The sequence below is a fragment of the Trachypithecus francoisi genome, unplaced genomic scaffold, assembly GCF_009764315.1.
Source record: "Trachypithecus francoisi isolate TF-2019V2 unplaced genomic scaffold, Tfra_2.0 Lachesis_group3, whole genome shotgun sequence".
Taxonomy (NCBI): Eukaryota; Metazoa; Chordata; class Mammalia; order Primates; family Cercopithecidae; genus Trachypithecus; species Trachypithecus francoisi.
The window spans coordinates 18998279-19286636 of record NW_022681468.1 but is presented as its reverse complement, the minus strand read 5'-3'; the positions used below and the strand labels follow the sequence as shown (position 1 = coordinate 19286636).

At 39.8% G+C, this 288358-nt stretch overlaps 2 protein-coding genes and 1 long non-coding RNA gene across 4 annotated transcripts; 1 reads left to right on the top strand and 2 right to left on the bottom strand.

The window, feature by feature from the left end:
• Nucleotides 1–161249: 161249 nt before the first annotated feature.
• Nucleotides 161250–203150, bottom strand: LOC117071577. 2 transcript variants are annotated; one of them, XR_004432362.1, is made up of 3 exons: nucleotides 202571–203150; nucleotides 162298–162347; nucleotides 161250–162185 (listed from the first exon to the last, which is right to left on the bottom strand). It is a non-coding gene; the product is annotated as an uncharacterized LOC117071577 (long non-coding RNA). The 2 variants fall into 2 exon arrangements; XR_004432361.1 differs by lacking the exon at nucleotides 202571–203150 and having other exon boundaries at nucleotides 162112–162185; nucleotides 162298–163135.
• A 5244-nt stretch (nucleotides 203151–208394) lies between these two features.
• Nucleotides 208395–267251, bottom strand: GALC (galactosylceramidase). The gene is made up of 17 exons (XM_033191689.1): nucleotides 266161–267251; nucleotides 261345–261413; nucleotides 261035–261098; nucleotides 259360–259473; nucleotides 255833–255972; nucleotides 253609–253647; nucleotides 247725–247855; nucleotides 240028–240183; nucleotides 237155–237279; nucleotides 235120–235247; nucleotides 225587–225676; nucleotides 224773–224859; nucleotides 222648–222798; nucleotides 220150–220330; nucleotides 216017–216180; nucleotides 214220–214296; nucleotides 208395–209158 (listed from the first exon to the last, which is right to left on the bottom strand). Exons 1-17 carry the CDS (start codon nucleotides 266353–266355, stop codon nucleotides 209012–209014), a joined length of 2058 nt encoding a protein of 685 aa, XP_033047580.1. The 5' UTR covers nucleotides 266356–267251; the 3' UTR covers nucleotides 208395–209011.
• An 11119-nt stretch (nucleotides 267252–278370) lies between these two features.
• Nucleotides 278371–286646, top strand: GPR65 (G protein-coupled receptor 65). The gene is made up of 2 exons (XM_033191688.1): nucleotides 278371–278479; nucleotides 284965–286646. Exon 2 carries the CDS (start codon nucleotides 285419–285421, stop codon nucleotides 286430–286432), a length of 1014 nt encoding a protein of 337 aa, XP_033047579.1. The 5' UTR covers nucleotides 278371–278479; nucleotides 284965–285418; the 3' UTR covers nucleotides 286433–286646.
• The last annotated feature ends 1712 nt before the right edge of the window (nucleotides 286647–288358 follow it).

Sequence of the window (288358 nt, the reverse complement as noted above, 5' to 3'; positions counted from 1 at the left end):
ATCCTCAAGCCTGAGAGTGAAAATATGAGTGAAAACATAGAAAAGGCATGTTGAAGAAATATAATGAGATAATGCTTTCCCTGAAAACAAGATGTTGAGTGGGGATGAAAAAGTTTGCATGCTGCTTGCTCACATCAAAGGATAAAAGCTAGAGGTCCCAGAACAACATTGCCTTCCTGATGTCTCTATGCAGACAAGAGCACTGGTGGTATTACCACACAGAAACGTCTGTGAAAAGATAACAAATGAACAGATGTAGAGGTCCCTCCACAATGCAGTGGAACTACCTAAGATCTCCAGAACTTTCGCATGAATCAGAAAGAGAAACAGAGCAAAATGTCTGATATTAAGTATCTCCTCCCAGCCCACTGAGATGGAAGCTTCATCTCAAAGTTGAGTAGTAGTAGAAAGTAAAGTCATCTCCATTTACCAGGCATCCATGTTTATGGACGATGGTTCAGCCCACTGTACTAGATTCCAAAATCATATTTTCTCATGTGACCTTGGGTATCTCCCAGGACCTCCTAATGCATCTGTTTCCTCACTGCTAAAAATAAGTCAGCAAAACCTTTTCTGCCTTTTCTACCACTCTGTCCCCAGTGCTTATCACACAGGTTGATATATAGTATGCATGCATGTGTGTTCTGGCCAATTTTATGCTGTTATGAAAAAGAAATGAATTATTTCACGTAAAATCATTTTGCACACTCTAAAGCCCTTTGCAAACGTAAGGAAGCAGCATTATCATTCCCTTCTTGATTTCTACCCTCCACTGTTGGTAGTGAAAATTGATTACCTATTAAGTGCTGAGTGAGAAGGTTAGCCTTAATAATTTCATTTGGCTTGCATACAGAAGCTCAGACCCTGCCATACCTTGAATAATCATAGGCAGACATTTCAGATGCCAGCTCCCTTCTTCTGCCTATTCTAGTTGAGGGTGCCAAACCCTTCCTAAAATATGTTGGATCTGAGATTCTGCAATGTCAGATCTGATCAAAAAAAATGTCAAATTGAAGGAAAGGAAGATGACTGTATCTTTCTCCACAGCTCCTGAAGATTATTATGGTGTCCTGTATTAGCAAATATTTATTCTGAAATATAGGTACATCAGCTGATTATAGCATCATGTTTTGTGGGTCTTTTTAGTGATTTTTCTGATAGCAGTAATTTATTTCTAAATACAAAAGGCATATATGGGGTATAAAGGGGTGGCAAAAGATATGAGGTGTGTGCCATTTGCCTTGATCATTGTGCTTATGTTCTTTTGCCATATACAACTTGTACTATAATTGGATGGTGCTTGGCATGGGGATGTGAAACGAAGAATTAAATTTAAATAGAGTATTCTCAGTTTGATATAGGATAATTTCTAGAAACAGAATAAAAGAGTTGGAAAAGACTCCTATGCATAGTTGATCTAGTCTTTCTTTCCTATCAGGTAAGCATGATCTAGTGTAGACAGTTTTATCTGAAGATACGCTAGAGTTAAAATGTTAATTCCTCACCTACCAGTTCACCCTGAAGTTTAAAGTCAATCAAAAATCACTTTAGCATGTATTTTGTATAAGAAAATCATTGGGTTTTTGATGAATCATTGTAAGGGCAATACTGAAATAAATAAAATAGGATTTCCAAAGTCTGATTGAGAAGAGAAGGCACGTAAGCACAAACACACTGACACAGACACAGATGCACAGTCCACAACAGGGAAATATACCCCGTGGTGCATATAATGGTCTTAAGGTTATGAATCACATAAGGGCTATGGAATGACAGGAAGGAAAATTTTACTGAGGGCTGAAAGTGGGGTAAAATGAAGGCAAGTCTCAGGCAATAAAAATGGAGTGCCCACATTTCACTGAGAAGATCAAACAAGCTAATATTTATTGAGCATAAATTGGATACAGAGCCTGTGATGGGAGATATATATGTTATGTCAAGACCTACAAGTATCAACAAGGTAGATAGTAAGTAAGGTAACTAAGGCTCAGAGAAGTTACTTGATTTACTCAAGATGACTCAACTGAGTGGCAGAGCCCAAACTGAAACCATAGGTGTCTGACCCTGAAGATCAAGTTCGTAAGTCTGATACAGCACCCTGATGAGCTTGGTATTAAAAATGGCCAAATTCTTGTACTAGACAAAATTTTAAAAATCGAAGGAAGAATGTTAATGTATGTGACTGTGTGTATGTGCGTGTGAAGAAAATCAACTGAAAAAAACTTGATTGTAACAATTCTGGATGGTCAGAATTTGGAAGAAATGAACAATTTTTAAATGTGCTGTCAATTTTTCACTTAGGCTTATTTCTTACTCCAGTTCTACTGGGATGTTCACCTTCTTACGGCATGATTTCAACACGCTGGAAGGTACCATCTAAGGATAAGCAATGGAAGCACATATTTCGCTGATATCTTTGCATGAGGGCTTTCATTCAGGCCCATGCAAATCCACACCTGACAGTTGGGGTCATTAAAGTCTCAGTGTGTTCAACCTTGATTCTGTGAAGCTTAGCCCAACATTCAATAACTCAGAGAACTCAATTCTAATTATTCTATGGTAACCTCAGGTTGGAAAGAGTCTAACCTCGGTGGAAGAAGGGCCAAGGGAGAGAAAGGGCATCTCAGGTAAATTAATGCAGGAAAGAAACAGAGCAAGAACAGGTTGGGCCATACCATACTCTGCCTCACATAGGAAGAGCAGTGCCACGAAATGTCTAGACCGGTATGTAGCCCTGAAACATGAGGCCTTTGGCATAAGACAGTCTGCAGCATGGATTGTCTTGGTGAAGTCACCAAGGATGATGGCATGTGAGGAAATACATAAGGAAATATGGTTGATATCACTTTGGAAAGTAATTTCCAACACAGAAAACTATGTCAATTACTTTCCAAAAAGTTGGCTCATTCCTTTATACATTCAAATAAACATTTATGGAGCATCTATTTTGTGCCAGGAGCTATATGGAACTTTAAGAGTATGAAAATAAGCAAAAGAAAATCTTTGTCCTTAAAAAACTTAGAATGTTGGAGTGGTGACTAACAATTTTGTTGATGATGGTTTTGAGCTGTTCAAGACAGGAAGCAGAGAACTGATTAGGATATGATGATAGAGTAAACCAACAGAGTACAGATAGATAAAGAGGGAGGGAGATATTGTAAGATATATACTTAGGAGATGCTAACCATCAATACTTGGTAATACATTGGATATGGAAGATGATGTTATAAAAAGAGTAAAATGTGTCTTTCATAAATTTCTAGCTTGAAGAAAACAACAAGCGATAATATAAATCTCAGGAGGCCGGGCGCGGTGGCTCAAGCCTGTAATCCCAGCACTTTGGGAGGCCGAGACGGGTGGATCACGAGGTCAAGAGATCGAGACCATCCTGGCTAACATGGTGAAACCCTGTCTCTACTAAAAAATACGAAAAAAAACTAGCTGGACGAGGTGGTGGGCGCCTGTAGTCCCAGCTACTCGGGAGGCTGAGGCAGGAGAATGGCGTAAACCCGGGAGGTGGAGCTTGCAGTGAGCTGAGATCCGGCCACTGCACTCCAGCCTGGGCAACGGAGCGAGACTCTGTCTCAAAAAAATAAATAAATAAATAAAAATAAATCTCAGGAATCCATCCACTTGACAAATATTTATTAGGCACTTCTTAAATGTCTTCTTAAAAGATGATTTTAGCATATTTTGTCTAATTGAATCTACATAATTGAAGTGAACATTTTTCAGAGATTTAGACATTGAAAAGGAACATAAAAAATGTAATCCAACCGTTCCAAATAAATTATGAAAAAGTAGGCTCAAATAATTATAACATTGAACAACTACCATGTGCCAAGCACTATGTGCTTTATAACTAATCCTCAGGACCGTGACTTTCAGCATCCCCCACAAATGAAGAAACTGGAGCTGAGAGGGATTAAATGTCTTATCCATAGACTCATGCTATTAAGTGACAGAGGTCAGATTCAAACCCAGACCTGCCTGACCCCAAATACGATGCGCTTCTCACAAAGTTCTCGCAAAGTCTTACTGCCTCCAAAGACAATAAGTTGGCACCTCAAGGTTGTATAATAAGTAACAGTGTTTGAACCAGAACTTCATTTCAACTCCCTTTTTTAGCTGGCCCTCAATATAACATCAAATGTAACCTGTGTTACATTTTAGTTTAGTTCTATTAATTTTAAAGGCATGTGATCCATTGAAAATATTTCCCTCTCCAAAATTTTGTTGTATAACCAGTGCTGCACACCTAGTACTTGCTCACAGAGCCAACTGAGTACACTTCATTCCCAGCTCTGCATTCAGGGCTAGCAAGCTGGTAGCTTGAAATCAGCCATGGTGTGAATATCTGCACCACAGAAATTTAGATAAGCTATAAATTAGGACTTCTATGAGTTTGTCTTGGAAAAGCGGGTTGTTAAATATTTACCAGAATACCAGTGATGTTTACATATTTTTAGACATGCATTTGTTACATAAAAGTCACGTGACGACTTCAAAATCACTTTCTTAATGTGAGTGAATTGAGGTTTGGCGTAATATAAAATATTTTTATCACCTTTGATGTAACCTGTTGGGTGAATAGAAAACAGTATTGTCATCATCAGATGCTTTACACACAATAAAATTAAACCCACTTACATTCAATTTTAAAATCTATTGACTTATCCCAGAATTATTTTTAGTCCATATTTCTCTATACAATCACTTTTGTAAATTTCAAGTTTCTAAATCATAGCATGTTTGGGGGCTACTTTTCTTTCAGTAGATTTACGAAGTTGGGGGAGAGGAGTCTGCAGTTACTTTTTCACAGTGAGAGTCCAAGATCTCCCCTTAACATTGACTAAGCATCAGCTCATAGAAGTATATATATAATTGCCATTATATATTACTATTACATGTGATCATGTCGTAGGTATGATTTCTCAACTACTGCCAAGATGGGATGATTAAATGGCTTTTTGAGCAAAACTATTAAAATAAAGCAAAGATGCTTTACCTGGTATCACACAGTTCATTGCTGGTGACTGCATCGTCACAGAGAAATTCTCTTTCAAATCAATGAATGCTACAGTCAAAAGAGACTTTCCATACTTAAAGATGGAGACGTGAACAATAATTCTTCTTCATTGGAAAAAATCTGCATTTTGATAAACTATGTAGGCACACATTAGCTCAGAATGGTGGATTCAAGGAAAGCATGAGTATTAATTTGTAATATTTTGAAAAGGACATGTTTATGGCAATGGGATGATTACTTACTGGTAATTGTGTCATGATAATGTTAGTACTTTATGTACAATCTCAGAAACAAATAACCCGTGGAGCTTAGCACCACAGTATCATCAGCAGCCCGTCGAAAGCAAATCTTTCTTTGAAGACAAATACCTTAAAGAAAATTAAATGAGAATTTGCAGAGTCCTGAATCCCACGGGTACTGGCTCTCTCTAGATAAGCAGGCATCCAAAGAAGGCTGGTTCTTGCTGGAATTGCCATAAACAAGCATAATTTGAACTAAAATCCCAGCCAAACTCTGGCTGCTGAAAACTGCTATTGGTTTCTCAATCCTTCCAGGAAAAAAAAGAGAAAATTAGAATAATAGAAAAATCCTGTGGTTTGAGGGCAATTTTGTAAAACCTACAGGACTTTTTTAATTGGGAATTTCAAACCTACAGTTTCCAATCTCTGCAAGTCATTCATGGATGCAGGTACTATTATTATTATTATTCAGGAAAGTAGAAGTACAGCTGTTAAAACAATAAATATTCTCTTTCAGAAAATACCACAGTGGCTGCATTATAAGTGCCCTGGAAAAGAGCCCACAGCCTGCCACCTTGCATTTGAAAGGACAGCGGTCTTGAATCACAGACACAGGACACATGAACATGATAAAAAAAGAACTGGATTTTCATCAGATGTTGCCAATTTCCCAAACCATACTTTAGAGAAGATATATGTGACAACTTGGGAGTGACAGCTTGCAGATTACCTTCTCAGCCTTTCTATCTCACTTGTATGTAGATCCCACAAATATGCATTTATGATGCATTAGCCCAACACCCTTCCTATTGACTCGAGCTACTAGCATGTGGTTCTCCTTGATCATTGAATTCCAGTGCTGTTTTCCAGGTTCACCCTTTTCTTTTAAGCACATGCTGGACACTCAAATTCACTGCCTCTCTGTCTTAGCTCAGACTGCCATAACAAAGTACCACAGACTGGGTGGTTTAAACAACAAAAAATGATTTTCTCACAGTTCTGGAGGCTGGAAGTCCAAAATCAAGGTACTTGCAGAATTTGTTTCTCCTGGGGCTTCTTTCTTTGTCTAGAAGATGGCAGCCTCTTCCTTGTGTTCTCACATGACCTTCCCCTGTGCAAGCACCTTCCTGGTATATCTCCCTCTTCTTATAAGGACACCAGCCCTATTGGATTGGGACCCCAACTTATGACCTCATTTAACCTTAATCACCTCCTTAAAGGCCCTGTCTCCACGTACAATCACATTGAGGGTTAATGCTTCAACATATGAATTTGGCAGCAATACAATTCTGTCCCTCATACTCCTTTCTTTCACTACAGAGGCAGTGGAAAAAATAAGGAAATATATCAGTATTATATACATATATAGGTTATATATGTATATAATACAGTGGAAAAAATACTGATATATAGATCAGTATTATATACTTATATGTATATAAGATATACACATACAAGATATAGGTATGTAAGATATACACACACAACATATATGTATATGAGATACACACACAACATATATGTATATAAGATATACACATACAAGATGTATGTATATAAGATATATACATATAAGATGTATATATGTAACATATATACATACAAGATATATACATAGTATACACACACACACATATCTCACAGTGATAAATGGCATTAAATCCTGTGAAAAGACCAGAATTTAAACAGAGGAGCCTTCGGATTTACCCCTCACTTGCCCGGCCATGCCGTAATTCCTTATAATGCCTAGTGATGTCCAGTGATGCTCAGCAGTACAGGTTGCATTAGTTCACTGGGATCCAGTTTTCTCACTTATAAAAAGGGAATAAATTAAGTCATTTATTCAATACATCTTTATTGAGCACCTGCTATTTAGCAGGCACTATCCCAGGTGCTGGGGATATAGCAGTGAACAAAACACACAGAAATTCTTCCCTTTCTATACTCCCTTTCCACGCCACAGCACCTCCTTGAGCTTTTGTCCCAGCTGGGGAGACAGAAATAAACAGACAAAGTATGTTGGATGGTGCTAAATGCTATGTAGAGAAGTGAACTAAAGCAGTTGAAGAACAGGAAGGGGTAAATTTTATATAAGGTGGTCAAAGGGAGTCTCACTGGGAAGGAGGCATTAGATCAAAGGCTTCTTAGAGATGAGATAGTATCACATGGTAAGTCATGGAGGCAAGGGGACATTTGGAACTGAGTCTTTGGTGTATTTCAGGAGGAGCTAGAAGGCAGTGCAGTGGCTGGAGAAGAGTGGGCCAGACAGAATGACAGGACATGACATCAGAGAGGCAAATCACAGGTATGTTTTATGAAGTGGGGAGCATATGTACAGGACTCTTAGCTCATGATAAGAACTATGCATTTAACTCTGAAATGGGATGGAAGGGTTTTAACTGACTTTACTTTATTGAGAATAAACTCAAGAGAGGGTTTGACAAGGTAGAAGTGGGGAGAACAGTCAGGAAGTCATTCTAACAGTCTAGGACTAGAGAGTGGAGGTGGAGGTGATTGGTTTTGGATGTATTTTGAAGGTAAAGTCAACAAGATTTTGCTGATTGATTGGGTGTGAGAGTATGAGAGACAAAGACCAAATAGAACACAAGAAGAAAAGTGAAATAAAAAATGGGGGGAAATGGAGTCATCATTTTTTCTGAGATAGGGAAGAATAGAGAGAGGATAAGGGGTTAGGTAATCTGAGGTGCCCCACTAGACATCCCAGTGGAGAAGTGGAAGAGACACAACATCCCCTTTGTGTAGTTGTTATAAGAATTAATTAAGTCAGGCTGGATGTGGTGGTTCACACCTGTAATGCCAGTACTTTGGGAAGCTGAGGTGGGCAGATCACCTGGGGTCAGGAGTTCAAGACCAGCCTGGCTAACATAGTGAAACCCCATCTCTACTAAAAAATACAAAAACTAGCCGGGCATGGTGGCAGGTACCTGTAAGTCCCAGCTACTCAGGAGGTTGAGGCAGGGAGAATTGCTTGAACTCGGGAGGTGGAGATTGCAGTGAGCCAAGATCACGCTGCTGTACTCCACCCTGGGTGACAGAGCAAGACTCCATCTCAAAAAAAATAAAATAAAAAAGGAATTAATTTAATCAAGAGACACTCACATTAACTAACACTTATTGACTGTTAGCTGTATCAAGTACTGCTCTAAGTACTTTATACGTGCCATCTCATTCACTCCTCACAACAATCCAGTGAGAAATATTTTTGACCTAATCTTATTGATATGAAAACTGAAGTTAACTATTTGCCCAAAGCCATCAGGAAGCTGACAAGGCCCACGGCCTTCACACTAGACTCTCCTGTTTTTCCTGGATAACATGAAATATGCCAAGGTCATTGTGGTAAAATGTCAAAACAGAAAACCCGTGCTGTCTGCAGGTTAATTCTCTACTCAGGTCCTTTTGACTGATGGTTCATACTGTCCTTTGTGGCATCTGTATTTTCATGGAACAGGGACCCCAGTATGGTTTCCAACCATCTGCAGAGACAAAGCTGGAGCTAATGTGCTATCTTAGTCCATTTTGTGTTGCTACAATAGAATACCTGAGACTGGGTCATTTATAAAGAACTGAGACTTATTTCTTACAGTTCTTTATACAAAGAAATCCAAGGTAGAGGGGTCCATATCTGTTGGGGACCTTCTTGTACATCATTCCATGGTGGAAGGTGGAAGGGCAAGACAGTGTGCAAGAGAGCGAAAGAGGGCCAGGCTTGCTTTTATAACAAGCCCACTCTCAAGATTAACGAACACACTTCCGCAATAACGATATTTATCCATCCATGAAGGCAGAGGTCTCATAACCCAATCAATCACCTCTCAATAGGCCCCAACACTGTTATACTGGGGGTTAAGTTTCCAATGCATGAACTTTACGGGACACATCAAACCACAGCATCCAGCTTCTGCTGGTTCATTTTTATAGCAAAACATACATATTAAAGAAGTAGAAAAGCAAGAAAAAACAAAGAGTGTAAGAACATGAAAGTGGGAGAGTATAGGCCACCACCATGACGGCACAAATCTGCTGGGTCCTGGAAAACCACCCAGGTGTCTCCTGTGAGAGCATGTCTTTAAGCTCTTGGATGCAAATTAGCAAAGAGCCAGGACTCCTGAGGGAGAACACCGTGCTCTCCTTCCCATGCTTCTAAACAACAGGAGAGAGACCAAGAGGATGTGAGGGGTGACAGAGGCCATTCATCCTTGCCAGCATGAGACTTCCCTCCCATCCTTCCTTCTTTCACAGTAAGACTCACTCACACTTAGACGTTCTCAAGAGTCAGGGTAGAAGGAGCAGGTGAGGCATCTGGATTTAGAATCCTCAAACAGCAAAGCATTTCTGATTCTTTCTCAAAACCCACCACGCCCTCACACTCCCACCTCATGAGGCAATAGCTACATTTGTGTGTGTTTCAGCCATTACGATGCAGCAAGCATTTTTAGGTCCAGTTCATTTTCAGCCAGAAAGAACCCTTTGGGCACAAAGATTCTAATATTTGAAGATAAAGGCAAAGAGAGAAAAGAGGACTCTTCCCCAGGTGTAGCCACAAGGTTAGGAAGCTTCTGAGTAACGTTAGCCAGCTCCTGGGTCATGTAAGCCTAGCCAGCTCCTGGCAGGATATCATCTAAGGAACCCCTCCAGACCCCACCCCCCAGTTCCACATTAAATGCTGTCTTTCCCAACAAAAACTCTCCATTGAGTGAGGCTCTCTGGAGAAACGTGCCTCTAATAATCACATAAGAAGCTTGGCAGACAAATGCATGGCCACTGAATCCACTAGTAAAGGAGAATATCCAATAACTGAAAGGAGAGTTTAAAAATTCACAGGAGCCTTTAGCTGCTTCCTCGCAGCTGGTACTCAGGTAGCCAGGAGCTTTCTCAAGTCACCTGGGCAGCGACCTGTGGGAACTCAGGTGCTTTCCCCTGCCCACTCTCCCCTGAGTCAACAATCCCTGAGGAAGTGTCCTTTGTTAGCCTGTCCCATGGCTTAATCTTTGCACCAAATACCAGCCTCTAGCATTTGCAGAATGCAGCATGCAAGAGAAATTGAATCTGGCATAAGACCTGGACCCACTGGATAACCTTGGGGCTGAGTCTTTTGTTCCCCTAGTCCTTCGGCTCAAAGAGGGGCTGCAATGAGAATCAGAAATGACATTTGAGCTTAAGCCTTTCCCAGGGAAATAAATCACTATGAAAAGATAAACTTGGAAACCTGATTTGGCCTTTTTCTTTTTTACTTGAATATCCCTTCAGAGGTGTAGAAGAAAGTTCACATCACAAAAGCCGCATTTAGAAAGCATTAACTTGGAGGCCAGATTCAAAGAGAAGAAAAAGTTTACAGTTAAGGATTAAGCCACAAAGAGCTGGAATAAGAACCTGGCTTTGGGTAGGATCTTCTCTGCAAAGGTCCAGGTTAGTTCTTAATACAATAGCATGTGATACCACTCAAGGTGGGACTCCTAGCAGACGGCTCAGTGTCTTCCAGGGTGGCCCATGGACCTACTATGGTATTAATGTTTACAAATGAAAAATGCCCCTGCTTTGGTTTCTAGTATAAATCACCGAGGACACTTCTTTAAATTATTTTCTTTTTGGATATGACAGCTTTTTGTTTCAGGAAAAAAAAAAAAAAAAAAGAACATTTGCATGAAGCAGAAGCCAAGAGAGTGGAATGAACTGTATTTGTTATCACTGTTATTTGTTTGCTGGTGATGGGGAGGGCATTTTAAAGTGCGGATAGTAGGGGTTTGGTTTTGGTACCCCAGAAAAAGATTCTATAACAAGGATGGGAATGGAAATATAGTTGACTTTTGAATGATGCTTGTGGAGGCACCAACCATCCATGCACAGTTAAATCTGCAAATAACTTCTGACTCTCTAAAAACTTAACTACTGATAGCTTACTATTGACCAGAAGCCTTACTGATAATCTAAACAATTGATTAATACATACTTGGTATGTTATATGTATTATATACTGTATTCTTATAGTAAAGTAAGCTAGAAAAAAGGTTATCAGAAAATCATAAGGAAGAGAAAATAGGCTTACTATTCATGAAGTGGAAGTGGATCCTCATACAGATCTTTATCCTCATGGTCCTTATGTTGAGTAGACTGAGGAAGAAGAGGAAGAGGAGGGGTTGGTCTTGCTGTCTAAGAGTGGCAGAGGCAGAATAGGTGAAGGAGGTAGAAGGAGAGGCAGGAGAGACAGGCACATTCAATTTAACTCTTATTGAAAAATATCTGCATATAAAAAAGTGAACCCATGCAGTTCAAATCTGTGTTGAGCAAAGGTTAACTGTAGTTTATTTGAAAGGTGATCCCAGGATACTGTTAAGGGAAGGGGTAAGGAAGTGAGACAGGGAAGGGAAGGGAATCAATGAAGTGGATGTCATTGAGCAAGTTACCACTATAAGCAGCTGAAGCTCATCCTACCAGAAACCCCTGGGGGCTGGCAGACATCGTGCACTTCAGAATTTTTGCAGTTGAAGAGCTAAGGTATGAATAATTCCTGCCCATCTTTGCTCAAGAACTGCCTCTAGAGCATCAACATACCACTCTCAGCTTCCTCTGCCTGCTGGCTGGGCTTACCCCAGTGCCCAGATGAAAGCCCACAGCTGAAGGTTGGCAGGTGCTGGTAGCCAGCAAGCTTCAGCACATGGCCATGAGTGCTAAGGAATAAGAGGGGCACAAACACTACCACTAAAAGTGGACAGGTCACCCATGGAGATTTTTGGCACATATAGATATTTTTGCCCCAGGGTGACCTTATTTATTTGACATTATAAAATTCTACCAGACAACTATGGAAGCACATGTAATACACATTATACACATGCACACACACATACATACACACTATGGCAGATGGTCATGATGATGAAATGTGTATTACTCAGTAGCCCATACACCAAATTAAAAAAGATCAAGATGTCTGAAATAATAATAGACTAATAAAATGAGCAAATTGTCAACTATAAGGCAGCAGGTGGGAGTCAAGAAGACTGTAGTACTATTTTTGCATTTGTGTATTATTCTTTAGGAAAGCAAAAGGAATAATTTTTCATACACTTACATCATCTATATTCTAGCAACATCCCAATTTTACTTGAAAACAAGTATATTGCCACCAAGTAACCATGAGAATGCTACCTGGAGCTAGTGAATTTAAACTAATATTATTAAGTGTAGACAAAGATGCATGCATTGAAATAGTTATTTTATAAATAGAAATAAATGTAATAAGAAAAGAAAGAATTTAAGAAGGGAAAAATGGCACATATATGATTTGGGCACTCACTTTCTTAATAGGAACAAATATGATTTGCCAGAAATTTAAGCACTGAGTATATCACTTACCATATACCTCTGTAAAATGGGAAGATACCACTAATTATAATACAACAGTCCCAATAATGCAGAGGGTTCACTCAGGATTGGTAAGTAGAAAGAGATCTGAGAAATATTTGGAAATATATTGTGTTGAAATCACTCATTATGAATGTGAAATTAGTAATGGGACCTAGTCAGACTCATTAAAAAGATGCACAATGAGGCCGGGCATGGTGACTCACACCTGTAACCCCAGCACTTTGGGAAGCTAAGGTGGGCAGATCACTTGATGTCAGGAGTTCGAGACCAGACAGGCCAACACGGTGAAACCCCATCTCTAATAAAAACACAAAATTAGCCAGGCTTGGTTGTGGACGCCTGTAATCCCAGTTACTCGGGAGGCTGAGGCAGGAGAAATGCTTGAACTCGGGAGGTGGAGGTTGCAGTGAGCCAAGATCACACAGCTGCACTCCAGCCTGGGAGACAGAGCAAGACACCATCTCCAAAGAAAAACAAACAAAAAAAAAAGATGCTCAATGAAAAATGTATTTCCCTCCTATCCAGGGTTCACAATTACCTTCCTCAAAGATAACTGCCGCAAATGGTATTTAGGCCCTTGTTGTGAGCCAAATTGAGTTCCCCCCAAAATTTATATGCTAATACCCTAGCCTCCAGTTCCTCAGAATATGACTGTATTTGAAGACAGGGCCTTTAAAGGGATGATTAGGTGAAAATGGAGACATTGGAATGAGCCCTAATCTAATATGAATGGTGTCCTTATAAAAGAGAGGATTAAGACATATAAAGAGACATCTGATGCATGCTGCCACAGGAAAAACCACGTGGGGATGCAGAGAGAAAGTAGCCACATCGGCAAGCCACAGAGAGGGGCCTCAGAATGAAATCAACCTGGCTAATGTATTGACCTTGGACTTCCAGCCTCTAGAACTGTAAGAAATTTCTGTTTTCTAAACTACCCAGTCAGTGGCATTTTGTTAATGGCACCCCTAGCAAATTAATACAGCTTTCCTTCAAGAACTCTTCTACGCGTATTCAATATACAGAGATGATGGACAGATGGAGAGAGAAAGAGGTAGAGAAAGAGATTTATGTTTACTTTTTTCTAACACAAAAAGTTAACCAACAGTATACAGTGTTCTACAGTTTGCTATTTTTGCTTTACAGTATATCTTGAAAATTGTTTCAAATCAGCATATGTAGACGTATGTCATTCTGTTTGACCACTGTACAGTTTTCTTTTTCTTTTTCTTTTTTTTTTTTTTTTTTTTTTGGACAGAAGCTTGCTGTGTTGCCCAGGCTGGAGTACAGTAGCATCATCTCGGCTCACTGCAACTTCTGCCCTCTGGGTTCAAGCAATTCTGCGTCAGGCTCCCAAGTACCTGGGATTACATATGTGCACCACCATGCCTGTCTAATTTTTGTATTTTGTTTTAGTAGAGATGGGGTTTCACCATGTTGGCCAGGTTGGTCTCGAACTCCTAACCTCAAGTGATCCACCTGCCTTGGCATCACTAAGTGCTGGAATTACAGGCATGAGCCACCATGTCTGGCCCCATTGTACAGTTTTATACTGTCTGAATAAACCATAATTTATTTAGCCAGTTACGTCTTGTTGGTCATTTAGTTTCTTCTCAGTCTTTGGGACAAGCAATATTATACCTCAGTCTTTACCCATATGTTCAAGTAAACTTGGAGAATAAACTAGGTGAACAGCTACATTCTATAAAGACGTCCCCCAAGCAGGCAGGCGTGGGTCTATTTCCCTCACCTTCACTGTCCCTTTGTACTGTCAGTCTTTGGGTTTGTACCTTCCTTTCATTTGACCTTCCTAGCAAGCCAGTTTAGGATGTAGGACAGTATACATTAACCCAGATAGGCAGGTATGATTCTGAGCCAAGTTCCAACAAGATTAAAGAAAGGAGGCCGGGCACGGTGGCTCATGCCTGTAATCCCAGCACTTTGGGAGTCCGAGGTGGGTGGATCACTTGAGGTCAGGAGTTTAAGACCAGCCTGGCCAACATGGTGGAACCGCATCTCTACTAAAAATACAAAAATTAGCCAGATATGGTAGTTCATGCCTGTAATCCCAGCTACTCCAGAGGCTGAGGCATGATAGTTGCTTGAATCTGGCAGGTGGAGGTTGCAGTGAGCCAAGATGACGTCACTATACTCCAGCCTGGGTGACAATGCAAGACTCTGTCTCAAAAAAAAAAAAAGAAAGAAAGAAAGATTGTAAAAAGAATCTGTGCGGCTGGGTGTGGTGGCTCAAGTCTGTGATCCCAGCACTTTGAGAGACCAAGGCAGGTGGATCACCTGAGGTCGCAAGTTTGAGACCAGTCTGATCAACATGGAGAAACACCGTCTCTACTAAAAATACAAAATTACCCAGGCATGGTGGCACATGCCTGTAATTCCAGCTACTCGGGAGGCTGAGGCAGGAGAATCACTTGAACCTGGGAGGTAGAGGTTGCAGTGAGCCGAGATTGCACCATTGCACTCCAGCCTGGGCAACCAGAGTGAAACTCTCACAAAAAAAAAAGAAGAAGAGGAAGAGGAAGAGGAAGAGGAAGAGGAAGAAGAAGAAGAAGAAGAAGAAGAAGAAGAAGAAGAAGAGAAGAAGAAGAAGAAGAAGAAGAGGAAGAAGAATAATTTGTGAAGGAAGATCAAGAAGGAAAGAAGAAACACACACACATACACACACACGCACAAAACATTCATGGACTTTACATTAGGTAGTTACATGACTACCAGCTTTCTCTCGCATATTTTAGAAGCTATGAAATTAATTGATCTTGGCATTGTGAGTTGCAAATACCATTATCTGTTTTCATCCCTTGGGTACTAGCTACAAGCAGCCTAATACAAAAAGCCTCCCTAGCAATGGCCTGTTAGCAAATCGTGTTGATTCTCCAGAACAAATGCCTTCTTACACTCTTTAATTGAACATTCTCTTTCCTGGATGGTTTGTCTATTATAAACCCACAGAAAATTATGTAATTTAAAAAAAAATCAAAGAACTTTTCTATCTTATAGCACAGGTAGACTATCTAACCCATTTCACCATGACTTTTTAGAAATAAATGCCAGCTGTAATTTTGAATGTACTAAGAACAGGTGTAGTAGTGTGTCTACTGGTCATCTGTCCTGCTCGAGCCTGGCTGACAAGGATGAACTTTCTATTCTTATGAATCACCTTGATGCACTCCTGCAGGAGATTTGCAGCAGTGTTAGTACATTTGTAAGGCCATGGTGCTGCAAAACTTGCATCCCAGCTTTGAAATATTGATCATTACTCTTCCTTCCTGTTTGCTCTGAAAACATTCCCTGGCAAACCTGGGGAAAAAGATGAGTTCAGTGTCCTTCTCTCTCCTCAATTTCAGAAACCTCTGCCCCTGCGCTGCAGATAACACCAACAGATAGGTGACAATATGAAGAAACATGTTCCTTCTTTGCAGCTGCTGCAGAGTTCCTTACAGAAGGAATAGGTCTATGTGTGAAAAGAGATTGCACTTGGAAGACCTCACAGATCAGGGATCTGGATAGAACTTGTCCACTGAGACAAGGGGTGGGAGTGGGGGTGGGGTTAGTTGTGTTTCTGGAGGGTGGAGCATGTGAAGATGTGATCAGAGACATGGGAAAAATCTGGGACCCTCATCCATGCCTACTCCCCAAACCCTTCATTAGAAGTCAAAAATTACAATGAATTTGTTGTATTCATGTGACAAAGATCAGTTGAGTGTCTACTGTGTGTTTCAGGCACTGACATAATGGTTGGATTCAGGAGTCCAGGTCATGCTAATTAACTTCTTGAGGATTGGGATGACACAGAGTTCAGTTGTTGAAGGATTATCTGTGATTGTGTAGGTTGTGCACCTGACACTTAGTCAGCCTAAGTCCTCTCTACCCCTCGTCTCATGAGCGGAGAAGAGGAGCTGTTAGAAAGTTCTGATAAGGTTAACACAGGCTGCAGTCAGATTACCAGGGAACATTATCAAGAATGGATCAGCCACAAATACATCACATCAAGCATAGAATAGTTTCATCTTGGGCTTAGAGAAAGACGTAAAAATGGCCTTTGTATTAATAAGTAAAACACAGAGGTAGACAAACCTGCAGTCAAATATCGTCTCCAGTGTTGTGTGTCTTTGGGCAGTTACTTAACTTCCCTGAGCCTCAGTATCATCAGGTCCTCACCTATAAAATGGAAATAATTATAGTACCCATTGCACAGGTTCATGCTGAAGATAGAATTAAATGAGAAATCTCATACACACACACACACACACACACACACATCCCACTACCTGTCACACAATAAGAACTCCATAAATATTAGTTATCATTATTATCAAGTCATATAGAAGGGCCCTTCTTCCCAGCTTTTATGCATTTTTTACAGAATACCCACTTCCTTCTTTCAGGCACCCATAAATTGCATGGGGAGGCATATCCTGACTATCACATCAAATACCATCTTCAGCAAAAAAATCCTGACACTTCTGCAGTTAGGACACCCCACTTGTCTAAGGACATCAGACTCAAATGGGAGGATTCTCTGTTAGGATAGTCACACATTTGACTCGGGGAAATATAATTAATGCACACACAGAGGTGCAGATACTTTTGCTTTCCTTAATGGGAAGCTGAGTACAAAGGAAGCAGCATTGGGCTTAGCCAGAAGAGGTGGAGTTCTGATTCTGGTGCTGGCCAACTCTATACCTTGACCATCACAGTTTTTTTCTGAATGACTTTTCTTACTGACCACTGTGGTAAGGTCTGTAAGATGAAGAGGTTTGTATGGAACTCAGTACAAATGAAATTTAGGGTGGCATTATTGTTTGGATGACATAGAAAGACAGTGGTATTGAAATCAGACAGACTCAGGTTTGCTTTCCTGCTCTGCCACTCACTGGCTGTGTTGCTTTGGGTGAGTCACATAACTTCTCTGGTGAATCTCTTTCTTCGTACCTCTAAAATGCAGACAATAATAGCTGCTCTGCTGAGGTTACAGGGCTGCTAAGTCTCAAACCTGAAAAAAAAAATGAATAACGGCTGGGCGCGGTGGCTCACGCCTGTAATCCCAACACTTTGGGAGGCTGAGGCGGGCGGATCACGAGGTCAGGAGATGGAGACCATCCTGGCTGACACAGTAAAACCCCATCTCTACTAAAAATACAAAAAAATTAGCTGGGCATGATGACTCATGCCTGTAATCCCAGCTACTCAGGAGGCTGAGCCAGAAGAATTGCTTGAACCTGAGAGGCGGAGGTTGCAGCAGTGAGCCGAGATCATGCCACTGAGCTCCAGTCTGGGCTACAGAGTGAGACTCCATCTCAAAAAAAAAAAAAAAAAGGCCGGGCGCGGTGGCTCAAGCCCGTAATCCCAGCACTTTGGGAGGCCGAGACGGGTGGATCACGAGGTCAGGAGATCGAGACCATCCTGGTCTACACGGTGAAACCCCGTCTCTACTAAAAAATACAAAAAACTAGTCGGGCGAGATGGCGGGCGCCTGGAGTCCCAGCTACTCGGGAGGCTGAGGCAGGAGAATGGCGTAAACCCGGGAGGCGGAGCTTGCAGTGAGCCGAGATCGCACCACTGCACTCCAGCCTGGGCGACAGAGCGAGACTCCGTCTCAAAAAAAAAAAAAGAATACCAAAGAGCTTTGAACTTTAAAACAAAAGCTGTGGTGGTTATTTGAGGCTGTGATTCATCACAATTAGAGCATTTCTTTGGGTAGCTGTGTAGCCCATAACCCAACGAGGTAGAACAGAAAAGTGAGGCCAATGAAGCCAGAAAAAGCAGGGGAAATGCCAAGACAGCAGAAGTCATTTTTCAACCCAAGGTCTGATGGGAACCCAGGACCTAGAGAATTTGGAAGAGGAGAGGTGGCTAGAGAGTCTACCTGTTTGTGATGGGAACCCAGGACCTACAGAATTTGGAAGAGGAGAGGTGGCTAGAGAGTCTACCTGTTTGTGATGGGAACCCAGGACCTACAGAATTTGGAAGAGGAGAGGCGGTTAGAGAGTCTACCTGTTTGTGATGGGAAGCTCACTCCTAACCTGAGGCTGCTGCCAGGAATTACAACACAGTACAGATCCCAAGTGCTTCCCCTGACCCAGCAACCCTGTTTTCTCAAGCTCCACAGGTGAGTTCTCTGTGGCCTCCTTCAAATGCCCAAATGTCAGCGCCCAGCCTGCTTGGCAAGGAGGGGACCCTGCGGCCAGAGGCACAGTTGGAGAGTGTTGATCTGCACTGGCTCCCAAATAAACATCCATGGCTATTTCATTAGCCTCACACACCTTTCCATTCTTGGTTGATTCATTCTACTTCTTGAATAATGCTGTCTTTAACGTTCTGCTCCAAATGCCAGGTCTAGCTAGTGCACAAACAATAATTACACTGTATTCTCCAGTGTTTCTGTAAAGATGATCAGTGGCGTCCCTTCTGAGAATGACAGAGGAGTAAACAAGACAGAAAATCTCTGAAATCATCTGACTCCCCAAGGTTTTGCTCCCAAATAAACATTTAATTCATATTCATTGTTGTGCTTTCCTCATGCTTCTGACAGTAAAAAGTTTTTAGTATGATTCCACTGAAAAGAAATGTGGGGCAAAATAAAGAAATGCCAGAAAGGAAAGTGGTTGTCTCTTCAAGTGCTTCTCATCCTTTTTCTTTCTTCATGTTTTTAATGCTTACAAAACAAGGTGATGGTCAGGCTAAAGGTCCATCTCACCAGGCAGACTGCCCCACTATTTGTAGCTGCAGGATGCTCGAAAACATCTGACAAGTCCAACAGAAAGGACTATTTTCAGTGCCAAGGAGAAAGCAAAGGGTCTGAAGGCCAAATCTTGCTATCTCAAAATGATGGTTATTATTTGCCTGTGTTAGCTACAGCTGATATTTTTTTATCCCAAGAAAACCCTGTCATTGTGGTATTTATTGTCTTCCCATTGTGGTACTGCTTCCTAATGTCTGTTGCCCTACCAGCTGGAGGACGGACATCTGCCCCTTCCCTGAGTGTCACTAGAAGTCTGTTAAAGGAAGAAATAAAGCATTACCTCACCTGCAATCCCCAAATCCCAAAGGTGTTGCAGCTTCAGTGCACACCCAGCAAAGTGAGTGCCCCGGCACGAGGCCTTGACTCCTGCGCAATCTCCATTTACACTTATCCAGGTTCCTTTAGGACTTCACACAGACACACACACACACACACACACAGGTCCAGCCTTGCTGTTCCAGTCACCCTTTGGGGCAGGCAGTAAACCCTTCATCAAAACAAAGCTAGTCACACAGGCTCTACCCTGATGCAGAATTTTCATTGCAGATTGTCAGGAAAAGGAGTTTATCTGTAAGCTTCAAAGAGCTCTTGTTAGATGATGAAACCCTTTCAAATCTAATTCTCATTTTTATTTTAATTTTTATTTTAAGTTCTGGGGTACATGTGCAGGATGTGCAGGTTTGTTACACAGGTAAATGTGTGCCATGGTGGTTTCCTGCACCTATCAACCCATCACCTAGAATTTAAGCCCAGCATGCATTAGCTATTTTTCCAATGCTCTCCCTCCCCCCACCCCCCCGACAGGCCCCCCCATGTGTGTTTTTCCCCTCCCTGTGTCCATGTGTTCTCATTCTTCAGTTCCCACTTATAAGTGAGAACATGTGGTATTTGGTTTTCTGTTCGTATGTTAGTTTGCTGAGGATAATGGCTTCTAGCTCCATCCATGTTCCTACAAAAGACATAATTTCATTCCTTTTTATGGCTGCATAGTATTCCATGGTTTCATTCACATTTTCTCAATTGCAAGGCACCCAGGGCATCTAGACTAGGGGGAGTGTTTTTATTTTAGTGGACCCGGTCCTGACATGAGGCCTGCAGCCTCCACCTCTGCTTCTGAGCCACCAGGTTTGTGGGAGATGGAACAGCTTCTCTGACCAGATCTCCTCGAGATTGCTGGGGAAGGGGGAGGTGGCAATCAGTCTTCACAGTGCTGAGCCTTTTTTCTAAAAGAAAAAGAGAACTTGCAATTGAGAAAATGTGAATGAAGTCAGCCTTTCTCCCCAGATTCCATCATTCTGAACACCTGGAAAGATGTCTAAATAAGAGGAAAGATTTTCCCTGCTATCCAGACACAATATCTGATAATGAGCCACTGAAAACACATTTGTACTGCTTTGATTAGACCCTGAAACAGCAGCTAACAACTGTTGCTCCTTCCAAAAGAACCAAAATAATGTTTGTCATATGCATACCTGAGCCTTTAAACAGAAAGTCAGTGGCAGTTTACAACTTTTAATTAAATTGCACTTCTTTTCAACATTGAAACATCTTTTTTAAATTTCTAATTACAAAAAAAGACATATGCTTATAAAAAATTTAATCAGTACAGCTATGAATAAAGTAGAAAGATATTCTCCAAACTCTCCCACCTCTGAAGATAACCACTGTAAATATTTAGGTGTAAATCCCTTGAGAATGTTTTTATGCATATATATTGGTTTTAAGTAAAATAGCAAGAATGTGTTTGACACATTTATTTATTTTAATGAAAACGTTGAAAGCACTTCAATGTCCATCAGTAAGAAAATAGTAAATTAAATTCTAGGACATCCATACAGTGGAATACCTTGCAGCTACTAAAAGAAAGCAAGAGATCTACATGCACTGACAATGAAAGATGTGCACAGTATATTTTTAAATGAGAAAAGCAAGTTGTAGAACAATAAACTGCATTCCAAATCTTAAGCGTTTGCCTGTACCTTCAGCCCACTGCACATTCTTCTTATCTCATTAATCATGATGCCTCATTTTTCATTATTTATTTTGGGTGAATGCAACAGTTATCAACATATTATCTTTTAGCTACCAATCCAGCTGTCTTTACCCTGCTTTGTGATACTGGCACTGGACCCTGTAAACATTTCTCCTATGTCTGCTGCCTGGCCATCACAAGGGAAGGAGCTTCTATTTCCAATTCTCTTGTGATTTTGTTTCTAGCTTCCAGAGGACCAGTACATCAGAGGCCAAAAGTGCTTACTCTCTGAGAAGTTTTTCTGCCACTTCATAGGCTGCTTCATGGAAACCAGCTCTGACCCACTGGCACTCTACTGTGAAGTTCTTGCCTACCATTAGACTGGCCCTGTAGACCAGCTCCAGACAACCCCACCCTTTAGTGAGCTATTCCTAAAAACTAGCCCTAGCCTGAGCCCACTGGAAGATTTCTTCATTGCCACCAGGTTGCATGGTCCTGTGGTAACAAATACCTCTTCATCAAGTTCTGAAGCTTAACTTCATATATATATGTGGGGGTGGAGATTGGATCTCCTAAGTTTTTGTGTATGTGTTCTCTCCCTCAACTCCAGAGATAATAACTCCTTTTGCTGAATTTGGTATTCCTAATTCCACAGTGCCTTCTTTTACCTCTTGTATGAGATAACCAAGTCTTAGTAGTTAATAATTTTTACATGAGCTTTTCCCTGTTCAAATTACTGGTGTAGTTTCTGCCTTCTCACTGTACCCTGACGGATATGCTAAATATAAGTAAACAGAAGAAGAAATTCCAAAACACGAAGCATTCACTTCATGTAGTACGAAGATGAGTCTTTGGGAAAATAATGACTAGAAAATTGTTTGGCAGTTTGGAGACAAGAGTTAAAAGGCAAGTCTTGGTCTTTACAACTCAAGCATCCATTAAACTGCCCCTCACCTTCTGTTTAAATCAATGGGCCACAGGTAAAATGGATCCCTCTCAGACTTACGAATAGAGAGAGTGTGATTTTAGGTGTCAACTTGACTGGATTAAGCAAAACCTAGAGAGCTGGCCAAGCATTATTTCTGAGTGTGCCTGTGAGGATGTTTCTAGAGGAGATTGGCGTGTGAGCTGGTAGACTGAGTGGGGAAGATCTGCCCTCAGTGTGGACAGGCATCCAATCATCTGGGGCCCAGTTCGAACAAACAGGCAGAGGAATGGTGAGTTCCTTCTTTCTCTCTCCTGGAGCTGGAAAATCCTTCTTCTCTTGCCCTTGGACATCAAAACTCCAGGTTCTCTGGCCTTTTGCCTCTAGAACTTGCACCAAGGGCCTCCCCATGTTCTCAGGCCTTCAGCCTCAGACTAAGGGTTACATCATCAGCTTCCCTGGTTCTGAGGCTTTCAGACTTAGACTGAGCCACGCTGCAGGCATTCCAGACTCTCCAGCTTGCAGATGGCTATCATAGCTGATATGATTTGGCTGTGTCTCCACCCAAATCTCATCTTGAATTGTAACTCCCACAATTCTCACCTGTCATGGGAAGGACCTGGTGGGAAGTGATTGAATTACGGGGGTGGATCATTCCTGAGCTGTTCTCCTGATAGTGAATGAGTCTCACGAGATCTGATGATTTTAAAAACAGAAGTTTCTCTGCACAAGCTCTCTCTTTGCCTGCTGCCATACACGTAAGATGGGACTTGCCCCTCCTAGACTTCCACCATGATTGTGAGGCCTTTCCAGCCACATGGAACTCAGAGTCCAGTTAAGCCTCTTTCTTTTGTAAATTGCCAAGTCTTGGGTATGTCTTTATCAGCAGCGTAAAAACGGATGAATACAGTAGGGCTTCTCAGCCTCCATAATTGCATGAGCTGATTCCCCTAATAAGTCTCTTCTCTATTATCTATCTCTCTATCTATCTATCTCTCTATCTATCTATCTATCTGTCTGTCTATCTATCTATCTATCTATCTATCTATCTCTCTATCTATCTATCTATCTATATCTATCCATATCCCATTGGCTCTGTCCCTCTGGAGAGCCCTGACAAATAGAGATAGTGAAAATAGGAAAGGCTTGGTGGACGGCCAGCCCCATGAGAAATCAGAAAGGAGCTCGAGTTGATTCAGATAAGCTCATGGGCATGATGGACATTTTCTTTCCCACAACCTCCTGAAAATATGGAGAGTCCTACCCTAGTTTTGGAGAATGACTTTGTGAGGAAAAACAGCAAAAGGGGCTGGGAGAGCCACACAGAATAGTCAGATTTACTGGTTATGGCTCATGAGTGAATGCTGATGACAAGATGAGGAGGTAGACTAGAAGATCAACTGAAGCAGTTCTCAACTTGGTGGGGCGAGACATGAAATACAGTGAAAACCAGGTGACTTTTCTCCCCTTGGTTCCCCAGCACTAGAAACAGGCTGGGAAGGGAGACTAGGGGGTTCCTGGCCAGGGGCTTTACTCCTGTCCACACAGTCCCTCCACATGGGGTTCAGGAGCCACCAGCCCCGCATCTTTATCACATTCTCTGTATCATCTCTTTACCCTTCTCCCTCTCCAAGCCCAGAACTTTAACCCAGGGGATGAGAACCAATCACTCTTCATGATGTACCTTTCCACCTCAATTTGAAAAGCTAAAAAGGTGACCCTTTTGTTCTGTGGGTTCACTGTAACCGTCCCCTCACCCCCCGCAACCCAGGTGATGGGCCTCTGTCATCAGACAGCCTGTTGGAGACTCATGGGACAACAAGAGACAATAGATAGAAATTATCCAACAGTTTGGGTAAATAAGTGTGCTTCATAATTAAGCAGCAAATCAATATACTGAGATGTGAATATAAGATAAATAGGAAAAACTAACAAAATATGGATGTAGGCCAGGAATGATGGCTCCCACCCACTGTAATCCCAGCACTTTGGGAGGCCAAGGTGGGCGGATCACGAAGTCAGGAGATTGAGACCATCCTGATCAATATGGTGAAACCCTGTCTTTACTGAAAAAAAAAAACAAAAACAAAGCCGGGTATGAGGGCACACGCCTGTAGTCCCAGCTGCTTGGGAGGCTGAGGCAGAGGAAACACTTGAACCCGGGAGGCAGAGGTTGCAGTGAGTCGAGATCGCGCCACTGCACTCCAGGCTGGTGACACAGCAAGACTCCATCTCAAAAAAAAAAAAAAAGTAAAAGAGATTGGCAAGCTTTTTCATAAATTACCTGATAACAAATAGTTTGGGCTCTTCAGGTAATGAAGCAAAATCCAAAATACATACATACATAACAAGAGAGAATACTATTTCATTAGATTTTTATTAACAAAAGTCAAAGTATGATAACAATTGATAAGTATAAATTTTTGTAATACAGGCCTACTGATGAGAAAAATGGGATTCTTTGTTTTGGGGATAACCTTTCACTTAACTTGGGACTCAAAGTTTGTGTTCCTTATGATCAGATCAATTGCAAATGTTCATCAATAAAGACTTTTTATCTTATTTGCTGTGCAAAACAAGCAGCAGGCCAGAGTTGGCCCACGGGTCGATAGGTTGTAGTTTACCAATCCCTGATTTAAAAGGATAGTGGTATAGAAAAAAATGTGTTTCAATGGAAAATCATTTATTGTCTAGATAACCCAAGCAGTTATCTGATTCTCGATTTTCATTATCTTTGAGATATTTGATAACTCTGTAACTTGCAGGTAAGAGATAGACATGCAAATTCTGTCCAGTCTGGTAGAGGTTTGACTTCTCTCACTCTCTCTGTGAAAAAAAAAAAAAAACAGTTTTGTTTGAACATTCTTACTCCATGTAAATTTGTGCTGCTTGGCCTTCTTTATTTGAACCAGTAATTATCTCTGCCTGACTCTTCATGAATAAAATCTCTAGCATGTGTTCATTTCTACGTCTGTATGACAGTCAAGATTATTTTTCCAAAAGTATCTTTTAGCATTGGTAAGAAGGTAGAACCAGTTATTCAAAGATAGAACCATTTAAGCCAAGTGTGTTAGTGTCCTATGCAGCCATAACAAATCATCACAAACTTAGTGACTTAACACAGCAGAAGACCAACATGAGTCTCATGGGGCTGGAATCAAGGTGTCTGCACAACTGAGGGCTTCTGGAAGCCCCAGGAGAGCCCCATTCCTTGGCTTGGGGCCTCATCACTCCAGTCTCTGCTTTCATCATCATGGTGTTTTCACTTCTCTGACTCCTCCTGCCTGCCTTTTACAATGACTGCTGTGATTACGTAGAGTTCACCCAAATCACCTAGGATAATCTTCCCATTTCAAGAATCTCAACTAAATCACATCTACAAAGTACCTTCTGCCATATAAGGTAACATTCACAGGTTCTAGGGACATGGACATAATTGGGAGCCCATTTTTTAGGCTAGCATATCAAGGAAAAGTAGGAAAAGCAGGAGCTAGAAAATTAAAAGGCTGAGAAAACACAAAAATTTTTTGTAGGGCTCTTCATCTAAGGCTTTTTTTAAAATTGCAAATAAAGGAATTATCAAATAAAGTATAATACATCTATAACTGAAATATTAAGAGCAGTTATAACAAATGATTTGTGTTGTTGTATATTGACAATATATTTCATGGCAGAGAAAAATTTTTAAGATACTGTAAATGACAGAAGCAATATGAACAGTGTTACTACATTTGTGTACATTGAAAAAAGAATATTATACATTGTGACTAAATGGATTCACGGTGTACCACAAACTGCTATGATGTGTGCTTATCTCTGGAGGGGAAGGTGGGATCAAGTAGGGGCATGAAGGGGAACTTCCACTTTGTATTTACGTACTTGGGAATTATTTGAATATTTATAATATTGTATTTTACATTGCATATAATAGTTTTTTAATCACGGTAATGAAAATGTTAAGAACAAATCAGAAGGGACAAAAATCCCTTCCCTTCCTCTTATAACAGTCCTTTTCTGGTCCCTCTAAGAAGCTAAGTGCATTAGTGAACAAAGAAATGATCCTATCATGCTGGGACAAGACGGAAGAGGAAGGACAGGCACAGGTGAGTGGTCTCTTGCCAGAGATAAGCACATGTTTGCTCAGCTCTTGGGCTATAAAAAAAAAAAACTGCTGTAATCCACAGGTAGGAGGCCCCTTGTTAAGTCCCATTCCTCTGAATTTTTTTCTTCTGCAGGCAAACTCTGAACTGAGCAGGCACCCTGGATGCTGTCAGAACATTCTACGGTGTCCATGTGGATCATTTCTTTCTTTGATATCCTGCCACTGTAAGCTGGGTCCTAATTAGCAGCCAGGATGTAACATAACACAAGTTCTAGAAATATGCAGTTTCTGCAAGCAGCCAGCTTCTCTCTTATTATGTTAATAATGAAGATATTCCCTGTGGTACCTTGGGACGGTGTATCTGATAAAAACCAGCAGAACAACTGCATGTTCCAGACATTCATGCTGAATAAACAGAACAAGCAGAGATGGTAACAGCTCTGACACAACCCTCACAGGAATACAAATTTGTAAAACTGCCATTTAAAATCCACTTGTGTTCATTCCATTAACTGAGCATACTTTGTTCCACCAAACATCCAAGACTAAACAGTACCTAAGTCGGGCACAGATTAGATTATCCCTCAGCACCTGAGGCTAGCAGAAGCCCAGGTAGCTTGCTTCTACATTGCCTGACCTAGTTCGAGGATCATAGTACTGTTTAGTAAGGGCAGAATCGCTGGTCCCACTAAAATCTGGAAACAAGGCCCTGGTCTCAATTGGCTTGTGCATTTATTGAGCCCTGTGGGGTCTGTGCCAGGTGCTAATGGAATCATGGCTCTTGTGCCCCATGATGGTGTTCCAAGCTCCTTTTTTAAGTTTGAAGACCCACTTATACATGAAAATATTATGGATCCCTGTGGGGTTAAAAAAAGACCTATTTTTAGCATTTATTGATTTAATAAATAGACATTGAAATAATCAATCATAAGTTTAACAACACTTTAAATTTGCATCTTATAATCCAAACAACATTTACATATATTTGAAAATATATATATGCCTTAATAAAATTATTTATCTATTCCACGGACTACAGATCCAGGGTTCTTTTGCAATATTTCCTTAGCCATTGCTCCAGGAGTCCTCAGTCTGTAATTTAGGAATCACTACTATAGAGTATACAAAAGGGAATATTCCCTTTTATTTTGGTTTGTGCCTTCATGATCTTATTTCTAAAATGACTGCAGTCAGGGAAGACTAAAGAGAGAGACCTGATGGAAGACTAGTGGAAGCCATGGCAGAGGGGATGGAGAGAAAGCCAACAGAATGGGAGAGATGATGAGGAAGAACGATTGTAGGAGTTGGTGACTGCCCCAGCTGTGGGTGTGAGGTAGAGTGAGGGCCTCAATGAGATGTCCCAGGCTGTATTGTTATCTAAATCGTGCGGTCCTTCACCAAAACAAGGCCACAGGCAGAGTCGATCTATGTGACTCCCTGGACATTTCTCTTTCTGAGCTCTCCAGAACGAGCCCTGCTCACAAGTGGGGATGATACCTTAAGTGTATTTGTGGCCACAATGAAGGTCTCATTTCGCTATTACCGAGAAATGAGTCAATTTCAACTCTATTAATATCCAGGGAATTTCAGCATATCACAGGATCTTGAGAGGAAATATCTTCATCTGAAACCTCTTGTCAAGGATAATTTGGTGTTTACATTGAATACATGGGCAGTCCAGTTCTCTGCTTTCTAGCAACACCAATGTCTTATTTGTAGGTGAAGGATGATAAAGGCAATTTCTCTGAGCACTTTGCTTTACTGTTTGCTCCATTGGATGGAGGCCACAGAAAAGTGGCCAGGGGGGTAATTATGATCACCTTCAGGTTGTGAACTCTACTGACTGTAGAAGAAATGATGCTTATCTTTATAATTCTAAGTATAACTGGATTACTGGATCTCTTTCAACTACCAGGTACTGCACTATACAATTTATATTTTTTAGCTCAAGTATCACCTCCTTCGAGAATCCTTCCATATCATTCCCTCTCTCCACTTCCTCCACAATTATTCTCTATATATCCATGAGTTTCATTTCTACATAGCACTTCTTACACTCTTATGATTATCTTATTGTCTGATTCCTTCATATGTCATCTCCATCCAACTCTAGTTAGTCATCTCCATAATTGGTGGCAGAACTTGTTCATCAACCTCTCTGTTCCCAGTGCCTAGAGCTTGGCATCCAATCAGCAACTTTATTTTTTTCATTTAATCGATAAATAATTGAATTTAAACTTTTCACGAGTTATGAGTTAGGTACTAGTCCTAACTCAACATCATCTCAGTCAAAAACCATCAGTGTGTTAGAGTTCATTTCCCTTAACAGTGAATGGAAGGTGCAGGTGAGATGAGATTGAAGAATAAGAAAGCATATGCATTTATATGTTGATTTGTGTGTGTCAGTGTGTGCATACATGTGTTTATATATTTTTTGGATAGTGGCTTTGTTGAAGTTGATACAGGTACATAAACTGAGTTTGAGAATGAATCACATCTGAATTGCTCACTCATTTACTTCATTTTGCTTTGAGATTGCTACCTTGGACATAGGATGAGAACAGGAAATAAGATTCCCATTTGTAAAAGAAAAATGAGCATTTGTCCTTTAATGCCAATGAACGAATAGCTTGTACATGATTCTCTTTATGTTATCTGTTTAGTAAGAGCAGAACAGCATCTTAACAAAGCAAGGCTTTCCTTGTTCTGCTATACCTATCCCACTCCCAAAAAAGTGGGGAGGGGGAAGAAAAAAGCCTTTCCAATCAGACTTGCCACCAGATTGCTTAACTTTGAAGATGACAGCCAATAAACCTGGCCACAAGTGCCCTGCTCCCTCCATCCAGCAGATGGAGCTCTGATTGCTCAACCCCAACTCCTAATTTCTCATCTAATTGTGTCTGCCTCATAACGTAGTTATTAAGTACTAGTATCAATGCATATGACTAGGTAGCTTTGAAAGAGATAAGAACAGGAATATCTACACAGCCTCTGAACGTTTCTAGCCCAGAGTTAAACTAACGATGATTCCCTCTCTGTCTTCAGAAGTTTGTATATTGCATAATTAAACACCCCTCTTTTAATTTAAAAAAAAAAAAAGAAGAAGAAGAAAGAAAGAAAAAGGCAAATCCAATCAAATGAGAATTGGGTCAGAAGCCTCAACTTTTTAACCTGCAAGCATGTGCTTACAAATGTAAAGAGAAGGAGGAGGATGACAAAATCCAAATTAAAAGGCACTGAGTAAGTGATAATGATAGCTTTGGTTGGGCAGTCAGATGGATTAATCAGGGGAATTTGAGTAAATTCAGCTGGATGATTTGCCATTACTCTGCTGAAAGCTTTGATATTTACCAACTGAATGTAGTCAGAACTGGATTCTTGGAGTAAATAGACAGGTTTTAAATGTGTGTTAATGAACCGCGCTTTGGCTATAAAAGTCTTGGCCTGCGTCAGGTCTTACGACAAGAGTGGGACTGTCCCAGAAGTGTTCTGCTATCCTCTTCACCCTGCCACTAGCATGGCTTTCCTGCCTTGGTGAAAACTGAAGAGCTCTTTTCCTGCAGCTTCACTTTATGTATCAGACAGAAAGACTGTAGGTGGGGCAAACAATAGGCAGTTAATCAATCAAATGACCATTAAAACCCGGATCTCAAAACTTAACACCCAACCTAAAAGATGCTGCAATGCAAGGAACCTAGAGAGCTATGTGTCCTGTTCTCCAGCTGGGCTGGCAACTTTTACAATGCACGGGGGTCAACATGGAATGTAATGAATGGAAGATTACAGAAGTTTCAGAAGGCAGTGAGCTGAAGTTGAGTTTCCTGATCTATGAGGAAGTTGCTGGCCATCATGAAGCTAAGTCAGGTGTCTGGAAACTTAAATAAGTGTTCATGAAAAGCAGGAAAAGGGCTAGGGATCTGGAGAAGTAATGACTGTTTGCACCTTGCAGGAACTCAGGCAGCTAACCACGCAGACTTCACTTTAAATTGGGAAGGCAGGTTCATTCCCTCAAATTAAATTGAATGTGATATTAGGAAGGCCTGCTCCTTTCCAAAGCCTGGTTTTCCCTGCAAAGCACCAAGTGTCATTAAGGAGAGGGAAGCGCTCTTTAGTCCTCTGTGATCTGGTGTCCAATGGGCCACCAGCCTTCCAGAACTTGGAAGTGTGCATAATAGTAATAGAGGAGAAGAGAATATGGGTTTTTTAGTCTGATTCTGAAATGCCATATGGTAGTTAAGAAAAATGCCTATTTAGTAGACTGTGAAATTCCTGAAGATTATTATCAGCTATATTTGTAAGAATAGCTAAAAAGCTATTAAGACAATAATCATATTTACCTATGATGCCTTTAAAAGGGAAGACTTTAAATGCCATGGTGAATATTTTCATGTATAAGGTTTCTGAGTGTCAAGGTTTTTGCATTGTGTGATTTATTAGTTTTTAAATACACACATAAGAATACAAACCTAATATTCAAGTGTATATTGTTTATATATTGTTATAGCAGCTTAAAAATAAGAATAAAAACCTCTTCTCTCACACAGTTTCTAAGGGTCAGAAATTCAGGAGCAGCTTACCTGGCTTGGGTCTCCCATGAGGTTATAGACAAGCTTCGAGACAGGGTTTCAGTCACCAAAGCCATGACTGAGATGATAGACTTTACTGTTAGTAAGGCATTGCATTTCCTCACCATGCAGACGTCGTTCAGGGCTACTTGAATGTCCTTAGAATACGATGACCAGCTTCCCCCAGATGCCAGTAATAACACATGACTATAATTGCTTAAATAAATTAGTAGCTTCACTAACTCATCAGGCACTCAGATTTCTTCTGTAATTCTGTTCTACTACCCTTATTAAAATATCTAAAGGTTGCCTCCTTATTCAACATGGCTACCAGAGACCCAGCCATCTGTCCACAATCCGGCAGAAAGTAGAAGTGAGAAGGGAAAGGCAAATATGGCCCTCACCAATGATCTGCCTCACAGTTCTGTTTTCCAGAGGATCTACCAGTAATTTCTATTTCCACCTGTCAGGCTCTAACTGAGGTCTGAGGGAAGTTGGTGGGCGAGTGTCAAGTGGTTGGAAAAACACTCGAGGAATCGTTGATGGTTTCAGCATGCTTTTCTCTCTCTCTCTCTCTCTCTCTCTCTCTCTCTCTCTCTCTCTCTCGGCATGAGGAAGCTGTATGTACAGGGTTAGCAGAGTAATTCTACCTTTTACAGACAATAGTGGCTCTGAGCCAAGCACAAGCTCATGTGGGTAATCACCTACTGCACCTCACACAGCATGGTGAAATAATGTGTGGGGTTGTGTGCCTGCCCTCCAAACCCATTGAATCATGCTGTGCCAGAAGGCCAGTCTGGCCTACTCCTGACTAAAGCACAGCCATTTCCCTTACACCATCTCCTTAGCCAGAATGGCCAAATCTAGTTGTAATGGAGTCTGGGGAAATACATATCTCAGGCAAGCATATTGCTACTCCGAGTAAAATCAACTTTTGTAACTAAGGAAGAAGAAAAATAAAATTAACATTGGATCAGCAACCAATAGTCTCTTTCATATCTGTGTTATAGAGTTCTCCAGAAAGTGTATGTCTAAACCTCCACATTGTATTTTCAAACACTGACTATACTTTTTAAAATTGATGATCAAAGGTCAGAGTAGAGAAGAAAGGAGAAAACAGGTGGGTGGGAAGTAGCAATGGAAGAAGATGCCTAGTGTTTGATGAAAGCATACATTATCCTGGGAATTATCCCATTGCAAGGATCAGAAGATTGCCAGGTTCCTCCAAAGAGTTTCAGTGGTTCCAAGAAATGAGCTAGAAAGAACAGCTGCATTGTAGCACTATCCCACCATAACTGGATTATCTCTTTCCAGTGTGACTGGGGACCCATTTGAACATTAGGCTGAAATTCAAAGCTCTTTTTCCATTCTTTCTCCCTGACATTTACAGTAAAAGGTTGAATTCTCTGCCTAGTAAACTGTGAGGCACTGTCAATAGTGGGTGTTAGAAAATGATGCAGAAACAAACAGAATATTATTTATGCCAATGGAAACAGTAAATCACCCTTCTTTGGCACCCAAATGACACAACAAGTGCAAATCAAAAGTTCTCACACCTCAGAAGGAAAATATTCCACAGATCTCTTAGGGGAAGGAATTACATACCTGCCTATACAGTGCAATAAATGTCCTTTTTAAAATGAAATAATTTCTCAGCTCCTCAGCACAAGACTTATGGTGCAAAAGACAGCACCAATATTAAAATTTTATATACCCAATATTGTCATGTAACAATAAATCAGCCAGTAAAAAGCAGCAGCGTTTTTTTCCCCCTACTCCTAAAAAGAGTTACAATGCTTTAATTTGAATGGATGTTAGGTTACGATTATGGGTTAGAATGGCAAAAAAGTATGAATTTGTGTCTCTATAGCAAGCAGATGGGGTTGCACGGAGCAGTTTATATAATATGCAGTGTACCGCTCTGTCAGTGTCAGCGAGTATTCACTTCTTTTATTAATTCAATAGACTATAAAGACGACAAGTTTAGAAGCTGAAATAATGACAAAGTGAAAGCTTTGAATAGTTCAATCTTTTCAGCTTCATGGGACTTTGCCAAAGCTTGTCTAATTTTACTCTTAGATTTAGGTGTGTGGAGATTGGTTTGACTCTTTGTTAATAAGCGAAGAAAACTTGAAGGCTCAGAGGAGAAACTTGTCTGGTAGGTGAACTTCTTATCCAATCACCTACATGCAAGGTTGACCCTGTTCAGACCATTTCTATCTGTAACTAAAGTGTAGAGTCAGACAAACCTGATTTAAATCCCAGCTCTACCACTTAGCAACACTGTAAAACCTTGGACATGCTACTAAATCTTCTTGAGATTCCATTTTTACCTGTGAACATTTAGATAAGAGGTGCCCTAAGTTGCAAGGTTGGTGGGCAGAATATCTTCTAGAAAAAATGCTGAATCTTGTGTATGTACTAGATAAATGCTGGTCCCTGCCCTTTCTGAATTTTAAAATCAGAATTCTGTTTCTACAGTCTCATACTTTCCCACCAAATGGGTCTTTGACCTATTTCCTTCCCTCTTAATTCCTAGAAGGTTAAATACATCAGTATGTAAAGTGATTAATGGTGCAGGGCACCTGTAAGGTTTCATAACTGTTAGGGCTCATCACCATCATCATTATTATGAGAGGTTGCTGGTTCTATCTGTGATGCTACCAGAGATCATACGAATGACCCTGATCCCACAGATTCGTTATTATGGCATGAATGGTGGGGAGGAAGGAGGAAGTCCATAACAAAGTGTCACTATTTTAACCACCAAAAATATGTTCAAAGATCCCTTTCAAGCCTTTTATTATTATAATTAGTCATAGTAAGGCCAAACTGAGACCCCAGGAAGCCCTCCCTTCCTGACCTATGTGCTGCGCTAGGTTCTGATTTATGAGAGTTCAAGGAGGCAGAGGAACCAGACATTAAAGCACAAATCCACTCTGGCCCTAATACTAGGGGAAAGGAAAATGCTGCCACCTCCCCTGGAGAAGAAAGCGGTAGTGGGGCAGCTGCAACCTCTTCCACAGAGCACAGCTTTGTGGAAACAGAAGTCTCCTGAAGCTGTGCCCAAGCAGCGCTCAGTCTGCATCATCTCCCCGTGTTGATTTACAGAGGAGCCACACCTCGGATCAAAGGCAGAGTAGGACAGCAGCAGCGCTGCCATCCAAGCTGATTTGTTAGCCGAAGATCAATCATCATGGCAGACAGAAATACCGTGGAGATTATAACACACATGGTAAACTCGAGCACCTTCCCAGTGAGGGAGATGCAAGAAGGGGTGAAGAGAGAAGTGATGGATAGGTCTACACAGATAAAGTTTCTTTTCTGGTGATGTTACATCATCCTTAAATAGAAAATGAGATTTATTTTCCCCAAGACTGAGGACAGGCAACGTAATGCTTTGGAGACCCAATTTGCTGCTAAGATTGAATTTGGTGAAAAAGTTTTTCAAGATCTTGGGGAGTGGGAAGAAAAGCAACCAGTGACCAGCAGAGAAGCTACTGCTTATTGAATACAGAACTTTGAGTTAGATGCCTGGATTCCCACAATTCCTAACAACGATGTTGGAAGTTAGTAATATCATCTCGATGTTATAACTGTAAATAAATTGAGCGCCAGGAAGTCAGGAAGTTTATAGATGTTTACTGAGCATCTATTATGGACCAGGCATGGTTCTATATGCCAAGTAAACAGTGGTGAATATGAATGACATAGTCCATCACCACAAGGAATTGACATTCTAGTAGGAGAAATCAAAAATAAGCATTTAAACAAATAAAGAAGGTGATTTTAAGTATTGATAAGCACTATGAAGGAGATGAAGTAGTGTGATTTATTACTGCTTCAGCCAGGATGCTGTGGGACACAGGTGGTAACATTTAAGCAGAGTGCTCAATAATGAGAGACCAGCCATGAAAGGAAGGTGAAGAAGGGCTTTTCATGTGGAAGGAAGAGAAAGTGCAAAGGGCCTGAGATGAAAGCAGAAGAAGATGCAGAAAGAAAGCCAGCGCGCTTAGGAGGCAGTGGGAAGCGGGAAGGTGAGGTTACACAATTCATTCCAAGTAATGCAGTTAGAAAGTGGCAAAGACAGATGTGTCACCCAAAACTGTCACAGAAGCTCCTGGGTGGTCCATCCTTGCACAAAACACAAAACAACATCCCCAGAGGTCCAGTCCATGGGTTTGGAGTCAACCTGCCTGGGTTTAAATCCTAATCTTACTGGGTGCTAACTCTAGGACCTAGTTTGGGGAAGTTACATAACTTCCCTATGGCCTCAGTTTCCTCATCTGAAAAAGAAAATGGTTGCAACATTAATCCCTTCCCCAGAGCTGCTGTGAGAACTAAAGACAAACTGTGTGAGTATCTGGGTAAGCATTGAACAAGTAGGATTATTTTTCCTACTCTCATGGATTTTTCTAAGCAGAGTGAAAGAAATCATTTTCCCTTCTTGGCCTAAGTGTCTTGCTTCTTGAAAACCAGGCTCTTTCTAGAAAAAGGCAATTGCTCTTCTGATTTGAGACAAAAAGCAAACCAAGCAACAAGCAAACAAACAAATTTGTTTTCCATTTTCTTGGAAACAATACCAATAAGCCTTTGTTCTTCAAGGTCTGGTCTCACAGAGGGTCATATAAAAGAGATTCATTCTAAAGAATTGGCTCACATGGTTATGAAGACTGAGAAGTCCCAAGACCTGCAATCAGTAGGCTAGACAACCAGGAGAACCAATGGTGCCTAATGTATTTCCAGCTGGAGTCTGACAGCCTGAGAACAGGGAGAGCTGATGGTGTAGTTCTATTGATAATCTTCATAAGCCTTTATACTGGACACTGTCTTCTCAGGCTGTCTGGAGCCAGGCAGACTGTGACTTCCAGGTTTCTTCCTCATTTTGTGGGACTGTCCAAAATCAAGTCCGTATCCTGGGCTACCTTCTCTGAGCCTTCCTTATGTCTCAAGTTTTCAGGTAAACCCATTGAGTGTCACTTTCTCCTTCACGTGGAGAAGAGTATAGGAAAGTCCAAAGAAGAGGGGAAAGAAAGGATGAATATGGGTGTCTGTGTATAGACATTTCCATTAGAGTCTTTCTTTTATACATCTCTATGTTAAGTTTTTTTTTTTTTTTTTTTTTTTTTGGTATAGGCATCATAGTCACATGGAAATTATCCCAATAATGCAAGATGATTATACAGTGAAACGTGGTCTGCTTCCCATCTATACAGTTTCCCAATTTATTTCCCTGGCAACAACTACCATTTGTTACCAATGCCTCAGGTGTTCTTCCAGACACATTCTGTCTGCATAAACATAAACCAATTATGAGAGTCTTTCTATACATCAATCCATAATGCATGACACACATTGATGTTTAAGAAAACTTGAGGCCAGGCGTGGTGGCTCATGCCTGTAATCCTAGCACTTTGGGAGGCTGAGGCAGGTGGATCACCTGAGGTCAGGAGTTCATGACCAGCCTGGCCAACATGGCGAAACCCTGTCACTACTAAAAAATACAAAAAAATTAGCTGGGCGTGGTGGTAGGCGCCTGTAATCCCAGCAACTTGGGAGGCTGAGGCAGGAGAATCACTTGAACCTGGGAGGTGGAGGTGCCAGTGAGTTGAGATAGTGCCACTGCACTCCAGCCTTGGGAAACAGAGTGAGAGAAGAAGAAGGAGAAGGAAAAGGAGGAGCAGGAGGAGGAGGAGGAAGAGGAGGAGGGGGAGGGGGAGGGAAGGGGGATGGGGAGGGGAAGAAGAAGAGGAGGAAGAGGAGGAAGAGGAAAAAGAGAAGAGGGAAGAAGGAAGAAGAAGGAGGAGGAGGAGACTTGAGATATCAAGGAAGCTAGACTAACTTGCCACATTCAAATGATGATTCTACTGACAATATTTGCCAAAAGAACTTCCCCCACACACATCACAATGAACACACAAGGGATTCTACTCCAGACAAGGAGGAATGGATGCAACTGTTTGTTCGCTGTTTATTAAACACCTATTATGTACCAGTCATCAGCTGGGCAATTCCCAGTTCACGTCTAGAAAGAAGAGTCTCTTTGAGCCAACTTCTGGACACAGCACCATAGGAGAGTGGCCTCTGTTAACATATTAGACAAATAGTGAAAACAACAACAATCTGTCCACACCAAACAGGGAATTGTTTTGAACAAAATGACTTCTTCTCCTCCTAAATGAGATACATCATCTTACTGCAATCCAGCTTTTTCTCTTATTCAAATACATCATCAAGAGGAGCCCTGAGGGGAAAAGCAGCCCCCAAAGGCAGATAGGGTCTCTGGGTAGCAGGTGCAGTCTGGGCAGGGAGAAGAGAAGGCAGAGAGCCCTGTGGTTAACCTGCTGGTACCATCTTGTATTTTCCCCGGGTCTTTTTCAATGTGTCAGCTCTCCACAGGTAACCAGATTTTATTGTTATTAATTATAAGAGGAATGCTTTGGAATGGATGTGCCACATTTACTAAAAGAAGAAAGAGCCCTTGATCAACACGTTGACAAATGCACAATCAGATGTGTACTTAGGAGGGGGCAAAAAAATCTTTCCAAAGAAGAGCCGATCAGAAGGAGGCATCATTAGGTAAAAGATGAAGATTTTACAACAGCAGCCTCAGATCCAAGTCAGCACAATCACATTCCCGCTGGCTTTCAAAAGGATTGATTCTCCCAGGCATCACCCCAAACCCCACTAAAAAAAAAAAAAAAAAAATCACACAGGCTGGATAGGAGACAACTACTCTCTAAGTTCTTTATTTAAAATTTTCCAATCTGTTAAGTTGCCTTTACTTATAGACTATATGCCAAAGTAATTTTTCAAGAGAAATCAGCTTTAGGCAGTAAATAAAGGATTATTGAGTGAACATGTTATAAATCTTTGAAGAAAACACTTCCCTGGTATTTTTTTTCTTCATTTCTAATCAAAACCCATCCCCTTGTTCTCCTTTCATCCCCACCAGCATCATCTCCTCTCTCACTCAGACGCAACTGCTGTTCCAATCCTGGGCTGAGTCAGAAGCAGGGAAAATAATCAACCCCACTTAAACCCTCAACTCCCCAGTAAAAAGAGAGAACCAAAGCCACTGAGCAATCCTGAAACTATAAACCTGACAGTGAAGCATAGCATCTCCTCCTCTTTACCCAAGGGTCCTGAAGGCAGCTGTATTATCCTGGCTGGTTTTGGAGAGACAGAGAAAGAGCCTGTTTACTTGACCTTTTTACTTCAATCCAATGCAGTGCAGAGGATGGATTTGAAGTTACTCTCCTCCCCACAGTCCATCCACACAGCAGCCATCCCGTAAACAATGATTTCTCACTCTGCACCAGGCACATACACAGTGAAAAAGGGTAAAAGGTGACCAAGACAAAGTCCCAGCCCTAAAAGAGTTCTGGGTCCAGTGGCAAAACAAGCTTAGAAATAGGCATGCTGTCATATACTGAGCCCAAAACAACTACTGGGTAGGGAGAAAATTCTGGAGGAGTTACAGAGGAGATATCTGTGCACATGAGTAGGCTTTGGGAACCTAAAGGGGTCTAAAACAGAGTCCCCATTCATGGAGGGTCACAGTAGTTTGTACTCACCAAATATGGGTAATTGGTCAACTTTTTATACACAGGTTTAATTCTATGTTCTCCTTTCACCAACGCATGTATGTCTCTTCTTCCAAACTCTCTTCTACTTGTCAAATTTTGCTCTACCTGTATTGCGTTTACAAACATTCTATACATGTATCAGAAAATCACATGTACCCCCCAAATATGTACAACTACGATATAGCAATTTTTAAAATACAGAAAAAAAAAGCTGAGTCATATCAAAATGACCGTTGATTGAGTAAGCATCAGGGGAGATGATGTGAGAATAAAGAACCCACCCATTGTAGAAAGAAATTCAAGTCAAAAGGTCAGGAGGCCCGGGTTTTAGAATCCCACAGTTTTGAAGTTGAGCCTGAGGGGCCTCCTGGGGATGTGGATCCAGAGGAGACCCCATGGACCCTGTGGAAAAGACATGAAGACCCCTCGCTGTCCTGGAGGGGATTCCAGCACTGATAAAGACACAAAGCAAACTGGCACTGTGTAATACGAAACAGCTACAGGTCGCACCCCAGGCTGAGAGGGCTTGAGGTCATCATCACATAAGACATGTTTTATGACTTTCTGTGGGTCTCTCCTTCTTACCAGACAGTGGCCTCCTCAAGGGCAGAGACCACATCTTTTTTAATCTCTGACTTTTCTGGACCTAGACTCTGTAGATTCGTGGTAATATTAAACACTAAATATATGAATAAGTCACTTTGTAGTTTTCATAAGGTTTTCATGTCTATGAGTACATTTAATCCACCCATATAAAACCCATAAGTTAGGTTTTAGAAATTCCACTTTAGAAATGGAGAACTGAAAGTTTGGAGAAATTAAATGGCTTTTCTAAGATTACACAATTAAGAAATAACAAGGCCCCTTGTGACCTGTCTTCTTCTGTAACCTCACTGTTCACCTTCTGCCACCGCCACCACATCCACCCTGTAGAATTCCAACCACGAACTATGATGTGCTCTCAGTGCTCTCCTTTCTGTCATGCCTCCTTGTCTCTGCATGACAGTGTGTGGTTTCTGGGTGCCAGAGACTGTGCTCAAGTCTGGCATGCCATGATGAATCAAAGGCCTCTGTTGTATGGAGCTTACACTCTAGGAAAGGGACAGGAAATAAACAAGAAAGGAAATTCATGAACAAAACAACTCAGAGTCATGAGAGGATGAGATGGAGAAGAGCAGTGGTACTGAGTATGGTGATCTAGAAAAGGTTCTCTGAGGACAGACACCTGAGCTGAGACCTAGTAACAGAAGGAACTGCCCTGCAAAAAACTGAGCAGAGGGATCTAGGCAGAAGGGACACCATGTGCAAAGCCTCTCAAATGGCAATGGACTGAACACACGGGAGATAAAGGAAAAGGGCCGATATGGACAGGCATGAGCTAGTAGATGAGGAGGAAAAGGAGCAGAGTTCAGATCGCAAAGAGTCTTGCATGGAGTGTGGATTTGAGTCTAAGTCATGGGAACTGTTAGAGAGTTTTGAGCAAGGGAGTAAAATGTCTTGACCGACATTTTCAAAATATGATACTGGTTACTGTCTGGAGAATAGAGGGTAGCAGCATGAATCAGTAAGACTGGAACCACACTGTGTACCTCAAGCAGAAATGGAAGTGAAGTGAGAAATGAAAGGACTCTTAGAAGGTCTAGGGGTTTGAGGTCAGAGAAGCTTCATCAGTTTTCAGGAAACCAGTAAGTGCAGGAAACCCTGAAGACCATCCCCGGGGTCCCAGTGGCCTGGGATGCCACCTAGAAGTTTGATTCACAGCAGGACAATGGGCAGTCCCTGGTAGAACCTCCCTGATGCCAACTGTGAGGGGCACAGGAGCAGGTTCGACACCATCTCCCTGCAGCCTCCCACAAAGCCAGCCAGAGCCCCCCAGCAGGAATTCTGAACAATCAGGTTCCCACACTCTCAGCCCCTTGGGGAAGCAGTCCTGTGTTGCCACTAGACTCTCCAGCACAGGGGACAGGAATGGAAATAGCTAGGAGGCTACCACAGTGGTCAAGATGAGAAACGGTGGCTTGGAAGAGGACAGTGGCAGTGGAAATGGAGAGGGTTAGATAGAGGTGAGATGAATTTTGGTTTTGTTTGTTTCTTTGTTTAGAGACAGGGCATCGCTCTGCCGCCCAAGCTGGGGTGCAATGGTGCAATCATAGTTCACTGGAGCCTTGAACTCATGAGCTCAAACCATCTTCCTGCCTCAGCCTCCCCAGTAAGTAGGACCATGGACACAAGCCACCACACTTGGCCCCAAGATGCATTTTGGAAATAAAGCCAAGAGGACTTGCTGATGGGGTAAATTCACTGATTATTGTCACTTCCAGTAATGTCCTCTCTCCTACTCATTCTAAGGGGTAATTTTTTTTTTTTTTTAAAAATGCATTGAGATTTATTTCACAGACTGTGCAATTCACCCAGTTAGCTATATAATTCAAGAGCTTTTAGTATATTCAGAGTTGTGCATCCATCAGCGCAATCCATTTTAGAACACAATCTAAAAAAGAAGCCCTGCATACTTAGCTGCATTTCCTCAATCCTCCCATTTCCTCAGCACGAGGCAAACAATAATTTACTTTCTGTCTTTATAGATTTGCCTATTCTGGACATTTTATAATAATGGAATCATATAGTAGGTGACCTATTGTGTCTGGCTTCTCTCAGCATAATGTTTTCAAAATTCATCCACCTTGTAGCATGGATCAGTACTGCATTTCTTTTTAGGTTCAAATAATATTTCATTATATGGATACCACATTTTATTTATTCATACATCACTTGGTGGACATTGGGGTTGTTTCTACCTTGGGGCAACTATGAATCATGTTTTTATAAACATTTGTGTACAAGTTTTTGTGTGGACCTATGTTTTCATGTCTCTCGGATACCAAGGAGTAGAATTGCTGGGTCATATGGTAACTCTATGTTTAATCATTTAGGGAATTAACAGAGTATTTTCCAAAGTGGCTGCATCATTTTGTTCCAACCAGAGGCATAGAAGGGTGCTCGGGTGTCACCTTTGAAGCTTTTTTTTTTTTTTTTTTTTTTTTTTGAGGCAGAGTTTCACTCTGTCACCCAGGCTAGAATGCAGTGGCACAATCTCGGCTAACTGCAACCTCCACCTCCCAGGTTGAAGAGATTCTTGTGCCTCAGCCTCCAAAGTAGCTGGGATTACAGGTGCCTGCCACCACTCCCAGCTGATTTTTATATTTTTAGTAGAGACAGGGTTTTGCCATGTTGGCCAGGCTGGTCTCAAACTCCTGACCTCAAGTGATCCGCCCGCCTTGGCCTCCCAAAGTGCTGTGATTACAGGCATGAGCCACTGGGCCCAGCCTAAAGCATTTCTTGACCTCTCCTTCCTTACATATTACCCAAGCTGAGTTCGATACTTCCTCCATTCTCACCAACACCCTTTGCATAGCCTTAGTTCTTATATTGCCGTATTGTCTTCACTGATGTTCCTAACTCTCTATAGGCACCCTTGTCAAGGATTATCTATTTCGCTTCTCCATTTCCAAAGCCTAGCACAATTCTTGGCACACAGTTGGTTTCCAATGTCTCCCATAATTGGATCAAACAGGCAGTCTGGATTAATTGCAACAGAGTCCCAGATACTTTCAAGCCAGTCAATAAAATGTCTTAGGTCTTCAAGGGTGCTCAGAAAAATCAAAACAAAATCTAAAAGCTAGCTGCTACAGAGCTGAGGCAAAAGGGAAAAAAATTATCTGCTTCTGTAGCTGCCACTGACAGATGTTATAAATGGGTAATTTACAAGTGTGTAATTTACAGGATATCTACGGCAGTGCCCAGAATGCTGATTCAGAGAAAACATGGGTAAGTAATGAGATTTTTATGGAACAGTTTTGTTCAGGATTTGTAGTATTGGTTTCTGAGTAATCACTAACGGCTTCCCTGGTCACTCCTCACCCCTCAGGCTGCAAAACAGGGATTCAGACAGGGTCTCAATAATACACATTTAAATAATTATTTCATATCTGACCAGGTCTGCTCTTTGGACATGATCACATGATCTGTTTTTCCCTGGCAATCCTAATAAACACAGATGGGCAAACAATCCCTTAAGCTGTTGGAGTTTAGGAAAATCTATTCTTCGTCCACATCTTGGCACTTTATCCATTTTCACCCCTCATTCATTTTTGCATTCTTAATTTCACTGGCATGAAAACATGATCCTCCTGTTATCCAAAAGGCACTCTTAGGCTTCAGGTTTCCTAAGAGATTTTAATTATGGAGAAAATCTTGGAAATGCAGAGAAGGTCGAATGAGGATTATAGCTCTTCAGATACAAGTAAATAGGCTCAAGCTCCGGGGCCAGCTCCATCACCAACTCATTGAGGAGCTCATATTTGTAAATAACAAAGGATTGAACAAAAGTTGCTGTTTCCAGCATAAGAATTCTAGAATGGTAGAACTCCTCAAAATATTCTTTTGGTTTTTAAAACTATAGAAACACAAAGTTTGCCTGCAAAAGCTACCTAAATACCTAAACCATAACATTTTCAATCGACATAAACTATTCTAAGCATATTTGAAGTAAAATTCCTAATTTCCCCCCCAAATCTACTTTATCCTGATCCACCCACCTTTATTCAATGGAATGATCGATCACTCAAGTAGTTGTTCAAGCCAAAAATTTAGCACACATCTTGGGTTTCCGTCTGACCCTTTTACTTCACTTCCAATCCATCAGGAAGTCCTGTTGGCTTTACTTCCAAATATATCCCAGATTCAACTATTTTTCTCCATTCCCATTGTTTCTAACCCCACCTAAACCACTATGCTCTCTCACATGGCCTAATTCATTAACCTCCACACAGTCTCCCTATTTCCACAGCAATGGTTTAACCCATGGCAATCCATCCTCCATACTCCTCAACCTGTGACTCCATTCCCTCAAACCTGCAATAGTTTCCTTTCCCCTTAGCATAAAGTCTTGTTTTCTAAAATCTTGTTTACTGCCCACAATTCTGTCCCAACTGCACCTCCTTCCGTTTCCTTATGTATTACTCATTCTCTAACTGCTATAAAGAAATACCTGAGACTGGATAATTTATAAAGAAAAGCAGTTTAATTGGATCACAGTGCTGCAGGCTGTACAAGAAGCATGATGCTGGCATCTACTCAACTTCTGTGGAGGCCTCAAGAAGCTTACAATCGTGGCTAGTGCAGGAGCAAGAAAGAGGAGAGAGGTGCCACATGCTTTTAAATGACCAGATCTCATGAGAGCTCACTCACTATCATGAGAACAGTCCCAAGGGAGATGGTGCTAGACCATTTGTGAGAAATCTGCCCCCATGATTTAATCACCTCCCACCAGGTCCCACCTCCAACATTGGGAATTACATTCCAATATGAGATTTGAACGAGACACACATCCAAACTACATCATTCTAACCTTGATGCCTCCCAAATCTCTTGTTCCTCTCACACTTCAAAATATAACCATGTCTTCCCAATAATCCCCCAAATTCTTAACTCATTCCAACATTAACTCAAAAACCTAAAGTCCAAAGTCTCATTTGAGACAAGGCAAATCCCTTCACCTATGAGCCTGTAAAATCCTAAACAAGTTAGTTACTTCCAAGTTACAATGGAGATACAAGCATTTAGTAAATATTCTCATTCCAAAAGACAGAAAAATGACAAATGAAAGGGGCTATGGGCCCAATGCAAGTCTAAAACCCAGCAGGGCCATTACTAAGTCTTAAAACTCCAATATAATCTCCTTTTACTCCATACCCCACATCCAGACCACACTGGTGCAAAGAGTAAGTTACCAAAGCCTTAGGCAGCTCCACCCCTATGGCTTTGCAGGATGCAGTCCTTGTGCAGACTTGGGACTTGGTGCCCTGCATCCCAGACACTCTAGGTCCAACCATAGCTAAAAGAGGTCAAAGTATAGCTTGGGCCATTACTTCAAAGGGTGCAAGCCACAAGCCTTGGTTACTTCCATGTGGTGTTGGGCCTGTGGGTGCACAGAAGTCAAAAAATGAAGTTTGAGAACTTTCATCTAGATTTCAGAGGATGTTTGTTAATGCCTAGATGTCTAGGCAGAAGTCTGCTGCAAAGTGAGCCCTCATAGAGAACGTGTGCTAGGGCAATGCAGAAGGGAAATGTGAAGTTGGAGTCCCCAGAGTCCCCACTGGGGCACTCTCTAGTGGACCTGTGAAAAGAGGGCCACTGTCCTCTAGATCCCAGAATGGCAGATCAACCAACAGCTTGCATCATGCACCTGGAAAAGTCACAGGCACTCAATAACAGTTCATGAAGAAGCTGTCCAAGACCATCAGAGCCCACCCCTTGCATCAGCATGCCCCAGATGTGAGACATGGAGCCAAAGGAGATAATTTCCAAGCTTTAAGATTTAATTAGTGCTCCACTGGGTTGCAGACTTTCACAGGTCCTGTAACTCATTTGCTTCAGCCAATTTCTCCCATTTGGAGTGGAAACATTTACCCATGCCTATGCCTCCATTGTGTCTAGGAAGTAACTAACTTGCTTTTGATTTTACAGGCTCATAAGCAGAAGGGACTTGCCTTGTCTCAGATAAGACATTGGACTGTGGACTTTTGAGTCAATACTGAAATGAGTTAAGGTTTTCAGGGACTGCTGGGAAGGCATGGTTTTGAAAAGTAAAATTTTATCAGTTTTGAATTGTGAAGAGATTTGAGAAAAGAGAGATTTGGGAGAAGCCAGGGGTAGAGTAATATGGTTTGGCTCTGTGTCCCCACCCAACTCTCATTTCGAATTGTAATCCTCATGTGTCCAGTGTCAAGGGAAGGACCTGTAATCCTCATGTGTCAAGGGAGGGAAGTGACTGGATCATGGGGGCAGTTTCCCCCATGCTGTCCTTGTGGTAGTGAGTGAGTTCTCACAAGATCTGATGGTTTTATAAGCATTTGACAGTTCCTCCTTCACACTCACACACTCTTTCTCTCTCTTGCCTGCTGCCATGTAAGACATTTCTCCTTTAGCTTCTGGCATTGTAGGTTTCCTGAGGCCTCCCCAGCCATGTGGAACTGTAAGTCAATTAAATTACCTTTTCTTTATAAATTACCCGGTTTTGGGCAGTTCTTTAGAGCAGTGTGAGCATGGATTAATAAACCCACAAAACCATTCTTCTCAGCTAGACCTCCAACCTGTGATGGGAAGGGCTGCTGCAAAGGTCTCTGAAATGCCTTCAAGGCTTTCTTCCCATTGTCTTGGCTATCAGCAGTTGGCTTCTTTTTAGTTATGCAAATCTTCCTAGTAAGTAGTTGTTATGCAGCCTCCTGCTTAGATTCCTCTCCCAAAAAAGCTTTTTCTTTCTCTGTCACATGGCCAGACAGCAAATTTTCCAAACTCTTTGCTCTGCTTCTCTTTTAAATATAAGTTCCAACTTTAAGTCATTCTTTCATTCTCACATCTGAACATGGGCTGTTAGAAGCAGCTAGGCCACACCTTGAACACTTTGCTGCTTAGAAATTTCTTCCACCAGATACCCTAGGCCATCATTTTCAAGTTCAAACTTTCACAGACCCCTAGCTAATGGATGTAATGCAGCCATGTGTTTTGCTAAGGTGTAACAAAAGTTATCTTTACTCCAGTTCCTAATAAGTTCATCATTTCCATCTGAGACCTTGGCATCCTGGACTTCATTGTCCATATCACTATCAGTATTTTGGTCACAACCATTTAACCAGTCTCTAAAACATTCCAAATGTTCCTTCATCTTCCTGCTTCTGAGCCACCCACACTCTTCTGCCCTTTGCCATTACCCAATTCCAAAGTTGTTTCCACATTTTCAGGTATCTTTATACCAATACCCCACTCCTCAGTACCAATTTTCTGTACTAGGCCATTCTTGCACTGTTATTAAAAAAATCTGAGACTGGATAATTTGAAAAGAAATTTAATTGGCTCACAGTTCTGCAGCCTGCACAGGAAGCATAATACTGGCATCTGCTTGGTTTCTGTGGAGGCCTCAGGAAGCCTACAATCATGCCAGAAGTTGAAGGAGGAGCAAGCAAATCACATGACCAGAGCAGAAGCAAGAGGTGGGGCAGCTGCCACACTCTTTTAAACAACCAGATCCCATGAGAACTCACTATCACAAGAAGAACACCAAGGGGATGGTGCTAAACCATTCATGAGAAAACCACCCACATGATCCAATCACATTTTACCAGGCCCCACCTTCAACAGTGGGGATTGCAATTCAACCTGAGATTTGGGTGGGGACACATATCCACTATATATCACCTTCCAACTCAATTATAGTTTTCCATTCTCACTGTCCTTCTTTCTAGTCCAAGAAAAATGTCAAGCTCCTTCTCTCCTGTCTTACTCCATTTTGTGTTGCTGTAACACAATACCACAGACTGGGTAATTTATAAACAATAGCAGTTTAATGACCTCATGATTCTGGAGTCTGAGAAGTCCAAGAACAGGAGGTCACATCTTGTGAGGACCTTCTTGCTGTGTCATAACATAACAGAAAGCATCACATGGTGAAAAAAGCCTGACAGAGAGAGAAAGAGATGGAAGAAGGGAACCAAACTAATCCTTGTATCAGGAACCCACTCCCAAGATAACTAATTCATCCCTTAATATCAGCATTCATTCATAAGGGCACGAATCATCTTACCTCTCAGCACTGTGGCATTGGGGATTAGGTTTCTAACACATGATCTTTGGGCGAAACATTTAAACCATAGCACCTCCTCTAGGCTGTACTTACAGGAATCCTTCATCCAGATATTTAATGGCTGACTCTTTACCATTTGGGTTTCAGCCCAGAAGTCACTTTCTTTAAAAGTATTTCACTCTCACCTATCTGATACAGCTCTATCTAAACTGATAGAGGGACTCTATTAATTAACATTGACCACCATAGTCTTTATCTCACAATTATTATCCTCTTTTCATTTATTACTATTCAAAATTAAATTTTAAAGTTTAGGCCAGGCACGGTGGCTCAAGCCTGTAATCCCAGCACTTTGGGAGGCCGAGACGGGTGGATCACAAGGTCAGGAGATCGAGACCATCCTGGCTAACCTGGTGAAACCCCGTCTCTACTAAAAAATATAAAAAACTAGCCGGGTGAGGTGGCGGACGCTTGTAGTCCCAGCTGCTCAGGAGGCTGAGGCAGGAGAATGGCGTAAACCTGGGAGGCGGAGCTTGCAGTGAGCTGAGATCCGCCCACTGCACTCCAGCCTGGGCGACAGAGCGAGACTCTGTCTCAAAAATAAAATAAAATAAAATAAAATAAAATATAAAGTTTAATTAGATTATTTTCATTTTACTGTTTTGTTTACTTTTAATTCATACTAGAACAATGACTGGCATATAGTGGTACTCAATACAAAGTTGTAGGATTTTATTGTTTTTGGTCAGAGGTGTTTTCAACTCAGTTACTAACACTGATTCTCTTGGACTGATCTAAACTCTGATGACAGTAACATGTTTATGATGTTTAAAAAGGAGAAAAAATGGTTGATAATGATAAATATTATGAAGACAGCTAAAATTTTTTGAGCCCTTACCAAGTGCCAGCCATTGTGATAAGTATTTTATGAGCATATCTCATTTAATCCTCACAACAACCCTATTACATAAGTACTTGCATTATTCTCACTTTATAGATGAAACAACTTGAACACAAAGAGACCTGTGGCTTCTGTGGAGTCCTCAGGAAGCTTACAATCATTGCAGAAGGTGAAAGTGAAGGGGAAAGCACATCACATGGCCAAAGCAGGAGCAAGAGGAAGGGAAGGTACCTCTGGGCATTATGAGGAAAGGTGAGAGAACCAGGGCTTCAGTCCATGTTGTCTAAACACAAAGTTTAAGCTCTTAATTATTATACTGTTCTTCTCCTAATAGTTCTAGTTTAATCAACTTTTTCCGCTAAAATTAAGTTTCTAGGCAATAAAAGTAATGAACATATGTCATAATCTGAAAAAGTTTCAGAAATGTGTAAGGATTATGTAAAAGTGTCATAAGAGTCCAACTGGTCCCTATGGGGGTTCCTTAATCTAACAAGGCAGACAACTGGATTGTCAGCACCTCCAGTTTCAGATAGCAATCAATCAAGTTCACAGATACCACTTTGCTAATTTGTTTACTTCCCGTAATTAAATAGCCACCAAGCCGATATGATAGGGATGTTTGAGAATCAAGCCACTCTCTGTAGGCAAATCCACACAGTAAACAAGGTTATGAGCAGACATTTGCTTGGTAAGGATGGAATAAAAGCACAAGGTGAGTGCAAAGATGCTAAAGATTGATGCTCGTAGCCCCATTTTTGTGGGGAGAGGGACAGAGGGAGGACTTCACAGGTGGAAGTCCCTCCCCACAAAATAAAGGAACCTAGCCAGGCATTACATCCCTTCAGCTTCTTTCTGGTAAGTATTTTATTTATTTGCCTGTTTCAAAACCTACAGTCAATTCATCTTTGTGTCTTAGACTAGAAAACATTTTATTTCTAAGGTGACTTTGTACTTTTTCACACTGATCTAAGTCAGTGTTATAGCTTCACTCTCAGAGAACAATCTTACCTATTTCAAATTCTTGTGGGGCATTTTTTGGTCCCTCCATTCTGTCTGCAAAAGAGGATTTGTTGGTCTAGACTGGGAGGGGCAGCAGTAGAAAGCACTCAGCTGGTGATCCAGGTCCATTCCAACGCTCAACTCCACAACTTAACTAAGCAAGGGAAAAATAATGTTTCCCCAAACCCTTTTTCTCTTCAGAGGTTTAAATCTGACACCAGCAACAAGGCACCTTCTGCTTATCAATCTGTCTTAATTCATCACTTAAAACACTTGATCTTACAACCTTCCCTGCTTGTATCATAATGAAGAGAAAAATTGATGGGCAGTTAGGGCAAAGGCTTCGCCAACTGCTGTTGCTTTTACATCAGGCTTGCCTGTGAGCATGTTTCTTCCTTTCACATCTCTCCCTAACTCATCACATGAATTAAAAGCCATAGGGAGCCTGGCTAAAACATCTCAAGCAAGGTTCTGCATTTCAGGAGATCTCAGAGCCACGTCTTTGGGATAGCCTTGGGCTAAGCATTCTCTGTCACTTTTTTTTTTTAATCAGAGAGCATGTTCTTGGTATTGGCAATATATGGAGAGACAAAAATCCTGGAAAAGAGGTTACCCTCTGAGAATTAAACTAGTAAAATATACAGTATGATTGTGATTAGCCATCTGTGAGCATAAAGCAAAAGACAGCCTGTAAATGTGTCACTGAAGAATTTGCAGACACCCAAACCTCCAATAAAGATGATGGGAATAATCTCAGGGAGATGAGTCTGGAACTTGACAGCAATTTAGGAAGTGGGAAACCAATCAATTGCATTGTACTCTGCCTAAGGAAAGTATAGGGAGGGGGTGAGACGGCCACTCCAGGGAGCATTCAACACGGGATCTCCAGGGCTATTACCATCCTGAGCTGAGGAGAAGAGAGAGCCCCGGGAAAAATACCCCACATCTTTCTTGATTTTACCTGAAGGTCTTGGGGAAATTAAAATAAACGTGAATATATTATAGAGCAGATAACTAGAGAAAAATTCTGTGAACCTTTTGGTTTATAATTGACAAGAAAAAGAATTTTTTTTCACTGCTGTCACAATTTCCTTCTACAGAAAAGAAACTCTTGCTTAAAAATGTTAGTTTGATTACTTAGGGCTGTCATTAATTTGTTCATTCTCTCTCTCTCTCTCTCTCTCTTTCTTTCTCTTCCTCTTTCTCTTTCTCTTTCTCTCTCCCTCTCTCCCTCTCTCCCTCTCTCTCTCTCCCTCTTCCTCTCTCCCTCATAATTGCTGGCCACAATTGTCAGATCCAGATCCTTTCCAATGGCCCAAGGCATCCAAGCCAAGCCCTTGCCTAGAATGTCAATATGATGTATCATTTATCCGTGAGAGTCCAATCAGGAGACAGAAATCACACTGGTAATTTAGACAGGGAAAACTGAATATAAAGAATTATTAACTAGCAACAGGAATTGCCAAGTAAGAGGTAAAGAGCAGGTTAAAGCAGGGGTCAGCGTGCAGGCCAAATCTGGCCTTGCCCATTCGTTTGTCTGTTGCCCATGGCTGCTTTTACACTGCAGTATGCAGTTGAATGATTGTGACAGAGGCAGAATGACCTGCAAAGTCTAAAATAGCTACTCTGTGACACTTTATAGAAAATTTTGCTGACTCTTGCTCTAAAGAATACAGGAATAGCAGATAGGAATAATAGCAATAATAGCAAATAGGAAACAATGACTTCCTCTAGGGCAGAGACAGAGCACCCAAAGGAGAGCAACCTAAGGAACAACCCTCCCCATCCACCTACCTACATGTGCATGCACACACACACACACACACACACACACAAGACCCAGTGATGTATTCTCAGAAGAAGTCATATGAAGAAAGCTCAAGACATTTATCAACAGAGAGGTCAGAAGCTGAAAACAGGAGTTTATGTGGTATTTCTATCTCTAGAAATAGCCCTTCCAGCCAGGAGATTAGATAAGTCCTCTTTTGAGAAACCTAAGAGGCCCAAATTAAAGGCCTCCAGACACTGATATTAGGCATGGAGATAGCTGTGAATCCCAGTAGCTTGAATATTATCTATTATTGTGTTCCATCCACACCTTCAGTGCTTCTCATCAGCTGTTACCCGTTAATGGATAGCCAGATATGAGAAATGGGGCTTCCCATTGAGTCTCATCACACTCCACCATGAGAAGAACCCAAAACAGAGCAAAAGCTCTCAACATTTCGGAAAACCCCACAATAAAGCAACTGAAAAAAATAAAAAGAAAAAAAGAAATCTATAAGCTTTCGTGAATAAGAGAGAATAATAAAACTGGAGAGATTTTAAAAAATCATTGTGGATATATGTTTTTAAAAGACAAGATGCTTCATAGTTAAGATTGGAGAATAAACAATTAGAAGAAAACTGGAATATTATTAGTAAAAATTTATTTATTTATTTTTATTTATTTATTCTTGAAACAGAGTCTTGCTCCGTTGCCCAGGCTGGAGTGCAGTGGCATGATCTCGGCTCACTGCAACCTCCGTCTCCCATGTTCAAGCAATTATCCTACCTCAGCCTCCTGAGTAGCTGGGATTACAGGTGCCTGCCACCACACCCAGCTAATTTTTATATTTTTAGTAGAGACAGGGTTTCACCACGTTGGGGAGGCTAGTCTCAAACTCCTGACCTCATGTGATCTGCCCGCCTCAGCATTCCAAAGTGCTGAGATTATAGGCATGAGCCACGGTGCATGACCCATTAGTCAAAAATTTAAAATGTAAAACAGGTCCGATGACAAAAATGAAAAAGACATCTCAGAAAGTAGAAGAAATAAAGCAAAAAGATAAAATTTCGAGGAAAAAAGATGTTAAAATCTTAGGGTGTTGAACTAGAAAACCTCAAAATAGATTAATGGAATAGAAAAAAATAGAAAAGAAGTAATTTTAAAATTTATAATGGAATATTTCTACAAACCAAAAGGATATTAGAATCCTCAAAGTAAAAGAATGGCTCACTGTGTCCAGCACAGAGAATGATAAAAGGCAAACTTAAGGGATCTTCTTTTTAAAACTTCGGAGCAGTAGGAAGTAATTTAAAAATCCTCTCATTTTCTTAGGGGTGGGAGGAAACACCCCTCACAAAGGATATGAAATGAAATAAAATCAGACTTCTCAACAACAACCCTGAATGTTAGAAAGCAATGGAAAAATAACTTCAATATTTAGAGGCAAAGTGATTTGCAGCCCAGCATTATAGACTGAGCTATATTATCCAACAAGTATAAAGACAGATTAAAGCCACTTTCCAAAAAGTAAGATTTCAAACAAACAATTATCACCATGAGCAACTTTTTAGGATTTAGAACATTTGCTCCAGCAAAGTAAGGGACTAAAGAAAGAATTTCACAGGCATATTATTCCATTCTCCCACTACTATGAAGAAATACCCAATACTGGGTAATTTATATAGAAGATAGTTTCAACTGTCCCACAGTTCAGCATGCTGGGAAGGCCTCAGGAAACTTACAATCATGGTAGAAGGCACCTCTTCACAAGGCGGCAGGAGAGAGAAAGAGTACCCAGGGAAGAGGAAAACTGCTTATAAAACCATCAGATTTTGTGAGACTCCACTCATGATCACAAGTACAGCATAGGGGAATCAGACCCTATGATCCAATTACTTCCACTTAGTCCTGCCCTTTATACGTGGGGATTATTACAATGCAAAGTAAGATTTGGGTGAGGACACAGAGCCAAACCACATCACCAGGTTTCCAGTGGGTCCAACACAAGAACATAAAAAGAAAATTTACAGATAAGAGGACAGATGAGAGCAACTGTGCACAAGGAAGCATAAGAAGCTAGAGAAGAATTCATGAAAAAATAATCAATGTATAGATTATTTATTTGATCATTTGGAAAATAGTATTGATGAATTTAGCACAGAAAAAAACATGTATAAGCACATAAGAAAAGTAAGCAAATGAAAAAAATGAGGAAAATATTAACTCTAGAAAGGAAAGCAAAATGATATACAAGAGACAAAACAATAATTATATAGTTCTTGGCTAGGAATTCTACTTCATAGCCCTAGTAATGTCAATCCTAACTATTGATTGAACCAACATTTTTTATGTAATTTTAACAAGAGTTTAGAAAGAGAAGGTAAGTGGGATGAAGGTGGAAGAAGAATGAAAGAGCTAAATTCTCATCTACCATAACAGAATGTCAATACATAATGTCTAAAGTTGATGCACTAACAAATAGCAATGTGGCCATTTATTTAGAAATATAGAGGAAGGTACAAGAAAGCAAGGGCTAAAAGAGCTGAAAGTCATTGCCTATGGGGAGTTGTACTGTAGAGTAGGGGATGCTTAGTGGACATTTGTTTTTAATTATAAGTCATTTAATATTTGAGTTTTAAACTAGAGCATACATTACTTCATTAAAAATTAAATTTAAGAAGCATAGAATTGGGCTAGAAGGAGATTGAAGTGAGAGGTGACAGGCAGCTACCTGGGAATCAAAGCACCTTTGGAATCTTATAAATATTAGAGCAAGTAGTGAACTTCCTGAAGATCTGTGGAAATGGAGCTCATGTTATTTAACTGTAAATTACAGGGAGAAAAATGAGGAGAGGAGACTGAAAGCTCAAGAATATTGAGGTGGAAGCCTAAGCCAAAAGTCATGAACTTTAATATATCCCAGAGTCTTTTATGGCTTAATCTTCGCAGACTAATAATCAGTAGTAATTCAAAAATAACTCCATTTAAAAAGCATGAAAGGAAACTCAGTTCATAAACCATCACAACCATTTTTCAAACCCTTCCTCTTGTCTTCACTTCTCTTGCTTCTCATAATGGATCTCAAAAGTCAAACCCTCCACTCTCTGCACCACCCACCTGACTCTCATTCTCCAGTGCCCTCCCTTTTTTCACTTCTGTAGCCTGTCCCTCTCCATATATTCCTTCAATCTTATATTCACTAAGTGTTGCAGTTATATTCACTAAGTTAGCAGAATTAAGGAAGAGCAGAAACCATAACAAGATCCTAAGTCCTGTCTGTATTCCAATGCATGAGATTTTTGAGCTTAAAATCTGGGTCAAATCACCATGTTGCTCTTTCTTTATGTTATTCCTCCAAGAATTACAGTAGTATGCGTTCACTTGTTGGGTAACTTTCGAGAGCTCTGAGCAGAGAAAATGGAAAGCCAAACATTGGCTGTACCCAGGGGTGAAAGACACAACCTCTGGGCTCAAAAAGTTAATGGAGTATAAGCTTCTTGAGGGCTGGGATTTTTGTCTGCTTTGCTCACTGCTGTGTCCCCATTGCCTAGAACAGGTCCTGCCCTGAAGTAGGTGCTCAATAAATTGTCGAAAACTTGAACTTCTGGCTGCTAGCCTCCTAGTGAGTGTCAGACATCAGCCAAGCAAGCAATGAGCTACTCTACAACCCAAGTTTCTTTTTGCCCCACAGCCCCCACTTTCTTTTCCAAGGATAGAGTGTAGTGGCACGATCATAGCTTATTGCAGCCTCGAACTCCTGGGCTCAAGTAATCATCCCATCTCAGACTCCTTGCAGCTAGGACCACAGGCATGTGGCACCATGCCTGGCTAATATTTTACTTTTTTGTAGAAACAGTGGTCTCACTTTATTGCCCAGACCAATCTTGAACTCCTGGCCTCAAGTGATCCTCCCACCTCGGCCACCCAAGGTGCTGGTATTACAGACATGAACCACCGCACCCGATCATCCTAAGTGTTTTGAGGGTGGTGTTTCTCTTGTGAATTAAAAAAAAGTCAGACCAATAGAGTCTGCCTCAGGCTCACGAGCTGGTTGACATTGACATTGACTACTGCGTACTCAGCATGCTAACAGAATCTGGTTTTTGAGCCTACACTGCTGTGGATGTCTGACCTCAAACCAGGGTGAATTCATCGAGGAAACGTCATTCCAGAGGCCCCTTGCAGCCTGCCAGCCTCCTCTGGTGATACCCCCAGCTTAATACGCCCTTCATGAAGGCCTCAATCATAACACAGTAGCCCCCTTTATCTGCAGTTTCAGTTACCTATGATCAACTGCAGTCCTAGAATATTAGATGGAAATTTCTAGAAACAAACAATTTATCAGTTTTGAATTGCATACTTTCTGAGTAGCATGATGAAACCTGGCACTGTCCTGTCCAGGATGCGATTCCTTCCTTTGTTCAGTGTGTCCATGCTGTCTGTGCTTCCTGCCCCTTAGTCACTCAGTAGCCATCTCTGTTATAAGATTAATTATTGAGGTATAGCAGTGCTGGTGTTCAAGTCACCCTTATTTTACTTTATAATGGCCCCAAAACACAAAAGTAGTGATATTGGCCATTCGAATACACCAAAGACAGACCATGAAGTGCTTCCTTTAAGTAAAAAGTGAACGTTGAGAACGTAAGGCAGGAAAAAAATAAAGAAAGTAAGGAAAGAAAGGAAAGAAAAAAAATCAGGGTTGAGGTTGCTAAGATCTACAGAAAGAATGAATCTTCTATTGGTGAAATTGTAAACAAGGAAAAAGAAATCTGTACTAGTTTTGCAGTTTCACCTCAAACTGCAAAAGTTACAGCCACAGTGCACAATAAGTGCTTAGCTCAGATGGAAAAGGCACGAAGTATGTCGGGGCAAGACATGAACAGAAACGTGTTCCTATTGATGGCAATTGGGTTTGGTACTATCCAAGGTTTCAGGCATCCACTGGGGTTTGAAACATATGCCTTGAGGATGAGGGATGACTATATGACCTAGTGTGTGTAGAACTAGAGCCCTGGGATAGGAACCGCAAGACCCAGAACTGAAAAACAACTCAGAGTGTGGGATTTAATAGGCAGGACCTGGTGGAGTTGGAGAGGATTTACTAGAAGAACACACACAGCCCAAGAGCAGAATCACAGTCCTGCTGGGCAGTGGGCACGCAGGAGGAGCCAGGGCTCCTGTGTCATTGGGAAGAAGATCCTAGTAGGGGTGAGAGGGGTGGGGGTGACAACTCCCCTGTTTCCTCTCCCCGGGTAAGATTCAATGAGATACGATCTTTAAGGACACATCAAAATGACAGAGGGATTTTAAAATGCATCTCTGTCAGGGGTGCAGATGGCCTACAGACGTATTTTGAAACAAGCTATTTGATGTGAGCTCCCTGGATCCTAACCTGGGATGACTCTGCTTTGTTTCCCAAGAGTAAGTGAGCAAACTATCTCTCCTTGGGAAGAAAAATAAAGGGGGAGAAATGTCCCATTATAACCTGGCCTTCTTTGTTATTTTAGTGCCTACTATCATCCAAGTCATTTCAAAAATCTGAAAAGAAGTCTTATTTTTAAATTCATAATGTTGACCAAAGAGACTTGCTTTTATTATGCTCATAAATCATTCATACCTCCTTCATAATAAAGAATTATTTTTTAATTTTTATAATGCTTTTTTTCCTGCTTTCTTCCCAACATAAGAGGAAATGAGAATAATATTTTATGTTAATAGGAACAAAATGTTTAAAAGTATGCACTGTATAGAAACCTTATAAAATGTTTCAGTGGAAACTTTTTTTAACCAACAAAGGAAATGAAACACAAAAAGCCACATTAAAAGAATGCTGATGATTTTTACTTTAACGAGGAACCTGAGAGGAGTGAATTATGAATGGGTGGAGGGGAGTCCCTGAGAGAAAACTATATTCCATGGGACTCCTGTGGTGAGGGGCTGTCTGAAGGCTGCACACACCTCCCCACTTTCTCTCCCTCTGGCCCAGATCCCAATAGCAAGCCCAGCCCCGGATCTCAGGTGCACTCTCTGCTAGCCAGAGACTTAGAGAGGTCAGGAAAGTCTCAGAGGGCTGGAAATCTCTGACCTCAGCCTCCAGACATGAAGGCAGGTGCTGTACTAGAAGAAAGCTTCTCCTTCTGCTAGAGAAACATAATGACTCCTTGGTTCAGGCAATTGCTCCAAAGAATCCCTGGGACTTTGCTTTTATCCACTGAAGGCTTAACAGGCAATGGAAGGGAGCCTGGAGGCCCATCAGAACCTACAGCATCAGGGGTAGTACTGGTGGGAAACAAGAACATTTGAAAGGGAGAGAGTCATGTCTTTGGCACTGACAGAGTGGCATGAGGCTGCTGCAAACACACTGGTGAGGGCAAAGGCTTGTACTTTGCAACGGGACCATTTGCATTCCAGTGGGACAGCAGTTTGGGGCACCCAGACTTCCCAGCTTCCAGAGAGATTTATGCACTGTGTTTGCTGATCTCAGTACCTTCCTGTGGGAACAGCCACACTAAGTCCTACTGCAAAGTGAATGGAGCCCCTGAGCAGTGCAGGAAGGACCTTACCCCTAAAGCAAAGCGATCAAAATTGGCAACTGCCCCTTGGCATGAACTCTAAGAAATGGAGAAGGGCCTTTTCCTACCTACTGTTGAATACAATTTATAGACGGCCAATGCTTTGGAATGGGCTCCTGCACTGGGCCCAACAGGCCAAACCAATATAGAGCTTACTCACAGTAGCGGAGATTTAGTGGATTTCAGGAGGCTCTGTAACCAATGAACCAATTAAGCTATAACTAAGTTGTCTCTATACCTCACTTTGGTTTTCTGTAAATGTTGTCAGATCGTGGTATTAGCTGGAGTTCTAAAAACCTGTTTTGGTTCTGACAGCTACCTGATTCATGAATTGTTTTTGTTTTATTTTTGCTTTGATTTGCTTTGCTTTGTTTTGTTTTTAATTGCTCAGATAAGCTCCACTGAGCATAAACGGGTGAAAGGTTTTTAAACCACCCACCACCAAAACACCATTCACTGAGTTACTGACATCTAAAATATCCAAAAGGCTTTGAAAGAGTCTTATCTCTTGCTAAAATGCTGTTTTAGGTATTTATAGCTAATGCAATAAAGGAATCACAACTTTTGGAGAGCAGATTTTGATAAATGAGGAAGGGGAAAGAGGTGAGAAAGGGGAAGAAACATATTCTGAGGACCCATTATAAGCCAATTACTTTGCCTAAGTTCTTTTTACATTTATCTCATTTAATTCTCACAATAGCCCTTATAAATGGATATTAGCTCCTGAACTGGTTGTTCTTCATTTCCCAGCTTCTGTTATTCTAAGCATTCATTTGCTGCCCTGTGGAATCCAAAGGCCCCTGTTTCTGGTAGGGATCAGCCAACGGGAGGCAATGGTATAAGATCACAAGGTAAGCGAAGAGAGAGATTGGGATTTCTTCCCTAGTCCCTCCATGTTTTCAAGCTGCATTTGTGCAAGCAGCTGCTTTTCATTACAAGCCCTTTAATATTCGACTCTTAAACTGTTGTATTACTTTGATAAAAATTAAATTTTAGAAATTAATGAGCTACGGGGAGGAGATTAGAGAAGGAGGCGACAGGTAGCTGGCTACCTGGGAACTGAAATGTTCCCCTTGGGATCTTGAAACTGCTGGAGTCTAATTAGGCTTGTGAGGACCAACACTGCATCACACATTACACACAAGCCCATCAGCCCAGAAACACAGGTGGCCCAGGTTGGTGGCCCATGTCGTCCAGCTCTTCCCTAATCCAGATGGGTCCTTTGTCTTCTTGCTTGTGGTAGTTTTTACCTCTTGTCTTCATTTGAAATTGATAAACCTGATGAAGCCCACAGCCCCAAAAGCCCCCTCCCCCGTTTGCTTGAGAAGTAGATAGTTCTTTGATAAATAGGTAGTTTCTGTCCAGCTCTGATATCTAGCTCTGTTCAGATTCATTCTCCATCGTAACTCTTGCTGGACACAGCCTAATGATATGCAAATGATGACCAGTGTCTGTCTCTTCGTTACCGCAATGGAAAAAAAAAAAAAATCATAGCTTGGTTCACTAACAAAATTAAATAAATAAAACTTATAAGAATACTAAACATTGGATTTTTACTGCTCATGTAAAAATGGCACAAAATAAACATACCACATCAATAACAAGAACATCACCTGTTTTCATATTCCTGGGGTTTTATAACCTAAAGTGCATTATAGTGAAACTGGATAGTTAATTTAAAATATAATTTTTCTTTTGTTATTATTTTGAATTTGAGAGGCCTGTTTGAGACATGCTTTTTTTTTTTTTTTTTTTTTTTTTGAGATGGAGTCTCATTCTGTCACCCAGGCTGGAGTGCAATGGCATGATCTTGGCTCACTGTAACCTCTGCCTTCCAGGTTCAAGCGATTCTCCTGCCTCAGCCTCCTGAATAGCTGGGACTACAGGTGTGTGGCACCACGCCCAGCTAATTTTTGTATTTTTAGTAGAGATGGGGTTTCACCATATTGGCCAGGCTGGTCTCAAACTCCTGACATCGTGATCTGCCCACCTCATCCTCCCAAAGTGCTGGGATTACAGGCATGAGCCACCACGCCCAGCCAAGACATGCTTTTTGACGTCTATAAATGAAGACCTTTTTAAAACTACACAGGTCTTCTGACATTAACAGAGTAGCTGTTAATCTGAAAAAAAGTGGCCCTTTTGAGGAAGTCATCAGAATTTTACTGTGCAAAAATCAATATCTGTGAACGGGAGTTCTAGCATGCAGTAAACAAGTGAGGGAACGTTTCACGACAGTAATAACCCATTACCAGCTGGGACTGCCTGATGCTCCAACCTTTTAGTAGACGAGACAGACCTGGTTGGAAAGTGGTCATTGTTTTCAGAGAAGTATGCATTATTTGCATCCCAATCCTATCAAGGAGAAAATAAACAGCTATAAATTCGCAACTTTGTGTAGAGAGTGGGACTTAAATCAGGAAGGACTGTATATCTCATCACCGTCTGCAGGAAGCTTAAGAATAAAGCCTACATACGTGCTTTGTAAATAAAAGAAATGTGTTATCTTTTTTTCCTAAAGACCAGCTTTATTAAAGATGCAGAGTAAAATGCTGTCAAATGAGCAAGGATATGCACAATTCTGTTGAGCCAGAAATGCCTAAGAAAGCTCTTACATAAAGCTCAGAGATAATGTGCCTGATGATGACCAAGAGACACCTCATAATCCCCAGGAGGTTTCTGGCTTAACTAAGGCCATGTTGTTTCCCATAGAATTTTATTGCTAAGTCTGGGTTATGACATCCCAGTTCTGGATGGAGTCATAATTTTCATACAGTATGCATATTACTACTTCCATAGCAAACAGACTATTTTAATAATCTGTGCAATTAATGCTTGAGCTAGGTCTAAGAAACTATATTTTCAAAAAATTTTAAATGAAGTTATGGATTAACATAGCCAATTCAAATCACTTTCTATGGGCGTCAATTACACTTCCTTTGTGGCAAATATAGTATCATCATCATCTTCGTTACCGATATAAGTAATATGAATAATAAAAAATAATACCAGCTAAGAGCTCCCAAATACTTATTCTGTGCCAGCCGCTTTCATGTCAAGCTTACGAGTCTGATGCTCAGTTAAGCCTTAGAGACTCCTTTGAAGGATACAGGGACTAGTATCAACTCCACTTTTCAAATTCAACATTCAGTGTATGTGTATTGAGTTCTTAATGTGTTCCAGATGCGGATCTGAGTTTACAGCTGTAAACAAGTCTGCTATAAAGCCCGTTTTGTCATGTGAAATACACAGTAAATAAGTAAACCAATAGGTAAACAAGATCATTTCAGGTGGTGAAAAATTCCGTAAAGAAAATACAATGAGGTAATGTGAATGAGAGTGACTCTTCTCTTTCACATTACCTCACTGGGGGTGGAGGCAGGGAAAAGAGAAGAGTTCTTTGAGAAACAGCAGGAGCAGGAGCTGGTATTTGAGCAGTTACTCATGTGTAGGTTGTGGGAAGATGGTTGATCAGCCTGGCTGGGCCTCACGACTGTTTTCATTGGATATATAAAATCTCCCACACTGACCAAAGCTTTGGTGCTCCGTCACAAACCACACCCCCTGCGTTGTTTGTCTCTATACCCCAAAGGGCTATGTTGCTCTGAGATTTTTGTCCAATTAACAGTATTGACATAGAGCACTCTCATGCCCCTCCTCTGCAGTGATACATGAACAACCACTCTTTAATCTCCCAGTACTGTTTTTATAATAAGCACATTTTCTTTCCAGTATCCAGCATTTTAGTTTTAAATCATGCAGGTTATAGCTACTGTGTGTTATCAGAACCAGCTGTTTGGCTGTTTGTGACTGTTCTGAACACACTGAATAGGAATAGAAGCATAGAGGTATTTCTGATGAACACAGAACACACACACACAAACACACACACAATCAGAGGTAGCATTAAAACTAAACAAATCTGGCACTGCATTCATCAGCTTCATAAATACCAAAATACCCACATGCGTTTTGTTCAGCATGATATATGTTTTCAGGAGAGATGCTTTAAATTTTTCATTTTATGCCAAGGTAAGTTTTATGCCTCTGTAATGTACAACATATGGATCTTATGACATTATGCATTATTTGCATCCCAATAAAACAGCTCATTAATCAAATAGCCTATTGTAACCTCCAGCTGCAGAAACCACAAAACACACCCAAGAAGGAGAGTCATTTTTAACTCAAAACGTGTCCTTTTAAAATAATATTTGTCTGATCATGTTAAACGGTGGCCAAATGTATGAGAAATGTTAGGGCAGTGGAAAAGAGATGATGGCAAGGACCCAGCCAGCTCCAAAACCTACACGCTGATTTTTCTTCCTGACTTTAGGCCACATGTTCTGCTTTCCTCTGGTTGATTTTGAATGTTGTTTTCATATGGGGTCAAAACAAGGTCTTTTCGTAACAACCAACATTTAGTTATAATCATGTACAGCTAAATGGAGCAGGTCCGTTGTTGAAGAGATCATTAGAGAAGTAAATTGGAAATTTACGCCCACATCAACTATTGCAAACTCATCAAACCTAATGAAATATGCAAACAAGACTATGCGCCCCATTCTACTGGTTCTTTCGCATCAGCTCTTGACACACGTGTCAGCCAGGGTCCTAATGGCAAGCAATAAAATTCAACTCCAACTGATTTAATTGAAGGATGATTTCTTTGGAAAAATGTTGGAAGGAAGATGCTGCTGTTAACCATCAGGGAGAAGGTGAAGAATCAGGCTTGGGAGTGAGTAGGGAACCAGGGAGCTACAAAGGGACCTAAGGCTAGCAGCACAAAACACAGCAACAGCTCTCAGTGGTAGAATAAAAATATATACTTGGTCTTGATCTCAGGTTCCTGGCACAGAGTTCCTAAAACCCTTGGGATTTCCTGAGTAACAGGAGTGTCTTTGTTGTCCGTAATGAACCCCTTTGGAACACACCTGAGTCTATGCTAATGCTGATGATGTGACTCCTGGTGGGGCTCCTAGACAGCTTCAGAATTGGGACTGGTCCTTGGAAAGACCAAACAAAAGATTAGAGGGAGGCACTCTCAGTCCCACCCCGCCCCCTAGCCCTAGGGAAGGGAGGAGTGCTGGAGGTTGGATTATAAAAACTCTTGAATGGGAGGCTTGGAGGGCTTTCAAGTTGGTGAACACATAAACATGCCAGAAGGGTGGCGCACCCCGACTCCAAGGGAAAGAGGCTCCTGGGCTTAGGACCCTTTCAGACCCCACCCCGTGTACCTCTTCATCTGGCCATCCACTTGTATCCTTTCTAATAAACTGTAATAGTGCTAAAAAGGAAACTTGACACAAATTAAATTTCACAGAGTTTCACTGAACAAAGAACGATTCACGCAGAATTGAGCAGCCTTGAACTAGAAAAGGTTCAGAGAGACTTCAGCACTACTGTGTGGTCAAAGAAGATTTATGGACAGAAAAAGGAAAGTGATGTACAGAAAATGAAAGTGAGGTATAGAAACAGCCAGATTGGTTACAGTTCGGTGTTTAATTTGAACACTGAACAGTTGGCCATTCTTGACTAGCCGAAACTAGGTGCTTGGCACAAGAGTATGTTACAGTCTGTTTACACATCCAGTTAGGTTACAGGTCACTATGTATGGAGAAACCTTTAGGCCAAATTTAAAATATATAAGGGAGCAGCTTTAGGCTAAACCTAACAACAGTAAAGTATAGCATTTTTCCTGAGTTCTGTGAGTCATTCTAGCAAATACACAAACACATACACACACACATGCATATTTGATATACATATATATATAACATATGAGATATCCATAGTGTGTTTATATATAAGAGGATATTTTTCATTCTGGCCAACATCTACAATTAGTTGACTCTAAATAAATGACATTATCCTTAATAACCTGGGTGGGTGTAGCCAATTGGGTGAAAGGCCTTAAGAACAAAAGAATATTTAAGAACAAAATTTAAGAACAAAACAGAGTTTTCCCTGAGGAAGAAGAAGAAACTCCACCTCCATATAGAAACATGGGGTTCTGGTCGGGCGCGGTGGCTCAAGCCTGTAATCCCAGCACTTTGGGAGGCCGAGACGGGCGGATCATGAGGTCAGGAGATCGAGACAATCCTGGCTAACACTGTGAAACCCCGTCTCTACTAACAAAATACAAAAAAAACTAGCCGGGCGAGGTGGCGGGCGCCTGTAGTCCCAGCTACTCGGGAGGCTGAGGCAGGAGAATGGCGTAAACCCGGGAGGCGGAGCTTGCAGTGAGCTGAGATCTGGCCACTGCACTCCAGCCTGGGCGACAGAGCGAGACTCTGTCTCAAAAAAAAAAAAAGAAAGAAACATGGGGTTCTATTTGAGAGTTTGCAGCCTGCTAGCCTGTACAAAGAGTTTCAGACTTGCTACCCCACGATTATGTAAGCCAAATCCTTGAAAAAATATATATATACACACACACACACTATATATTTATAATATATATTATATATACTATATATATGAGATATCCATAGTAGATATATATATTATATATATACACACATATATATGATATCCATAGTATATATATATTTATGAGATATATGATATATCCATAGCATGTGTGTGTATATATTATATATACATATGTGATATATCTATTTCAAGGATTTGGCTTACCTAATTGGGGACTAGCAAGTCTGAAACTCCTAGCACAGGCCAGCAGGATAGAAACTCTTAGAACCTGATATTTCCATCCAGAGGTGGAATTTCTTTTTCTTCCTCAGGGAAAACTCCATTTTGTTCTTAAGTTTTTTTCTTAAATGTTGTTCTTTTGTTCTTAAGGCCTTTCAACTGATTGGCTAAGCCCATCCATATTGTTAAGGACAGTCTCGTTTATTTAGAATCAATTGACTGTAGACGTTAACCACAATGAAAAATACCCTAACGACAACATCTAAATGCATGTTTGAGTGAATAACTGGGTACCATAGCCCAGGCAAGTTGACACATAACATTATCCATCACAGTCCACCCTAGGCCAACTTGGAACTTCTACACATCTCCTTAAACTATACTTAATCTCCAAATAAAGTAATACTTCCACACCACAGAATACAACTATCCCATGTACCAACAAGAATGTGTTAACTCTTTCAGTGGAAATGTAAAGTCCTTGGGTAGTATTCACACTCCTTCTAATATCTCATAACATAAATACTGTGATATCAACTTAACTATTATTAATATATCTGATGTTAGATGATAGCAAATAAGAAAGGGAAGAAAACAAAAATACTTTATATATACACACAAACATAATCATACACAAATTTATAAAAAATTAGGAAAAAATACTAACAACAATTACAGCTGTTATTTCTGTAACTGCTCAAGTGGTCATAGCGAATATTTATAACTACTTTCTTCCACTACCCATTCCATATTTTCTTTGCCCTCAGAAATCACTTCATTTAGTCATGTCTTTTTTGTTTTGCCTGGTGGAGTAACCCAAACATTCATTCCTTAAGGGTCTAGGCCATTACTAGTCCTGCCTGAATTAGCTCATAGTAGTTCTTCTTGACTTTAACCACAGGTCATGGCAGTACTAAGAGATGCTATGAGGGAATCTCATATATTTCAGAAATATTCTTCCTTACCTCCATTGTGTAGCAGCAGCCCAAAATTTCCTTGGTAATCATGATCATCCATCCCAGCTAGCACAGTAACTCTCTTCTTTGCCTATTGATTTAGAGGCATGAAGAGCCCAAAGTAAATACTACATGGCAGCATTTACTTCCAGTTTACTGGAATCATTGCTGTGTCTACTAGTGGTAGCATTTCTCCCTTTGGAACTAAGACTTCCAGAACAACAGAGAATAAGGACTGGGGACAGCAAGTAAACATTTTTGCTAATGAATCATTAGGAGTAATAGTTAAAAGTACCATGTCCATTCCCACTCCTTGTTTGCTGGGCTTATGAATCCTGGCTATGGAAGAAACAGAACCATATATTAAATGCTTATTTAAAGCATATAAAGTCTGCTAAATGACTTCACTCCAGCACTACAAGTTATTACTCCCTGGCTGGCATTGTAAGTGAGTCTTCAAAAGGCTATTGCATGTTTCATCAAGCCAGCTGCTTCAGGATGATGGGGAACATAGTAAGGCTTATGAATTCCATGAGCATGGGCCCATTGCCACGTTTATCTATTATGAAGTGAGCCCCTTGATCAGAAGCAATGCTATGTGGAATATTTTTATGGGAGATAGGCATCCTGTAAGTCCACAGATGATAGTTTTGGCAGAAACATTGCATGCAGGGAAGGAAAATTCATAACTGGAATAAATGTCTATTCCACTAAGAACAAAGCACCGCCCCTTCCATGGTGAAAGTGGTCCAGCGTAATCGATCTGCCACTGAGTAGTTGGCTTATCAACTTGGAATAGTGCTGCATCAGAATTTAGTGTTAGCTCTTAGCATGTTGGGTACTCAGCAGTAGCCATAGCCAAGTTAGCCTTGGTGAGTAAAAGTTGATGTGGCTGAGCCCATGCATAACCTCCATCCCTGCCATTATGGCCACTATGTTAATGAGCCCACTGGGTAATGACAGGGGTGCCTGGGGAAAGAAATGTACTGGTATCCACAGAACAGACCTGTTCACTTAATTATTAATATCCCTCTCTGCTGTGATTACTCTTAGTGACCACTCCCATAGGACACAAATACCTTCATGATTTTGCCCATTTTACTTCTCTAATGATCTCTTCAACAATGGACCTGCTCCATTATAGCTAAATGTTGGTTGTTACAAAAAGACCTTGTTTTGACCCCATATGAAACAACATTCAAAATCAACCAGAGGAAAGCAGAACATGTGGCCTAAAGTCAGGAAGAAAAATCAGCGTGTAGGTTTTGGAGCTGGCTGGGTCCTTGCCATCATCCACATACCTCTTCTCCAGACTTCCTTGTTACCAATTTTCCAATGATGTTCTTTCCAAGCCTCTCATCATGCAGTCAAGCCATTGGCCACAGCCCATGAATCAGTATAGACTCACACCTCTGGCAATTCCTCTCTCCAAGCAAAAGGAGCAATCATTGAGAGGATTTTCCTTTACCACTGTCCTTTGGGGTGTCCCAGAAAATGACTGTAGCACTGCTGCTGTCCACTTTAGCATGTAGAGCCATCTATAAACCAATACTGAGTTTTTTCTTCTTTAGCCCAACTGGTCATAGGAAACTCCCCCATGAAGCCAGAGGTATAGGTTTGGAGAGAGAAAATAATATGGCAAGAGAAGGGACCATGTGTATTTTGGTCACTTTCTCAAGTAACTTATTGTATGTGCAGGGCCTGTTCAAATTCAATATTACATATACCACTTCCATTTCATAATGGAATGACAGTGTACACATCCAACTTGGCTAGGTGAGTCAGTCAACAGCAAGTTCATGATGCATAGCTCAGGTCACATGGAAATTGGTGGCCTTTGGTTCAGGTTTCTCTACTAAGGCCCAGTAGCAAGCCAAAAAAGCTGTTTATCAAAAGGAGAGTGGTTATTTACAGAGGATGACAGCATTTTGCTTCAAAGTCCTAGGGATTTGTACTGTCTAATCAGCATAATATTATCAATGTAATGAACTAATGTGATGTCTTATGGAAGCGAAAGACAATCAAGGTCTCCGTGGACTAAATTATGACTTAGGGATAAGATTTGATATACTTTTGAGAGTGAAAGTGTATTGCTGACCCTACCAGCTGAAATCAAAAGTCTTCTGAGAGTCTTTACTAACAAGGACTTTTTAAAACTATTCACCAGTTCAATAGATGCATAACAGGTTCCAGGAGATTTGTTGATTTACTCAAGCAATGAAAGCACATCTGGAACAGCAGCTGTAATTGGAGTCACCGTATGGTTAAGTTTGCAACAGTCCACTGTCATTCTCCAAGATTTATCTGTCTTTTGCATGGCCAAATAAGAGAGGTAAATGGGGATATGAAGGGAATCACCACCCCTGCCTCTTTTGAGTCCTGGAGGGTGGCACTAATCTCTGAAATCCCTCTAAGAATGCATTGTTGTTTGGGGTTCACTATTTTCCTAGGTAGAGGGAGTTCTAGCAGTTCCTACTTAAATTTTCATACCATAATACCCTCACTCCACAGGTCAAGGAACCAATGTATGGATTCTACCATTTACTGAGTTTGCCTATTCTACCAGAACTGAGGAAATAACTAAAGGATGGGTTCAGTTGGATTAATGGTGATATGAATCTGAGCTCAAACTCCATTGATCACCTGACCTCCATAACACCCTGCTCTGACTTGTAGACCACAGTGATGTTTTGGGTCTTCTAGAATTAGTGGAAGGCAAAACCAGTGTACAGTAATCTTCAAAAAGTTACTTCCTGTTCCTCAGTGCACAGACTCCCTGGTAAAAGGCCATAGGTCCCTTTGAGGAAGGCTGGAATCAAGATTAATAATATAAATCTTTGGCAGTAAAGCAAGATCCTTTTTCAAGGGCACCTGCCCACCCGCCTTCATTCTAGGGGTTCCGGGCTTGTAAACTTGTTTAAGTCTGGGAATTAATTGAGGACCCATGACTCTATCTTAGTTCACTAGAGCTGCCATAACAAAATACCACAGACTGATCACTTAAGCAACAGAAATTTATTTTCTCACAGTTCTGAAGGCTGGAAGTTCAAGATCAAAGTGTTGGGACATCTGGTTTCTCCTGAGGCCTCTTTCCATGGTTTGTAGAGGGCCATTTCCCTGTGTCTCCACACAGCCTTTTTTGTGTGCTCACCCATCCCTGGTGTTTCTTCCTCTTCTTATAAGGACACCAGACATATTGGATTAGGCCTCAATGTGTAAGAGCTTGTTTAACTTAATTACCTCGTTAAGGAGCCCATCTCCAAATACAGTCACGTGGATGGTGGGGCGGCTAGGGCTTCTTATTAATCATTTTCATACTACTACAAAGATACTACCCAAGACTGGGAAGTTTGTTTAAAAAGGAGATTTAATTGACTCACAGTTTCACATGGCTGTGAGAGGTCCCAGGAAACTTACAATCACGGTGAGAGGGGAAGCAGGCACCTTCTTCACAGGTGGCAGGAGAGAGACAAAGTAAGAGAGGAACTACTAAACACTTATAAACCATCATATCACCTTAGAACTCACTATCACGAGAACAGCATGGGGGGATCTTACCCCAGGATCCAGTCACCTCCCACCATGTCTCTCCCTGAACACCTGGGGATTACAATTTAAGATGAGATTTGGGTGGGGACACAAAGCCTAATCATATCAGGCTTCAACATATAAATTTTGGGGGGGACACAATTTACTCCATAAGACTCTATTTTGGTAATTCAAGGTAGACTTCAGTTCCCTTGACCTAGAGCTCCTCCACTTTTACAGATCAAGTAAGAATTTGATAGAAAGTCCTTCTATTTCTTTTCTACAGACACCATGATCAATTAGCCAACACTAGAGATCACTACAAATCAGAGTATTCTGATCATTGCTTTGGTAGCTGCAGTTCCCACTGTAATTGCTGGCCTCCAAAGGAGTCAGTACACCACAGAGCTCTTCAAGGGCATGGGACTGTCCTCACAAATGTATTTTTCATCGTTGTGGTAGAAGGTGGAAGGAGAGTCCTCTAAACTCTCCTGGGGAGGATGGGCAGATCTTACATGATAAGTCTACACTAACATTCCAATCTCCCTAAGCTTTGAGATACCTTCCTCTGCAGTACACCCAGTAGTTCTGACATGTTGACTGCATTTAATTTAGGCAACTTTTCAGTCCACGTTTCAGCTAACAACATACTGTAAGAGCCCTTTCTAAATTCTCAAGCTGAGAAATTGAATCTAGAATCTCTGCTTAGTGGGCCCATGTCAATAAATATTAACCCACACTTCTGATATCCATTCCCTCACAGATTATTGTCTGTATAAATTTTTAAATTATGTAGTTGTTTGGTGTGTAGTGCCCTTCCTTCTGGGTCACACCTTGTACTTTACCCTTTGAGACTTGTGTCTAGTTATACTTTTAAAAGCAAAGTGGGTGGAGGGTGTGTTCTAAGAAGAATCAGTGGTGTCTTGCCAGGCAACTACACCAGGAGAGGTCTTTACAGATTCTTCAGACAAAGCAGAGTTAACTTCCTTCGACAGGGATGGAAGGGCTGCTTCCATTCACCAGGACTTTCTTATTGGCAAAGAAGTCCTGGTGATATAAGGGTTCGGCATTCTCAGGTTTATTGGGATCTTTCTATACATCTCCATTATAGCTTTCTGAATCCCATTTCTCCCCAGTCAATGCTCTCACTTTAACATAAGAAACTTTGTGAGGTTGATAATACAATTGTTCCTGTATTAAAGCCATTCCCAGGATATGATTCAGGGTTTGGCTTTCCAAAATTTCAGCCCTGGGACTGTAGGAGGTAAGAGTTTCTGCTATAGATGAATGTTTATGTAACCCCCCAAAAGGCATATGTTTAAATGCTAACCCTCAAGGTGATGGTATTAGGTATTAGGAAGTAGGCTCTTTGGAAGGTGACAGGTCATGGTCAGAGCCCTCCTGAATGAGATTAGTGCTCTTATAAAAGAAGCCCCAGAGACCATTCTCACGTTTTCCGCCATGTGAGGATACAGGAGAAGATGGCCATCTATGAATCAGGAAGTGAGCCCTCCCTGGACACTAAATATGCTATTGCCTTGATCTTGGCTTCTCAGCCTCCATAACTGTGAGAAATAAATTCCTATTGCTTATAAAATACCAGTTTATGGTATTTTGTAATAGCAGCCTCTATGAATTAAGACAGTTTCTTTTAGGGAAGACATAAACATATTTAGATCATTTATTTCAAGCTTGAACTAGGAATTTCAAGCTCCTAGTTCATCCTTCTTTTTCCTCTTTCCCCAGCAGTTAGCAGCAAACCAGTCAATCTCATTACACTCCTTATGTTGACTAAAACATTCTAAGATATCAAATATGTGATCAACCAGGATTTTGCCTTTTATCTGCATTTGATCAGGAGTATCTGAGGACAGTATTATACGTATTTCTATTGTTACACCATGCCATGGACTACCAGTGTCTACTTTTTCACTGGAAATAGAGTCATTAGTGCCTTTATATCTAATCAGATTGGAGAACCAATTTATACCCTTCAGTGTCTCTAGAACCACTCTTGGTGTAAATTCACTCAGAATTCTACTACAGAAGCAAAACCAGTTATATGATTGTTGTTGTAGGGGCTGGCAAGTCTGAAATCCATAGAGCAGGCCCTCAGGCTAGAAATTATCAGCCAGGAGCTGACGCTTCTCTCCAAAGGCATAATTTCTTCTTTTTTTTTTGGTTCGGAGAAAACCATTTTGCTCTTAAATCCTTCTAACTGATTGGATAAAGCCCACTCAGATTATTAAGGATATTATCTGTTATTGAATGTCACCTGATTGTAGGTGTTAATCACATTTGCAAAATATATTCACAGCAACACTTATATGAGTGTTTAATTGAATAAGTGAGTACTAGAACCTAACCAAGTTGACCCATACAATTAAATATCATGCTATTGTCTGCTCAGAAAAATTGGAACATTAGAACCTGTGACTTTTCAAGAAAATGAAGTCCATATGATAGTCCACCATTCCAAGTACTGCTCTGCCATTGAACTCAGTCCAGGTAATTCTGGAAGTAAATCAAAATGCAATAACTGAGATGAAGTCAGTGTTGATCTGTCAAAGGCAACACTAGAGCAATGCGACCAGCATCTTAAGACAATTAAGCCTTTGGGTATGGGTGTTGGTCCCTCACTGGGTAGGAATAAAGGGACCCTCCTACCCTGAAGTAGTTTCATTGCCTTAAGGCACGCTGTTTTCACATTTCAAAATGATTTCTGAGACTGTTCATATTATTAGCAAGAATTATATTAAATAGCCAACAAGACTTTTTTCAAGTATCCAAGGAAATGAAACACAGAGGTGTGTTTTTTTCATCAAAACAGAAAGGGGAGAGAGGGGCTCCTGGTTGAAAATTTATTGAAGTTTAAGAATCAGTAAGTCATTTACATTAATTCATCTTATCCTCAAAACAATCCCAAGAGCCACTACTATTATCCCCATTTTAAATACAGAAATTGAGGTTAATAATTGGTACCACTGAAAGTTTCTTTATTAGTCTGACTCCCAATACCCTTTCCACTACATCTAGTTCCTGCCCAAACAGAATATATCTCCAAGAAATACAGACAGCCCACATCCTTAGAGAAAGAGAAATGAACTGGACTCTGTTTTACTTCTGCCCACATGGACTACTTTATTCTGTCCTTCTCAGAGAACAGGTAAGTCATCTTTGGTGACATCCAACATCTCAAAACTAACAGTAGACCAAATTCTCTCTACAAGCCTCATACATCCCCCCCCACCGCCAAACTGCAGCCAGTCCCTGTCAGTCTTAGATCTAATATTCACAGGGCCTGTGGCATGAATACAAATGAAGATCCATATACTGATGTTATCAACTGAGCTAGCAAATTCTGTATAAAACATGTTGTATCTTTCTACCTTGACAAGTATGCCTTCATACTAACCTGTGAGGCCAGTTCAAATTTACCAGTCTCAGACTCTTCGGCATTTCATGCAGAAATAAGGTGGCAGTGTGGAGAAAGTGGGCTGGGTCCTCAGCCTAGAGCCCACCCCACTTCTGTTTCTATCCCCAGGTCCCTGTTGCACCATAAGGAGGCTCACATGTGCCCACTCCATCCAGCATCTAAGCTTTGTCCACACCTCTACTAACAGCCTTCCCTTGGCTGCCTCAGGGGCCTGAGGATTCCCACCTGCAGAGTAACTTCCCCTCAGAAGAATGGACTCCAACAAGAGACCCTGGAAGTGGAGTCAGGCTAGTTTTGCAAGGAAGTCTGGTTACCAGGTTGCTAGAGGATGTCCTATAAAAAAAATGGGAATGGACTGTGCCTGAACACCTCCCACTGCCCTTTGGGCTCTGACACAGCTGGAAAAGTTGCAGAAAAGGACCCTGTGAAGCATAGAGACCCAGGACAGGGATGCCTTCGGCTCAGGCAAAGAACAGTGTGAAGACTCAAGATGGCCTCCTGACAAATTGGCTGCAGCTCTTAGTCCCTCAATGACTGCTGTGCCTGGCCCCCTCACTTAGCCTGCTTCTCTCACTTACTGCCAATTCCAGACCCGTTAAGTCAATGGATTATCACAATGTTCATTTTACAGTAACATACACAAGGCATGAATTCACAGTAACCAAGCCTCAGTACACTCTCAAACAGCTATCACTAGGGGAAATGGTCTGGCAGGATTTTGCACTGTAATATTTATCATAGCAATATCATAGTCTCCTCACCAACACACACACACACACACACACACACACACACACACACACACAAGTTGTATCAGCTTGTTCCAGAATCCAATGAAAGGAAGAAACAAATAGAATACGTTTGGCTAAAGTCACTAAATACAGGCTTTTCCTTCAAAACAACAGATAAAGGAAAATGAATAAAACAGCCTGCTTTGATTAGGCTTTAATTTCTCTGAATCACAGGCATTTTTTTAACAGGCTCTTGGAAGGTTCGGAAAACAGTTGTATGTTTCCCAACTTTCTCTGGGCTCTTAAAATCTCGGGGGTTTATTCATGGTCCCTACATTCTAAGTAGGCATTGTAACCCTGAATACTATAATAATGAAAGTTTTATTTGGAGGAATGACTTCTGTGGAAGGATCATGGAAACCTGTTGTCCCTACTCATGCATGTGGGTTCTGGGGTTGCCCACCCCTGTGTTATTTCGTATACCTATCAGTCCCACCGCACATTTTCAGCACTTTCAATCCTTTCTCATCACATTGTCTGAATTCTCTTTCACTTTTATCTATGACTTTTTTTTTTACTCACGTGGTGCAGTCCCTTTTTTTTCTTAAGATGTTAAAACAATGTTCCTGTTGTAAAGTCACTCTCACCCTCTATGTAGGCACATGATCAACTCATATATGACATTTTCAAGTCATGGGCATTCAGCTATGTCTTGGACACAGGAGATCACTCCATGCCTCCCTCACACGATAAAAACCACTTTTTTTATTTTAAGTAAACCCAATGAGGATGAGAAGTATGACAACTCATTCATCTATGTGAATTAAAACATGCTTAGAAACACAACGGGAAGGATGAATCAGTAGTTAGATGCACACTGGTCATGAGTGTTTTTCCTTGCTAGTGCTCCAGGAATTAAAAACTATTTAATGCATAAAATAATTTTTTGTACATGAATTTTTATTTCGTTGGGAAGTCATGGGAAGAAATACACCAGTTAAAATATCAAGTTCACACTCAACTTTCTCTATGACAGTGGGAAAAAAAATTAATCTGCCCAGAGAGCCTACTCTCATAGTAAAGAGAAATAATGCCTAATTTACAATGCTGTTTCTGGGGGAAAAAAAATTAGGTTCTGATACTAAGGAGAAATTCAATAAATGTTAGTGTCTTTCTTCCCACTTGGATACAATTAGCTAAATGTACAGTAGAAGGTATGGCATGAGGACTCTTGAAATCAGAAAGACCAAGGTTTAAATTCTGCTACTTGCTTTGCCCCTCTTGGACAAGTTACTCACTGTCTCTGAGCTTCAGTTTCTCCATTTGCAAAACAGTTACCTACTCAAAGTGTTGTGATGAGGACTAAATGTGGGATGCCTTGGAATAGGGCCTGACACACAGTAAGAAATCAATAAATTTTAAAATAGCTGAGTACATGGAGCAAAGTAGTTCACGTTTCATATCCTGACTCTGTCACTTCCTAGCTATGTTAACTTGGGCAAAGGAACCTCTCCAAGAATCATTTTTTTGTATTCTTAAATCAGTAATTTCTACTTTATCATTTTTTCATGAAGTTTATATAGAGCAAGGTAGGGAAAGTGCCACATTTAGAGTCTGGCACACATTAAGTGTTAATAAACAATAATAATTATTAATACCTTGAAAGAAGAAATTGAAAGCTGCCAGGGGAAGTACATTATTAAATCTTCTATTACAGATGTATATGGCTAAATTGGAGAGAAATAGGTGACGCTCAGAATCCAAAAATAATAATATGAAAGTAAACTGGAGAGCTGTTTCAGAAAACTGATGGATTCTCCTCTCTCCCTCTTTCTCCCTCCCCTTCCTTTCCCCCGACCCCAACAAACAGCAATATACATAAAACACACACACACACATATATGTATATACACACACACACACACACACATTAAGACAATATAAGCACCAGGTTCGGTGGCTCATGCCTGCAATCCCAGTACTTTCGGAGGCCAAGGCAAGTGGATAGCTTCAGTCCTGCATTTCGAGACCAGCCTGGGCAACATGGCGAGACCCCATCTCTACAAAAAATACAGAAAATTAGCCAAGCATGGTGGTGCATGCCTGTAGTCCCAGCTACTCAGGTGGTTGAGGTGGGAGGATCAATTGAGCCCAGGAGTTTGAGACTGCAATGAGCTATAATTGCACCAGGGCACTCCAGAGTCTCACAGAATGAGGCTCTGTCACCAAAAAAAAAAAAAAAAAAAAAAAAAAAAAAAAACTGAAGAAGAAGACAAGACATAGTGTCCTAGAATAATTGTTGAATTTGCTAAAATAAAAACTTCAGCTGAATTAAATTTAAAGGAACTTAACTGAGCAATGAATGATTTGCAAATAGAACAGTCAGAATCACAACAGAGTCAGAGAGGTTCTAGGGGTGCCTCGTAGTCAGAACAAATTTATGGACAAAAAAAGTAAAGTGATGTACAGAAATCAGAAGTGAGACCCAGGAATGGATGGATTGGTTACAGGTTGTCATTTGCCTTACTGGAACACTGCTTGAACACTCGGCAATGTATGAGTGGTTGAAGTACAGCTTCTGAAATTGGCCAAGACTCAGCTACTGTTACAGGTGCATACTCGTAAGTTAGGTTTTCAATCTTGTCTATCTATTAAGTTAGGTTGCAGTTTGTCCACAAGGACTCAAATATAGAAGTACAGAGTCCTTCCCAGACCATATTTCGTTTGCTTTAACAAACTGAATTAGGTGAACCTTATCAATTCTTCTAGTAAAGCACCTATCACCTTGAATGAAAAAGTGAGAGGTTCTCAAGTCCAGAAAATATAGGCTTTCTCTTTGCATACTTATCACAGAGCCTGGCACACAGTAACTACTCGGTAATTTTTAATCCATTTTTAATTAAATTGTTCTGGCCCTATTGGCCTATATTCCCATCAGAACATGAGCACCTAGCATGCATGGATAGTTGGGTTCATTTCCGTATCCCTTGCATCTGATCCAGAATCCAGCACATCGTGAGTCCTCCACAAGTCTCAAACAATGAATTAATTAATTTAATTGATATCAGTTAATTTAACTGAATCTGTGACACTGACAGCATAGCATTTTTTGTTACTGGACTCCTCGGAAGCATGAGAATCCAGCCGCGGTGTTTTCTTGTTTACGTACCTATCAGTCAAATGCTAAGCTGCTCAGCTGTACATGTTATTGCTCTCCTCCCACTGTTATAACAAGCATCTCCTAATAGACCGTACCTTTCAGCAAGCTGCCGCATGCTGTGATCACACCAGATAAACGAGAGCGATAACAATAAGGCTAATCTTGCAGAGATTAAGTCATAGTAGCTCACAAAAGGAGGATGCTGTGGATGTCAGAGGCAGCCACCTACTACTGAAGCACTCAGAGGAGAAGTGGGAGGAAAGGAGGATGCTGGATGCAGATCCAGGCTCTAGGAGAACCTGTCTGTTTCCCTGGGCCAGAAGTCAGAGGAAGGCTCATGGGAGTAAGACCTGTGGTGAAGAAAGTCCTGCAATAGCAAGAGGACAAGGCTTCTCTATTTGGAATTTTATGTTTGCAAAAAACGAAAATAAAGTAACTTTCAAAAAAAATCATCTTGGCTGGGCTCAGTGGCTCACCCCTATAATCCCAACACTTTGGGAGAACAAGGCAGGCAGGTAACTTGAGGTCAAGAGTTCGAGAACAGCCTGGCCAACATGGCGAAAGCCCATCTCTACTAAAAATACAAAAGCGTGGTGGCATGCACCTGTAGCCCCAGCTACTTGGGAAGCTGAGGCAGAAGAATCGCTTGAACCTAGGAGGCAGAGGCTGCAGTGAACCAAGATCGCAGAACTGCACTACTCCAACCTGGGCAACAGAGCAAGACTCCTCTTTGGGTCCTGCTCTCTCTCATTTTCCCTGCCTTCCTCTCCAGTAGTGGGACATCTCACTGCTCTCACATCATGCTGGGGGCGGGGGAAATGATGAGGCTAGGACCCACTGTCTCTGACACCCAGTGTCTGGAATAAAAGGATGACTCTACTGGTGCTGAGCCCTGCAAGGGCTTGGTAGGCGGGGTGAGTGAGGCTGTCTCAGGACCACTTACTGGACATTGGTGAGAACATCTCTGTTACAGGGGTCTAAAATCTCCCAAGTCTCTACCTAAGATTGAAGCATTAGACTACAGGCTTTTTCTCCATTTTCAGATCCTCCAAACCTAATTGGGGTTTATGTAAAGCTCCCCGCCTACCCCCCACTGCAAGGCTCAGGGCCCAGTGTGAATCTTTTCCTTCTCTTCCATTTTTCTCCTCGGCCCAGCACTCTGGTACCATGAAGCTGGTAATCTCTGTTTTACTCGTGAGTTCCCTCAGGCCCAAAGTCTTTGAGACTCAGATGCCAAAAATTTGACTGCTTCATTATGTCTTCTATCATGTCACTCTCTTCAGAGCCTGAGTGATGCTTTGCAGGGGAGCGGCCTGCACCTGCAAGAGTACGAGAAAATGCAGGGCAAGTCTGCACGGAGATCCGCGGAGAAACTCTCCCCAGCAGCTCCAACCAGTCCTGGTGAGGGCACAAGTCAGCCCCAAACAACCTCCCATTGAGTCTCCTCTGGCTTAGGCCTCATTTTGTTTTCCCCACAAGATGGGGAATTCAGAAATTGTGCCGCTAAAAAATGACTGGAAAGCTGGAGGTTAATATAGGATGGGGACTAATCAGGAATTCTGACAGTAAGTCTGAAACCAGACTGGAAGCTACAGATAAGGCTATGCTTCCCACGCTGCAGGCTGGGGGCAGCCTCCAGATCCCACGCTAAGTTGGGGGCAGGGGGATGGGGAAGGTGGTGAGACAGAGGCAGACTCTAATAGCGCAGACCCTTGGGCCAGCATGTAAGCCAGAAAAATGGGAACAAGATATGGAGTTCTGAGCCTGAGGCTGGAAAGATGACCTTCAGATTCACACGTGGCTGCTGACCCTGAATGAGCTCTTTCTTTGTACCGCCCTAGCTTGACCCAGCCTTCCTCGTGTGGACAGAAGGAGCTGCCCTTCTGTCAGAGGTTAGAGCTGCCCTTCCGAGGTCAGACAACTATGGGTTAAATCTCAGGTCTGCTCTTGACCTTAACAAATTACTTAATCTCTTGCTGTGCATCTGTTTTCTTATTTCTCAAATGTGGTAAACTTTCTCCCAACTCCAAGTTTTTAAAGTTGTCACACACCTCCACTCGCACACACACACACACAATACACATGAAAGCCCTGTGCAACCAGGGCTTTCTCTTCAGCGACTCAGGAGCTCCACAAATGCTGGGTAAAATTAAAACAACTTCCTCTAGCCTCCCTCAATGAGACAGGTTTGTCTCCCAAGCTGAAAGTGGTTCCTTTGACTCCTCCTTCTTTCCAATATCAAGTCATCCCCTTAAAGAAGAATAAACTCTTTTTACTCCTGGACAGTCACAAGCCCACCTAGAAATCAAGTACTAAAGCTATAGTTTTTATTTACTGAGCTTTCCTAATTATCTGGGTGGTTGCAAACTCCACCTGTGCCATGATCAGTCCTGGGCCTGCATTAGCATCATAAAACCTAACAGTCTGTATTCTAAATGCACAGCAAATGCCCAGCAAAGGTCCCTGGGGAAAATGGCATGAGATCATTAACTCATCTCAGAAATTCAGGATATTCTTCATTTCCTTTCTCTGTCTCTTCCTCTTTCTTTTCGCAATGAGCAGCAGAGTGTCACGTTGGGAAATGAAGAAGCAGAAGAAGAGAATGGTACCATCTTGGCACTCACACTCTCCATTTGTAAATGTATAGATTGTGGTGAGTATTGGTTTCAACTCTGGCTAACCATCAGAATCACTTATAGAATAACAACAAAGTTTCCTGGGCCATCTATATCCACCTCAGGCCTATTGAATCAGAATTTCCAGGGCTGGGGCCCAGGAATCTGTTTTTTCAAAGCTTTCCAGGAGATTCTTAAGATCAGTCAGGTCTGAGAACCACTGGACTCTATAGATAAAACCCAGGCCACCTTAGCTTCAATAATCACCTTCCATTAAATTTACCTTCTAGTTACTTCCATCATTAAGGATCTTGTTACACACTTGTATTTACAGCAGCTAACACATTTCGGAAGGATCCAAATGGTCTATCTTATAGGAAACAATACGTCACATGGGAGGTGGATGAGGTGCCTCTCAGAAACTTAAGGATTTATTTGGAGCTAAAACGTTTATCAGGAGGGATTCTACTGGCATTTCCAGCTGGCCAGCTTCACCTTTTAGGAAACGACCTCATGCATTGCAGGGCATAGAGCATCCCTGGCCTCTATTTGCTAAATATCTGTAATATCCCCAGATTCACTGTGGCTATCAGACAGACTTCTCATATGAGGAAATTAATGCCCAGCTCACTCTGAGGGAATGGATAAAAATAAATAATTCCTACTTACAGGGTTTAAGTAGGATATCATTTATTAAAAATAAAATAAACAATTATTACTTATAATTTATAATAATTAGTTATAATTAATTTATAATATTCTATAATTATTTTAATTAACTTGTTATTATAAGTCAATGTTAATTAAAATTATTATTCATAATTATTATAATGTAATTATTATTTATTGTGAGAATTAAATGAACAAATGCATGTAAGGCACTTATTACCACAATGCACTAAGAAATATTCAATAAGTGTTAACTATTATTACTATTGTTGTTATTAATCCAGAAACACAATCAATTTTCAAAGAGGTAAAAATTCTAAAATCATGTGTGTATGCGTGTGTGTGTGTGTGTTGCAAAGAGACCTGCTAGAGTCAGTCCATTGAGAAGAATAAAACCCATTTTCTCCCTTTTAAGATGTTTTTTGTCCAACACATATTACCACTTCATATTGTTCATATTACCTAGAAAGTTATTTAGCTTTTGCTTTCCTCTTAGTTTTCCTTAATTTAGGGCCTCCAGACAAGTCTACATGCTCAGTCTGAACGGCCACCCATTCTATTCACCTGTGTCTAGGCAGGAAGGGGTATCTTAGAATCAAGATACTCTCAATATAACCTACTCATCTCTAGAAATACTGACACCCATAACCAACCATCCCAAACAAACAGCCAAACCCCTCTCAAATTATTCTTAGGGTGGGAGTCAAACAACTTACATTTTTGCCTCCCCCGGAACAAGTGATTTAGCCATTATCTTCGTCGCCCTGAATCTAAAGATACAAAAATAGGAGGCTCAGAGAGGTTTTCTGATTTGACTTCACTCACAAAGGGCAATGAGCGTAGAAGATCCCCCAAAGCAGTGGGCAGGAGTAGGAAGGAGACTATGTATGAATAAGAACCAGCACTGAATTACTGAAGACCACACACATAGATTACAACTGTGACAAGCCATTCAGTATTTTGAGCTTCAGTTCTCACCTCTGTAACAAGGTGATAAGACAACCAGCTTCTTAACATTCTTGTAAAGTGAAGAAGAATGTAGCCAGAGCGTTCTCATTGTCTGGCTCATAGGAAGGAATCCACTTATCATCTCATTTTTTTTGCATCTTTTTATTTTATTCATTTTTTTTCTTGCTTTGCCTCCCCTAGCCCCCCATCCCGCAACAGTCATCTGTGTGTGATGTTCCCTTCCCTGTGTCCATGTGTTCTCATTATTCAACTCCCACTTATGAGTGAGAACATGTAGTATTTGGTTTTCTATTCCTGTGTAACCATCTCATCTTTTAAAACTATAATCAGTTAATAATGTAGTTTTATTACTCATTTTAAAAATAAGAAAATTGAGATTCAAATTGGGTAAATACTTTGCTCAGGCAGCTGCCTTAGGGATAATGGGTAGAAATTGAATTTTTAGTAAGGTACCTTGGTATGTATTAATACCATATTTAAAATTTTCCTTACTACAATTTAACCCCTATTTTATTTCTGTCACTTCCTTTATAATGAGAATAATTGCCTTTTACCTTGTCCACTACATCCACACACGTATTTATAGAGTTATTTATCCCCTAAGTCCTATTAACCCAAGACTGAACATGTTAAATTCACTTCCCTCTTCCTCAAGGGTCTTGTTTTTGAAATATTTCATCATTTTGTCGCTTTCCACTGTGCTTCCCTGGGTATCTTACCATGGGGGAATATATTTCAAATTGCATCACTCACAGAAGACAATTCTAGGGAAAAATATGTCAGATCAACACTGAAGACTCACTTGATCCTTCACATCTTCAAGTGGCCTTGCTCTTATTAATGGATTGCCATGAATGATCTTTTACAATTTTGCCCCAAAGGTCAAGAAGAGAAAATTCAATAAGTAGTAAAACACTATAAGTGGAAATCACTACATATGTTTGCATTAAGCCAGATGTTTAATAGATAAATGTCAGATGAAGAAAAACTCAAGAATACTATAGGTGGATTCCAGTGTAATCTTTTTACCACATTTGCACCAAGATTGGTTCTCAACTATAAAATCAAAATGAAAAACAGCAAACATCACTTGCTCAGAGCAAAAGACACATTTAATAACATCAAGGAGGTTTCACAATAAAGTCAATGGCAATATCTCAGGACTGAGGGAAAAAAGACTATGATACTGTGTTCAATATCCTAGAATGGCTTTGTATTCGCTACGTGGCCTTAGGCAAACTACTTAACCTTTCTGAATGTCAGTTACTTCATCTGTAAAATAAAAGGCAATCGGATTAGCCTATTATTTTAAGGATTGACTGACACGTGGACATAACACTACATCTGGGACACCGGGGGTACTCAATCAGTGGTTATGCCATTATCGTTACCATAAGTCTTTTCTAACATGTGAGAAAGTGCATAGTACAGTATGAGATATATAGACAGTGCCTATGTATGTTCCTAAACTATGAAATCTTTGCTGTTTGCCTTCACACGCTTCATTCATCCTTTTAACGTACAGGTGAAAAAGCTAATGAGTAATGAAGTGAATTTAAAAAACAAGGTGTTTGAGAGGACACAGCCAGGATGCCCCCTTTATTGTCATCTCCAAGTTTAAAAACTTCGTGTTAGGAAAATGCATTTGACATTGGAATCAGGACATCCCTTGCTTCAAGTAGAATTCTGTGACTGTTGGGCCTTTATAGAGCTCTTGAGGATCTTATTATAAGATGACATCATCTTTATCTTGCTTCCACAGACAACTCCTACAATGCTGTTTTCTGAGGCTCCAGAGTATAATCTATGCATTTTCTGCCTGCCAAGAAATTCAGCTCTTTCCTCCTTCATGTTGCTCAATAACCAAATTGATGATTCTACTAATTTGGGCACCACCCCATGTCTTTATTAAGACCTGCTCTCGATCACATGTCTTAAAAGTATTGAAAAAGTCATAAGACGTTGACATTGGAAACCACACTGTCTTTTTCCATACTAATCTAAACATTTGCTGTCAAGGCTAAAGAGAAAGTAATGCAAAATCTAAAATTCAGGGAAAAATGCTTTCAAAAAACCTGAATCATGAAGATACTCTGTTTAAAGTCCCATCTTTTGTTTGTAATAAAAATTAGACCTTTTTTGGTCGTGTTACAGAAACAATACATGTTCACTCTAGAAAACTAAATGCAGATAAGGCAAATGAAGGAAAAAACACCAACAATTTTACACACAAGTTGGGAATCCATAGGAATCCGTGATTAACCTTAGGGGTGAAATATGTATAAAATACATGTTTAAATTTATGGCCACTCTGCTTTGGGGTAAGTTGCTCCACAGCAATAGATAGCTGGAACAAGTAGTAAGCAAGTTTCTATTATGTTGGTGTTTTAGTCAAGAATCTACTGAGGAACTGAACCAATAGGATACACACACATACACATGCACATGCACACATACACACACACACATAGTTATAGCAGGGGGGGTTATTTAAAGAACTGGCTCATAGGATTGTGAAGACTGAGAAGTCCCACAATCTGCCCTCTCCAAGCTGGAGACCTAGGAAAGTTGGTGGTATAATTCATCTGTGCCCAAACACCTGAGAACCAGGGAGCCAGTGGTGCAAATCCAAGTCTAAGAGCAGGAGATGACATGAGATGTACCAGCTCAAGAAGTGAGGCAGCAGTCGTGTGTGTGTGTGTGTGTGTTTAGGAGTACCGTATATAGATACCAGATACAAGATAAAGGGGGCATTAACGGGTACTATCCAAGTGTGGCCATTTTCCCATTAGGGGAAAAGGTCAAGAAAGAGATGAACAAGTACCTTTCCCTAGGTTGGATGGATGCAGAGGACTTGAGCTATTAGGGTCTGCTTTTTCAAATTTCCTTTCTGCACTGCAGTCTCTCTGTGACAACTCACAATGGTTACAGTCTCTTGTATATAACAGCCTTGCAGTAAGTGGTGCCGTGGAGGAATGAGGGGAGCCATGAAAGGAGAAAAGCTTTGGTTCACCAATTCTCCTCCAAGGAACAATGGTAGTAACAGTAGCACAACTAGAAAAGGTGTTTTTCCCAGAGCTCCAAAAGCTGACCAGCAAAGAGACCCATGGCAGAGCAGAAAGCAGCCATCAGTGGCCAGGAAAGAGCAGAGGCGCTGTGTGCAGCATGTTGGATGAAGGGAAAGATGTGATAAAGCATCCCCTCTTTTGAAAAGAAAAACACAGAAGGAAAGTCATATTGTGAAGATGTAAAGAGAAGCTAAATCCTTTTATCGTCTGAATAAAATCTAGCCACAGACTATGGCCTAACTAGGCGGTCAGTACCAGCGTTTCACATACATTTTTAACTTAGAATTCAACTGCTTTCTGAAAATATAAGTAACTGTTCTACAGTACTGTGGTACATTGTTTACAAAGACGGTCAACATCAATCCTTTCCCTCCCTGTAAGCTCATGCTGCGCCATGGATCAGAAAGCAGTCTTTTTTCTCGCCCCTTAAACCTGAGTGGCTTTGTGACTTGCCTTGACCAATAGAATGCAGTGGAAGCCACATTGTGGCAATTTGGGTGCCTACTACCCCCAGACAAAGACTACCAGGAGCAAACCTGTAGTCAGACAACATTGGGTTGTTGACTAGCTGTAGTGAGGGGGAATGCACACCAGGAGGTGCTGTGCAGTGTCTCGGTGAGAGGGTGTTAGACTTGCAGAGCTTGGGCTTGTGGTAGGTGATTTGGAGAGTTCAAGGAGTGTCTCTTTTTTTCTGGAATGGATGCTGTCAGGATATTCTGACATTGGATATCTTAATTTTTATCTAGAAGGCAGAAAAAATGGAATGAGACATTATAATTGGTAAAGAGGCAGTAGTCATTCATATTAGTCATAATGTTCTCATTTTTATCTGTATTTGGACATGATTATGGAGTGATCTTTGTTCCATCCTGGTCACAGAATAACTTTTTCTGATGTCATTCTTCAGTAGAAATGTTTATGTTTACTAGAAAAAAAAAATGGTCTAGTAGTGAATACAAGGACAGCTCCAAGTAACACCACCGTTTAGCTGATACTGCCCAGCCAGCATTCCATGTCAAGATTGTTTCTCTTTCGTAAGAGCATAAATTTTAAGAGGCCTGACAACTTCCAATTTCACTTGGGATAAGCCAGCCACAGTGTAAAAAGTCCAACTATTTTGAGACCACCATGCTAGGAAGAAGCTCATACTAGCTATATGGATAAATCATGCCAAAGAAAACCATGAATCCCACCTGAAAACAAAAACAAAGTTGCCAATCAAATGGCTGTAGTCAAGCCATCCCAGCATCCCCCTTTTGAGCTATCTCAGCTGAGAATTTAGATATCACGGAGCAGAGAGAAACAAGCTCTCCTTGCTATGGCTTAATAAAATTCCTGGTCCACAGAATCCTGAGAAATAAAATGGCTGTTGTTTATGGCCACTATTCTTTGGGGGTAAATTATTCTACAGCAATAGATAGCTGAAACAAGTAGCAAGTAATTTTATATCATTGTATTAGCCTGTTTTTACAGTGCTATAAAGAATACCTGAGACTGGGTAATTTATGAATGAAAGAGGTTTAATTGACTCACAGTTCCAGATGGCTGGGGAGGCCTCAGGAAACTTACAATCATGGCAGAAGGTGATGGGTAAGCAAGACATGTCTCCCCACAGTGGCAAGAGAGATCGTGAAGGAGGAACTGCCAAACACTTATAAAACTATTAGATCTCATGAGAACTCACTCACTATCATGAGAACAGCATGGGGGAAACAGCCCCCATGATCCAATCACCTCCCACCAGGTCCCTCCCTTGGCACCTGGGGATTATAATTCGAGATGAGATTTGGGTGGGGACATAGAGCCAAATTATTTCCATCATGCTGGTGTATTACTCAATAATCTTCAGAGAAACAAAACCAATAGGATACACACAAACACACACACAAACATATAGTGAAAGGATTTATTGTAAAGAATTGGCTCACTGGCTATGAAGGCTCAGAAGTCCCACAATCTGCCCTCTCTAAGCTGAAGACTTAGGAAAGTTGGTGCAATTCATCTGTGCCCACAGGCCTGAGAACCAGGGAGCCAATTGTATAAACCCAAGTCTAAGGGCAGGATATACAATGAGATGCAGCAGCTCAAGAAGTTAAACAGGAAGAAAAAGGAGGGAGGCAGATCCTTCCTTCCTCTGCCTTTTGTTCTATTCAGGGCCTCAACAGATTGGATGACATCAGTGCTGGACACTGCAATCATCATTTAAAATTATGAAAAGATTCATCATGGGTTAATGCAAATAATCGTCCCCTCATCTTTATACCATAAGAGCAAATATCAGTATATTATATGTCTCAGGAAGAGTATATCCTTATGTTAACAACCTAACTTTATACCTCTGAAGATGTATAAGTACATCACTGTGATAAAGCCAAGCCAAAAATGCTCCTAGCAAGCTGTCTGAAATCACCCACACACATTCCAAACTATCGAGCCTAGGTTATCACCAGGGTTGCTGTGAGGTTCTCTGATTCCATCCAGATCAACGCTAGGAGGAAGTTCCGAAGACTTCTAGAGAACATGCAAGAAACTGGAGCCAATATTTAGACTCATTCCAAGCAGGTCTGTTAGGACTGGGCCTTCCCCAGAGCTGAGCCTGACCTCCAGCTCTGACCTGGATGTGTCAGTGTCCAGTGGGCTTGATTCAGGTCAGAGCATACCAATCACATCAGAACAGCCACCCCATCCTACTTGAGAAACTCTTCCTAGGGCCTCAGAAGAGACTGCGTTCTCAATAGTCTTTAATTTCAGCACCAGCCCACCATAGCAGCCAACAGAGAGCCATGGAGTCTCTAGTAAACCATCAGCTGGAGCACTGGTTAAATTCTGGGGATAGCTGAGTTCTGTTGCAGCAGAAATAATGGAAAAAGAAACACAAGTATATTTCTCAATCGTACATTTTATTTACAACAAGAGCTTTTGCCCTTTGGACAAACTAAGTTATACAATAGCAGAAATATGAAATAGGACACATTTCTAACACTTTTATTTGCCATCTCTTTGTTTCCCTTCATCCTTTCTGGGCTATACCACCAACTCCTTCATAGCATTAGTTCTACAAAGGCTTGCTCCCATGGTGGCGAGAGAGAGAGAGCAAAGGCTTTGCCTACATGCTCTAGTTTAGCCTAGTCCAGTAGAAAAATAATGCATATAAGCAGAATATGGAATTTTAGATCTTCTAGTAGCCAAATTAAACTAAAAACGGCAGACATAATTCATTTGAACATTGATATGGTTTGGCTCTGTGTCCCCACCCAAATCTCATCTTGTAGCTCCCATAATTCCCACATGTTGTGGGAGGGACCTGATGGGAGATGATTGAATCAGGGGGCAGATCTTTCCCATGCTGTTCTCATGAAAGTGAATGGATTTCATGAGGTCTGATGGTTTTAAAAATGAGAGTTTCCCTGCACAAGCCCTCTTCTCTTGTCTGACACCATGTGAGACATGCTTTTCACCTTCCACCATGATTATGAGGCCTCCCCAGCCATGTGGAACTGTAAGTCCATTAAACCTCTTTCTTTTGTAATTTGCCCAGTCTAGGGTATGTCTTTATCAGCAGTGTGGAAACAGACTTATGCAAATACCGTTTATATAACTATGTCCAAAATTTTATCACTTCAACATCTAATCAATATAAAAACATTTAATAAAATATGTCACATATTTTGGGTTGTTATAGAATCCAATGTGTGTTTTACACCCACATACAGCACATCTCAATTCAAACTAGGACAAATGCCAAGTCTTCAGTTGCCATATGTAACCATGACTACCATTTTGGACAGCACCTCTCTACTTAATTGTAACTTCTCTATCTAGTCTTCCATTTCTTGAATGACTAGCTAGTTACTCTGTCCAATGAATTAATCCAACAATGAAATAGATTCACCTTCAATGCAATATACTGGCATTAACAGAGATATAGAATGCCTTGATAAGACTTTCCAGAATTATGGCAATCCATCAAATGCCTCTAGCATTGTTCGAATCACACAGACGGCCTCCTATGCCTTCAGATGATATCATTGTGAAGGTAAAAATAAAAAACCTGAGAAAAAAAAAGGAAACTACAGAGTAGAGAACTGATCCTAATTTGGCTTAAAGTAATTTCCATTTCTAGGAGACTTTTTAGAGCAATAGGTAAATACATCCCTGAGAAAAAAGGAGGACAACCTTTACGGGTCATCATGATGATGTACATTCTCACTTTTCTGAAAACTTAGCAGGAAAAAAATCCTTAGGAAATTCTCCAGAGCAAAATGGTAATCAGCTGTTAAAAGTATAAATTAAAGAAGTCAAACTGAAAAGTATGGAAGGTGTCATATGGTTGTGAAAAGAGTACAGATTCCAGAATCAGACAGACCTGAATTCACAGTGTGAGCCATACGAAGATATCATATGGTTGTGAAAAGAGCACAGATTCTGGAATCAGACGGGCTTGGATTTATGCTGTGAACTTGAGCAGATGCCTCCTTGGTACCAGATTCCAAGGGGAATTAGGAGGAATTGTGGGGAATGACATTTCCCTTGAAACATTACGGGGATTTAAATATGCCTGATACTATATGGGACCCTGAGTAAACAATATGTATTTACCTCCATATTGTTTTAGAGTGAACATCAGTAATCTTTCTGATATAAATAGCTGTTGAATTGGTCTGTGAAAACCTCAAGAATGAGACAAGTACGCCATAGTGCATTGTCTGCCCATTAAAGCCAAAACGCTGTCCTCCAGGTACCTGCCCAGCCAGTTGCTGTACATTGCAGGCACACATCTTCCTGCAAGCCATCCTGGGAAAGTCAGCTTCAGAAAGGTCAGCTCACTCGGGAGCAAACAAGCTCTCACGAACTATGGGTATCTTCTCAGTCATAAACCCAGTTCTAGGAAACGGTATTTACCGGTTACAATATCGCTGGAGTGCTTAGGTGGGTCTCCAGATGCCAGTGAGACCCCAGTCCAGCCAGTGTTACAGGTTCTTGATATCATCACAAGAAAGAACTCAGAGATGAGTCAGAATAAAGTGAAAGGCAAGAAGCTTTTATTGCAAAGTGAAAGTACCCACTCGAGTAGGAGTGTGAGTGAACTTGGGAGAGTGACTTGTACACAGTGGAGTTTGGGTTTCTAATTTAATGAGCTCTTCTAATTAAAAGATGGAACCATGAGGGCTTCTAGGAAAAAGGTGGAAATCTCTTAGAATTTGAGTGCCACCAATTTTTCTAATAAATATGGGCATGATCGGATCTGTCATGGCACTGGTGGGTGAGTGATTTAGGAGAATAATGAGTGTATAATTAGGTCTGGGGTAGGACATGGGTCAAATCCAATGTCAGACTTAGCTGATTTCAATCATCTTAGCCCCCATCCTGTTAGCTAGGGTCTTATCAGCCTAGGCTCATCTTTGTCCTTGTAGCTAATTTTAACACCTCCTTTCTTGCTGTTGGTGATATTGTTGCTTGATATTTTCCTGCTTCTTCTGTAATGACCCAGCATTCCCATTTTATGGGCGTTTTCTTAAATTAGGGGGTGAAATAATCATTAGATATCCTGGAAAAGAAGAGCATTTCAGAGACCCCTGGTTACTAACCCAAACTTTCTCTCTTATTTATTTCTCTCTTGTCTCTCTTATTATTTGGCTTTGCCTAGAACAGTCATGGACATGTCACTCTGACCGGGGTTTCGGCCATTTTTCTCTCTTATTTTGAGTTTTCTGTTATCCTGTAGTTTATTTGCCTAGTTCTTATTTTAACTGTTGTTCAGATTTTTCCATGCTTCTGTCACCTCCCAGGGCTGTGCTCCTATCAGCAGAACACAGCCAACAAATCATTAGTTTGCTAATGACACAAGTTATAGCAATGTAGTCCACGGATTGACTACTTCTTAGTCAAGTGTCCACCCCTCATCCAATCAGCTGTGGCCTTAGTCAGGTGTCCACCCCTCATCCAATCAGCTGTGGCCTTGCTGAAGGTGGCATTCGGAAGTCAGGTATCTACTCAGCAGCATGTGTGGGCAAGAAATTCATCCTGAAAGTGATGTGGACAGACGGCCCTCTGAACTATGGTTAGTACAGTTATGTGTCATTTAATGACAGCAATACATGCTATGCAATGTGTCATTAGGTGATTTTGTCATCTTTCAAACATCATGGAGTATTCTTACACAAGCCTAGATGGCATCACCTTCAACACACCTAGGCTATATGTTACAGCCTATTGCTCCTGGGCTACAAAACTGTATGGCATGTTACTGTAGTGAATACTGTAGGCAATTGTAACACAGTGGTATTTTTGTGCAAATAAATATATTGAAACAGAAAAGGTACAGTAACAGTATAAAAAATTTAAAAAGGGTACACCTGTATAAGGCAGTTACCATGAATAGAGCTTGCAGGACTGGAAGTTGCACTGGGTGAGTCGGTGAGTGACTAGCAGTGACTGAATGTGAAGACTTCGAACACTGCTGTATACTACTGTAGACGAAACATTATGCAGTTAGGCTACACTCAAATTTTTTAAACATTTTTCTTCAATAATAAATTAATCTTAGCTTACAGTAACTTTTTTACTTTGTAAACTTTTAAATGTTTTACAACTTTTCAACTCTTATCACAGTACAACTTAAAACACAAACACAGCTGGGCGTGGTGGTGCACTCCTGAAATCCCAGCACTTTGGGAGGCCAAAGTGGGCGGATCACCCGAGGTCAAGAGTTCGAGACCAGCCTGGTCAACATGGCGAAACCCCATCTCTACTAAAAATACAAAATTAGCCGGGTTTGGTGGCACATGCCTATAATCCCACCTACTGGGGAGGCTGAGGCAGGAGCATCACTTGAACGTGGGAGGCAGAGGTTGCAGTGAGCCGAGATTGCACCACTGCACTCCAGCCTGGGCGTCAAGAGCAAAACTCCGTCTCAAAAAAAAAAAAATACATTGCGGAGCTGTACAAAAATATTTTCTTACTTTATATCCCTATTAAGGTTTTCTCTTTTTAAGAAGTTTTGTTTGTTTTGCTTTGTTTTTTACTTTTTGAAATTTTTGTGAAAACCTAAGACACAAACACACACATTAGCCTAGGCCAACAAGGGCTCAGGATCAGTATCACTGTCTTCCGTCACCACATGTTACCACTGGAAGGTCTTCAGGAAAAGTAACACACATGGAGATGTCATCTATGATAACAATGCCGTCCTCTGAATACCTCCTAAAGGACCTGCCTGAGGCTGTTTTACAGTTAATATTTTAATAAATGGAAGGCATATACTCTAAAATAACTATTAAAAATTGAGTAAATACATAAACCAGTAACACAGTTTATTATTATTATCAAGTATTATGAACTGTACATAATTGTACGTGCTATGCTTTCACACAACTGGCAGTATAGTAGGTTTATTTACACCAGCATCACTACAAACACTTTGGCTGCATCACTAGAAGATGGGAATGTTTCAGCTCCGCTATGATCTCATGGGACCACTCTCACATATGCGGCCCGTCACTGACAGAAACGTCATGTTGCATTTCACAGATAAGGAAACTGAGGCTCAGAGAGGATAAGCAACTTGCCCAGCTCACTCCCCAAGTTCAGGGACTGTGTCTGGTTGCTGTTACCTAGTCGTAGTACTCACAGCACTGCCTGGATTATTGAAGAGTGCTATATTGAAGAGTGTTATTTGTTGAATAATTACAGGGACAAAGGACTCCAAAACTGTGGTCTCTATACCTGTTGTTCTCAACCTTGGCTGTGCATTAACATCACCTGGGAGGGCTTTTAAACTCCCAGTCTTCAGGCGACACCCCCAGGCCAAATAAATTAACGTCTCTGCTCCTCACATGATTCTGATATGTGCCAAAATTGGAGAACTCTGGTCTAAAGAAGCACTTTTCAGCTTTCAGTTTGAACTAAAACAGCTGGAGAACTTGTTAACCTGCAGTTTCTGACTCAATGAGTCTTGAATGGGCCCAAGATTCTGCACTTCTAAAAACTTTCTGGTTGCCTCTGAACTGCCTTTGCAATACTGCAATTGTTATTTTCAGGAGGGCTCTTTCCCCCACAGCTGTGATGAAGATGCATTTCATAATGTGTTCACAGGAGAGGTGGTAGTGCTTAGTAATTAGGAGCATAGAGACTAGGTGAGCTATTCTGGCTTGGAAACCTGCTACTGCCACATAATAGCTATTAATATAAAGTCTGAACAATTTTCTAAACTGCCCTGTGCCTCAGTTTTCTTATATGTAAATCAGATATAAAAGAGTACCTATAAATAAGTACTTATAGATATTAAATGTGTAGACACATGCAAAAGACAGAACAGTGCCAGACATGTTGTAAGTGCTCAGTAAGAGTGAGTTCATTGTTGTTATTCACTGAGTATTTCTGATCTTTCTTAAGCTAGAAAGGTCAAGCGCTCTGCAGCTTGACAATCTGGGTTCAAATGCCACCTTCACTCACGTTAACAGTGTGGTTTGGGCAACCGACTTTATCTCTCTGCACCTGTTTCTTCAATGTGTCAATGGAAATAAGAAGATCACCTGCCTCTTAGGGTGTTCTAAGGATAAATTATATGCAATGCACTTAGAATACGGCCAGACTAAAAGGTAAATGTGCAACAAATGTTTATGATTGTTGTCATTATCGTTATTATTACCACGTGCCAGGCACTGGGGGATGCAGAGGTAAATCAGAAGCTTCAAGCGTAGCCCTTGTTGGAACTGAAAAGAAATCGCAGATGTAAAACCTTTGATTTAATGAGGTTTTACAGTGTCCAGTCATCCTTGAAGAGCAAGCAGAAAAAAGGAAATTCTGTCAGTTAATATCTCCTGTATCTAGAGTCATTCTCTTGGTTTACAGCAGTTATTTTTACTCTTTGCTTTAGGCCTCTCATTTGCTTAAAACGGATGGCTTGAAAAGGGAAATTCATCTGGCTTCCCTCACAAAGCTGACAGTCCACTGCCACTGTTATTACAATGATTTATCACTACTCTTTCCATGCGGATGGTGACAGGCAAAGGAAGTGGTTTGCCATCTTACATCCCGACTTCGATAGACACATTCCCCAGAAAAAGCAGCTTGTATCTTCCAATCTCACATCATAAGAGCTATAATCCCTGGTCCAGCTAAACCAAAACCTCCCCAAGACGCATCAGATAATGATTAAACTACTGTTAATATAAGTAATTGCCAGGTACGCTACATGAAAATAATTAAATTTATCAGCCACCAAATAGTAATTATTAATATGGATTAGTGTGTTTCCTGAATAGCAGCATATTTATTGTAGAGATTCAGCAAACGTAACACCCAGTTTCTGGGAATGTCTGCTTTCTACTCAGCATGCTGTGATGTCTCTCCCTCAGATTCAGGAATGCTGAGAAAATAAATCTGTGAGTAGAGATTGATGCAAATGAAAATTATGAAGTATATATTGTTATTCTTTGTATGAGTTAATACACACACACATTCACTCTGTAAGCTGGCAAAAATAATGATCAAAAAAGGGAGTCGAAAATATTATGTGTAAGTTGGAGTTTCAGACCCTGATTCGGACAGGAGAGGGAAATACTGGGTAGAAGAGGGCAGTTCCCTAGCAATGGCCCCACACTCAAGCCTGGAGATCCGTGGGCCTAAGTGGGAACAGGCATTTCTGTTTTCGCACCCAAGAAGTTGCCTTTTGGCCCACCATGCCCCCGTATCCTGTCCCCATATAAACTCCAAACCCCAGGCTCCAGAAGCAGACAGGCAGGTGAGAAGACGAGGAGAAAAACAAACGAACAGAAGAACGCGGCAGAGAAAGAGAGAGGAGGAGGAACATCCGAACACCAAGAGGAGTTTGGCTGGGGGCAGCTGGAGAGGGGTTCAGCCACTGGACGGCCAGGCTCCAGGGGAAGATCATCTTCCCACTTTATCCTTCCTTCCGGCTTTTCATCCATCCCACTGAGAGTCACCTCCACCACTCAATAGAAACCTCCACATTCATCCTTCAAGTCCCTGTGTGAACTGAGTCTTCCAGGATGCTAGGAAAGAGCTCAGGTTACAGAAAGCTGTTACACTGACCCGCTGCCCTTGCAAAAAGGAAGAGGGGGCCGGGCGCGGTGGCTCAAGCCTGTAATCCCAGCACTTTGGGAGGCCGAGACGGGCGGATCACAAGGTCAGGAGATCGAGACCATCCTGGCTAACACCGTGAAACCCCGTCTCTACTAAAAGATACAAAAAACTAGCCGGGCGAAGTGGCAGGCGCCTGTAGTCCCAGCTACTCCGGAGGCTGAGGCAGGAGAATGGCGTAAACCCGGGAGGCGGAGCTTGCAGTGAGCTGAGATCCGGCCACTGCACTCCAGCCTGGGAGACAGAGCCAGACTCCGTCTCAAAAAAAAAGGAAGAGGGTCCACTGAGCAATCTGCAGATGGCAAAGCTAAAAGAGCATTATAACACTGGAGCAGCAGACATCCATCCTTAGACACTACTGTGAGGCTGGAGCCCAAAGCCCTCACCCCAGCTCCTGCACCGTCCCATCTTTGCGCTCTCCCTCTTCTGAGAGGTTTGAGCAGCAGCAGCAACCAACCAGGTGAGCTACACCCCTGTCTCACCTCCTGCGAGGGGGATCAGGGAACTCTCCGATTTCAATACTTTCTGTATTTATTTCTTAGGGTTACCATAACAAATTACCACAATTTGGTAGCTTATAACAACAGAAATTGATTTTCTTGCAAATCTGGAGGTGAGGTATTCAAAATCAAAGTGTGGCAGGGCCAAGCTCCTTCTGAAAGCCCTAGCGGGGAATCTGGACCCTGCCTCTTCCGCTTCCCATGGGTCCAGGCATTCCTTGGCTCCTGGTTGCATCATTCCAATCTCTGCCTCAGTCTTCTCATCTTCTTTCTGTGTCTCTCTTTTGTGTGCCTCTCATAAAAACACCTGTATTCAACAAATTTTATGGGAGACCATTAGTTTGGATTAACCACCTGCTTGAGGCTCCCGCATCAGACCCAAGGAGAATGGAGTCACTTGTGCTAAGTGCCACATAATTAAACTGAACTTTGAAATGGGTCAGCTTTCCAAAAAAAAAAAAAAACCCAGGAGATCCCAGTCAACCTGAGTCAGTTTAATTTAGAAGTCCTCTGTTTTCACCTGAAAAGGAAAGTAACTTTGAAATAACCGATCTGCATTTTGTCCCCTGATTCTGCTTTCTCCAGACCTTTTCTGGCTCTAAAGCCAAACCCTCTTTTCTCAGCAGCTGAACCCAGCCCAACTCAGCCAAGAGTTACTTTTGCAAAAATGGTTTATTTCTGTGCAGAAGCATATGCGTCATAAAGCTAATGAGCTTAAGCGTCAGGGCCCTGAATAGCAGGGACTCTCTCAAGGGGGCTACAGGCATTTCATATCCATAATCTGTTATTATTTTTCTTAAAGAGGCTCCCAAAATTCTAGATGTTTCAGGCCTGAAAATTTTGGATCCACCCCATCTTTCGTAGTATATCCAACGGCAGTAATAATTTACAGGGTACCTAATAGGGGCTCAATATATATTAGTCAAACTAATATAACAGCTATCATGCACCAACACTAGACACAGGCACAATCTTTGCCTTCAAGAAGTCCAAAGTATAGTGGAGAACAGAAATATTAATAAAATAATCACTAAATGTGATGTCATGACTCATTTAATGCTATGAAGCTATGTAATTTTGAGATGGGATAGGTGGGAGATCTGAGGTAGGCAGAGAGGTTTCTGAGAAAGCAATAGCGGAGTCGTGATCTAAAGGGAATGAGAATTAATTAGAGAGGAGAGAAGTAAGAAGAGAATGTTCCAGGTTGAGAGGATAGAATTGCTATAGAGAGAAAGAACATCATATGTCCAAGGAACCGAGAAAAGGTAAATTAGCTGCTGCATAGACAGTGAGGAGGATCTTGGTATAAAATGAGCCTGGGAAGGCAAACCAACCATTCAGGACCCCTTGAGCCCTATGAAGATGGTCAGCCTTTATTATAAGAACAATAGCAAGTTGGTCTGAGTGTTGGGCAGGGTGGGGAGCACAGATAAGAGTAATGACATGACCAGATGTCTATTTACAAAATGCTCTGGCTGCACTATGGAAATCAGCAGGGGCAAGGCAGGGGTGTGTAAGAAGATGGAAGTAGCAGACTCTTGGGGAAGACCAGGAAAGAGGTGACTGTGGTGTGGTGGTTGGTGGGAGCAGTGGGAAATAAATGAAAAGAATTGCAGAGATGGAGAGACATCAAGAGTAAAATCCTCTAGCTGGGTAAAGAAGGATCTAACTACAAAGGAGGGACAGAAGGAGCAGCAGCGAGAGGACAACCATGAGAATGTGGGGTCAGAACAGTCCAAAGAAGTGTGTTGACAGGAAGCATGTGGTGAGTGAACGGAGCTGAGAAGTCAAGGAAGTTGGGGTCTGGACATCATCAGGTTTAGTGGCCTGAAGGTGCTGTGGCTGAGCTCCTCAGGGCAAGTGGTTAATGAGGGCAGGAGCAAAATTGGAGTGGGCTCCATGGGGAGGGAAGATAGACTGTAGTGCTGCAAGGATGTGGGGTTGAGGAGAGATTGTTGAGTGTGTTTGTTTCTGATTATGTTGTTGCTTTGGCTTGTTTTTTATTTCTAATGCCAAAAAAATGAACAAACAAACAAACGAAACAGTTGTTTTCATAAGCCAGTGGGAGAATGTATTTGCAGGAGCAGTTTGATTAGATGAGAGGGAAGGGGATCATCATTGGCATCAGGTCTGAGAGAAGGGAGGAGGGGATGGAATTCAGTTTGCAGGTGGTGGGATTGGCCCAAGGCAAGAGGAGAGACATTCCTCTGTTGTATCAGGAACAGAGGTGAGAGAGGTGGAGGCAGTGGGTTGCACGGGAAGAAGGTGTCTTTTGATGGCTTTGTTTCCTGCTGAGAGTGAGGGGGCAGCAAGAAGAAGAGGCAGCAGTTTGTAGAGAGTGAAAGAAGGGATATTTCAGCAAGAAGTTAGTTCTGCAGACACCAGGTGATAGATATGGTTTGGCTGTGTCCCCACTCAAATCTCTTCTTGAATTGTGGCTCCCATAATTCCCATGCATTGTGGGAGGGACCTGGTGGAAGACAATTGAATCACAGGAGTGGTTTCCCCCATACTGTTCTCGTAGCAGTGAAGAAGTTTCAAGAGATCTGATGGTTTTATAAGGGGTTTTCTGCTTTCACTTGGCTCTCATTCTCTCTTGTCTGCCGCCATGTAAGGACGTGCCTTTTGCCTTTTGCCTTCTGCCATGATTATGAGGCTTCCCCAACCATGTGAAACTGTAAGTCTATTAGACCTCTTTTTCTTTATAAATTACCCAGTCTTGGCACAGATCTTGGGCCTCATCCCTTCCCAAGGTGCTCTTGGCTTGTATGAAAGGATTTGTACCAGCATCACAGGAGGTCCTTGATGTGAACAGAGGTCCAGGCAAGAGGACTTCATTTCCCGTCTCCAGGCAATTGTCTGCCTTAGTAGATTTGGAGATTTGACTACCTCTTTGAGGCAAACCATTTCTCTCTTCCAAGAAAACCATGAGGTTTTTTTTTTTTTTTTTTGAGGAAAATTGTAAAGTCATTGTAGAGGGAGAAATGGGGACTTGTTGGTCAAAGGAGACATAATTACAGTTAGATAGGAGGAATATATTTCAAGGGATTTATTGTGCAGCAAGGTGACTGTAGTTAATACACATATATTTTATTCTTGAAAAATGTAAAGAGAGAGGATGTTACGTGCTCTTGCCACAAAATAACTATGTGAGGTAATGCCTTTGCTAATCAGCTATATGTAACTATTCCACAATGTGTATATATCAGTGTGCATATATACTGTGTATATATGTACTATATATTCTCCAAGATGTGTGTGCCTGTATATATATATGTGTATATATATACACACGCACACACATACTGCATCATATTATATACATGATAAATCATACAATGTTATCTGTAAATTTAAATAATAAAAATACTAAAATAAAATGAAGCCACACAAATAGGAACAGACATTTTAGAGGCCTTGCTAAGTGTTCTGCCTGGTGATGTAAACTGTTATATGCATTTGAGCCAGAACAGTGCCTCACTGGGTCTGTGGCATCGGTTTGGTCTGTTTGGATTCAGATGTCATGGGGTCTGAGCTGTCACTTGTTCTTCAGGAGATGTCTGTACAATGGTCCCCCTTACCCATAGCAGATACATTCCAAGACCCCCAGTGGATGCTGGAAACCCTAGATACTACCGAACCCTATATATACTATGCATGAATTTCTATTTTCTTCTTCAAAATTTCACAGATAGAAGATTTGTTCTTAGCATAGATCTTAGCAACTTCAGCATATGACATTTTTTATTTCCTTAAGTCGAGAACTTTCACCTCTTCACTTAAAGGAAGCACTTGTTGGCATATTCAAGCTGGCACCATTCCTACTCTTGCACTTTGGAGCCATTATTAAGTAAAACAAGGGTGATTTGAACACAAACACTGCTATACTGCAGCAGTCGATCTGCTCACCGAGATGGCTAAGTGTCTAACAGGCAAGGAGTGTAAACAGCACTGGACAAAGGAAGGATTCACTTCCCCGTGGGAAGGCTTGATATCTCATCAGCTTACTCAGAATGATGTGCCATTTTAAACTCCGCAATTGTTTATTTCTGGAATTTTCCATTCAATATTTTCAGACTGCAGTTGATGGCAGGTAACTAAAACCACAGAAAATGAAACCCTGGCTAAGGGGGGACTACTGTATTCTTACTTAAATTTGATTCTAAGTCAGGAGGCCGACTAAACCGCATAAAGCAATTAGCAAACTGCCCGTGACAAGTAGAGACAGAAGTTCAGAAGAGAAAATGCAGCAGTGGTCAGAGTCATCAGGGAAGTTTCTAAAAAGGATGTACTTGGAGGAGGCCTTGAAAGACAGAGAGGATTGGGGAAGTGAGGGGGAAGAACAAGCATTTCCCACCCACGAGGGGAGCAGCTTTTATGTGATTTCTCTGCACGCTGGTCTGGCTTCATCACTTACTGACTGCGTGGCCTTTGGCAAATTACTTAACCTCTCTACACCTTCTTTTTCCTAACTGCAGCAAGATCATATTGGTACCTGTCTGTAAGGCTGTACTGACGTAATTCTTATGATGTTCTTACCACAGTGCTTGGGTCATATAAAAGCATCCTGTAAGGATGACCAATATATTTTTTGTTTTGCTATTATTGTGTGCTAGAATATTAAAAGAACAACTATTTCCACATTCCAAAGTGAACGTGGAGGCCACCAAGAAGGACTGGCCAAGAAGATGTAAATGGACACTTTGCAACTCCTGGCCCTCACTCATCCCGAGGGAAGAAAAGGATCATAAGTACACCCTTCCTGGGGGAAAAAGGTTTGTTTTAAGAGGCTGTGGGTGTGCTTTTGGTCTACCCTCCCAAGGGTAAGGGTGCCCCTCACCTCAAGCTGGGGAACAGGGCTTCATAAGGACTGCTTGGATGGGCCTGGTGTCTGACTCAGACCCGAGAAATACTAAAAACACAGACTCTTCCCCTCTGCTAGTGGAGAGGGGATGCAGCACCTCATTGACCTGGGTCCCAAGGGTTTACTGGGTCCCAAGGGTTTATTGGCATTTAAAAAAAAGGCCTGAGTGTTTCCTGTTGGCCACATCTAGGCCAAATGCAAGAAGGAGCCAGCAAGAGGACCCATGAATGTCACTGTCAACAAAGACCTCAGGAAAATAAGTTGGAAATGCCTAAGGGCTGAGGAAGGAGCTCTAAGTGGCCAGTTAGAACCAAGACGCATTCACGCACATCAAGGGAGAATCAGGTAGGGAATGACTAATCAAGGTATATGCTGATGTCACACTGACACATGGAAGGTCTTGGAAGGTCTTTTCATGATCACAAAAGACATGAGTTTTTTTCCCTGGATTTCATTCAAGATTTGTTTCCTAGATTCATCTAGCCCTACACGGTAGGTATAAATGGGTGTTGGAGGGAAGGAAGAGAGTTGTTTTCTGATTATATCCCGCCGTGTAAGTTCAATGTGCTGATTATAGTTGTTATTATTATTCTATTCTAATTACCTTCTTCATTAGACTTTGAACAACAGGAGGGCAGAAATCCCATCTTGTTCATCTCTATATCCATAGCACCAGCACAATACCTGAAATACCATGAAGATTTAATACATTAATGTTCAATGAATGCACGTGACAACATCCCACAGGAACTGGGGGCCGAGTATGATTCCAGATGGAAGTAGTCTTTATTCAGAATGGACAAGCAGATCTGCTGTCTCCCAGTCAGGGGAAAGTTTTGCCAAACACAGGCCATCTCTAATTCCCTTTTAAATTGTAGTCAGTGTTTTCACCCTGAACTCCAGACTTGTATAATTATACCTTATAACATATGGCACACAAAGCTCCATGAGAAGGAAGACCCATCAAAATTTATAAGGCAGAGTTTGCATCTGATTTTAAATGGGCTTAACCTCTCAGATTAGAGTAGGTTTTCTATTCCTGGGAGAGAGACGAGCGTTCAGGAATTCCAAGAACAATCAGGGCAGCAGTGCCCTCCAGCCACCGTCATATTCAATCTCGGCTCAGCTGGAACCAAAGATGGGGCCCAAGTGTCTGTGGGTTTCTGAAAGAAGAAAGCGAACATGTTGGCTGATCACAGCAGACTCTTGATTTTTTATAGGAAAAGGAGAAGAGGGCAACATAAAAGATTGAGAGTCAAATATAGAGACACAAAAAGGTCCCTGTTTAACACAGAGATGAAGCCACCTTCTCAGAGGGGACTGGGTGAAGTCAGCACAGGATGGATAGCAGCAGCCCCACCCAAGCCTAGGATCCAGCTGCAGGGGCTCTGGAAACACTCAAAAGTAATCAGAGAAACAGGGAGGTTCCTCAGGCCTCAGATGCACCTAAGGAAAGCTGAAATCTAGGCAACTGCCGAAAACAGGATGACACTAAAGTAGACAGGCTCTGTGCATCTAGAAGGAGAGTCCAAGCTGATAAATTGTGATGGTTTAGCCAGGACTGGCCAGGGCAGAGAGACGGTGCCTAGCAGATGAGAGAGGTGTATGCTCTCCTGGTCCAGGGAGATTCACGTAACTTCCAATGACCTTCTAATGCTTTATCAAAAGCATCCATTCTATACTCACCAAATAGTCTTCTGATTACCAATTTAGCTTCATGGATTTGGAGAAGAGTTTTAAATAATCCAGAAATTGGTAGATATAATATTCTCTGCAAGTGAATAAACTTGAATTTTGGCTTATACATCTGATGTTAGAACAGTCTTTCTCTAAGAATAACTGTAGGCTTTTGCAAATCCACCAAACTGTGGTGACGCATTGAGGGCCATCCTCAGTGGATGGGCAGCCAGTAACAAGTCTCTCTGAATTTATCTTGATTGGTTTCTTGTTTATAAATCATTTAGAAATACTAATATATGGCATTAACCACACACACACACACACATACACACACACAACCACTTACAGAGAACTTCTACTCATACTTCAAGGCCCAACTTAAATGCTACACCTCTGAGAACTTTTTCTGCTTAGCCAGTACCTTGCAGGATGGCAGGGTGAATAAAGGAGACCACAGAATAATTAATAGAATCTTAAAGAACAACTTCTTACAAACTATTTTTAGCTAAAAAACTCATTCAACCAAAAGTTGATAAGGAAGCCAGTTGGTAAAACATACAAAGTGAAACTTCTCTGACTGAAGAAGGAATAGGAAGCCAAGAACCTGCTCCCTGGGCTTCCCCAATCCCTCTCATGACACTGAAGCCCCTCATACCACACTTTGAAAACCCCTTATCTAGTCTAACTCTCATCTTACAAATGAGAAACTGATCTGGGATCTAATGTGAGAAAACAGTTTATGCAATCATGTCATGTGGTTCTCGCAAAGCATAGATGATAAATAACATGACATTTATGCTATCCATTCCCAGCCTTGGTAGGCATAAGTAATTAATCCCAGATGTGGCCTCAGAATCCTTCTCAACACACTGTTCCAGTAAGCTGCTAACACTTGATTGAAGTTGACATGTAAAACAAACTTATTTACCATTCCTATTTGAAAATTAATGTTTTCCTGTCCTAAATGTTAACATATTTTGTATTTATCATATCAACCCAAGCAATTAATATTTCAAAGTATACAAAAGGCTTTAATATTATACACAACCCAATAGAAATATTTTTTTCATCACCTCTCCATTTAGGTAATGGTCTTGAATTATGCATTTTGGGAGTTGACCTTCCAAATCTACTGGTGTTAAGTAAATAACCACTATCTAATTATATTTCCTTTACTAGATTAAAATATAAAAATAAACATCTAGATCTCTTCCTTGGTGGTGGTGTCAAAGCCGCCTCAAAAATAAAAAGGTTGGGGGAGTATCTTCTTTTTAACTGACTCAAGTTTGATTGATTCAAGCCTAAGATTTTAAAAAATGGCATATTCCAATTCTAGCTGAGCTATTCTCATTTTTTAAAAAATATGCAGCTCTTCTTTATTAAGATTTTTTTTCTGGGGAAAGAAATGAATGTTTTCAGCCAATTAATTTAGCTGATTTATATACAGTGATTATGGACAATGGCCCAGGTGAGCTTTAAGACACAGCATACAGAGAGAGAACCAATCTCTTTCCCTAGATTCCTGCCTAGGCTTTTAAAACAGGAATGTCTTTCCTCTTGAAAGAACTTGAGAGAAAGTGATTGTCCTTTTTACTATCATTTTATTCAGCCTGCCCCATAGAGGAGTCACTTACCTGCTTGAGCAGGTTAGGACCAATCACTTACGCCCACTTGGTAGAGTCTTCACCATCTCTCTCATTCCCTGGGGCCTGCTGCAACGTTGACTGTATATAGATTCTCCCCTTCATGTAATGATGTTTATGCAATACCTTAGCCTTCTAAAGCTGACCACACTAGAAAAGACAGGCCTTTCCTTTCTCTGGAATTAGGAATGAGCCCTGCCAGAGATCTTCCTATTACCTGTCTCCATTTTTAGCAGCAAATTCATTTTGATTTTTTGGCTTTAAAATATGAATCTTCAGAGGATTGATTTATTTGGAGGTCTACATGAATATCTGATTAGCTTCTCCATATATTGATGTATTGCATGGTGAAGAAGGGAAGAATTTTCAAATCCTCAGGTTAACTCTGAAGTCAGAATATCCATTCTACTGCCGTTGTTTGAGGGCTAAAATAACTATGAACTTATGATAAACTTTCTTCCAAAAATCTACCTGTCGAATACTTTGACTTTCGGCCCTTATACATAAATTTTTTTCAAGATCTTGGAAATCTTTATGGAAATGTTTTTGCTTCTATTTTAATAACAATAATTATAAGTGTATAAAAGAAATTATTCATATAGTAGCACAAATTCAAGTAGTACTAAATGGCCCAAAATGAAAAATAAGTCTTCTTTCCCTCTCTGCAACCAAGAGTCCCACTACTCAGAAGTAACCACACATAAATGCTTCTTTAGTGTAGCTCTTACTGACTTACTCCTTAATATTAAAATGTATGCATACCTTATTCTTCTAATTTGATAACTTGAAGCATTAGGTACTAACTGCATACTTTGAAAAATGAGGAATTAATTCATTTATACCGCCTCTCATACTCTTTTATGTTTCTGCCAGCCACTTTATAAAATTCTGTGAGTTACATTCACATGTCTAAATTATGAATTTTTAGTCCTGAAACCATTGACTTTACACAAGGTCTTGACCCCTTAACTTTAGACAATATGTTAGGAAAAGGAAATTAGTTCCCCTACATTTGACTTAATATCTCCTCATAGTCTTCTAACTCCTGCCTCCCATCTGCCCCTCATTCCAACATGTCATTAACTTTATATGGTCAATGTCAAGGTTTATAACATTTATATTAATGTTAAAAGCATAGTAAGGCTGCATGCTTTGCTTATAAGTTGATTCCAAACTGAAAGCCAATAGCTAGCTTTAACAACACATGATTATGTATATACTATTCACTGCAAGCCATGAAGTATGTAATTGGACCAGCAGAGAAAACACTAATACTAAATCACTAAACATGTTCTTCTCAAAGGAGAAAGTAATTATCAAAACCTCAGAGGAGTAGAAATAGAGCAGCATATTTGAAATATATATACATAATAATTAAACCATATACTTTCACTGTATTACTAAGATCACTCAGTGTCTTCCACCCTCTGTTGGTTGAAGGATATCATTTTTTTCTTGGACATATTTTCCAGGGATCTTTCTACTCCATGTTTTAGTGTAGCCTAGCTTATTTCCATACCTGCTGCATTTTTTTCATCCTGATATTTCTTTTTATCATATTCCTGGGTTGTGTCCACTTTTTCTTATATCCATGTCTGCAATTTTCTTGGATTTTTTTAATTGAATGTTTGGTTTTAAGATAATTATAGATGTATATGCAGTTATAAGAAATAATACAGAGAGATTCCCAGGTACCTTTTACCAAGTTTAACCCAATGGTAATATGTTACAAAACTAGAATGCAGTATCAAAACCAGCATATTGACATTAACACAGTTAAGATTCACAACATTTCCCATCATCACAAAGATCCTTCAGGTCGCCCTTTTATGGTCACACTCTTCTCTCCCACCTTAACCTGTGGCAACCAGTAATCTGTTCTCCATTTCTATAATGTTGTCATTTTAAGCATGTTATACACATGGAGTTATACAGTATGTAACCTTGCGAATTTTATTTTTTTACAGTCAGCATACTTCTCTAAGATTTACCCAATTAATTGTATATATCCACAGTTTCATCATTTTTGTTGGTGAACAGTGTTTTATGGTATCTATGTACCAGTCTTGTGTCATTATTCATTATCTATAACATTAGCTGTAGGTTCTGTGTAGATGCTCCTTATCCGGTTAAGTTCCCTTCTATCCATATTTTCTGAGAGGTTATTTTTGTTGTTGTTGTTTTGTTTTTTCTTGTTTTGTTTTTTTTTTTTTTTTTTAGAGGGAGTCTAGCTCTGCCGCCAGGCTGGAGTGCAGTGGCACTATCTCAGCTCACTGCAACTTCCGACTCCCGGGTTCAAGTGATTGTCCTGCTTCAGCCTCCTGAGTAGCTGGGAGTACAGGCGCACACCACCATGCCCAGTTAATTTTTGTATTTTTAGTAGAGATGGGGTTTCACCAACCTGGTCAGGATGGTCTCAATCTGCTGACCTTGTGATCCACCCGCCTCAGCCTCCCAAAGTGCTGGGATTACAGGCATGAGCCACCGCACCCAGCCTTTTCTGAAAGTTTTATCATGAAGACGTGTTGAATTTTATCAAGCACTTTTTCTGTATCAATTGATATGACTGTAATTTTTTTTCTTCATTAGCTTGATAATAATGATGGATGATACTGATTGACTTTTAAATATTGAATCATCCTTGCATCCCTGGAATTTAGCCTATGTGGTCATTTTTATATGTATTGCTGAATATTGCTAATTATTTGTTAAGAATTTCTGCATAAATATTTGTTACAAATATTGGTCTTTAATTTTCTTTTTTTGTATTGTCTTTGTCTGATTATAGTATCATTGAAAAATAGCTTCATAAAACGAATTGAGAAGTGTGAACTCTTCTTGTATTTCCTGGAAGAGATTGTGTATTAGTGATGTTAATTCTTCTTTATGTGGATTTCATTATGTTTATTCTATTTGAGTTTGCTTAGCTATTTGAAGCTGTAGATTTATGTCTTCTGCCAAATTTGGAAAAATTTCAACCATTATTTCTTCGAATACTTTTTCAGCCCTGCCCTGCTCTTTTTTTCTCTTTTTAGATAGCCAGTGACACAAAAATTAGATCTTTTGTTGGAGTCTCACAGGTCCCTAAAGTTTTATTCATTTTTATTTTTAGTCTGTTTTCTCTGTTTCTCAGACAAGGTCACTTCTATTTTTTTTTTTTTTTTTTTTTTTTTTTTTTTTTTTTTGAGACAGACTCTCACTCTGTCTCCAGGCTGGAGTGTAGTGGTGTGATCTCGGCTTACTGCAACCTCCGACTCCCAGGTTCAGGTGATTCTCCTGCCTCACCCTCCCGAATAGCTGGGATTACAGGCGCACACCACCATGCCCAGCTAGTTCTTGTATTTTTAGTAGAGATGGGGTTTCCCCATGTTAGCCAGGATGGTCTCAATCTTCTGGCCTTGTGATGCACCTGCCTTGGCCTCCCAACGTGCTGGGATTACAGGTGTGAGCCACCGCGCCCAGCCTATCATCCTATCTTAACAATAGAAATTACCCACTTTATAGAGGAGATAGAAATATTTTCATTCATTTTTCCCTGTTCCTTCTATTCTGCCACTGAGTCTGCCAACTGAGCTTTTTATCTTGATTATTATATATTTTACTTGTAAAGTATCCATTTGGCTTCTTTACATGTTCTATTTCTTTGCTGAGACTTTTTATCTTTTCATTTGCTTTAAGCATGTTTGTTAATGCTCACTGAAGTACTTTTATAGTGGCCCCTTTCAAATTTAGGTAAGTCTGATACTGACACGTGACAATGTGCTAGCAGCCCTCACTCTCAGTGCCTCCTCGGCCTCAGCGTCCACTCTGGCGGCGCTTGAGGAGCTCCTCTCTGGGCTGGCTGAGGCCGAAGCTGCCTCCCTCTGCTTGTGGGGAGGTGTAGAGGGAGAGGCACGCGTGGGAACCCAGGCTGCGCAGGGCGCTCGCGGACCAGTGCGAGTTCCGGCGGGTGCCGGCGCAGGCTCGGCGGGCCCCGCACATGGAGCAGCCGGCTGGCGCCGCCGGCCCAGGGCAGTGAGGGGCTTAGCACCTGGGCCAGCAGCTGCAGGGTTGCGCAGGGTCCCCCAGCAGTGTCGGCCCGCTGGCGCTGGGCTCAAATTCTCACTGGGCCTTAGCTGCCTCCCATTGGGGCAGGGCTGGGGACCTGCAGCCCGCCATGTCTGAGCTCCTCCCCCTGCAGTGGGCTCCCGCCCGGCCTGAACCTCCCCAACTGGCACTGCCCCCTGCTCCGTGGCACCACTCCCAAGGGCTGAGGAGTGCAGGCACAGCTTGGGACTGGCGGGCAGCTACACCTGCAGCCTGCAGCCCCGGTGCAGGATCCACTGGGTGAAGCCAGCTGGGCTGCTGAACTAGACAGGGACTTGGAGAACTTTTATATCTAGCTGGAGGATCGTATGTGCACCAATCAGCACTCTGTGTCTAGCTCAGGGCTTGTAAATACACCAGTCAGCACTCTGTGTCTCACTCAGGGTTTGTGAATAAACCATTGGTACTCTGTGTCTAGCTAACTCTGTATCTAGCTAACTAGCACTCTGTGTGTCTACCTCAAGGATTGTAAATGCACCAATCAGCACTCTGTCAAAATGGACCAATCAGCTCTCTGTAAAATGGACCAGTCAGCAGGATGTGGGTGGGGCCAGATAAAAGAATAAAAGCAGGCTGCAGGAGCCTGCCAGCAGCAACTGGCTCCGGTCCCTTTCTACGGTGTGAAGGGTTTGTTCTTTAGTTCTTTGCAATAAATCTTGCTGCCATCACTCTTTGGGTCCATACTGCCTCTGTGAGCTATAACACTCACCACGAAGGTCTGCAGTTTCACTCCTGACAGCAAGACCATGAACCCACCAGAAGGAAGAAGCTCTAGACACATCTGAACCTCTGAAGGAACAAACTCCGGACACACTATCTTTAAGAACTGTAACACTCACCGGAAGGTCTGCAGCTTCACTCCTGAAGCCAGCGAGACCATGCACCCACTGGGAAGAAGGAACAACTCCAGACGCGCTTCCTGTAAGAGCTGTAACACTCACCACGAAGGTCTGCAGCTTCACTCACAGCGAGACCACGAACCCACCAGAAGGAAGACGCTCCAGACATATCTGAATGTCTGAAGGAACAAACTCCGGACACATCATCTTTAAGAACTGTAACACTCACCGCGAGGGTCCACGGCTTCATTCTTGAAGTCAGTGAGATCAAGAACCCACCAATTCCAGACACATTTTTCCGGACACAGTATCTGTGTCATTTTGTTGGTATCTATTGGTAGTCTTTTTTCATTCAGTTTGAAAATGTCTTGGCTCTTGGTATAGATGATTTTCACTTAAAATTTGGATATTTTGGTTATAATATTATAAGACTCTGGTTCTTATTTAAACATTCCATTTTAGTTGGCTTCTTCCAACATCACTCTGGCATGGGATGAGGGAGCACCGAATGTTATTACTGCCCAGTGGGGATAAAGTCCAAATTTCCCATGTGGCTTCCAGTGACACCCAAGAAAGGGCATTCCTCATTATTGCTGAGCTGAGTGGGACCTGCATCTCCCTGCTAGGTTTCCATGGATATTGTCCTGTCCAGGAAGAATAGGAGTGCCTTATTGCTGTTCACCACATGGCTTCCTTAACACATGGGTAGGGTGCAGGGAACAAAGGTAGTCTCATTACCATAGAATGGTGGTGAAAGTCCTGCTCTCTACTTACCCTTCTTTGACACCATCCTGGTAGAGTATTGGGTTACCTCATTATAGCGCAACAAAGGTGAAAATCTGGGCTCCCCATGATGCTCTTTGCTAGCATGGGCGGAGGTGGGGCCTCAGGTTTTTTTCCTGTGGTGTTTGGCTTAGGCAGAGCAGTTACTGTCTAAAAGTTTCCTCTCTCACTTGGCTGAGTTTCCAGTCCTTTGGCTAGACAGAGCAGGCTTGGTCAGGGCCTTTTTCGTCTGTTCTATTTATGTTACTGGGTTGCCAGCTTCTTCAATTCCAAGACTGAGATATATGAGACAAAAAAATTCTTGAGGTCCTTAGCTGGTCTACCTTCTTTTCTCCAGCTTCCAGAGTCGTCTTATGTTTGTTTGATATATAATGTCCAACGTTTTTTGTTGTACTTAGTGGAGGAAATAGGAAAAAGTATGCCGCTCCATCTTCTGAGAAATGAAGTCTGATATTATTTTTAATTTTTCTGGAGTACATATATATTATTTTCAGATGGTAGCTCTTAGAGGTAAAATATCTGAATCCTTGCATGTCCAAAAAAGGTCTCTACTTTGCCCTCACTAGATACATATTTTGTCGTGAGAATAAAAAGACTTTGAGGTGGAATCACCTTTAGTTTCAGCTTTAATGTGTAAAGAACTTGGAAATTATCACTCCCATCTTTACAATAAGAAAAGACTGAAAAAAACTGAAATTAGTGACTTGTCTTGGACCCACCAGAGAACTGAGATCTCAGGGCAGATTATCACCTTGAAATCTGGAGAGGTGAATAAATCCAAGTCCCGACAGATATCTGTTTGCTTGCAAGACAAGTCACTGGAGTCATAAACAGGTAGGAACACTTAAATGATAATTTTGGCAAATCGTTCAGTGCTGAATATACTAGCAGGAGAATGAGAGCCTCCTAAGGGCCACATTCCTAAGTTTTACTTCCTGGAATTCGACCAGGTTTTCATGATGAAAAGCCAAGAAAAATCCTCTAGTTATTCTGGCAAGGACAAGGTAAAAGGAACCATTGTCAGCATTCTTCATAACAAAGGCCAGAGGATTTTACCAGAGTGTTATTCCACTTGGGGCAAGGGCATTTTTTCCCACTCCAGTCCCCTCTAGCTATCCTATCTCACCTCAGTCAGAGAGGTTAGGAAAACTAAGAAACACCTGTGAAGGTCACAGCGCTGAGACACAGTTCTATTAAAAGAAAGAGATTTAATCGTAAGATTAGAGAATGCTTCCCCTCCCCCACATTTTGCCAACAGAACAAAAGGACTCCTGTACAAAGAATGGATTACATCTGAAAGAGCAGCAAAGTGTAGACTCTTCCTGAGGAGAAGTACTTAGGTAAGCCCAAACCAACAGAGGAGACAAAACAAGGTCGCTAAAGGAATTCAAAGCCTGGCACCTGCAGCTAGAGTAAACATTAAGCACAATCCAACTCCTTGCCAAATTAGCATAAAATTTCCCATGAAAGGCCTATTTACCTCATTTCCTTTATCCAACATGTGGAGTTTTCAACAAAAAATTACAAGTCCAAAAGGCAAGAAGAAACACAGTTTGAAGAGACAAAGCAAACATCAGAACCAGACTCATATATGACATGGGCGTTGGAATTATCAAACACATATTTTTTTAAATCATTGCAATTAATATATTAAGAGCTCTAATGGAAAAAAATAGACAACTCGCAAGAAGAAATGAGTAATGCAAGCAAAGAGATGGAAATGCTAAGAAATAATTTTTTAAATACTAGAAATCAAAATCATTGTGTACTTATTTTCTAGGGCTACCATAATAAATTATCAAAAATTTTGTGGAATTAACAGAAATTTATTCTCTCTCAATCCGGAGGCCAGAAGTCTGGCATCAAGGTCTTTTCAGGTTTGTGTTTTTCTGGAGGTTCTGAGAATCTCTTTCTTACCTACCTCCTTCTGGTAGTTGCCAATAATCCTTGTCTTTAGATGTGTCTCTCCAGTTTTTGCCTCCATCTTCATATGGTGTTCTCCTCTGTGTCTCTTTGTATTTTCTCTTCCTCTAAAACTACAAGTCACTGCATTTATCTTAAGATTTAATTACATCCGCAAAGACATCTGCCACAGGTGTTCCTGGTTATCCATGGAGAATTGGTTCCAGGACTCCCATAGATACTAAAATTCATAGATGCTCAAGTCTCTTCTCTAAAATGTCATAATATTTGCATATAACCTGTGCACATCCTCCAGTACAATTTAAATTATCTCTGGATTACTTATGATACCTAATACAATGCCTATACATCACTTCATTCATGTGGATTCAATGGAGTACTCAGTGTGCAGTAAATTCAAGTTTTGCTTTCAAGAGCTTTGTGAAATTGTTTTTTTCCAAATAGTTTTGATCCACAGTTGGTTGATTCCACCAGTGCAGAAACCATAATGTGGAGGGCCAACTGTATTTCCAAATAGGTACTGGTGGTTAAAACTTGGACACATTTTGTGGGAGGAACACTGTTTATCTCACTACACATTGTAAAATAAGTGGATAATATCCTTTGTGTACTTAACAGTAGATGTACGCAGTCAAGAAAAGAACCAGTAAGCTTAATGAAAGGTCAATAGAAAGTTCCCAAATTAAAATGCAGAGAGAAAAAAAGAATAAAAAAGAACAGAACATCCAAGAACTGTAGGAAAATTCCAAAAAGTATAATATACATGTAACTTGAATAGCAGAAGAAGAGAAAAAAAGAGCAGAAGATATATTTGAAGAAATAATAACTGGTCACTTTCTAAAATTAATAACAGATATCAAACCACATTTCTGGGAAGCTCAGAAGACATAAATCAAGATAAAAAACCCCCAAATCTACAGATAGACGTATCGTATTCGAACTGCAGAAAACCAAAGACAAAGGGAAAATCTTGAAAGAAACCAGATTAAAAAAACATGTTGACTATAGACAAACAAGGACAAAAATTAATAGCAGGCTTCTCATAAGAAACCATGCAAGCAAGAAGAGAATGGGATGAGGAGTTTGGTGTTGTAACAATTCTAGATTCAAAATAATTTTCCCATTGAATTTTAAAAGTGGTGTTCCATTTTATTCTAGCCACAAATGGTGCAGGTGGATAGTCTTACATCAATCAAAATTGTGTTCTTTTGTAGGTAATGTGTTAAGTCTTTATGGATGATTTCATATTTTTCTCATTCTTGAAGCTTTAAAATTTTAATAGTATGTATGTATTAGTGAACATTTGTTCATGCACCCTGTTCAGTGCTGAGAACATGCAATCTGAAAACATGCATTCTTCTTTAGTTCAGGAAAATATTGATTAATTATTATTGTACTACTGCAATTACTATTACTACTACTGCTGCTGCCACTATTACTAATATCATCTTCTGCTATTACTACTACTATTACTACTGCTACTATTTTTAACATGATTTTCATCATCATTGTCATCATAATCATCATCATCATCGCTTCCTCTTCATTTTCTCCATTTGCTCCTTCTATAAGTCCTTTCTATTCACTGAGTGTTGGAATTCCAGACTGATCTTCTATATTTTGCACTCACAATTTTAATTTTCAACAAATCCTTTTATTTTCTGATTGTTCCTCTTTTAGACAGCTTGTTCATGTTTTATGGATTCAACATCTTAGAACATTTTTAAAGCTGGTTTCTGTTTCCTAAATTACTTTGTTTCTTCTGAGTCAGCTATTTTGTTTGTTCATTTCTGTCTTCTTTTTGGGGGATCTTTCTTTTTCTTAAATCTTAGGTTGTCCTTATTTATCAACCTTTACATTGATAAATGAAAAAGTAGGTTATTGAAATAGGTGGCTCACAAAATGTTCCTCTGCCTTATGCAAATCTATTTGTGTAAACAGTCTTTTAACTTTCATCATTGCTTCCTGGTGTCAACTTTTTGTTGGGAAATAACAAGGTAATTCCCATACTTTGGTCCAGGTCAAGCAGGAGAGTGTGGTGTTTCTTACATTGTCCCTTTCTCCAAGACCAGTGTGGTTGTAGAGACATAGATGGTCTTAGAGTCCTGGGAAGTGAGTGGCAGCAGAATGAGCAGAATAAAAGTCCAAGCAAAATGAGCCAGTTGAGAATTAGGAGGAGCAGAGGAACAAGCCATGCGGTGGACCTGTAAGAGGTCAATATACAGCAACTCTCTTTTTGCCAACTAGATTACCAAGGAAGTCTTTGGAAGAAAAGCGGGACTAGAACCTTCTGATACATGAGTAAACACTGTACAGGAGTAGCTACTCACTTCCCTCCTATGTTGTTGTTCTTGAACTTCAACTTGCTTTGTTGTATCTTTTAGTGTAAGAGACCTAAATCATTGGTAACAGGAGACAGCATAGAAGGTGAAATTTCAAACTTTATATAATAAAAAAATGATTATCTATAAGTAGTAACTTTTTACTCAGGAAAATATAAAGTAGAAGTCATGGAACAATAGAGCACAATGAGTGAGGCATGTAGATCAGCCTAATGGCCTCAATTTCCAATGTAACTTAATTTCTTAGATGCTAAGGAAAATAGGAGACCAAACTAGTTACATAATTCTGTAGACCAGTTCTAAGTGGGGGACAACGCATTTTGTAAACTGAGTTTTAAAAGTAATTTCTGATGTAGTGGCTCACACCTGTAATCCCAGCACTTTGGAAGGTCGAAGCAGGTGGATCACTTTAGGTCAGGAGGCTAGGAGGCCTGGCCAACATTGTGAAATCCCATCTCTACTAAAATATATAGAAATTAGCCAGGCACGGTGGCAGGTACTTGGGAGGCTGTAATCCCAGTTAGTTGGGAGTCTGAGGCAGGAGAAATGCTTGAACCCAGAAGGTGGAGGTTGCAGTGAGCCTGGATGACAAAGTGAGACCCTGTCTCAAAAATTAAAATTAAAAAAAAAATAAAAGCAATTTATCATGTCAGACTTAAGGTGAATGGAAATAAGCAACAGGAAAGATAATAATAGCAACAATAGTAGTGATGATTACCATTTTTTGAGCACTTGGTATGTGCTAGGCATCATGCCATACATGGATAAAAATCACATATCTCCATTGTGTAACTGAGGAAAGAGACAGCCAGAAACTCTTAATTTGCCAAGACCGCAGGTCTAGTATATTGCTAAAGTAATATTTGAAACTGCATCTGTCAATCTTCAAAGACTGTGCTGTCAGTTCCTAGACCCAGCTGCCTCTTCAAAAGGCATGGGGCTATGACACTGACATACCTCAGCAATGGGGCTTCTGTGAGTGACTGATGTCATATAATGCAGACACAGGGGTTTCATAGGACACACCAACCCTTTATACACTGTTTCCCACTTAATTTGAACAGGTAGCACTTTTCTATAAACTATATCTCCCACTTATGTCAGCAATAGTTTACAAAACAATGGTTCACAAAGTGAGCACCAAGAAAATAACCACATGATTCTAGACACTTAGACACAGCAGAAAGTAGAGAACTCCTTAGTCTTTTTCAGTTTTGCCTTTTATATGATGTAAGGTGCAACTCCTCACCCTCCATCAATATGTGTTCCCATCAATGCTGGGTACCAGGTGGTGGAGTTAGATGGCCATGACACCTTTACACACAGCCAACACTATCCCCAGCTCCCTCCCCATTAAGGCCATTGACTTTCGGCCCTATCGTGTCCCCTTAATTTTTCTACCAAGCCTAGACTTGACATTTTTAAAGGGAGCATGATTCCACAAGTCCATCATTATTTCTTTATGGCTTATACAATGTTATTTCAATATTGTTTAAGGTATTTTGAAGTGTTAATGAGTAGAGAATGTTTAGATGGTAGAATCCAATCTAGATAATTAGTATTAATTCTTATGAAAATACTTTTTCTTTCAACTTTTTACATTAACAAAAATGCACCCCCGCCATGTACACATACTTGCTTCTGTGATATGACAAGCAACGGTAAAATGTCCTGTGATTCTGCAGATGAGACTGGTGTGTTTTCTCCAAGTCATGCCGGGCCTCCTAGTTGCCTTGGATGTTCAAACTGTGGTCTTCATACTGGGGTAACCCCAAAAGTCCTATTGCAGAATCGTTCCTCACTAAAAGCTGAATGAAATGGGACGGTTTGGGCAAAAAGTTTCTCTTGGCCGTGTGAATATCTTAAAATGCAGTGTGACTATACACGGTCGACTGATCTCCATAAATAGTTAATACCATCGTCTTTCACTTCCAAACCTATCCTGGATGGGGTAGTAAAACATATGGTCACGCTATTGCTATGTCACCCTAACAGACATCAGATGTTTATTTCTGAAAGCATTTAATGCAGTTTTATACTTGTGATTCTGGACACATAGAGAAGAAAGTAGAAAACCCTTCAGTCTTTTTTACTAAAAGGACCTTTGCTGTCTATATGGTGTGAAGGGAACTCATTCTCCATCTGCATTTGTCCATCTCAATGCCGAGTACTAGGTGATAAAGTTACATGCCCATGATAACTCTACTGCAGCTGATTTGTGCTTATTTTCTTTTTTTAAAATGTGGAACTTTCCAGGTGTCTTGATTACCCATCAAAACTATCCCAGAACATTCCCTAATTTATGGAAATCAAATTGTTTGTTGTTTGAACTCTTTATCTAAAAGTCTATCAGCCCCAAATGAAGCTAATTATGTAATCTAGTCATATCTCTAGCCATAGATAATTTAGTCATTTTTCTAAAATATATAGAAACTACTAACATAAGGTTTAGAGGATACCAATAGGCTTGTCTACCTCTTCCCTCTTTTATAACAGTCTCCTCCCCCTGACTCCTACTGTGAAAGCAGCCATTTTGTTAAATGAAGGCCTGTCCAATGGCTGCAACTGATTGGTCTAGAGGCAGATGCTTGACACAGCCTGGGCCAAGCAGAGCAAACTAAAGTCCTGCCCAAAAATTTACTGATTGAGTCTCAAAGAGAGTCCTTGATTCTCTGGGTAACTGAAAGCTCTAAGGTATAAAGCTTTGGAATTGGTGGTGATTGTGTTCTGACCTAATGGAGAAAGACAGAGAAGGGAAGGAGAGAAAAGGAGAGGGCAACAGTAAAGAATGAAGCCAAAGGCAGCAAGAAGCAAAGACTGGAGATGAAGAGAAAGCCCTGGTGACCTTGGAGTTCCTGCTGCTTGTCATTTCTGAGCCTAGCTGCCTCCCTGTGTTTCCTGTCACTTGACCATTCATGTCTGCCACAAAACACCCAGATTCCTGCCTATAAGTTTCCCCTTTGTCCTTAAGTAGAAAGATTTTGCTTTCTGTCACCTTTGATCAAGGAGTCCTATTACAAGAGGTTAATGTATGTGTCCCATTTAAGAAGAATCTTATGACAGAAAGTTCACAGAAAAACTACATAGTTAAAAGCCTGTACTTTACAGTTGAGATGCCCTTGAGCAATCTGCTGCCATTTCCCTCTTACAATTTAAGAATCTAAAGGCAATCTTTTTATAGCCCCTTCTCACATTCTATGTATCCCTAGAGCCATTCAACCACCCTCATCCTTTTAACTGTTTCCATCAGGGGAAATAGCAGATACTTTTAAAGAGGTATAATTAAGTTAAAATGAGGTCACTGGGGCGGGCCCTAATCCAGTATGACTGGTATCCTTATAAGAAGAGAAAATTAGGACATAGACATGTACAGAAGTGAATACGATTTGGGGATGCGGGGAGAAAGTGGTCATCTGTAAGCGAAGGAGAGAAGCCTGGAAGAACCAGTCCTACCAACATCTTGATCTTGAACTTCTAGCCACCAGAATTGTGAAAAAAATAAGTTCCTGTCATTTAAGCTTTTTTCTGGCAGCCCTAGCAAACTAATACCATCTGTGTTAATCAGGGTTCTCCAGAAAAACTGAAATAATAAGATGAGCTGTAGTCAACACGTTTAAGACCCAGAGGAAGAGTCGATGATTCACTTAGAGTTCAAAGGCAGAGACAAACCCCGTGTCCCAGCTGAAAGACAGGCAAGAGGGGCTTCCTCTTATGCTTTGGGTTCTGTGCAGGCCTTCATCTGATTGAGTGAGGCCCACCCACATTAGGGAGGGTAATCTGCTTTACCATGTATTCAAATGTTATCTCATCCAGATGGACCTTCACAGACACACTGGAATAATGTTTGACCAAATGTCTGGACACCCTGTGGCTCAGTCAAGTTGATGCCTAAAATTGACCATCTTACCATCTTACAAAATGCGAGCTATTAACCAACTAATAGCCCAAATTATCGAAACCAAGTTCCATCCAGGCTCTCTACATGCATAAATGCGGCATAGGAAATAGAGTCACCCCGATCCTGGAAAGATCCATAGATTATGCTACCAAATTACACAAAGTTCCAAGTGCAACCAAACTGCCTGCCAGTAACTGTAAATTTCTGATTCTGACCCCATCAGGATGCATCAAAGATACCCAACCTGCAGAGCAAGCTCTCATGCAAGGGCAGTGCTTGGAGGCACTTCACTTTTTAAGGTCCTGCTTCACTCTCTTTCCTCTAATATAGTGCAATTTATGAGGAATGAAAGGAGATTCTACATTAAAGTCATCATTCAGCAACTGGAAGTATGCCTCACTGCAGAAGAGGGCAATCCACAAAGCTGTTATCCATTCCACATGTCCCTGTGGTTGGTCAGCACGCTGTCAGCTCTGCTTATTCCACGTATTTTTGGCAGTCAGCTCCCTTCAGGGTTGGCATGTGTTATGGTAATGGCTATACCAACTGCAGTCCATGAAACATGGCTGAGTGTAATATAAGGGACTGCATAAAGGAAGCTTTGGGTGGGAACTTTGTGAATTATCAGAAAGTAATTATACCCATGCTTTACAAGTTGAAAGTGTCTGAGACTTTTGACAAAATGGGAAAAGAGAAAACCAATATCCTTTCCTGTGCTCATTACCTTCTTCCCGTTAACTATTCTAGATGTATGTTTTCCATCCCCACACATTGAACTACTTTATTCATCCTCCAAGTACTTATGTTTTGAAACTTCTTTATGAAATAGAAAAATAATCAGTTGTTAGAGATGCCCATTTTGTTTTCAGATTCAACACAAGTATATTCAACACTGAGATACCTGGGTAAATGCAAGATTTTTAAAAATAATTGTCAGGCAAATATAGGCAGGGATCAAGGTATAAAAAAGAGAAAGGATGGTTGAATAGGCCATTAGCTCATCCAAAAGATCCTGAAAGAAATGAGGTGGTTTGGGCAAAACTTTCCTTGGCCCTATGAAGGTCTTGATATGTAGATGGCATCTGCATACTGGGTTGTCTGGACAGCCCTGGTTTACTCGTGTGCTCCCTTTGTAATTCTTAATAGAGCTGCATTTTACTTTCAAGGTTTCCTGATTTGGATGAAATAGAGTTGCATTTCACTCTCAAGGTGTCCTGCTTTGTATAAAATATATGGTGGCCCTATGATTTGTCACCCTCTAATGGAACCCTTGTGGAAATTAGGCTCTGAAGCAAAACAATGACCATCCTGATGGGAACTGGGGACTCACTTCAGACAAGACCCCCTGATGGCTATACTTTCCACCTATTCATGGGCCAGATTTAACCAAACAGTCTCAGTAAGGCAGCGTCAAGAAATGTGTGGTGATCCTGTTAGGTTTCTGAAATGGAGAGAGCTATAGAGCCATGAAACAAACTATTTCATGAAGTTCCACTTCCTCTGTCTTCCCAGTGTGAGGGTCCCTCAGTGGGTACTGCCTTGACTTTTGCTCTCCTCTCTCTCTTTCTGAGAGCACTCCCTATTTATACAACCAGAGCCATTACTTCTGCACATCTCTCTGTATCACTGCCTCTTAGCCACATTTCCAGTCTCCCTCCCCAGTTACAGCCCCGCAGCCAAATGTCCACAGGACTTTCCTACTTGAATGTCCCAACAGCACCTTAATTTTCATGTTGCCTACAACTGAACTCGCTCTCTCCCACAATACACTCTCCTCTCTTTTTAATGTGTTTCCATTTACCCTCTTTAAGGTTATCTATGATTTTTCCTCCTCTTTTTTCTATGGTCCCTAGCTAACCCCTTATGACTTTTCTTTAGTGAGGTTTCCCACACAGGTATCCTTCCTTTCTCTCTCTTCAAGGCTAGCACACTGGCTGTATTAGTCCGTTTCACATTACTATAAAAGAATAGCTGCAGCTGGGTCATTCATAAAGAAAAGAGGTTTATTTGGCTTACAGTTCTACAGGATGTACAAGAAGCATGGCATCAGCATCTACTCATGGCAGAAGGCAAAATGGGAGCAGGAATGTCTCATGGTGTCAGAGGGAGCAAGAGAGAGAAGAGGAGGTGCCAAGCTGTTTGTAACAATCAGACCTCACAGTAACTAATAGAGTGAGAACTCACTCATTAGTGTGGGGATGGCACCAAGTCATTCCTGAGTGATCCATCCCCATTACCCAAATACCTCCCACCAGATGCCACCTCCAACATGGGATTGCATTTTTACATGAGATTTGGAGGCGAAAAATACCGAAACTATATCACTGGCCTAGAGCTCCCCTTCCTCCACTGCCTCTGCCCTCTTCCCATTCCCAAGCAAACTTGTACTGAAGCATTTCTTGACCATGACATCCACCTGCTCAAAAAACCCAACCACAAATTCCATCGTCCATGAAACAAAGTTCAGGGTTCTTACTCAGGGAGCTGAGAGCTATAACAATCTGGCCCAGCTCCTCTCTGGAATTCCTAAACTCCTGTCTTGAATACAGGAGTGCTATGACTTGGGTTAAGCGAGGGGCAGCCTGCAAATCACTCTCACAGCCATGACCTCATTCACTCAAATAACAGCTCTAAGAGAATAAGGAATTCAAGCAGGGCCTCAAACCCAGGCCTTACAAAGTCTCTTGTTCTTCTCAGCATAGCCCCATCAACAATGTGGGGGGAATAATAAACTTTTCTTTTACAAGTTACTTAGCTTTAACTATATATGATACTCTTTATTTACAAAGCATGACCTAAAAATAATTACTATTGCTTCCATGCCATGTTTTTCTCTTGCTGCTTCACCTTCAAAGTAGAATTCAGAAAAACTCACAATGGACTACAGAAAGTTTATATGCAAATAATTCATATTTTTAGAACAATTTTAGATTTACAGAAAAATTATGAAAATGATATGGAGTTTCCATATACTTCACACCCAGTTTCCTTGAAAACTAACATCTTATATGGTGCATTTGTTAAAATTAGGGGACAATATTGGTAAACTATGACTAACTAAGACCCATACTTCATTCAGATTCCCTTAGTTCTTTATCTACTGTGCTTTTTCTGTTTTGGGATCCTATCTGGGACACCACCCTGCTCCATGTCTCCTTAGGTTCCTCTTGGCCATGATAAATTTTCAGACTCCCCTTGTTTTGTATGACCTTAATGATTCCGTGGAGTCCCGGCCAGGTATTTTGTAGAATGTCACTCAACTGGAATTTGTTCGATGTTTGGCTGATGGTTAGACTGGTGTTACAAGTTTTTGAAGGAAGACCACAAAAGTCAAGGGCCATTTATCTCACATCATTGCTGTTAGCATGACTTATCACTGTTGATGTTGGCCTTGATCACCTGGCTGGAGTAATGTTTGTCAAGTTTCTCCACTGTAAAATCTCCTCTTTTGCCCTGTTTCCATACTGTTCTCTTTGGAAGGAAGTCACCATGCATGGCCCACACTTAGGGAATGAGAAGCTATATATTCCATCTACCTCCTTCAGGACAGAGAATCTATATAAATTATTTTGAATTCTTCTCTGTGGACAATTTGTCTCTTCTTACCCATTTATTTAATTATTCCATCATTTACTTATATCAGTATGGGCCCATAAATATTTATTTTAAGCTTTGCATTATGATCCAATAGTACTTTAGTTATTTTTGTTCACATTGTTCCAGCTTTGGCCATTGGGAGTTCTTGCAGTTGGCTGTATCCCTTTGACACATTCTCATCATAATGGTGTGGGTTTTTTCTTTTACTTTGTTTTCTAATCACTTCTTTGCTTTCTAGTGCTACAAGGTGATCCATGCTCATTCTCTGTATCTCTAGCCCTAGAATAAGCCATTTATCCAAAGAGCTCTGGTTCCTTTTATTGGAGAATAGTGCTAGAAACGAAGATTTAGGCAGTAGGTATGCTCCAAATAAATTCCAATTTATCCAAATCCAACCAAATTTTTAAGGAGTGTTTGAATATACCCTTATTTCTTACACATAAGTGGTGATAAATAGGGCAACTAATTTCCCATCTTATTTACAGACATGCATCATTTGGGGTCTTTTTATAAGAATGCTTTAATCCTAGCTTCTACTGATGGAATAACCTTCGTGAGGTAAGTAGAATTAAAATGGTCATAATAATGATAATGGTTATAGCTATGAGAAAGACATTAAGTACTATATACACATTATCTTGTTGTATCCTAATAGCATCTCAGAGACAGAGACATTATTATTATCCCATTTTGTAGATGATGAAAGCGGTATCTGCCTTGATTGTCATACTGAGAACTAAATGAGAAAATACTTGTAAAGCCCCTAGCACAGAGCATGGAGAGGGAGCTCAATAAATCATTATTTTCTCACTGCCTTGCCTCTAGAAAAAAATAAAATAGGCAACCTTCAGCAACATATTAGCAGCAAAAATTCAGCGCATGGTCTATGAGATGAAAAATATAGGGGTTATATTAGCTCATTTGTTTTCTTTGTTGCTATATAAGTGTGATCTGATTTACAAGAGCCAAAAATCAACCTGCTTCATGAAAGATCTCAAACAAAATGAAGAGGTATTCATCTTGAGAGTCAAGTCTGTTTACTGAGTTGAGTTGTCCTTTACATCACTCACATTCTCAGACTTCAACAAAACTCAAATGACCCTTTAAATGTCTTTTTGAAAATCTTCTTAACTTTTATTTTAGGTTCAGGGGAATATGTGAAAGTTTGTTTCATAGGTAAATTGCATTTCATAAGGTTTTGGTGTAAGATTATTTTGCCACCCAGGTAATAAGCATAGTATCTGATGGGTAGTTTTCCTGTCCTCACCTTCCTCCCTCCTTCTCCCCTCAAGTAGGCCCCAGTGTCTATTTTTCCCTTCTTAGTGTCTATATGTATTTTTTGGAGCTATCTGAATAATCTAAAGCACTTTCCCAAAACTTTAATGTTTGGATTAAGATGGAAAAAACATTAAATAAATCCACAACACCTTCTAAGTTTTTAAAGCTAATGAAATGACACAAAGTTACCAAAATACCTATATAATATGCAGAAAAATTATGGAAGCTTTGCTTCTCCAAGGGAGTAGTTCCACTATTCTTATAAATCTTGGGCAAAGAGGTTGAACCATATGCAGATGTGCAAGCTTTCTTGCACAGATTTAGACAGACTGTTATGAAAAATAAAAGGTTTGTTTTTCATTCTCCATCGTTTCTTCCAAACATTCCTTCCTCCTCTTAGTATTTTGGGAAGATGAAAATTGAGAGTTGAAGGAAAAACCAAGGTCATGAGTCTCATAAGCAGCAAAGACAGAATTTAAATCTACTCTGAGAACACTTTCTAGCCTCTCTACTGCCTTCACTCTAGCGAGAAGCTTTAGTTGCTGCTTACCAAATTCCAAACCTTTGCTAGTGAGATTCTTCCACTTGAAGAGCCTTTGACTTCCTTTCTGCCACTCCGGATCACAGATTACAACTGGATGTAATCCCCATGTCCCCTAAAAGTCACCCCCATGTGCAATCTACTCTTGTGTTCAGAACTCCCCAGATTTTACACTTTGAACCAGTCTGCAGTACCGCCCATTACAACACAGGTGTGCCCAGTCTCCCCAGCTGAATAATAAGCTTTCTCAGACCTGTTGCTTTCATTCTCTCACCTGCTAAGCCTAGCCTAGATAGTCTTAATAAATATTTCTGAGTTCTTTTCATTGATTGATTATGTCTAGGGGCAGCTACAGCCTTAGTCTTTGGAGAAAAATATCAGAACAAGTCTGCTTCCCGCCCTAACCCTGGGCTGGCAAGGGGTTCAGAAGGCACCTGTCCTCAGCAAAGGTATTCTCCAGGCCAGCATTTTGGGAGCTCCAGAGCTCTGAGATTATTCCTTTGATCAGATTCCTTTGCAAGGGGATAATGGAGCTTAAAATATTTTTTTAACATAAGAGCATAAAAAGTGCATTTAAAAGCAAATGGGCCAAGGTTTTTCCCTAGGAAGTCTTTTAATTTCACACATAGCAAATTCCTATGGTATAGACCTATTAGAAATGCTTTTTTAGCCCCTTTATGCATATTTATTATGTTCCTCTATGACTCTGGTATCGCTTAATTTGACACCAAGCCTCTAAAGCCACATCTTCTTTCTTCCCAAACTATAAAAAGGGGCAAAATATTTTAATCATGAAGTTCTATATAATTTAAAGATTATCTTCTGTCTGCATGAGTTACAGCAATAATCAAAGGGAGGCTGGGGATTTGTAAAACTAAGACCCTAATTTTTTGACAGATGTTCTGCTTGGCACGGAATTAACCTCTTTTTACATCGTATATATACATAAGAGCAAATCATTAAATATATCCTTGGTACACACAGACAACAAAGAGGCAGAATTCGCTAGGTAAGAACTACCCTGCCTCAGCCTTAAGCTCCATCATTCATTAATAACAGAAAAATAAATGATGGGAGTATTCTGTTAGCTGCACAGTCTGAATCTGATTGATCCATCCACCTGGTAGTCCTGGAGGCACCAGGAGTCTTGATCCAACTATTAGTTACATTCTCCATTGCAGCCAAATGAGAGATTGGGAATGGCTACCAGGCCCTATATTACCTTCCAATGCCCAGCCATTTAGGTCAGTGCAGTGATTAAACGCAGGGCAACTGGAGTCAGACAGAACTTGGTTTAAAGACAGAACTTGAGCAACTACCTGCTAGCTATATGTCTTCCAGAAAGCTATTTAAACTCTCAAAGTTTCAGTCTCCTCAAAGTCTGTTTATATCACAGAGACATTAATTACATCTACCTCTAGGGTATTGTAAATGAAGTAACGCATGGACATAATACCTGAAAAATAGCAATTGCTCAACTAAAGACATTTCTTCTCTGGGAACCTGATTGGTATCTTGTTATCCATTCATTTGTTTTTATGCTCATATAACAAATATTTTTGAGTCACATACAAGTACCATGTGAAGAGCATGTAGCAGTAAATAAAACAAGCCTTGTCGCTATCTTCATGGAACTCACAATCACCAAGGTATACATGCAGAAAACAAGTAAATAAATAAAGTTTACAATTATATAACTCTAAGTGCATGAAGAAAAAAATAAGGGTCAGTGAAGGAGAGTAATGGAGAGACATATTTAGATAGGGTCGTGTGTTAATTAGGACCCTGCAGGAAGAGATGGCAAACTTAAACGCTGTAACTTAGAGAAAGACTATTCAGTGAAAACGTGTGTAGAGGATTGAGGGAGACCAGGAAGAAATAGCGAGGGTCCCTGGAGGGGAGCAAAAGAAAAGCTAGCAATTGCTAAGAGTCTTTTCCAACCTCAAAGGATGAGAGGAGGAAGCTGGGGTGGCAGAGAGCATCCTCTTGACAGAAGCTTTCAGTAGAGGTACAGAGGCTACCAACATGACTCTTCAGAGAGGGAGCCCAGGGGATAAACACCCTGACTTCTCTCCAGACTCTGACCTTCTGCCGCTAAGAAGGAGCTGGAGTCATAAAGAACTGTCAATGCCTCTCTGAACACAGTACAGGGTGAAAAGTGGATTTCAAGTGCATTTAGAAAATATCCAACACAGGCAGTCAAGAAAGGTTCTTCTGGGAAGCAGACCTGTAAGTGAAGGACAAACACTGGGGAAGGAGTCAACCGAGAGAAGGCAGGGAAGAGCATTTGAGACAGTGGTGACTGCACGTGCAAAGGTGTGGAGGAAAGAAAGAGTTCGGTGTAGCAAGAGACAGAAAGGAGGTCAGCAGGGCAGGAGCACAGTGGTGAGGCTGTGGAAGAGCAAACTGAGTTTGGAGATGTTCTCAGGGACCATCGATCTACCCAGGTCCTCAATCAAACAGGGACATTTTTCTTCCCACCAACTGAGTGCTGGCCCTTGTTTTTTGACTCCTTGTCTCGACCGGTGTAGGCTAAACAGATGTATTTAATGTCAGTTAAAACCTAAGAAACCTCCTGAAACTTCTGTGTGTTTCCATATACCGTTCTATTTGTCTGAGATACTGATTCTTCTGCAGCCTATGCCCAGTGCTAATGTCAAGATAAAGCTTGACTATCATGGTTCCTTGAAATCACTATATGGGAGAGAAGGAGGGTTATCTTAAGCATTGCCAGGTGTCTTAAACATTGCCAGGCATTGCCATATTGGAGAGAAGGAGGAGTATTTTAAGCACTGCCATGCTTGAAAATCAAGATGAAGCTTGAAAATCACCTTTCCTTGAAGTCACCATATTGGAGAGAACAAGGGGTATCTTAAGTATTGCCATTTACATTATCTCCCAAGAAATATAATGTAGGCTGACTATACCTTCCTGCCACTTTGTTGTTGAGCTTGGCCATGTGATTTGCTTTGGCCAGTGGACTATTAGCAGATGTGATACAAGCAGAGGCTTTAAATGGGTTTGTGTGATTTGGCTTGATGGCCTACGGTCCTATGATCTCCCATGAGGACAGCATGTCCCAAGGATCCATGAGTCAACCTGAACCCAACCGGAGTCCAGCTTGGCCCTGCCATATTCAGCCTAGACCAGCCAAACTGCAGCTGACCTGCTGGCCCATGTTTGTCACACAGCATCAGCTGAGATGTTTGTTTCTCAGCAAAAACTGACTAAGTTTCTGGCAAATGTGTGGGAGACAGAGCCTGGAGCTAGTGAACAAATATAGGCAGGCTGGGGTGATTTCCAGCATATCAGACAACACATACCATTGTGTCAGAAAATGACTGGCTGTAAGCTTCCTGGTGCTTCATCGCTTTGTTTTCAGCAAGTTTGTGCATGTGAGAGAGCTGCACTTCGCTGAAAATGACTATTCCAGAGCCAAGGAGATTTCACTGGCATCAGAAGTATTGGATTCATATTTTTCTTTTTATTTGTTGTTCAAATTGTTAATCCCAAGTGTTATAAAGTGCCAAGATCCTGCTTCCTCCTCAGCGTCCCCATGTGTTAGATAACTGCAGGTATTTGTATACATGCCTTTACACCCTCAGTGCTTCTCTTTATAAATCAGACTGGCTGGCCCTTTGAGCATTCTTCACATCACTTTTGCCTGCCCCCTCTGTAGCTCCCAACCCATCTGGCTACAGCTGGCTCACACTTCACCATACTGCTTCAGACATGAGTTCACCAGAGTTCAAGAGAGATACCAGAAACCCTCCACTGAATGTTTGAAACAATACATAACTCAGATGAAATGCCGCATGCTTTCCCTCGGAAACACCTGTAAAAGAAACTGAAAATATATGTAAATTATCTATCTTCTCCATGTTTCCACTGAGCCCAAAATCCATACAGCAAAAGAAATTGCTCTAATAGCTTCAGAAAAAAAAATCCCATGCTAATGTAGTACCCACTGGCTCCCTGAAAACCCTACTATGCATCAGACACTGTGCCTGGCACTAGGAGGAATATTTTTTAAAATCACCAAATTCTCTGCCCTTGAAGAATTAATGGATTAAAAAAAAAAATGTCTTAAGCAAAGGCTACTACTGAGAGCAATGACTGGCAGTGAAAACTGGCTCATCAACTGGCCAAGCTTTTTACAGTATGTCATTGAATCCCTGAAACAGTACCCATATTATAGTCAGAACAAATGAGGCTTGGCAGGATGTAAAAACTCACCTAAGGTCATGCAGCCTGTAAGTGGATGTGAGACTTATCCTGGCTCCTGACTCTGTTTGACCCTGAAGACCATGTACATAGCCACTGCCCTTACTTCCTCTCCAGGGTCATAACGCAATTAAAGAGTCCCAATAAAAGCATTTACCAAGCAAGATAGCTTTACAGTAGAGAAAGTGGCTTTCCAGGGGAGGAGAGAACCATATAACAAGGAAGATGAACAATGTGCGGGATATTCGAGAATGCACTAGGTTTTACATGTGGAAATAAAAGGAAGAGGAACAGTATTTGCAGAAGCATAGAGTTGAGAAAGGGCATGGACCAGTAAAGGAGGTTACAGAAAAGGATGTGAGGTGGATGGCAACAAAGAGGAAAGGATGATGGAAAAAAAGAGGTATAGAGCTACATTGGTACCAACTAAAAAGTACCCTGGAGCATCTTACAAATTAAGTGAGTTGTTAGTGCCCTTATAGGAATCACTTTTTTCTTTTATTTTGTTGCCTGATCTCTCCTAGTTTGCATTTTTTGAAAATGAATCTCATTTTGCTGTTTATTACCCATATATTGAGCCTGTCTATATCTCTTGGAATAAATTCTATCCATCATTCTTATTGGATTTATTCCAGCACCACCCCAGTTTGTATAATTTGCAAATTTCATTAACATTCTCTTTGCTTTCTCCTGGAAACCATTAATAGCATTGTTGCATATGATCAGGCTTAACACCAATCTCTTTGGCACCCCTACTAATCAACTACCCCTTGCAGGATGTCACAGGCATGTCACCATGCCTTGTTTACAGACCCCCTGAAAATTATCAATCCCTATGACAGTGTTCACATCCAAGCCAGTGTCAATTAATTTCATAAGTAAAATTTTGTGACGTGGTATCAAATGCATTACCAAAATCAAGATGTATTGCAGGGACTTTCTTCCCCTTCACTATGAATTTTAAATAGCTTTCAGGTTGCTCCTGGATGATTTATTTGTGGCAACACCAAGCGGCTTATTCACTCATGATTCCATTACTTCTCAGATGTTCCAGGCGATTTTCCTCCATACACTTAAACCTACTAGAGGCAATCCCAGGGATCATTCCTCTTTTGAAAAAATAGGTGAATGCATTTGTTGTTAGCATGGACTTCTGTTGTCCCTACAAATATATGAAGTAATTTTAAAAAGCAATTCCTTTTCTCCTTGACTGGCAGCATTTATGAGATAGGTAGGTGCCTCCACCAACCTTGCTGCTTATGGATAAAACGTCATGTTTTAGGGTGCTCCTTCTGGCCCATCTACACCCTCTATCTTGGAATTTCCTCATTAATTCATCCCTGGGTGCAGATAGTGTACACTGTGGAATACCTCAGCCAATGCACCTCACTGCCAGCTTGTGACTCTAAATGCTGCTTTAGGGACATAAATGAATCCAAATGCAGGTGATTAGGTCTAGAAATCTGCTGTTTAAAAATCATAATGTATCCAGAACCTGAGCCCATATAGCATCATGGTTTTTGTTGTTGTTGTTGTTGTTGTCGTTTTTTGTTTTGAGACAGAGTCTCACACTGGTGCCTGGGCTGCAGTGCAATGGTGCAATCTCAGCTCACTGCAACATCCACCTCCTAGGTTCAAGCGATTCTCCTGCCACAGCCTCCCGGGTAGCTGGGATTACAGGTGCCCGCCACCATGCCTGGCTAATTTTTTGTATTTTTAGTAGAGACGGGGTTTCACCATGTTGGCCAGGCTTGAACTTCTGACCTTGTGGTCTTGAACTTCTGACCTCATGATCCACCTGCCTCAGCCTCCCAAAGTGCTGGGATTACAGGCATGAGCCACCACGCCTGGCTAGCATGATGTTTTTTGCATTTCTTCCTCATTTGTCCCTGCCTGTGACTCCTTACCTTCACTGCCATTGACAGGGCATTTGACAGAGAATAAGATCTAAGTACGAACATCAACAATTTCTATCCAAATGTCCCTTTTGACATGTATCGAAACAAAAAAGGAGAAAATAAGAGTGGGTAAAGCAAATGAAGAGAGAGAACAGGAAGCAGCTATTGGTTGGACACTCTTGTGAGAAGGAACAGCTTTTCGTGAATTACACCAAAACTCAGTTTGTTTTGGTAGGGCTTCAGTGATTTCCAAAAAAACACTCTGAAACGATCCAAGTTACATCTCCCAGGTACTTTTCACAAGCATTTGGCTGCCTGGTGGACACAGATACAGGTTTTCCCATACACACCTGCAGAGATCAAACTGCAGCAGGCATTTGTTAAGAGCTGCCCTAAATGCTTTTTTGAGTAAACTTGGTATATTATTCAGGGTTCCAATATCCTTCATATGGTTTGGCTGTGTCCCCACCAAAATCTCACCTTGAATTGTAATAATCCCCAAGTGTCAAGGGTGGGGCCAGGTGGAGATAACTGAATAATGGGGTGGTTTCCCCATATTGTTCTCATGGTAGTGAGTAAGTCTCATGGGATCTGCTGGTTTTATACATGGGAGTTCCCCTGCAAACACTCTCTTGCCCACCACCATGTAAGACATGCCTTTGCTTCTCCTTTGCCTTCCACCATGATTGTGAGGCATTCCCAGCCACATGGAACTGTGAGTCCATTAATCTGTTTTCCTTTATAAATTACCCATCTCTGCTATGTCTTTATTAGCACCATGAGAACAAACTGATATAATCCAATTGGCTCTATTTCTCTGGTTCTCTCTCTCTCTCTCTCTCTCTCTGATTTTGCTCTCTGATTTGTTATGAGAAAATGAAACATATAATTACGGAGGCTGAGAAGTCTGACAATCTGCCATCTGGTAGCTGGAGGTCCAGGAGAGTCAATGGTATAGTTTCAGTTGAGTCTGAAGGCCTGAGAACCAGAGAAGCTGATAGTGGAAGTCCCAGTCCCAGAGCAGGAGAACACCATTGTCTCAGCTCAACAAGTAAGGTAGGAAGGGGACAAATCCTTCCTCCCTCTGCTTTTTGTTCCATTCAGGCCCTTAGTGGATTAGATGATGCCCACCCACACTGGGGAGAGCCATGTACTTTACGGAATCTACTGATTCAAATGCTGATCTCATCTGGAAACGCCTTCACAGGCACACCTGGAAATAATGTTTAATCTGCGTACCCCATGACCCAGTCAAATTGACACATAAAATGAACTCTCACGTTGGCTTTCCTCTACTCCATGACGAAGAGCTGTGGGGCCTCAACCTATCCTTGGGAGACTCTGAGATGAGTCAAATATGTTTTTTAAAAATTATGGATACATCTTTATGCATGTGTGTGAGTGTGTTAATGTATTCTTGACCTCTAGCTACCTACAATGCACTCTCACTGTGTTCATGGTGACTGAACTTTTGCCAGAGCTGAACCACAGAAAATCTCACATGAGCCTCTCTCATTCTGGTACATGAAGTATATGGTTTTCACTTGAAATCAAATCTTCAAGCCTAATTCTTGCCAGGGCACAAGCCCCTGACCTCACTGTGGTTGTCCCCATGGTGATGTCTGTGGTCTGGGGCCACTTCTTGAGCTGCTGGACTCTCTAGGGCCACCTTGGCACACTCCACACATGCTTTGATCCCAGATCCTATAATGTGATCAAAGCACTTCAGCTTCACATTTGCCCATTCATTTATTTTTCAGCTGTGTATCAAACATCAACATGCAAGTCATGGTACTAGACACTTTGGTGCTCCCAAAGATGAACATGTTTTTGTGTCTGCCCTCCAGGAGTGAGAGTGAAGGTGGGAAACCTCATACGACACAAATACACATAAAACATGCACACACACACACACTGCCAAATATGATGCAATGGGTATTGCAGACATGAGATTGTGAGAATTGAGAGGATGAAGAGATCACAACTGGTTTTGGAAAATCCTTCTAGGCTTCATGAGGGAGGTAGATTTTAAAGGAACAATGTGGAAGTTGAGATGGGGAGGAAAGTTTTGCAGCTAGAGGGGTGTTGGTCCATGTCGACTCTGGATCCACTCAGAGAACAGTGAGCAGGCGATGAAGTGGCCTGAACTTGAATGAGTGCCATTACAGGGAATGAGTGGGGCTGGGATCTGAAAGGCCTCAAAGGTCAGGCTAAGCTTGAGTTTCATTCAAGAGGCATAAATGGCTTAGAGGAGGTGTGTAGTTTAGTCTGTCTTTAGAATTGACCTATTGAACAATGTTTCCAAATCCTGTGTAAAATTTTGCTCTTTATGCACTTTATGAATTCATTCATGAATGCATAATTTTATAGCACTTTACTAAGTGAAAGGTGGCGTGAAGGAGCCTATACAAAGACAAATCATATACATTCTGCCTCAACCTTACTCAGGGTCAGCCAATGAGGGCTAGGATCAGCACATGTAGAATTTAACCCAGTTGAACCTGTTTCACTTACTGATAATCCCCTCTCCCTAGCAGGACACTCTCTCTGGACCCTCCTCTGGCTCTCCTCTGGTGTCCTTGAATACCTTTCTCTGTCTCCTTCCTCCTTTTTTGTCCCTCTGCCTGCCTTTATACCTTAGTCCACTCCAGAACTTGCCCCTTGCCCCTTCTCCTTTTACACTTCATGGTCCCTTTGAAGAAGCTCTTCTATTTCCACAGCTTCAACCACCACTTACATGACAATAACTACTGTCTGGCATCAACCTCTCCTCTGACCTCCGACTGACATTTTCCAATGACTCCTAACTACATGCACCAATACACACTTCAAAAGCAATATGTTCAAAGCCAAGGTCATTTTCATCCCCTTCCAAAATCTACCCCTGCCTGACCCTGTTCTCTGCATGATTCCCTATCTTAATTAACAATATCACTGCATACTACAGTGTTCACACTAAAGATATGGAAAATTTTCTGAATCCTACTTCTCCCTTTACCCCGTATACTACTGATACTACTATTCAAACATCTGTGGAGTCCATACTCTCTCTCCATCCCAATCTGAGTGTGTCAACATCAGTTTTCTAGAGAGTCAACTGAAGATTTCCAAGAGGGATAACATCCAATCTGCACTATAAAGAATGTGTAGCCACCTGGTAGAGAAGGAAGAGGGAAAATGGCATTCCAGACATTGGGAGCAGTATAAGTTGGCCCAGTGGTGTGATGAAGCAATGTCCTTGAAATTTGATGTGGAAGTAGAGAAGGGCTTGGGCGTAGGAGAAACAAAGGCTGGGACTACAGAGGGGACAGGAGCCAGGTGAGGAAGTGTCTTGTTCACTAGGCTAAGTAGTTAGGATTGCTGCCTCCTTGTTACTGCCACACTAGTTCTGGGTGGGGGATAATGTCTTCTATAAGAAAAATCATACCATCCAGCTTGTACTGTGACAAGTGGGAAATCCAAATTCACTTTACGTACATGGTTCAGAAATATCAAACTGAGAAATTAACATCAAACTTTTCATGGAACAGTGAAACTTCTGGGTCCTCTAGGAAAAAATGGAGGTGATCGTCACAATAAAATACATAGGACTTCCACAGAAAAACAACTGCCACTAGAAATAAGTTCATAATCAAAACTTTAAAATCCCAAGACATATACCATCCTAAGCAGAATCAGCAGTTGCAATAAACAGTAGAACTGGCACTCCAAGAACTGTAAGTGCCTACAATACCTAAATAACTATAATTTGGTATGCTTAAAATCATTAAGGAGAACAAAAGGAAAAATAAATCACAAACTTTAGAATAGAACATTAGGTTTTTAAAAAAAATGGATTTCTAATAGAATCTAATAAGACTGCAAAAATGCAAAACACAGGCAATGAAATGAAAGATGCAAAGGGCAAATTAAACAACAAATTAATTAACTAGAAGGCATTGCTAAGTAACCATGCAGGATGTGCACAGGCATATAAAGAGATGGACAATATAAACAAGAGGGTCAAAAATGTAGTGAATTGAATGAAGCCATCTAATTTATATCTAGTAACTCTAATTTACAGCAGAACATAAACACAGGGGAAAGGCAACAAAGAATTTCCTAGGATTGAAGAATTTTTAATTTCCCAGATTGAAAAATTAAAGTGACTTCGAATCTTTTATCAATAAAACAATTACAGGAAATTATCCTTTTCAAGCATACATTGACCTAATTTTAAAAATTGTCCTGTGCAAGTTCACAAAATGGGATCTCAGCAAATTCCATAGACTCAGACCAAGTTCTTTGCATTTTTTTGACAATTATATTTAACAAGACAGCAATAAAAAAGAGAGGCTGGGCATGGTGGCTCATGCCTGTAATCCCAGCACTCTGGGAGGCCGAGGTGGGCGGATCACTTGAGGTCAGGAGTTCAAGACCAACCTGGCCAACATAGTGAAAACCCATCTCTACTAAAATACAAAAATTAGCCAAGCATGGTGGTGGGCAACTGTAATCCCAGCTACTCAGGAGGCTGAGGCAGGAGAATCTCTTGAACCTGGGTGGCAGAGGTTGCAGTGAGCCGAGATCACACCACTGCACTCCAGCCTGGGTGACAGAGCAAGACTCTGTCTCAAAAAAAAAAAAAAAAAAACAGAGAGAGAGAGAGTGAAAGGAATTTGGACTTATATCAAAAGTGTCTTCTTTGGGCGTGGGGAACCTTAGAAGTTTGGAGCAGGAGAGTGTCCACATTTCATGTTTTCAGAAGTTCTCGCTAGATATAGGTGGAGGATGGCTCTGCAACTAGAGACCTCATTGGAAGTAGGGAGGAATCGAGGTGAGAATAAATAATCAGGACTAAGACAAGCACAGGAGGAATGGGGAAAGGGGGTGTGTATTTGAAACGTTGTAAGGAGCCAGAAAGTGGTGACTTATTAACTGGATATGGGGTAAGTGAGGGAAAGGGATTAGAACTTAGGATTCTGATTTGGGTAAATGGATTTGTGGGTCTTTCATAAAGGTGGCAACCATGGGAACCATTGGGAATCCTGTCTCACCACAGCTCAGATTCTACATGGTACTACTTCTGCAGCATGTAAGCGAAAGCCCTGAGCACGAATGAGATCACCAAGGAAAGCATATGGGTGAGAGGGGCAGAGGATACTGGAATACCTTGGGAAACATCAACATTTAAGGTCCCAAAATTTAATGTTTCTTTCTTCTTGAAAGAAATTATGAAGAAATAACCAGATTAATGAGTAAGACCAAAGCCATAATAGGTGGGGAGAACAAGTGTAAGCAAGGGGGAAGGGGAACACAAGGCCTATTGTCAAGAGAAGTCACACAAATCAAGAAGAGAGTGTGTCCATTGGATTTTCAACTATGAGAGTCTGGCCAAACTTGGCAGGAAGACTTTCAGCAAAATATCCTAAGTGGATATGGGGGTTGTTTGGATTGAAGGATAAGTGTGAGGTGAGGAAATATAAATGGAAATTGAGGCTATTCTTTTATGAGACATGGCTATGCAGGAAGGAGAGAGACAAGATGGTAGCCTGAGGGTTACGTAGCTCTAAAGAACAAGGAGTCTTTTACATAGGTAGAACTGAATATAGTAATTTGTTGAAAGGAAAGGAGTGAGGGAAGGAGAGAGGAAAAAGAAAGAAAGAAAAAGAAAGAAAGAAAGAAGGAAGGAAAGAAAGAGAAGGAAGGAAGGAAGAGAGAGGGAAGGAAGGAAGAGAGAGGGAAGGAAGGAAGGAAGGAAAAAGAAAGGAAGGAAGGAGAAAGAGAGAAAGAAAAAGAAAGAAAAAAGAAAAGAAAGAAAAGAAAAGGAAGGGAAGGAAGAAGAAAGAAAGAAAGGAAAGAAAGAAAGAGAAAGAAAGAAGGAAAGAAAGAAAGAAAGAGAAAGAAAGGAGAAAGAAAAAGAAAAGAAGAAGGGAAGGAGGGAAGGAAGGAAGGAAGGAAGGAAGGAAGGAAGGAAATAAGTGATTATCATTTCATTGAGATTTAACTCCTGGTAGACTTATGTCTCTGCAGACAAATTTGTATCTTTTAAGACAATAGAAAAATTATGTAACTCATCTCTAATCTTAGTCTTACCTTGCTTTAAAAAATACATGAAAGTTGGCCAGATGCAGTGGCTCACATCTGTAATCCCAGCACTTTGGGAGGCCAAGGCAAGTGGATCACAAGGTCAGGAGATTGAGACCATCCTGGCTAACATGGTGAAACCCTGTCTCTACTAAAAAAAATACAAAAATTTAGCCAGGCGTGGTGGTGGGAGCCTGTAATCTCAGCTACTGAGGAGACTGAGGCAGGAGAATGGTGTGAACCTGGGAGGTGGAGCTTGCAGTGAGCCGAGATTGCACCACTGCACTCCAGCATGGGAAACAGAGCTAGATTCTGTCTCAAAAAAAAAAAAAAGAAAGAAAGAAAGTCATCCTATTCCAAGGTTGTCAAATATTGCCACTTGGGTGGCTGAAAACCTCGCTACTTAGTTTCCTTCCAATCTTCTAACTCTTGTTTTATTCTTCATTGTGTTTCCAACAAGCATCTTTAGAGCTCTTATTAAGCAGACAGCAGAGTTCAAGCCAGGGAAAGGATAGCACTCCAACCAAAAAACAACATCTCAGCAAATTAACAAAAGAATTTATCCAACATCCACCCCTCCTAGAGAAAACTGTGTTGAAGGGATTCAAATATAAAGTGGCCTGCCTGACACTGTCAGTTACAGATTCTTTTGATGGGTAAATGTACAGGGCTTGATTCTTTGCCTAAAGCTTTCTATCAAGTATGATTAGCTAAATTCAAAAGACGGTCATTCATTAAAGTTCAGGGAATTGTCTTCATTTTGGTTTTGCTTGTTCGTTTGTGTGTTATAAGGACAGAAGCAGAACAAAGAGTTCACCCCATTTGATAGTGACTGACTGATATTTATTCATGAATATAATAGGGGCTCGGGGAAGAGATTTTAATGGGAGAAGCAGAAAAATACAGTATTAAAAACCCCATTTAGAGGCATGATTTATTTCCCTGATTAGGATTTTCTGCCCTTTCCTGGAGAAAAAAAAAAATTATAAATATAGTTGAAAGCGTTTATCACCTGAGATGTACCATTTGGAAAAGAAAACAGGAGAAAGTATTTTTAAACCATAAATTTCCACCATGTTCACCCCTTGCATAAATAACCAGCCCTAGACTTTGCAAGAAATATTAAAGTTCATTTAAATTGCAAATCTGACCTTATTAAAATGGCTTTCTCAAAGAGCCGTAAACAAATAGAGTGCGTTGGCAATACTGCCAAACAAAAGAATACATTCTCAACCAGTTCTGTAATTAAAGTGGTAAAACAGAATTTTCACAGTTCTGAATGACTCAGAGAGATGGACGAAGAAAACATGTTATGACAATAACTTAAGGTGGGGAGAATGTATCCATCTGGATGGTCCCTTCAATAAATGTCTTAGTATAATTACTCTTTGAAAGTCAGTAAAAATTCTTATGAACAGCTTGGAAATGTTATTATATTGTTGCTAATTTAATGTGTTTTGAATACTTTTCCTTCAGCTACCACCTTCCCTCTTATTGTTGGAAGCACAGCCATTAAGATTTACTATGTTTGGGGTGAGCATAAAAATGAAACAATTAAGAATAAGCTTATATCTGCGAATGGCTCGAAAGAGCTAATAAATTTCAAAATTAAAAGCCAAACAAATAGGCTGGGCTGGTTACTGAGTTTATGGGAAATCCATACCTGAAGGTATATTTAAATCAGTGGATTGTCACCAAGCCAATGGTTTCCTTTTACTTAGAAAAATAATCCAAAGTGCAGAAGGCCACACAAATCAGATGGGGTTTACATGGATCTTAACTTGGATTTAGCTGAGTTTAGCAACTGTGGATTTATGGCTAAATAAGTGCTTCCACAAAGATCCAGGGAAGAGTGATGAGTTTCAAAAAAAGACAAAGTGAAGAGGGAGATGGACCACAAACACTTCAAGCTCTCCACTGACTTGATAAGAGGTCACCAAAAACACAATGACTGCTTTACACTTCATTATGTTCTATTTAGATGTGATTTTTGGTTTATTCATGGATTTATTCAACAAATGTTTATAGAACACGTACTGTGTAATATACACAGAGCTAGGTACTGAGGATGTAATAGGAATAAAACAGACACTATTCCTGCCCTCACAAAATTGAAAACTAGTTTAATACATTCTGTTTCAGAAAGCAGGATAAGTTCCAACTCATTTTTGAAACATTGCTATTACTATTCAACATAGTATTGGAAGTTCTGGCCAGGACAATCAGGCAAGAGAAAGAAATAAAGGGTATTCAATTAGGAAAACAGGTTTTCTTCTAGGGTTTTTATGGTTTTAGGTCATACATTTAAGTCTTTAATCCATCTTGAGTTAAATTGTTTATAGATGACATGAGTGTATATTTATAAAACCCCATCGTCTCAGCCCAAGATCTCCTTAAGCTGATAAGCAACTTCAGCAAAGTCTCAGGATACAAAATCAATATGCAAAAATCACAAGCATTCCTATACATCAATAACAGACAAACAGAGAGCCAAATCATGAGTGAACTCCCATTCGCAATTGCTGCAAAGAGAATAAAATACCTAGGAATCCAACTTACAAGGGATGTGAAGGACCTCTTCAAGAAGAACTACAAACCACTGCTCAATGAAATAAAAGAGGACACAAACAAATGGAAGAACATTCCATGCTCATGGATAGGAACAACCAATATCATGAAAGTGGCCATATTGCCCAAAGTAATTTATAGATTCAGTGCTATCCCCATCAAGCTGCCACTGACTTTCTTCACAGAATTAGAAAAAACTACTTTAAATTTCATATGGAACCAAAAAAGAACCTGCATTGCCAAGGCAATCCTAAGCAAAAAGAACAAAGCTGGAGGCATCATGCTACCTGACTTCAAACTATACTACAAGGCTACAGTAACCAAAACAGCATGGTACTGGTACAAAAACAGATATATAGACTAATAGAACAGAACAGAGGCCTCAGAAATAATACCACACATCTACAACCATCTGATCTTTGACAAACCTGACAAAAACAAGCAATGGGGAAAAAAAATTCCCTATTTAATAAATGGTGCTGGGAAAACTGGCTAGCAATATTGCAGAAAGCTGAAACTGGATCCCTTCCTTACACTTTATACAAAATTTAACTCAAGGTGGATTAAAGACTTAAATGTTAGACCTAAAACCATAAAAACCCTAGAAGAAAACCTAGGCAATACCATTCAGGACATAGGCACAGGCAAGGACTTCATTACTAAAACACCACAAGCAATGACAACAAAAGCCAAAATTGACAAATGGGATCTAATTAAACTAAAGAGCTTCTGCACAGCAAAAGAAACTATCAGCAGAGTGAACAAGCAACCTATAGAATGGGAGAAAAATTTTGCAATCTATCCACCTGACAAAGGGCTAATATCCAGAATCTACAAAGAACTTAAATTTAAAAGAAAAAAACAACCCCATCAACAAGTAGGTGAAGGATATGCACAGACACTTCTCAAAAGAAGACATTTATGCAGCCAACAAACATATTTTAAAAAGCTCATCATCACTGGTCATTAAAGTAATGCAAATCAAAACCACAATGAGATACGCCAGTTAGAATGGAGATCATTAAAAAGTCAGGAAACAATATATGCTGGAGAGGATGTGGAGAAATAACACTTTTACACTGTTGGTGGAAGTGTAAATCAGTTCAACCATTGTGGGAGACAGTGTGGCAACTCCTCAAGGATCTGGAACTAGAAATACAATTTGACCCAGAAACCCCATTACTGTGTATATGCCCAAATGATTATAAATCATTCTACTATAAAGACACATGGACAAGTATGTTTATTGCAGCACTGTTTACAATAGCAAAGTCTTAGAACCAACCCAAATGCCCATCAATGTTAGACTGGATAAAGAAAATGTGGCACATATACACCTTAGAATACTATGCAGCCATAAAAAAGGATGAGTTTATGTCCTTTGCAGGGACATGGATGAAACTGGAAACCTTCATTCTCAGCAAAGTAACACAAGAAGAGAAAACCAAACACCACACATTCTCACTCATAAGTGGGAGTTGAACAATGAGAACAACACATGGACACAGGGACAGGAACTTCACACACTGGGGCGTATCAGCAGGTCAGGGGCTGGGGGAAGGATAGCATTAAGATAAATACCTAATGTAAATGACGAGTTGACAGGTGCAGCAAACCCAACATGGCACATGTATACCTATGTAACAAACCTGCATGTCGTGCACATGTACCCCAGAACTTAAAGTATAATTTTAAAATGTTTAAAATAAGCTTTGATGCTTAAATAAGTTTGTTGTGCCTTTAAAAGTTGATGAGGTAGGTCTGTTTGTGTGTGTGCACGTGCATATGCATCTATATCTTGAAGGCATTTTATTTTTCATATGTATTCTCTGACATATGAATGATTCCAAGTCCCTTTTGCAGGGAGCAGTTTGTACCTCAGACAAGCTGTAATTCAACCCACAGACATACATCTCTTGAAAAACCACTGCATTTGCCCACCAGCTCTTGGTAAATAGACCTGCTCCCTGAAGGATGCCATTTGCCAACTTCCTATGTTGTCCCAGAATAAAGAGTATATGAGGCCTGTGTTAGTCCATTTTGAATTGCTATAAAGGAGTACCCGAGACTGGCTAATTTATAAAGAAAAGAGGCTTATTTGGCTCACAGTTTTGCAGGCTATATGAGCATAACACCAGCATCTGCCTGGCTTCTGGTGAGGTCTCAGAAAGCTTTTACTCATGTTGGAAGGCTAAGGGGGAGCAGGCATGTCACATGGCTGACAAAAGAGGGAGCAAGAGAAATGCCAGGTTCTTTTAAACACCCAGCTCTCATGTGAACTAATAGAGCAAGAGCTTCCTCATTACTGTGGGGGTGGCACCAAGCCCTTCATGAGGGATCTACCCTTAGGACCCAACCACGTCCCACTAGGCCCCACCTCCAACACTGAGGATCACATTTCAACATGAAATTTGGAGGAGACAATCATCCGAACCATAGCAAGGCCAAAATTCCAACATCAAGTTCAAACTTTACAATATACTGTCCTAAGTAGACTTAGATATGTTCCCTAACCTCTCTGTGTCTCAAGTGCCTTATCTGAAGTGAGAAAAATAACTCCTACCCCCTGTGGTTTTTAGAAGACTAAATGAGATAATGTAGGGCAAAGCTTGTATAAACGGCAATCTGTAGATGCTGTTGCTGCACCTACCACTTTCACAAACTATCACAGTTACCATGACTACTACCACTACCTCCAATACTAGAACTGTCATAACAGAATCCGTAAGTAACCTTATGAAATGTTCAACCAAATTAGCCCTGAGAACTTTAAGCTTGAGTTCATTTGCAGGAGCAGCCAACTCTCTGACAGTCAGTGCCACCGGAAATTATACAGGTCAACTGGAAATTCATGAGAGATCTGTAATCCAATGTACCCTATCAGAGCAGGAGGACAATGACTCTTCAAATCACCCAGCTGTAGGTACATGGCTTCTGAGAGTAGCCTCAGATTAGGCCACGGTTGCAACCAGGTCACATAGCAGAATGAACCTTAAGTGTATCTGTCTTACGCCAGCATATCTAAAGATAAATCGATGCTTTGAAATTCCTCAGTTTTGGGAATATCTGCCTCCATTCATGTGGAGTTGAGCTTTTATTGCCTTATCCCATTCAGTTCAATAATCAAACATTAATTGAGCACCTTCTTTAAACCATGATAGGGAATTAAGTTTTATTATAGGTGCCACAGGGACCCACTGGAGAGTAACGTGTTCACATATGTAGCCAGCACATCATCCACTCAATTATCCTTAGTTCCCACAAAATTAAAGATTTGAATACAACAAGGCTACTAAAATAGAAATAGAAAATAGAAAAGGAAGCAAACCCTAAGGCCGATAAAGTTACTGAATTTGAGCATTTCATTTTGTTCCATATACAAGCAATTCAGAGCAAGGAATGCATTGTAGTTCTTGTCATTTTTTCTCTCTGTAACACCAGGAGAAAAAGAAAGTTTCACATGACTAATGACTAAAATGCCCCCAGATTCCTCATTCAGAAAGGACCATTTTCTATGTTTGAAATGTAATGAAAAAAATATCCATCAATGCTAAGCGCTTGAGTGTGGCTGTTTCCAACTAATAAATCACAAACCTTAATCAATCAGTTGATCCCAAGGCCTGACCTGGGAGATAGCTGCACTCCTCCCTTTTTCTAGTCTCTCCCCCGACTTCTGCACAATCCTAGGCCTCTCAGACAATTGTCACCGTAGAGAAGTATGGGTGGGGATGAGCTCCCACTTCAATATCCTCATCTATTTCTATATCCACACACATCTATGGCCCACAGTATTATTACTACATCAAATTACTATCAAATTGTAGCCACCACCCCACCTTAACAATGCCTTTTAATGTCACCCACAACTCTCTCCTCTTAACCCAACCAAATAATGTCAAGACTCAAGGAAACTGAAAGGAATGCAGCATTACAGAAGGTTAAGGAAACTATTTGAACATAATTCCAAGCAACCTGGGGATTAGCATTCAAGTTAGTGGAAACTGTCTCTGCTGTAGCTTGCCCAAGAGCTGTGGGAAGAATAAGTTGATGGGAGGAGGTGTCTGAAAAGAAGTCAAGCCCTCCTTGGGCATCAGTTACCCTGGTGAACAGTCTATCCTATTGTCTTCACTCAGTTTATGCATGCTCCTTTCCACTTTCTAATTCCAACTCAGGAAATAAAATCAAGAGACTGGAACTAAGCAAAAACAAGAAGCAAACTTGATATAAGCTTTGATTTTCCATGTAACACAGCTTGAAAATAGCAAGCTATATGACTCCTTGAGGGGATAATAAACAATGCAATGCATTTCTCTGAAGGCTTCGAAAAAGGCTTCCTGAGCACAACACTTGGCTCTATGTTCTAAAAATTGTGAAGGAAACACCCTTCCCATCCAAGCCATTTTACTCTAACTTACGTAACTTCCTGGAAATGCCCACTAAGCAATACCTAAAGGAAAAGGCTATGGTCTAGTCTGAAAGTTAGTCGGGTAAGCAAGTGTCACCGGCAGTATGCATTGTCAGGTGCCAGGCAAGGTTGAATTTACAGAAGAACCTGAAACATTTTTCTTCCTAAAGAAGTTAGGTAAGGGTGGAGAAGCAGCATCTACACACATAAATACAGAGATTGAAAGAGATGGGCAAACAATCCAATGCTGGAACATCACACAAGGCCTATGTGCCATAAAAACAAAGATGGTCAGGAAAGAAGGAGGGGAACAGGGAAAGCATCATGCATGGGCCAGGTAAAGTCTGGGCAGGCTCAGAAGAATGGGTAGTGTTCTGCTGGTGGGATTCCAGGCACTATTTGAGGGCTCCTGAGCACTGTGCTGTAGATTCGTGATCTATCTATCTACTGTCACACAGGGTTAGTCTTAGATTTCCGGATCCGAGACACCTGCTATTTGTCTGCCCAAGAACCTGTCCAGATTTTTCTCTGGACCACAAAATTCCTACCGATTCAGAAATCTCAGGGTGAGTAGAAATGGGCACAGTCCAGCAAATAGGGAATGTGTAAACTGGGAAAAATTACAGGAGGCAGTGAGGGCAGGAGAGTTGGTCATTGGGCAGGATGTTTCTAAAAAGCCTCAAAAATGTGTCTTTTTCAACTTCATATGCTACTCGGAAGAATTTATGTTGAGGAAAATGCAAGGCTGTGCATGATGTTATAGCTTTATTTTTGAATATAAAATTAAAAGTTGGAAGCGACCAAAACACCCAAGAACTGGAAACCAGTTAAAGAAAATTCTGCCACATTGATATAATAAGGTACTATTTAGCTATTAAAACTGAAACAGGCAAATGTTCATTGGCATGAAAAGATGTTCATGAGAGCCAGGCGCAGTGGCTCACGCCTATAATCGCGGCAATTTGGGAGGCCAAGGCAGGCAGATCACCTGAGGTCAGGAGTTCGAGACCAGCCTGGCCAACATGGTGAAACCCCCGTCTCTAAAAAAATACAAAAATTAGCCGGGTGTGGTGACTCATGCTTGTAATCCCAGCTACTCGGGAGACTGAGGCAGGAGAATCACTTGAATCTGGGAGGCGGAGGTTGCAGTGAGCTGAGATCATTCCATTGAGCTCCAGGCTGGGCAACTGAGCGAGACTCTGTCTCAAAAAAAAAAAAAACGAAAAGAAAAGATGTTCGTGACATATTAAGCATATTACAAAATTTCATGTATGATGTGATTTTAATTTTGTAATAAAAAAGTGTTGAAAACACAAACACACACCCCTCACACACCTCACTATTATATGTCCTTGTGTGTCTATCTCTAATTGTAGACATAATCACCAGAGTAGTTATGTCTGGATGGTGGGATTAGGGGTGCATTTTATTTTCTAATTTTCTGCATTTTTAAATTTGCATATGACTCACATATATTGCTTTGGATATTTAAAAAATGTCGGCCGGGCGCGGTGGCTCAAGCCTGTAATCCCAGCACTTTGGGAGGCCGAGACGGGTGGATCACAAGGTCAGGACATCGAGACCATCCTGGCGAACACGGTGAAACCCCGTCTCTACTAAAAAAATACAAAAAACTAGCCGGGCGAGGTGGCGGGCGCCTGTAGTCCCGGCTACTCGGGAGGCTGAGGCAGGAGAATGGCGTAAACCCGGGAGGCGGAGCTTGCAGTGAGCTGAGATCCGGCCACTGCACTCCAGCCTGGGCGACAGAGCTAGACTCCGTCTCAAAAAAAAAAAAAAATGTCAAAAAATCAAACTCTACAGGGAAAATAGTAGATGAAACAACTGTAAGAGCCACAGCAATGGACTCACCATATGATCCCGGGGGGCCACAGGTTGATGTATGACTGTCATTCAAGCACAACCCCAAGCAAAAAGTGCAGCAGAAAAAAAAATACGTTTTGATTATTATACAGTTGGCTTGGCCATTTTATCCAAGGCTTACTGAAGATGGCCTGGAAAATAAAGTTTGCAGCCATGTGAGCTCAGCAGTCTTGACTGTCCTCAAGTTATTGCTAATGAATCATCAGACAGAGATGAGAAGAGGAGACACACAGCAGATCCAGTCATGCATGAAGGCAGCAAGGGGAGGCTTCTATTTGTCTGACTTTAAGAGAGCTTGAATTCCTCCACTTATTCTGTGTGAACAACTAGGGCCTGAGCAGATAATGGCAAGGCCCTTTGCAACCTGGTTGGAGCCTTCTCAGCGGGATGAAGAAGCACCCTCAGAAAAGTGGCACTGTTAGTACACAACTTAATAACAGCTTTCAGGTGGATGACAGGAAGCACTTTGAAATCACATTACCGGCTGCATAGGGAAAGAAAAAAACAGTTTATTAACTGGTGGAGAAAATGATTATAGGGTAAATAAAAACGACTCAGGGAAGTGGAGATGAGGATGTATTAAGGAAGAAAGAAAGATGTTTCAACCCAAGAGAGTACACAGAAGGAGGTGGAGAAAGGGCAGGCAGCTGACAAGGAAGGAGAACGGGATACGCTGGCTCTAAATACAATGTGAAAACTCACTAGTGGTTTTCTTAATACAATGGCAGGCATGGCAGGAAATAAAATAGAGCCCACTCATGCACACATTGTCAGGAAATGCAGAAATTAAGAGTCCTGGCATGGCCCAGCACAGGAATAGATGAATGCCTTTACAAGAAAGAATCTACGGAGGGTTAGAAAAAACATATGAGGCTGCCCACCTTGAGAAGCTAAAAGGCTATTTGTCTGCTATGGAACTGGGAAAGGTAACCCACAACCAGGTGGAGAAATAGCCCCCCTGGAGCCCAGGTACCTGTCAATGGCTTGGAGCACTGAGGGCTTGCTTTTCTTTTGCATGTGCATCCATGTATTTCTACTAATCTGGAAGAAATTCTCTAGAGATAAACCATGTCCCTGAAAGTCACCTCAAAGACATTGCTTCCCCTCTGCCAAGGGCTCATTATTGCTTTGGGCAGATGGGTGTACAAACTCCTACTCTATGTGACATATCCCCAAGCTAAGCACTACCTAAGTCTTTGTTGGTAAACATGATACTCATGCCCAAGCTACATTCCCTCCAGTGTTTCTCTCCTTCGTTTGGGGGACACCTTGCTTTCTGTACCTTTCTTTACTTTCGTACTTTTGCCAAAGCCTAACTTGTAATTCCCTGATCTCCTCAACACTCTTCTGCAACCACCAACCTTTGATAGGGAATTAGCCTGTGAATTAGTGAGAAGACAGGTAGTTTAAACAGGGAGTATCATCCCTATTTAAACCTGTCTTCTCACTAATTCACAGAATACATCCAAGTGGCATTTCCTCTCAGGACACTTCTGTGCCAGCCCCTCCCTGACTCTGGGGAGGGTTCACAAGTGACCTTCATAAGCTCTTTGCATTACCAGTCTGGCAGCTCCTTGAAGTCATGGATTGGGGCTTTGTCCACTTTCACATCTGTCCACCAAGCCTAGAGGCTTGTGCTTAGATGATGCTCAATAAGTGTTTGCCAAACGAATGAGTAATTGAGCATCGACATGGTTTCCTCTCAGGCCACGTTTTCCCTCTCAGGGAGAGGGAGAATGGCTGAGCTATCTTTTTGCACTGGTAGCCTCTAACTCTTCCAGAGTCACTAGGTAGATTTCATCTCCACCTCCTTGCTATTAATTATCTGCTTCAGTTGGACTGAGAACTTACAAGAGGCAAGGCCTGGCCTTGGCATAGTGGGTCTGAAATGCCCTGCACTTTAGAAGTTTATAATATAATCCTAAATGGATGACTCACAGTACTCCTGCAGAGCTTAAACATTAGCTCTTACTAGTTTTTACTTTTTTATTTTTTTAGTAGAAGCTAATATTTAGCAACTGTTACTGACACTCTGTGTGTCAAGCTTGACTCCCCATTGGGCCTTGCCAGCCATCATGATCATTGTGGTCTCCTGGTTTCAAATGGTTAAGTCCTGCTCCTAAGCTCTAACACTTCAGTGTTCCTTCATAAATGGAGTGTGTACAAAAATTATTTTCCCCAAATGTGCAACGTTATCATTCCCTTTTCCAGATGAGAAAGCTAAGACCTGTAGACATGATAGAACTCACAAGAAGGTACATGGTTAGTCAATACTGAACAAGTATCAGAACCTGTGTCTTTTCAAAATAACAGAATGCTGCTCTAAATAAAGTCCTCTTCCAGTTCTTTCCTTGTGAATCTTTTAAACACTGAAAAGAAAACCTCCAAAAACCAGTGCAATAGCTGCCACAAGACAGAGTAGTTGGTGATAAGAGCCAAGCTAGAGGCCCAAGTAATAACAGCTCTGTATTCTGACAGTGGAGAAATAATTTGGGGTAAGGGATGCAACTGGTCTCTTTATAAACTAGTTTATGAACTCCACACTTGGTGTTACATTGTCAGGAGGAGAGAGAAGGACTTCAAACTGCTTCAGAAGGAAACAGATCAATGCTGAGTCCCTGGGAATGGTATTTGATTTGCTGCATCTTCACAAAAAGAAATGCCCGCGTGAAGAGTTGTTATCCCTGGGTATTGAAAGGCCTTCTTAGGCAGAACTCACACACACAACTGACGAGCAAGCTTGAATGCTTGAGCAAACTGCCATCAAGCAACTATTTGAGAAGATATAAAGCAAATGTGGCATTTTATCACCTCCTGGCATGACCACAACCCTCTGAGCCAATGAACACATTTCACTCTGCTGCTTTATATTAATAGAAGGAACAAATGATTTGATCTATTGCTATTAAAGCAAGACTCCAACGAAACAGCATGTTCAGTCATGGGCATAAACAAGGCTCTGCATATACCTCCTGTTGTGTTAGTTTGGGCTCTTCAAGAAGTAGATGCCAAAATGGGACTGGACATGGAAGAGATTTATTGGAAAAAATGTCCATGAGAGAAAATGGAAAGGAAGCAGGTGAAGGCTGAGAAAACTGTCATAACACAATGCAGGTCTGACACATCTGAAGGAAGAAAATTTAGGTGAAATGTCCTCAACTGCCATGCAGTCTACGGAAGTTTCCATCAGGCTGTTAGGAAATCCTTGAGCCAAAGTTGCCCACCAGAAGAGTTCTACATCTTGCAGAAATAGGACTGTATCTGTGTCCCCGCTGTGCTTGACTATTGGCTGAGAACAACCCAGAGAAAGCATGGAGAAATGACAACTAAGGCAGTCTATGGTGCCTATGGGCCACAGTGAGCCAGAGTTTATCTAGGACATGATTTATTAACTGGCTCCCTTAGGCCCTCTCCCTAACAAGGGGCCAGGGTCTCTGGGTAGCATTGTCAACTCAGATCATATGTCTAACTTTCCTCACAATGTCTAGATCTACCACTTTCCCCACTCTACAATCATTCACGCAAATGGCCCCAGAATCCTTTCAGAAAGATCAAGATAAATCATCATGGTGAATATTTACCATGGTCAAATGGTTGTAGATCTGAAAATTGACTCAGATCTGGAAACTTCGAAAAAGACTGGGACTTTTTCTCAGGTGAACACATTTAGCCTCCTTCTTCTGCATTTCTGCCATGTTGTTCTTGTTTACGGTGATGGTCTTAGGTATAGCATCCTTGCTGGTTGCTCATGTATTTTGCCCTAGAAATGCCAAGTTATTTACCAGCTCCCCCTGTGGCTGCCCCTCAGACCTTGCCATGGTCACTGTGGCTTGCTGGCTTCCAGGGATTAAGCACTGTACACTGAACTTCAGGGTTCCATCAAGACCATGGAGATTAGTAAGCCCATCTCTGTGGCCATCTCTCTTGCCATCATTCTCAGCCTGCATAGGAACCACTACCCAACTTCTTAGTGATGTTGGCCTCATCTTGCCAGCATTTTGTTGATGACTTTGGTGAAAGGTGTGACCTTTTTATCCTCCCAAGGAACAAGTCATTTGGTATGTTGTCTGCCCTTACATAACTTAGACCTATACACATTCCAGCAAACCCACCTCCTTCAGCCTCTTTATTCCTTCCCCAACCTACTACCAGGACAGCTCAGACATTTGACTTTGCTCAACACTGATAATTATTTTCTGTAGGATTCTATGAGCTATACTAGCTATAATAGCCATGAATTTGTTCCTGCGGTTCTAACCAGTCTTGCCTGTGTCCCAAGAAAGTCAATGAATTTCTACTCAGCTAGTCTTAATATTCTGACCCCTTGATTAAATATCTTCAAAGCTCAACCCCAGGAATATTTCTCTGGCTGCTGATAGTAACTTCTAGCTAATTCTTGCCACTTTTTTGGGATATAATGTTTTTGCTCTCTCATTAGGCTCAGTATGTCCCAAGCCAGATTATGATTAGACTTAGCCTTAGTTATCAGTCTGACAGTCAAAGTGTGGAGGCAGCTTTTGGGAGGGGGAGGCTGGTTGCCTTGTGAAGGAAGGACCTCAGCAGGCACGGTCAGCACAGAGAATGGATCACCTCTGCAAGTTCTGAGAGTTCAGGAGGGGTATCTGCAGAGCCAACATTCTCAAGAGCACCCATTGAGATGGTCTCATCCCACATTTCAGGGCTCAGGTTTTCTCATCAAGGATCTGATCTTAGCAAGAAAAGACCTACCTTGATTGAGCATTCAAACACCTCTGGAGCACTGCATGTCTGAGTCTTTCAGAGCTTCAGTCTGATGCTCAGCTGTGTCCACTCCTCCCACACAGGAGATAAAGAACTCTTTTGTAAAGTATCAAGGAAGCATTCTAGCACTCACACTTAATGTTTAACTCCCTGTTAATGGCCTTCAATTTCTCATCCCCTTGCAGGGCAACAATGCAACTCAGCAGCTAACACTTCTGTCTTTGTAGGCATTATCCCCTAGGTCTTTCAACTACCTGAGCCATCACACATACAAGGGAATTCCTCTCCCACAGGTGGTCTTCTCAGATCACTTTAGTGAAACTTTTAGCAACTGGGCCACCTTCTTGTGCCAGGAACTAGCCATGCCCTACAATCCACTCAGAATGACATCCCATTTGCTCGTCAGGCAGGGAGACAGTCCCAGAACCCCATCTTACTGCCTGTTTCTTGAGATCACTCCTGGTGCCACTTGTGTCAGTTCAGATTTGCCAACAAGCAGATATCAAGACAGGATTAAATGTCCAAGAGATTTATTGGGAAAAATGACTATGAGGAAAATAGGGGTGGTGGGGGCAGGCAGAAAAGGCAGGGAAGGTTAACAGACTGAAGGGCAGGTCTGATCTGCCCTGTGAAGGAGAGAGGGAAAGAACGGGATTTAAGAGGGATGTCTCAGATCAGACTGCAGCACAGCTCTGAAAAGCTTCAACCAGGCCAACAGGGAGTCTCAAGCCAAAGTAGCCCATCATTATCACTGTCTGAGGTCAGTCATTGGCTGGAGCAGTCCATGGAAAGTGAGGCTCTGTATGAAGTTGGTGGTGGATTCAGAGAGAAGGCTTTAGTCATTGAGTTTCTCTGCAGCAGCAACTCTGAATAGTACATCATGGATGGTCACCAAACCTATCTGCTACAGAGATTTAATAGAAAATACAGAAAAGTTCCAGGATCAAGCAGAAAACCAGGGGACAACCAGAACTAAAACCAGGCAAAGAAGATATTGGTTCTCATTAAAAGGACTGCTAAAAACATCTACCCTTTGCGGTAGGCAGAGTTCTAAGATGACTCATTTTTGTGTAATCTTCTCCCCCTGAGTGTAGGTGGAACCTGTGAATATGATATCACTCCTTGTGACTAAGTTGCATTATATGGCAAAAGGCATTCTTGCAGATGCAATTAAGGTTACCAGTAGACTCCGGGTTAATTGAAAGGGAGATATCTGAGTGGGCCTAACCTAATCATTATCTAGGTGGGCCAGAGAATTGTCTTAGTCTGTAGCAGAAGAGAGAGTAATTCAAGGTGTGAAGGAGATTCATCCACTGCGATGATGTGAGCAGTCTTGTGACAAGGTCCATGGCAAGGAACTGTGAGCAGCCTCCAGTAGCTGAGAACAGCCTCCAGCAGGCAGCCCAAAAATTTGGGACTTCAGTTCTATGCCACAAAAAACTGAATTCTATCAACAACGTGAGTGAGTTTAGATACAGATTCTTCCCCAGAGCCTCAGGGGAGATTGCAACCACTTTGAGTCATCTTGAGTGTGAGACCCTGGGCAAAGAAGCCAGTGAAGCCACACTGAACTTCTAATAAGAAACTACAGGATAATAAATTGGTATTGTTTTAGGGCAGTATGTTTATGGTAGTTTGTTATAGAGGCATGGAAAATTAATACACTCCCTCTTCCTTCCTCCCCAAAACACATCAATTAGTTATGTAGGATGGATGAATAGATAGACAGAGAGAAAGATTCGGGCATGTGACAATGCTCTCAAAAGTCTGTGTCCTCATATAAATAGCTCAACCTGTCTTAGAACCTAGTTTCTTCTCCTTCTTTCTGTTTTTCTTCTTCTTCTTCCTCTTCTTCTTCCTTCTTCCTTCTTCTTTCTTCCTTCTTCCTTCTTTCTTCTTCTTCTTCTTCAGTCTTGCTCTGTTGCCCAGGCTCGAGTGAAATGGCATGATCTTGGCTCACCACAATCTCTGCCTCTTGGGTTCAAGTGATTCTTATGCCTCAGCCTCCCAAGTAGCTGGAACAACAGGCATGCACCATCAAGCCTGGCTAATTTTTGTATTTTTAGTAGAGATGGGGTTTTGCCATGTTGACCAGGCTGGTCTCGAACCCCTGGCCTCCAGCAATTCACCCACCTCAGCCTCCCGAAGTGCTGGGATTACAGGCGTGAGCCACCATGCCCAGCCCCTAGATTTTTTATATGCAAAAAGTGAGTATGAACCAAAGCAAAAGAATCTATCATAATAACTCACCTCTCTATATTTTTCCAATTTTAAGATCACTAAGACTCTGCTATTCTCATGATGGCATAACTTAATACATCCTATTTATTATTTTATTATTTATGAATCCCCCTTTCCTAATGTGTATTCATAACAAAAATCACCTTTCTTAAGTTTTTATCTTTGTACCTAGCATATGTATCATTTCATTTAATAGTCACCAAAATCCTGTAATGAATAAATCCCATAATAGAGAAACCATTCATTCTTACACTTTAACTCATTTGTTCACAAATATTTACTGAGCATTTACTATGTGCTGGATACTGTTCTAGGCCCTAGGGATACAACAGTTCATACGGTTTTTAAACAATCTTTTCACTTTCATGAAGGTTATTTTAGCAGGAGAGCCAGACAATAAATGAATAAACAAGTAAATGAATAAGACAGTTTCAGATTTAATTAATGCTAAGAGGGGAATAAAAGAAGGGAATCGTGAGTGACTGAGGTAGAGGATGGCCACTTTAGGCACAGAGAGATTTGATTCATGAAAAGATACTGTAACCCAAAGTCCTGAGGAAAGTTATTTCAAACAGAAGCTATCACAATGACACCTGTGAAGACCTACAGCAGGAAAGGGCCAGGCACACTCACAAACCAGGACCAACATAAAACTCAGCCTCAGAGGAGCTGAAGAAGTTACCCAGGGTTATTCAGCCAGTAACTTATAAAACTGGGATGTGAATGTAGGTTTAGGTCCTGCATTCAAATACAGGGATATTTGTGGGATAGGTCCTGACTCGGGGGTAATACCCATAGAGCTCTTTAGTATGGGTTTGTATATTAGTCTGTCCTCATGCTGTTAATAAAGACATACCAGAGACTGGGTAATGTATAAGGGAAAGCGGTTTAATGGACACACAGTTTCACATGGCTGGGGAGGCCTCACAGTCATGGCAGAAAGCAAAGAAAAAGTTAAGGCACATCTTGCATGGTGGCAGGCAAAAGAGCCTGTGCAGGGGAACTCTCATTTATAAAACCATTGGATCTCGTGAGACTTATTCACTATCATGAGAATAGCACAGGAAACACCTGCCCGCATGATTCAATTACCTCCCACCAGGACCCTCCCATGACATATGGGAATTATGGGAGCTACAATTAAAGATAAGATTTGGTGGGGACAGAGCCAAACTGTATCAGTTGGGAAACTATGGTCCACAGACCAGATTCAGCCCACCAACTGGGCTTGTATGGCCCATGAACTAAGAATGGCTTTTCTATTTTAACAATGGTTGAAAAAGCCAAAAAAAAACAAAACAAAACAATATTTCATGACTTGTGAAAATTATATGAAATTCAAATTTTAACATTCATAAATAAAGTTTTATTGGTACATAGCCACACCTCTCTGTTCAGGAATTGTCTATGGTGGCTTTTGGGATGCAACCTCAGAATAGAATAGTTATGACAGAGGCCATAAGATCCATAAAGCCTAATATATTTGTTACTGGCTCATTACAGAAAAGGTCTGAAGACCCCCTGCTCTGTATCCCCTTACCACACCACCTAAATGAGTAGGGAATATTGTTAACAGTGAACCACTATGGCTTCTGCCATAAAACCTAATGGAAGGAGGTTTAGAAGCCAAGTTTTTCCACTGCTGGAGCTTACAGGCAGGTAAGAGTAGCTGAAGGTCAGTAAAAAGGGGTTCCTCTCTCTTTGTTCTGTGTTTAGGGTTATTTATGCTACTTCGATTATTATTATTGTATCTTCAGACCCAAAGATGAAATTAGGAGAAGAGAGAAGTAGGATCACAGAACTAGAGAGGAGAAGGCACAAGATAAAAAGAGACGTGATCACACTTCAGCAACAGGAGGAGAAGAGGCACAATGTTTGTGAGCACAAGGAAGAGAGTTAGAAAACACAGCATTTTCAATGACTCCTTGGGGACCCTCTGAGAGGGCAGGGAATCCTGCCCTCACTACTTATTACTAGTTAGCACAATCATTTTAATGACACTAAGCCCCAATTTTCTCGACTATAATATCTTAAGGGAGCGGCCATTCCTATAAGGCGAGGTGCTTCTATTTATTGTCAAACACCCAATACATTTACAGGATGGCACATTTAAGTAGATACCCATGTGCCTATTTTCCTCACCAGCTCTGTGTGAAAACCCAGCACTTTACCTAGTGTCTGCTTATCAGTGGGTATGCGATAAACATTAGCTGAATGAATATATGAATAAATGAATGCTGTGACAATTAAATTACATGTGTGTGAAACTGGATGTAAGTGAAAGCACCTAGCCCAGGACCTAGCACATTCAAAAACCCTAAGAAATAACTTCTTTCATCTATGAAGAAGCAAAATCAACTTGTTCCTCCATTTGCTAGCTGTTGCAATTTCACAAGCTTGTCATGCTAAATACCAAAATGCCACCTGCTAAAGTTTCATAAACCCCAGGGAAAAGGATAGAGTCAAAAGCTGTTTCCTTGATAAATTACCCTGGGTGTTTCTTTCAAAAGCTGTTTGCAGATGACATAATCATACATAAAAATAGACTTGTATTCTCGGGCTACCATTCTCAGATACAATGACTTATTTCCTGGAGAAAATTGAAGAGGGAAAATATGTGTCATCCTTGACTGCAATTCCTCATGGAGAACAGACATTCTCCTTTTTGTTGTTTTTGTTTTTTTATTTTTAATGATAAAGATGTTGAACACAATGATCAAAAATCTGTAGCTCACAGTGTCGTCCCAGTGTAGGGCGGCTGAAGAATAAGTGTAGCCACTAAAAGATATTTCAAAATAAGTCCTGTTCTTCGTATGCATTTCCAGACCCCCTGTAGACCACGGCAAACTTCTTTAAAATCACCCCTTTCCTCCTCATATCCACATCCTTCTCCAGTTGCAGCTGCTCCCACAACCTACATGGCTGGGACAGGAGGCACGTGGTTTGTACTTGGTTTAAAGGACACAAGAAGGTCCTGAACGACTAGGAACTTATCTTCCCACTTACCCACTGGGAGACTTTGGGAAACTCTGTAACTTTCCCAAGCCCCATTTTTCTCATCTACAAAATGGGGGTGGCAGTAGCACGGAACTCTTGTAAGAAAAATATATTAATAAAATTGTATATAAAGCACTTAATACCTGGCACTCACTCACTAGGGGCTTATTATTGTCGTTACAAGTTATATTAATGATGTGATTTTAGAAGCAGTCTCATGTCCTCCAGAAATTGCTGTCATTGATTGAGGGCTTATGATGTGCTAAGCACTGTTCTAAGTGTTTTTTCCATTTTCTGGGTTATCCTTACAATAGTCCTAAGAGAGAAGAAGGCTTATCAATCCCTCTTTACAGATAAGGAAACTTGCCCAAGTTGACTCCATGGGTGAGCAGAAAGCAGAGCCGGGATTTGAACCAGGCTGTCTGGCTCCAGAACGTGACCATTAGCCTACACGGCTCACCTGTGAAGCACTGTGATGATTTCACAATCCAGACACATTCACAGAGACACAAACATCCAATCAGGAAGGAAAGAATGTTTTAGCAGTAATAACAGATTTTCTTTTTAAGTTTTTACAGCATTTTCCCCTGATTTCCAAGAAAGTTAGCTCCTCTCCTTTGACAATTTGGTCACATTTCATACATTTTTAATAAATCCTCACTTTACATAAAGAGGAAAAAAATTATTACAAATTACTTTGTGTATTACAACATAATACAATTATGTAAAAACCAAATGCTAAGAAAAGGCACAGAATAAAACACTGAAAGAAAATACTTCAGAAGTTGAAAATAATCATCTTTTAAAAGTGATTTTTGATCTCTTCAAACTGTCTGTCTTTTCCCATATATACATCACTTTTTTGCAGGAAAAAATATTATTTCATAGAATGAATATCACACATTTTATCAGTTTTTTTGCAGAAACCAGCACTTCCCTTATTATCTGAACTATACAGCAGGGCCAATTGTGCTTGTTTAAACACTTCAAAGTTCCTTTAAACACATAAGAAATTAACATTTTCTCCTATTTAAATTCAATAGGTTATTCTCTTCCATTTTTCATATGTGCTAGTTTAAGCCTAACATTTAGAAACCACTTTAAACCGTTTCTGTGAATGGAAGCCTGCAAAAACATAAAAGTTTATTTTCTGTCTGATTGTTTTGCCCTCTCTTGTCCAGGTATTCTACAAAATTTTTGCATATGTTTACTAACCATTACCACAGTGCTAAATTCTATAAAACATCACACTGATAATAAAGATGAATAAACTACATTAAATATCATTCTGCATCAGACCTGAAAGCTGGCCAACTCACTGCACTTCCAAAGCTTTAAACAATCGTTTTCTAAAATGTGCCAAGCATGGTGCTAGGTACTTTCTCAAACAGTTAATATTCTGAGAAGCCTGTTGTATTAGTCAGGGTTCTCCAGACAAATAGAACCAACAGGGTATATGGAAGGAGGGAGAAATTTGTTTTAAGGAATTGACTCACACAATTGTAGGGGTACAAGTTCAAAATCTGCAGGGTAGGCTAGCAGACTGGAGACCCAGGAAGTGTTGCAGTTTGAGTCCAAAAGCAGCCTACTGGCAGAATTCCTTCTTGCACAGGGGAGCCAAGTCTTCAGTATTCGTTCTATCAAGCCCCTCAACTGATGGGATGATGAGGTCCACTCACATCACGGAGGGTAATCTGCTTTACTCAAAGTCCACCAATTTAAACGTTAATCTCACCCACAATAACACCTTCATAGAAACACCCGGAATAATATTAAGCCAGATAGCTGGGCACCGTGGCCCACCCAAGTTGGACACGTAAAATTAATCATCACACCTGTGATACCAGCCAAGGTGAAGAAATGAACCTCAAAGCAACTTCACCTCTCCTTACTAAACTCTCGTAGAGTGGCCATTTGTTAATATTTTCAAAAGCCCCTGTTTAATCTGTTTTTATTTCTCAGAATAAAATTCCCAAATGTAAAATTCAAGCATTTGAAAAGAAAGTTGTCAACAGTAAAATACAGAAAAATCTCATTAGCTAAATTAATTCTGCCCAAGATCAGTCATTTTTTTAGAATCCTGAATTGTTAGATATTCAAAGATATACTAGATTATTAAGTACTGCTACATGTTTTAGCTAAAACAGAATCACTGCAAATTAGCAAGCCAATGTCCTTCTTTCTGAATCTGCTTTAATAATCAGATTTAAATGATCAGTAAATAGCACATTGATTATTGATATGGAAATAGATGCCAAATGAATTTTTAAATAATGTGTTCTTGGGGGAGGTCAAGCCTGGCTCACGCAGTCTAGCGTTTGTTATTAATGAATGTAATTTATCAAGCCCAAGTCTGGCTTGGAGTAGATTCTACATTAATGATGTCCAAATTATTATGGTTCTTCTAAGTAGTTATTCAAAACAGCAGTGTTTGTCTAACAATTTCACAAGGCTTTGGGTTTTGTTTTTGTTTTTGTTTTACTTTTTAAGACACAATACTTTCCATTAATGTAATTCCAGAGAAGAGGTTAGAAAATGTCCCTTGTCTTCCACAGTGAGAGATGCTGCTTTTAGTGTGGTCAATAGAAGGCTGGAAAGGAGGAATATTTCAGAAGAACACATAAGCGAATGCCTAGCACAGGCCCTGAATAAATGCCTGCTGGATCAGACTCTGAGTCTCATATAAGGCCAAGCTGAGGAACAATTTGCAGGTCGATTCAAGTGCAATCCTGTTTCCTGATGGACCCCAGAGAGACAGGACACATTAGGTAGGTTTATCAACTGGGGAGTGAAGAGTTATTCCAACAATAAAACTAGATTGATGGAGTCTCCTTCTAATTCGTTACTAAAATTCCAAAGTTCTTCCACAAACATGACTTTGTTCATGTGTAGTTTTGAGGTCTCCCTTTTTTATCATCAGAGAGATAGTCAAATAAAAAATTTTTGAAATCTTCTAGTGCATTTTACATAGGGGATCTGTCCAGTCTTACTGCTACTTCTCTTTGACGTGTCACCGTGCTTACTGCTTCTCTTTGATGGCCATTCATCCTCCATTTAAGATTCTGTTTCTTAAAAAGCTTCAAATTAGCCGGGCACAGTGGCTCACACCTGTAATCCCAGCACTTTGGGAGGCCAAGGCGAGTGGACCACTTCAGCCCAGGACATGGTGGGCAACCTGGTGAAACCCTGTGTCTACAAAAAATGCAAAAATTAGCTGGGCATGGTGGCACATGCCTGTAGTCTCAACTACTTAGGAGGCTGAGGTGGGAGGATCACTTGAGCCCTGGAAGTCAAGGTTGCAGTGAGTCAAGATCACACCACTGCACTCCAGTCTGGGTGACAGAGTGAGACTCTGTCTCGAAAATAAATAAATAAATCTCCAAATAAATAGAATGTAACATAATCTTTGTAGGTGATTCAGCGCATCTCAATTTCAGCATACCCGTTCTTCATCCTTTTTGCCTGTAGCCACATTATTTGATGATTCACCTTACATCCTCCCCATAACTTGTGTTGGTCGAGAACCTGGGATTCCAGTTGCTAAGAGAAGGATGTGGAAAAATGGAGGGTGTGGCTTGAAACGCTCTGTGGTGATTCCACCTCTGGATAGGGATCAAAGCTGAACACCTTTGAACATAGGGACCAGACATTTATATGTGTTCAGAAAGGTCCCAAAATTCAGGAACAAGTATTTCCTGGGTCCCTCTGAGGTGAGGAGCAGAAACCTTAATAAGCCTTAATAAGTGGGTTTGGAGGCCAGGAAAGCTTGGTTTCCAGCACTTGCTTTGGCACTCAGCACTACAGGTTTCTTTCTTTCTTTCTCTCCTTCCTTCCTTCCTTCCTTCCTCCTTCCTTCCTTCCTTCCTTCCTCCCTCCCTTCCTCCTTCCTTCCTTCCTTTTTTTTTTTTTTTTTTTTCTGAGATGAAGTCTCGCTCTGTTGCCCAGGCTGGAGTGCACTAGCGTGATCTCTGCTCACTGAAACCTCCGCTTCCCAGGTTCAAGCAATTCTCCTGCCTCAGCCTCCCAAGTAGCTGGGGTTACAGGTGCCTGCCACCACACCTGGCTAATTTTTTTTTTAAGTAGAGACAGGGTTTTGCCATGTTGGCCAGGCTGGTCTTGAACTCCTGACTTCAGGTGATCCACCCACCTCAGCCTCCCAACATGCTGGGATTACAGACATGAGCTACCATACCCAGCCCAGACAAGGTTTCTTAAGCAGTTTCCTCACTTGTAAACTAGGGATAACTAATTCCACATGCCTCGAAGACATAACTAGAAATGATGTAAACAAGTCACTGAGCACAGTGGCCATCACATAGTACGCACTCTGTAAACGCTGGCTTCTAAATATGAGAAAAAGAAAGCAGGTTGGCTATAGAATTGAGATAGTTTGAAACAGTGACTATAGGTCTAGATATCAAAAAGAAAATAAATAATTTATTTCCCATATAGACACAGCTTTATCGTAAGAAATTTAACACATGCACTTCCAGTTTTAATAAAGAGGAGAAAAATGACTATTTAGACTACATGCCCATGAATTCAGCTCTGCTTAGCTTAGTCCCAGCCATGATGACTCAGAAAGGCCAGGGCACCTCAGGGGGCTTTCTTCACAAGGAGCAGGGAGAAAGATGCATATGTTCTCCCAGGCAGAGGACAGAGGGGTCTTGGAGATCCCTGTTAATGCTGGCAGCCAAGGCTCAGTTCTTCACAATTTTCTTTCAGGGCACCCACCTCTCTAATTTAACTGGTGCTCCTTCACTCCACAGGGGATTGCTAAAGAGCCCTAGCAACTCAGTAACATGTAACACTAAAAGACTTCCAGCAAGAGAGCTAAGAACGTTAACGACCATGTATACTTGAGTCTCTGCTGATTACTGGGATAGACACGCCTGCCCACCTCTTTCTGACATCATAGCCAAAATAATCATCTGGCAAAGGAACTCCCAAGAGGGAAGTTTCCTGCACACTCTCAAATGCTGGATGGTTGATTATGCAGAGGTGAATGCTAAAATTTGTTTGATATATGTATGGCATCTACTTGTGTGATGCCTTCAAAGAATGCAATGAGCAAATGCCACAGATTTCCTCAAAAATGCACGATGGACCTAATAAATAATTTTATATTTCTTTGACATAGTATTGGCTTCCCAGAGGCTTACAGTATATGAAAGGCAGGCCACCTGAATTTGAAACAGTATCCTATTGACATAGTTTGAGTTATTGCTTAAAAATAGTTTTAGCCATGTGCTATCCCCCCAATGCAAGTCAAATAAAAGAAATGGATATGGAGGAACTACACACCTGGATTTTGGCAAGTGTTTGAGGACTGATGGAGACAAATACGCATTTCTTCCTTGTGAGACAGAGAAGCAGCACGGCAGAAGGGAACTGCTCTTCCAGAAGTCTGACCTTCCATCTTGTAAGAACGGTCCCATTGCTCTAAAGGTTTAATGGCATCCAGTTCGTTTGGGGTGAATTTAACACACTGTATTAGCCAGTACATAAAGGCTCTCCTTTGATATAGATGGTGGTTATGCAATGGATGAGTAACATCACTTCAGAGCACACATCAAGTTTTTCCATTGGAACCACCTGCACCAATAGTTAACATAAAATTCTGAAGGGGAAGCACCAGGCCGAGGCATAGATGGGCTTCCTCTTGACATCTTGTACCAATATGCTACGACCAATTGAGGAAGCCGTACCTCATCTTCAAATGACTGAGTTTTCTACTGCAGCTCTTAAAAAACACTGTTTGTAATTGTAACCAGATTGTCCCCCACCAAACATACCATAGAATCTGGTAATAAAGGTAATGTTCTTCTATAAAACAATGGTTTCATAAAATGATCAGAGCCTGGCCCAGTGTCCTAAACACTTACCTACCCCTTAAAGTGCTGAATTAGATTAAAGTGCTGTGGGGACATAACTGATGTAATGTTTCAAAATCATAAATGCAGGAGGAGGGATTTTAAAGCTGGATCATGGAGAGAATGGAATAATGCAATAAAAGCTGGCTCAAACGCTGAGTCTGTGATACTTGATTTATTGTTTTAATATAATGCTGTAAAGGCCATGCTTGAATATACAGGAGTATTTTATTTATCGAATAGTCGTGATCCTAACAATGGGTGTTTAACAATGGCTTTAGACTGAGATGGTGGCACACACAAATGAAACTGGTTTCAGGATGCTCCCCAAGAAAGGTAGGTAACACAGCAGGAGGGAGGAGAGATTGAGAGGCTATGTTTCAGGGGTACCTGAGAGGCCCTCTGAAAATTTAATTCCTCACCTCTCCAGCATAGCTCCACAGCCTTAAGAAGTGCCCCAGCCATAGAAAGCTCAGCAAATTGGACATAAGATGAAGGCCCTGGAGAAAAATCACAGCCTACAGGACTGAACTGAACTGACGACTCTGGGTCCTCCCTAAAGCTACCTCCACCAGTGGGGGAAAGAGGGTCACAGGAAGGGAGGAAGAGATCAGCACCTATGGGTGCCCTGTCTCCATGAAGACCCAGATCCCCACTCCTGAAATATGCCAGAGACAATGCTATGAACCACAAAGCTGAAGTTCAACTTCATTCTGGGGATATTTTCAAGTTGTTCTATATTGAGAAATTAGGAATTGGGCTTGATACATTGAGTGACATCCTTCTTTTTTACAAAAATCAAAATCTACCATCCACGAGCTATTTCCACCATCAGCCTGACCAATGGTGGGGTCCTTCACTGCTTCCTTAGCAGCATAACACAGTGGCTAGGAGAAGTTCTGGGTCCAAACCTTCTTCTATTCCCTACAAGCCTTGTGACCTCATGCTGATTAGTGTCAACTTTCTAAGCCTTAGCTTCTTCATCCTTACAATGAGGTTAAGAATAGTACCCACTTCATAGAGGATTAAATAAAATACTATATATAAGTAGCAATGTTGGAACAAGAGTGACTCAGGATTTATAACCAAAATTCAATGTTTCACTTTAAAATCGATTCAGTGGGAGAAATTTTTGCTTTGCACTTGGTAGAAGTCCTGTCTGGCTGTATGGCTGTATGGCTCACAACTTAAGGGCCTCAGATAATAAAAAGTCCTCCAGTCACACCTCAAATGCAGCCTCAACTCAGAAATGTAAAGGACCAGTTCCAGCAAATAATCACATATGACTTGATTTCAAATCTTCTCCCTTCCCCAAGCCAGGATCCATTGCATAGGGAATCTGATTTTTCTAGAAGATCCTCTTGGGCAGAGCCCTTTCAAAATGACCCCAGACACAACATTCCAGCCACAATACACACTTCTAACTCAATGTTAATACACTCTGACCTGCTTCCCCACTTCCTCCTCCCTCACTAGTCTCCTTCCCTCTTCCTTCCCACTCTTCCTTTTCAGGCCCAGTTTTAATGTGCCCTCAAAATGCCAGCACACAGCACCCTCCAAGTAGTCTCACTGAAGTCCCTCATTGGAGGAGAGGAGGGGAAGGAATTTGGCAGTGGCTCTTCACAAAGAAATCCTTTTCACAAATCCATTCTTTCTATTATTTTATATCTTCTTTGTGGCTTTTCATGCCTTGTAACCCCTGTTCCTTTGAAAATCTTCCATTTGTTCTGGGATCTCCTTTAGGATTTCATATCTACAGTATTCTGGTACTGCTGCTGAAATTTTCAGTTTACCTCCTATCACATGTGCACAGAGTAATTAGCACATGTCTGGCATATAGTAAGCTTCTAATAAATCCCAGAGTTATTATTAAAATAATATTAGTAAATCCATGAGTACTTAGTTTAAAAAGACTATTTTTAAATAGTATTAATAAATCCAGAGTAATAATGCCAATACTAACTGACAGTACACAGAAAGCATAATAATGTCAGGCTAGGCGCGGTGTCTCACACCTGTAACCCCAGCACTTTGGGAGGCTGAGGCAGGCAGATCACGAGGTCAGGAGATCGAGACCATCCTGGCTAACACGGTGAAACCCCGTCTCTACTAAAAATGCAAAAAATTAGCCTGGTGTGGAGGTGGGCGCCTGTAGTCCCAGCTACTTGGGAGGCTGAGGCAGGAGAATGGCGTGAACCCGGGAGGCGGAGCTTGCAGTGAGCCTGGGCGACAGAGCAAGACTCTGTCTCAAAAAAAAAAAAGAAAGCATAATAATGTCAAGTTTTAAACACTAATCGGGGCATGTCTTCTCCTTGCTTAAAGTCATCCAATGGCTTCCCACTGCACTTAGAATGAAAATCTCCTCCCCTTCATTCTCACCCTGGCCCCTGCCCACTTCTCCTACCACTCACTTTTTCCTGTATTTCCTTTAACCTCATTGGGCTTTTTATACTGTTATTTCTCCAACAGGTCAAGCTCTTTCCCATCTCCGGGTCTTTGCCCTCCCTGCTCCCACTCGCTTAAACACTCTTCCCTGATCTCTGCTCTCACTTAGATCCCAGCCCAGAGAGGTCCAACCTGACCACCCAACTGGAATGTATTTTGATGCCTCACCCCAATCCCAGGTACACACAACCTCATTCTTATGAAACATTCTCTTCATAGCATGTATCACAATCTGAAACATTTTCTCAGTTTTTCTGCTTGCTAATGTTATGGACTGAATGGTTATGCCTCCCTCAAATGCATATGTGGAAGCCCTAACCACCAATATGATGGTATTCTGAGGTAGAGCCTTTGGGAGGTAATTAGGGTTCTATGAGCTCATGATGGTGGGGCCCTTATAATGGGATTATTGTCCTTATAAAGAGTACAGGAAGAAAGGCAAGAGCTTTCTCTCTCTCCACCTGCCATATGAGACCATAGCAAGCAGGTAGCTGTCTACAATCTACAAGCCTGAAAAAGAGACCTCACCAGGAGCTAAATCTGCTGGTGCCTTGATGGAATTCCCAGGCTCCGGAATTTTGAGAAATAAATGTCTGGTTTTTAAGCCACCCAGTCTTTGGTATTTTATTATAACAGCCTGAGCTGACGTAAGCAGATCATTATCTGTCTCTTTTTCTCCCTCAAACAATGAGTGCATCCTCTATAATATCTATCTGAAGAAAAGCTCCTTCTCAAATATGTAGTAATCTCCTAAGCATATTATATAAGATGATAATTATAACTATTAACATATACTGAGTACTTACATGAGAGGCATAATGATCCCATTGAACACAGCCCTACCAAGAAGATATTATTATGCCCATTTTCTCCTGAGAAAACTAAGGCACAAAAAAAGGTTAAGTAAACTAGGCCAAGGTCATATAGTCAGTAAGTTGTGGCATCAGAATTTGAACACAGACTGTCTTGCCTCAGAACCTGGACTCATAACCACCATGTAGCCTACCATCTTGTGTTTCCAACACTCTCTGAGCAGAGCAGAGGTTCTGCCAGTGGAAAGCCCATTGTCTCTAATTACCCAGGCATCCTCACCTCTTGCTACTCTACCCTCTCCCTGCCTTTACCAATTTGCTGCAAAGCTACAGATTTAAGACTGAATTTTTACATAAATGCACAGAGTAGTCATAAATCTATAAATTTAAGACTCTAAATTTTTACCATTCAAATTCCTTTTAGCTTAATCATCATTTTATGATGTTTCTCTGAAATATCTCCATCAACATCTGCTTGGCACTGGCTTAAATGCTAGACTACAAAATCTGCTAATTGCTTACTTGTGGAATCATTCACACACGTGTTGCTCACCCAAGGGATATGACTTCTGTACCAAGTCGACATGAACTTCTCTTGCTTTGTCCTTTCTTTCCTTTTATTATATTTTTCTTTTTCTTTTCTTTTTTTTTTTTCTTTAGAGACATGAAGTGGAGACAGGGGCAGAACTGCAGGAGGTAGGCTCCAAAACATTTATTTCTGAGCTTTATAAAAATAATAATAAATAGCACTTATTAAGGACTTCTTGAAGAGATACAGTATAGTGTAGTGGTTAAAATTATGTGCTCTGGAGACAGACATACTTTGAACACTCACTTGAGACCTTGAGCTTGTTACTTCTCCTCTCAGTGCCTCGGCTTCCTCATCTGCAAAATAAAGACACATTCATACTAGAATATTTGAATATTAAATGAGTGTAAATATATACACATATATACTGTTTAGAACAGTGCTGGCATAAAAATATTATATAAATGTGATGGCTCTGCCAGGTTGGGGCAAGAGATTGCAAAAAAGGGGATGCCAAAAGAGGGGGTGTCAAAATAATTGCACTGAGAGAGGGGTTCAATTAACTTCTGGACTAGTACAAAGTGTATGAAACATAATCCTAAGCAAATGCATTTATAGCCAGGCATGGTGTAGTCCCACCTACTCTGGAGGCTGAGGCAGGAGAATCGCTTGAACCTGGGAGGCAGGGGTTGCAGTGAGCCAAGACTGCACAACTGCACTCCAGCCTAGGTGACACAGTGAGATGCTGTGGAAAAAAAAAATGCATTTATAGATAAAAAGATTTGCCTAGTTGAAATGAAACATCACAGTGCAGGTCACAGAGAAAGGGAAGTACAGCAGTTTCATTTTGAGGTGGTACAATATTCCTGTTGTCTCCCATTTACAATCATGGATTCTAAGTGTCCATAGGTTATTGCTATTAAGCATATAGCTGATACAGGAATCACGCTCTACCATGGCTGACACAAGTTTCCAGCCTTTGCTTGAACAACCCGGACCATGTGGTAGGCTGAATAATGGGCCCTCCTAAAGTCCATGTCCTAATCTCCAGAACCTGTGAATGTGGCTCGTATGGCAAAAGGCACTTTGTAAATGCAATTTAAATTAAGAATTTTAGAGGCAGAGAATAGCCTGAATTATACAAGTGAGCCTAAATGGAATTACACGTGTATTAGTCTGTTTCACGCTGATGTAAGGACATACCCGAGACTGAGTAATTTATAAAGGAAAGAGGTTTAATTAACTCACAGTGCCACAGGGCTGGGGGGGACCCAGGAAACAATCATGATGGAAAGGGAAGCAAACATATCCTTCTTCACATGGTGGCAGGAGAGAGAAATGAGTGCCCAGTGAAGGAGGAAGCTCCTTATAAAACCATCAGATTGCATGAGAACTCACTATCATGAGAAGAGGATGGGGGAAACCACCTCAATGATTCAATTATCTCCACCTAGTCCCTCCCATGACACGTGGAGATTATGGGAACTACAATTCAAGATGAGATTTGGGTGGGGACACAGCCAAAGCATATCGACAAGTGTTCTCACAACAGGGAGGGAGAGGGAGATTTAACTACAGAAATAAGAGACATGATGATGGAAGCAACAAGCTGGTGTGATGAGAGAATGGGGTCACAAGCCAAGGAGTGCAGGCTCCAGAAGTTAGCAAGGGCAAGGAAACTAGAGCCTCCAGAAGGAATGATCCCTGTCGATGTCTTGAATTTAGTCCAGTGAGACCAATTTTAAACTTCTAGCCTCCAGGACTTCAGGAGAATAAATCTGCACTAAATCACTAAGTTTGTGGTAATGCATTACTGCAGCAAGAGGAAATTCATACACACCAAAACTCCATTGTGATTACTGTTGACACAGTGGTCCTCGAACTTTGCACCTTAGAAATGCTTATGCCTCATAACCTAGATATTCAATAGCTAAATTTGAATCATGAATAAAGTTATTGTAGGAAAAAAATATAGTAGCTATCAGTTTTTGAGAACATATTACCACTATGCTTTTCCATGTGTTGTTTCATTAAATTTAATCCTCACAACAATTCTCTTATAATAGGTGAGCAGATAGGTTTAAAGAGGCTGAATAATTTGCCCAAAGTCATAAAGCGAACTAAGTAGCCAAACGGGGGTTCAATCCCAGTTTGAGTCCAAAAATAATGACATTGAATTTAACATACAAAAATATATCAAATCTGAGTTTTCTCCCAGTGGTTTTTCTTATATTTGGAAGGGTCTACTATCATTTGTTTGCCAGCATAGGCTAGTGGCCATAGAAATGAATGAGAAAGAACAAACAATATTAAGAGAAAAATTCAAAATTGTCAATGCCTATGATCAAACCCCTTCTTTAAAAACACTCAGGATTTGGATTTGTAATTCTGATGTTACAGTTTTGTAGAACATACCATTTAGTTATATTCATATTTCTAAGGGTAGTAAACTTGAAAGAATTAAATATAGTGTCTTTTGAGGTTGCCTCTTATATATGTGTCTGTTATTATCAGATTCCAGACCATGATAAGCATTTAATTTTCACAACTATCCTGTGATACTGGTAATTTTTATTTTTGCATTTTACAAATAAAAAAATTAAGGCTTAGAATGTTTAAATAATTTGCTTAAGGTCACCCAGTTTATGAGCATCAGAGACAGGGCTGGAACTAACGGCAGTCCGATTTCAAAAACTGTGCTTTTCTGCACCCCACTGAGAGGAGGATGCCCAAACTTTAACCCCTCCACCCCCACCAAAGCATCATGCAGAATATTCCATTCCATCCATGCACAACCTTTATGACCCCTTTCGAAGTAACATAACCTATTTTATGGAGAGCATGGAGAAAGGCTCTTCGTAAACCAGCAAAAGGAGAGAACCATTTGGTTAAATTTTGTGGTGTTGTGCAAAGAACACTGTATCTTCTAGATATGAGATACCCTGGGATAAAATGTTGTCCAATTGTATTGAACCCAAGTGTGTTTACATGTGACCTCAACTCCCTTCCTTGGATCTGTCCTCTGGGGTCACAGAGAACAAGTGTACTCTTCTTTCATCCAACAGGCCTTTTATGTCTTCCCAAGTTTATGTTTGTTTCCGAGCTAAACGTATTCCCGTTCTTCAGTCGCCCTTGATGTGACAAGGTTTGTTTTAGGATATGCCAAAATCAGAGATGTCTCCCCAACTGATTTTAGTTGTGTCATCTCAGCAAGACGAAAGCCTCAGGACATGGAGAGAGTGAGAAGGAGATAGGTCAGAGATCTTGTTTTTGGCTTTATTTGTCCTTTAGTTATACTATTCAAGATAGTGCAATGTAATATTTAGCTCTCCCAGCCCCTGCTTCCAGCCCTTGGCCAAAGGATTGAAGGGGAGTCATGGCCTCCTAAACTGACACTGATCACTTACACATAGGGGATGACACAGAGGGGTGTCACACCCCACAGCCAATTTGGTGGGCATGACCAGGAAACAGATTCAATATAAGGAGGAGTACCTTTTATTTCCTCCCCTAGGGCAGAAATATTTCTACCTCATTTAAGTCATTAACATTTATGTCTAGTGTTCCGAATGCTAAGTATGTAGGAGTTATTTATATCCTAATGCTCAAGGTCGTGGCCGAGGTCGGATTGCAAAAATTCAAAAAATTGCAACTTCAGGCATAAAGGGTTAAGGGGCAGATCTTCACAAACTCCACAGAAGCCAGCAAGCCCAGTACCCAGGCAAACAAGTGCTACTTAGCATGGGACTGCCACAACCTTCCTGCGGGAAAAGGCACACAAACCTCATCATGAGTCCCCTAAGCACACAGACAACGGTCATACTCAGTTAAATAATTTGTTCCCATGAAAAAGGAAAGATCATTTTTATTGAGCCTCAGTAGGGCCTTCAGGCCTCCCAAAGCAATCTGATCTATGACCCACTGTAGCCATTTCTGTCTTCACCATCTTGGTTCTCCTCTAGTGAATTCCACTTAGAATGGCCTGATCACAAAAGCAATAAAGTCAATATATGTATTATAAAATAATAAATGACTAATGGCACACCCTTTCCTAGGAAAGATAGCACAAGAGAAAGCCATCCCCCTCAAACAAAGTCCCGTAAAACATATTTGTGCTAAAAAAAAAAAAGGGAGAAAAGCCATTCTATGGCTCTGTATATTTTACCACAAAATAGCCTAGTTAAACACATCTGGGCCTAGGATGAAGAGTAACACTCTTCAAGCCAGTCACAAGGGTCCTGACGAGAAATTCAGGACTTCTGAGAATATGCTTTGGGTTCCTGGTGAATTTTGGTGCCCTTACCCCTTCCGACCACATGAAGGCGCTCTGTGCTCCGGTGGAGCAAGTAGAGTCAAGAAAGCAGGGTTCAGAGTGAGCCTTTGCTTATTTTCAGTCTGGGATTTGGCACAAACTCTTTACCCTTCTGAGCTTTGATGACCTCATCTGTGGAAGGGTTATTATTATTCCTCAGGATAATAGTTACCTCCTGGGGCTGTTGTGAGAATAACGAGGTAACCACTAGGACGCACAGCATAGCTTGTGAAACAGGACCAAGGAGCTGCTTCCGCTCTCTCTCCCACGGGCCCTTCCAGTTCATTCCACAGGGCTGGCTTTTTCTTGTCCCTGGATTCGATTAGAGCAAGTTTTATAACTCTTCGATACTTTCAAGTAATCAAAGAAGGCTTGATTCGGAAATTCCTATCTTCTATCCAATGGAATAAATAAAACTTTCCGTTTTTCCGTTCTCACTCACAACCTCTCCATGTTAACCGCTGGCCCAAGAAGGCTGGCTGGCTGCCCAGGAGAAAGTGGTGTTTGACCTCTCTTTCTCCACCTTGCACATTCGTCCTTTCTCCTCAAACTTGTTAATCGTGGCTTCTTACCCTTCAGGAGCAGAAAGTATGGAGACGAGAGAAGAAAAGGGGTCTCAGTTCAGGATGATGAGGCATGCGCCCTCAGGTTCTCTCCCTGGCTTCTCCTTGAGTCTCTGAGACGTGCTCCCTCGCCCCATCGCTGGGCTTTTTTTTTTTTTTTTCCCCCTGTAGTTTCACTGACTTGGGCATATGTTTCTCTTCTGCCTGATACTTTGGGATCCTTCTTCACCTCTGTAAACCTGGAACCCCGCCCCCTCCAAGGAGGCTGCCATCTTGCTCAGGATCTAAGATGTCCAGCACTGGCTCAGATATGGCCTCCATCTTCTCCATGGGACCCACTTGCTTTGCCTGGAGAAACGCTGGGAGTGTAGCCCATCCCAAGGCAGCAACATCTCTTCTTCACTCCATTCTCTTGGCAACCACACAGCCTCTTTCACTGTGGATTTCTGGAGCTGAGTGAAGTGCTGGTCTGTGGAGCCCACCACACAGCCAGACACACATGCTAGGTTCTCTGGGTAGTTTCCTCACACCCCTCAACATGGACCTGAGGTGAAATAACCCACTCTTCAACTTATGGGAGAGATTTGCCATACAACTCCCACCCTTTTGTCCATCTTCCTAACCCACTAGAGGCTGGAGGTCAGTGCTCGCGTGTGGGGCAATATCGAGTTTTGGCTCAGCTCTTTTTGCAACTCTCATTTGTGGTTGTGCACCTCACGTTGAACTGTAGGCTCTGTTAACTTGAGTGCACAGCTGAAATTGTGAAATTATAAAATAATAAATGACTAATGCCCTTTCCTAGGAAAGATAGCACAACAGAAAGACATCCCCCTCACACAAAGTCCCCTAAACATATTTTAGGGGACTGGAAGAACTTCGTGTTAATATCTTTTTACCATAATAGTAGCCATGGTAATAGTGGCAGCGAGTGTTTGTCATTGAGACGCATCGGGCACTGTACTGAGTGGTTTATGGGCATTTTCTTACTGAATCCTCACTGCAATCCTGTGAGGAAACTCTGATGTTTGCATTTAACACAGGAGGAAACTGAGGCTCAGGGAAGGTCTTGACTAGGCTTCGGTCACAGACTTCACAAGGGGCAATAGTAGGATTAGCAAGTAGGTCAGTCTGATTCTAGGGCCAGCGTCAGAATCTCTGTCCACACACCAGAATGCTTGTGCAACCATCAAATCAGTCATTTATTTGATAGGCTATGAAAAAGCCTTTTGTAAAACTATAAAGTATTCTTCAATTATTTATATTGTTATTGTAGTTATAAAAAAACAATGATTTTCATTATTCCATTATATTGGTATGGCTTTAGGCTGCTTATATAAGATACATTAAACACGCTAAAAAGATTTAAATTGAGGCTGGGGATTGGGAGGTGACAGAGTAAGTGTTACAGTGGTCATTAAAATGTTTTAAACATTAAGGTACCTAAAAATGGAATATTTAACTGTATTAAGATCACCAAATTAAACTGGCTGTTTTCCCAAGCGTGATCCCTAGTAATTGCCGCTTGATTGAATAGGGAACCAAATGGACAGAATTGTAGACAACGCAGTGATGTTCAAGCCCTCCCGCTACCTGCCACCACCCTCATTAGGTACAAGCAGCTTTATCAATTGCTCAGAAAACAGAACATCCATGCTTTGCTTTAGAGTCATACAAACATCAGGAATTTTTGCATACATTTCCCCACCACTTACAAGGATTTAAAAAGAAACTTTTCCATAAGAACATAACATGAATGAAACCCGTCATGTTATTAACAGGTAACATGTAATGAAATGTTACTCTGTGCCAGACACTGGGTTGAGTACTCCACAAGAATGACTTGTTTTATTTTATTTATTTATTGTTTTGAGATGGAGTCTCACTCCATTGCCCAGGCTGGAGTGCAGTGGCACAATCTCAGCTCACTGCAACCTCCACCTCCCAGGTTCAAGCAATTCACTTGTCTCAACCTCCTGAATAGCTGGGACTACAGTTGCCTGCCACCATGCCCAGCTAATTTTTGTATTTTTAGTAGAGACAGGGTTTCACCCTGTTGGTCAGGCTGGTCTCAAACTCCTGACCTCAGGTGATCCACCCACCTTGGCTTCCCAAAGTGCTGGGATTACAGGCGTGAGCCACCACGCCCGGCCTATAATAACGTATTTTAACAACTTTTTTTTTTTTTTGAGACAGAGTCTGACTCTGTCGCCCAGATTGGAGTGCAGTGGCGCTATCTGGGCTCACTGCAGCCTTCACCTCCCATGTTCAAGCAATTCGCCTGTCTCAGCATTCCCAATAGCTGGGACTATAGGCACATGCCACCATGCCTGGCTAATTTTTGTATCTTCAGGAGAGACAGGGTTTGACCATGTTGGCCAGGCTAGTCTTGAACTCCTGACCTCAAGTGATCCACCTTCCTAGGCCTCCCAAAATGCTGGGATTACAGGCACAAGCCACTGCACCCAGCCTCTCAACAACACTTTGAAATAACAACACTGAGTTTTCTGATTTACAGAGGGGGCTTAGAACAGTCACTGTGGTAGGAAGAATAATTCCCCCCAAAGATGTCCAAGTCCTAATCCCTGGAACCTATAAATATGTTTCTTACATGGCAAAAAGACTTTGCAGATGTGATTATATTTAGCCTCTTGACATGGGAATATTATACTGTATTATACAGGTGGGCCCAATGTTAATCATAAGGATCCTTAAAAGATAGAAGAGGGAGGACGAGAGACAAAAGATGGAAGAAGGTCAGAGTCAAATTCAGAGAGAGACTTGAAGGCATTACACTGCTGGCTCTGAAGATAGAGAAAGGGACCATGAGCCAAGAAATGCAGGCGGCCTCAAAAAGCTGGAAAAGGCAAGGAAACAAGATTCTCCATTAGAACCTCCATAAGGAATACATCTCTTCTGACACCTTGATTTCAGCCCAGTAGAACACCTAGAACTATAAGACACTAAATTTCTTGATGTTTTAAGTCACTATATGTGTATAATTTGTTACAGTCACAATAGGAAACTAACAGTCACTTTGCATTAGTAAATGGTGGAGGCTGGATTTGAACACTGGTGTGTCTGACTCCAAATTGCATCCCGTGTTTACCAGAGTTTTGGGGTGAATTGTGCCACCATTAAGTATTGACCCCTTAATCCCCAATATCTGTAAATGTGATCTTATTTGGAAATAAGAGTCTTCACAGATTATCAAGATAAGATGAGGTACATCCTAATCCAACATGATTGGTGCCATTATAAAAGAGAGAAATTTGGACACAGACTGGCACAACGAGAAGACATTGTGATGAGACACAGGGAGAAGGTGGCCATCTACAGCCAGGGAATGCCTGAGGCTCCCAGAAAGTTAGGAAAGATGTCTGATTATATCCTCAGCCTTCAGAGGGAGCACGGCTCCGCCAACTTGATTTCAAATTTCTGGCCTCCAGAACAGACACAATAAAATTCAGTTGTTTTAAGTTACCCAGTTTGTGGTGGTTTGTTGCAAAAGCCCTAGCAAACTAATATACCCACTCGATGAAGTAGCCTTATAGCTGCTTGAGTCTACAATCTTGGATGGACACTCTCCACATCTAACATCAAGATGTCTTAGTTCGTTTTTGCTACTGTAACAAAATACCTAAGACTGAGTAATGTATAAGTAATAGAAATGTATTTCTCACAGTCCTCGAGGCTGGGAAGTCCAAGATCAAGAAGTTGCAAATTTAGTGTCTGTTGAGGGCCTGGTCTCTGCCTCCAAGATGACACCTTGAACACTGTGTCCTCACATGGCAAACAGATGGAAGGGCAAAAAGAGCCTGTGCTACTTCCCTCCAGCCCTTTTATAAGGCACCAAATCATTCATGAGGGATTTGATTTAATCACATCCCAAAAGCTTAATACCACAACAATGGGTATTAATTTTCAATATGAGTTTATAAAGAGATGCCATCATTCAAACCATAGCAGGAGGCTTTTAGTAATAAATTAAAAATTACATTCTCTTACATCCATGTGAGTTTTTATTTTATAGAACACTTTTCACAAATATTAACTTATCTTATTCATACCACAATCACGTAAACAAGCCAAGGATCATCTCTCCAGAGTGGTCCTATGGTATGGTAGTCCTGTGGTATGTATATAGTGGTTTCACACACCAGTCTTAAGACTGTCTAGGTCCAAATTCTGCCCCCATCAGTGACTCAGGAAAGTTACCAACCTTCTACATTCTTCAGTTTCTTCATCTGTGTAATAAGAGTAATAATAATGATAGTACCTACCTCATAATTTAATCCACCTAATAATTGAGAGAGTTAAATTAGATAGCATTGGCTAGGTGCGGTGGTTCATGCCTGTAATCCCAGCACTTTGGGAGGCCGAGGTGGGTGGATCACGAGGTCAGAAGTTCGAGACCAGCCTGACCAACATGGTGAAACCCCGTCTCTACTAAAAATACAAAAATTAGCCAGGCGTGGTGAAGCACACCTGTAATTCCAGCTACTTGGGAGGCTGAGGCAGGAGAATCACTTGAACCTAGGAGACAGAGATTGCAGTGAGCCAAGATCGAGCCAATGCACTCCAGCCTGGGTGACAGAGCGAGACTCTGTCTCAAAAAAAAAAAAAAAAAAAAATGGTAGCATGTGTGAAGTGCTTAGCCTTGTCCATTGTATGCCTGCAGAAGACCCTATTTTATAGATAGAAAAACTGAAGTTCAGAGAAGTTAAGTGATTTGCCCAAGGACATATGACTTCTAAGCACAACCAGGACTAAAACCCAAGTCTTCTAAATCCCAGGACAGCACTCTTCACTATAACACCTTGTCTCTCCCTTTCCTTTCATGATCATGATTCTTTCGTGTTCTGGGTTTAAATCAAACTGAACCTTTTTGTCCTTTAAGCAATTATAAATGTAATTCCTCTTGCCATGCCCACCCCAGTCATTCAGTAAAGATTAGAGTTTCTATAAACCACAAAGTCTTCTTGTCCAAATTCTTTTATGAGAACTTTTATCCCAAGAAGTAACTCATCTTACTGCCTAACAGCAAAGCAGTTCTGTCAAGATAATGCCTTCCCTAAATAAAACACCAAGGACATTTAAAGATAGAAGACACAGCAGCCCCCACCAGCAGCCACCAAACTGCTGACTCCCCCAAGTCTACTCTGTTTTGTTCCTGGGTTATCTTTGCTTAGTGAGACAGACCCTAATAGCTTACAGTGTTTGCAACTAAATAAACTGAGTGCCCTGTAGATTGCAAAGCTGCCTTGAGACCTCACTTCCGCCTCATTATATTTGTTGCATTTACCCAACCATCTCGGAAAGTGGTTCTCCTTAAAATTATGGGATGCAGAATAAAAAACCCATCAGGATTTAATGACCATATTTCAGTGTCTTATTCCTTAAAGGAACTTGGCTTTTTCAGCATTTTTGCAATCATTCGAACTAGGAGGAGATTGAAAAGGCAGAGCAAGTTTTGTTTTTTTAAAAAAACGACCACAAACCATCTATCAATGTTAAAATATTGATAGGGAGAATGGAGAAGGGATGGGGAGCGATGAGTGAGGAGGTTTGGAGAATATTAAAAAAGACAATCTCTCAGTCTAATAAAATACAATTAACTGAATTTCGTGAAGGCTTCTATAAAAAATACACAAAGAATCAATATTAGGCATAAAACCCAAAAGTGGGTTGTTATCTCTAAACCAGAAAAAGCATTTCATTAGTCTGAATGATTTTATACTCCCATTGGGAAAATTGCTTTTTCTTCACACCCCTCTTTTGCTCACTACAGAAACTCAATTGAAAAGGCAATCATCAAAGTTACTTAGCAAATGTCAAAAGGTGCTGCCTCTTTCTAAATATATTTGCTTCTTGGCGGAAAATTCAGGCCCTAGAAACCCTGGCACTTTTCCTCCATGTTGGCTCACACTTTTCCATCATTGTGCTGTGTTTACTCTTTATGGTTTTTTGTTGTTGTTTGTCTATTTCTGTTGTTGCTGGAAACAGAAAGCCCATTTTATAAGGTTGTGGACAACAGCTTTTCCTTTTAACATTTCAGTGTTCTTTCACAGTCACTGCACCAGTGAGAGCACCCGTTGCCCAGGTTATAAACAAGCATGACACTCCAAACCCACTCATGGCAGTAAGAAAGGCCTTTTCCAGGCAAATAGCATGAGGTATAGTCTTCTCACATTTTATCCTTGGACACGCCTGTTGCTTAATTTACACTCTGCGCACTAACAATGGTGATTTTGTTTATGATCTTGCCAACCACAGATTGACAAGGCATACCCCCTCCTTCCTCAACTCGCTAAAGCACAAGTCGAGCAGATACTCAGTGTACAAAAGCTCCAGGAGCAGAATTTGAACATCAGGCACAAACAGTCCAAGTGGGAGCTTATAGAAGCATCTGAAAACCTCGAGTCATAAATGACTGAACTGGAAACAGCATGATACAAGACTACTGTCTGGGTACCAAATCAGGCTTCTAGTAAACAGTAACCACAGTAAAATGGCAATTTACTGGACTTCTGATGTGTACTTGATATATGCTTTACCACCCTACCTCTGGATTCTCTTTTTACTGACTAGCTATGTAAGCTGGGGCAGACTGCCTCTTTTTTGAACATAGGGTTGTGAAATTCACATGTGATATATCTGAACATGCTTTATTAACCAAGTACTTTAAAAAGGAAAGAATTAGCTTGCAAAATCTAGGAGGGTAACTTGTGCTGCTGGTTGACCAGTCTGTGTGTATATTCAGTTATCTAACTAATACATTAACCAGATTGACTGTCTATAATTTCTAATTTACTCTGTCTTGGCTATGTGGATGTGTCCTAAACATGACAGATGGTGACAACAGTAGACAGCTGCGGTGGGGACCTGGTTCCCCCATGAACATGGCTGGCTTCAGTCTTCTTTGAATAGTCCTTAAACTTGGAAAGTCAACACTGTTGCTTTCCAGTCCAAACTTTTTGGCTGTTTGTAGATCACCCAGCTATTTTCAAAAGAATTTTCCATAATCAATAGGAGAGATATCTCAACTTAAAAGGACTTGTGAAGAAAGAATTTACTTTTTACTAAGGTGTGCACTTCATATATGAGTCATGATATATTCCACTAGAGTGCAACCTCCGTCAAAGTCTTGTTCTGCCTTCCCAACAGCTCACACATGACCCGCACTCTGTAAAAACGTAATTATTTAACGTATTGCACCCATGAAATATCAAAAATTGAGTTGTCATTAATATTAAATTATAGAAGAAGAAACTGCCCACTGCCTATAACTGAGTGAAAATCATGATAGAAGAATAATTAGTAGGAACACAGTCGTGTGGCTGATGATTTAGTCTAGAGCCATTTAATAAGTAAACATTCCCTGCCCTTTGAAGAATGTAGCTTTAGTTTAGTCAGGCAAAAGCTGACATAGGCCAAGAAAAGGTTATGGTAGGCAACAAAGGACTTTTAGCTGTATGTCAAACCTGTTTAAATCACATACGATTTAAGTAATGATAGTAAGAATTATAGTAAGAATGACAGTATGATACTGTACACAACAGTATTCAGAATTCTATATTAGTTTTATATACACCTATATGGAGAGATATATATATTCTATAGTTTAGAATTCTTTAATAATAGATTTGTATCCATAAAATCTTTTGAGTTCCAATCTCCATTCAGTATAATAAATCCTCTTTTCTGTGCCCGAGAATGCCAGATACTTTAACCATAGTCATGCTGCCATCTAGTGGACATCTCTTAGACCTGAGGGTCTTCTGTCTTCTGGAAATTGTCAGGAAAGAATTCGAAGTTTGAAGGTTCAGGTCTGACATCTATTTTTCTGTAAGAGACTAATTTTTTGAATACCTCTATAGATTTAGCTTAGCTTAGATCAGAGTATTTTTCACACTATCCCTCCCGTCTTAGTAGAAAGATATTTTCAAATGTGTCAGTCACACTCAGTGAGCTGGAAGAGAATTTGTTTTTCTGCTTTTGTCTAAAAATGAGAAGAGTGTGACAAGAGAAAATGTGTCCCCCTGGAAAGAAGTGCCATCAGACCAGCAACAACCTGCCTCCTTTTTTTAGATCCATGGTGTTTATCTTTGAGGGACGAGGCCTCAAACAAACACACTGACAGGTCACTTCCTTTTATTTTTTTCTTTTTGTTGTTTTCCTGAGACAATTATGAACACCGCTATGTAACAAACACACTCCTATTTGGACAGGGACATTTTACTTTAGTCCTTCACCAGCAAGTGCGACAGAGGAAATGAAGGACAAAGCAAAGAATCTGGCTTCTTTTTCAGCTGTGAGGCCTGAATGAGTCATTTCTTTTCTCTGACCTCGGTTTCTCCCTCTGCTCAATGAATAGTGGCATTAGGCAATCCTTAAAGCACCTCCTTGCCCAAAAGCACATTAAGATATATTGTATGTGAGTTAATCACTCTGTGAACAAAGCAAGTACTATGCCTGGATTGCAAACGAAATACAACTGCAAGATTTCCCTCATTTTACCCTCCTCTGTTGGTATCAGGTCCTCAGTGCTACCTGAAAAGTCTTGGAGAGGAGGGTTGCCTCTGTCTACTCAGTGGGGAACTGACACATGGGATTCATAATTCTGAGCCCTTCATTTACTGGAGGGCATGGATCTTAATTTTGGGGTGCACACTGGAATCACCTGGAGAGGTTTTACAATACTGACATTTGGGATCTACCCAGATTTAATTGGTAGGAGGTGCTTCTGGGACTTTGAAGTAGTCTTAAAGCTCTCCAAGTGATTGCAATTTGCAGTAAAGCTTGAGGCCCACTGGTCTAGAGGAAAGAAAACACAGAGGCATTGGATAATGAAATGAACCTTTCCAGGGAAGAGCAGGAGAGCAAGGCACCTGCACCACGTTGTTCATCCTCATATGACCCACTTCTGGCTTCCTTGAACCCTTTTGCTCCCACTGGTAAATTTCAAACACTGTTACTTAGTTTCTTAATCTATCTGCATGTGCTCCAATAATTCATTTTTTTTTTTTTTTTTTTTGCTAAAGGAGGAAAAATAGAAACTAAAGGGAATATTAAATTCTCCTTGCTAAAGGCTTTTTAAGTGCCATATATATTTTAAAGAGAAAAGGGAATTTAGAGATCATCTATTCCAAGTCCTTGATTTGACAGGCAAACACATAAACCAGGAAAGATCAGTAGCTGGATATAGGCTATAATGTGCTCTGTATAAGCAGGACTCCTTGCTACCACTTTTATGTACATCATATCATTAACTCTTCACTATAGTCTTACAAGATGGTCATTTTACAACCATGTGGAGATTTCGTGAGATTAAGCCAACATTGGTAACTTGAAACCTGAACCTGAACCTAGACCCTTCCAGCTCCTCTGTACATGCAAAGTCCTGCTCCCACAGGTCATGGATGGCCAGGTGAGACCAGAAGACTACAAGCTTACAAAATAGCTATCATTTTTTGAGAACGTACTAGATACCAGACTTGAGCTAAGCACTTTGTATGCATTATCTCATTTAACCCAAACAATAATACTCATAGGATTAATTAACCTATCTACTTTTACACACAGGCAGCCTGCAGCCCAGAGAAGTAATTTGCCCAAGATCAGAGAGCTAACAAGAAACAGAGCCGAGGGCCTGTTCAGCCTTCAAAGCCCATGGAGGAATTTTCCCTTACATTACATGACTCATTTCTAACACGGCCAAGCCCGTAAGGAGTATCAGTAACACAAAAGTTTGGTAAAGTTTTCTTCCTCATTTTGCAGTGCAAGCATGCCCAAATACTTCATCTGGGTAATTTATATTAGTGGAAAGTGCTTAAAACCAGATTACACTTTTTACTTTGCCTATCTCTAAAATGCATTTAATAGGCCACAGGTAAACTATGTGATACTTATTAAAATGTACTTTTAGTTCATTCTAAATAGCTGTGATAGCTTCACTGTGAATTTTAAATTTGCACTGCATTTATTTTTACTCTGGAAATACAATTTATATGATTCCTCCCTAATATATTTCTTACCTGATTTGTATTTCATGGCTCAGTCTCTGCAGCTGATACATACTAATGATGACATATACTATAGTGGACTAGGGAAAGGATAGTGTCAATTCCCTCCAAAGAGAATGTGGGGTGTGATAAGATTAGTTCACTTCTACAGAGCCTTTTAAGACTCAGGAAAACACTGTACTAGTGTTTTGTTGTTTGGCATTTCAGAAACTTACATGAAAACAGAATATGTCGATTACAACTAGTGTCCTAGTACTTCTATGTAAACCAAGTTGCTTTATTAAATTACACTTTCAATGCCCTAAATGAAAATCCCATTGAAAGGGTTAGATATCCCAAGCCATTGCATAAAATCACACACTTACCTCTTACCATTTTATCTGCTAAAATGAGATTAAAGTGTCTCTGATAAAGGAAGAGATGAAAAGTTGTCATAAAATGGCAACTGGAGAGGAATAAAGGCAAAGGAACAATCTGGATTATTTGCTTTGTTGAGAGTGGAGGACAGCTATGGTTGGATATAAATCTATTAGCCTCAGGCATGTGTGTTTTACCAAGAGTTAATGGAGCTTACAGAATGCGTAACCGGCATCACCATGCCCTTTATGATCTAGATAAGATTGGCTCTAACTCCCATTTCATCTCAACCCCCCACCACAAGAGATCTGTGTATGCATGCCTTTCTGCCACCTCTGATTTAGAATCCTGCTTCTGTGAAATTCACTCTATTTCTGTATTATCTCCTCATCCATTCCCTGTTCTGCACTGCAGCGACCCTCCTAAGGAGCAGCTCAGGTCTGTCCATCTACACAAAACATTCTCTGTCTCTCTGTTTCTGTCTCTTTCTGTGTATCTCCCTCTCTCACACGCACATATACATATTCACCACATGTACACACACATGCTTAAATTCACACATCCATGCACACATATGTGCACACATACACATGCACATCACTTACAGAAGCTGTGCATTTGGGTGAGCAATGTACTTGACTGACAATTTCAGAAAACTGCAAGAGGTGGAAGAGTTACATGACTAAAATGCAGCCCCTTCAAACTGACAATTTATCATCTCCAGGCACATTCCTTAGCCCTCCTTTCCACTAACAGGAGCACTTCACTGGCCTCTGGCCACCGCACTAGCTCCTCTCTCTTTTCTCCTTGTTCCTAAGCCTCAATATCTAATGCACAATAATTTTGAAATTCCTTTGGTTGTCTTAACTCTTGCAAGCCCTCGGTGCTCCCTGTCACATCCCCAAATGACTTGTCAAGATACTTTCCTAAAATAGTTTCCATCTTGAGAATAATTCTGGTACCAGATGTGAAAATAATACATTATTCTACCACCTACAAAACTCTTTCTTCCCTACCTGCTTTTTTGCAACTAGATATCTAGTAGCCAGGACAATAAACAAATGCTATACTCTGATTTGATAAAGCCCAGTAACAAAAATAATCATTAAATAATTTAAAAAACAATCCATCTTTATGAACATCTCCCTAATCTAAATACTTTGCTGGCCGGAGCTGTGTTGAACACACACAGGGCATACCTGTATATTGTTTGGCTTGGAACCCAAACCATCTAGAGGCCCCATCAATTCTGTGGCTCTCAGCTGTACTCAGGGACAGCTGATCATCCACCAACCACAAGATTTGAAGCCTAGAAGACAGATAGATGTTCTATAATCCAAGAAGACTGTTGACAGGAGGTGCCAAGAGCATGAGTCCATGTCAAAACAGGGGCCTGCCGAAGACTGTCCTTGGCGGGAACTGGAGAAAGCCATGCCAAGTGGTGGGGACTGCAAGATAATTCAGCAGAAGTGGCATGGAGGGAACAGCTAGAGTGTCACTTTCAAACCTTCATCTCTCACACCAATACCCAAATTGAATAGGGCAGGAAAAAACAGAACAAAGGCATCAGCAGATGCAAGCCCAAAGAGCTAAATGTCATCTTTGCTGTTGCAAAAAGAGAAGAGAGGAAGGAGGGGATGGATTTCCTGGATCCATAACCTTAAACATGGGGCCAATTCTGGGTCAAAAACACTCAAGGTGATGCACAAAAAAAGCCTGCTGCCTCCGTCACCAATGTCTTCTGCTTTGGTCTTTCCTTGCTTTCCTTGGCCAGGTCATTCTCTCTTGCCTCTGCCCACTCTCCTCTCACCCCACATTTGCCCATAAATACACACACTCACACACTCATGGAAGACCAGTCCTGTAGCTTTTACCTCCAGATGAAAGCCAGGATGCTTCCTACACCTCTCAGGCGTAGTTGTGCTTTTACCCTATGAGAGGAAAAATGCCATATTGGCAGAGACTTCAAGATTTCATCCCTCCTGCCCAGGGAATAGGGTAAAGGGGTGTGCAGGTTTATGATGTGCCCACGTTTTTCTCAGTAAATGTTCCTGTTCATTCTGAAAATCATTCTGTGACTCTGTCGGCTTCCTTTTTCAGTACAAAGGGAGAAGCTAAGCCAAGGATTATGAGCAATTTGGGAGGTATCATTTCCCTGCCAAGTTGCCAAGTCACGAAGGAAATTCAACTTGTCTAGTGACAAGGCGTTTGCAAAGAGTGATGGCTTGGGAGATCTCTGAAAGCAGTGGCTGGAAACTGCAGAGGGAAATGCGATGCACATTCCTGGAGGAAATCTTCAGAGCTCTCCTGCTGCTCTAGCATCCACTCATAGAAAGCCTGGTGCAAGGTCTGAGAAGTAGACATTCTCAGCCCTCATCCTGGTCATCTCATGGGCAGCATTAGATGCCCCAAGAAGCTCTTCCCCTCGATTCCTTCTCCCTTGCCTCTCTCCTACCATCTGTCTCCTCTCCCTGACCTCTAAACACCAGAACATCCCAGGGCTCAATCCTTGGGGCTCTCTTCTACATCAAATCTCAGCCATACTTCCAAGAACCATCCATAGACTGACAGCACTCAAATGTGTAACACCAAACAGACCCCTCACCTTAATCTCAAATTAGGATATCCAACTGCCTACTCAGCATATTATTTGGATGTCTGATAGGCATCTTAGACTTCACATGTCCCCAACAGAACCCTTGGTCTCTGCCCAAAGCATGCTCCTCCTTGCTCTTGTTCATCTCAGTAGATGGAAAAGCCATTTTTCCAACTGCGCAGGCTAAAATCTTAGAGTCATCCTTGAACTTAGCTCTTTCTCATATACCTTATATCTGGACCATCAGCAAAGCCTACTGGTTCTACCATCTAAATTGTGTCTAGTATCCAACCACTTTTTACCACCTCATTCATCACTACCATTTCGGTACCAACCACCATGTCTTGGCAACTGGATCATTGCAGTCACCTCCCAGCTGGCCTCCAAGTGTCTATACCTTCTGCAGTGTGCTCCGCACAGTAGCCACATCTGCAAGTCAAATCAAGGCATTTCCCTGTTCAAACCTTCCAAGGATTTCTTATCTTACTCAGCATAAATTCCTATATGATCTGGCCCTTGCCATTTATCATTTTCTTTTTTTTTTTTCTAATTCTTAGCACTTAGTCATACCTGCCATATTATATATCTGTTGTATAGTCCAGAACAGGAGTCAGCACACTGCAGCCCCTAGGCTCACCACCTGTGTTATAAATAAAATACTATTGGAAGACATGCATGCCCCTTCACAAAGACTGTCTCCCTGGCCAAACTTCAGTTTCTTCTGAGCCCACTTCTCAACCAGGGCTTGACCTTAGCCTGCCTCCCTGCCCTCAGCCTCCAGAGCCCAGTTTTAGTAAGAATCCTGCTAAGTCAGTTTAACAAAATTCCTCCCATCGTTGATACCTGATCAAATTCCTCACCCTTCACCCTTGATATCTAAGTCCTAAGAATTCTGTTGGTAGGTTCGTTTGGCAAGAATCCTTCTTCCCCTGATGTCTAATCAAGTTTCTCTTAGCAATTTTCCATCCCCTAACCCCCTCATTGTGCTATGTTTGGAACTGAGCAATTCTATCCTGAAGTCCCTCTTACTTACTACAGTAGCTTGAATAAAATCTGTCTTGCCATTTTTGACAAGCATGCATTGCAAGATTTTTCTCTTGCACCACTCATTGCAGATTGTCTCTGGTTGCATTAGGGCTATAATGGCAGAGTTGAGTAGTTGCAACACATTGTATGGCCAGTAAAGTCTAAAATATTTACTGTCTGGTATTTACAGAAAAAGTTGGCCAATTGATCCCTGTTCTCAAATGTAAATTCCATGAAAACAGGGACTTCAAAAATGTTCAATAAATATTGGTTAAACAAATAATAAATGAATATGAGATAAAAGTACAAAACAGTGACTGGATTTCTAACAAAAGTGTTAGAATTTGACATCCAAGTGAATGTCCTGCAAAAGACAAGGATTGTCATAATAATAAGGTAATGGGATGGTTTTCGCTGAAAATGGATTAAACACTTTTGATGCTGCAAATGATTTCTGCCTTCTAAGGGAGGAGGTTTGAATTTATTTGCAGGGAAGACCATATTTTGGTTTAGGAAAACTACCCCACATAAGCAGTTTCCACGTTACCCCTGGGGAAGAGCTGTGTGGAGGAACCGGAATGTTGATATTCCAGACCGTTTCAGTAAATAATGCACATCAGGGGTTTCTTTCAGCAGAGCTATGGGCTCTAAGTTAAGGAAAGGAAAAAAATAAGAACAACAAAATCACCCACAAACTCTCGCTTCTCTCTGAGTGCTAAGGGAAGTATGTTCTGAGCCTAAGGAAGGAAGGTGCCTGGGGTCTTTTCAGTGCTGGACAAGGAGCTGTCCTTCACTTGTGGTGTCTAGTCTAGAGGTAGGCAGGGAAGTGGACCTAAGAGAGACTGTATGAGATAGTCCTAAGCTTAGGAGTTTGTATATAGTGACTAGTGGAGGCTTTAAGTTGTTCTCTGTGGTTTTGGGGTCTGTAAAGTGCTACCAGGAATTAGAGGACAAACTTGGTCCAAGCTAGAGATGAAAGGGCAAAGGGGAGAAAGAAGCTCATGCTCACCCCAAAGCCAGAATGGGGGTACTAGAGAAGGACATGAGCACAGGGCAGCCTTGCTCCTGGAGAGGCACCCCCTAAGGCCCACCAGGAAGTGGGGTAGCAGTGTGGGCATGTCACAGGCAGGCTGGAGAACAATGGAGAGAACCAGTCTTGAGCACAGTTGAGAGACAGCCCTTCAGACAACTCTTAGAATTACTCTGGTGACTAGAATTCTACAGTCAAGACAGTATAGAGCTTACAATATGGATACTTAGAAACGTGATCTTATTTTGGATCATGTCCTACTGAGACTATGACATTTAGCTTACAATAAGGCTGGCAATTTAAAGAATATTATTTTAATGACCACGATTAAGTGTTCATTTATCCATTCAATTAATAAATATTGATTGAGTGCCTGCCACACACTCATTATTGGGCTGGGGATGGAGATCTAGTGTGGAGCCCAAGAGACATGGCTGTGTTCTTGGGAGCATATCGTCTAGTGCAGGAGGCAGAGAGTAAACCAGAGTTACACAAATATTTATGCATGTGTGATAAATGTTGCAAAAGAGAAACACAGGGTGGGAGGCACATGGGTGGATGGATGGATGAATGAACAGGCTTTCCAACTTTCCTATAATCCTAAGTTCTTCCAAATGGTTATTGTTTCAGGGACATGTCTCATCCTAGCTGCTTGGCTGGGTAACTCCCTCGTACACTCTTGATGAATCTCCTTCCCTTAGTCAGATCCTGCCTCTTCCACACCATCGCTATGCCTCATACCTGCAGTAAGGAGGGAGCTGTCAATTCTCAGCCTCATTCACCAGACTGATGACTCCCAGGTAACTTTCTAAAAATGGGGAGGTGACCAGCCTCCCAGCAGCCTTCCATGAGATCACAGTTCTGTGGACGTTAGGGTCATGGCTTGGTGCCACCCTGATGGTAATGAGTGAGTTCTTGCTCTGAGTTCATGTGAAACATGTTATTTAAAAGACCCTGGCACCTCTCCCCACCCCCTCTTGCTCCACCTCTCGCCATGTGACATGCTGGCTCCCCCATCACCTTTGACTATGATTAGGAGCTTCCTGAGGTGTCACCAGGAACAAATGCCAGCACAATACTTTCTATAAGTCCTGCAGAACTGTGAGTCAACTAAACCTTTTTTTCTGTATATATAAATCATCCAACCTCAGGTATTTCTTTATAGTAGCATAAGAATGGTGTAATACAATACTCAAAGAAGCTGATTCTCTGGTGGCTTCACTTATTGGTATAAAAATAAAATGGTCTTACTTTCCCCAGTAACTTTCCTGCAGCAAAGGGTCTGCTCTGCAAACACCTCCCTACTGGAAGAAAGGGGATTTTAGTAATATCTCAACCCAGTTCCATCACTTCTTGGTTACTTTCAATTATTAAAAGAGTGTAATTCCAGTTCTTAAAGACTTGTCTTCATTGTAGCTTTGCAAACTCATGTTTGATTCAAATCCCTCCCCACAGGCAGACTAGACTTGGGACAGAGGGACTTGGCTCACTTTCTCTCTCTCTTTCTCTTTCTGGTTCCCACTGCTGTGGTGCTGGGGCAGAAGGATAGAGAGAGTTGGCCTGGATGCCAATTCCTGAGCTGCCTCTGGTCAGTCTGCCAGCTCCATTTTGTTGGTTGCCTCTATTTGTTTGTTTACCCCTGCCTGGACACCAGTCCACTTTATGTGTAAGGGGCCCTCGGGAACACATTTGTGGATTCTCAGAGGGAGAAGGGTCTGCAGAGCCTCCTTGCTGCACAGTACCCCTGACATAAACCCTGTTGGGTTTGTGCTTTCCCTACCTCCTCAGCACCCCCAGAGACCTCAGGGACCCCTCTCCCAGGAGGCAACTCTTTTTTGGGGGAGACCTATAAGACAGAGAGCTCTACCTCCTGGGCATTCACTAGAACCACAGGATGCTCACAGGTCCCAACCATGCCCGTGTGCAATGTGAGCAGCTTCTCCAGGGCCGTGTCTGGGCTCCATCTTCTCTCTCCAGTCCCTGCCTCTACACTCCAGAAGCTTCGATGCTTGGGTGAGGAGACAACAGGTGACCAGTAGTTCCCAAGCGAGGGTAGCTGAGAATAGTTCAGGCACCCTCTGTGGATTTGGAGCCTCCCACCCTTATTTTGAGGAGGAGAGAAAAGGAATAGTCACTCTATTCAACAATCAACAATACCTTCCCCATTAGAGGCTACTTTTCTCTTCATGAGGGAGATCAGCCATCTTTCACCTGGAGAGAACTGGGGCAAAAGGGATAGGGCCAGTTCTCTAACTGATGTCTCTCATAAAAACGCGCCTAAATGGGACAGGTCCAACTGCTGACACTTCTTTGAACTCAGGACATGGGGTGCTTAGTACCTTTGGGTCTCAGTTGTGGGGCTTTGCAGGCAATTTTAGGGGCAAATAGCACCCCCCACTTCACACGTTACCCCCCCCCCCCCCATTACACTATTCTTTTTTTGTTGTTTAGAAGGAGTTTTCCAGGCTGGAGTGCAACGGCATGATCTCTGCTTACTGAAACCTCTGCCTCCCCGGTTCAAACAATTCTCCTGCCTCAGCCTCCCAAGTAGCTGGGATTACAGATGCATGCCACCATGCCTGGCTAATTTTTGTATTTTTAGTAGAGACGGGGTTTCACCATGCTGGCCAGGCAAGTCTCAAACTCCTGACCTCAGGTGATCTGCCCTCCTTGGCCTCCCAAACTGTTGGGATTACAGGCGTAAGCCACCGTGCCTGGCTTTGTTACACTGTTCCTAACAGCTTAAGACCAAATCGGATGGGAGTATTAAAATTCAAAAACATTGCACTGAAAATCTGGGTAAAGCCAACAGGAGGCCCCTGTGTGTCTGGTTGGAGCTCTCAAAGGTCCATGACATTTCACTGGGTAATAAAAGAGGATAACTCAGGTCTGTCAGCAGCTGAACCACATTCTCACTGTGACAAAATGAAAGTGCCCCCTCCTCCAATTCTTTTTTTTTTTTTTTTTTTTTTTTTTCCAGATGTAGTCTTGCTCTGTTGCCAGGCTGGAGTGCAGTGGCATGATCTTGGCTCACTGCAACTTCTGCCTCTTGGGTTCAAGCGATTCTCCTGCCTCAGTCTCCCAAGTAGCTGGGACTATAGGTGCCGGCCACCATGCCTGGCTAATTTTTGTATTTTTGGTAGAAACGAGGTTTCACCATGTTGGCCAGGATAGTCTCGATCTCTTAACCTCATGATCCGCCTGCCTCAGGCTCCCAAAGTGCTGGGATTACAGGCGTGAGCCACCGCACCTGGCCCTCTCCCCCAACTCTTCTGCTGAAGCCCTAACCCCCATGGTATTTGGAAGCAGGGCCCTTAAGAGGCGATTAGGACTAGCTGAGGCCATGTGGGTAGGACCTCATGGTGGGAGTAGTGCCCTTATAAGAAGAGACACCAGAGAGCTTGCTCTCTGTTCAGCTGGTGAGGATGCAGTGAGAAGGCAGTTGTCTACAAGCCAGCAAGACAGCCCACATCAGACACAGGAGCTGCCCGTGCCTCAACAGAGGACTTTCCAGTCTCCAGTGCTATAAGAAGTAAATGTCTCTTGTTTATGCCAACTATGTATGGCATTTTGTTATAGCAGCCAAAACGGACTAAGACACTAGCAGATCAGGAAATGAATGTCATCTTGGGCTGCACTGGCAGACGTGCCAGATATGAGGGCCTTGTCTCCCTGCCTTTTGTACCAGTAGCACCGTACATTTGACATCCCAGAGCAGGCCAGGCACTGGAGAATCTGAGGTGGATGCTGTGCCCATCCCCCCTTGAGTGACTGTTGGTTTAAGGAAGGAAATGGATCTGGAAACAAATCCTCACACCGCAGGGGGAATGAGCAGCAACAGAGCAAGCAGCTCTCTTCAGAGAACCGGAAACACATAGGCATGACATTTGTCCTGACTTTCGAAGACAAATTAGGTCAAAAGGACAATGTTAGGGGAGAGGTGAGGAGAGACTACATTAGTTCTTCAAACAAGACTATAAATGGAAGTGTCCGATTTATTTTTACACCACTAGTACCAAAGAACCCCTAAAATCCCCTGTCAGAGAGAACACATACTTCTTCCCAAACAGTCCTGAGAAGTGGCCTTTATCTATTCAAAGGGATAAAGAATTAATTTTTGTTATGTTTATTGCTAAAGATTAATGGGATATTCAAATGGGATAAGAATTAGACCTTCTCAGAGTTGATTCCGATCTGGAATCAGAATTAGTTGATGAAAGTTTTAGAAAAGCATATTTTGGGCTCAAAACAAATGCTTCCTAATGATTGTAACTATATAGCCTGCTTTCTATATAGTTACAATCATTAGGAAGCATTTGTTATCTCTCTTTAGCTTCTGTCTGAAGGATGCTTCCTTCATCTTCTGGATGAGGACAGACACCTATCAGGAGAGCAGTCAGACAGGAGCTAAATCATCACCCATGAGAGATGCAGAAGCAGGGGTTCCCCCTCATCCAGGCTCCAAGTCAACTTTCAAATTACTCAAAGGTTTCCTAATTCTGTTTTGAAGAAGGGACCACTCATTTGGATTGCTCATTTCCAACGTGCTTATTAAACAATAATCTCCGTAGAGCCCACAGGTCATCAGAACAAGAAAAGCCTGCCAAAGAGGACTGTTTATAAAAGGATCTCATATGCCAAATCATCCATTTGTTGTTTGGACCTATGGTCAAAGGATTGGAATTCTTGCTCTGGGACTCTGGGGATGGAGTTAAGAGAGTTGCTGTCAAAAAATATAAAATAAAATTAAAAGCTTCTTATTTTTATGTGATTAATGATAAAGAGAGGCATTTTCTTTCTTCAAAACTTCTTAACGTTCCATATGGTTGCCATGGTGATCTGAGCTGGTGCCTGACTCCTGCTAGGAGAGCCCAGGCTCCCTGCTGCAGTGGAGTGAGTTTCCAGGCTTAGCTGACACTCTCCGCTTCTCTTCAGGGACCTGGGAGCCCTGTCTGCCAGTGGAGGCTGTGTCTTACTTTAGTCCAGATAATAAAAGGAGAGAATTCCAACCCCGGCCTTTTGTCTTTTAAATAACTTTTAAAATAGCTTTTATGAAATGCTACATGACACATCACAAACACATGTACTTATACATACACAAATACAGGACAGTGCAAATAATGTAAAATCACCTAAAATTCCATTCAAAGAGGACCTCTGTTAGAATTTTGAACACACTTATTTATGTGTGTGTGCTCATACATACACTGCTTTCTATATCAAATGGGATCATACTGTATTTGATCTTTTGAAACTACATTACTCAAAATTGCTATGGTCATTAATCTTTAGCAATAAACATAACAAAAATTAATATTCATTGAAAATTATAAAGAAAATATTGTATAACTTCATTTAATTCTCATAATACTCCAGCCAAGTAAGTTACTATCTGTTACGATTATGCCTATTTTACTGTTACTATCTCTGGTTTACAAGTAGCAAAAGTGATGCATTAAAAGATTAATTCCCGGCCGGGCGCGGTGGCCGAAGCCTGTAATCCCAGCACTTTGGGAGGCCGAGATGGGCGGATCACGAGGTCAGGAGATCGAGACCATCCTGGCTAACACGGTAAAACCCCGTCTCTACTAAAAAATACAAAAAACTAGCCGGTCGAGGTGGCGGGCGCCTGTAGTCACAGCTATTCGGGAAGCTGAGGCAGGAGAATGGCGTGAACCCAGGAGGCGGAGCTTGCAGTGAGCTGAGATCCGGCCACTGCACTCCAGCCTGGGCGACAGAGCGAGACTCCGTCTCAAAAATAAATAAATAAAAAATAAAAAATAAAAGATTAATTCCCAAGATCACACAGCTACTAAGTGGTAGAATCAACTGCACTCTGCTTCCAAAGTTTATGTACTTAGTTGACCCATGATACCATCTCTGAGCAATGCTACTCTTCTTCAAAGGCAGTATAATATTTTGTGGTGTACATGTGCTACAATTTATTTACTCAGTAAGTAAATAATAAATTTACTCAGCAAGTAAATAATTGCTCAGTAAGTAAATAATTTATTTACTTACTAATATAATTTATTTAATCTAATTTGATAAACAATTAGATTGTTTGCAAAACTTTGCAACTACAATCATCAGTCTCATAGACATGCTTGCATATACCTCCTCTCAACCTCATGGGTTACCTCCTTCCTTAGCAGACACTCCTTGTAGTGGGATTATTCAATCAGATGATTTTCTCTGCCCTTTACAAAGGTTTACAAAGGTTGTTTACAGTGGTATGGAAGTGCCTCATCTCCCGCATCTTGGACAATACCAGATTTGTCATTGCTGATTTCAGTTGCAGTTCTTGCCATAATAAGGTTGCACAGCCCTTCCTTTCTACTGACATCTTGATTTTCTTTGGGTCACCTGTCTTTTCCTTTGCCTGCTTTTTATATAAGGGTGTTCATATTTTCCTGATTCACTTTTCACAGCTCTCACTATGTACATGCTAGTGTGCATAATTATGGGAAGTAGAGAAACTTAGCTCCTTCGGCACCTGTCCTAACCTCCCATTCCAGAAGAGGCAAAACCCACATTTTCCAGACCCCCTTGCAGCTAACATTTCAAATGTGATGTTATTCCACCACTTGGACATAATGGCAGGAGCCTCGAGAGAGAAAGTCAGTCCATGAGGCACATATGTTACTCACTTTTGCTGCTGTAGAGTCAAAGGGCTTGGTGTGGCCCATGATCCAACAGTTCTGGCCACAGCTTCCTGATCTGTGGCTTACAGCTGTGGCCCTGTGACAATGACCAGCAGAAGAGATCACAGCCTCCTCAGCAGCCTCCTGGGTGAACCAGAGCAGCAGCTGGCTTGGCAGGCAGGCCAGTTTGACAATATTCTCCTTTGGCCCTTACAATTATTTAATAATCACCTAATTCTGTACATTAAATTATTTCCTACATAAAGAACCAGAGTGGGTTCCATAATCTATAACAGAACACTGAACACTAAATGTTAAATCATGCTAAACATATCTTATGAATATTTTCCAGGTTTGTCATTTGTCTATCAATACTGTTTTCACTGCTTCTCTGCATTTAAATAATGTTTATAGTAATATTTTGAAATTCTTTGTGATTCCTGGTTTATAGCATTCCTGAAAAAACTTGTAATTCCCAAGTTTACAAAAGCAATGTTTTCTCTTTATTACTTACTAATTGCAATCTGCATGCATTGGAAAATAAGACAACTGCCATAATCAACAGTCCTGCTTATTATTTATTTATTTAGTTAAACTTTTAAGTTCAGTGTTACATGTGCAGGTTTGTCATATAGGTAAACTCGTGTCATGGGGGTTTGTTTTACCACCCAGGTATTAAACCTAGTATCCGTTAGTTACTTTTCCTGATCCACTTCCTCCTCCCTCCCTCTACTCTCAGGTAGGCCCCACTGTTTATTGTTCTCCAGTAGATGTCCCTATGTTCTCATCATTTACCTCCCACTTATAAGTGAAAACATTATTTGGTATTTGGTTTTCTGTCCCTGCATTAGATTGCTAAGGATAATGGTCTCCATCTCCATTCATGTTCCTGCAAAGATCATGATACTGTTCTTTTTATGGCTGCATAGTATTCTGTGGTGTGTATGTACCACAATTTTTAATCCAGTCTACCATTGATGGGCATTTAGGTTAATTCCATGTCTTTGCTATTGTGAATATCGCTTTGTGAATAGCAAAGACATGGAATCATGTGCTGCAATAAACATACGTATGCATGTGTCTTTATGATAGAATGATTTATATTCCTTTGGGTATATACCTAGGAATGGGATTGCTAGATCAAATGGTAGTTCTGTTTTTAGCTCTGTGAGGAATTGCCACACTGCTGTGGCATCCACAGTGGCTGAACCAATTTATACTCCCACCAACAGTGTATAAGTGTTCCTGTTTCACTACAACCTTTCCAGCATCTGTTATTTTTTGACTTTTTAATAATAGCCATTCTGACTGGTGTGAGATGGTATCTCTTTGTGGTTTTGATTTGCATTTCTCTAATGATCAGTGATCTGGAGCATTTTTTCATATGCTTCTTGGCTGCATGTGTGTCTTCTTTTGAAAAGTATCTGTTCATGTCCCTCACCCACTTTTTAATGGGGTTGTTTTTTCTTGTAAATTTGCTTAAGTTCCTTATAAATCCTAGATGTTAGACCTTTGTCAGATGCATAGTTTGCAAAAATTTTCTTCCATCTGGTAGACTGTCTGTTTACCATGTTGATAGTTTCTTTTGCTAAAGTGCAGAAGCTCCTTAGTTTTATTAGATCCCAACTGTCAATTTTTGCTTTTGTTGCAATTGCTTGTGGCATCTTCATCATAAAATATTTGCCTATTCCTATTCCAGAATGTTACTGCTTTCCAGAGTTTGTCTTCTAGGGTTTTTATAGTTTTGGGTTTTACATTTTAGTCTTTAATCCATCTTGAGCTGATTTTTGGTGTAAGGGAGGGGTCCAGTTTCAATCTTCTGTATATGGCTAGCCAGTTATCCCAGCACCATTTATTGAATAGGGAGTCCTTTCCTCATCACTTGTTTTTGTCAAGTTTGTTGATGATCAGATGGTTGTAGGTGTGCAGCCTTATTTCTGGACTTCCTATTCTGTTCCATTGGTCTATGTGTCTGTTTTTGTACCAGTACCATGCTATTTTGGTTACTGTAGCTCTGTAGTACAGTTTGAAGTTGGGTAGCATGATTTGTTCTTTTTCTTAGGATTGCCTTGTCTATTCAGGCTCTTTTGTGGTTCCATATGAATTCTAAAATACTTTTTCTAGTTCTGTGAAGAATGTCAGTGGTGGTTTGATAGGAGTAGCATTGAATCAATAAATTGCTTTGGGCATTTTAATGATGTTGATTCTTCCTATCCATGAGTCTGGAATGTTTTTCCATTTGTTTGTGTCATTTCTGATTTCTTTGAGCAGTGTTTTGTAATTCTCATCATAGACATCTTTCACCTCCCTGGTTAGCTGTATTCCTAGGTATTTTATTATTTTGGTGATAATTCTGAATGAGATTGCATTCCTGATTTTGCTCTCACCTTGACTGTTGTTGATGTATAAAAATGCTAGCAATTTTTTATGTTGATTTTGTATTGTGAGACTTTGCTGAAATTGTTTATCAGGTTAAGGAGTTTTGGGCCAGGACTATGGGGTTTTCTAGATAGAATCATGTCATCTGCAAATAGCAATAATTTGACTTCCTCTCCTTCTATTTGGATGCCCTTTCTTTCTTTCTCTTGCCTGATTTCTCTGGCCAGGACTTCCAATACTATATTGAATAGGAGTGGTGAGAAAGGGCATCCTTGTCTTGTGCCAGTTTTCAAGGGGGATGCTTCCAGCTTTTGCCTATTTATTGTAATGTTGGCTGTGGGTTTTTAATAGATGGCTCTTATTATTTTCAGGACTGTTTCTTCAATATTTAGTTTACTGAAAGTTTTTAACATGAAGGGGTGTTGAATTTTATCTAAAGCCTTTTCTGTATCTACTGAGATAATCATGTGGCTTTTGTCTTTAGTTCTGTTTATGTGATGAGTCACATTTATTGATTTGCATATGTTGAACCAACCTTGCATTCTAGGGCTAAAGCCTACTTGATGGTGGTGGATAAGCTGTTTGTGATGTACTGCTGAATTTGGTTTGCCAGTATTTTGCTGAAGATTTTTGCATCAATGTTTATCAAAAATATTGGCCTGAAGTTTTCTTTGTTGTGTCTCTTCCAGGTTTTTGTATCAAGATGATGCTGGCCTCACAGAATGAATTTGGGAGGAGTCCCTGCTCCTTAATTTTTTGGAATAGTTTCAATAGGAATGGTACCAGCTCCTCATTTGTTAAAATGAACCTCACTTGCCTGTGGTGCTATCCTTTTATTCATTGCTAGGTTGTTTTTGCTTGTACTTTATTTGGGATTTTCATATCAATATTCTCATAAAAGATTACATTGCATAGCTAATTGTTTTTAAGTGCCATTCTCACTCATTTTTTATCCTAATGTTATGCTTGCTTCATAAAGATAATTCAGAAGGTTCACTTTCTCTGTTCCGAAACACTTTCAAACTGCCTAAGAGCCATCGGATCCTTAAAAATTCGAAATTATCCAACTGGAAACTGTTTGTGCCTGATTTTTTATGAAAACTGGCTCAATTTCTTCTGTAACAATTGGTCAGATTCATTTTTTTCAGTTCTTTTTGAGATCTTTTTTTTAAATTAAAGCCTTTTAAAGGAAAAGCATTCATTTATCCTAATTTCTCTATTTCTTGACAAATTATCTGTATTTGGATCTACTGGTTACAGAAAATCTATAAACCTTTTCTAGCTCATACTTTTTCATTTTTATTATTTCTTTCCTTGTTTATTCATTGATTTTTAATTAAAAAGACAAATCATTATTATACACATCTCACTCTGTGCTCGTCATAGAAACTTTACCTTACCTGTCTTCCTGACTTCAATCTAATGCACAGCCTTTAATGGTAATTAGAAATGCCATCCAGCAGAAGCAGAAGCCCTAATGCTAGATGACACAAGATACAGAACAGGAGAAAAAGGCAAATAAAAATCATGGTTTTGGGACAGGGGGCTTGTTAGGCTACAAGAATGGCTCCCAACTCTGACTATACAATTAAATTCACCTGGGGTGCTTCTAAAATTAAATACGAATGCCTTGACCCTTCACCAAACTAATCAACTCAGACTCTTTGGCAGAACCCAGGAATCAATATTTTAAGCCTCCTCAGATTATTCTAACATACATCCAGAGTTTAGAACAACTAGGTTCTGAAAATACAACAGGAGGGGAAAAAACAAAGCCTTCAGAGGAATATGGCCACATGGTCTCCAGCCCACATCCACCATTCAAAGTCAAGGGTCCTAAGCTATGCCTGACCCACAGGCCTGCTTTGGGGAGTCTATCCCAGACACAAGGACTTGGATCTCTCTGTAGGGGTCTAAGATACAGGGTCACACCGTCATCACCTCCTAAGAAGGCTTATGACATTAGAAATACCTTAGGAACAACAGCAGCAAATAACAAAAACATGTACACAGAAAAAGACAAGCTCTCTCCCAGTAGACACAGAAAAGCAAGGTCAGGGCCCAGAAACCACAGAAAGGAAATCCCTACAGCTCACTGCTCTCCTCTGTTCTACACAGAGTCACCATTTCCTTTAAAAAAAAAAAAAACACTTAGAACCATGGAAATAAATCCTGGGATCCTGGGAGTAAGACTCAATGTGTCTCATCCATGATCTAGATTTGGTAACACTTCAGGACAGCATTTTCAAATTTAATGCATGGCTCAAAAGAAAGTCTCTCAAACAACAGAGGCTGAAAACTTTATTGAATAACACTTCTCCACTCAACCCTATCCCACTCCTCCCCAAAATACCCAAGAATCTTTCACTAACCTAACAGGTCACCCTTTTCCTATTTTTTTCTTCCATTTTTTGTTAAGCTAATTATCTTCGGTGCTAGATAACACATCAACTAGTCAGGCTTTTTAAATTCTTCATAATTAATCTAAGAGAAGTTTTATTTGTTTCATATGATATTCAACCCCAAAACCTCCAGCTTCCCTAGTAATTTAGGATGGAGTCAGACAGACTAACCCAAGTCCCAACACTCACTATGCTTTTATCCATGGGCATGTTTTCAAATTTTAGTTTCAAATATTATCTACCTCAGAGGGCTGTTACAAGGATGAAATGAGATGACTCATGAAGAGTGTTTAACACCATGTCTGCCACCTCATAAACACTACATCTACTCAACCAACAGCTATTTATTTGTTGGATTATGCATTACGCATCAAGGGCTGTGTTAGGCACTACAGATACAGTGGCACGTGAAATCAAACTTGATCCCTGCATTCATGGAGCTTATAAACCAATTCTCAGTAAATTCCCGCTGTTATTATTTCCAGATGCTAAGAATGGGAACAATCCATTCACTGCTAAAAATACATAGTTTAAGTGGTACAGCAAGAATTCACGAACTTTTACTTGAGCATGCTGATTCCCAAATGGCAGGTATTATTAGTACAGTGACGTTTCATGGGCAGAAACCACGCAGCACTGAAGGGCTGGATAACTTCCTTTGATTAAACTTGAAATAACAGGGCCTACAAGTGTGTAGATACAGCCTCAGAAGACTATCTTTCTGCTCTCAGGAAGTCTTCCCAGGGCATTTCATTACCCCTTCAGCCACTTTACCTCTCTGGGCTTTAGTTTCTCCTCAGCAAAATGAAGTAGCTGTGCCCAATTTGTTCTAAGATCTCTGCCAGCTCTCACACTTCTCAATAATTTAAACTGTGTGGTTTTTGTTTGTTCCCTAAAAACAATGATGTTTCAGGTCTACCAGTTTTAGTATATTAATACTGACAACAACTAGGTAAAATGCTTGTCCACTGATTGAGATTTTAAATAACATTAACAAAAACAGCACTCTATGGCAGAGGCTGCTAGTTGCCTACCCCAGCATCCATTTTCCACTCTCTCCTTAGTAACTGAGCCCAAGTTTTATTTGAAGTGTTGATGTGCCCAGCTGAAAAGCCATATGTCTCAGCCTCTCATGTGAATTTCTGGCTAGAACTCTACTAAATTCTGGTCAATGACATATACATTGGTCTTTTCAGCAAGTCTCCTTAAATGGGAAGGGTTAAGTCCTTTCCCCCTAATGAGCAGCAATTTTAAAAAGAAATATGTTGAAGGTAAAATGCTATTGAAACATGCAAAAGAGAAATTTTCAAAAGTCACTATTTGTTTTAAAATTTTAGTTAAATATCACTATAACCCAGCAAGCCATAAGCATCTTCTTTAGACAACTAAATGAATGGATCTTTACACCTTTTACACTGCTGGGGATAAAATGTCATCACAGTTAAACTAATTGCAAGTTTTTTATTCAACATTCATTCAAAAGTATTTATGATTTGAATATTTCCCAGGCATTCTTCTACCCTCTACAAAAACAGCCAAAAATTCCTGTGCTCTAAGATAGTTATATTTTTATCATAAAATGTAATGCAGTGCTCCAAATAGATTTTACCTTTCATTTAATAATTTCAAGATGCATCTGTAGTAGTCAGAGTTCTAGGAGAAAGGCATCTGTAGTAGTCAGGGTTTGCCAGAGAAAACAGAACCAACAGGGGTGGGTGTGTGTGTGTGTGTGTGTGTGTGTGTGTGTCTGTCTGTGTGCATGTGTATAGAGAGAAAGAGAGATTTACTTTAAGAAATTAGCTCATGGAATTGTAGAGGTGTAGTGATATGGTTTGGCTGTGTCCCCACCCAAATCTCATCTTGAACTGTAGCTCCCATAATTCCCACATCGTGGGAGGGGCCCGGTGGAAGGTAATAGAATCATGGGGGTGGGTATTTCCTATGCTGTTCTCATGATAGTGAGTAAGTCTCATGAGAGCTGATGGTTTTATAAATAGGAGTTCCCCTGCATACGCTCTCTGGCCTGCCGCCATGTAAGATGTGACTTTGCTTCACCTTTGCCTTCTGCCATAATTGTAAGGCCTCTCCAGCCACGTGGAACTGTGAGTCAATTAAACCCCCTTCCTTTACAAATTACCTGGTCTCAGGTATGTCTTTATTAGCAGTGTGAAAACAGACTAATGCATGTAGCAAATCCAAAATCTACAGGGTAGGCCAGCAGGCTGGACACCAAATTGCAGTCCAAGTCCAAAAACCATCTGCTTGCAGAATTCCTCCATAGAGAGGTCAGTCTTTTTCTATTAAAGCCTCCAACTGATTGGAGGAGGTCCATCCACAATATGAAGGGTAATCTCCTTCACCCAAAGTCTACTGATTTAAATATTCATCTTAAAAAAACACCTTCACAGAAACATCTAAAATGGTATTTGTCCAAGTATCTGAGTACTGTGGCTTAGGCAAGTTGACACACAAGATTAACCATCACATCATCTTAGTTTTATTTGCAAACCTTAATTATTTGCAAAGATAATCATAAGCTATATAAGAGGAAAGACACTTCTGGAGGGTCTGTGGCCTGAACCTACAAGAGGGAAAGAAGACTCTCAGTCAGTTTTGTGTTACTATAAAGGAATATGTGAGGCTGGATAATTTAGAAAGAAAAGAGATCTGGCCCATGGTTCTGCAGGCTGTACAAGAATCATGGCATGGTCATCCGCTCTACTTCTAGTAAGGGCTTTCATGATGTGTGAAAAGATGGTGGAGAAGGTCTAAGGGGAAGTGGGTACACGTGAAGAGAGACCAAACCTGAGGGGCATCCTGACTTTATAAAAACCCAAATGAATCCATTTCTTGGGAACCAATCCAGTCTCATATGAGCAATAACTCACTCACTACTGCAAGAACAGCACCAAGCCATTCCTGATGGGTCCCCCACTCATGACCCAAATACCTCCCGACTAGGCCTCACCTCCCAACACCGCCACACTGGTGGTCAAATTTCAAGATGAGCTTTGGTGAAGACAAATAAACCTTACCCAAAACTATAGCAGGGGATTCACCTGAGAAAGTGACCTTCAACTCACTCAGTCTTGCAGTAAATTTTCAAATTATTCTGGGATTGTTACTAGTTCCACCTAAGGAGTAGTCAAGCATATAGCTAGTCTCCAGAGTCATTAGAAACAGGCAGGTGAGGAGAGACACCTTGAGACCTTCCATTTGCAAAGTTCCTGACCATATTCCCACCGCTACCACATAGTATCACAGGTAGCTAAGAACCCTGTGAGCCTCAGGGCCAGATATTGTGCAATGCTGCTTAGGGGGATGCCACTGGGATCCCCACATTGAAGTGCCATCTATATACTGGTAAGTTATTATTTACCTACATTTAAGGAACTTGTATCCTCTCCCTGTGTCTAGTAGGGTCTCTAATTGAGTGGCAGACAGCCTGTTTATCAAATAGAGTAGTAAATGCACTGTAATGAACTCAGAGATGCCAAAGCCTATGCTGATTTCCAAAGGACAAGGGATCACCTCACATATAAAATCTTTAACATGGTCTTAAATACTACCCACATCCTGTTAAATATATACCATACAATGCAAAAACATTACTTAGTATATTCTGTTAAACAGATGCAGAAAGTAATAAACGGTCTCTTCAATATAATTTTCAAATCACTTAATTCTATATTTCTCTCCCCCACTGAATGTGAAAACTATAAATAACCTGGTGGAAAAAAATCACTTCAAATATCTTGTTCAACAATCAATCACAATCTCTCAAAGTGCTTGCATTTTTCCTAGTTGAATAGCAATTACCAATTCTATGGAGCATCAAGTTCAGTTTTATTGGAGAAGGAAGGAGACGGAGGAGGAGACAGAGGAGGAGGAGTGGGAGAAAGAGTGGGAGGAAACACTTCAGAACAATTTCAAATTATCTATGGACTTAAACAGAGGTGCTGTTTTCAGTATAATATGATTCAACTATAATATTCCAAACAAAGAAAGCCAGGCTTTCTTTCAAGTGAATGTAAAACACTAACAAAGCAGAAGAAAAATCAAGTATAAGGACGAAATCTACCTATGAGCAAAGGCTGTAGAACACTATGATTTTTAAATCCTGCCTTCATGATTTGGAGTGGTGTAAATCACATCACAATGCTTGGACCCCCTGGCCCCCATAGTTTAAAATACTACCAATAGACCTGTGAGGATAACAAAAGATGGTCCTTTTTAAGCAGGTCACATGTATAGAGAATGGAATCTGCTATAAAGCTTATGTGTGTGTGTATATATATATCTTTAACTTCATTAAACATATATACATATATATTACATATATATTAAATATATATATATATTTAATGAAGTTAAATCCATTTGCAAAATAATTTCATTTGATGAAGCCATTTGGCCAAGGTTTAAACATACAAGGCACTGTCTGGTCATCTTTCAATGTGGGAAACAATACGTGGCAAATCTTACTAAGAAAAAAAAACCTCTTCTGTTAAGCAACTTGAGCCTAGTTAAATATTTGAATTAAATTTTAAAAATACACATGTTTAAATCAGCATTACAGAGTAAGAGCTAGAAGGTGTCTCAGTGACTATCCAGTTTAATTTCTTTGTTTTACAGAAAGAGCAGTTTCAGTGATTCAACCAAAGTCAGAGAAATAAGCAGCAGGTCTGGCATTCAACACAGATTTTAGGACTCAACTTCAGTAATTTTACCATGGTGCTTTTCCAGGTGTTGTTGTTAGTGTGTAAAGTAACTTTGGCCACTTACAAAGTGGTTTCACTTAGAGGCTCTGATGAGTCTACTTAATTAATACAATTCATGGTTACTGGTAGCCATCTACCAGTACAGCCTATCTAATCAAACCTGATCAAAAATCAAGTCCTTGATGACCACCTATTAATATGTGGGCAGCAACACAGGGAATGTAGAAGTATAAGACATTCTTTATATCCAAATACTTCAAAGCTACTTGAAATACAGCTACCAGCTGAAACAGTGTCTAAATCATGATGATGAATATGTGGTGCAAATTACAGACGCTCCTCAATGTACCATGGAGCTATATCCAGAAAAATCCATCAGAAGTTGAAATATCAAGTTGAACATGCATTTAATACACCTAACCTACTGAATGAACATCATAGCTTAGCCTAGCCTACCTTAAATGTGCTAAGAATAGTTACATTAGCCTGTAGTTGGGCAAAATTACTTCAAAAAACACAGGCAACACAGTACACTACAGAATATCTGTTGTTTACCCTCAGGATGACATGGCTGATAGGAGATACTGCTTGCTGCCACTGCCCAGTGTCAGGAGAGTATAGTACCGTATATCACTAGCCCAGGAAAAGGTCAAAATTTGAAATATGGTTTCTACTGAATGTGTATCATTTTTGCAGCATCATGAAGTTGAAAAGTTGGCTGGGCGCAGTGGCTCACGCCTATAATCCCAGCACTTTGGGAGGCCGAGGCAGGCGGATCAAGAGGTCAGGAGATCAAGACCATCCTGGCTAACACGGCGAAACCCCGTCTCTACTAAAATTACAAAAAAAATTATCCAGGCATGGTGGCGGGCGCCTGTAGTCCCAGCTACTCGTGAGGCTGAGGCAGGAGAACAGCATGAACCCGGGAGGCGGAGCTTGCAGTGAGCCGCGATTGCGCTACTGCACTCCAGCCTGGGGGACGAGCAAGACTCCATCTCAAAAAAGAAAAAAAAAGAAAAGAAAAAGAAAAATCATTAAGTTGAACCATCATAAGTTGGGGACTGTCTTAGTGTCAAAATATTTCAGAAAACGACACCATCTCTACAAAAAAACAATATATATATATATATATATATATATATATATCAAAAATTAGCCAGGTGTGGTGGCACACGCATGTAATTCCTAGCTACTCAGGAGGCTGAGACAGGAAAACTGCTTGAGCTAAGGGGTTCGAGGCTGCAGTGAGCTCCAGCCTAGGTGACAGAGTGAGACTCTGTCTCAAAAAAAAAAAAAAAAAAAAAATCAAAAAAGACTCATGATGGCCAGGTATTCAAGTAAATGAATGGAGAGTTCCATTTCCAGCCTTGAGAGAATAAAAACTACAACTGGACCAGTCCTCCCACTGTAAACAACAGTTTCAGAGAGTAGACAGCAGGAAGCCCAGTACTGTGATCAGAGAAAAACGGAGAAATCAATGAGGTGAATTTTGTGATCCCCCATTTCTGTCTAGAGCCATTTACCAGATTTCAGTGCAGGGAGGGGAAATGCAGAGCATATGGGTCTTGTGGAGCTGTGGAGATAAAGATCAGAGTTCAAAGAGGCTGCAGCACCTGAAATTTGCAGTGCTGAGTATCTGAGAGAAGGGTGCTATGTAGAAAAAGAGGTTCAGAAATCTCAGAGGGGGGCCGGGCGCGGTGGCTCAAGCCTGTAATCCCAGCACTTTGGGAGGCCGAGACAGGTGGATCACGAGGTCAGGAGATCGAGACCACCCTGGCTAACACGGTGAAACCCCGTCTCTACTAAAAATACAAAAAACTAGCCGGGCGAGGTGGCGGGCGCCTGTAGTCCCAGCTACTCCGGAGGCTGAGGCAGGAGAATGGCGTAAACCCGGGAGGCGGAGCTTGCAGTGAGCTGAGATTCGGCCACTGCACTCCAGACCGGGCGACAGAGCAAGACTCCGTCTCAAAAAAAAAAAAAAGAAATCTCAGAGGAGGTCGGTCTATTTGTGTCTTTAGCTCTAAACTAAGCATTCACAGTGTGAAAGCCCTTGGGCCAAATAATAATCAAGAAAGTGTTAGCTGAACAACTATCAAAATTATCACAGGGCTAGAAGATATTTAAGATGTGAACGAATATAGTGGAGAGAACTCATTCAGCTCTCAGGGAATTCCATGCCTTAAGAACAGGGCTAGACTAAAGCTAGAATGCCCCAGGAAAATCAACCTTTCAGACTGAACCTGAACAGGGAAATAGAAAACACACATTTTCTGTATTTGGAGATCTTAACTCTTCTCACTCAGTAATTAACAGTAAACGTAGAGAGAAAATCAGTAAGTCACAGACATCAACACCATCAACTAACATGACCTAATTAATATTTGTAAAACATTACAGCCAATCACTGAAGAAGGCAAATTATTTTTAAGGGTACACTGACTAAGATAAATTGGGTCATAAAACAAGTCTAAATACATTTAAGATAGTTGAAAGGAAACACAACATATTTTCTAATCAAAACAGAATTAAGTTTAAATATCAATGGCAAAAAATTATCTGAAAAATCTTCAAATACTTAGAAATTAAACATTGAACTTCTACAATAATTAGCACAAAGTCCAAAAAAGTATAAGATAACTTAGAAAATATTCTGAACTGAATGAAAATTAGAATGTGGATATTAAAATATGTGAGATGTAACTAAATAAATGTTTAAATTTTAGTGTTAAATGCTAACATATTTTAAAAAGATGATCTAAAATCGAAGATCTAAGCTTGCATCTGAAGAAGTTAGAATAAGAGTAAATTTAATCCGAAAGTAGACTAAATAATAAAGGTACAAGCAGCAATCAGTGAAACACAAAAAAGTCTAAGAAATTCAGAACTGGTTCTTTGAAAGATAAATAAAATTGACAAAATTCTAATTAGACCAAGTAAGATAAAAAGAAAGCACAAATTGGCCATATCAGGAATGTCTTATAGACATTAAAATAAGGGAATATTTTAAACAATGTTATGCCAATAAATTAGACAATTTAGATGAAGTTGACAAATTCCTTAAAAGACAAATTGTCAAAACGGACATAAGAAATAGAAAAATTGGCCAGGCACAGTGGCTCACGCCTGTAATCCCAGCTCTTTGTGAGGCCAAGGCGGGTGGATCACGAGGTCAGGAGATCGAGATCACCCTGGCCAACACGGTGAAACCCCGACTCTACTAAAAATACAAAAATTAGCTGGGCATGGTGGTGTGCGCCTGTAATTCCAGTTACTTGGGAGGCTGAGGCAGGAGAATCATTTGAACCCAGGAGGCAGAGGTTGCAGTGAGCTGAAATTGTGCCACTGCAATCCAGTCTGGTGACAGAGTGAGACTCCATCTCAAAAAAAAAAAATAGAAAAATTGGAACAGCCTTGTATCTGTTAAAGCTTCTCAGCCTCAAACCCACTCATGTGACCTGCTTTATGATACTGGAGCTGTGTCTTGTCAACATTTCTCCTGTGTCAGGTGGCATACTTAAGTTTTATCAACAGAGGTTACTAAAGGGACCCTGCAGGAGGAAGGAGCTTCTCTTCTCTGTCCCAGTGTGCTTTTTCCTTCTTGCTTCTGTGGCATGTGGCTACTAGCAAGCAGCATTTGGGACACTCAGTGAAGCATCTCTTCCAGTAGGAGCTGGAACAACCAGTGGCACTTACTCTGCAGGGATTTTCACCAACAACCCTGCAGGTAGTTCCCCTGAAAGTTTCACCAGCATCACAAAGGGTGGCTTCCTAGTGAGTTTCAGCAGCACTCCAAAAGGAGCTTCCCAATGAGTCTGACACATACCCCAGAAGACAGTTTCCCACTTGCCAACGCCAGCACACAGCATCTCAGCAAACTCTAGGCCATTCCAGGGTCACACTATATCAACACTATACTATCTGCAGTGAGATCTGAGCCTCAGTCATGTAAGGAGGATCTCTTCCGAGTTTGTTGCCCTGTGAGTACCCTGCCCCAGCCTAGGAAGTGACTGGTCTCTACATCTGCTCTTCCTGTATTCTTTGGAGTTCTCTCTACCCCTGAGTGGCTAATCTCATTACTAATTAATAATTCTTAACATTAGACTGGTCCTGGCATGGTTTCTGTCTCCTGACCAGACACTGACTGACATAACTGATGAATTCTAAGGTTTAAGAACCTCACAAACTTTCAGAGAATAAAGAAGGAGGCAGCATTTCCAAACTGAATTTATGAGGTGTCACCCTGCCACCAAACCAGATAAAGACATTAGGAGAAAATAAAACTAGATCAATATTCCACAGGAACACAGACACAAACACTTTTAGCCAAATATTGACAGATTAAATTCACCAGTACATAAACAGGGTAATAAACCCCACTTGGTCATGACATATCTCATGAATGCAAAGTTGCTTTAATATTTGAAAATCAAACCATGTGATATATCACATTAACAGAATAAAGAAGAAAGACAGTATAACTATCTTGTTAGATGTAGAGAAAAAGCATTTAACAAATTCAGTACTCACACTTAATGGTGAAAGAGACTCTTCCTAAGATGAGGAACAAGGCTGATACATCTGTTCTTACCACTTCTCAACACTGTACTTGAAGTCCTGGTCAGTGCAATAAGGCAACAAAAGCATCAGAAATACAGCAGAAATATTGAAAAGGAAAAAGCGGAATTGTCTATATTCACAGATTACATAATTACATATGTAGAAAATTCTAAAGAATTTACCCCAAAAAAGCTAAACTAATACGTGAATTTAGCAAGGGAGCAGGACTACAGGTCAATATGCAAAAATCAGCTGTGTTTCTATGTATGAGCAACAAATAATAAATACCATTTACAATAGCATCAAAGACATAAAATATTTAAGGATACATTTAATAAAAAACATCTTCAAGATCTGTATGCTGAAAACTATAGAAACTGCTGAGAGAAATTATAGACTTAATACATGAAAAGGTATAACTGCTCCTCAGCAAATGCCAAATAACTGAAATCGTAACAGTCTCTCAGACCACAGTCCAATCAAATTAGAACTAAGGATTAAGAAACTCACTCAAAACCACACAATTACATGGAAATTGAACAACCTGTTCCTGAATGACTCCTAAGTAAATAATGTAATTAAGGCAGAAATCAAGAAGTTCTTTGAAACCAGTGAGAACAAAGAGAACATACCAGAATCTCTGGGACACAGCTAAAGCAGTGTTAAGAGGGAAATTTATACCACTAAATACCCACATCAGAAAGTGAGAAAGATCTCAAATCGACACCCTAACATCACAATTAAAAGAGCCAGAGAAATAAGAGCAAACTAATCCAAAAACTAGCAGAAGACAAGAAGATATAACTAAGATCAGAGAAGAATTGAAGAAGATACACGAAAAGCCCTCCAAAAAAATCAATAAATCAAGGAGCTAGTTTTTTGAAAAAATTAACAAAATACATAGACCACTAGCTAGACTAATAAAGAAGAGGGAAGAATCAAACAGACACAATAAAAAGTTAGAAAGGGATATCACCACTGATCCCACAGAAATACAAACTACCATCACAGAATACTATAAACACTTCTATGCAAATAAACTAGAAAATCTAGAAGAAATGGATAAATTTCTAGACACATATACCCTCCCAAGACTAAACTAGGAGGAAGTCGAATCCCTGAATAGACCAATAACAAGTTCTGAAATTGAGGCACTAATTAGTAGCCTACCAACAAAAAAAGCCCAGGATCAGATGGATTCACAGTCAAATTCTACCAGAGGTACAAAGAGGAGCTGGTATCATTCCTTCTGAAACTATTCCAAATAATTGAAAAGGAGAGACTCCTCCCTAACTCACTGTATGATGCATCATCCTGATACCAAAAACTGGGAAGAGACACAACAAAAAAAGAAAACTTCAGGCCAATATCCCTGATGAACATCAACAGGAAAATCATCAATAAAATACTGGCAAACCGAAACCAGCAGCACATCAAAAAACTTATCCACCACGATAAAGTCAGCTTCATCCCTGGGATGCAAGGCTGGTTCAACATATGCAAATCAATAAACATAATCCTCACATAAACAGAACCAAAGACAAAAACCACATGATAATAGATGCAGAAAGGGGCTTTGATAAAATTCAACATCCCTTCATGTTAAAATCTCTCAATAAACTAGGTATTGCTGGAACATATCTCAAAATAAGAATAGCTATTTATGACAAACTCACAGCCAATATCATATTGAATGGGAAAAAGCTGGAAGCATTTCCTTTGAAAACTGACACCAAGGCAAGGATACCCTCTCTCAACACTCCCATTCAACATAGTATCAGAAGTTCTGGCCAGGGCAATCAGGCAAGAGAAGGAAATAAAGGGTATTCAGATAGGAGGAGAGGAAGTCTAATTGTCTCTGTTTGCAGATAACATGATTCTAAATTTAGAAAACCCATCATCTCAGCCCAAAAACTCCTTAAGCTGATAAGCAACTTCAGCAAAGTCTCAGGATACAAAATCAATGCGCAAAAATCACAAGCATTCCTTTACACCAACAACAGACAGGCAGAGAGCCAAATCATGCATGAACTCTCATTCACAATGGCTACACAGAGAATAAAATACCCAGGAATACAGCTAACAAGGGATGAGAAGGATCTCTTCAAGGAGAACTACAAACCACTGCTCGAGGAAATAAGAGAGGACACAAACAAATGGAAAAACATTCCATCCTCATGGATAGGAAGACTCAATATCGTGAAATGCCCATATTGCCCAAAGTAATTTATACATTCAATGCTATTCCCACCAAACTACCATTGACACTTTTCACAGAATTAGAAAAAACTACTTTAAATTTAGTCTGAAATCAAAGAAGACCCCATATAGCCAAGAAAATCCTAAGCAAAAAGAACAAAGCTGGAAGCATCAGGCTAGCTGACATCAAACTATACTACAAGGCTACAGTAACCAAAACAGCATGGTACTGGTACCAAAACAGACACACAGACCAATGGAACAGAACAGAGACCTCAGAAATAACACCACACATCTACAACCATCTGATCTTCAACAAACCTGACAAAAACAAGCAGTGGGAAAAGGATCTCCTACTCAATAAATGGTGCTGGGAAAACTGACTAGCCATATGCAGAAAACTGAAACTGGACCCCTTCCTTACACCTTATACAAAAATTAACTCAAGATGAATTAAAGACTTAAAAGTAAAACCCAAACCATAAAAACCCTAGAAGAAAATCTAGGCAATACCACTGAGGACATATGCATGGGCAAAGACTGCATGATGAAAATGCCAAAAGCAATTGCAAAAAAGCCAAAATTGACAAATGGGATCTAATTAAACTAAAGAGCTTCTGCACAGCAAAAGAAACTATCATCACAGTAAACAGGCAACCTACAGAATAAGAGAACATTTTTGCGGTCTACCCATCTGACAAAGGTCTAATATCCAGAACTTACAAAAAACTTAAACAAATATACAAGAAACAAACAAACAACTCCATCAAAAAGTGGGCAAAGAATATGAACAGACACTACTCACAAGAAGACATTTACGCACCCAACAAACATGAACAAAAGCTCAACATCACTGATCATTAGAGAAATGCAAATCAAAACCACAATGAGATACCATCTCATGCCAGTCAAAATAAAAATATTAAAAAGTCAAGAAACAATAGATGCAGGAAAGGCTGTGGAGAAATAGAAGCACTTTTACACTGTTGATGTGAATGTAAATTAGTTCAACCATTGTGGAAGGCAGTGTGGTGATTCCCCAAGGATCTAGAACCAGAAATACCATTTGACCCAACAATGCCATTACTGGGTATACACCCGGAGGAATATAAATCATTCTACTATAAAGACACATGCACACGTTAAGTTCATTGCAGCACCATTTACAATAGCAAAGTTATGGAACCAACCCAAATGTCCATCAACAATAGACTGAATAAAGGAAACATGATACATATACACCATGGAATACTATGCAGCCATAAAAAAGAATGAGATCATGTACTTTGCAGGGACATGGATGAAGCTGGAAGCCATCATCCTCAGCAAACTAACACAGGAAGAGAAAACCAAACACTGCATGTTCTCACTCATAAGTGGGAGTTGAACAATGAGAACACATGGACACAGGGAGGGGAACACCACATACCAGGGCCTGTTGGGGGGTGTGGGGTGGGAGGTGAGGGGAGGGAACTTAAAGGATGGGTCAATAGGTGCAGCAAACCACCATGGCACATGTATACCTATGTAACAAACCTGCATCTTCTGCACATGTATCCCAGAACTTAAAGTAAAATAAAATTTTTTAAAAAGGTGTAACTGCTCATGGATTTGAAGGGTCCATATTAGTCAGATATCAGTTCTTTCCAGATATATCTATAATTTAAATGTAATCAAAATGAAAATTCCATCAGGTTCTTTGTAGAAATAGAGAAAATAATTTTCAAAACACTGTTTTAAAAAAAAAAAAAAACATGTATCTGGAAGATGTAAAGAGCTCTTATAACTCAATAGAAAAAACAACAGAATTTTTTTAGATGAGCAAAAGATTTGAATAGATATTACATAAAACAAAGTATGTAAATGTCTATTAAGTCCATGACATATGCTCAACAGCTTTAGTCATCAGAGAAATGTACATACGATACACCCACAATTAAGGGTTAAAATTAAAAAGAATGACAACACGAGGCACTGACAAGAATGCAGAGTAACTGGAACTTTTAAACATTGCTGATAGAAGTGTAAAACCATACAATCATTTTGGAAAACAGTTTGGTAGTTTCTTATAAAGTTAAACATACAATTAACATAAGACCCAGAAATTTCACTCCTCTGTATTCATCCTAAAGAAATAGAAATATATTTGACACAAAGATTGTAAATGTGGACAGTTTTAATTATAATAGCAGAAACTGGTCAGGAGGAAACAAATTGTGGTATATTCATACAATGTGTGAAAACTCTTCAGAAATAAGAAGGAATAAACCACTGAATCACACAACATGGACAAATCTCAAATCATTATGCTGACGGAAAGAAACCATTCATAAGAATACACAGTACATGATGCCACCTTCATGATGTTCTGGAACAAAGAAAACTAACCTATAGTGATAGAATTCGTATCAGTGGCTGCCAGCAATTGGGAGTGAAAGGAACTGACTGAGCAGGTATACAAGAGAATTTTCTGGGGTGATGGAAATATTCTGAAACTTGACTGGAGTGTTGGTTACATGGGTATATCCATTTATCAAAACTCACTGAATTGTATACTTAAAGTGGGAACATTTTATTATAAATAAATTATGACTCTACAATGTTAGTTTTAAAAATACTAGATACATCAGCTAGAAATCACTTGGTTCTAACTGAAAAATTTTCTCTGTAACCTTATTTATTCTAGTACTTAGCTTCTTGTCTTCAAAAGCAATGTAAAACTTCACTGTAGCTAAGCCTATGTTAGACTCTTACAAATTCCTAAAGAGTAGAATTAGTTCAATGGGTAATTCTTACAAATAATTCTAGGCCGGGCGCGGTGGCTCAAGCCTGTAATCCCAGCACTTTGGGAGGCCGAGACGGGCGGATCACGAGGTCAGGAGATCGAGACCATCCTGGCTAACACAGTGAAACCCCGTCTCTACTAAAAAATACAAAAAACTAGCCGGGCGAGGTGGCGGGCGCCTGTAGTCCCAGCTACTCGGGAGGCTGAGGCAGGAGAATGGCGTAAACCCGGGAGGCGGAGCTTGCAGTGAGCTGAGATCCGGCCACTGCACTCCAGCCTGGGCAACAGAGCCAGACTCTGTCTCAAAAAAAAAAAAAAAAAAAAAAAAAAAAAAAAAAAAAAAACAAATAATTCTAGATTTACTTTACCCACATGAATAACAGATTTGCTACTTAGAGACACATTAATGCTTAGTATAAATCATACTACATGATAAATATGCTCACATATATTTAAATATAAACATATTTGGACTTTAAAAAGTAAGTACATCTTAGGAGATGATCCAATTCTGGGAGTTAGCAAATGGCTAAGTGCTCCCCTCCTTCCACACATAAGGAGAGAAAAGCATTCATCAGCTGTGTGAGTCTGTTACCAGTGCCACATGTGAGGACAGACCACAACACAGTGAGATGAGGCAGAGGAAATGCCTACAACAGCATTGGCTAGATCAGGTTTTCTTCCTTCTTCCAGCCACCTGGAAAAATGTTCACAGAGAGTTATAGTGGTTATAAGACCAAAACTTGGAATCAAAAGAATTAAATAATGCAAATAACCCAATTAATCTGCTAATATCTATTACTGCAGAAATAGTGTTAGAGGTAGTTTATTAAAGAGGCATTTTTTCAATCATCCCACTCATCATATCCTGCATTTCAAAAGTATTATCTTAAAAAGGAAAATAAAAAAAATACTTTTTAGAGCATAAAGCATAACAGGTTGAAGTGGTTTTCAAACAGTTACTTCCAGTGTTCTTCAGCTTTCTATTATGGCAGCATCATCTTGTGCTGAAGACATCGGCTCATTTGGACACATGGTCAGCATGCATAAATACATCTCGGTGATGATTAAGTTACTGCCATCTGCAGGACTGCTTGCAAATAAGATGAAGAGAGCTACCTCAGTGTTAGCAGCAAGGCTTCAAGGTCTGAACTACTCAAACCACTCCTAAGGGTAGGGCTAATGTACAGTTTGAATGTTAGGGAACACACCAGGTAATGCTAAAGATTCACCAGTTTTCCCCTTGGAATTAATTCTAATAAAATCTTCCAGGATAAATTAAAAATAAATTTCTCTCCCCATTTACTCTTCATTATTTTTAGCCTCAAAAGGCTCATATACTGTTCCAATGAAACAAGAATTGGCTCTGAACCAAAACCAAAAAGAAGGGAAGAAAATCCAGAGTATTCTATGATGCCCTGTAAGTATTAGCGTGTGGCTTCCACATGAAAGTTGTCAAACTGTGCAAATTCAAAGGAGTGAGTTCCAATTGCAGCCCAGCCATTCTTCGGAAAATTCACAGGGATGTCTGTCCACAGAGACTTGTCATTCAGCATGCCAGAGGCAAAACGACCCTAGAGTAGAAAGAAACGCATTCCTTGAAACCATATGAAAATGGTCCTCTGAAGTCTATTTCTTGATCATGTATGGCCCACTACTTAGTGGAGCAAATGTACTTCTCACTCAAGACTTAACCACAGCAAAACACAAATCCACAAGTTTGAGCAAAAGTTTAAAATAAAGAAGAAAACTCTGGGAAGAAATTCTTACCTACCTACTTAAATTGTTCCCAACGTACAAGGAATACCTCAATATTTCCTGTGTTCCACGAAAATGTAAAACCAACAAAAATGCAAAACTTTTCATGCATTATTATAAAGTTTTAGACAAAAGCTCATTAAAATAAAAAAACATTATTTATAAGTAGTCACATGTACAAGTGTTGTGGCTAACAGCCACCAACTCTTCAGACAGGACTGTGCTGGAGCCAAAACATCTGCTTCTACCTCATTGCTTCTCTAAGGTTTTCATTAAGGATCCTCTGCCCAGCCAGAAGAAAAATAATTAACCTTAGCTTTTGTGTTGTGTTGCCATGAACAGAATATCACTTCAAAGCCATATGAAGCTCCCACCCTTAAGTTGAAAAAACAGTAGCCATCAGTTAAAGTGATGATGGAGTAGGGTGCAGTAGGTGGAAGAAGGGAGGCATCTATAAGGTGTTACTTACTGGTTACTGACAGTGAAAGAAAAAATTACACCTTCCTCAGAAGCTTGCCATTCTACTTAGCTCAGTGCCTGGCACATGGTAAACAATAAATCTCAGCTCTTATTATCTTTATGATAGTACATTTATGAGCATATATTCACAGCATACTAACTACAGCCAATCAATTAAAACTAGCTACTCTCAAAAGGTAAAGAGCTCAAAATTCAAAGCATTGGGCCAAGAACCAGAATAAATCTGCTTTTAAGTCTTGGAAGGATAATGTAATGGACCTTAATGTAGTTCTTTTTATTTTATGCATGGAAACACTGAGGCTTAATAGATTAAAACTCAAAGTCACAGATTTTTGCTCCAAGTCACTTAGCTCCAAATTTGGAGCCACATTCCTGTTACTACAGACTTGCACAGCTATCTTCAGCTCTAGAAGTGCTTACTGAACATCTTCTGCTGCCATCAAACACTCAGTATTAACATTGAGCCAAGGGACTCATATCACCAATCACATTAAGCACAAAACCTGTCTAAGAGGACCTCATCACTCCTGCCTCCCCAGGCTTAGCCACCCCAGCCTCCAGGCTGCTCTTCACACATTGTCAGCTACACCTGCCTTTTGAACCAGCCATGTGGTCTGCTCAAATTGTTCTTCCCATCATTCAGGTCTGCACTCAAGTACCACCCACTCAGTGAGGTCTTTCCTCAACTCCCTGGTTAGAGAATCAGGGTAACAGAGCTACTTTATCTTATGACTCTATTTTTTCTTCATAATCATAAACTTATTTCATAATTATAAACTTCATAATTATAAACTTATTTACAAGTTTACTATCTCAGGATAGGGCTCAGCAAACTATGACCTACATGCCAATGACCTTTTTTTTTATATAAACAAAATCTTATTGAAACACAACCACATCCATTCATCTACATATTGTCTACAGCTTTTTTCTCACTACAACAGCAGAACTGGGTGGTGCCAGCAGAGACCACATGGCCAACAAAGTCTAAAATATTTACTCTCTGGCCCTTTACAGAAAAAGTTGCCAACTCCTGTCCTAGAAGAATATATGCTCTAAGAGAGCAGGAATTTGTCTATTTCATTCACTGCTGTATCCCTAGGACTTAGTAGAGTGCATATAGTAGGGGCTTAATAAAAATGTGTTGAATGTAAGAATGTAACACATTTAACCCTCAAGACAACCTCACAGAAGTTATCTGCATTTTACAGATAAGGAAACAGATACTCAAAGAGGTGGAATAACTTGCTAGAAGTCTCAGTATGTATTAGTGAGGAAATATTAATGCTGTTCTTCTGGTTCCAAACACTCCTACGCATAAGAATATTAACTTGACTCATTAAGTGCTTACCACATATCAGGTACTACATATATATATATATATTTTTTTTTTTTTTCTCATTGAATCTTCATAAGAAAAGTGTTCTTCATGATACAATGGATGGGAAAATTGAAGCTGCACAATATAAAATACTTGCAAGTAGAATACAGTAGACTTCAAAGTCCATTGTGCTACCCACTATGCAACAGAGCTGGGACACGTCACCTGACAAATGCTGAGAAGAATTCAACATGTGGCTGACAGTCAGTGACAAAATCCTCGCATTAGCTGAGATTTGGAATATGGGCAACATAGAAGATGATGTTTTGTTTTTTTTCATTTATGCAAAGAAGATTTATATGTCAAATACTGTTTAATGCACTGGGAATTTAAGACAAACAAGAAAGACAAGGTCCCTGCTCTTATGGAGCTTATATTCTAGTAGGAGGAGATGGACAGACACACACACACACACAAAGTGAGAGCTAAAGGATAAGCAGCATGTAAAAATTAAGCCAGGTCAAAGTGACAATGGGTGCCTGACAGACTACTTTACTGCCGATAGTTGGAGAAGACCCTCAGAGTATGTGGCAAAAGTTGAGATTCAAGAGGAAGCAGAATGCCCATAGTTGAGGAAACACAAAATAACAGGAGTAGGCGAGTGAGGTGGGTGCAAGCCAGCAAAGTCCTATCCATCCTAGTAGCAAGACAAGAGCCAATTTCTAAAAGTAGTGAATCATATTATATTAAAGACACACCAGAAAAAACAGCTAGAATAGTGAGGAGTGGCTGTATCAGAAGTACAGAACACAGAATGGAGGTCAAGAAGAAGGAACAGGATGTGAGGCAGGAGACAGCTGTTTTCAATAAGTCCTGTTGCCATTTTAACCAGGTATGCAAAGTACCTGAAGAAAATTAAGAAAATCTTTTAAATCTCATTCACGATTTCAAAAAAACTCATAAAGTTACTAAAACAAACTTAATCAAAAGTGTGCAAAAATAAAACTGAAGGACCTAGTGGCAAATCTTAATAAATGATGAAATATAGCATGCTTTTGTTCCTATGTTCTCTCATGGGGAAACACATTATTATTTTAAAAAATGTAATTTTTTCCCAAATTGATGTATAAATTTAATGTAATACCAGCACCATTTTCCAAGTAATTGAAAGTTTGTTTTTTTAAAGTCCAATCGAATAATATATATAGTGGAATAGCAAAGATAATTTTGAAAAAGAAACAATGAGGAAGTTGCCCCACCAGATATCCATTCATTCATTTACCAAGTATTATTTGGACTCTTGCTCTGCCTGGCTGTCAGGCACTTTTCTAGGTGCTACAGAGCCAGCAGTGAGGAATATGGAGAAAGGCCTGTTACTAAAGGAGCTATGTGCTAGTGAAGGGAGTAGGAAAACACATTAACAATCAACAGAATATGTGTGACGTCAGCTTGGGACAAAACCTTTAGAGAAAAATAAAGCAACAGAAAGGAGTTAGAGAGTGAGATGGGGCTATGTTTTCTATCAAGTGGTCAGGTAAGAAAACTCTGAAGGAAGCAAGGGAGTAACTGTATCATCAAAGCCTTTAGAATGTTAACACCAATTAAAAGTGTGATTTTGGATAATAATAGACAAACAGCAATATGGAGAACAGAAAAAAGCTCAGAAACAAGTATATGCACATGTGCTGATTTGTTACATCAAAATGGTAGCCTTTAAATTATGGGCAAAAGGATAGTCTATTGTAATAAATGATGGCTATCCATTTTTTAAAAAATTATATTCAATACTTCCCCTTAAAATTCACAAATAAATTTCTGATGTATTAAAAACTTACACATAAAAATAAATCCTAAACTTTTTTTAGTTTGGGGTAAAAATGTTCCTAACCTTGAGAAACAAGAAGGCCTTATTTAAAACATGAAACATAAAGGCAATGAATAAAAAGTAAAACATTTGACAGTATCAAAATATAAAACTTATAGTCATCAAAAATACCATAAGCAAAATTAAAATACACAAGATAGGAGAGCACAGTTGTGACATATGTAACAGACAATGGGTTACTATCCAGAATACATATTAAATTCACACAAATTTGCCAGAAAAAGACAACACGATAGAAAAATGAAGAAAGAAGTGAACAGGCAACTTCAGAGAAGAGAAACTATAAATAGCCAACAAACATTACATGTGCAAGCTCCCTAATTATCAAGGAAATACAAATCATATCTATGAGTTTGGAAAAAATCTTCAAATTCAATAATAGTGAATATTATTATAATTGCTATAACATGGCTACAATTTGGCTAGTGTAGCATAGTTAAATAATCTATGCTACATCCAAACAAATCTTCAATATACATTATTATTAATGCTAAAAAAATTAGTGCTGTCATTTTGGTGGTTGATTGAGGGGAGAGAACAAATTCCACAGTTATTGGAATCTGATTTTTAATTTCTATTGCACCCTAAACAAAACGGTGAGGGAGCTATCTTGGGAGAGACCAGCATATTATACACAAAAAATTTCTCTGCACAGCATCCCTTGGAAGCACTGTCAAGCAGTAACTCGTGATCACCCAGTGATTCTGAGGAATATTTTTATATTTCTATTATATTAAAATTAATCTGGTATTTTCTCTGACAAAAATATTCATGGAAACCAATTTCTAAAAATCTATGCTTATAATTGAAAAGCAAATTATTCTTAACCATCAAACATAAATGTATATGACTTTGCTTACATCTATAAGCTCCATGTACAGTCTTGGTTCAAGCAAACTTGAAAAAATAGTTCAGTTATTGACTTTATCAATTATGCCTCAGTTTAAAAAACAAAATCAAAATTTTTAAAAAATAGTGACCTGATAAAGTCAACTGCTGATGGTTCTCGCGTAGGTTACCCTCACACACCTAACCACCCTAGGGATGAGTGGCTTCCCAGCACCAAGGCAGATTCCTTGTCTCTCTTCATTATATGTCACACTTTCCCCCTCCTATTTTATAACAGAAAATTCTAGAAAGGCACAACAAAAGAGTATTTTACCTCCAGATCCTCCAATCAGCAATACTTACCTTAATAGTTAATGTGAGTGTATACCATTTTTTTGCTATAACTTCAACACGTCCTAAAGCATATATAATCCATCCAGCTGTAACACAAAAAGATTATCCTAATAGATATAATTTTGAGATCTCAATCACAGAGTCATTTAATTCAGTGGGGTTCTCAAGTGTCATCTGTATGTAGTAAAGTCAGCCTCAATAGAGAGCTCTCCCTTCATTCCCAGATCTACAACTGAGTTAAGCCAAAACATTTTTCATTTAGCCATGCATTTAATAGCATATACTGAGATCCTACTCTAAGCTATATGCTATATGTGAGCTCACAACAGAACCAGTGAAATAAACTTAAAAGCCAGTGACAGTATGAAGTGTTAGCATCTATAGTTCAAGTACATATTTATACATGACTGCATTGAATATGGAAGACAAGAGAGAGAGAATATAAAATTTCCAACCAGTCAAATTGGTTACATGGTAATAGTATTCACTTAGAGGGAGAAAATAACAAGTTAATTTCTGGAATTACTGTTATTTGAATGCCTATGAGAACCCCAGGATAAAATTTCAAGTAGGCAGTTTAAAACAGACAGTGGGGACTGCAGACACAGATTTAAATTCCTAGTTCCAGTTCTGCCACTAACTAGCTTTGAGTCATTAGGCAAGTCAATTAACCTCACTGGTTCTGTTTTTGATTTCAATATCACTGAGGTAACTTCAGATTGGTAATGTTATGAGTATGTAACTCTTGTTCTAATATCCTTACTACCTACTTCCTCTTTAATTCTTATTTTATTTATGGAGTCAAAGCAAGAGCAGCAAACTATAAAACAGATATTTTTAAATTAAGGTAAGAGGAAAGTCAAGAGACTGAGAATCAAGAAAAGTCACCACTAGTAAGGTCTAGTTTCAAAGGGGTGGTGTATACCAAAACCAATCTGAAGTGGACACAGTTCAATGTGAACATATTTGAAGCACCTATTCTGGATAAAATTATCATCCTACCTAACACAAGGGCTGTAAAGATGACTGAAAAAGTCAAGCTATTTTCAAGTATTAACTAAATTCAAAAATGAGATTTTTCCATTTTAAACAGATCAGTTCCTCTCCCTATAAGTACAGCAGCAACATTCTTTTTTTTTTTTTTTTTTTTTTTGAGACGGAGTCTCGCTCTGTCACCCAGGCTGGAGTGCTGTGGCCAGATCTCAGCTCACTGCAAGCTCCGCCTCCCGGGTTCACGCCATTCTCCTGTCTCAGCCTCCCGCGTAGCTGGGACTACAGGCGCCGCCACGTCGCCCGGCTAGTTTTTTGTAGTTTTTAGTAGAGACGGGGTTTCACCGTGTTAGCCAGGATGGTCTCGATCTCCTGACCTCGTGATCCGCCCGTCTCGGCCTCCCAAAGTGCTGGGATTACAGGCTTGAGCCACCGCGCCCGGCCTAACAGCAACATTCTTATACTCCTGCTTTTATTTATGGTGCCTCCTGAGCATTCTCCCCCTACCACCACTACCTCAGATGGTTTTGATACTATCTATGCAAAATCCTATCCTCACAGCCCAGTTCAACCTCACAATACCCTAAAAAGCTTTGTACAATTATTTTCCCTTCCACAGAGTTGCCCGCATCTCTAGGAATTAAGTAACTTTCTATAATGGTAAACTATTTGGTATTTGGTTACATCTCTTCCCAATTAGATGTCCGAACACCTTGGGATGAACTCTTTTATCACTCCCACAAATAACAAGTAGGTGCTCAAAGTAACATAGCCTATAAGTCATATGGTATTTAAAAAAAAAAAAAAGTTACTTACCTAAATCCCCTGTAACCCTGTAAGATCCATTTGCAAAAATCCAGAAGAAAATTCCTCTGGCACTTCTAATCAAAATACCACCTTTATTTACTCTTCCTGCAATGAACACACCTCCTGTGTCAGGGGTCTCTATGTAAACATCACATTTTACAGTCAGATTCGTCCTGCAAAATAAAACGGTTGACTAGTACTCTTAAAATATGCCCTTTGTAACATAGTACAGATATGTCATTTCACAAACTTCTAATTGAAGTGAGAATGTGATTTGCTAAGTCTGAGCCTGTAGCAGAGATGGGCTTCAAGAATCTTTATTGACAACAGTTTTAAATGTTACATGACTTAAGTCATTTCATTGCCTATTTAAATGATTACTGGACAATAATAGTTATGATTTTTAAGTTTCCTGAGAAAATATTTTTTCTACAATAAAACAACTTCTCATCTTAAGAATACAATATTTTAAAAAGCCACTATTGTCTATGAACACATAAAAAGTAAAAAGCTCCACACAATTCTGAGGGAAAATGTTTATTCAAATTTCCAGCAACAAAGAGAGGTAATTAAGGCAATGCTAGGAGCCTCTGGGAGAACATAAGCTATTCCGGGGCCAATTTTTACATTTAAATCTAACAAAACTTTAAAACTCCAGAAGAAAAGATCTAAAACTATTTCTCTGCAAAGACCGCAGAGTTGACTCTCTAGGAGGGCTTCTCACACCTGAACAGCACAGAAATCACCAGGAAGGCTTCTTAAATTCAGTTCACTGGTCCTACCCCACAGCGTGAGTCAGTAAATCTGGGGCAGCCCCTTGAATTTGCATGTCTAACAAATTCCCAGGTGATGCTGATGCTTCTTATCCAGGAATGCCACTTTAAGGACCATTTTCCCCTATGAAGTATCTGTCTATAAAGAAGCAATAAAATCCTGGTTCTAGGCTCACTGATCCACAGCAGTCTATCAAAGATGGGAAAAAGATTCAGCTGTCCAGGGACTGAGCTTTTACAGCGAGCTCTCCTCCAGGTTTCCTCTTACAAATGCTACCAGGTACAACACTTTCCTTCTGGGATGCTACAACCACCCCAAACCAACATGATCTCTGAAAATATTTTACTTCCTACTCAGTATCTAACTGCAAGTAGGAAGAAAAAAGAAAGTCTGCACACAAATCAAGCAACATATCTCACATAAGACTGGAAACACCAATAAATCTATTCCAGAAATGGGTTGGGGGGAATGAGATCTAGAATTATATGGCTTTTACATTTGTGTCTTATCAGTGAATTTTGCACAGTGAAATTTTACTATGTAAAGGAAAATATTACAAAAGTACCTACATCAGGTACACAGGGAGGACAATCCACACTTAATTATCTAAGCAGAGCTGGGCTACTTTACAGGAAGATCAAATGCTGAGTAACTCAAGCCCAGTCTCTCTTGTATGTCCTCTGACATCAGAGGGAGTTTTCTCTCCATAGATTATCACCAGCATGAAACCACTAGCAATCAACACTGGTTCTTATATCCCTTACCTGCTTTCTGGTTCATCATAAGTTTGGAAGTGCTACAAATACCATCAGCACCATAAAATTATGCCATTTAGAGTTGGAATGAGAGAAGATCAAACTTTTTCCTTTTTTATATACCACATTCCAGAAAAAGTGATTCTTGCATCAGAACTTGCCAGGCAATTTCATAGATAATGAATGAAATAGAATAAAAGTGTGGTTTATTCTTCCACAGCCACAATCTCTAAGTAGTGCTGAAAGAACAAAAACTATCCAATATAAGGCAAATTTCATCAAAGAGAGAGTTCAGCTGTGTGCAGGTAAAGGTAATTTTGTGATTGTCTTTAAAGAATTCCAACCAATGCTCACTATCAAGATAGAAATAGCCAGTTACACTACAATCCACCCAGTATAATCAAATTACTGTGCTGGTAAATAACTAAATCTAGGTATAAGAGAGGAAGTTCTACTCAAAACACAACTCTAAAAACTGTGAGTAATGTGCACACATTGAGAGCAGATTTACTAAAATAGCACTACAGATAAACTAGACAAATTTCCCATTTCCTACCTTTAGGAAGAAGACAATTAAAATGAGGCTGTGAGATATACTCCAAAGAGAATGGGCTAGTGAGTCATACAGACCCGGCTTCTAGCCCTGGTTCTGCCACTTACCAGTGAAATCTTGGGTAAATCTTACTCCAAAGATGCAGTTTCTCAGTCTGCAAGGTGGGGACGATGATATCTCTACCACAAAGTGGTTGTGTGGGAAATCCATCAAAGTGCCTACTATTATCCAATTTTTATTCCCTCCTTTTCCCACAATAAGTGGGCACAGCAGCCAGACAACAGAAATGAACAAGGGATTTGTGTGGATCTCTGAGCAGATCTGGCTGCCTCAGATAGAGGGTGGAATACTGGAAAATAACCCATAATAGATGAGACCAAATTATAAAGGGTCTTGGAAATCAGGCCTAGAAGCGAAAAACACAGGTAGCAGGGGAGAGTCACCGCATCTTCCTGAGCAGGGGAATAACATGATGAAAACAGGGATTCAGAAAGATGAAGGCAATCCTTTCTTGACACACCTAATTGCAACTTCCTGGTTCCTTTCCTTTCAGAATGTGTCACTCTCTTCCTCTTCTACACCCTTCCCCATCCCTCATCCCTACCTCCTTATCCACTGCAATAGATCCTAGTAAAAATGGAGTATTGCTACTTAAATTGTGTAAAATCTTCAAATATATGAAGATGTGGGGGAGTAAATCTTTGAACGGTGCTATATCTCATTTCTATACTACAATTAAGGGGCTTCTCAATCTTTCTGGAGTCCCAACCAGGAATTAGATTGAGTTTGAGTTTAGAAAGAGTCCTCTATAGTATTCAAGTGCATAGGGTATACGGGACATCACAGAAAAAAAAAAGTTTCTTATATGGTGACTTCAAAACTGGAGATCAAAACAATGGGACCTATGCCTTGGATACTTAAAACCTAGCCACTGGACTTACAATAAGACCATCATCACAAAGGAGGATGCCACGAACTCCACTGCCATAATCGGAAAATCTAGGTAAAGTTTCCTCCTCAGAGACAATGGCACAAGCAGAAATTCTGCTGTGTAAAAACACAAGCCACAAATGTCATCCTAAATTAGGAAAGAATTCTTCACTGCACCTCAATGACTCTTCCTGGTGTTATAAGAGTTCCAGGACTCTGGATAACTGAAAGTTTCTTGAGACTTATGTCAGAGCTTGGGACTAGAATCAGGATTTCTAACGGGGAGTAAGGCACTTCAGGAGGGATAAACACTTCCTGCACACTCCACAGACAAGCAATTCAAGGCCCTTTTCAGAATTCCTTTCTCTTCCCTCTCCAGTTTCCAAGCTTTGGATATGGCTTTTTGGTGGCTTGGTATTCTTAGTACTAGCTCTAAACCTGGAATGTTTGTGTGTTTTTTTCCCACAGTGGAATCATACTAGTTATACGAAAAAATGAAAAAGAAACACATAAGACAGGTATAATAAGTCAGCACATAGAAATTCTGTAACTAAACTAAAGAGGAAAGGAAAGTTTTAGTTTAGCATTATCTTTTATGTGAATAATATAACTTGTCTCTTTACCGGATGACTAAATAAAAAGTTAAATTCACTAGGCAACTAAAGCTGATTTGCTTTTTACTATTGCCATCTACTGTCACCTGGTAAATAGATTTTTTAATAAGGCTAAGACGGTGTAATTCTATGATTGGTCCACCAGATGGCAACACCAGATCAACAAATCAACTCTCCAGCAAAACAAAAAAAAACACCTCACAAATCCGTCTATTTATAAATAAATATTAAATTATAATTGGGTCCAAAAGTCCTCAGTTTTTATACTGAAATAAAATTGTTCCTGTAATAATCACTATTAAATAGGGCAAAGACGAGGGAAGGACACTGAGGCAGCAAAACAATTTGCAGGTTTGTGGTCATCACCATAATATTCAACAACCCTTAATATTACATATTACACATCTATTAGGTTCTTGAACAAGGAGGACTATTGAAAGCTCTTCACTTCAAAATGTACCTGACAATATTACAAGCGTATTTCAGCCAGATCCACACTGAGAACGTCAATCTTACCAGTTGTAGTCTCCTATAATACTGATTGTGTTGGATGCATCGGCAGCCCACGTAATGGGTCTCTGGTTGAGAACTTGGCGTAGCGTGAAGTGATGCTCACCAGGGTCTTCCATATTTGTAAAATATTCAAATACACCAGTTTGATCAGCAAAGTTTGGAGCTTCACTAAAAAATGGGTAATCTGTTCAGAATATAAGAAATTCTCTGTTTAGTATCAAATCCTTCAGAAGTTCTCCTTGCTGATATTTTACAGTATGTCTGAAACACTTCTGAAAGTTTTTAATAAATAAATAAAATCTAAACCAAAGTTTAGGGCCTACATCTAATAAAGATATATTAATTTGGCCGGGCGCGGTGGCTCAAGCCTGTAATCCCAGCACTTTGGGAGGCCGAGACGGGCGGATCACGAGGTCAGGAGATCGAGACCATCCTGGCTACCATGGTGAAACCCCGTCTCTACTAAAAATACAAAAAACTAGCCGGGCGACGTGGCGGGCGCCTGTAGTCCCAGCTACTCGGGAGGCTGAGGCAGGAGAATGGCGTGAACCCGGGAGGCGGAGCTTGCAGTGAGTCGAGATCCGGCCACTGCACTCCAGCCTGGGCGGCAGAGCGAGACTCCGTCTCAAAAAAAAAAAAAAAAAAAAAAGATATATTAATTTTTGTATCATTACTAAATATCAAAATGATGAATTTGACATATAGATGCTGCATAATACTTAATCCAGGCATCTGGTGTAGAGGAAAGGTCATGAGTTCTGAAGTAAGTATGACCTAGGTTCAAATTCCAGCTCAGTATGTTGCCCTGAACAAGTCATTTAACTGCCCTGCATCTAAAGTTTCTTCATTTCTAGGTTTGCAGGAGGACAAGAGAATTAAAGAAAAGATAACATGTACATAAGCCAGCATCTGGCAAGGGCTAAATAAGGGATAGCTTTATTATTTCTAATATCTGTCAAGCAAGGTTCCAAATCATGGGTCACAATCATCTGCCAAAAGAGCATAAGAAAAGCTTACTATATGAAGCATAAAATTTACAAATTTTCTTCTACTTCTAAACTGCAGCAAAAACCAGTTTTGGGCCTAAGTTATCAATCCCTTTTTAGTTTTACTAAATTAAATTTTAGTATTAACAATAATGAATGCTGTAGAGGAGAAATTTTAGTTGTAATATCTTATAGCTCTTATACCTCATGCTTTTCTAAATGTTTTTGCATTCATTACCTCATTTGAGACATTTAGAACCCTAACAAGTATCTCCAGAGCCTAGCTTATAATATTTAACTTTAGTTTTAAATTTATATTGTAGCTTATAAAGTATTACATTTTATATCTGAAGGTCTGGAATTGCCTCTTGGTCTTCAGGGTCACAAAATACTGGTCTTGGTGCTGGCAGAAGTTCTTCAATCTCATCAACTAGGCCATATCCCACACAAATTCCTCACTTACTGAAGGCAAAAGTCACCTTTGCTAACAGAGAACCAACCAAGCAACAGATTTTAAAGACCTATGTTTCACAAAATTAATGGGTTTATCTAAGAGGCCATTTCAAAGAGCTGGAGAAAAACAAACCACCAAGCTCCCCCTGAGGGTCACTGTTATCTGTATTATAGTTGAGAGGACTCCACTACACAGTCCAAAAGGCCTTCTACTCTAGCCAACTAGATCATTTCCTGAGAAAGAGAGGTGAGACCCTGCAGCAGTGACTGAGAAAGGGTGATAGGAGTGTCCATCTTTGGTGGAACAAGCAGCTCTGCAGCAAACAGGAGGTTCAAGTGATGCTCCAGCAATGCCAGTTCCCTCCCTATTACTCTCCTGCTACAGACTGTAGGAGCAGATTACAAAGCCACCTGACCCTGTCTGTGAGACCCATAAACATATACAACACTACCAACTAGTCAACAAATTTTGTTACTTACTGACTAGGAATATAACTACAGTGACCATATCTTCTAACTTTTTTCCAAGTGGTTTTCCCAAATCACCTATAACCAAAAACTTTTCTAACAACTTTAGGATAGATTTTCCTAGAAAACCAAGAGAGCTCAATAAAAAACTCGGAGGCACAGGACAGTATATGAGTTGGATCACCCAAGGACAACATAACTGCCCATAAGCACTCAGTTCACTAGCACTGCGGAAAGACACATATAAATGTGTCTTAACCTCCACAGAGAAGGAAGGTGTCAGTAATGGCTAATGGGGCAGTAGCAAAGTTACAAAGTTTAAGTTTCACCAAAAACAAATTAGAATTATAACTTTCATTCTAACAATGAACTCTATATTTTTTTCTGAAACTGAAAAATACAGGGTCCTCAAATTTAGATTTACTATAAAGTAATATAAAAAATTAGCCCTCCTTTTACCACATATGAGATGTAGGAGCTAAATGAATGTGCTTTTGACAGCCACTCCATCATGCACCCAGTATGACAGGTAGAAATCAACACACTACTGTTAAATATAGAGACGAAGTTAAGTTTTTAGTGAAAAATACTCACCAACATTGAAATCATCCTGATAGGTACTTGGGAAGTGCTGGGATTTTGGAGGAAGCAGGTAGCTGCCTTTGCGACCAGTGGTGAGAGTGGTGAGTGTGAATAGCTCATCTTCTTGCAGTTTCAGTGTGAAACTGCCATTGCTGTCGAGGAGCTGAAAAAGAAGACACTACTGTATTCAAGACTGGACAGAATAGCTTTTGTAAAAAATGAGCTTAAAGAAAAGTCCAAATCATTTCTGTTAGAACTTCCTAAACATTTGTGGAAAACTCACCAATACCAAGGCCCTTGGAATCTTTTTTTCCTAAGTATTTTAGAAAACTTTATAAAATTATGCTTTATAATTTTAAACAACCTTACTTCATGGAAGGAAGGACTAAATAATCTCAAAATCTATTTATATTAGCCTATTCTTTTCCACTACACAGTAAGCTCCTTAAAGCTTGGATATATTCAATACATGCAACTAAGAGACCTGCTTTTTTCCCTCTCAGTAGTTTTACTAAGGTAGAAAACTCCATAAAATATCACCGTTGACCTAGCTGTTAATCACAGAAATCCTTTTACAATTAAGAGAGGAAAACCCTGCTCATTTTATGTTCAATATATATTTCAACTAGCAAGTTAGGCTTATGTCACACTTACGATCTTGGCAACTTAATCTCTTTAAGCCACAATCTCCTCATCTACAAAATGAGGAAAAAATACATACCTCATAGAGCTGTTGTGATGATTAAACCAGATAATGCTTTTAAAGTGCTAAGCCCCGTGTGTGACCAATGGGAAACTCTCCCAATATCAAAGCTGCTCTATGCTAAATGTAGACCTCTGAAGACACTGGAATCCTTTGCATAATCACTGAAGGCATTAAATCTATGCCCATTTTATGAAATTTGAACCGGTTTTTTCTACTTTGAATTAAAGGAGTTATTATCCTTGTTTTAATGGTAAATTGATGATCAGATTTATGAAATACCTGATGTTATATTCAGGTTGAAGAATAACCCCAAATGGCATTATTTTTCTTATGGGGAAAATCAATTCTATTATGCTATTCCTAGCAATTTATTACACAAAAAGTAGGAACTTTTTTTCAGAACTTTATAATAAGGTGTTTTATCACTATTAGTGACTAGTTGGTTATCAGAACATTAATAATAACCAGAAAAAGTGGTAGACTTGTGTCAATTAAGTGAAATAATGTGCTTGTTTGGGTCAATTCATTCTTTGAAACCTTTCCCCAGAAACCACCATGGATGAAGCACTGTGGGAAGCACCTGAGATCTAAAGCTAAATAAGGCAAGGCTCAGTCTTCAAGGTGTCTTGTGGAGCAGGACAAGTGTTTAACTAGATAAGCACATGGCCCCAAGTGCTATGAGCTAAGACTGGTGAGGAAGCTTCAGAGCAAGAGACACTCAAATTGAGTCTCAAAAGATGATAAAGATGAGAAGAAGTCATTCTACGCAAAGAAAACAGTATGCACAAAGTCACAGAGGTAAATCAACAAGCATGCTACGCTTTGAAAAATGTAAGTTTAGTCTGTGAAGAGAGGTCAATTTAGTAGGACACACATCTAGGAAGAAGACCAGTCTTCTACCTCCTGGGAGGATGATGAGGGTCATGTGCTACACTAAGGAATGTGAACTTCTAAGAAAAGAATCACTGAGGTAGTCTGAGCACGGTGGTCACAAAAATCAGATCTGCATTTTTGACATTTCACTCTGTAGCAGTGTGATGGGTGACCTGGAAATTCAGACTGGAAAAACAAGAGGCAGTTTCTGAAATCCAGGAGAGAGATAATGAAGAATTGAAACAAGAAGTAACGGTGGTACCAGAGAATAAGGAGTAAGAGAAATTTGTGGATACAATCGTCTATATTTGACCACTGGTGGGATACAGAGGGTGACTGGGAAAGACAGAGAGTCTCAAATGGGACTTAAATTTCCGACCTGGGCAGTCAGGTGATGGCGTCACCATCCACCAAGACAAACTAAATGTCTAAGAGCTGAACACATGTATAAACACACAAACTTATAAAAATAAAAATTATTAATTAATGCAATTTCTGTTCCCTTTTACTGTTTCACTGTTGTAATACCCAAAATATAACAATTTACTTTAAAATTACCCATAGAGAATCCAGCTGCTTAAAAAGAAATCTTTCGGATGTTTTTCCAAGTTTGGTATACCACACCTGTAGCTCTGGTATTTCACTCTGTAAAGAAAAGACAAAAAAGCATGGCTGAGTAATTCATCACATCCTCTTTGAGGATTTCCAAACTCAGTACCAGTAAGAATGTACCAATGACAATATTATCTCTATTTATCAGGAGAACCACCTCAAATATTAAATAATAATATTTTTTAAAATAGGAAAACATTGTTCAAGTAAATACTTTATTCTCTAAACACTAAAGAATTTTGGCAAATGATTAAAAAATCACAGTGTCTTTGCTTCAAAAACATTCATTACTGTACCTGTGTAAAAACCTTTAAATTAAAATAACTTTCTGGTATTAAAAAACAATTCTTATGCCATTAGTAATCAGAAAGGGTACTGCAGTTTCTCAATTCAAACCTAACAATTCACAGAAATAGCAAGTATCTGGTACTTTTTAAAAATATTTTTGGCATAGTATACTGTAAATATCAATGCTTGAAAGTTCCCTAGACCATACAATGCTTCTATTACCAAGAACAACTTTCTGGCAAGTGACTTTTGTAAGTGTTCCTCAAAGTCACAGAGCATTTTACCTCCTACTGGCTTCTGTCCTGTTAGATTAAAGCAAGTCAGAAGATAGAAGACACCAGGGCCTCTGTCAATTCATATGCAAACTGTTAATAGTTCATAATATGAGGCTTCACTTAAGAACTATTGACCTGTGATAGAATATACAAATTCTTAAATCAAAACCAAAATAAAGTTAAACATATTTACTTACAAAAGATCCCTTAAGAACAAAGGTAGCAAATTGTTGTGACACATTGAAATAAGGAAGAAATGGCCGTATGCACTTAGAATGTTTATGACTCTGAAAAAAAAAAATCACATACATTATCCAAATGATGTATAAGCTACCTTAGGGGGAAAAAAGTTCAATAGTTAATGCCCAAGATTAACAGAAATTAACATACACTAGATAACAAATATGAGTTTATTTCACATTTTTAAAGACTTTCTTATAATATTATCTTTATTGAATGTGTATTGTATGTTCCTAGTCAAATGCAAAGGTTAGTGGCATTTCAACTGGATCAAATTTTGAATTCATAGCTAAACTGTAGAAACACATGGCACGCAGATTAATTTTTTGTTATAACTGTTTTCCAACTAAAAAACATCAAATAAAAAGCAAAAGCAAGGCTGTTTTCACTGAAAAGATATCTCATCTACATATAACTTTCGTTCTCATGTAAGAAGTACAAAATATATATATATATATAATGGATGTGTATATATATAGTATACATAGATATCAAATACACACTAAGGTCAGCTAAATATATGTAACATAGTTCTCACACTGCCATCATTTTTTACTAAATAGTCACTACTATGGGCTGGGATCAAAAGAAGTATGAGATATAATCCCTACTTTAAGAGATTCCACAGTCACAGAACACTTACAGTACACAGTTTTATTTCAGGCTTTGCAGACAATTAAAAAATTACTTCCATAATCAGAGATTTCAATACCCATCTCTTAGTAATTGATAGTACAACTAGATGGACAATCAGCAAGGATATAAGAGATTTGAACAACAATACCAAACAAAGTGCCTTGACATCTATAAATGACTACATCTAGCAATAGCAGGATGCAAATTATTTTCAAGTGCACATGGAACATTGACCAAACTACACCATCCATGAAGCAAGTCCTCATAAATACAGGAAGATTCAAGTCACACAAAGTACTTTTTTAACCACAATAGAATTAAATCAGAAATGAATAACTGAAAACCTTCTGGAAAAGTCAAAAATATTTACAAACTATCAAATTTCTAAATAATCAATAGATCAAAGGCAAAATAAAAAGAGAAATTAGAATTTTCAGCTTTATGAAAATGAAAACACAACATATCACAATTTGTGATATGCCACTAAAGCAATACTTAGGAGGACATTTACAGTACTAAATACCTAGATTAGAAATCAAGAAAGGATTTGAGAGTTCAGCTTCTGTCTTGAGATACTAGAAAAATAGGAGCAAATTTTAAAAGATTATAAATTGGGTTCAGTGTATACTGCTTGGGTTATGGGTGCACCAAAATCTCACAAATCACCACTAAAGAACTTAAGTAACCAAATACCACTTGTTCCCCAAAAAACTGTGGAAATAATTTTTTTTAAAAGTAAAAATAAAAATAAATTTAAAAAAATAATAAAAATAAACAAAAATAAACAAGGAAAATAATAATGAGCAAAGAAGAATCAATTAAACAAAAACAAATTTAAAAATCACAAGAAAATAATAAAACCAAAAGCTGATCCTTTGAGAAGATCAAAACAGTTGAAAACCTTCTAGCCAGACTAATAAAAGATCAGGTTGACAGAACACATACATTTCAACAATAAGAAAGGTGACATCACTAGAAATTAGAGATTTACCTAAGGGGAGAGGCAAGGCATGAAATAGCTTCAAATCTTTTCTTAAAGGAATTGATATCTGACACAGAGCATAGAGACGTTTAAGACTAATGTTGCTCTAAAATATAATGGAGGTTGTGGTGAAAAGAAAATAAGAGACCAGTAGCTTCACTATAGGCATAAGCTAAACCACAGCCCAGCCTAGCATCCTGTTGAGAACCAAAAAAAAAAAAAAGAAAAAGAAAAAAAGTGACAGTTAAAAAAAAAAAAAAATCTCCTGTGGTCAGAAGAAAACTGAAACACTAACCTCAAACCACCCCTGAAAATGAGCTGGAATTTAATTGGATCAGTCTTTGCAACAATTTAAGCCACCAGGGCATTGTTTAAAACAATACAGAAATCCACCAGCAGTTAGTGTAACTTATAGTGAGGTGTGATCAAGGAACCAGACAGAGTCCTGGAAAAACCAATGTCATCCCAGGGTGACTGTGGATATGCCCAAAGCCACATTCTCCAAGGAGCAACATTTCAGGCTTTACCGTGTGTATGGGGGGAGAGGGAGGGAACAGACTTAACTAAAATACTCTGGCAAATCACTAAATAAATAAATAAACAACAAGCCTTAAGCAGGAGAGGATCAATGCCCAGAGTTGCTAGCATATATTATACATGAGTTGCTACCATGTATTATATAGAAGATCCAGTTTCCAACAACACACAAAAAAGTAAGACATTCAAAGAAATAGGCATTATTTCATTCTTTTCTATGGCTGGAGTATTTTATGGTGTATATATATATATATTTCCTTTAATCCACTCATCAGTTGATGGGCACTTAGGTTGATTCCATATCTTTCAATTGTGAACTGTGCTACAACAAACATATGTGTGCAGGCGACTTTTTGATACAATGACTTCTTTTCTTTTGGGTAGATACCCAGTAGTGGGTTTGCAGGAATGAATGGTAGATCAATCTACTTTAGTTCTTTGATAAATCTCCACACTGTTTTCCATATAGGTTGTACTAACTTACATTCTCACCAGCAGTGGATAAGCACTCTCTTTTCACCACATGCATGCCAACATCTATTGTTTTTTGACATTTCTTAATGGCTATTCTGGCTGGCATAAGGTGGTTATCTCATTGTGGTTCTAATTTGCATTTCCCTGATGATTAGTGATGTTGAGCATTTTTTTCATCTGTTTTTTGCCTATTTGTGTATCTTCTTTTGAGAAATGTCTATTCATGTCACCTGCCACATTTTAATGGGATTTGTGCTTTTCTTGCTGGTTTGAGTTCCTCATAGATTCTGGATGCTAGTCTTTTGTCAGATGCATAATTTATAAATGTCTTCTCCCATTCTGTAGGTTGTCTGTTTACTCCAATGATTCTTTGCTTTGCAGAAGCTTTTTAGTTTAATTAGGTCCCATTTATTTATTTTTGTTTTGCTGCATTTGCTTTTGCGGTCTTAGTCATAAATTATTTGCCTAGGTCAATGTACAGAATAATTTTTCCTAGATTTTCTTCTAGAATTTTCATGGTTTCAGGTCTTAGATTGCAGCCTTTAATCCATCTTGAGTGAATTTCTGTATATGTTGAGGTGAGAGGTAGGGATGCAGTTTCATTATTCTATATGTTGCTATCCAATTTTCCCAGCACCATTTATTAAATAGGATGTCCTTTCCCCAAATTTATATTTTTGAATGCTTTGTCAAAGATCAGTTGGTTTTAAGTATTTGGTTTTATCTTTGGGTTCTCTATTCTGCTCTATTGATATATGACTGCTAGACCTGATAAACGAATTCAGGAAAGTTTCACGTTACAAAATCAATGTACACAAATAATGTGCATAAATCAGCAGCACTGCTATATACCAATAATGACAAAGCTGAGAATCAAATCAATAATTCAATCTCTTTTAGAAGAGCTACAAAAAATATATAAGAATATACTTTACCAAGAACCAATAGTTCTAAAAGGAGAACTATTATACAAAACACTACTGAAAGAAACAATAGATGATGCAAACAAATGGAAATACATCCCATGCTCATGGATTAGAAAAATCAATATTGTGAAAATGTTACCACAATGCCCAAAGCAATCTACATATTCAGTGTAATTCCTACCAAAATACCAACATCATCTTTCACAGAATTAGAAAAAACAATCCTAAAATTCATATGGAACCAAAAAAAGAATCCAAACAGCCAAAGCAATCCTAAACAAAAAGAACAATCTGGAGGCATCACATTATCTAACTTCAAATTATACTACAAGGCTATAGTAACCAAAACAGCATGTTATTGGTTTAAAAACATAAATTTATATATAAAGTAACAATGTCCTACTGAGTTTGCATCATGCAGTGTTGTGATATGTGTGCTAATAATAGAAAAAAAGGGGAAAGGGAATAGACCAACAAGGGAATTCAGCATAATCTACTGGAATTTGGTTAGTTTAAATCTGAAGTGAGTCCAGTAAGTTAAGATGTATATGGTAAGCCCTAGAATAATCACTAAAAAATAACTCACAAAAATATAGTGAATAATTAATATTGTTAACATGGCCATACTACCCAAAGCAATCTATAGATTTAATGCAATCTGTATCAAAATGCCAAGGACATTCTTCACATAAATAGAAAACACAACCATAAAATTTATATAGGAACACAGAAGATCACAAACAGCCAATGCAACCCTGAGCAAAAAGAACAAAGCTGAAGGCATCACACTACCTGACTTCAAAATATACTAAAAGGCTATAGTAACTATTAATAAAACAGCATGGTTTTGGCATAAAAGCAGACACACAGACAAATGAAACAGAATAGAAAGTCCAGAAATAAATTCATGCCCTATGACCAACTAATTTTCAACAAAGGTGCCAAGAATACACACTGGGAAAAGGACAGTCTCTTCAATAAACAGCACTGGGAAAAAATGGACAGCCACATGTAGAAGAATGAAACTGGACCCCTACCTCTCACAATATACACAAGTCAACTCAAAATTGATTACATACTTAAATATAAAACCCGAAACTAGGAAACTAGAAAAAAACATAGGGAAAGTGCTTTATGACAATGAGCTGGGCAAGAATTCTTTTAAATAAGACCTCAAAAGCACAGACAAAGCAACAACAGACAAACAACAACAGACAAAGGGATTACATCAAACTGAAAAGCTTTTGCACATAGTTACCATGTGACCCAGCAATTCCACTCTTACATATATACCGAAGAGAACTGAAAACACATCCACAGAAAAACTTGTACACATATGCTAATCCACATCATTAGTCATAACAGCCATGAAGGGGTTCAAGACACACTGCCCCCAAATATTTTAAGGTGAAGCAATCTGAGAAAAATGCAGAAGCAGGAAGTTTACTCTATGCCCTTCTCCTTTCTCCTCTGAAGCAGGTTGCAAAAGAAACAAAGTAAAACAGCCTACAAAATGGGAGGAAATATTTGCAAATTATACATGAGACAAGGAGTTAATTTCTAGATTATATAAAGAACTTAAACAATAAGAACAACAACAAAATAGTCCGATTTAAAATTGGGCAAAAGACTGTTCAGACATTTCTCAGAAGAAAACATATAAATAGTTAACGGGTACATGAAAAAATACTCAACATCACTAATCATCAGGGAAATGCAAATCAAAACCACAATGGGATACCACTTCCCTCTACTTAGAATGGCTATCACCAAAAAGACAAAAATAAAACAAGTGTTGGTGAGGATGTGGAAAAAAAGAAATACTTAATGTTGGTGGGGTTGTAAATTGGTACAGCCACTATGAAAGATTCCTAAAAAATTAAAAGTAGGCAGGACATGTGGTAGCTCACGCCCATAATCCCAGCACTTTGGGAGGCTGAGGTGAGCAGATCACTTGATGTCAGGACTTTGAGACCAGCCTGGCAAATGGTGAAACCCCGTCTCCACTAAAAATACAAAAATGAGCCAGGTATAGTGGCAGGCGTCTGTAATCCCAGTCACTCAGGAGGCTGAGGCAGAAGAATCGCTTGAACCCAGGAGGCAGAGGTTGCAGAGAGCTGAGACTGTACCACTGCATTCCAGCCTGGAAGTGCAGAGTGACATCTGCCTCAAAAAAAAAAAAAAAAAATTAAAAGAACTACCATATGATCCAATAATCCCACTACTGTGTATATATCCCACCAAATAAAATATGTATGTTGAAGAGGTATCTGCTCTCCCATGTTTATTAAAACACTATTTATAATAGCCAAGACATGGAATCAACCTGAGTGTTCAACAATGAATGCATGAATAAAGAAAGTGTGATATATATACACAGTGGAGTATTATTAGTCATAGAATGAAATACTGCTATCTGCAACAACATGGAGGAATATGGAGGATATCATGTTAAGTGAAATAAGCCAGACACAATAAGACAAACACCTCATCACACTTATATGTGGAATTTAAAAAAAAGAAGAGTTGACATCACAGATGCAGAGAGTAGAACAGTGGTTACCAGACACCTGGGTAAGGCTGGGGAGGGAAGGACAGGAAGAGGTTGGTCAATGGGCACAAAGTACCTATTGCACAGGAGGTATAAGCTCTGGTGTTTTATTGCACACTAGGGTGAAGATGGTTAACAGTAAGGTTTTGTGTATTACAAAACAGCTAGAAGAGAGGCTTTTGAATGCTTTCATCACAAAGAAATGATAAATTCATGAGGTGATGGGCATACCCTGAGTTGATCATTATCCCACATGTATGTATCAAAACATCAAATTGTACCATGTGTCAATAAAAAACAAAAATTTCCTGATTTCAAAAGTCACCAGATAGCTACAGTACTTAAGACAGTGTGGTGCTCACATTAGGATAGATATATAGGCCAACAGAATAAAATTGAGGTTCCAGAAATAAACCCTCAAATTTATTGCCAATTGATTTTCAACAAGGGTGCCACAACAATTCAATGAAAAAGGAATAGTTTTTTCAAAAAATAGTGCAGGGACAACTGGATATCAAAATGCAAAAGAATCAAGTTGGACCACATATAACCCCAGTTAAGAAAGAAAATGGACCAAAAATCTAAATTTAAGAATTAAAACTCTAAAACTCTTAAAGGAATACATAAACATAAATCTTCAGAACCTTGAATTAGGCAATAATTTCTTAGATATGACACCAAAAGCACAAGAAACAAAAGAGAAAACAAAGTGGACTTCATCACAATTTAAAACGTTTTTTAATTCAAAGGATACTATTAAGAAAATGAAAGACAACCCATACAAAGGGAGAAAATATCTGCAAATTATATTTCTGATTTCTGATAAGGAATTTTTATATAAAGAACACTTATGACTCAATAATAAAAACACAAATATTCCAATTTAAAAACGGGCAGAGTTTAAACAGACATTTCTCCAAAGAAGATATACTACTTGCCAATAAGCACATGAAAAGATCCCCACATTAGTCCCTAGGAAAATGCAAATCGAACTACAGTAACAGCACTTCATATCCACTAGGATGGCTATAATAAAAGGCACAGACAATAAGAACTGTTGGGGAGGATGTGGAAAATTGTAAGCTTCATAAACTACTGGTGGCAATGTAAAATGGGGCAGTAACTTTGGAAAACAATTTGGTAGTTCCTCAAAATCCTAAAGACAGAGTTACCATGTGACCTAGCAATTCCACTCCTACATATATACCCAAGAGAACTGAAAACACATCCACAGAAAAACTTGTACACACATGCTAATCCACATCATTAGTCATAACAGCCATGATGGGGTTCAAGACACACTGCCCCCAAATATTTTAAAGTGCAGTAATCTGAGAAAAATGCAGAAGCAGAAAGTTTACTCTCTGACCTTCTCCTTTCTCCTCTGAAGCAGGTCATAAGACCCTCATTCAACAGGTGCTCTCCCTATATTCCTTATCTCTGAAGACAGTTTCTGGTGAAGATGAGATGCCTACTCACTCTACGAGCCTGCAGATGAGATCCTGAGACACTGACAAAAAGCTGGCAGAAAGGTAAGAATTCTCACCAAGTCCTGCTCTTCTGGGTCTCTGCCTGAAGTACTCGATTAAAAGAAGACAATTAAAAACAAACAAACAAAAAAACTTCTTAAAAACAAACAAACAAACAAAAAACTTCTCATCCCTTCCTCTCCAAATTCAGACTAGCAGAAGAAAAACATTTGTTTGGTTTGTGACTCTTATATAAATTTAGTTTTGGGTACTCATTACCTGTAGATCCCTTCCCTCCCAGGGTCAGCTATTGCTTTCCCATTTGTCTCATTTTGTGCACTGAGAACCTGGCTTGACTTCACACCTGTCAGGGATGTGTGAGCTGTCAGTTTTGCGTATACAGGCAGCCAACTTCAAGGTGGGGGCCCCAAGAGTATAACCGGACAAAAATGTGATTTGCACTCCATTTGCAGCTAGTTTACCAACTACTGCCAGCTCTGACGGGGAGTGGGGAGTAGGGAGGTTATCTGGGTCTTTCTTTTGACTATCCTTGGGAGTGGTTCTAGGTCTTTGGAGGATCACTTCTCAGCCTTTTATTTAAAAAATTTTAGCCAGGAGTCACAAAACATAGCACACAACTTGTATTTACATGGAAATACATAAGCATACAGACAGATGCCAAGATCTTATGGCTTTTATTTTAAAAATTTTAGCCAGGAGTCGTAAAACATAGCACACAACTCACTGATTGATACAAAATAGTCAGCTCTCATCCTTTCTCCGTGATCAAGTGTAGATTTTGGGAGGGCTGCATCTTTTTACACCCTCTTTTGAGAATCCTCTTCATCCATGGTAAGACATAAAAGGCTTATTGGTTTGCGTTGTGAGTCACTTAATAGATACCTTTGGTTTAAAAAATCAATACTGGCAGGAATATTTACTGTTTGTCCTGGCTCAAACCTGATGGTAGGCTATTTGAAAGAATGTTTTTTAAGAGTCTATGGTCAGGAGTTGGACAAACTGTAGGCTGACATTCAGAACCTGATATGATATACACACACACACACACACACACACACACATATTTTTTAAAGGTTACTCTGTTCTCTGTTTTGGATCTTACTTCTCCCATGGGAACTTAATTGCTAGAAATCCTTCTTCACATAAGCCCTGCTGACTATATGCACTTCCCATTCTGTTTACCTCCTTCTTGTTGGAACTTCATTGACCTCTTTGGGAAGCTTGAGATCTCCCCAAACTGGTACCTCTAAGACTTCTTCTCTCCATTTGCTTCTGCTTCTCCATCCATCTTTTCTCACCTTCATTCTTTCATTCAGTTCTCTTGAATCCTTGATATGTCCGCCTTCGAGCTCCTACCTCTTCCCATACCTCTGTCCACCTATTATTCCTATTTGTCTCATTTTGTGCACTGAGAACCTGGCTTGACTTCACACCTGTCAGGGATGTGCACTTCCCATTCCTACTCAAGCCTCTCAATCATGTGAATTTTAAGCTCCTTGCTCTCAACAGACTTAAGGTCTCCCCAAAACAACCCAAAACAACCTGAGGATGAAAAAGGAAAAAGTCACAGCCTCCATAAGATGACATATCAGGGCAAGGGAAGGTCGTGAAGGTCTTCTCCACAAATATTGGTAAACAGGTAACCTTAATTTTGTCCCAATTGCCAGAAACAAAGTGGAGAAAAGATGAGAGCCCACTATTTTGTATAAATCAGTGAGTTGTGTGCTATGTTTTATGACTCATGGCTAAAATTTTTTAAATAAAAGCCATAAGATCTTGGCATCTGTCTGTATGCTTATGTATTTACATGTAAAAAAAGTATTCAGTTTTGTATAATGTTATTTTTCCAATAGTAAAGAAGTGAGTTAACCCAATAGCAACAACAAAAGTTTACCATGGTTTCAATGATGATGGTGAGGTTCCCTAAGCCATCAGTCAGAGCTACATAGCTTCCTCCTTTCTCTAAATGTCCAACTGTCTTCAGGTAATACCAGCCAGGTTGAGTAAACTGAGTGGTATGAGCTATAGAAAAACAAAGTTTGAAATAAGATAAAAATGGCATAACAGTATTTCTTTTGGGAAAAAAAAAGCTGTATATCAGTTTGGGTCTGATTGATTCAAACAAGCTATTTTCTATTTTGGAGGAATGTATTTGTCAACCTCGTGTTTAAATTTTTAAATAATTAATCTAGATAAATGAAACAATTGCAAGAAGATTCCCGGAATGATAGGTAAAAATAAATGAACCTGTGAGTTCAAGAATATGATCAGTCTTTTTTTCAAGAACACAATAGTTATTCCCCCGCAACCTTAGTTCCTCACTATTTAACCCATCCTAAAATAGCTACCAATAAAAAGGTTTAAAAAGTTAATAATGAATTTCAGAAACTAACTTTATGGTTTCAAACATATTTATTTCCACCACATGTACATTTATTGGTCACTTCCTAAGCTCGTCCTGAAAATGCACTAAGCAATATACCATGTCCCAACCCTTGGAAAAGTCACAAAATTAAGAGCATTAGTTCATCTAGATAATGTGGGGCCAACAATTTCAACATTCAAGGGGCTGATACACAAATCTAACCTTAATTTTCTCATATAATTCTCAATATTAGAATATACAAGTTTAATATACAAGTCTAACCTTAATTTTCTCATATTTTTGGGAGGCCAATTTAAGGAGTTTAGAATAATATCATGATTACATGATTAATATGATTACAAATCTGTCTTAGGAGAGCACAACTAAAAGGGAAAACCACCAAATTTAAGTGTAAAATAAAAACAAATTCACTCCAAATTCATAATTTCCTTCTGAAAGGATTTTACCTATAAAGAAATTAGCTTCTTAGAAAGATTGTTAGGATTTTTAAACAAAATGGTCATAAATGTTTAATATTTTACAAAAAAAACTGCAGAGAAAATGTCAACATTATTCAGCAACAGCTTTTGTTATTTTGTTTAAATTATATTCACTATTAGTATGGTTATAGCTCTTCATGAAAAAGTGACACTATGCCATGCATCCCTGCATAATCTCAACTTCCCTTGTGACTAAAGAATGATACTATACTGCAACTTTCGTATTTCAATAAAAAATGGATGTATTATCTATAGCCCTGCTCATTGTCTCTGAGCTATGTAAATTATGTCTTGTCTGGTAGAAATTTAATTAATTTCTTCCCTGTTGTGGGAAACCCAACTTACCTCCATTGATCATTCATCTCCAATTCCCTTACACTACAAAAATGTGTGCTATGTTGACTTTTCATTTGACCTGTTTCTAACATCTGCCATCTGCCAGGATGCTTCATATCATATGGGTAACAGAAAATCTTCAGTATATGCTCATTTTAAATCTTTATAAGCTTTACATTGTTACCTATTTTGAAATTTACCTTTTCACAACCCACATTTCACAGACTTAGGGGACAATATGAAGCCATATTTCACATAACTTTCATATTTACTTATTCATTTGATTCAATAAATATAGTATTTTTAATCATCTACCTTTGATTTTGCTAGCATACTATTCTAATTGAAACTATATTAATACAAAAGAACAAAGTGTCTCCAAAGCTAATCTTAAGACTTCTAGATACTGTTTACAAATACATAATTTTATTAGCAATTATCATCATTTGTAATTACATCCTTAGATGATTAATTTCTGTCTATCGCTACACAGCTCTTCCTTTCCCTCTCTCTCTCCTCCTCTCCTACACTTTTCTAAAAGCCTGGTCTTACAATAATCAGAGAGTAGTCTAGTTACCCAAAATATTCTTATAAAACACTGGCAAATCTTGCTTAGATCACATACTTAAAACACGCATAGACACACAGTTTATATAATCTTCTCTAAGTGTTTTTCTGTTGTCTGTTAGAGAAGAATTTAAGGAGTGAGAGATGGAACTGAACCATACCTGACACCCAGACAGGAGATTCTACTACGTAGTGACCACTCCATGGCTCCTGGGCTGTCATCAACCCGCATCTCCCATAAGGCAACTGTTCATAGTAACTAGCCACTAAATTCCATGCGATTGTGCTAAAAGATGTGTTTGATAAAAAAGAAACACCAAGACAACTTGTGATAAAAATGTAAATGTCTAAAAACCTGGAGTAAAAAGACTTTATCATAGTAATACACATCTATGTAAATGACAATAAAAGGATCACCCAAAATAAGAAAATATAAGCTGTCTAAATTTATTCACATTTTGAAAAATCCAGTGTTGGGTACATTTTAATATTTTTAATGGTGAATCACATGATAAAAAATACAAATGTATTATGTGCAAGATTTTTACTGAAAAGTGGTATAGCCAGAAGACAAATCATGCCTTACTAGTACCCGACACATCACAAATTTGAGTCAAATACAAATAAAGGCTTTGTGCATACCTACTTTCAACAGTCAGCCTTCTTAATGCCCCAGTTTCATGACATAATTTTTATGAACTTGACTCTGAACTGTTCCAAAGTTTTACAATTGAGAATTCTTAGAGTCAGACTGCCTGGGTTTAAACCATGGTTTCACCACTTAACCTCTCTGTAAAATGAGGATAATAATTACATCTCTCTCATGTGAGTTTGTAAGGATTAAATGTACTAATGCATAGGAAGAGTACAGAACAAGGTCTGGGCTGTAGTATTGCTATTAAATATGATTCCACTTCATCTACAAGTAGTAGTTGGATCCGACTGCTGATCTGCTTTGTGGCCCATTCTTTCTCAGATGATCAGGCCCTAACAGTCAGAGCAGGTGCTAACCCCTAAAACTTTGACTCTCTGGTTCTCAGGAAATCCAAGGGCAACATGGAAGTTCTTGAACTTGGTCTTGTTGAGTCTCTCACAGATTAAAAAAGCCCAGAGCTTACCCACAGAATTTTATTTTTTTTATCAAGTCCTCATCCAGCATTAAAAAACAGACTGACATTCTTAGCAAATCAAAGCCTTCTAATTCTATCAATACAAAGTAGAAATAATAGTCCTCATTTTCAAAACACCTTACTATTAGTGAATATTTTAAGTTCTTGTAATTTTGCCCATGGTTTGCAAGATGCGTGGTATCCTTTCTGGCTAGTGATAGATGTATCACTCAAGACAAGCTTTCTGGAGGGCGTTTTGTAAAATACATACAAAACCCTTCAAAATCTATATATCCCTGACCATTCCATTTCTAAGAATACAGCCTAAGAAAATAGTCACGGGTATGTACAAAGATATTGGTATACAATTGATCATTTCAGTTTGTATAAAGCTATTAATTAAAACAGAGACAACTTCCAATTCTAAAAAGAGGAGAATATTCAATAAGGAAAAACGTATTTTCCACATCAGTGTTTCCCAACTTGTGTGGCATCAGAATCACTTGGGGGCACTGACTAGATGGACAGAACCCCAGGAGCCTTCCCTGTAGATTCTCATTCACAATGTCTGGGCAGCTGCCAAGGAGAAGGTATAACAACAAGTGCCTCGGGTGCTTCTTAAGGCAAGTTTGGGAAATGGTGCTTTATGTAACAGAATATTTTAAAATGCATTTACAGCATTAAAAATGATGAAGTAGAAATATAGGTAAAAGTGAGAAAAAGTTCCTAATGTCATGTCAAGTGAAAAGCAGTTTTTTAAACAGATTCTATAGTATGGTCTCAATTTTGTATTAAAAATGTATACATGCCAATATAAAATAGGAGGACATTCACTAAAATTGTTAAGGATAGTTAGCTCTGGATCATAAGACTGTAGGTGATTTTGCTTCTTTCTTTGTACCTATCTTCAGTTTTCTAAATTCTCTGCCATGAAGATGCCTTACCTTAAGACCAAATTAAGTTATAACCAAACTTTCCTTAAGTATCTTTTCTTTCACAAAGAGAAGAAAAAGAACAAATACAATATATAGCAACCCACATTAACATCACAATAAATATATAAATATTGGTTTGCTTTTGTTCTATTTTTCAGAACAAAAAACAAAATTTAAGAACAAAATGTGGTTCATTGATAAGAAAGTTAATTGCAATCTATTCACAATTAAAGTGTTTTTCAAAGCATTTAAGAAATGGTTCCCTTAGGAACATAAAAAGTTGCATTCTCCCTTAAGAACATCTGTTTTTAAACAAAAGATTACATACATTAAGTGATGCCATGAGGAATCAATCAGACAGGCTGAGAAGCAGACAGTTCACAAGACTATCAGCCTGGTCTTTTAAACAGATCACTGTCATCAAAAATGAGGAATAAGGAAGCTACTCTAGATTAAAGGAGACTTGAGGGGCGTAACTTTTAAATGCAATATGTGTGTGTTTGACTATTCCTTTTCTTTAAAAAAGCTACAAATGACATTCTGGGGGAACAATTAGGAAAATGTGAATATAGACTGAGTATTAAAAACACTCTCATGTATGAAAAAATGATACTGTGATCATGTGGAAGAATATCCTTATGTTTTGGAGACACATGCTAAAATATTTAGAGATAAAGTGTCCTTACATATACTATTTACTATATAATTATTAAAAATATATGTAGCTTGTCAAAAATCAGAGAGCTGCATGTATTTTGCTACATATAAATTATACCTCAATAAACCAGACTTTATTTAATATAGACCATATTCAAATATAGAAAATTAGATGTAGATTAAGTACAGGTATAAAAATAGAGGATGCTAACAAGGCAAAATGTTTACAATCATTGAATCTAGGCTGGAAGAATAAGGAAGTCCACTTTTTTCTAACTCTTGTGTTTTAAAATTTTTTGTGATAAAAACTCTAAAAGGTTTTTAATAACTTACGAAGTCATATAGCCATTGACATAATTCTGATTTAAAATGCGACCCCAGCAGCCTGCACCCGTGTCACTATTTAAAGTGCTAAAGTCTTCAGAAGACCAAAGCTTCTTCCCAGTCAACCTTGCATCTTTTACTGAATGGGTTCCAGGATAATGAGCCCTAGAAAAAAAAGAGGGTGGGAGTCAATGACAAAAGGTCACAATGTGGCACTTATATACATACATATTTGTTGAGTGTATAAAAACACAAGTCTTCTCCAAGGTTTTCTATTTTAAAACAGTTGGGTAGCTTCCAGGTAGATAATGAATGTAAGCATCTGCTTTATGCCCTTCTGTCTCAGCATGCCATTAAAATGACAGCAAATAAAACAAAAGGGGATAAACCTACAACAGCATACCGGATAGGAAGGAAAATCATCAATAGATAGGAAATTTCAGTCTACTTCTGGAACTCACAAAGTGGATGGAAGCATGTTGAAGGATAGAGGTAGCAGAGAGGGCCACAGCCTAGAACACCCCAAGAGGAGAATGAAGTAAAGATAAGATTCAAACTTCCCAGGGGAACCTAAGGAGCTTGGGGCAATAGTAAATGAGTGAGGAGGAGGCCAAAAATAAGATTAGTGAAACCTTTATATAAAGTAGTACTCTCCCCTCTACTCCTGTCCTTAGAACACAGAAAGATAGCTTGGCATTTACTCCCAGGCCAAAAACAAAACAAAACAAAACAAAAAACAATACCCACAAATGGTTATTTCTTGTATAAAAAGAATAAACTACCTTGGGAAAACTAGAAATTACTGTATGAGAGCAGAGGTGGCTCTCAACCCAGATGATTTTTGTCCCTGGAGGGAATATTTGGCACTATGTGGAGACATTTTTTCAACTGTCTCACCTGGGGTCGAGGATATTTGCTACTGGCATCTAGTGAAGACAGGCCAAAAATGCTGCTAAACATCCTACAATGCATAGGACCAACCCCTACAACAAAAAAATTGGTCATTAAAAGTATCAATAGTGCAGCAGGTGAGAAACTGCCCCAGAAAATGAATGCCTCCTTCATCCTATTATTCGATGGGAGGGGAGTCAGTCAGTGGAAGTATAAAGTATAAAGTAAAAGCAAGAGTAAAATACTCCCATAATGATGACTGTGGAAGTACTGATTATAAGAATAAGGACAATTAATAAATTTTAAATAGAAAATAGAAAATAGATTGACAATCCAGTAAGAGAGCACACTAGCTAAATAACTGTAGGAATAAGGGCATCTACTTTTTAGTTTAACAATTATTTATAAAAAAAAAAAAATACAAGCAAAATAATGGAGATTAAGTTATACCATAATTCTAATCTTTGTAGTTTGGTATAGTAGTATTTATAACATCAAAAAAATGATTGTGAATACTTGTGTTATTTTTTAGTTATTTAATTCCATTTTAGGTCACAAATCTTTTAGGAAAAAAATCCTATTTGGTAATTCTTTATACCTAGTGAAGATGAATTAGGGCACAATATCAATTTGGCATTCCAGGATTTCATGAGTAAGAAAATAATATACAATATATACTGGAGAACACAAAAAGAAGTATTAGAGAAAAACGAGGTTCCACTAAGATTTTACTGAGTCACTAAACTTAGGTGAAAAGAGGCATCTATTCAGTATTGCAAATCTACACTACAAAGATACCAACAGAAATCTAGCATCTAACAGGGTTAAGCAATCATTGTTCTGGCACTATAACACCCAACCTGAAAAATCTGGCTACTAGTCTTTTAACTAATATAAATTCAAAAAACTACATTTTTAGATTTACTCTTCTATCCCACAACTTCATTCTGTTTCCATGAAATTCAGCATTGTTACCTCAGCCAAATGTTAATTTTTAATACTCATCTAGTTGTCATCCAGTTGTCTAGTTGCCAAATGCATGTTTGGTGTATTTGGTTAAAATATATTTCTATATTAAAGAAAATCCTGGAAAGTAATATGCTAGCATGTTACCAATAAGCAGTAGATGTTAGGATTATGAGTAAATTCTATCTTTATACTTTTCTACATTTTCCAAAGTTTCTATAATGAGCATATTATATTTATAAAATGAAAAAGTAACTTTACTGAAGTTATAGGAATAGGTGGTATATCCTTCATTCAGAAAATGAAACTGTTACTACATTCAAAACCCAAATGATTTATTATATGATGTGAGCAAAGAAAGGCAGAACTAATACTAAAATCTGGGTCTTTCTCTATGTATATATTTATTCCTAGTGCAACAAAATGTAAAGGCTCTTTAAGAATATAAATTTTTAATGTACATAAGCAGGCAAACATTCTCCATCATTTCACAGCATTATTTTTCAAATTTCAATTACAGACAAAATTAAGATCATTGAAAGTAAACCAACTTCATAGTTTATCCTAACAGAGGAACATATTTGTACTTTAAAAAATTAGAATTTTTGGCCAAGGCAGAACATGACAGCAGGCCAGTTTCTGAAGCTCCTCAGTACTCCTCCTGAAACCAAACAGACCAACCAGATAAGGGAAAGGAAAAACAGATAACACTGCCATCAAACCAGGTGACAGGGACCCTCCCCAGGAGCCTCACAGCGTCAGAAATGGTCCGGGATCAGCAGATAGTATATGGAAACTGGAAGTGAAAGGGGACTGGCTGGTACTCACACAAAAGGAGTAGACCCTATCCTAAGTGGGAGAATAGAAGACCAACTCAGGAAGATGGGAACATCTTCACAGGCTTGAAGTTAGGGGAGAATGCTCAAAACAGTGAATTCACTAGGAGATCAAACCCAATACCATAAGAGTTCAAACTAGATTTGTCCAGTAGAAATATAATATGAACCACACATACATTATAATTTTAAATTGTCTAGCAGCCACATTAAAAACCAGCAAAGGTCTTTACCACAATAAAACACATAAATGAAAAAAATTTAATTTAATTTACAAAGCAGAAAAACATGGAGAACATAATTTTAATGGTATATTTAACCCAATATACCCAAAATATTATCATGTAGCATGCAATCAGTGTAAAACAATTGTAAATAATATTTTTATATTCAATTTTCAAAACCCAGTGTGTATTTTATACTTATAAGACACCTAAACTCAAACAAGCCATATTTCAAGTGCTTCCTAAACATACGCGTCTAGTGGCTACTGTATTGAACACAGGTTTAAGCAATAACAATTTCAGGAGAAGGTAGCAAATAATGAGGAATGACAAAGCTTCAACATGAAAATAAGCTGTTTGAAGTAGAATACAAGTTGAATAAGGCAGGAACACTTCGTGTAAAGGAGAACAACTTTCAGTCAGTAAGAATGGGGCCCAGCAGAAAGAGACTCTAGAAAGTACTGTAACTGTAAAACAAAAATCTTCAGATATAGCACTGGCCAAGCACAACATGAAAAATCTTCAGATATAGCACAGGCCAAGCACAACATGAATGAAGCAGGAAGGAATAGTCTTCCTGTGAAGACGTGAGCCAAGAAATATCTCCTGAACAAAATTCCAACAGCCAAAAATTGGAAACAGTCTAAATGACCATTAAAAAATAATACACAGGTAAGTTGTAGTATACTACACTTAGCATCCAACAATTGGATGCTAAACAATAAATATGAACTACCTCTATATATAACAACATGCATTCATCTCATTTATATAATATTGACTGAAATAACAGCTACTATAACATGCCATTTAAATAAAGTTTTTAAACCAGCAAAATTAGTCCACGGTGTTAGAGGTCAGATTAGTAGTTATCTTTAAGGCAAAAACAGAGGTTAATGATTAGAAAGATTTCCAAGGAAAAATCTTTCCAAGAGGAGATATCAATAACCAAGCTTCTTGGGCACTGATAATTTTCTGGGTAGTGATTACATAGGTACGTTCACTTTGTGATAATTCATTAAGCTATAATCTGATGATTTTTGTACTTTTATGTATGTATGTTTGTATGCTATACTTCAATTAAAAATTTTTTAAAGATGAATTGTTAGCGATATAGGAAATTAAAATGAGAGAATTATAGAAGAATTATTTTAAAGAACACATTTTAGAAATGAAGGCTAAACTAGAAGGAACATTAGACAGAACAGACACTGTGGAAAACACAGTAAGGAATATAGAATAGTAAGGATAAAATAATAGAAAACATAAATAAAGAGGTAGAGAAAAATTCAGAGAAATACAAAATAAAGGCTATGCAAATAAGAGCAAGATGTATAACTGGGGCATCAAAAAAGAAAACCAAAGTAATGGAGTGGAATAATGATTTAGCTTATAACTTAAGTAAACCTTACTAAGAAAATACTTAAATATAGACATTAAGAGAGCATATACTATATATCTGGAAATGGTAAAGTGTATACAACAACTAAACTTTAAAGATGAATAAAAATATTCTTTGGACATAAAGGAATTGTGTCAAGTTACTTATAAGGAAAAGGAAATATCTCTGGAGTCAAAATTCTCAATAGCAATGTTTTATGTAAATAACCAATGGAGCAAATTTTATGATACTCAAGGATTAAAAAAGGATTATATCCAGTCAAACTGTCCTTCAGGTATAAAGGTCATAGATAAACATCAATAAGCATCTAAACACATGAAGAAATATTGTTTCCATTAGCACTTTCTGAGACATTTAATAGATAATTATACTTCTGACATCCAAGAAACTGAGGGAGAAACTTCGGCAAAAGACTTGAAGGTAAGCATTTAATATGTTTAATGGTAGAGCTAGATTAAAAGAAATAGTAATTAAATTATATATAAATATTACACACTTGGCTAAAGTACAATTAATACAGCTACATGAAATAGGACAAGAGGGAAAGAAGGTGAAATGTAAAGTAAGTTTGCAGATTATCTGAGAGTAAACAGTTAAAACTTGTAGCTGTCACATCAATATAGTAGAAGCTTAAGTTCATGTAAGTTCATGTAAGAGTACAAAAATTAAAACTAAGATAATTCTAGTAATTAAAATTCCATGGTAGGGGAGAAAAGGGGAGGAAGAAGTTATCAAATAATTGTAGTATTGCTCATAGTAAACCAATAGACAATAACTAAATGAAGAGGAAACCAAGAGTATTAGTATGAAGCAGTTCCTCAACCTCAGCACTATTAATATTTTGGGCTGGATCATTTTGTGTTATGGGAAAAATATCCAGTGTACTAAAGGATATTTAGAAACATTCGTGGCCTCCATCCATCGGATTCCAGTGGCACCACCCTACCTATTTGTGGCAATTAAAAATATTTCCAGGCATTGCCAAATGTCCCCCTGGGAGGCAAAATTATTCTCAGTTGAAAATACTTGTATAAATCAGTATAAACATAATTGATAGAACAAAAAACAAAACTTGCTAAATAACAAAAGAAACATCTCCTTAAATAAGTGCAAAGTAAACAAATCACATAGCAGAATAGCTTGTATTAGTACATGGAGAGTATAAATTATTCAATAACAAAAGACAACAAAATAGCATAGAAAACACAAACATCAGTTACATTTAAAAATGAGTTTAACTCATTGATTAAAATATAAAGATTTTCAGAGGAGCTTTAAAAAAGCAAAATCTAACTCTATGCTATTTGCAAGCAATGCACATAAAAGAAAATGGCGTTGAAAGGTAAAGAATAAAAGGACAAAAATACATTAGGCAAATCCTAATGAAAAAGAAAGCAGGGATCTCTTAATCACACAGAAAGCAGAATTCAGGCCAAGAAGCTTTAAAAAAGACAAAGAATGGCATTTTCTAATGATAAGAAATAAATCATAATGAAGATAAAACATTCATCAGTATTTATGTACCAAATAACAAAGCAGAAGCTTCCACACAGCAAAATCTGCCTAAGATTGAAAGGAGAAACAGACCTCACTAATGCAAGGAAACAAACACACCTGGTAGCCCTGAACAGTTCAAGTGGACGAAATAGTTAAGATCCAAACACCTGAACAATATAATCAAAAAGGTAGATGGTATAAACTCAATTCTGTATCCTAATAAAGAATACATCTCAATAAGTCAAAATAAGCTCTTGAGATAGTCAAGAAAAATGTGAAAGTTTTTTTCAGATTTTTAAAAATAAGTTCCTGAGAAATTTCTCCCAAAATTGTAAATAATACATTTGGTATTAAATGGCCACAATGCAATAAAATTAGAAATTAATGATAAAACAGCCCTATGAGATAAAACTAAGGCAGTACTCAGAGGAAAATTCATTACATTAAAATACCCATATCAATAAAAAATGAAGTACATATCCAAGTCCTTCATGAAGATACAGTAAAACCCATACTTTCATTTAATATTAAGAAAATACATTTAGATGAACACAACTTTGTTCTCCTTCAAGATTTCAACTATTTATGAAAGTTTTAACAACAGCAAAACTTTAATTTTAATTTCAATGTATAAAATGTTTAAATATAATGAAGAAATTTTATTTATCTTGCAAAAAAAAATTAAGCCTAAATCTAACCTAATCACACCTTCACCAATTTCAAAAACCATTGAAAAAGGAGAGATGAGCAAGTTATTAAACTGTAGGGGTGAAATCAGTAAAATCCAGACTGACACAAAGTTTATAAGACAAACAATCCTATTCTTCAACAAATTAAAAAGAAAGAAGAGCAAGAACCTATAGAACAGATTTAAATATCAACCAATCAAAAGGTATGAATTTTAAATGGATCCAGATTCAATCAAAGAAAACTATAAAATAATAATAATGGATATTTAATATAAAAAACTATTACATTTTAGGTATAATAATGGTATTGTTTATGGTAAGTAGAAAAATAATCCTTATCTTTGGAGACACACAGTAATATTTTTATGGAAGAAATAATGTCTGGGATTTCTTTCAAAGTAATGTAGGCAGGAAGGGAAGAGGAGTAGATACACGCATGGATGAAGAACTGGCCATGGGTTCACAGTTCAGGAGGCTGAGTGGTAAGAACAAAGATATTCACTGTATTATTCTGCCTATTTTTGTGTACATTCAAAATTCTTCATCAAAAAAATAAAGCATATGGAGAGATCAATCAATGTTCACACTGGATAAAGAACAAATTCTACAAACATACATACACACACACACACATATTCTATTTTTCAAATGTTTATATCCTGTGTCACGGTAGGAAAAATGTAAATTCACTTTTTTAAAAAATGAACTCAATGAGGTCAGGGCCCAGAGGGCTAAAAGGCAGAAATGGAATAAGGGGTAGGGGTCAAAACTATACAACTAAGAAGGCATGACAAAAGTTATCATCAATGACCATAATGAACCACTTACAAAAGTGTTCATGTAAGAACTTCCAGCCACAGAATATCTAAGAGTTAGAAATTAATTTCACAACTTTGCCTTTATAATTTCTAAAATTAAATACAGGTATTACTCTGCCCCTTAATCTAAAACAAAGCTCTGTTTTATGATTCCAAACATCAGTATATTTTTTAAAAGTTATCAATACATGTTTGTCACAGAAAGATCCTAAAATACATTTAAAAGAGAAAGTAATGAACCATAAGCCATGCATGCTTCAGATAAGTAAATAGAGGACAGCTACCTTCTGAGAATGTAATCAAATGGGGAGAAGGCAAGAAACAGTCAATACACAGAGCAAGCAATCAGAAACTGCTAGTTTTCCAAGTAAAACATGCCTTACCCTATAACATCAACCACCTTGAAGAGTTCGGCATCAAGTAGCATGGCTGCAGAGATGGACTCCCAGAGATTATCACTTGCTATGATTTTCACTTGTTGGAGACCTTGAGAGTTCAGCATTTTTCTTAATATCTTTTGGAGTAATAAACAGAAAATATGAAAGGATACAAATGGATTTTTAGCTGTTGAATTTATGATCAAGATAGATAAAGTATCTTTACAAATCAGCATTCTGGATAATAGCTTTTTTGTTGTTGTTTTTGTTTTTCTCAGACAGAGGCTCACTCTGTCGCCCAGGCTGGAGTGGCAGGATCTCAGCTCACTGCAACCTCTGTCTCTCAGGCTCCAATGATTCTCCTGCCTCAGCCTCCTGAGTAAAAGGGATTACAGGCAAGTGCCACCACACCCAGTTAATTTTGGTATTTTTTAACAGAACCAGAGTTTCACCATGTTGGCCAGGTTGCTCTTGAACTCCTGACCTCATGGATGATCATTTCAATACTATATTTTCTCAATAGAAACATGCCTCCTACGGAAAATAAAAGCATTATCATTAAGATAACCTACTTCACTAGGAATGTAAAAAGAAAAAAAACACAAGGGGTAAAACGTTTTAGAGGATTTTCACTTTAACTTTAAAATTACATTTAACCATAGAAATATGCAGGGGAAAAGAAACAAAAATAATCAAGTAGTACTACCCTGAAATAACCACTATTATTTTGCTATGCATTCTTCGAGGAAGTTTCCTACGCAGACACAATAATAAAATGGGTAACATATTAATCATACCATTTGGCAAAATGCTTTAACTTATCATTTTAAGCATTTTCCAATGTCTTCAAATATTCCGCCATTATTAAACAGGAGAGGACATATAATTTACCTGTAGGACTGTCCAGCCACAAAATTAAAAGTAACAAGATAAATTCTAACGGGAAATAAAATCAAACAAACAGCACCTATTTTAGTACTCAATACTTGGACCCCAAGAAGACTCTAAAAGAAGTATGAGATGGAGTCCTCACCCTTAGGTGGCAAACACACTCAACAGGACACCAACACTAACAGGATGTACTAGAAAATCAAAGGGAAGGTAACATACCAAAACGTATGGATTGCCTATATGTAAATCAAGAGCAGAGAAAAGGAGACATCATTTTACTCAGGATTAGGAAGATCAGATTTCATACCATAAGCAGTTCTTGATGAATGGATACAAATAAACCCACCACTATACCCCCCAAGGACTCGGAAATCTCTGGCACATAGCAGCAGATGCCCAATACTACTGGTTGAAGAAATTAAGAAAGAACAAAGAATTTCACAAGCTCTCTCTTCACATTCCAACTTCTCTGACCTAGGGGAATTTCCAAATAATGTGCTCTTTTAGGATGCAAATAATAAAAGCTCCAGTTAAATTCATGGTATACTTTTCAACAGATGGTTTCTTAAAACAGGTATATTATAGGATTTTAGAAAACGTGGTGAAAATTAGAGGTGGCAATCTAATTTCATCTTTCAAACCAGATCAGTTGAGTCCTAGGACACCCTAGAAGCAGCATGAACAGATCCTTCATAGCAAACCAAGATCAGCTCTCAAGATTAAGTAGGATTGAGAATCCCTATCCCTGTAGCAGGAGATCAATCCTGAATTTCATCACCCTGAAGTTCTTTCTTTTTTTGAGATGGGAGTTTCGCTCTTGTTGCCCAGGCTGGAGTATGATGGTGCGATCTTGGCTCACTGCAACCTCTGCCTCCCAGGTTCAGCAATTCTCCTGCCTCAGCCTCTCGAGTAGCTGGAATCCCAGCCAGGCACCATGCCTGGCTAATTTTGTATTCTTAGTAGAGATGGGGTTTCTCCATGTTGGTCAGGCTGGTCTCGAACTCCCGACCCCAGGTGATCCACCCGCCTTGGCCTCCCAAAGTGCTGGGATTGCAGGCGTGAGCCACTGAGCCCCGCCTCTTTCTTCTTACAGAGAAGAGGAAGAGCAACTTAGTCAAATTTGCATTTTTCACTATGGATGGATCTAGTCTTTCTAGTCCTAGTCCTAGAAAATCCCAGTAAGACTGCTTACTTTTTTATACAGTGTATTTGAATAACATTCCAAAATTTGCAAGTCTCATGCTATGATTTCTAAATAAATTTCCATGCCAAAGTCATTATGAATAGCAGCATTCTTTTGAGCAGTTTTATCTAACATATTTTCAGATTATGTTTTTGTTCTGGAACTTTCTCCTCCAGAAAAAGCTTAAATAGAAACTCTGTAAGATAAATGGAAAGGAACTTCTTCTGGTTGAACTGAATGAAGGTCCAAAGACCCATACTTCCATTTCCATCCACTATCCTCAGATCCTAGATGAGATTTTCTAGACACAATTTAGAAAACTTAAGAACACCACTGAAAACCAGGATAAATCATAAATACTAGTAGCAAAAAACAAAAACAAACAAAAAAAAACTTTAAAGAAACAATACCCTTGTCATCTTTATATAAATTGCTCCTTTGTATTATATTTATTTCTGCTATTAAAAACAAATGGGCAGTGCTTGCAGTGAGCCCAGATCTCGCAACCGCACTCCAGCCTGGGTGACTGAGCAAGACTCCATCTCAAAAAAAAAAAGAAAAGGAAAAAAAAAATCTTTATTCTTTCCAGGGGTCATCTTATTATCCCAAAAAGAATGTATATTCATTAAAATTATCCAATCTGAGCACCTACATTCATCTGTCATTATTGAACTCTTTGTGATAGGCATTTCTTTTTTTTTTTAGACAGAGTCTCGCTCTTTTTGCCCTGGCTGGAGTGCAATGGCGCGATCTCGGCTCACTGAAACCTCTGCCTCCCAGGTTCAAGCGATTTTTCTGCCTCAGCCTCCCAAGTAGCTGGGATTACAAGCATCTGCCACCACGCCCAGCTAATGTTTTTGAATTTTTAGTGGAGACAGGGTTTCACCACCATGTTGGTCAGGCTGGTCTCAAACTCCTGACCTCAGGTGATCCAGCGCTTCAGCCTCCCAAAGTGCTGGGATTACAGGCGTGAGCCACTGCACCTGGCCTGCAATAGGCATTTCAACAAACGGAACACAGATCCCAATAAAATCTTGCTGGAAAAAAATGGCAAACACAAAGTAAAAAGGTTTTGTATCCTGAGACATTTTACTGTAGGAAAACTAAAGGTTCAGAGAAAAGGAAATGAAGTCTGAAGTGTCTGAAACACTGAAAATGTGTTTTAGAGCAACAATTAGTCTTTCAAACCAGGTTAGTTGAATTAGAATGCACTGGAGTCAGCAACAGATTCTTAATAGTAAAAAAGTTAAAATAAAATAAAATACAGCCCTGGCTTATTTCATTAGTTTAAAAGAAAATGGAAACTAATACTTTTAATGCTTCCTTCAAATGAACACAAGAGAGACACATGTATAATCACAAGAAAATAAAACATAAGCTTTGAAATGTCAAATTTGGGTATTTAAAAAGTTCATCACCTTTCACTATGAAGATACTGTAGCAATGCCATCCACCTGATTACAGAGTTATCCTCTATACATGCACCAACTTGGCTTCTGCTCTTTCCACTTACTGCTCTTATCAGACCTGTGCTCATAGCAGACATGACTTTCCACTTACAATCCCTGTGCTCCAATCTTATTAATAGCTCCACTGCCCCATCTCCCCAACCCATTCTGCTCCCACCAGCACACTCTCACCAGCATACTTCAGCCTGGAATTGACCTTGAGTTACCTAGTTCTGGCTGCAGTAGATCTTCTCAATCTATGCCTTCTTCACCCCTACAACTACAGATTAATTAAAATATGCCATTACTGGCTGGGTGCGGTGGCTCATGCCTGTAATCCCAGCACTTTGGGAGGCCAAGGCGGGTGGATTACAAGGTCAGGAATTCAAGACCAGCCTGGCCAAGATGGTGAATTCCCATCTCTACTAAAAATACAAAAAAAATTAGCCGGGCGTGGTGCCAGGCGCCTGTAATCCCAGCTACTCAGCAGGCTGAGGCAGAGAATTGCTTGAACCCGGGAGGCAGAGGTTGCAGTGAGCCAAGATGGCGCCATTGCACTCCAGCCTGGGCGACAGAGCGAGACTCCATCTCAAAAAAAAAAAAAAAGCCATTATTCCAGTGAATACTTCAGCTTACTGATGGGGGTCAGTGCCCCCACTCTTCCTCCGTTGTTTAAACCATCTTTCATGACTTGTTTTTCTCCCATATCCCTTTACCTCTCAATCTTCAGTTCTTTGCACATGCTATGCCCCTCCTTAGCAACCTGGAGAGTTCCTATCCATCCCTTCTTGAACATTCAAATTATACATCACCTCCTCTAAAAGACTTCCCAATCAACCCAGGCAGAGTTGTCATCTCCTCTGTGTGCCTTCTAAGAACTGTAGGTGTATATCTGACTCTATACCACCCTCCCCAATACAAAAAATCCTTTTGGGCAGAAAACCACATTCTCTATCCTTATATTACAACCATACACACAATGCCTGACAAACTAGTGTTGAGCAAATAAATGCTCTATGATTAACTGAATGAAGATATGAAAAAAAGTATTGAACCTTATCTACTTAAGAACATAAAACACCCAATTTAAATAAATTTTTTTCTATAAACATGCATGTGCAAGTATCTTTTTTGTATAATGACTTCTTTTCCTCTGGGTAGATACCCAGTAGCAGGACTGATGGATTTGTGAAAATTTGGAACTAGCCCCAAATGCCCATCAATCAATGAGTGGATAAAGAAACTGCAGTATATGTATACAATGGAATACTACTGGGTCACAAAAAGCAATGCATTAATGGCATCTGCAGCAAGATGGATGGGATTGGAGACTATTATTCTAAGAGAAGCAACTCAGGAATGGAAAATCAAACATCGTATGTTCTCACTCATAAGTGGGAGCTAAGTTATGAGGATGCAAAGGCATAAGAATGATAAAATGAACTTTAGGGACTCAGGGGTAAAGGATGGGAAGGAGGTAAGGGATAAAAGACTACAAATTTGGTTCAGTGTATACTGCTCCAGGGATGGGTGCACCAAAATCTCAAAAATAACCACTAAGGAACTTACTCATGTAACCAATACCACCTATTCTCCAAAGACCTATGGAAATAAAAACAAAATGTTTTTAATATAAAAAATTTTAAAAACCTGAAATAAAATATTGTCCCAAAATTATATTTCTTGGAGAAAAGATACATACAACAAGACAAAAGGAAGTGAAAAGTAAACTAGAGAATAGCTCCACCTGAAAAGTAAAACTGCCATTTTTTTCCAATGGCAGAAGTTATTATTCTGTTTTTCCTTTCCTGGAAAATAACAATTATAGTAGTTACCTCATAGGTAAGGATGTGAGAATTAAATGGAGATAAATAGTTGGAAAAGTGTCTCAAAAATAACACAATTGGCAGACGTTATTGCCACTTCTTTGCTAATCACAAAGAGAAACATGTACTATAACACACTCCAATAGAAAACAAGAATTAGAATATATGCCATAAATTTTGATAAAAGACAAAGAAAAAACAGCTACATTTCTTGAAGTCCTAAAAGTCTAAAACGATATAATTGTTTCATAAAATTCATCAGAATTCCAAAACTAATGAGTTTTAAAATAGAAAAATTCAACACAATTCTTTAGACAAAGGTAATTAAGGACTCACAAAGAATTACACATGCTTTAATATCAGGAATATAAACATTGTTAAGATTTCGCTTGAATTTTATGTCACAACCAGCAAAATAAATAACTGTAGTATAAAAAATATGGTGTTTCTAACACAAATTTGCTACTAATTTCTGTGTTTGGAACTACAAGGAATTATTCACTAAAAAGTTAAAGACAGAAAGATACTAAAGTTGTACATACCTTAATATAATTGGCATTATATGACCTCTCATTCCAAATCTGCAAAACAAAAAGTCAAAAAAGTATGAATTGAAAGTTATGAAATGTCAGAAAGTAATTATCATTAAGATACCATTTCTCTCATCATCTTTCATATTCTCTGATAAGCCATTTTTTTAACTTTATGGGATATCCTGCCATAGAATTTATAGATACTTATAAGATAGCATAACTTTTTTAAAATTAAAATATAATTTTTAAAAACCTTAAAATATTTCATGGGTATTTTTCAAAAAGTAATTTATTCCAAATATTTTCAACAATGGAATATTCATTAATTCATTCAACACATGTTGACAGCGCAATGTGTGCCAGAGACTATACTAGGCATTGGAGAACTAATAGATATGGAAACTGTTACAACAATTATGACAAGATCCCTATAGGTACACCTGAAAGCCAAGTATTAATATGTATACTGTATAGAAGGCATATTTTTAAGCATACACAGAGAATCACACTAATACGCTAGTCACAAAAGCAAACTCTGAATGAGGATGGATAAAAGGAACATATATACATCTATTAGGTTTAGAGTCATGAAGCCTGAGGTTTTAGAATTGAAAGAACTTCCGTAACTCCACAGTGGAGAAAACTGTTAATAACAAGAGATGATTCTAGAATCCAGGTGCAGGTCTTTTTACTCCAATGATACAGGAAAGAGTTTATCAATGAAGCTCCTCACCATAGCATGTGTTATCATGAGTCTAAACAAGATGTGAATCACCCATTACTTGTGATTTTACCATAAGAGAAAGCTATTAGATCAAACCTACATTTAGTCTCACTATGGGTTATAAATGTCCTGACATTTAAGAAAGTTCTCTGGCCAGGTGTGGTTGCTCATTCCTGTAATCCCAGCACTTTGGGAGGCTGAGGTGGGCGGATCACGAGGTCAGGAGTTTGAGACCAGCCTGGCCAACATAGTGAAACCTCGTCTCTAATAAAAAGAAAAAAAAAAAATAGCTGGGCATTGTGGCGGGTGCCTGTAATCCCAGCTACTTGAGGCAGGAGAATCACTTGAACCCAGGAGGCAGAGGTTGCAGCGAGCCGAGATCACAACACTGCACTCCAGTCTGGGTGATAGTGCCAAAAAAAAAAAAAAAGAGGAAAGTTCTCAAATATAAACTAATTTTCAGTCATAATTTGGGAGAGGGTAGCAAAAGCTAGTATATTCTTTCTTCTGACTTCCTCCAGCCCTTGGCTCATCCTCATGCCCTTGGCTCATCCTCATGCCCTGTATCACCATGTAGTATTGCAGTTAATATGTTCCAGTGTCTACTTCTCTTACTGAATACAAGAGCTTATTAATCTTAGTAGCCCTAAAATATTACAGTCACAGTTCCTGCAACACAGTAGGAGGTCAATAATTGTTTGCTGATAATCTAAGTCATGATTGCATGAAAATGTTTAAGTATTAGTTTTAACTGATGGTACATTAATAAGCAACTGATTATCGAGACCCAGTATGTGTATGTTAAGGCTCTGTGGGGTATGATGCAGCCTGAGGCATGCCTCCACCCAGCCAACAGACAAGCTGGACATGATATCGTTTTCCATACTTTTTAAATCCTTAAAAGGTGTTAAGGTGTTAAATAACAGTTTGTGACAGGTAGACACAGATTTCAGCCAGCCTGCCAAATCTGGCCCATCATCTGTCATTTTACAACTTGAGAGCTAAAAGTGCTTTTAGTTTTAAATAGTCACATTTTAAATGGCTATATATTTACCTCAAGATCCTCAATATTGCCTTTTGGCCCACAAACCCAAAACTATCTATGCTCTGGCCCTTTAATAAAAAGTTTGCCAATCTTTGGCTTAAGACAACAATAGAATAAAATGAGACTAACCCATAAGCTGTCTAGGAAACACAACATTGTTGTAGGAACCAGAGAAAATAGGGAAAGCTTTGAAGGAGAATTTGAGTTGGGTTGACACAAAAAAAACCAGCTCAGAGGAAGGAGGTATACACTTAGTACAGTTTTCAAAAGTGGCGACATTGGGATGGGCAAAGGGGAGCAATTAAAGGTCACATGTACTTAGCTTGTGTTATTATCAGACACCAGTAGAACAAATTAGTCTCATGACATAAAATGGTTGGTCAAAAAGTACCTTAGAACCAAATCATATTTTAAATTACAAATACATGTCCAAAACTGAATCATATTTAAAATATATTACTAACTCCAATATAATCAATGTCCAAATCATGGTAATGCTTGGCACCCACAATCCAGGTCACAACATAATAGGCAGTCAGCTGAAGATTGACATAAGGCCAGTCAAAACCTTTTCCCAGCCATCCAGGGAATGACCATGGCAACCCTGCAGAGAGAAGGGAGGAGGCAAAGGTAGAGGAGGTATAACGGTGTTGGCGCTATTGAAAATAAAACAATTTTTTTTTAAGAAAAGCATTCAACTTGCAAAAAACCAACACAGATCTGACTAAAGGAAAGTTTATATACCATATAAAAATTATTGAAATCCTTTCCAATCTATAGACACTATAATTCCTTATTGATCCCTAGAGTCAGGTCCCATAATTTCAAATGTTCCTTCCAGGCAAAAGAAAAATAACAAATACAAACACCTCTATCCAAGACCCTTACCAATAGAAAGAAATGTACCATATGTTTTAACTTAACATTTCCACTCATTGTTGGAACGTTCAATATTCAACTTCTGTTTTTTAAGGTCAAATCAAAGAATTCTAAAAGGCTTATTCCAAACTACTCACTCCTTCGAGTTATGTATAACACAAATTTATCATTCACTTGTACATCTTCTTATAATTTAAGGGTCCTTAAAATATTAATCAGTCAGGCAATGTAATGTAGCAAAATTAGTTTGTTCTTATATCAATATAAATGACAATGAATCCATAGAGAAATATACCCTTGTTAAGTGATACACATCAAATAAGTCCATATTCTTCCAACAACCCTGATTATGTTTAAGTAAAAAAGTGAGAAGAGTAGAAAAGTACGTATTAAAATTCTAAATTTAAATTGCTACTAATTTTAAAATAAGCTCAACAGTTAAGTTCCTCAGCAATAAATATATTACCAAACTAGTTCACCACTGAAAAAAATAAAAATAAAAATGACAAAATGCTTATTTTCTAAACTCAGGAGAACACCCAAGTGTATTACATAAGAAATGTGACATTAAAGTAATAGAATTCTTTTTTTTTTTTTATTATACTTTAAGTTCTAGGGTACATGTGTATAACGTGCAGCTTTGTTACATATGTATACTTGTGCCATGTTGGTGTGCTGCACCCATCAACTCGTCAGCACCCATCAATTCGTCATTTATATCAGGTATAACTCCCAATGCAATCCCTCCCCCCTCCCCCCTCCCCATGATAGGCCCCGATGTGTGATGCTCCCCTTCCCGAGTCCAAGTGATCTCATTGTTCAGTTCCCACCTATGAGTGAGAACATGCGGTGTTTGGTTTTCTGTTCTTGTGATAGTTTGCTAAGAATGATGGTTTCCAGCTGCATCCATGTCCCTACAAAGGACGCAAACTCATCCTTTTTTATGGCTACATAATATTCCATGGTGTATATGTGCCACATTTTCTTAATCCAGTCTGTCACAGATGGACATTTGGGTTGATTCCAAGTCTTTGCTATTGTGAATAGTGCCGCAATAAACATACGTGTGCATGTGTCTTTATAGCAGCATGATTTATAATCCTTTGGGTATATACCCAGTAGTGGGATGGCTGGGTCATATGGTACATCTAGATCTAGATCCTTGAGGAATAGCCATACTGTTTTCCATAATGGTTGAACTAGTTTACAATCTCACCAACAGTGTAAAAGTGTTCCTATTTCTCCACATCCTCTCCAACATCTATTGTTTCCTGACTTCTTAATGATTGCCATTCTAACTGGTGTGAGATGGTATCTCATTGTGGTTTTGATTTGCATTTCTCTGATGGCCAGTGATGATGAGCATTTTTTCATGTGTCTGTTGGCTGTATGAATGTCTTCTTTTGAGAAATGTCTGTTCATATCCTTTGCCCACTTTTTGATGGGGTTGTTTTTTTCTTGTAAATTTGTTTGAGTTCTTTGTAGATTCTGGATATTAGCCCTTTGTCAGATGAGTAGATTGCAAAAATTTTCTCCCATTCTGTAGGCTGCCTGTTCACTCTGATGGTAGTTTCTTTCGCTGTGCAGAAGCTCTTTAGTTTAATCATATCCCATTTGTCAATTTTGGCTTTTGCTGCCGTTGCTTTTGGTGTTTTGGACATGAAGTCCTTGCCCATGCCTATGTCCTGAATGGTACTACCTAGGTTTTCTTCTAGGGTTTTTATGGTATTAGGTCTAACATTTAAGTCTCTAATCCATCTTGAATTAATTTTCGTATAAGGAGTAAGGAAAGGATCCAGTTTCAGCTTTCTACTTATGGCTAGCCAATTTTCCCAGCACCATTTATTAAATAGGGAATCCTTTCCCCATTTCTTGTTTCTCTCAGGTTTGTCAAAGATCAGATGGCTGTAGATGTGTGGTATTATTTCTGAGGACTCTGTTCTGTTCCATTGGTCTATATCTCTGTTTTGGTACCAGAGGTAATAGAATTCTTGAAAACAATGAAATGCTAAATGCAATCTGAAGGCCTACCATGTGTAAGTCTTTGTTAGGACATGGTTTTGCCTGCTATATTCCCTACATTTAAATGAGGTCTGACCTTGGAAGCAGTCTGGCGGATATTTACTAAATTCAGTGATGCTTTTACTGCAAACAGCATTTCTGGAATCTTACAAAAGCCCATTTACAAAGAACATACTTACTCCTAATTTCTTTTAACTTAGAAAATATTACTCTTATCCTTTAATTTGATTGCTGAGAAAATTATTTTTTAAATAACTAGAAATCAGGCCTTTAAAATGAATCATTAATTTCATTTAACTTAGTTTGAATTTAAGCCTGTTTCAAAAAATCAAATTCATTTCAAGTGATGAAAGTATCCATCACTCTGATGTTTGAAATACTTCACAGGCTCTGTACGCATTCTCACAGAACTGTGAAATGTACATAGTCCCACTGAAGCAACCAGCCAATGATCCTTCCAAAAGAACCTAAGCTCCACAGGTGCAGGGATTGGGGATGGGATTGGCTTCCTGAGTCCCTAGAACAGTAACCAGCACATTATTGAAGTTCAAAAACTAACAAACAAACAAAAAACACTTTTGTATGTACCTTTTCTAAAAATGGGTTTACTACTACATGTAATATACAATTGTGTAACTAGTTAGGTGTACTACTGCATAGTATTACCCTTTTACAAACACTGATGACAGATTTGTGAATACTATTACCCTTTTATGAATATTGATGACAGATTTTGTGAAGAAAAGTAGTTTAGCATCATAGAAACATGGAATTATGTGCTAAAACTGATTTTGCCATTTACTAACTGTCTATGTTAGGTCAGTGGCATAATTTTTCTAAGCCTCTACTGCTTCTTCCTGCCAAATGGAAAGAATCATGCCTTACTTCACAGGTATTAGAAGGATTCAACATAATATACAAGGGCAAAGAAAGGATCACCCTTGACACATGCTTTGCTGCTGGTAGCATACTGGTAGTATTAATGACATTACGAGCACTTCCATACTAATAGAGATTCCACCAACATGATCCAGAATTTAAAAATTAAAGGAAAAGAGACTGAAGAAGCATTGCAAACTTCATTTCTTACCAATGAGTGTAATATTGGGATTCCTCTTCTTAGCTTCCTTCATTAACCACCACTCATATCCTCGAAAGTAATTCTCATCTAGTGCATAGTGCATGTGGGAGGGCTCAGTGCCATCTGAATAGAGGAGAGCAAAAACGGAAGTAATGATCCATGAATGGTACTTCCTAGGACCATCTCACTCCCCACTCCCACCCGCGACACCCACTTCACAAAAGCGGTATTCCAGTTCTAATCCTGAAGTTGGGCAAATCGTAATCTTATACAACTTAAGGATGGATGATAAAAGCACATTACTTCATCCTTTTTTCATTATCTTAAGCATTGTAAAAGTCTTAATAAAACCACAACCTTCTATCATAAGCAGTACTGAGAGAAATGTTATCACCTCATATAACTAAAAATTCCCAGTATTCATTCTTCTGGACTTTTGATCTCTCTCTGGTTTTCAAATCCCCATGTCCAACTTTAAGTTCTCATTACCTCAACTTTCAGCTTATCAATGCTGGATATGAATCCCCGGGCTCCTGAGCCCTGTTCTCAGAACCCACACCTTTAGCCTATAATAATTCTTGATATAGGAAGAGTTTTGAGAAAAAAAAAGGAATAAGTATACATATCCACTCTAAGAATAACAAAATTCTATACTAACATCTGCAGTTAGTAGAGGTTACATTATCTTAGCACTGAGGTAGGTAACTGCTATTAAAGTCCTCATATATTCCCACAGTTCACAAATATCTGCCCCTGCTAAGCTGGGCCTTCCGAGAGGCCCTTGCACATTTCTTCTTAAAGGTAAATATCAGAATTCACAAGAACTGCCTGTTTATGTATCTCTACCTCTAATTTAGCTTCAGCAAGTGAAATTAGCCCATCATTGTCAATTCTGCCTAAAAGGTTTTAACAGTAAAATGCAACAGCTTGGGGAAAGTTTCTGTTATAGGGGTTTCTTCTGTTTTTGCTTTGTACTTTTTATTTCAACATAAACACTAATACCACTACATAGACATATCTGGTCAACAAAGAATTACTTCCAAATCACTAGCAGGAATACAAGTATGCAGGAGATACACTAGAGTTCATTATAATGGAATCTGATCTATAAACAATAAGCTATATCTAATCATAGAGAGAATTTTTTTCTTCTTCCTGAAAAATAAAAGGCCTATAAACTGCCAATTGATACCATGGACTACACAAAGCCAATCAAAATAGTGACAATGAAGACTGAAGATTTAGTGATTAAAGTTTTGTTTTCAAAAGAAAAAAAAGCTGTATCTCTGAAACACTGGTTACATACATTTTTACCACATATTTTAAGTTAATAGCATTTTATATGCTCTACATAAAATTAAAATCTTTCTAACTTCTCAATAAAATTCAAAATTGTCCCTATGCTCTGTCCTGTATATATAGATTTTAGAAAACTGTGGATTTGTTTACTACCGATTACTTCAACTAAATAAGCAATTGAAAGTCTGAATGTTGTTTTAGATGGACCATATTCTATATAATATTTTACAATAATTACAGTTTAAAAATGAGGAACACTCTAATAAGCAACAATCAATCTCAAAAGTGTTGGTACTGTTTACATATATTCTGAAATCACAGTCCATATGGTGAGGTATAGATTAAAATGTTGACGGGAGAAATCCTATGTCCCAAATTCTCCTACCTGTTGTCTGCCCATCACCACCTATTTCCACTTTTAGAATATGCAAAGAGGCACCAAAATTTGGCTGTGAAAAGAATTAACAGTATTAACATAGTGCTGTATTGTATGATGCTTCAAGACAATTACTAATTACTGCCTTAGGTTTTACAGGCGCAAAAACAAAAGTAAAACTTCAAATAGCAATTTATTCCAAAAGTAATGCGCCATTTTTTCAAAAACTAGAATTTTGAGGCTAATAAATTATAGGTGAAATTCACTCTACAGTTTCTAAAATATCACAGGTATCAAGAAATAATTATATTTTCATTACCTTAAAGAGATAATCCAATATCTGAGAACGATAGGGCTCTGGGTAATTTACTAGAAGTCGGGAGGTTGCCTAAAAAAATAAGTTTTTAAAAGTATGAATAAAAGAAATCCAATCATGAATATTTGTCTACAGTGTTCATGCACACCACCTGGTATACACATATTTAGCCTCGGGCAAGGTCAGGCTGTGGAAAAACACCTCACAAGTTGCTTATCTGGCCTTTCTGTGCCAATCACTGGGCAAGTAGGGCTGCTGTTTGTCCAATAGCTAAAAGGTTCTCTTCTTCTGGGATGAGGGTTAACTGGGAGGTAAACTGGCTAACCTCATAATCACAAACTTATCCTGAAACTCAGATTTTCTATCTTGAAACCAACTGACAACAATATCTCAGGGCTAAGATGAGAGGGATGAATGTCAGGCAATTTTGCCCCTTAACATCTTCCAGAAAAACATCACAACCAGCAGTGCTGAAAGGAAGCACCACTTTCCCCATCCTCATAAATTCTACCTGTTACTATTAAGAATAACGAGCAATAATCTCCAGACCAGGCTGTACTAAGGAAACTTAACCCAAGAGTGGCATCAGAATGCATGGAAAGACAAGAGTGGACAGTGCAGGGACCAATACTGGATCATGCCTGGACCATGGCATACAACTATTTGAAAAAAGAAATCACAAAACCAATAATTGACCTATAATCTATCCTTTGGCAGGCAATATAATCAAAAAATAAATAAAAAGAGGCCGGTTTTTGGCATGAAACAGTAGCACATCCTCAGGCCTGTAAACCAGACAGTCCTAGGTTCAAACTGCTGACACTTTGCCAGGTGTGTGTATGATGACAGGGACAAAATACTTCCCTTTTATGGGGTTTAACTTTCTATTTTATATTCTCACATACGCTACCACTGACATTCTGGTAGTGCCCATATCTACTTGTTCTCACACCCAAAACATCCCCAGTCCCTACCAGTGAGGCAAAGACCCATGGAGCTGCTCTCTAGTCACTCTTCTCATCTACCTCAGTATATCCCAAACCAAACATAGCATTTTTGCACCTATCTGCTCCTTTTCCTGAGCTTGCTGTCTCAGTAACAAACACTTGCCTACACCATAAACTTGGGCCACCTTTTGTCCAAACTTCCCATGCACCCTCAATCACCAAGATATCCTTAATAGCTCTCAAATCCTTCCTCTTCTCTTCAACCCCACTGACTTACCTAGGCCCTCCTCACTTATGAGAAAAGCCTAAGTGGTCTCAGGGCATCCCCTCTGCCTCTCCCTCTATTCTATCTCCCATGCTACTTACGAGAGCAAGCTTCCCAAAACACAAATGTAATCATGAAACTCTTCTGTGTAAACATGCTAAGATCTTCCCTTCCCCAAAAGGTTTCAGGATAAAGTTCAAATTGCTCAATTTTGCACCCAAATCCCTTAATTATTCAGTTCCTAACCCTGATACTTTAACCCTTATCACTCTCACACCTTCTATCTAGGTGTATCAAACAATGTTTTCTATTCTTACGCCTGGAATGCATGCCACATCCTCTCTTGGACAACTCCAATTCACCTTTCAGCTTAAATTCCACCTCTTCAAGGAAGGATGCCTTCTGACCCTGCTCACTGATTTGATGTAAGTGCCTCTCCTTTGGGCTCCTTTGGCACCAGATCCATATCTCTATTATAACACTTTGAACCCTGCATCCTCATCACTCCTTTACTTTTCTGACTCAGCTCTTAGTTCCTTAAGGACATGGACTGAATCTTATTCAAGTTCGTACACTCATTCTTGTTATTCAATAAACACTTATTAAATATTTTATAGGTCTTTTGTTGCACTGGTACAGGCAACATAACTGATTTCATCATTAATAAGCTATGTAATCATAGGCAAATTATTGTAAAGTGGGCTACCTTACTCATTCAGCTGTTGTAAGACTAAAATTAGATGTATGTAAAGGACTTGGCACATTACCTGGCACATAGTAAGTTCTCAATAAAGGCAAGTGTTATATATACAGATTTTTTAAATACATATTTCTCAAAGAGCTTACAACCTAGCAGGGGCTCCAATATCAAAATAGGCAATCTTTAAATGAACACTGTATAGGCACACTAATATATCCTTGACCCTAGGTAAACAATGCTTCCTGTCCTGCACTATGCCATTAAAACTGTGCGCTTTGCTGTCTAGGGTTTATTTTGCCCTCTATGCACTCCCATTTAACAGAGAAAGTATCGGCTTCAGGCAAACACACCAATTAGGCTATTACAAACCTATAGCCACACCTAACACAACAGCATAAGTCAAAGGCAATATAACCAAATGTTAAAATGCACCATTAAGCAATAACAAATCATAGGATTACCAACCACACTGCCTGAATGAGGCCTGGAACTGTTTACAGGCCCAGGAAAAAAGCCCTGGGAACATTTCATCATCCAGTGGCCTTGAAATAACTTCCTCTTCCCTAATCCCTGAAACTGGTTATTAACCAAAATCAGTAATGTGCAAGACATCATCCTAAGTACTTTAGGTCTATCCTCACAATGCTCCTACCATGCAAGTATAACTGTATCCCAAAAAAAGAAAGTGAGACAGAGAGGAGTTATAATAGATAACCTGCCAAGGTCATACAGTGAAGTGGCAGAACCCAGAATACACTCTTGGCAATCTTCTCTTTAGTCTATATTCTTTACGTTTTGTTTGGTTTTGGTTTTTGGGTTTTGTTTTGTTTTGTTTTATGAACGCAGTCTCACGCTGTCGCCCAGGCTGGAGAGCAATGGTGCGATCTCCGCTCATGGCACCCTCTGCCTCCCGGGTTCAAGCGATTCTCCTGCCTCAGCCTCCCAAGTAGCTGGGGACTACAGGCACATGCCACCGTGATCGGCTAATTTTTCGTATTTTAAGTAGAGACGAGTTTTCACCGTGTTAGCAGTGTAGTCTTGATCTCCTGACCTTGTGATCTGCCCCCCTCGGCCTCCCAAAGCGCTGGGATTACAGGTGTGAGCCACCGCGCCCAGCCCTACATTCTTAACTACTTACTGTACCATACTGCTTTCCCTCTCTGACATAAAGATTAAATGACAGCATTCTAAACACTTACTGCCACAACTTGGGCTAGGGACCAAGGACTCCACAAAGAAGTTTAATGTGGTATGCAAATATAATGTTACAAGAATTTTCATTATTTAGTGAGTTCCTACGAGGAGTAATGCACTCACTATACAGGAATACTAATAATTGTTGTATATTCTATCAGATTAGATAGGAGTTTCCTACTCTGAATTATGAAATGATTCTTCTCATCTTAGTAATTTTAAACTGGGCTTAAGAAATCTAATGGAAACAAAGACTTCCATTTTTCGGTAAGCTCTCACGCTAGATTTAGTATCACAAGTAAAGCTATAAAAAAGATGGGGCCCCATTTCATGAAATATTGGCTGTTTCAGGTTTAGACCAAAAACATAAAAAGGAGAATAGTAGTAGCAAAGAATAAACGCATTAGCTCATCGACCCACAGGTTTCCCCTGAAACACACATCAGCACTGCTGGAGAGATTGAAAATTAGGGAATAGGCCGGGCGCGGTGGCTCAAGCCTGTAATCCCAGCACTTTGGGAGGCCGAGACGGGTGGATCACAAGGTCAGGAGATCGAGACCATCCTGGCTAATACAGTGAAACCCCGTCTCTACTAAAAAATACAAAAAACTAGCCGGGCGACGAGGCAGGCGCCTGTAGTCCCAGCTACTCGGGAGGCTGAGGCAGGAGAATGGCATGAACCCAGGAGGCGGAGCTTGCAGTGAGCTGAGATCCGGCCACTGCACTCCAGCCTGGGCGGCAGAGCAAGACTCCGTCTCAAAAAAAAAAAAAAAAGAAAGAAAGAAAGAAAATTAGGGAATAAAAAAAAAACATAAACATCAAAAAGGATCAGCTAACTCCAGGGGAAAAAAAATTTTCCCTAGCAGGTTATATCATGTGGTCAGACTACCGACCAGGTCATCCTTGCAGCAGGCATTCAAGCTTGTTCTGAGTTGAATGTAAGGCTGCAAGCTCCATCCATCTCAACCCCAAAAACCCGAGTTCAACGTTAACATTTTCAAAAAAAAAATTAGCCCCAGATGTAATTTCGGGTACAAAAACCAAAAAACAAAACCCTTCTCACCCAAAGGTTGGCCACCATGAAGCCCGTGGGCCCAGAGGGAGTACCTGGTAGTTTCAGGCCGCTCGCTTATATTCCTTTTAAAGACACCTCGAGGCACCAGTCCTGCCTCCAAACAACATCCTATTCGGCGCTACCCTCTCTGGAGAAGCCCATCCTTACCCTGCACTAACAACTGCCCGAGACTTACGACTCCACCACCCACCAACTCCCCCAAAAGGAGGAGACACAGCCAAAGAATCCCGCTGGGGCGTTCTCTTCCGCACACGAACGCTCCCGCACTCCTTGGCCCTTTCTGGAGCGACGCTGCCCGACTGCCATCTCCGCGATGAAGACAGCCTGGGGCCCATTGCCTGGGACTAGGGTTCCAGCCCCGGCTTCTTCACTGCTTAGACCTGTCACTTTACTCTCTGGACCTCCGGATCGTCATTCGTTCAAACCTAACTGCGTCTGTGGTTCGTGTTAAACGAGAAAGCACCCGCCCCAGCCCCGCAGCGCACAAGCCTCAACCGCCTGCTGACGGGCACCCTAGGAGAGTGCGGCCGAAGGTGGAGCGGGTCGAAACGCAGGGCAACGCCGCGGGGGTTTGTGGGGCGGGCCTCACGGGGCGGGCTCTTGTCGCCCCCCGCGTATCCCCACAGCTCGCCGCTCACCCCGCCGCCGCTGACCGCGCCGATGCCGTCGAACTCCCGGCCCAGCCCGTCGGAGTCGTCGAGCACGTACGCGCCGCTGGGCGCCAACAGCGCACACAGCAGCAAGGGCACCGCAGCGCGGCCCGCCGAACCCGCGGCGGCCGTCATGGCTTTCACTCGGCGTTGCCGGGAAGCCGAGAGTAGCCACCCAGCCATTGTGTGGGTCACATGACTCCGGCGCCCAGGGAGGCGGGTCCCGTCGCCGCCACGATAGATACGGGCGAGAGGCTGCCGACGCTGACGCCGCCGTCGCCATTTTTAGTGCGGGTCAAGGGCCACTGACGCAGCCAGCGCAGGGTTGAGGAAGGAAGCGGCGAGCTTTTTCTTATTGCTCGCCTGTCTGTGGTCAGCCACGGGATTTCACATGTACTTCTCTTCCGACGTCACCTGGTGGGGCACTTTAACGCAGGGAAGGTGGATGTCCAAGGTCTGCCCAGGGAAGAGGGCAATGAGTGGCCCTACCATGGCTCTTGCCCAGCATCTCAGGGAGTATCTACCTTGTGCGAGGACCAGGCTTGGACCCCAGGTCCCAGTTCCATTGTTATCTTGGTGGAAATCAGTTTGCTTTTGGAGCCTGAGTTTTCCCTTATATGAGATGAGGCCAGAAGAGCAGCAGTGAGGGACTGAGAGAAAAGTTAATAAGCACTCAGTACATTGAATGCATTCCACAAGTGGCAAATGTTAGCTGAGAAGGTTCTCCAGTCTGGAAACTACCCCGGCATATTCAAGGCTTTTAGCCTTGAAGGAGTTAATAATATACCACCTCAAAATATGCTGCTGTGGCATATTGACTATTTTAAATTAAAGGCACTTAAAAACAGCAGGTGCAAGATCACTCTCATGGATATTATGTGTCTTAAAAGGAGGAGATGAAATTCCCACGTGAAACATGTCTTCCCTATAAAATAACATTCTTATCTTCAAGAACAGAAAGTTGAAGTCGAGGGAAATCTGTCCAAACAAAATTTGTTAATCCCTATCTTTCTAGTCACTTCTCTACCCAATTAATTACTCTAGCGCAAGCCCCTTTGCCTTATGTTTCACAACTTACTGTTTTTTGTCCATTTCACTCTATAAGCAATTGACTCTTAACTGCTGCTTTAGGTTTTGTTTGTTTGTTTATTTTTGTTTGGTTTGGTTGTTTTAATGAGGCCCCCCGTGCCATTTAAAATAAACAAATTCGTGTGGTTCTCTCCTGTCAGTCTATTAATATCTTAAATCAATTTAATACTAGGGCCCTGCTGGGACCCTACAGGGATGGAGGTGAAATTTTGCCTCCCCTACAATTTTATAAACTATCTTCCACTGTCAGTTGAAGTGATTCCAGACAGATAACTAAATTGGTAGGAAAGTTGTGAATTGCCCTGGAATTTCTGCCACATCCAGCACTGTCCTGAGATTTCTGATTTCCTTGTTATTGAAGTAAATTAAAGAGACTCTGAAGAGCTGCAGAGAAAGATTTTCTGATCCCCAAATTTCTCTTAGCAGAAGTATGGAGCTGGTTGTCATTGCCTACACAAGCCCCTGAGATACCACAATGGCAAGGAAAAGACCCAGAGACTTTAGGATCTGTGGGATTTGTCTGCAGAACCCTGTTTGGAATCTGATTATTTTGCCCCTTAACCACAAACCTAAATCTAAGTTTCAAGAACTCAATTATACTTGAAGGTCAAAACACTGGGCAATCCAGTAAATATGCACATCAGGTCCTCTGATATCCCTGGGTTCTTAATGTACATTAGCTATGTTTGTTCTTTCTTTCTTTTTAAATTACATCTATCCTGGTTTACTAAGGACAGTCACAACTTTTGTCTGAACGTAATTATTGATAATGCTCCCTTTACCCTCAGTAGTCTTCTGGCTTGGATCAGTTAAGTAGTCCCCTGTGTATGAACCACTTATTTTCTTTGGTTTCTTCTTTCCCCAGTACAACACGAATCTGAACTCTCTGCCTTCCCACTGCAACCAGTTTATGATGCAAGTCAGTAATGTTCCAGTTCTGTGGATTTACTGTTACAGAATTCACTCTGATCCATTTGTTCTGACACAATATATTAAGCATGAGCTGGAGCTCCTGTGGATACAAGCCATAGTAACCATTCGATCAAGTGAATGTTAAGCTTCTCTTACCAGCTCTTAACAAGCGCATAAGACCCGTGTAATACCGTGACTAGATGGGAAATACCAAGGTGATAACAGAGGAAACTACCTTACACATAAAATTAGGAAGTTGCATGATGATGTATGAATACCCAGCATACACCATCCTCTAGCACATCATTGTCAAACGGGTCAGTGGTCAGTGGTCTCGTTGTCTGAGGTGTTATCCAAGCTTCTTGTCTCACAACCAAAAGAAGGAGGTGGACACCAGAGTGATGTTGAAGAGAGAGTTTATTTTATGAAAGAAGAAAGCTGTCTGCAGTGGAGAGGGGTCCCAGATGGGTTGCCACTATTACAGTTGAATCCAAAAGCTTTTATAAGAAACTCCTCCCATCTCTGTAGCTGTTCGTGTAACTTACTGTAAAGCTATCTGTGCAACTCCCCTTATCTTGTGCAGCTGTGGGTATGTCTTGGATAAAGTTCAGCTTCTCTTTTTTGTGTAACTGTGGTGGGTTCTAGGTAAGCACCCTCTCCACCCCCATGCAAGTTCCCACAGAGCCCACCATGTATGTGCCTGAAAAAGGGTAGAAACTTTTTCCTGGGAACCTGCTAATCACACAAAGAACAAAAGGCTTCTATGCTGGGCCTTCCTTTCTTTATCAGTGCAGCTGTTGCCTGAGTTTTCCCCAGGCCACTCTATTTGTGCCTGTAGCTTGATTTTTCAGGCTGTCTTTCTGTTTAAAAGAATTTTACCAAAGACCAACTTTAGCTGTCTGCCCAACTAAGTTTTCCCTTTTCTCCGCCCTCAGTTGCACCTTGTAGTTGGAATGCATGCCACAAATATTTGAGCAATGTGTGAAATCTACAAAAGAGGAAACAAACTCTAAGGGAAAAGGTAGCCTCACTCCCAGGAAGTCCCAGTAGTTCCTGTTAGTTCAGTTACCAAAGAAATTGCTTACCAGATAAATATTTTTTGTTTCTAATTTCTGATCTATATTCATGAGACCAGACATGAGGCAAGAAAGTTTCTAATAAAAGGCCAATAAATACAAGCTGACAGAGATCCTTGGAATGCTGGGCACAGCCATCAAATGTGCTCACGATGTGAGATAAAGAAAAATGACAGTTACCCCACAAGTGATCATATGCTTAGCTTCCCTTGCATCTGTGGATCAGGGTCAGTGAGATAAGATGGTAAGAAAGGAAGGTCCCGGTTTTCAGATTTTAAATGACAGTGTTTCTGTCTCTCTGTTTAATCTGAAACACTTCAAGAATTTGCATGTTATCGTTGCTCAGGGGCCACACTGACCTCTGTACTATTCCAGTGTTCGTAAATGGTCTGCCAAAGGAAACACGATGATTTTTCTAAGTATCACAACTACACCTCAGCCACCCCACATCTCTCCTTTTTCTTTTTCTTTTTTTTTTTGAGACAGAGTCTTGCTCTGTCGCCCAGGCTGGAGTGCAGTGGCCAGATCTCAGCTCACTGCAAGCTCCGCCTCCCGGGCTTACGCCATTCTCCTGCCTCAGCCTCCCGAGTAGCTGGGACTACAGGCGCCGCCACCTCGCCCGGCTAGTTTTTGTATTTTTTAGTAGAGACGGGGTTTCACCGTGTTCACCAGGATGGTCTCGAACTCCTGACCTCGTGATCCGCCCGTCTCGGCCCCCCAAAGTGCTGGGATTACAGGCTTGAGCCACCGCGCCCGGCCCATCTCTCCTTTTTCTAAATAAAATAATGTGACCAAAATCAAATAGTCTCTTGAGAGGGACCAGAGAGCTTGCCTTTTAATGAAAATGTATTGATAAACTCTAATAGCAGTCTGGATTTTTTTTTTTCTTTTTTCTTTCCCCAAGACTGTCATAAAACAGTAGGATAGTAGTCTGTTGTCTCACTTCAGGAAAAGGCTTTACTTTTATAAATCAGTCTAACTCCCCTTCAGTCTACCATCGATGGGCATTTAGGTTGATTCCATGTTTTTGGTATTAGGCTGTCAGAAATTCTAGGGCAGAGGCCAGGTTTATTTCTTATTTGTACATCTTAAGCACAGTGCCCAAACTATGCTAAGTACTCAATAAATATTAGTTGAACTAAAGACAAATCATAGCTAATGTACATTAAGAACCCAGGGTTATCAGAGGACCTGATGTGCATATTTATTGGATTGCCCAGAGCTTTGACCTTCAGGTATAGTTGAGTTCTTAAAGTAGGAATCCCCTGGGACATAAGAGTGTATAGTGTTTTCTCGAACTGTCCTGTAACATCTGCTATATTTTTTAACTTTTATTTTCGGTTCAGGGTGCATGTGCAGGTGTGTTACAAAGGTAAATTGTATGTCCTAGGGTTGATGTACAGATGATTTCATTACCCAGGTAATAAGCATAGTACTCGATAGGTAGTTTTTTGATCCTCCCCTGCCCCCCACCCTCCACCCTTAAGTCAGCCCCAGTGCCTGTTGTTCCGTTGTTGTTTGTGTCCTTATGTACTCCATGTTTAGCTCTGACTTGTGAGAATATGTAGTATTTGATTTTCTGTTCCTGTGTTAGTCTTCTTAGGGTAATGACCTCCAGCTCCATTCATGTTACTGCAAAGAACGTGATCTAATTTTTCTTTTTTTTTTTGAGACAGAGTCTTGCTCTGTCATCCAGGCTGGAGTGCAATGGTGTGATCTCGGCTCTCTGCAATCTCTACCTCCCATGTTCAAGCGATTCCCCTAACTCAGCCTCCTGAGTAGCTGGGATTACAGGTGTGTGCTACCACGCCTGGCTAATTTTTGTATTTTTAATAGAGTCAGGGTTTCACCATGTTGGTCAAGCTGGTCTCGAACTCCTGACCTCATGATCTGCCCGCCTCGGCTTCCCAAAGTGCTGAGATTACAGGTGTGAGCCACAGCACCCGGCTTCTCATTCTTTTTTATAGCTGCAGAGTATTCCATGTTGTATATGTAACACATTTTCTTTATTCGCTGATAGACCATTGATAGAGATTTAGGTTGATTCCATGTCTTTGCTATTGCAAATAGTGCTGAAATGACCATCCACTTGCATGTGTCTTTATGGGAGAATGACTTATATTCCTTTCAGTATATATTCAACATCTGCCATTTGTCTGGTCTTTCAACTCTGGACGTGTTTCTTGATTGCAACTGTTAGTTACACTGCCCTGTTCAGTGACTTCTCTCTAAAATAAGGCTCTATTAATTCAGAATTTTATATAAACAAAATGAAAATAATTCAGAGGACAGAATCCACCTAATAAAATAAATTATAAATTGCTTACTGAACATTTTCTTAAGTATAACTACAAATAAAGACTTCTATAGCAAAGAGCAATGTAGTATAGTAGTTAGAATATTGGCCCTGGAGCCCTGGGTTGCCTGGCTTCAAATCTTTCTCCAATGGCTTTGTAGCAGTGTAATTTTGGTTGAGTTACATAACTTCTTTGGGCTTCAATTTACCCATCCATAAAATAGAGATAATGATGGCAATACATTAATGTGAACATTGGACAAGCTAATATTTATATAGCACTTAGAAGAGTGACCCACACATCCTATGTGTTATATGAGTGCTTATATAAATAATAACAAATGACATACCTATGTAACTATAGTATAACTTTTGAGTTTACTGCTTTCCCCACAATTAATTCTGCAAAAGCAGATTATTCCTGTCTTTCTATTGGTCTCAATTTTTCTTTTTCTGGGTTGTTGTCTACAGTCATCCAAATCCATGTCATGTGTGGCTGATTCCTCATAGTGAGAATCTTGGTGTGAAGGAGAATTCTGCCTCCTTCAGAAGTAAAGGAACTAGATGCTCTCTCTTACTGTCCCTAGCAGTACAGGCTCTGACAATGACCAGGCTTTCTCAATCAGTTCCTTGAACCTGCAAATTTGACTTTGGAAGAGTAACTAGATGTATGCACAGTTGAGAAATCCCACAAGAGCCATATCAGAGTCCAGAAGAGGCAGCTGCATAGAGGCTTCGTCAGTGGTGGCCTCAGATACCTAAAGCAGCGTGATCAAGCAGTGCCATTCTTACCTGAATGCTCAGACAGAGTGACCTGGCTGTCTTTTTGGTCCTTTGACTCTAACCCATTTTACAAGTCTTATTCTGAAGTTTCTGCATCGATTTGTTCCATATCCTGATTTCTTTCTTTCTGAGTCATTCATTTTCTTCTCAGGTTACCCACAGATGGTTTCTGTTACCTGCAGCAAGGAACCCTGATGGACACACTAGGTTATGATCCAAAGCTGATGTGATAATTGCAAAGAAGTGTCAGTCTCTGTGTCTGCATTTCTCCACTGTAAAAACTGCCTTCACCACCTGTAGTCCTTTTGCTGGTAATTGTTACAGCATAGATTTTCTCAAATAAAGGAATTCCAGGAAATTGTATTGTCCTCCTATGCTTTACCTATAATATTTCTACTCCTCTTTGGATTGCAAATACCTACTTTATTGCACTCCTGCCAGGAAAAGAATTTTAGAATCCACCTAGCTCCAGGCCCCAGGCATGAAGAAAATGACTGTACAAGAGGTTCTCACCACTCAAAATATTTTTGAAACATCTATTACAATGCTCTCCAACAGAAATATACCCAGTAGTGAGACTGCTGAATCACATTGTAGTTCCATTTTTAATTTTTTGAGGAACTGCAAGTTTTCCACAATGGCTAAACTAATTTACATTCACACTAACAGTGTGCATGGGTTCCCTTTTCTCTATATCCCTGACAACATCTTCTTTCCTCTTTTTGATAACAGCAATTCTAACAAGTGTGAGGTGATATTGTTATGCCCAGACCGTTTGTTCCCGGAAGAAGACCACCAGAGTCCAGAGTCAAAGCCAAGCGGCAAGGATCTTTAATGCAAGTTCGAACTTGGTCCCTCCGTTCTATAACATACAAGAGGGCCCCGAATGATGCATATGCCCGCTTTTTATAGCCCAATGCATACAGGATATGTAAGGTTACAGAGGTACAAAGGAATTCTTTTGGTTGCAGCATCACAACTGGTAATTGGTTAATACAATTAACAGTTTTCTATTTGTTCCCGCGCATTTAGTAAAACTACAAACGGTTGTGACCTTATCAGGGGCTCTCTAGGTGGTGTTTCTGAGATGTGTGGGTAGGGGATGTGTTGGGTTCAGGAAGTCGGGACAAAATAAAGGATTGTGTTTGTACTGGGCCCAGGACTAAGATATGTGGCAGACACTGGTAATTAGAGCAGGACAGAGACTTTCACAACGTTTGTCCTTACAATGTCTGGAGTCTATAGATAACCTTAATCGGTTAGGTCCGGGGTCGATCTTTAACTAGGCTCAGGGCGCCGCCCGGGCTGTTTGCCTGTGGACTTCATTTCTGCCTCTTAGTCTCTTCATTTGATCTCTTTCAATATTATGTTTTCAATTTGCATTTCCCTTATGATTAGTGATTTTGAGCATTTTTTAATATACCTGTTGGCCTTTTATATGTATTCTGAGAAATGTCTATTCAGCTCCTTTGCCCATTTTTAATCAGGTTATTTATTTTCTTGCTATTGAGCTGAGTTCCTTATTTATTTTGGATATTAACCCCTGAGATGTGTGACTTGCAAATATTTTATCTCATTCTGTAGGTTGTCTCTTTACTCTGTTGACTGTTTCTTTGGATATGCAGAAGCTTTTTAGTTTAACGTAATTCCATTTGTCTATTTTCACTTTTGTTGCCTGTGCTTTAGGGGCCATATTCAAAACATCATTGCCCAGACCAATGTCATGGAGTTTTCTTCTATGATTTCTTCTACCAGCTTTACAGTTTCAGTTCTTACATTTAAGTCTTAACCCATTTTGAGTTAATTTTTGCATATGGTGTGAGACAGCATGGCAGAGAAAATCCAAAGGAAAGTGGACATATGCAAAGAGGGCCAGAGAGGTATCCAGACTCTTACTGTGGGGAAAAGAAAGAGGGATCAGCCTGTTACTATGTCTATATAAAAAGAAGTAGACATAAGAGACTCCATCTTGTTCTGTTTTTGAGATGCTGTTAATCTGTGACCCTACCCCCAACCTTGTCCTTGCAAGAGACATGTGCTGTGGTGGCTCAAGGTTTAAAGGATTTTGGGCTGTGCAGGGTGTGCTTTGTTAAACAAGTGCCTGAAGGCAGTATGCTTGTGAAAAGTCATCACCATTCTCCTAATCTCAAGTACCCAGGGACACGTACACTGCCAAAGGTCGCAGGGACCTCTGCCTAGGAAAGCTGGGTATTGTCCAAGGTTTCTCCCCATGTGATAGTCTGAAATATGGCCTCGTGGGAAGAGAAAGACCTAATCGTCCCCTAGTCTGACACCCGTGAAGGGTCTGTGCTGAGGAGGACTAGTATTAGAGGAAAGAAGTCCTCTTGGCAGTTGAGATAGAGAAAAGTATCTGTCTCCTACCCGTCCCTGGGCAATGGAACAGCTCGTGTAAAACCTGATTGTATGTTCTGTTTACTGAGAAAGGAGAAAACCGCCTTAGGGCGAAAGGTGGGACTTGCTGGCGCAATGCTGCTCTTTATGCACTAAAAAGGTTTATGGAGATGTTTGCATGTGCATATCAAGGCACAGCACTTTTCCTTAAACTTGTGTCACAGAGATCTTTATTCATATGTCTTACTGCTGACCTTCTGCCTGCGATGATCCTATTATCCTGCTACTTCCCTTTTTTCTAAGATGGTAAAGATAATTATCAATAAATACTAAGGGAACTCAGAGACCGGTGCCGGCGTGGGTCCTCTGTATGCTGAGCGCCGGTCCCATGGGCCCACTTTTTCTTTCGCTATACTTTGTCTCTGTGTCTCATTTCTTTTCTCAAGTCTCTGGTTCCACCTAATGAGAAATGCCCACAGGTGTGGAGGGGCAGGCCACCCCTTCACTTACAACAGCCCACTCTCTGGAGAACTAATCTAGTCCTGAGATAACTAATCCAGAGAGAGAACTCACTCACTACTTCAGAACAGCACCAAGCCATTAAGGAGGGATCTACCCCCATTGTCCAAACATCTCCCACTGGGCCCCACCTCCTACTACTGCCACACTGGGAATCAAATCAACACCAGCTTTGTAAAAGCAAACAAACCATACCCAACTACAACAGTGAGGTCTCTCAGGTACATACTCCTGAGTCTCTCCTTGGAAATGAGGAACAGGTTCACTCTCCTCCGCAGATCACACAACTCATCTAGGGTGTTTATCACCCACCCCTACCTCAGGGCTTGCTTGGAAGTGAGGACAGCAATCAAGATGCAGGGCCCCTTTCTCAAGCACTGACCACATCTAAGCTCTTGAACATACTTCCTCTCTCACAACGGTAAACCCAACCCCCACCAAGCAGGACAATCTTTTTCAGTTTTGGGGGCTGGGAAGTTTTACTTTATTTCAACCCATATTCTCCCAAGCGTAGTGTCTGTGCCTCAGTCTTTTCCATGGCCTTGAGTTCCCTAAATCTTTTGAAACTCAAAATTCACATTGTCTTTTTTTTTTTCCCTGCTTGTGCCAGAAATTTCCTCGAGGTAATAAATGCAAAATGGTTCACTGATAGTGTCAGGGTAGGGCTAGAGGGAAAAGAAATGTGGCTGGGAAAATATAGCATGATTTCAAAATCTTACCTTGCCGTATTTAGTTGCTGCTTTAACTAGTGAAACTACACCTAGCAGATAGTGTGGTCTCACAAAGGACACCTTCATCAGTAGACCACACTCTTGCACTGTCTGCCCCATGGAGAAGTTGGAACCAGGTAGATCCACAATCTCCTCCCCATTACACGATGAGTAGCCCAACTGGCCAGTGTTGGGTCCCCAGTTTGTGACCACAAGAAGACCAAATAATGGACTGGTCAGAAATGCCAACCCCTTTAAGGCAGTGTTCTGAATAACTACTTACTGTCTTTATCTCATCGTTATGTTGTTAAAATGTCACAGTGACTCGATTTAAAATTTGTAACCATTCATTAAAAAAGGTAGCCCTATCATTGAAAATACAGTATTGCCATATTTTCCATATTAAGAAGCAAATTTCTTAAAAGCTGGTAAATTTCTTATTGTATAGAATTGGCAAGGTGTTAGCATAGCTCAGCTCCAGCTTTTTCTCCTGTTAAATCAGGAGAAATGAAAGTTTGTGTTTCTTATGTTTCTTAACTACAACCTTTTTTTTTTGAAAAGCAAACTACATACATATGTGATATGGACATGAAAAAAATCCTTTCCCTAAAAGCAGAAGTATAGTCTATTCAGATAAAATAAGAGATTATGAGAGTAATGAAATACCTACATAACAATGCCCTTGTACCCCGAACTGAAAAAAAGATATCCCGTGTATAGAAACCACAGATAACGGCCGGGCGCGGTGGCTCAAGCCTGTAATCCCAGCACTTTGGGAGGCCGAGACGGGCGGATCACAAGGTCAGGAGATCGAGACCATCCTGGCTAACACGGTGAAACCCCGTCTCTACTAAAAAAAAAAAAAAAACTAGCCGGGCGAGGTGGCGAGCGCCTGTAGTCCCAGCTACTCGGGAGGCTGAGGCAGGAGAATGGCGTAAACCCGGGAGGCGGAGCTTGCAGTGAGCTGAGATCGGGCCACTGCACTCCAGCCTGGGTGACAGAGCGAGACTCCGTCTCAACAAAAAAAAAAAAAAAAGAAACCAGAGATAAGCAGATGTACAAAACCAAGCGAAAATGAGAATTTTGAATTAGAGTCTCGAGTAAACTGAAATCATTACTTTCATTTTTGTAAATGTTCAAGACATTTATTATTAATTTTTTACTTTATAATTTTTATTATTTCAATAACATTCTGATTTGTGATTTACTATATGCTAAATTACTTTATAAACTTTCCTGTACTTTATAAATGTAAGGTATTAGTTTTATTATTCTTAAAGAAAGACCTACAAAGGAAGTATTGAAAATCTTTACATTCCTGATATACCCTGATCAACTTCAATATGAAAAGCCTTGCTTATATACAGGCTCATCTCTTCCATCTCGGGTAGGAGAAGAAAAGAAAAAAAAAAGCACCACCACCACCACCAACAACCCTTAATGTCGTTTTACAAACACAGATTCAAAATGTCCTGATTACATCTTTAAAATTAGGTCAAATGTTTTCATCCCAAATCAATTATGTTCTTTTAAATAATATTTTCCCTTCATTTATAATAAAAGTTTATGAGGGCAAGATTCAAAAGTGATATTTCTGACTTTTTTATATATCAATAGCAAGAAAGTTATAGGAGCTAATTTCACTTCATATTAAACCGCTTATAGATTTGGCATTAATTTTAACTTGCTAAAGTACAAGAGTTTTTGTAATAACAATAAAAATCTTTCTCAAATAAAATTTTCAAGTTTCATAAAATTATTTGTCTCAGCTAGTTAGTTCAATTGCTCCTAGCCATCTCTGTTTCCAAGAGGAGAATCAAAGGAGAAAATAGTTCTACAATCAAATACTATATATCCAATCCCATTAGTCTCAAAAAAAAAAAAAAAAGACTGTATGAAGTTGGCTACCTTAACCCCAGCCTTAAACAGCACAATAGCCATCATTAAACCCCTCAACCTCAATTCTCCCTTTTCTCCCAGGAACTTCATCACCCTGAATCTGTCTACAATATCCTCCCCTATCTCACACATCCAAATGGCTCATTCTGTTTTACCTGTACCCCTCTTGAAGTACTTCTTCATTTTGCCATTGCATTACAATCATTATTAAACATGTCTTTCTCCTTTACTAGGTAAAAAAAAAACTCCTTTTGGTTGATAGCCAGTTCGTATACATCTCCCCGCACACTGCTGGCATGATGAGTGAATGAATGATTGAATTAATGAATGAAGAAATAAATAAAATATTTAACATATATTCCATTAAGTAAGGGGCATATAGTATCTGTACACACTTGTAATTAAGATGCAATGAGACAAGTGAGTTATAAAAATTACAGTACAGTAAACAATAAATAGAAACATCTTTAAAAGTATTTAAGAGAGTTTTTGCTTCAAACTTGGATAATGCACGTCCTTCTCATTGAGATGCTACTTCCTCATTGGTTTGTGGTGAAATATGAGTGCAATTTCCTGTCCCTTCAGCAGTGTTGGTTTCTCTTCTTGACTTGATGCAGGCACAGATTTATCAAGCTCCTCGGTCAACAAACGCATCACCCGAAGAAACATGGGTAAGTATAAGATTAAAAAATAAAATAAGATTTTAAAATAGATAACATGCTTTGGCATAATTGTCAGCGATGTTCGCAACATTCTACCTGGTTTAGGCTGTATAAATGTAGTAATGCAAATTATTATAAGAGAGAAAGAAGTGAGGAAGACACATGGTTTCCTCTACTTTGAGCAGTGGTAAAGGGCCAAACTTTAAATTTAGAACTAATTAGGTAAAACTATAGATATAGAAAAAGGCGGTTGTTCATACTTTATTTTCTTTTCAGGAAAGAGTGCTTTGGCAAACTTGATTCAGTATTTAGGAAGAAGCCTACCACCTCCTGGCTTTACAGCTATCTGGCACCAATCCCTCATCTGTACAATGGTCCAGTAAATATTTTTTATATCCATCAGAAAAAAATGTGATGTTAGGAACGATATTTCCAGTATTAATAAATGTCAAGTAATAATTATTAGTTAATAAGTGACTACCACAGTGCCTGAAATATATAGTAGAGTCTTAATAAGTAACTATTAAACTGATAAATGAAAGCAAGCATTTTCTATAACACTGTAGGAAAATATTTTACTTTTGATCATCATCAATGATGTGTACTATTATTAGAGCTGTTCAAGAATAGATACACTTTAATATACTGTAGATTGTCTTTTTTGACATCTGGTAAAAATTTAAAACTTAAAAACTCACCAAAATTTCTCAATTCTGATTCTAAAAACAATTTTCTCAAAATTTGATTAAAGGAGCCAAAATAATATCTGAAAAGATATATGAATACTGTAATAGGAATTATATACAGTTTTCCACGAAAATCTCAAATCCACCCAAATTAAATGAACAACTATTATCTGCAGAGCTTGATATTATACGTGAAATGTTACCATACAAATTACACTCTGAGCACCTCCAGCTTTTCTGCTATGCTCTGGCTAGATGGCTAAGGATTATTTCTTTTCAGGAAATGTAGGGGACAGCACAAAGATTGGAGCACACTACCAATGTCATTAAAACAATATTACCAGCTAACCTACGGTAAATGCTTCCCATGTGCTAGGAACTTTGCTTCATATGTCATTTCATTTAACCCTCACAACAATCTTAGAAACTTACACATGTGAAAACGGGAACTTAGAGAGGTGAAGCAACACAGATGGGCCCAGAGTGCTGTTGAGAGGCATTTGAATTGTCTCCAGAGCCCACGCTCATAACCACAAGCCTGTACTGCCTCTGCGTCACTACAGAGAAGAGGGCCTCTGTCTGCTTCATCAACCCATCCTGTCTTGTGGTTAAGTCAAGGCAGGAAATGCTTTTACAGCTAGAGAAATGTATTCCATTGAAAACCTTATAAACCTTTCTAAAAATCATTTTTTTCATTTAATCTATCATCCCATTTTTAAAGAAAATGATGCCTATTTATTGAGTAACACAAACAGAGGAGGAAGAGGTACACACTGCCCATTACCCGACTTTCTCGGTCCTGGTCTTAAGGGAGGATGTTTTCATGATTCAGGTGTTCTCCCCAAGACACACGAGCCTAGTGTTGGACGTGGTGTGTGTGCATCAAAGTCCCATCCGCGGCGGCTGATTCAATCCTTCCTGCATCTCAGACATGACTCTAGTGTCCTTTTCCTACTTCAGTTATATCCTTTAGAAGTTTCTTTAGTGAGGATTTTGGATGTAAATGTTCTCAGTGGTAGTTTATCTGAAAATGTCCTAATTCTTCCTCTGGTCCTTGAAATTTAGTTCTGTTGAGTATATAATTATAGGATGACGTATATTTTCTTAGCAATTTGGAACTTTTAATCTTCTGCTGTCTATTATTGCGGTTGAGAAGTCCTTTGTCCGTCTAAATTCCATCCTTCATAGGTAGTCCATCTTTCCTCTCTGGCTCTTTTTTCCTTAGTCTTTGGCGAACTGCAATTTTATTGTGATGTGTCTAAGTATAGGGTTCCATTTTTGTGTTTTTAATCCTATTTGAGATTTTCTAAGCTTCATAAATCTGTGGATTCCATGAGGGTTGAAGATATATGAGGATTCTTCATCCATCCTCAGGATTCCTTCATCAGTTCCAGAAAGCTCATCATCTTTATGAATATTGCCTTTTCAACATTCTCTCTTTTCAATCTTTATAGAATTCCAATTATGTATATGCTACCCTTTTCACCTTTTCTCCATATCTCTTTTATATTTTCCCCTCTCCTTAACATGCTGATAATTTTGTGTTACTTCTTTATCTCTATCCTGCAATATACTGATTTTCCTTTCAGCTGGATCTAATCAGTTGGTTAGTCCCTGTGTTGAGTTTTAAATTTAAATTATTATATTTTTTATTTTTAGAAAGTCTTTTTCAGTCTTTCTAAAAATATGGCTTGTCATTTTTTAATAATCACTTCCTCCTTACTCATGTTTTTAAATCCCTTATTTTGTTTCTTTAAACACAGTCTCTAGTTTCTCTGATCCCTAGTGAGTTCCTTCATATGCCTTCAGGCCATCCAGAGCTCCAACGCTCACTCACCTCCCTGATAGCAGCTCCCACCTCCTTTCTTCCATCACGAATTTTTCCCCCTTTGGAATCTTCCCTATTTATTTAACATACTTCCCTATTTGTTTATTTATTTATTATTATTATTTTTTTTTGAGACGGAGTCTTGCTCTGCCGCCCAGGCTGGAGTGCAGTGGCCGGCTCTCAGCTCACTGCAAGCTCCGCCTCCCGGGTTCACGCCATTCTCCTGTCTCAGCCTCCCGAGTAGCTGGGACTACAGGCGCCCGCCTCGTCGCCCGGCTAGTTTTTTGTATTTTTCTTAGTAGAGACGGGGTTTCACCGTATTAGCCAGGATGGTCTCGATTTCCTGACCTCGTGATCCGCCCGTCTCGGCCTCCCAAAGTGCTGGGATTACAGGCTTGAGCCACCGCGCCCGGCCACTTCCCTATTTATTAAACATACTTATTTTGTGTTATATATATTAATCTTATCTCTAAAATTTTGTGGATTTGGTTTACTTTGTTGTTTCTGCTCAATCTCACACGTAGTTACTCATTTCTCTCTGTGTGTGTTTGTGTGTGTGTGTGTGTGTGTGAATAAGGTCATATTTGTTGGAACTCTATCTGTAGGATTCTTTGAGGCCTGAGTTAAAGAGGACTTGTTCAAGGGGGGATCTGCGTCTAATTCTTCCAGGAGCCTAGAATTTAGAATTTATTTTTTCATATATAGTTAACCTTTATTTTTGGTGAATGTATTTTCATAATTATGTAAATTATTTATTTATTTTTTTTCTCTCAATTACATTTTATATATGAGGATACAAATGAAATCAAATGTCTTAGGAAGGCATGTATGTTCCATCTGCAGGTAAAACAGATGTTTGTTTGTCAAGATGCTCTACATGCCATCTCACACAGCCTTTCGATTCCACTCTTGAATGTTTTCATTGCAATACAATACACATGCAGCAAAATGCACATATCCTAAGTGTACAACTTGATGCATTTCTACAAACTGAGCATGCTTGTGGAACCAGCCACCCCTATCAAGAAATAGAACATTACCAAATCTCAGAAGTCCTCCTCATGCCCTCTTCAGCAGCACCCAGCCTTTCCCCAAAGGTAGCCACTACCCAGACTCCTAATACCATAGATAAACTTTGCCTGGTTTATATCAGGTAATACATACTGTTTTGTGTCATTTTTTATCACTCAGCATTATATTTGTGATTTTCAACCATGTGATTGCATGTAGCAATAATTTATTCACTGAGGTGCAGATTTCAACGGTGTTACTATATCCCAATTTACTCATCTATTATACTGCTAATGGGCATTCTATTTAGGGGATATTACAAGTAGTGTTACTGTGAATATTCTAATTCTAGTACCTGTCTTTTGGTTAACATATGTATGCATTTATGTTGACCAAATACCTAGAGGTGGAATTGCTGGATCATATGGCATGCATAAGTGCCAAGTGGTTTTTTAATCAACAGCATGTGAGTCAAGGCGTTCTATTTCCTCCCTAACACTTGATATTTTGTCTTATTTTCATTTTATTTATTCTGTTGGGTGTGTGGTGGTATATCATTTTAATTTTAGTTTGAATTCCTCTGATGACTAATGAAGTTGAACATGTAGGTTGGCCTGAAGTTTGTAGGACCAAACTAATAATGTAGACCCAGACCCAGTTTCCAAGTGAGGACCCCACAGGTCACTACTACTTAGGGTAGAATTTTTTATTGTAACTCCTCACAGAAACCAAGCAGAGGCAGGGAAATTGCCATCTTTTCTCTACTGTCTGCAAATCTCTGTGGAATTTGTTATTTTGTTTATTTTCTAGTTCACCCTTTCCCTGACAGCAGAGGTTCCTGGATCCCATGTGTTTGGGATGGTCAAGGACCCCTTCTTACCTGCATAGGCCCAAGCTTTGGCTCTAGTTTCTCTGATCCCTAGCAATTGGATCCCTAGTGATTCATATGCCTTCAGGCCATCCAGAGCTCCAACGCTCACTCACCTCCCTGATAGCAGCTCCCACCTCCTTTCTTCCATCATGAATTTTACCCCCCTTTGGAAGCTTCCCTATTTATTTAAAAGGCTGTTTTTCACATTTTATTCCTGTTTCTCAGGTTGATAAAGCTAAAAGGTTTCAGGAGTTTTAGTTCTCTGCTTAAGAGTGAAATATGATATATTCTCCCATATGGTTTACTCTGCTAGTAGAATTCTTGTGACTTGTGATGGCAGGTCTTTTTGTGCTCAGGATTAATCAACAGTTGAGACGGAGTGATTCTGGTGCCCTGAATAGTGTTTCTACAAAGCTTTCTGTGAAGATATTCACCAGGTAAATAATCTAAGCCACCAGTAAGCCTCAGCAGCAAAGGGATATAGACAAAATATTTCTCTACTCCAGTATGGTGAGAAGGATAGAACCTTTACTTTTATGTGAATCTATAACATCAGAGCTTTAAAAAGACACTAACCTAATAAACCATCAGATATAAAGATGGAAATTAATGATTCCAAGATTTTACCCAGAATTGAGAACATTCTGTCCTCTCATTTATAAAAGTATAAGAAAAATAAAGTTAGTTAGTCTACAGAGGAAACAAAAAGATAAACAGAAGTAGGATTGTCTAATTATATGCTAAGATTTAACAAACTGCTACATTTTAAAATTCTAAAACTTTATTGTATTTCTATTATAGTATTTCTTTGGATAATAGGGTGAGTTTTGAAAATGCCATACACCTAGATTGCATATGAAATTAGAAATTTGAAATCATATAACCATACAGTTGATCACACATGCAAAAGTATTTATCAATCACAGACAAATAACAGATTTTTTTTTCTTTTTTTTCTTTTTCTTTTATTATACTTTAAGTTCTAGGGTACATGTATGTGCACAACATGCAGGTTTGTTACATATGTATACACGTGCCATGTTGGTGCGCTGCACCCATTAACTCGTCATTTACATTAGGTATATCTCCTAATGCTATCCTTCCCCCCACCCCCTCCCCACAATAGGACCCAGTGTGTGATGCTCCTCTTCCTGTGTCCAAGTGATCTCATTGTTCAATTCCCACCTATGAGTGAGAACATGCAGTGTTTGGTTTTCTGTTCTTGCGAGAGTTTGCTGAGAATGATGGTTTCCAGCTGCATCCATGTCCCTACAAAGGATATTAACTCATCCTTTTTTATGGCTGCATAGTATTCCATGGTATATATGTACCACATTTTCTTAATCCAGTCTATCATTGATGGACTTCTGGGTTGATTCCAAGTCTTTGCTATTGTGAATAGTGCTGCAATAAACATATGTCTGCATGTGTCTTTACAGCAGCATGATTTATAATCCTTTGGGTATATACCCAGTAATGGGATGGCTGGGTCAAATGGTATTTCTAGTTCTAGATCCTTGAGGAATTGCCACACTGTTTTCCACAATGGTTGAACTAGTTTACAGTCCCACCAACAGTGTAAAAGTGTTCCTATTTCTCCACATCCTCTCCAGCACCTGTTGTTTCCTGATTTTTTAATGATTGCCATTGTAACTGGTGTGAGATGGTATCTCATTGTGGTTTTGATTTGCATTTCTCTGATGGCGAGTGATGATGAGTATTTTTTCATGTGTCTGTTGGCTGTATGAATGTCTTCTTTTGAGAAGTGTCAATAACAGATTTTTTTATCTTTAGCTGCTAAAATGACTTTTTAACTTGAATTTTGTGTTATTGGGTTATGTCCATTGAGAAATATAATTCACTCTAAACTAGCATGCCTCAGGTAATTCTTATTTGAAGTAAGTAAAATATCTTGGCTTGACTTTATTTACTGAAGTCACTAAGGGTAATTTTCCCATTTTAAACACCCTCACTGTAACTTAATGCATTTTCAATATCTTCAATAAATGAAGCAAAAAGGGATTATTTCAAAATCATGATTGTAATGAACTTATGTATCTTAAACATCTAAACAATTTTAATTCATCTTTCATTACAGAAAGAAAGGAATTTTAAAAGGAAATACCAATCTTGTGAAAACAAAGCCTTGTATATTCATGTTTGCACCAATCTACTGTGAGATTTATGAAGAAAAACAAATTGCGGACAACTCTCCATGTACACTTACAAATGCCTCAGTTGATCCTTGTGGGCTGCTTGTCAGCGTTCTGTGATAATGAACACATGGACTTCTGTTTATTAAATTCAATTGACCCCTTTAGCCAACTGCCAGGAGCCTGGATTTTGACTTCCAACTGCTGATATCTGTGTAAAAATTGATCTATGTCCACGCTTTAAAAGCATTGATGAATTAATTAGAACTTTAGACAACAAAGAAAAATTGAAAAAGAATTCTCAGTAAAAGAGAATTGGATGTTCAAAACGAACTACAACGAGACAAGACTTTTCTGTTTACTTTCTAAGAACTAATATAATTGCTACCTTAAAAAAAAATGAACAGCACATGTATTGAAGAACAGCATGACCTGGATCACTATTTGTTTCCCATTGTTTACATCTTTGTGATTATAGTCAGCATTCCAGCCAATATTGGATCTCTATGTGTGTCTTTCCTGCAAGCAAAGAAGGAAAGTGAACTAGGAATTTACCTCTTCAGTTTGTCACTATCAGATTTGCTCTATGCATTAACTCTCCCTTTATGGATTGATTATACTTGGAATAAAGACAACTGGACTTTCTCTCCTGCCTTGTGCAAAGGGAGTGCTTTTCTCACGTACATGAATTTTTACAGCAGCACAGCGTTCCTCGCCTGCATTGCCATTGATCGGTATTTGGCTGTTGTCTACCCTTTGAAGTTTTTTTTCCTAAGGACAAGAAAATTTGCACTCATGGTCAGCCTGTCCATCTGGACACTGGAGACCATCTTCAATGCTGTCATGTTGTGGGAAGATGAAACAGTTGTTGAATATTGCGATGTCAAAAAATCTAATTTTACTTTATGCTATGACAGATACCCTTTAGAGAAATGGCAAATCAACCTCAACTTGTTCAGGACGTGTACAGGCTATGCAATACCTTTGGTCACCATCCTGATCTGCAACCGGCAAGTCTACAAAGCTGTGCGGCACAATAAAGCCACGGAAAACAAGGAAAAGAAGAGAATCATAAAATTACTTGTCAGCATCACAGTTACTTTTGTCTTATGCTTTACTCCCTTTCATGTGATGTTGCTGATTCGCTGCATTTTAGAGCATGATATGAACTTCAAAGACCACAGCAAGTCTGGGAAGCAAACTTACACAATGTATAGAATCACGGTTGCATTAACAAGTTTAAATTGTGTTGCTGATCCAATTCTGTACTGTTTTGTAACCGAAACAGGAAGATATGATATGTGGAATATATTAAAATTCTGCACTGGAAGGTGTAATACATCACAAAGACAAAGAAAACGCATGCTTTCTGTGTCTACAAAAGATACTATGGAATTAGAGGTCCTTGAGTAGAACCAAGGATGTTTTGAAGGGAAGGGAGGTTTAAGTTACATGTTATTATATCATCAAGATTACGTTTTGAAAAGGAAATCTAGCATATGAGGGCACTAAGGGTTCTGAGAATGATATTTTAATCCTGTCCAATAAAAATATCTTAAGAGTGCCTTGTACAGCTCCCTCCTTGAGTTTTATTAAATGACATATATTGAACAAAGTTCAATATTTTCTTAATGACTCAGAGTCATTTGCTACTGCCAATTGTTTTCGTATCTGTGCTATTATCCCTTAGAGTCAGTAAAGTATGTAGGACTGTTTCTTCCTTTGTGTCTGGATTTTATGATTTTTCTCACTCTTTCTTTGGATTCCAGGGTGTCAGCCATCAGTTCTCCTAATTTTTTGTACCAGTCTTCAACAACCCCAACTACTGAATACTGCTTCTAATCTCCTCATTCATTAACAAATCTTTATTTTTTAATCTTGTATAAAATAACTGCTTTATTGACACAAAATTCACATAACTTAAAATTCAACTTTGTAATGTGTACAATTTGGCGATTTTTAGTATATTCACAGAGCTGTGCAACCATCACCACACTCAGAAAATTTTCATCTCCCACCAAAGAAATCTTATACTCTTAGGAGTCACTCCCTGTTCTCCCGTCCATGCCAGTTATTAATTTACTTTCTGTCTCTGAGGATTTTCATATTCTGAACATTTCGTATAAATAGAATTATACAATTTGTGGCCTATTGTGACGTATTTCAATTAGTATAATGGTTTCAAGTTTTAGCCATGTGTAGAATGTATCAGCACTTCATTTCTTTTTATGGCCTGATAGGATTCTGCTGCATTGTTATACTACATTTTGTTTATCTAATCACTTGGCTTCATTAACAAATATTTATTGAATCCATTCTATAAACTAGGTTTTGAGTTAAGCGCTGGAACTATGAAGGAAATGGTCTCATGAAGCCTCACGAAGTTTACATTAGTTCAAAAGTCTAGTCTCTGAGCTTGAAAGATTTCTATATAAAGGAAAAGGAAATAGGCTCTGAGTTTTATTTTGATCTCTTTTTAATTTATAACTGGGTATAACATAGTTGAAATTAGCAGAAGTTTAATGTATAGACAAATAGTTCTATTGTATCTTTCTTTTTGGACTTAGAATCTTAGAATATTTGAATATTTTGAGAGTTCTTTTTTTTTTTTTGAGTCAGAGTCTCACTCTATTGTCCAGGCTGGAGTGGAGTGGTGCGATCTCCACTCACTGCAACCTCCACCTCCCAGGTTCAAGCGATTCTCCTGCCTCAGCCTCCCAAGTAGCTGGGGTTACAGGCACCTGCCACCACATCCAGCTAATTTTTATATTTTTGGTAGAGATGGGGTTTCACCGTGTTGCACAGGCTGGTCTTGACTGAACTCCTGACCTCAAGTGATCATCCCACTTAGGCCTCCCAAAATGCTGAGATTATAGGCGTGAGCCACCATTCCTGGCCAAGAGAGTCTTGATACAATATATTCTTTTGAATCCTCATTGTGGAAATTGCCTAGTTGTAAGTAGACACTCAGTAAACATTTTCCTCACCAAAATATTTTTAAGGATTTTTCTACCCTTCTCCTTTTCTTTCCTTTCCTTTTCTTGCCTGTTCTTTCCACTGCCCCCAAAACGATCAGATAACAAATACCTTGATAACATGTGGTGCCCTCACATTAAAAAACAAAATACTGGGCTGGGCACGGTGGCTCATGTCTGTAATCCCAGCACTTTGCGAGGCTGAAGCGGGCAGATCACCTTAGGTCAGGAGTTCAAGACCAGGTTGACCAATATGATGAAACCCCATCTCTACTAAAAATACAAAAATTAGCCAAGCCTGGCCTGGTGCCATGTGCCTGTAATCCCAGCTGCTTGGGAAGCTGAGGCAGGAAAATCGCCTGAA

Bases quoted from the DNA above. Each gene is read 5' to 3' on its own strand.
- GALC (XM_033191689.1), bottom strand. From the start codon at position 266,355: ATGGCTGGGTGGCTACTCTCGGCTTCCCGGCAACGCCGAGTGAAAGCC. The intron at 247,856-253,608 runs GTATGTACAACT...TTACTCCAAAAG, and splicing joins ATAATGCCAATTATATTAAG to ATATTAAGAAAAATGCTGAA. The intron at 235,248-237,154 runs GTATGGTTCAGT...GTTTTTCTATAG, and splicing joins ATCTCCTGTCTGGGTGTCAG to CTCATACCACTCAGTTTACT.
- GPR65 (XM_033191688.1), top strand. From the start codon at position 285,419: ATGAACAGCACATGTATTGAAGAACAGCATGACCTGGATCACTATTTG.